The 241,521-nt window shown below is 52.1% G+C and overlaps 3 protein-coding genes across 5 annotated transcripts in view; all 3 read left to right on the top strand.

The window, feature by feature from the left end:
* Positions 1–20,952: 20,952 nt before the first annotated feature.
* WDR44 (WD repeat domain 44) lies at positions 20,953–65,749 on the top strand. Its single transcript, XM_054388477.1, has 20 exons — positions 20,953–21,029; positions 31,522–31,555; positions 35,709–35,783; positions 37,033–37,651; positions 38,356–38,486; positions 38,591–38,683; positions 41,036–41,172; positions 43,092–43,175; positions 44,059–44,165; positions 46,318–46,469; positions 47,686–47,824; positions 47,926–47,990; positions 48,138–48,251; positions 49,924–50,046; positions 52,453–52,644; positions 53,939–54,040; positions 58,311–58,426; positions 63,428–63,555; positions 64,056–64,190; positions 65,345–65,749. The coding sequence occupies exons 1-20, from the start codon at positions 20,953–20,955 to the stop codon at positions 65,437–65,439; spliced, it is 2,718 nt and encodes a 905-aa protein (XP_054244452.1). The 3' UTR covers positions 65,440–65,749.
* Positions 65,750–84,204: 18,455 nt separating this feature from the next.
* DOCK11 (dedicator of cytokinesis 11) lies at positions 84,205–213,124 on the top strand. Of its 3 annotated transcripts, XM_054388516.1 has the most exons (54): positions 84,205–84,306; positions 109,322–109,438; positions 109,886–109,975; positions 110,659–110,741; positions 113,819–113,888; positions 118,174–118,269; positions 121,816–121,950; positions 122,949–123,126; positions 124,067–124,146; positions 125,007–125,090; positions 127,356–127,496; positions 130,362–130,571; positions 131,197–131,319; positions 132,508–132,590; positions 135,139–135,261; positions 135,429–135,505; positions 136,624–136,808; positions 136,912–136,977; positions 137,150–137,242; positions 137,642–137,765; positions 138,981–139,102; positions 139,494–139,580; positions 140,676–140,765; positions 142,202–142,320; positions 145,616–145,685; positions 145,782–145,907; positions 146,422–146,493; positions 148,196–148,342; positions 149,478–149,561; positions 149,988–150,099; positions 154,994–155,172; positions 157,669–157,785; positions 158,756–158,831; positions 159,259–159,362; positions 162,793–162,904; positions 163,051–163,117; positions 163,634–163,681; positions 163,876–163,953; positions 164,181–164,323; positions 165,106–165,221; positions 166,629–166,766; positions 183,010–183,192; positions 183,851–183,964; positions 188,004–188,219; positions 188,840–188,897; positions 191,673–191,779; positions 193,084–193,206; positions 195,133–195,246; positions 203,499–203,645; positions 205,867–206,077; positions 207,270–207,460; positions 208,740–208,840; positions 210,453–210,591; positions 212,900–213,124. In XM_054388516.1, exons 1-54 carry the CDS (start codon positions 84,205–84,207, stop codon positions 213,020–213,022), a joined length of 6,294 nt encoding a protein of 2,097 aa, XP_054244491.1. In that variant the 3' UTR covers positions 213,023–213,124. The 3 variants fall into 3 exon arrangements, with proteins under 3 accessions (XP_054244491.1, XP_054244493.1, XP_054244492.1); XM_054388518.1 differs by lacking the exon at positions 163,876–163,953 and having other exon boundaries at positions 159,268–159,362; XM_054388517.1 differs by lacking the exon at positions 163,876–163,953.
* Positions 213,125–222,348: 9,224 nt separating this feature from the next.
* The window catches only part of IL13RA1 (interleukin 13 receptor subunit alpha 1), a 26,737-nt gene continuing 7,564 nt past the window's right edge, over positions 222,349–241,521 (top strand). Inside the window, exons 1-10 of the mRNA XM_054388583.1 lie at positions 222,349–222,367; positions 222,517–222,732; positions 222,771–222,842; positions 227,381–227,535; positions 231,363–231,498; positions 233,416–233,536; positions 235,759–235,940; positions 237,057–237,208; positions 238,307–238,439; positions 239,405–239,501. Of these exons, the coding sequence (XP_054244558.1) occupies positions 222,349–222,367; positions 222,517–222,732; positions 222,771–222,842; positions 227,381–227,535; positions 231,363–231,498; positions 233,416–233,536; positions 235,759–235,940; positions 237,057–237,208; positions 238,307–238,439; positions 239,405–239,501 (1,283 nt within the window). The remainder of the gene's footprint in view (positions 222,368–222,516; positions 222,733–222,770; positions 222,843–227,380; positions 227,536–231,362; positions 231,499–233,415; positions 233,537–235,758; positions 235,941–237,056; positions 237,209–238,306; positions 238,440–239,404; positions 239,502–241,521) is intronic.

Below are 241,521 nucleotides of genomic sequence, written 5' to 3'. Positions count from 1 at the left end.
AATCACAAAACTTGTTATTCATTTACAAGTAGCATTTCTACTATTTTACTATTATCAACAATTTACTAAATACTTATTTAATAACTTACTTAATAACTTACTTACTAACTTAATAGCTTGCTTAACTTAATACATACTTAATATCCTTACATATAAGAATCTTACTTCAACCTTTATCTCTATTGTCTATTCTTATTATCTATTCTTATGAATTACTCTCATCTTCTATTATATCTGAGGGGCCTGGCCTGGCACTGGCAGCAGGGCACACTGCTACTCATCTAGCACTGCTACTATTTCACTCTTATCAATTGCTATAATCCTTACTTATATTAATCTTACTTCAATCCCTATCACTATTGTCTATTCACATGATCTATTCTTATTAATTACAATCATCTTCTATCGCATCTCAGGGCACGGCCTGGCACTGGCATCAGGGGGGCACATTGCTACTTGTCACATTCCACTGATAGACAGCAGCAGGTGAGGAAACACCTGCCCAGCCTGGCCAGGCCCTTGCGCATCCTCCTGCCGATGCGTGCCCTGAATCGCTGCCGAGACCGGGGCTGCTTGGTGCTGCTTTCATTGTGCCCAGAGGTCTCTGCTGGGGCCTGCTTGGGGCTGCTTTCATTGTGCCCAGAGGTCTCTGCTGGGGCCTGCTTGGTGCTGCTTTCATTGTGCCCAGAGGTCTCTGCTGGGGCCTGCTTGGTGCTGCTTTCATTGTGCCCAGAGGTCTCTGCTGGGGCCTGCTTGGTGCTGCTTTCATTGTGCCCAGAGGTCTCTGCTGGGGCCTGCTTGGTGCTGCTTTCATTGTCCCCAGAGGTCTCTGCTGGGGCCTGCTTGGTGCTGCTTTCATTGTGCCCAGAGGTCTCTGCTGGGGCCTGCTTGGTGCTGCTTTCATTGTGCCCAGAGGTCTCTGCCAGGGCCTGCTTGGTGCTGCTTTCATTGTGCCCAGAGGTCTCTGCTGGGGCCTGCTTGGTGCTGCTTTCATTGTGCCCAGAGGTCTCTGCTGGGGCCTGCTTAGTGCTGCTTTCATTGTGCCCAGAGGTCTCTGCCGGGGCCTGCTTGGTGCTGCTTTCATTGTCCCCAGAGGTCTCTGCTGGGGCCTGCTTAGTGCTGCTTTCATTGTGCCCAGAGGTCTCTGCTGGGGCCTGCTTGGTGCTGCTTTCATTGTGCCCAGAGGTCTCTGCTGGGGCCTGCTTAGTGCTGCTTTCATTGTGCCCAGAGGTCTCTGCTGGGGCCTGCTTAGTGCTGCTTTCATTGTGCCCAGAGGTCTCTGCCAGGGCCTGCTTGGTGCTGCTTTCATTGTCCCCAGAGGTCTCTGCTGGGGCCTGCTTGGTGCTGCTTTCATTCTCCTCCACAGCCTCCCTCGAGATGCAGTCCTCTTTTTGTACAAGAAGAAGGTGGGTCTCTTCGTCAGGTGGGGTTGGTCTTTCCTCTATTAAGACTGGAAAAGGTGTGGCCTTCCTCCATCGTTTCACAGAGGAGAGAGGCTTTTCCTTCTGGGCTGACAGCTTAGCAGCCCTTGCTCCCTTTTCTGGAAGGACATCGTCCCTCTTGTCCTTGCCAGTCAAGGCCCTGGTACTGATCTTTGGCCCTTGCAGTTTTCCCTCCACATGTGCAGGCTGAGTGCCTGTGGGACCTGTTTGAGGGGGAGATAAAGTCAACATCATCTTGGGGAACACCTTCCCACTCTTCTTCCTTCAGTGCCAGGGGCCTGAATGTCTGCCCTCTGCAGTTTTCCATGTGCCCTCATCCACTCCTTTACTTACTGTCAGCATGAGGGACATTCAACTCCTGCTTCTCCTGCTTCTTTGCAGTGGCCTTCAGGGGCTCCTGGACCCTTTTTGGTTTTGGCCAGCACAGCTTGTACAGGAACATCTGCAGGAGGATGGGAAAGGAGAGAGGCAGGGATTTGTAACGGCAGCCTGGCTCCCACCTTACACTGAGACACTCCTGGCTATGCCCCACACTGATTCTCCTCCACCCCAAGCCATCCCACCCCCATCACCCATCCTGCTGTGCAGGGCACCGTGGTGCCTGCAGTGGTCACGTACACATAGACATAGGGCTGGACGCACTGTGCAGGTCAGGATGAGGCCCAGCACCACATACACCATCAGTATGAACAGGTGCAGGTCTGTGTGGACAAGCATGGTGCAGCTCGAGTCTCACTCTGCGGGGTGCTCACAACGCTCCTTTGGCACTAGCACAGCTCTGCTCTGTGCTATCCAGGAACAGGATCCCAACACTGCTAGGATCTGGCAGGGGCTAAGGCTGCAGACTGTCCAGAATGTGCTGCCACTGCCGACTGCCTGCTCCCTCTCAGCCTGCACCCCCTTGTATAGTCCCTCTGGCAGAGGCCCCCCCATTGTGATGTCATCTGGGGGGGGCAGCTTCCACTGTGATGTCATGGAGCAGGCAGTTTCCATGGTGATGCCTGGCACCACCCAGGCCCTTCCCTGGCCTGTACCTGCAGATGTGAGGGGCCCAGGAGGCACTGAGGTGTCCCTCTGGAAATCAGTGGTTGCAGCTGGTAGTGCCCACGTTCCTCAGGCCTGGGGACTCTGCAGGTGCCCCGGAGGGGAGGTAGAAGAGGAGGGAAGGAGGGGGTGGAGGTAGAAGAGGTGGAAGGACAAGACCCCCACAGCTAGCCCCCAGCTAACATCAGCCCTGGTCAGAGCTTTGGAATAGCTCCCTGATGAGCGCAGGCTCCACCTGCTGATGGTGATGAAGTTATGATCACCACCTCGTCCAGGAGCTCTGCCACAAAGGACTGGGCTGTCAGCAGTGAGATCAAGGAGCAGGCTGTGGGGCTGTGCAGGGGCTGTGTCTGCTCAGCGACAGCCAAACCAGCAGGGCCATCTTGAACATCATGAGTTTGGCTTGGGCCCTCCTCTCATTCATGAGGATCCCTTGGGTCCACCTCTCTGTAACAGGGAAGAATTAATTGGAGTTTTATTAGAAGTAGCCAGCTTCCAAGGGCTGCCTGGTAATGATTGGTGTTTGTGCCCAGCTGCCCGGGGGTGTCTGGGAACAGTTGGTGTTTTGACCAGAAGCTCCCAGGTGCTCGATAAGAGCAATGAATAACATGGATCTGTAGGTTTCCTCTGCATTTAAAACTGAGCGGGGATGGGAATGTATTGAATGTGTTGACATCCTGAGCCAACCACAAAAGTCCTTCAAGGTCTGATTTGACCTCATGGACCTGAGATGTGGAAGGCTATTGCTGGGCAGGGGGCGTGCAACCCCCTGAGCAGGCTGCGCACATGAACAGTATAGTGAGCAGTTACATAGCAGGACTGCGAAATACGGGTGGGGCTTTGGATCCAAGCCCCAGCCTCCCGTGATGCCCTGGGCAGGCGTCACAGGATGCAGGACCCCTAGAAATCCTGAAGATCACTACCGGGGTGCTGTTCTCTCCGATCCAACAAGACAAGATTTGGTCTGGCAGGGCCTGCCTGGATGGGAGACGGTCAGCTCCGCCATTGCGTGATCTTGGGTACTGCCCAAGGTGTTTCCTATAGTGCGTTCAGGGTAAGTGAGCTGCGTTTGGCTTGGGAGCGGGCTCTGCGCTGGGCTTTCCTGGGCAGCTTACAGGGCTGTGCCTTGCTTTGGGTTTTGGTACTGTACAGCGCTCCGGCGCAGCCTGCTTCACCTTTGTACTAAATAAAGACGTAGCTACCGGCACCTGTGGTACAGGGAATTCATTAATTCCTCATCAAAAAGAGCTCCCTGGAACACCCTCATTCATGAGGATTTTTTGGGCCCACCTCTTGCTCATGAGGATGCCTTGGGCCAAGACCCTTGGGATGGCAGCCCTTCCCCCCAGCGTGACAACCAAGCCACGCATCTTGGTGCTTCTTCTCTTTTCTTTCCTTTGCCAGAAGGGCTCCAGCACCCTCACACCAAAGAGGTTTCTCCTCCTGTGCAGGTGGAACCTCCTGGCTTGCGGTTTGTGCCCATTGCTCCTTGCGCTGTTGCTGGGCAGCACTGACAAGAGCCCAGCCCCAGTCTCTTGCCCCCCACAGGTCCTGTAGCTCTTGCTGAGCATTGATCAGATCCCCTCTCAGGCTGCTCCTCTGCAGGCTCAACAGCCCCAGGGCTCTCAGCCTTTCCTCCTCACAGAGATGCTCCAGGCCCCTCAGCATCTTCACAGCCTCCACCGGGCTCTCTCCAGTAGTTCACTGTCTCTCTTGAACTGGGGTGGCCAGAACTGGCCCCAGTGCTCCTGCTGTGGCCTCACAAGAACAGAGCCTGGTGACAAAGCTGTTGCCCTTTGAATCCTTCACATGAAAAACGTCTAATGACCCAGGGTGTCTCCCCTGGCTGGTGATCACCCCAATACAGCTCAAGCTGGCACCACAGTCAGCGTGCACAGGTTACCTGTGGGGGAAGGAAGATGTGTGTGACTGGAGCTGTCTGCAGGGACAGTGGGGAAACCCCTTCAGCTTGGGCTCTTTGAGGAACACCACTGGAGAAGGGAAGGGACAGAGCTGAACTGTCCCCACAGATAACCATGACACCTGGAGAAGCCAACTTAGGTCCCCCACAGGAACCTTGGCATGCCTGGAGCCCCTAAGCAGCTCTTGCACCCCAGGGCTACCTCCAAACATTCCACACCACCTTCTTGGTTCTCTTGACCCTTTCTCAGTGTCCAGTTCCTGGGTGTGATGTGGCCACACAGAGAAGCAGAGGGCAGGCCAGTGGCCTGGGTGTGGTCATCACCATGGCAACCAGCAAGCCTCTGGGGCTCACTGTGCCACAGGCCTGTGTGTGGTCCTCAACAAGGCCACAGGAGCTTCACCATGGCCTCACAGGGCCTCTCCTCACCTTCTCATGCAGAGTGACAGCCTGATAGAAGATCTGGGGAGACTGCTCTGCGCTCAGGACAGTGTGCCCACTGTGCCAGCCTTGCCACCTGTCCCCACAACGAGAGAGACTGGTTTTGATGCAGAGGACTTTGTAGTGAAGGACAATAAGGGCCAGGCTGAGCTCATGGTTCAGCAGGAGGAGCAACAAGACCTGGAGTCCTGTGAGGAGACTTTTCTAGATGCAGCTGAGTGCCTTGAGAGGGACACCATTGATGGGGGCAAGCACACATCTCCACAGGCTGCCTGAGGCCCAGTTGTTTCCGAGTGCAGATGTTTATTGCCTTACACAGACAGATGATGTACTTTTCTTTAAACACAGTTGGCATATCCTAATTGGCTATTAATTACTGACATGCCTCCAAGCAAAGCATACAATAGCTTATCATTAGTAAACAACCTTTTTAACACATCCAACCAAATTCTGCCTGGTCTTTCTCTTCAGTTACACTATGTTTACCTTTTTTCCCAACTCAAAGACTAAACAAATCCTTCTCTAACTGGAGCAAAGACCAGCCTCCCTCCACACACCATGGGCCAGGCTGTGCTCCTGCTTCAGCCCCAGCAGGAACATCAAGCAGCAGCCCAAAGTCTGCAGGCACCAAGAGCAGCAACCACTGTGGCAGCTCATCAGGACACCCTGGAGAGAGCAGCACAGTTCCTTTCACTCCTGCAGAAGAGATCCATCAAGATGTGGCCCAAGTGTGGAAAGCTGTGATGAGCTTTTTCTGGAGGAGTTCACTATGAAGGACATCATGGGCCAGGCTGTGCTTCTTGTTGTCCAGCACCAGGAGGAACATCAAGACCTGGCCCAAAGTCTGGAAGAGTGCAAGGAGAGGTTGCTGGACTCAGAGGAGTTCACTATGAAGGACATCATGGGCCAGGCTGTGCTTCTTGTTGTCCAGCACCAGGAGGAACATCAAAGACCTGGTCCAAAGTCTGGAAGCCTCTGATGACCTTCTTATGGACACAGCCAAATCCATAGTGCAGAAGGTTTTGTGCCAGGCTGTGCTTGCTGTCCAGGAGCAGCAGTAGGATGAACAGCAACACCTGGCACAAGGTTCTCATGTGCCAAGGGCAGCAGCGACTCCAGCAGCCCCTCAGGACACAATGGAGAGCTGAGGACCTGCTCTGCACAAGCTCACAGCCAGAGAAGGGCTTCTACTGGGCGTAGACAACAAGATGGTGGCCTTGGCTGAGCTTCTTGGGAGGAGCCTCAGCCAGAGCCCAGCACAGCCTCTCCTGCTCCTCCCCCCAAGCTACTGGCAGAGGCTGGCAGAGCCCAGCTAGCCCCGGCTGGGCAGCGCCGTCCCTCCCACTTCAGGAGGGCACTGAGGGCCCTGCACAGGGCTTTCTGTGCTTTCAGCTGCACCAGGGCACAGCCAGAGGAGTAGCAGCCACTGCTGGTGCCAGGCAGCTCCTCGCAGATGGCACCGCCCGGCCCTGAGCCTGCAGCTTCCAGAGGCAGCAGCACGGAGCGGGGAGGGAGGACACCCCTGAGGCTTGGCTGGGACAGGGACAGTGCTTGTGGGCATTGCACCCCTCAGCCCTGGGCACTTTCTCAGGCACGTTTTCCCCAGTACCCAGCTCTGCCTGCTCCATCTCAGGATGAAGATGGCTGCAGGCACATCCCATGCCAGCGGGCAGAGCTGGGGAACTCCTCTGCTCCCTTGGGCTGTGCCCACACCTCCTGCACTCCAGCACTCACCTGTCTGAGACCTTCACTGCCATCGCTCCCCAGTGCCCATGCACTGAGCCAGTCTCTGGCCTTGGGCTGTTCCAGCAGCAGCTTGGCTAGATCCCTTCAAGCTCCTTTCCCAGCCTCCCTCCAGTTCCCTCCCCAGCCTCCCCTCTCTGATTCAAGTCCTTGTTAATATTTCAGATTTAAATAAATTTGGGTTCTTTTACCCACCTCACTCTGAACCTCCCTAGTACCAGGGTTCTCAATGGGTGCCACCAATCACACACAGCTAGGCAGAGCCCAGCTTGCCCTGGCTGGGCAGCACAGTCTCTCCATCTTCAGAAGGGCAGTGAGGGCCCTGTGGAGGCTTTCTGTGTTCCCTCCAGTTTTTGTGCACAGCACCACCCAGCCCCGAGGTGGCAGTGGCCTGGGGAGGACACACAGCCAAGGGGTGGATGGGGCACGGATGGTGCCCCTGGGCATTCACAGGATCACAGAATTAACCAGGTTGGAAAAGACTTTTGGGATCATCCAGTCCAACCTATCACCCAACACCATCTGATCAACTAAACCATGGCACTGAGTGCCTCGTCCAGTCTCATTTTAAACACTTCCAGGGACGGTGACTCCACCACCTCCCTGGGCAGCACATCCCAATGGCCAACTTCTCTGTGAAGAATTTCTTCCTAACATTCCACTGCCCTCAGAACATGGGTGCCTGAGACAATAAAGGTCACAGGTTTACATTAGTTCTTGTCTCTGGCTGCTGAGAGCACAAAGGCTGAGCACAGTGATGCCCACTGAAGCCTTCTGGATGAAGGGGACCAGCTGGCAGACCTGAACACCAGAGGGCCAGTCCTTTGCCAGGAGATGGGGAAGAATCAAAGTGTCAGCAGGCTGCTTCAGGACAGTGTGTCCAGCTTGTCATATATGACAGGAGGTGGTTGGCCACCAGGTGTGAGGCACCCACGAGGTGTGAGGTGCCCACAAAGAGCAGCTGAAAGCACCCTGAGGTCACCTTCACCAGGATCACACAAGTGAAGTTCTCTGTGTGTTGTGTTGCACTGGGAACCATTCGTCTCCCCAAGGGCTTCTTGGGAGAGGAGTTGACACCTGGATAGGAGGATGATGCAGATGCAAGGTTCTGGATCCATATCTCATCATAGAATCACAGAATTGTCAGGGCTGGAAGTGACCTCAAGGATCATCCAGTTCCAACCCTCCTGCCATGGGCAGGGACACCTCACACTACAGCAGGTTGCTCACAGCCACATCCAGCCTGGCTGCAAAAACCTCCTGGCATGAGGCTTCCACCACCTCCCTGGGCAACCAAGGACAATCTTGGTGGGGGTTGGGATGGATCTGAATCCTGAATGCCAGGATGGGCTTTGGGAGGCTTACAGAGGGAAAAGGGGGCATCACCTGAAACAGCCAAAGTCTGGCCAAGGTTATGGAGACACAGCAACTGGAGACCTTCTGCCAGCCACCTCTGGCTGTTCTCACTGTCAGATGATACACATCTTCCTCCTACTTCAAATTTCATGGAGTCATGGAAAGGATTGGAAGGGACCTTAAAGATTATCTAGTTCCACCCCCTGCCATGGGCAGGGACACCTCCCCCCAGCCCAGCTTGCTCAAGGCCTCATCCAACCTGGCCTGAACACCTCCAAGGGAGGGGACAGCCACAGCCTCCCTGGGCAACCTGTGCCAGTGTCTCCCCACCCTCACAGTGAGGAACTTCTTCCTTACACTCAATGTAAATCTACCCTCTGCCTTCTCCTCCTGCCACCCAGCCTGCTTGGTCCAGGACCCCTCCATTTCCCCTTTTCATGCTGAAGCTTGTCTTTGACAAACAAATCTGGCTGAACTCCAAGTCCTTCACCCTGCAGCAACCCTTCAGGGAAACCTCTGGCTTCAAGCCCACCAAGACCTGGCTCAAGCAGTGGGTGAGAAAGAGCTGTGGTAAGCCAGACACATCTCACAGGTGTCACGTGGCATGGCACATCTCAGAGATGTCATGACACATCTCCCAAATGTCCCAGGACATCTCACACACACCATAACACACCTTCTACTCCTAGCTGGGGGCTCAGGTCTGCTGCCCACATCTCCCCAGCCCTCTCTGCCCCAGTGCAGATCACAGGTTCTCCTGAGGACATTTGTTGTCCCTCTTCCCTCCCATTCAGGGATGGTGGCTCTGATAGAAGCCCTGGTTTACAGCACAACCATTTTCCTCCTTCCTTGGGGAGACTTCACCTTCAGCTGGGATAATGAAGATCTTAAGGCTGATCCACTCAAGTGTGGTGGGACAAGTGTCCTCAGTGGACAATAATTTGGGGTCAGCTGAAATAGACATCAGGTTGTAACCTCAGGAGACTGCAGGTGACTTAATTTGTGTGATTTGAGGTGGGATTTAGAAGATGTGGAAGGCTGTGTGCTCGTGTGTGTGTCCATAACACAGCTGTGGGTGGGGACATCTCTGCTGCCCCAGGAATCTTCTCTGGGCTGTTTGATTATGTTTCCCTCATCCTTTGGAGCACACAAACACCCTCCCCCCTTCCTTGTCCCCTGCAGAAATGGAGCCTAAAAAGCAAAGGAGATATTGCCCTGGCCACCAAGGTGGGAACAGGCCCTATCCCTGCAGGCTGCTGCAGAACTTGTTCCACATGGAACCTACCTTCTAAACATTGATAGAGCAATGAGGATGTAGAGAAGGTCTCCAAGTGCCAAGCTGGCAATGAGGACATTTGGCCCATTCCTCATGCACTTTTTCTTGGAAATGATCCTCAGGAGCCCATGGGGTTCCCCATAATGATCCACAGTGATCCCCACAATGAATCATAGAATCATAGAATCATAGAATCAGTCAGGGTTGGAAGGGACCACAAGGCTCATCCAGTTCCAACCCCCCTGCCATGGGCAGGGACACCTCACACTACAGCAGGCTGGCCAGAGCCTCATCCAGCCTGGCTGCAAACACCTCCAGGGATGGAGCCTCAACCACCTCCCTGCACAACCCATTCCAGGCTCTCACCACTCTCATGGGGAAGAACTTCTTCCTCACCTCCAACCTGAATCTCCCCACTTCCAGCTTTATTCCATTCCCTCTAGTCCTATCATTCCCTGATATCCTCAAAAGTCCCTCCCCAGCTTTCTTGTAGCCCCCTTCAGATCCTGGAAGGCCACAAGAAGGTCACCTTGGAGCCTTCTCTTCTCCAGACTGAACAGCCCCAACTCTCTCAGTCTCTCCTCACAGAGGAGCAGCTCCAGCCCTCTGCTCATCCTGGTGGCCCTTCTCTGGACACCTTCCACATGTCCATATCCCTCTTGTAACAGAGGCTCCAGAACTGGATGCAGTACTCCAGGTGGGGTCTCAGCAGAGCTGAGCAGAGGGGGAGAATCACCTCCCTTGCCCTGCTGGCCACACTTCTCTTGATGCAGCCCAGGCTCTGCTTGGCTTTCTGGGCTGCAAGTGCACATTGACAGCTCCTGTTGAGCTTCTCATCTCCCAGCACCCCCAAGTCCCTCTCCTCAGGGCTGCTCTCCAGCCAGTCCCTGCCCAGCCTGCATTTGTGCTTGGGATTGCCTCGACCCAGCTGCAGGACCTTGCCCTTGGTCTTGTTGAACCTCATGAGGTTGGCTTGTGCCCAGCTCTGCAGCCTGTCCAGGTCCCTCTGGATGGATCCCTTCCCTCCAGCCTGTCTGCTGCTCCACACAGCTTGGTGTCAGCAGCAAACCTGCTGAGGGTGCACTCAATGCCTCTGTCCCTGTCACCAACAAAGATTTTGAGCAAGACTGGTCCCAGGACTGAGCCCTGAGGGACTCTGCTTGTCCCTGGCCTCCACTGGGACATGGAGCCATTGATAGCCACTCTTTGGGTGCACCATCAAGCCAGTTCTTTATCCATCTGGTGGTCCACCCATCAAACCCACGTGTCACCAGTTTGGAGACCAGGATGTGGTGTGGGACAGTGTGGAAGGCTTTGCTCAGGTCCAGGTCAATGCCATCAGTTGCTCTCCCCTCATCTATTAATGTTGTCACCTGGTCATAGAAGGCCACCAGGTTTTTCAGGCAGGATTTGCCCTTGGTAAACCCATGCTGACTGTACCCAATCACCTCTTCATTATTCTTCTGTCCCAGAAGTGCCTCCAGGAGAATCTGCTCCATGATCTTACCAGGCACAGAGGTGAGACTGCCTGGCCTGCAGTTCCCTGGTTCTTCCTTCTTACCCTTTTTGAAAAGGGGAGTAATGTTTGCCCTTTTCCAGTCAGTGGGGACTTCCCCAGACTGCCAGGACTTTTGGAATATAATAGAGAGGGGCTTAGCAACCTCCTCTGCCAGTTCTCTCAGTACCCCTGGGTGTATCCCCTCGGGTCCCATGGACTTGAACACTTTCAGGTCTTCAGGTGATCACCAACCTGATCTTCACTTATGATGGGCAGTTCTTCCTTCTGGTTCTTGCCATTAGCTTCCATGACTATTCCAGGAGTGTGGCTGGAGGCCCTTGCAGTGAAGACTGAGGTAAAGAAGTCCTTGAGAACCTCAGCCTTCTCCAGGTCACTTGTGACCATTTCACTGTTTTCTTTCTGAGGGGCCCACACCTTCCCTAGGCTTCTTTTGACCATTAATATACCTGTAGAAATTCTTAGTGTTCCCTTTGATCTCCCTGGCTAGATTGAATTCAAGCTGTGCTTTGGCTTTCCCAAGCAGGTCTCTTGCTGCTGGGGCAGCTTCCTTATCCCCCCATTCCAGCTGTCCTTTCCTCCACTCCTTGTAGAGCTTCCTTTTAAGTGATAGCGTGTCCAGCAGCTCCTTGCTCATCCAGGCAGGCCTCCTAGCATTCTTCCCTGATTTTCTCTTTGTTGGTATACATTGCTCCTGGACACAGAGGAGGTGGCCCTTGAATACTGACCAGCTGTCCTGGGCCCCTCTTCCCTCTAGGGCTTTGTCCCACGACACTTTGGCAGATGGTGCAGGGCACAGTGGTGTTGGTGTACTTGAAGAGGTGTCTGATATCTGCAGGCTTGATGCACTGTGTCGGTGTGAGCTGAAATTCCCCCCCCACCGACAATAACCAGGCTAGCCCAGTCTGGAAGCAAATGAAAAGCTGTATTTACAAGCAGAGTCTAAAATCTACAATGAAATGCAATGAATATGTACAAATATACAAAATTCACAACATTCACAAATATATACAATCAACAGAAAAAGCACAATCGATCTCCCTTTGCTTCCCCCCAAGGGGACCCTCCCAAAGGGGCCTCCCTCTCCCAGGAGCTTCCCCCCCAGACCCCCCTGGACAGAGAAGCACAGTTAGTTAAGCAGAAAGTTGTTAACTTAGCTGCCAAGGTCAGTGTGTTATCTTCAGCCAGAAGAGAAGAAGAAACAGCAGCCAGACAGCCCAGCAACTGCCCCCACTGCCGAACGCAGAATGTGCAGAATGCCTACTTTGTTTTGGGTAATAGTTCTTAAACATTTCTATCTATCCAATGGAAGTGTTTAGAACAATCGTTATTTTGCTTTCTTACACCCAATAGTGACTTATTTACATTCTTTCACTTTCTCTGTTCTGAACTTTGCAAGGAAAAATTAAAAAGACAGTTTCAAACCATCACAGTCCACCCCTTCTAAACAATTCCATTGGCTGCTACTATCATTTATCTAATCTAAAATAATATCTACAACAATAGGTGAATAAAGACCATAGTCCATTCCGGCTATCCCAGATGTAGATGATTCAAAAGAGTCAAATCACAGGAAAAACAGCAAACAGCTTGTTTCCTCGCAGATGGAGCGAAGGAAGGAACAGGGACTCTCAGGTGACTCAGGGCTCTCAGGGTTCGTGCACCGTAGATCTCATGAACTCTCCTCTTGGGCGTGATGCTGTGTCTGCGCAACACTCTGAATTTAACCTCTCTCAGCCAAAGTTAGATTTCTTTGTGGAATACACTGAATTTCACCATTTTCTTGCATCACCCAATAGGTGTGACCAGGACCTTCAGCAGAAACCACCCCTCGGACAGGTTTGGCCTCTCCTGAAGGAGAAAATACCCAAACAGTTTTGCCTAACAGATTCTTTTCTCTGATAACAGGAACTCTGTCACCTTCCTCCTTTTGCAACAAATCTGATTGGACAGGTCCAGCTCGATTCACTGAACCTCTACTATTCACCAACCAGGTTGCTTGTGCTAAATGTTTCTCCCAGTTTTTCAAAGATCCACCCCCCATGGCTTTGAGAGTGGTTTTCAGCAAACCGTTGTAGCGTTCGATCTTCCCTGCAGCTGGTGCATAGTAGGGAATGTGGAATATCCACTCGATGCCATGCTCTTTGGCCCAGTTTTTTACAAGATTGTTCTTGAAATGAGTTCCGTTGTCTGACTCAATCCTCTCTGGAGTTCCGTGTCTCCACAGGATTTGTCTTTCCAGACCAAGAATGGTGTTACGTGCAGTTGCATGAGGAACTGGATAAGTTTCCAGCCATCCAGTGCTTGCCTCTACCATAGTCAGCACATACTGCTTACCAGATCGAGAACGAGGTAGAGTGATGTAGTCAATCTGCCAGGCTTCACCATACTTGTACTTGGACCATCGGTCACCGTACCACAAGGGCTTGATCCGCTTTGCCTGCTTAATAGCAGCACAAATGTCACAGTCATGGATGACTTGTGTGATAGCATCCATGGAAATGTCAATGGATCTGTCACGAGCCCATCGGTAGGTTGCATCTCTGCCTTGATGTCCTGACGAGTCATGGGCCCACCGAGCTAAGAACAGCTCACCTCGGTGTTTCCAGTCAAGATCAGGATCAGGATGAGAGTTTGTGTCCACCTGGGAAACTCTTGCAGCTAGATCTGCCTGCTGGTTGTGTTGTTGTTCCTCAGTAGCTTTGCTCTTAGGAATGTGAGCATCGATGTGTCTCACTTTCACTGGGATTCTCTCAATGCGAGCAGCAATGTCTTGCCACAGATCTGCAGCCCAGATTGGCTTTCCTTTCCTCTGCCAGCCATTCTTTTTCCAGTCTTTCAGCCAACCCCACAAGGCATTGGCTACCATCCACGAGTCGGTGTAGAGATAAAGCTTTGGCCATCTCTCACGTTCAGCTACGTTAAGAGCTAGCTGGACAGCTTTTACCTCTGCAAATTCACTGGATTCTCCTTCTCCATCTCTCGCTTCTGCAACTCTGCGCGTTGGGCTCCACACTGCAGATTTCCATCTCCGCTTGTTCCCAACAAGACGACAGGAACCGTCTGTGAACAAAGCATATCTCTTGTCATCATCAGACAGATCACTGTAAGGAGGAGCTTCCTCAGCACGAGCTACTCTCTCCTCTGGAGGTTTAGCACAGCTTGTGCCTTCTGGCCAGTTTGTGATCACCTCCACCAAACCAGGCCTTTCGAGATTTCCCATTCAAGCTCGCTGTGTTATCAGAGCCATCCACTTAGACCAGGTAGCATCTGTTGCATGATGTGGTGAAGAACCTTTGCCTTTGAACATCCAATTCAGAACTGGCAATCTAGGAGCTAGAAGAAGTTGTGACTCAGTTCCAATCACTTCAGAAGCAGCTTTCACTCCTTCATAAGCAGCTAAAATCTCTTTCTCTGTTGGAGTGTAGTTTGCCTCTGAGCCTCTGTAGCCACGACCCCAGAAACCAAGAGGACGTCCTCGTGTCTCCCCTGGAGCTCTTTGCCATAAGCACCAGGTTGGACCATTGTCACTCGCGGCCGTGTACAGAATGTTCTTAATGTCTGGACCAGTTCGGACAGGTCCCAGACCCATCGCTTGGACTACCTCTTGCTTGATCTGGTCAAAGGCTGCTTGTTGCTCAGGACCCCATTGGAAACTGTTTCTCTTTCGAGTCACATCATATAGAGGTTTCACAATCTGACTGTATCCAGGAATGTGCAGTCTCCAAAATCCCACTATGCCTAAGAAACGCAGAGTTTCTTTCTTGTTGATGGGATTTGCCATGGTGGAGACTCTGTTTATCACATCCATTGGGATGTGACGGCGACCATCTTGCCACCGCACTCCCAGAAGCTGGATTTCTCTGGCAGGTCCTTTCACCTTGTCTCGCTTGATAGCGAAACCAGCTTGCAAGAGAATGTCAATGATTTTGTTACCTTTCTCGAAGACTTCTTCAGCAGTCTCACCCCAGACGATGATGTCATCGATGAACTGAATGTGTTCTGGAGCTCCACCTTTCTCCAAAGCATCATGGATCACTGCATGGCAGATGGTTGAACTGTGAATCCACCCCTGGGGCAAACGATTGAATGTGTACTGAATGCCTCTCCAGGTGAAAGCAAACTGAGGCCTGCATTCCTCTGCTATGGGAATAGAGAAGAAAGCATTAGCAATGTCTATGGTAGCATACCATTTGGCCTGCTTGGATTCCAGCTCATATTGGAGTTCCATCATGTCTGGTACAGCTGCACTCATGGGTGGAGTTACTTCATTCAAGGCACGGAAATCAACTGTCAGACGCCACTCTCCATTCTGCTTTCTCACAGGCCAGACTGGACTGTTGAAAGGTGAATGAGTTTTGCTGATGACCTTCTGACTCTCCAACTGACGAATCAAGTTTTGAATGGGCACCAAAGAGTCACGGTTGGTTCTGTATTGTCTGTGAGGCACAGTTTGAGAAGCAACCGGCAGCTTTACATCCTCTATCTCATGTTGTCCCACAACTGCAGATTCATCTGAAAGCTCAGGTCTAATGGACAATTTCAATTTTCCTCCATCAATTTCTACAGTTGCTATTCCAAAGCCCATTTGTAACCCTTAGGGTCTTTAAAACGCCCTTCTCTCAGAAAGTCAATTCCCAAAATACAAGGTGCATTAGGACCTGTTACAATAGTATGTTTCTTCCACTGCTTCCCAGTTAAACTTATATCAACCTCTATCTTAAACAACTCTTGAGATCCACCAGTGACTCCCTGAATAGTTATAGATTCTCCCCCTTGATAATTTGATGGTATTATGGTGCACTGAGCTCCTGTGTCAACCAAGGCCCTGTACTTCTGAAATTTTGAAGTGCCAGGCCACTGGATGTACACATCCCAATAGATTCTGTTATCTCCATTATCCCTTACCTCCCCCTGGCGGAAGGCAGGGCACCCCTAATGGTGGGGATTACCTCCACATGTACAGCCAGCACAATGTCCAGCATCAGAATTAGGATCACTGTTGGAGCTATCAGAGTTGTTCTGGGAAACTGAGGAAGCGACAGCTACCCTCCTGGTATTGCTACCTCGGGACCTGCCCCTCTGCAGCTCCCGTAACCTCTTGAAAAGATCAGAAGTTGGTTGACCATCCCATCTGTTCATGTTCTCACCAAACTGATCACGTAGAGTTATCCAGATACTGCCACGTGATTGCCTCTGCTGTCTGTTTTGGTTTGACCTATTCTGGAATGGCCTTCTTGGAGCACGTCTGTTCCTAACAGCTGAAACTTGTATCCATCTGGAGGAAGAGGAATTAGAATCATCCCCCTTCATCAAGTTGGATATGGAGGTTTTAAATTCCTCCTTCAGCTCTTTCATGCAATTCTTTATTTCTCCAGACAGAGTTTCAATGGCTGAAACCAAAGAAGTACGTGCGAGACTATCCTCCAACTGCCTCATTTGGTCAGTGAAATGGCCAACAGTAGGAGGTGCTCCACCATAATTTCTTGCCACAATCCTGCTTGCCAGAATAGTGGCATAATTAGGAGGAGCAAGCTTAATGAGCTTTTTGGCAAGGCCTGTTCCAACAGGAATTTCATCAGGATTCAGGGTCTTATGATCTCCATACATTACTTCTCTCACAGCAAACTCTCTCAGACGCTTGATTCCCTCAGCTATTGTGGTCCAAGGCTTAGGGTTCCATGGTAAATCATCTCTGCTGGGGTACCTCAGCGAGACTGCCAGTAGGAGGCGTGCCCACAGAGAAACTTTACCAATGCACTTGCCTAGATGCCTGTCTATGCCTGTATCCTTTGAGAGCATCCCCAACTGAGAGGCCGACTTGTCACCTACCACCAATGCTGGGGCTCCCATATCAAAACACCTGGCTAGCCAAGACAGGACTGGCTCATTATCTCCTCTGATGTAATCCTTCCTCACATGTCTAATTTCCTGTCTGGGTGCATTAGCTGACTGTATGTCATCCTCATCATCATCATCATCATCATCATCATCATCCTGAGGTCGCTGTCCCCATAATCCTATTTTAATCCTCCGTTGAATTTCTTTGAGTTCAGAGGCACTACCAGCAGTTGCTAATCTACTAGGGTCTACATCCTGACCTACATTTCCATCATCCATGTGGGGTCTCAAGAGGTCTACCAGAGTTTTAAGGCTAACCCTCTCTTCCTCATCAGAAGGATCTTTCTTAAGAGAGGGACCCTGAGTAGAAGGACCCTCATCTCCATCTGCACCATCTCCTGCAGCATCTGCATCTCCTCCTGCAGCTCCTTTGCGCTTTCTGGTGATAGTGGCAACCAAATTTACTGGCTTGGTTTTCACATTCACAGCAGAGTTGGAAGAGCAAGTAGCCTTATGTCTTTCTTGATACAGTGCTATCAGTAGCCATATGATTATTCCAAGAAGCAACAAAATTAAGATTAAGGCTAGTACAAGATATCTAAGGTACCACTGGTTCCAAAGACCCTCTGTAGTTGTAAGAGGAGTAACAAACTCATATGTGTCTGCTAGCAGATCCATAGTTGAGTTACCATAGCTTCTTAGCCCAATAAGACCATAACAGAATTCACCAACATTCAGTAACTTGTTCTTAACCCAAAGAAACGACTTATATGCCACATATCTCACAATCTTGTCTATCATGCAGGAAACAGCCCATCTGTAGACAATCACACTGATAACAGAGGAAATAAAATTACTCAAAATCCAAAACAGCTTCATTTTGCTTCCTAATCTGAGCAGAAATAAATCAAACAAGCAATCGAGCCCCGAGTTGGAGCGCCAAAAATAAAAAGTGTGTCGGTGTGAGCTGAAATTCCCCCCCCACCAACAATAACCAGGCTAGCCCAGTCTGGAAGCAAATGAAAAGCTGTATTTACAAGCAGAGTCTAAAATCTACAATGAAATGCAATGAATATGTATAAATATACAAAATTCACAACATTCACAAATATATACAATCAACAGAAAAAGCACAATCGATCTCCCTTTGCTTCCCCCCAAGGGGACCCTCCCAAAGGGGCCTCCCTCTCCCAGGAGCTTCCCCCCCAGACCCCCCTGGACAGAGAAGCACAGTTAGTTAAGCAGAAAGTTGTTAACTTAGCTGCCAAGGTCAGTGTGTTATCTTCAGCCAGAAGAGAAGAAGAAACAGCAGCCAGACAGCCCAGCAACTGCCCCCACTGCCGAACGCAGAATGTGCCGAATGCCTACTTTGTTTTGGGTAATAGTTCTTAAACATTTCTATCTATCCAATGGAAGTGTTTAGAACAATCGTTATTTTGCTTTCTTACACCCAATAGTGACTTATTTACATTCTTTCACTTTCTCTGTTCTGAACTTTGCAAGGAAAAATTAAAAAGACAGTTTCAAACCATCACATGCACACAGGCAGCGAGGGGAGCTCAGAGCTGGCGTTCCTGAGGAGGTTCTTCAGGTGGTTGGACATGTTGGCATCCTGGAACAGGCTTGGCTGGACCAGACTGTAAGCCTGCTCCTGGTTAAGCACTTGAAAGGGGATGGTGCTCTCCTGGAAAGCTCTTGGGGTCTGGGTTTGTGCCCCCAAGAAGAGGCAGGTGAGGAGAATAGCCAGAGCTGTGGGAGCTGGGATCCTTGCCACAAGACACTGAACAGCAGAGCTGCCTGCAGAGGACCTCATAATGCTCATTGGATGTCCTTGCTTGGGTCTTGGTTGGATCTACAGATGGAGAAAGGGACAAGGGGGAGAACTTGGTTAGCAGAGGAATGAGGAACTTCTCTGTGAGGGAGAGAGGTTGGGAGCCCTGGGGCTGCTGAGCCTGAGAGGGGATCTGATCAATGCTCAGCAAGAGCTAAAGGGTGGGGGGCAAGAGGATGGGGACAGACTTCTCAGTGGTGCCCAGGGACAGGGCAAGGGGCAGTTGGCACAAACTGGAACCCAGGAGGTTCCATCTGAACAGGATGTTCAAGCCTTGGTAAAATCTATGTGTTCACGTGAGACTTGTGTTCTCTGTAGTCAATCATGAGCTTACAGCTGTCGCCTGGACATACTAATGACCAACTACAAGCTGCCTTCTGAGATGATGTTAACCTATATAAAGGAAAAGCTGTAGACAATCAACTGACACCTTGCTTGCATCAAGCTTTGTCCCATCTCTGCATGGCGGTAGTTCAGGGCAGGGAAGCTGGGAATGGTGTCATCATCCCTTCTGCCCCCTTCCCCCACCCATGGCATTTCTGCTGCAGGAGAGGTTTGTCTGCAGAAAAGGTCCATTGGTGGAGTTAGTCAGAGAGAAGAGCCCAAGGGAAGCAGTCTTGAGGGAAGCAAGCTCTGTCCAGGCAGGACAAAGCAGGCAGCATGGCATGGTCGGAGAGGCTGCCTTGAGATGAATCACAGAATTGTCAGGGCTGGAAGGGACCTCAAGGCTCAGCCAGTTCCAACCCCCCTGCCATGGGCAGGGACACCTCACACCACAGCAGGTTGCTCACAGCCACATCCAGCCTGGCTGCAAAAACCTCCAGGGGTGAGGCTTCCACCACCACCTCCCTGGGCAACCTCTGCCAGGCTCTCACCACCCTCATGGGGAACAACTTCTTCCTAACATCCAATCTCAATCTCCCCACTTCTACTTTTGCTCCATCTCCCCCAGTCCTATCACTCCCTGACACCCTCAAAAGTCCCTCCCCAGCTTTCTTGGAGCCCCCTTCAGATGCTGGAAGGCCACAAGAAGCTCTCCTGGGAGCCTTCTCTTCTCCAGTCTGAACAGCCCCAACTCTTTCAGTCTATCCTCATAGGAGAGGTGCTCCAGCCTTCTGCTCATCTTCGTGGCCTTTCATCCTACTAAGCATCCCAAATAGAGAGTCCACCTCAGGGATGTCCTGACAGAATGGCTCTTTGACAAGGCATCTCTCCTTTCCTACCTCAGCTGCCTTTTCCAAGGAGCACACTTGTGCTGGAACAGCCTGCTGCATCTTCCTCCTGAGATCTGACACACCCCCCCGCCTTGGTGGAGATCAGATGTTGACTGCAGAAAAGCTGAATCATGGAACAGAGGTTACACACCTGGTTATTTTTAACAAAGGAAGCAAATCCCACATCAAAAGGAGTGTGGCCAGCAGGGCCAGGGAGGGGATTCTCCCCCTCTGCTCCACTCTGCTGAGACCACAGCTGGAGCTCTGTGTCCAGTGCTGGAGCCTCTATTGCAGGAAAGATCTGGAGGTGCTGGAAGGTGTCCAGAGAAGGGCCACCAGGATGAGCAGAGGGCTGGAGCTGCTCTGCTCTGGAGACAGCCTGAGAGAGTTGGGGTTGTGCAGTCTGGAGAGGAGAAGGCTCCCAGGAGACCTTCTTGTGGCCTTCCAGGATCTGAAGGGAACTCCAAGAAAGCTGGGGAGGGACTTTTGAGGGTGTCAGGGAGGGATAGGACTGGGGGGGGATGGAGCAAAACTAGAAGTGGGGAGATTGAGATTGGATGTTAGGAAGAAGTTGTTCCCCGTGAGGGTGGTGAGAGACTGGCAGAGGTTGCCCAGGGAGGTGGTGGAAGCCTCATCCCTGGAGGTTTTTGCAGCCAGGCTGGATGTGGCTGTGAGCAACCTGCTGTGGTGTGAGGTGTCCCTGCCCATGGCAGGGGGGTTGGGACTGGCTGAGCCTTGAGGTCCCTTCCAACCGTAACAATTTTATCATTCTATGATCGTGGAGGATTCAGAGCAACACACTGCCAGCATCTACGCGGCGTCTGTAAGCGCGGCAGCGGCTGTGACACAACGCGGAAAGGCCGCGCCGGGACCCGACCTCCGCTCGCACTTCCGCCCGGCAGAGGGCGGGTCCTTCAAGAGCTCCTCTAGCACTTCCGCCCGGCAAGGGACGGTCCTCACCCTCCATCCTGCGGTACTTCCGCTCGGCAGAGGGCGGGTCCTACAAGAGCTCCTCTGGCACTTCCGCCCGGCAAGGGACGGTCCTCACCCTCCATCCTGCGGTACTTCCGCTCGGCAGAGGGCGGGTCCTACAAGAGCTCCTTTGGCACTTCCGCCCGGCAAGGGACGGTCCTCACCCTCCATCCTGCGGTACTTCCGCCCGGCAGAGGGTGGTCCCGGCCTCTCCTCTCACTTCTGCCCGGTAGGGGGCGGGCCTGGCGCGGTTCTCGCGAGAGTGACGCGGCCCCCGCCCGTCCTACCCTGAGGTGGCGGCGGCCGCCGTGTGCTGCGCTGTGTTGCCGGCGGCTGGGCCCGGCCCGGCGCCGTCATGGCCTCCGACAGCGACACCGAGGAATTCTACGACGCGCCCGAGGACGTGCACCTGGCGGGCGCCTCCCCCGCGCCGTGAGTCCGCCGCCGCCCTGCCCTTCCATCCCATCCCTCTGCGCGGCCCTGAGGGGGTTCGGCCGCCCCCGACCCTGTAGGAGAGCACCTGGGTAGTGGGGAGAGGGAACAGGGGTCTGCCCCCCAGCCCTGCGCCTCCCCAGCCGGAGAGCAGAGGCCCAGCGGCCGGCAGCGGGATGCTTGGGCCGTGCTGGCCGCAGGCAGGGGGGGCTGCGCTCGGCGGTGCTGGGGGTGAGAGGGGCGAGCCCCAAAGTCGGGAGGATGCGAGGGCACGGAGTAGTTCCCGCGGTACCTTCTCAGGCATGTGGGGATGGCAGGAGCCATTATCTCGCCGAGATCCCATCTGCCTTCCTGGGGCAGCAGTGGGGAGCTTTTAGAAAAGGCATGTGGAGATGAAATACGATAAAAATGACTCATTTTCCGCGGAAAGAGAAGAAAAAGAGGTTCTTCAGCAAGAGGCTAACTGTTGCGTGCGGAGTGACTTGTGGTGTGCTCTGTCACCTGTTTGTGGTGGTGCTTGTGTTTAGCCTGTGCCTGGCTCTGGGAGCGAAGCTGTGACAGTTCCTGATGTAGATTCCTGGCGCTGTTAACTCAGAGCGGTGTCGCTGCCTTGCTGATGGTAGCCACGTAATGCTCCCTCTCTGACAATTTGAAGTCTCTCTTTCCAGGTGTGTGCACAGCAGGTTAGAGCTGTGTCAGTTCTGCTTTTTTGTAGCCTGCACCAAAACTCTCCATTATCTGACCTTGCAGCCTGTGGTTTCCTGTAGCTTGTTCAAAGAGCAGCAAGATATGGATTGTGGCACCTGCTCATCTGAAGCTGGCCCAGGGCTTGTTTTAATCTGTGTCAGTGGTCACTGGATGCCTACAATAGAGAGGAAAGACTAGATCTGTTCTCACCCACACATCCTGGGGCAACGCTTTTGTGACCTTGGCTTTTTGTGTAGCCAGGTGAAAAGCACATCTTGGTGGGCAGCTCTGCAGGATGTGGTGAGCGAAATTCACAGAATCCCGGACTGCCAGCTTGGAAGGGGACCTCAAGGATCATCTGCTCCAACCTCTCTAGGTGACAGTGGAGTTGAAATGAGCGGGCCCAGCACCCTGGCAAGCCCAGCCTTAAAACTGTCCAGTGTAGGGGAATCCACTGGGATTCTGATCCCTCTAGGAGATGATTCCAGTGTCTGACTGTTCTCCTGGGAAACACTTTCTCCTGGAGTCAAACAGGAATGCCCCCAGCAGTAGCTTGTCCCTGTCACCCCTTGTCTTTTCCATAGCACTCCTTGTAAAAAAGGAGTCTTCATTCTCCTGGTAGCCACCTTTTTTATCCTGCTCCATGGTGTTAAGGTCTCCCCTCAGCCTTCTCTTCTCTCCAGGCTGAACAAACCCAGCTCGTTCAGCTGCCCTAGCTGATCCTGCTTTGGGGGGCAGGGAGGGGGGTGTATTGGATCCAATGGTCTCTGGAGGTCCTTTCCAACCTCTAATATACTGTGATACTGTGTGATAAATGGCTAATTAACAGTGCTTGTGAGCTTTTACTCCAGCTGCTTACCTTGCTCTGGCACTGGTGATCATCAAGCTCTTCTACCAGTTGCTTTAACTCAAAGTAATTGAAAACAGATGAGAACTAGAAACAGCCAAAACTATTCAGTAAGTTGAAACAGCTGAAACTTGGCAGGGTGGGGACAGGAGAGGGTGAAGGATTGGAGTTTGTGTGGCTAGAAGCCACAGGCAGGAAGAAGGAACCAGACCTTTTGGTAAAAGTGAGCCATTCAGTCTGGTCTCAGTGCACATCCTGTCTTTTATTTGATACAGGGAAAGCCACAGGTCTTCAATTTGCAGGTTGCCAGCACCTGTAGCTAAGCAGAACTTGAGAGGCTGAAGTCATTCACTAGAAATTAAAAAGGGGGAGATGCTTTTTACTTTGTTATTGCTCTTCTGTAACCTACGAGAGTGCATCAAGGCAGTCTACTGAATTCTGTCAGCTTGAGTCGAGTAAGGAGGTGACCTCAGAGGGCTTAGTTTGCAGTACAGATGCTGAGTCTGTAACTCAGTCTGCTGTAGAATCTGTGCTGACAACATGGAGAGTGTTTTCTCTAAATAAACTCTGAGATTTCTCAAAAGCTGATGTCACATTTACAGCAAACAAGATTGCCACTGGACATGCACGGGTCTCAAAACTACATTGAGTTGGAACCCACAAAAAAATTCAACCCCAAACACCTCTTCTTCATGGAAAGGGCAACTGAAAAGAAGTTTCTATTGCCCTGTGTGGTGTGAGGCATTTCCTGGTCCATTCAGTGTTCTGATGATCAGCAAACAACACTTGGGAATCCTTTTGGGCAGTTTATGCTACAGCAATTTTTTAGCAGTGCAGGTAAACTCAAAAAGTGTGGGGTTTGTAGCTTCCTCTCCCTTGCCCTGACTTCCATGTGGGAAAGTTTAATAGCTGCTTGATACAGAAACTCTGCAAGTGGTGACAACTGTTTACATAAACTTGTTGACTTCTTTGGTATTTATTTGGTTTATTAATTGGATGTGCAAGAGTGGAATTTTCAAGCTGGATGTGAGCTCCCAGTTCCTGCTGTGAGTCAATAGCTGCTGATGCTTAAGCTCCACTCCTAGCAGAAGCACCATGTCTGCATCCTCAAGGACATATGGACTCAATACTGCCCAACAGCTAAAGGGCAAGGGGCAAAGACTCTTTCCAGTGGTGGCCAGCAGTGGACCCAAACTGGAACCCAGGAGGAGAAACTTCTTTGGTGTGAGGGTGCTAGAGGCCTGGAGCAGGCTGCCCAGAGAGGTTGTGGAGTCTCCTCTAGAGAGATTCCAAACCCAGCTAGACATTGTGATCTGGGCAGCCTGCTCTGGGTGGATTGGACTGGATGATCTGCAGAGGTCCTTTCCAACCCCCACCATTCTGTAACCCATGCTCTTTAAGAATTAATTAGCAAAAATGACAGAGCTTGCTGCAAGATATCTCTTTCAGATGATAGTGGGCTGAGGTAGTGCCTCTGAATTGATAACTTGAGTAAGGTGAAGTTTGCTTCAGCCAGATGTTTGGAGCTGACTGTCCCCTCTGGCCAGCCCTGTGTGCTTCACTTCTGCCTTTTGCATGTGTGGAGAGTGTCCATCTGTCAGGTAACTCTGCCCAAGCAACTGTGTCTGGTTCTAGGTGCTAGATAAATCATCTAGGTGTCTTGGTGGGCTAGTTAGCAAAGGGACCTACTTGTGAGGGAGCCAGAGGAGTGGAGAGGGAAAGGCATTGTGACAGAAGCTGCCCTTATTTAACCTCTGTCACTTTGCTTTCAAGACTGTGACCACAGAACAGCCTTAGAAAAAGACCCTAACTTGTAGTGGCATGAGCTCTGCCCAGAGGAGGAAGTCAGTTTGGAGAGAAGGAGAATATGAAGTGAGGCACATTTGTCTGGATTCAGGCATATGACAGACCCTCTGATACTTTATTTATATGAAAGATGACCCCACCACCCTCCCTGCTCTGAAATCAACAACTGCCAAAGGTGGCAGTCTGAACATCCTATGCCTGACAGTAAGGGGTAAGGTTTTTCCTAGTGTTTGCTAAAAATTGTTATGAGAACCCAAACAAAAGGTCCTGAATTCAAGAGATGGTGTAGAGAATGAGAAATAGCCTCTGGAACCTTAAATTAAGTTATTGGATTCCAACTTCAGTAGTCCTGTATTCTAGGAGTGTCTTTGATGCTTTTCCTGAAGAATTGAGTTTTGCCCCCAGCACAAGGATATGGAACTGTTGGAGAGGGTCCAGAGAAGGCCATGAAGATGATCAGAGGGCTGGAGAAGGTCCCCTGTGGGGACAGGCTGGGAGAGTTGTGATTGTTCAGCCTGGAAAAGAGAAGGCTCCAGGGAGACCTCAGAGCAGCCTTCCAGGACCTGAAGGGGCTCCAGGAGAGCTGGGGAGGGACTTTGGACAAGGGCTGGGAGTGCCAGGATGAGGGAGAATGGCTTTGAGCTGGGAGAGGGGAGATTGAGACTGGAGATGAGGAAGAAATTGTTGAGAGTGAGGGTGGTGAGACACTGGCACAGGTTGCCCAGGGAGGCTGTGGCTGCCTCCTCCCTGGAGGTGTTGAAGGCCAGGCTGGATGAGGCCTTGAGCAAGCTGGGCTGGTGGGAGGTGTCCCTGCCCATGGCAGGGGGGGTTGGGACTGGATGAGCTTTGAGGTCCCTTCCAACCCAACCCATTCTGTGGTTCTGCTCCGTGTAGGAAGCTCGATCATCTGCAGTTGTTGACACATGGGACATGCTCTGTACCCCTCCTTTTGTTCAGAGGTGTTTTAGCCACCATGCAGCATGGCTCCTGGCAGCAGGCAGAGGGAGTGTGCAGGGTTGGTGATGTTGTTGTAGTGACTTGCAGCATTGCAGATAAGTTGCTGTGCTCTGAGTTTAGCTGAAATTCCCAAGCACTTCCCTAGAGCAGCCCAAACCAAACTCTGCATTGCAGTGATGAATTCTTGTGGGTTTCAAGGTGTGGACTGCCCCAGGGAACTGCAGCAAGAGTAATTGTAGCTTCCAGGGCAGCCACAGGTTAGAGGGAGGCAAACATCATGTGCCTGGGCAGGCTGAAGGGCAGCAGTAAACAGTTACTGGGCTGCTGGTTGAACCTGTATGGTCTGTGGGTGTGCTTCTGCTAGCATACACCTCACAGAATCACAGGGGGTTGAAAGGAACCTCTGAAGGCTGGCTGGTCCATCTGCCCTGCTAGAGCACCATCCCCTAGAATAAATCACACTGCAGCAACAATGTCCAGGGGGGTTTTGAAAGTCTCCATCTGGAGGAGGAGACTCCACAACATCCCTGGGCAGCCTGCTCCAGCACTCTCACAGCAAAGAAGTTTCTCCTCATGTTTAAGTGAAGTGTTCTCTGAACATTTGTATCTACTGCCCCTTGTCCTGTCCCTGGGCACCACTGAGAAGAGCCCAGCCCTGTCCTCTTGTCCCCCACCCTTTAGCTGTTGCTCAGCATTGCTTAGATCCCCTCTGGGGCTGCTCTTCTCCAGGCTAAACAGTGCCAGGGCTCTCAGCTTCTCCTCACAGACATGCTCCAGGCCCCTCAGCATCTTTGTGGCCTCCACTAGTTTCTCTCCAGTAGTTCCCTGTCCCTCTTGAACTGGGGAGGCCAGAACTGGACACAGTGCTCCAGGTGTGGCCTCAGCAGAGTAGAAAGGGAGAAGAACCTGCCTTGACCTGCTGGCCACACTTTTCTTAATGTACCCCAGGACACTGCTGGCTTTTTTTTGGCCATGAGGGCACGTGGCTGTCCCATGGAGAACTCATTGTCCACCAGCACTCCAAGGTCATAGACTCACAGAATTGTCAGGGTTGGAAGGGACCTCAAGGCTCATCCAGCTCCAACCCCCCTGCCATGGGCAGGGACACCTCACACCACAGCAGGTTGCTCACAGCCACATCCAGCCTGGCTGCAAAACCCTCCAGGGATGAGGCTTCCACCACCTCCCTGGGCAACCTCTGCCAGTCTCTCACCACCCTCATGGGGAACAACTTCTTCCTGATATCCAATCTCATCTCCCCACTTCTAGTTTTGCTCCATTCCCCCCAGTCCTATCCCTCCCTGACACCCTCAAAAGTCCCTCCCCAGCTTTCTTGGAGCCCCCTTCAGATCCTGGAAGGCCACAAGAAGGTCTCCTGGGAGCCTTCTCCTCTCCAGACTGCACAACCCCAACTCTCTCAGTCTGTCTCCAGAGCAGAGCAGCTCCAGCCCTCTGCTCATCCTGGTGGCCCTTCTCTGGACACCTTCCAGCACCTCCAGATCCTTCCTGGAACAGAGGCTCCAGAACTGGACACAGGTCCTTCTCTGCAGAGCTGCTTCCCACCTGTCCTGCTGCCTGGTGGTGTTCCTCCCCAGGTGTGGACCTCTACACTTGCCCATGTTGAACTTCATGAGTTTCCCTCTGCCCAGCCTGTCCAAGTCTGACTGGGTGGCCACAGAGCCTGCCTGGGTGTCAGCCACCCCTCCCAGCTGCAGCTCTTCCCATCTGTTAGCACACCTGCTGTGGAACAATGCCCAACATCCTCCCAGGAAAGCAGGCTGCTGGGCCTTCAGCCATTCCTGCCATTGTTCTCTGTCCCAAAGCATGCTGGAATGTGGAGCATGTTTCAAATGGGTAATAGGTTGGAGCTACCTGCAGTGGGAATGGCCACTTCCTGCAGTTTGGTCACTATAGGAGGGAGTTTGACAGCTGAATAAATAAATAACAGTCTCTTCCTGAGATTGACTTTCAGCTTAACCAGGTGCCTGGTTGTGTTTGTGCAGGTGAAATAGGATTTTTCTGTGGTTTTTTTTTTTTTTACTCTCTGTGGATAACCTTGAACCTCTCCTCTGTTAACTTGTGGTCACAGTGGTATCATGTAAGAAAAGCTAAGGCAGAAGTAGCTTTTAAATCCTGATCTTTACTTACTGATCAGGCTAGGCAACAACAGCAAAGGTTGCCTTTTGTTTCTGTGGCGTGGAGAATCACAGAACTGTTCCAAGCTCACCCAGTCCAACCAGCAACCCAACCCCACCATGGCATCAAACCATGGCCCCAAGTGCCATGGCCACAGGTTCCTTGAACACCTTTGGGGATGGGGACTCCACCACCTCCCTGGGCAGCCTGTGCCAGTCCCTGACCACTCTCTTATTCCTCCTCTCCAACCTAGCCCTCCCCTGGCACAATATCAGGCCATTTCCTCTCACCCTATCACCTGAGACTAGGGAGAAGAGTCCAACCCCCACCTCACTGCAACCTCCTTCCAGGAAGCTGTAGAGAGCTGACCCTTCCCCAGCTTTGTTGCCCTTCTCTGGACCTGCTCCAGCCCCTCAATGTCCTTCTTGGAGTGAGGGCTCAAAGCTGAACCCATTGTTTGAGGTGCAGGTGTCTGTATTCATGTCCTGCCAGAAATCCTTGCAGAGCTGCAGACCCTTCAAAGCAAAATCAATACTTGATCACTGGACTGATGTTCCTATCAGCCTTGCCAGACTCTCTTACCACTATATATGCTTTCCAGAACCCTCAAGCCTCTCAGATACTATGTCCATGAACATCATGGCCTGAAACTAAAACTGAGGAGTGGAGAAATCTGGTACCTTGAGGTGCCTGGGAACATGGTTTTATGGTCATGTTGAACTACAAGAGACCTCAGCCACCAAACTTACTCTGTGACTGCTTTGGTCTGGGTAAAAGCAATAGCTCAGAACTACCTTAGTCATGATTAGTTGCTGCTTTTGAATATGTAACTCTAATAATCTCAGGCAATCCACTCAATTTGTTTGGCTGTATCATATACATCTCCAAGGGTGGTGTTACTGCCAAAGGGCTGTGGCAGCTTTGCAGTGTTTTAAAAAGGTGTAGCTACAGTGAGAAATGTCACCTTGACATGAGCTGTGTGTGCTGTACCAGCTGTACACCTTCCAGCTCTGGAACCCTTAGCACAGAGTCATAGAATGGGTTGGGTTGGAAGGGACCTCAAAGCTTTATCCACTTCCAACCCCCTGCCATGGGCAGGGACACCTCCCCCCAGCCCAGCTTGCTCAAGGCCTCCTCCAGCCTGGACTTGAACACCTCCAGGGAGGAGGCAGCCACAGCCTCCCTGGGCAACCTGTGCCAGAATCTCTCACTCTAAAGAATTTCTTCCTCATCTCCAGTCTCAATCTCCCCTCTCCCAGCTCAAAGCCATTCTCCCTCATCCTGGCACTCCCAGCCCTTGTCCGAAGTCCCTCCCCAGCTCTCCTGGAGCCCCTTCAGGTCCTGGAAGGCTGCTCTGAGGTCTCCCTGGAGCCTTCTCTTCTCCAGGCTGAACAGCCCCAACTCTCCCAGCCTGTCCCCACAGGGGAGCTTCTCCAGCCCTCTGATCACCATCATCACTTGAGCAGTGGGAAGCAGCCTCTGGTTTAGTTTGAGCATGGGTTTTCCACATAACTAATTAGCTAAAGAAGTCTAAAAGGGTAGCAATGCCTTTTGAACTTGGTTTTCTTTTATTACCTGTGGAGAAATGCTTTGCCTGTACCATAGGTGGTGTGCTCATTGGTGGGAATTCTGATGACAGAACTCAAATACCTCTTTGCATTTTACGTTGTGAAGTCTGAGCACTGCCTTACAGAGCAGGATCCTGCACCTGACTGAACCCCAAGCAGTAGTGTTGTGATTACAAAAACCACACATTCATTGCACACAATTCCTGCACCTATTCCTGAGGAGATCCAAGAGTTAGCAACACTGAAAATAGCTCAGGAACCAGAAATTCCACATGGGCTGTAGCCTTCCCTGGCAGGACGTTCTGGGAGACAAAAGATGTCTTTATTTTGCAGGTCAAAACACTTAGCTTGCCCTTTTCTTTTGCAACATTAGGCTTGGGTTTTGCACATTAGGATTGTGCCTTGAGGCAGTGTTAAGGATGTTGTGCATCTTAAATGTCAGTATCTGAAGAGGAGCAGCTCAGTTCAAGGTGTTAAATTAGTTATAGCTGATATCTTTATATCCCAACCTGTGGTATTGCATCGTGTGCTTCACCCTGCTGTAGAAATGTGATCTTTTCTTCTTGGGGGTGGAAAGCTTTCAGACAGTAAAGAGAAGAACTGAAAGTCTTCAAAATGAAATGGGAAATGGTTTTCTTTTTCGGAAGGTGATGTCCCTTGGAACCATCATTTTGGAGACAGGAGGCACCAGTTAGACTGGGATCATAGAATCACAGAATTGTCAGGGTTGGAAGGGACCTCAAGGCTCATCCAGTCCCAACCCCCCTGCCATGGGCAGGGACATCTCAGACTACAGCAGGTTGCTCACAGCCACATCCAGCCTGGCTGCAAAACCCTCCAGGGATGAGGCTTCCACCACCTCCCTGGGCAACCTGTGCCAGTCTCTCACCACCCTCCTGGGGAACAACTTCTTCCTAACACCGAATCTCAATCTCCCCACTTCTAGTTTTGCTCCATCCCCCCCACTCCTATCCCTCCCTTGACCCCCTCAAAAGTCCCTCCCCAGCTTTCTTGGAGCCCCCTTCAGATCCTGGAAGGCCACAAGAAGGTCTCCTGGGAGCCTTCTCCTCTCCAGACTGAACAACCCCAACTCTCTGTCTGTCCTTGTCTGCAAAGCTCAAAGGTGCTGAGTCTCACTCAGGTTGGTAGCCAGCTGGCATGCTTGTGGAATCCAGGTTGTAGTTCCTTGGGAGTAAGCTTTTAAGGAAGTAAACTGTCACTTGGTCTCAGCTTGTGACTAACAGATTCATAGGACAGCCCAGGTTGGAAGGGACCTTGAAAAAAAACATCTGAGCCAACCTTTCACCTTCTGTACATAGGAGTAAGATCCTGTAGGCAGAGTAAGAGAGAAGTAACCTTCTAAATTTGTGCAAGAAGAGAAGGCTCTGAGGAGAGCTTCTTGTGGCCTTCCAGGATCTGAAGGAGGCCTACAAGAAAGCTGGGGAGGGACTTTTGAGGGTGTCAGGGAGGGATAGGAGTGGGGGGAATGGAGCAAAACTAGAAGTGGGGAGATTGAGATTGGATGTTAGGAAGAAGTTCTTCCCCGTGAGGGTGGTGAGAGACTGGCAGAGGTTGCCCAGGGAGGTGGTGGAAGCCTCATCCCTGGAGGGGGATTGGAACTGGATGATCCTTGAGGTCCCTTCCAACCCTATGATTCTATGAAGTCTTGTGGAACTGTAAGTTCAGGATATTAAGAGCTGACTGCTCGCTGCTTGGGCTGAGTGGTGACCCAAAGAGAGGTAATTAGTTGGTAGCATTCCCCCAGGACACCTCATTCTCTCATGTAATTAGTGAAACGCGAGGGTATGTGTGAGTGGATGCTCATGGCAGGCTGCCTGGGTCAGAGCAGGCACTCTGGGGAGCTGTATGGAGCTAGTTGCCTCCTTTCAGCAGCTAACCAAGGCACATTTGCTCTGAGGGTCACGATCAGGAACATGGCAGGGGGCTTGGAGCAGATGATCTCTGAGGTCCCTTCCAACCTAAGCCATTCCATGAGTCTATAACAAGGTATTGTGCTACTAGGGAGGCTGAAAGGGCAGAATGGCTCCCAAAGTGTTGTTGCTTCTGCAGACTGGAGTTCAAGCACTTGATTTGCAACCTCCTGGAGCATTTGTGCTTCTGCTTGCTGAGAGTTTGGGTTCTTTGTCCACCTGATGCTCCCTGTGCTGGCACACTGGAAATTCCAAGCAATGCATTTGAAATGTGTGCTTGGAATAGCCTCAGGAAATGGGTGAGTGGAATGGGATTACTGGAAGAGGCTGCTGAGAAACTTGCAGGGGTTGTAAAAGCTTTGGATCTGTGTGTTGTAGACTGCTGGGGACTTGGTTTGAAGCTCTTTGCTCTTAGAAGCATTCTCTTGGTTGCTTGTCTGAAGTATGCAATACTCACTGCCAAGGAGGACTGCACTCCAGGCTGGTTATTGTGATGCTCACTGTCAAGGTGACTTCTTTCTCTTCAAGCTCTATGTAAGTCTGTCTTCTCTTTCTAACAGGTCACCAATGAAAGTTGGATCCCATGTATTAAAGGTGAGTTTCTTCTCAAAAATCAATCAGATGCTTGTTGATGAACACAGTATTTGAGCATTTGGACCTAAAGCAGATCATGGAGTCACAGAACGGCTCAGGTTGGAAGGGACCTCAGAGATCTTCTCCTCCAAACCCCCCTGCCATTGGCAGGGACACCTCCCACCAGCCCAGTTGCTCAAGGCCTCATCCAGACTGACCTTCAACACCTCGAGGGAGGAGGCAGCCACAGCCTCCCTGGGCAACCTGTTCCAGAGTTTCACCACCCTGGTACTGAAGAACTTCTTCCTCAGCTCCAGTCTAACCCTGCTCTTCCTCAGCTTCAAACCATTCCCCCTTGGCCTGTCTCTAGACACCCTTAGAAAAAGTCCCTCTGTAGCCTTCCTGCAGGATCCCTTCAGCTGTTGAAAGGCTCTTCTCAGGTCCCTCAGAGCCTTCTCTTCTCCAGGCTGAACAACCCCAGCTCCCTCAGCCTATCCTTGTAGCAGAGGTGCTGTGACAGCCCTGCCATCTGCACAACAGGAAATCCTAGGCTTGCTTTGCTGCAGGGAGCAACAGTTGCTTGTGTCTCAAGCTCCAGCTTTCCTTTTCTTCAGGCTCTGTTACCGTGTGTTGAAGCTAATTTTATTCTGAACCACCTCTGTGCCACGCAATTGAGGTTTCCTTAATTACTAGGGCTACCTTCTCTCTAGTAATTTATGAGCACCAAGCAAGTCTCTGCAGCATTTGGCTTTTGGTCTCCAGCTGTATGAAAGGGTTGGCTTGGCTCTCTCCTGCCTTCAGCAGACTCTCAGTGTCTGTACTTGCAAAGCCTCCCCTTCAGGTGATGTGGAGCTCAAACACTCTATTTAGCTTCAGCAGGCAGCGTTGCCACGTCCCACGCAGGTAATTGGTGTGCTGCACCTAGGCACAGTGAGAGTGCAGCTGCAGCTAGGTGAGGAGCTGCAACCTTGTGCAAACACCACTCCTTTGCTGGGCCCAGCAGGGCCAAAGGTGATGCTGTGCACCACTGCTCCTTAGAGCAAAGCTTGAGCTTGGGTCTGCAGAGTGTTGGGAAATCGCAGCATAAAGAGTGCTGCTGATGTGTCACCAGCACCCTGCTCTGAGCAGGCTCTTTACATGGATGCTGCATCTTACAGGGCAGAGCTGTAACCCCTCCCTTGTGCTGTGTTTAATGTCCCTTTAATAGTAACAGTGTGACATTTGTGAGCCTTGAAAGAAAGGCTCTGCAACCCACGCATGGTGGTGTTCCCCAGGGCTCAGTGCTGGGGCCACTTCTTTAGTGACTTCAGCAGTGATCTGCAGGAGAGGATTGATGCTCCCTCAGAAAATTTGCAGGTGACAGCAAGTAGGGTGGCAGTGTTGGTCTGCTGGAGGGTAGGAAGGGTCCTCAGAAGGACTTGGCCAGGCTGGATCAATGGGCCAAGGTCAGTGGGCTGAGGTTCAACAGGGCCAAGGGCTGGGTTCTGCACTTGGGTCACATCAACCCCAGGAATGCTCCAGGCTCAGGCCAGAGTGGCTGGACACTGCCCAGCAGAGAAGGACCTAGAGGTGTTGGTTGACAATAGCTGCAGATGAGCCAACAGTGTGCCCAGGTGGGCAAGAAGGCCACCAGCATCTTGACCTGGAGCAGCAATGCTGTGGGCAGCAGGAGCAGGGCAGGGATTGTCCTCCTGTACTCAGCACTGGTGAGGTCACCCCTTGAGTCCTGGGTTCAGTTTTGGGCTCCTCACTCCAAGAAGGACATAGAGGAGCTGGAGTGTGTCCAGAGAAGGGCAACCAAGCTGGGGAAGGGTCTGGAGAAGAGGGCTGTGGAGGAGCAGCTGAGGGAGCTGGGGGTGTTCAGTGTGGAGAAGAGGAGGGTGAGGAGAGACCTCATTGCTCTCTACAGCTCCTGAGAGGAGGCTGCAGTGAGGTGGGGGTTGGGTTCTGCTCCCTAATGTCAGGTGATAGGACAAGAGGACACTGGGCCAGGGGAGGGTTAGGTTGGAAGTTAGGAACAATTTCTTTGGTGCAAGAGTGGTGAGGGATTGGCACAGGCTGCCCAGGAAGGTGGTGGAGTCCCCATCCCTGGAGGTGTTCAAGAAACCTGTGGCCATGGCACTTGGGGATGTGGCTAATGGCAGTGATGTTGTCTTGATGATTGGACTGGATGATCTTGGAGGTCTTTTCCAACCATAGTAATTCAGTGGTTTTAACTAAACTCAGTGCAATCACTGACTTGCAAAACTGACTTCAATGCCTTCAGTGAACTCTTAGCTGTGAACTTGTGCAATGTTCTTGTAGGTTTTTTTCTGTTTTTTGGAAGTCTCTTCCTATGTCACTTGCCCAAAGCTCTTCTCAAGTTGCTTTCTGAAGCTGGAAAGAGGATTTCTCTGCTTGGTACCATATCAGTTGAGTGTGTGACTAAAAGTGTAGTTTGTCTTGGAATGGATAAGAAATATTTCCTAAGTCCAAAGTTTAACAGGGGTGTGAGCCTAATGTCAACAAAATTAGAACTAATAGAATGGGCTCCTGTAGCTGCTGGTTACCCTGCAGGGCTTCAGTCCTCATGCCTTTGAGGGCAGATTTTAGTGATAAAGCAAAACAGAACTTGCATTGAGATCTGAAAAACTTTGTGGAAGGAGGGAGTGGAGAGGGAGGAAGAATTGTTCCATAGCTGCAGCTGTGTCTGCATGATGTGGTCAGAGCTCTCCAAGCTGGAAGTCTCCAAGGGTTGTGTGTGGGTTTGTTTCAGCTATAGTAGGATAAGTTACTCTGCTATAGTCGTTCTGTTTAACTAGCTAAGCCTCTGAAAAGAGTCTGGGGAGACATTTCTTGGATACCTGTACTAGGAAGTCACTTGCCAAGGTCCAAAAAAGTCTCTGGGGAGGTATTTGAAAACAGCAGGTTAATGTGGAGCTTAGGAGTCTTGTGCATAGCAAAAGCTGTGGGAGCAGAGTTAAATGCAAAGCCACAGACAAATGGGTTAGAATGGTACCAGCTGGCCTCTGGGGGCTGCAGCTCTGCTCACCAAATGGGCTCTGCAGGATGGGCAGAGTGGAACAGGCTGTGTGGAGATAAAGTGCAGTCTCTTTCCTTGGATACAGTCAGAACCTGGCTGTACACATCTCTGAGCACAGATCCCTTCCAGCATCAAGGATTCTGTCAAACCTGGAGCACTGTGTCCACTTCTGGGCTCCCCAGTTCAAGAGGGACAGGGATATACCAGAGAGTGTCCAAGGGAGGCTGTGAGGATGATGAAGGGACTGCAACAGCTGTGTGATGAGGAAAGGCTGAGAGGCATAAAAGTCTGGAGAGGAGAAGATTGAGAGGAGACCTTATTAATGTTTATAAATATCTGAGGGGTGGGTGTCAAGAAGGAACCAGGCTCTGTTCAGTGGTGTCCTCTGACAGGACAAGGGGCAGTGGGCACAGACTGGAAAGTTCTGCCTCAACATGAGGAAAAACCTCTTTGGTGTGAAGGTGCTGGAGCCCTGGAGCAGGCTGCCCAGAGAGGTTGTGGAGTCTCCTTCTCTGGGGACTTTCAAGCCCTACCTGGATGTGTTCCTGTGAGGAAACCACATTTGGGTTGGAAGAGACCTTAAAGCTCATCCAGTCACAACCCTCTGCCATGGGCAGGGATACCTCTTACCAGCCCAGCTTGCTCAAGGCCTCATCCAGCCACAGCCTCCCTGGGCAACCTGTGCCAGTCTCTCCCCACCCTCACTCTCAACAATTTCTTCCTCATCTCCAGTCTCAATCTCCCCTCTCCCAGCTCAAAGCCATTGTCCTCATCCTGGCACTCCCAGCCCTTGGCAAAAGTCCCTCCCCAGCTCTCCTGGAGCTCCTTTGAGGTCCTGGAAGGCTGCTCTAAGGTCTCCTTGGAGCCTTCTCTTCTGCAGGCTCAACAGTCCCAACTCTCCCAGCCTGTCCCCACAGGGGAGCTTCTCCAGGCCTCTGATCATCTTGGTGGCCTCCTCTGGAGCCTCTCCAGCAGTTCCACCCTCCTTGTGCTGGAGACACCAGAACTGGAGGCAGTGCTGCAAGGAGGTCTCAGCAGAGCAGAGGGGCAGAAATCCCCTCCCTTGTCCTTCATGGTGTGTAATTTGCTGGAGCTATAACTTTGTTACATCACCTTACTGCCATCAACTTATGTAACTTATTTTTTCCATAGGATACAGACAGCAAACTACACAAAGCTGGAGAAGAAACCTTTGTACAAGAAATGAAACAAGATGATTCAAAAGAGGTTAGTTAAAGATTGCTTTGTGCTTCCAGGATCACAACAGCAATATGAAATCATTCAATAGTTTCAGGATGAAGACTGATTAATACAGGTTAGAATTTGTGATTGCTGGTAGGAAGAATGTTCATCTAAAGGGTAAAGACCAACCTAAGACTCCTAAGACGTTTGGGATTCACCAGTGTTGGAATTTACAGAATCACAGAGCTCACCATTTGCAGAACCATATTCACAGCTTCACAGATTGCATCAAGTTGGAAGGGAGACTCAAAGGACATCTTGGTGCAACCCCCCTGCAGGCAGCAGGGACACCTCCAGCTAGAGCAGGCTGCACAGGGACACAGCCAGGCTCAGCTTGAATGTCTCCAGGGATGGAGCCTCAACCACCTCCCTGGGCAGCCTGTGCCAGTGTCTCACCAGCCTCACTGTGCACAACTCCCTCCTGGTGTCCAACCTAACTCTGCCCTGCTCCACTTTCAAACCATTGCCCCTCAGCCTGTCCCCACAGCCCCTTCTGAATAGTCCCCCCCCAGCCTGCCTGGAGGTCCTCTTCAGATGTTGCAGTGCTGCTCTGAGGTCTCCCTGGAGCCTTCTCTTCTCCAGGCTGAACAGCCACAACTCTCTCAGGCTGTCCCCACAGCAGAGGTTCTCCTCCTCTCTGATCATCTTTGTGGCCTCCTCTGGACCCTCTCTATCAGCTCCAGGTCTCTCTTGTGTTGGGGTCCCATATCTGGCCCCAGCCCTGCAGGTGAGGTCTCCCCAGAGCAGAGCAGAGGGGCAGGATCCTCTCTCTCCAGCTCTGCCCACACTGCTTTGGATGCAGCCCAGGCTGCCCTTGGCCTTCTGTGCTGCCAGTGCCCATTGCTGGCTCCTGTCCAGCTTCTCCCCCACCAGCACCCCCAAGGCCTTCTCTGCAGGCTGCTCTCAATCTCCTCACCCCCAGCCTAGATTTTTAAGGAGGGTTGCCCAACCTAGGGTGCATGAGCACTCTGAAGGCTCTGAACAGCTTTTGCTTCCTAATTTTTCTTTCAAAGTATATTGAGGAGGAATGGAAATCAGCCACGTGGGTTTGTTTTCCAGATGTGCCTATTTCTGAACCTAGAGTCTAGTCTCCAGAGTCCTTAAACCAAGTTCCTTGTGCGTCCAAAGCCACTCTTCCTTGGAAGAGCTGTGGTGGGTGTTGTATGGACTGACTGCTAAGAGTGCCCTAGCAGGATGTGCTGATTAACAGTGGAATGGTTTTGTTCTCTTTAAGATCATTGACAGTATTATAGAAGAAAGCCAGAAGGCACAGGAGCTGGATGGTGACTCTCTAGCTTCTAGAGAAAAAGACCTGACTGTTCCAGCTGCAGATGCAGAGGATTGGGTTTCTGGAGCAGGCATTGTTAGTCCTATACCAGAAGTTTCAGCTGCTGAAGTACCAGTACAGGAAGATCCTGGAGAACCTCTCTGTGAGGACACTGAATTGGACTCAGGGAAGCTTCTGTTGACTTCTGAGCAACAGGAAACTGATAAACTAACAAAAGTAACAAACTCAACTGACCATAAAATGGATGAAACTGAAGCACAGGAGGAAACATCAAACAATGAGGACAGAGCAGACAAAAAAAAGGCAAATGCTTTAGAACAGATGGCTTCAGATTTATCTACCAAAGACCTTTCCACAACAGAAGAGATGCCTCCAGCAAAGCCACCCAGGCAGCTTACTGTAGAGCCTGATATAGTTGCTAGCACAAAGAAACCTGTCCCAGCACGACCACCACCTCCAACAAACGTTCCTCCTCCAAGACCACCGCCTCCTGCCCGGCCAGCTCCACCACCTAGGAAGAAGAAGAGTGAACTGGATTTTGAAGTGCAAAAACCTGGTTTAGAAGGCAAGTATTCTGGTGTGGGTGGGTTCAGGTATCAGCTTGCTTACTATTTCTGTGTTTTGAGGGAAGAGTCATTCAGGGATTCATACACTGATGCAGAGCAGTTGGAGGGCAGAGGATGATCTGCATGAGTTTCTGTTCTGTATGAACTGACTTGTTACTGGAATCTGTTACACTGACTGGGCTGGGATCCATGTCTGAGAATGCTCATTGCATAGAAGCATAGAACCATGGAGTGGTTTGGGTTGGAAGGGAGCTTAAAGCTCATCCAGTTGCAGCCCCCTGCCATGGGCAGGGACACCTCCCCCCAGCCCAGGCTGCTCAAGGCCTCATCCAGCCTGGCCTTGAACACCTCCAGGCAGGAGGCAGCCACAGCCTCCCTGGGCAACCTGTGCCAGTGTCTCACCACCATCACTGTCAAGAATTTCTTCCTCATCTCCACTCTCAATCTCCCCTCTCCCAGCTCCAAGCCATTGTCCCTCATCGTGGCACTCCCAGCCCTTGTCCAAAGTCCCTCCCCAGCATTCCTGGAGCCCTTTCAGGTCCTGGAAGGCTGCTCTGAGGTCTCCCTGGAGCCTTCTCTTCTCCAGGCTGAACAGCTCCAACTCTCCCATAGGGGAGGTGCTCCAGCCCTGATCCTAGAATTCCAGCAATCTGGAGCTATGGCAAGTGCTATGATCTCCTTTCTAATACAAATCTCTTTTCAGTTTCTCGAGAGAGCTTCCCAGCTGGTGGGTTTTTAACTCCAAATACAGTGACAGAAGGCATGCCCAAAGATTCTCAGCCTTCTTTGGATTTGGCCAGTGCAACCAGTGGAGATAAAATAGTCACTGCACAGGTATTGGGGAGTGGTTAGAAGTCCAAGAGCTGTAACATTTTTAATTGCTTAGTGTCACAGCAGAGGTAATGTCCTGATGATGTGTTCTGTCTGCACCTTCTCAGGAAAATGGGAAGGCAGCTGATGGCCAAACAACAAATGAAGTACTTGGACCACAAAGACCCAGGTCTAACTCTGGAAGAGAGCTCACAGATGAGGTATGAATGTGGTCTGTACAGCATAATGCAATCTCATGCTTGATTTTTCCAGTCTGTTAGATGAATTGGAGTAGTCACAGAGTCACAAAATGGTAGGGGATGGAAGGGGACCACTGAAGGTCATCCAGTCCAGCCCCCTGCCAGAGCAGGACAGGGCACACAGAACACATCCAGGTGGAGTTTGAAAGTCTCCAGCGCAGGAGACTCCACAACCTCTCTGGGCAGCCTGCTCCAGGCTCCAGCACCCTCACAGGGACAAAGTTTTCCCTCCTGTTCCCCTGGCACCTCCTCTGCTCCAGCTTGCCCCCAGTGCCCCTTGTGCTGTCCTTGGTCATCCCTGAGCAGAGCCTGGCTCCAGCCCTGCACATCTTTATCCCCAGCCATGAGGGCAGCCCTCAGGCTCCTCTGCTCCAAGCTCCAAGCCCCAGCTCCCTCAGCCTGGCCTCCCAGGAGATGTTCCACTGCCTGCAGCAGCTCTCTGGCTCTGTGCTGGACTCTCTCAAACAGTTCCCTGAGGTCCCTCTGGAACTGAGGGGCCCAAAACTGGACACAATATTCCAGCTGTGGCCTCAGCAGGACAGAGTAGAGAGGCAGGAGAACCTCTCTGACCTACTCACCACAGCCCTTCTGATCCACCCCAGGATGCCCTTGGCCTTCTTGCCCACAAGGGCACATTGCTGGCTCCTGGGCAGCCTTCTGTCCACCAGGACCCCCAGGTGTCTTTCCTCTGCGCTGCTCTCCTAACAGGGCAGCCCCCAACCTATCCTGGGCCATGGGGTTGTTCTCATGTCCCTCCTTGTGCTCCACTACCTTCTGTGACCAGGGATGCAAACAGCAGTAGTGGCAGGCTGGCTTTGTCCACCTAAGCACTCTGTGGTCCCCGAGTCATGTGTGGGCTTGGCCTTTGCAAGTGGGAGCTCTGATGCTCTGAGGTGGTGTTTTTAGCTATGCAAACACATGGCAAGAGGTCAGTGTGAGGGAACTCCAGCTGCCTCGGTGCTTTGTCATGCATCTGAAAGGGGAAGGCGTCACTAATAGAATGAATTCCCTGATGCTAAAAAGTAATTCCTGCCATTAGTAACTTCCATTATCCCTGATGATGTTACCAGGGTGGTGCCAGCTCTCACTTTTATTGATCTGTTACAGCCTTTCTCACTGTTGCTAGCAGCTCTACATGTTTATCAGATGCTGCAAAAATCCCTTTCCCTTTGTGTACTACCAGTGAGCTCTAAATGCATTTTCTCTGTACATAAAAGTTGTCTTTGACTAAATCTAAACTACAGCTCTTAGTATGGCTGAAAGGGGAAGACTTCAGTGTTTTCATCACAGAATCACAGCATTACCTAGACTGGAGAACACATTTAAGATATTCAAGTCCAGTCATTAGCCTTACACTGCCAAGTCCTTGACTAAACCATATCCCTGAGCACTACATTTGCCTGACTCCTAAATCCCTCAACCACCTCTCTGGACAGACTGTTCCAACCCCTGACCACTCTTGCAGCAAAGAACTTTTTCCTAATCTCCAACCTAACCCTCCCCTGGTACAATTTCCTCTTCTCCTACCACCTGAGACTAGGTAGAAGAGGCCAGCCCCCACCTCACTGCAACTTCCTTCCAGAGATTTGTAGAGAGGTCTCTCCTCAGCCTCTTCTTCTCCAGACCAACCCCAGCTCCCTCAGTTGCTCCTTCCCAGAGGAGGGACACCTCTCAACTAGCTCTGGTTGCCCAATGCTTCATCCAGACCCTTCTCCAGACCCTTCCCCAGCTTTGTTGCCCTTCTCTGGACCTGCTCCAGCATCTCAATGTCCTTCTTGGAGTAAGGGCCCCAAAACTGAGCCCAGGACTCAAGGTGTGGCCTCACCAGTGCCCACTGCAAGTCCTGCTCATCACACTGTTGCTGCTCCAGGCCAGGATGCTGGTGACCTTCTTGGCCACCTGGGCACACACTGGCTCCTGGCTCAGTTGCCTGTCACCCAGCACCCCCAGGTCTTTCTCTGCTGGGAATTTCCAGCCACTCTGCCCCAAGCCTGGAGCCTTCATGTGGTGGTTGTGACCCAAGTGCAGCACCCAGCATCACATAGCATGTTTGATGGTAGCATGGACAGTGTCAGGCAGTGGCTGATGTCTCTGTAACTGCATTTCTGGCTTATGAAACTGAAGCTTGTGATGAGATGCAGTTGTCCCTCTGTGTGGGTGGTTGCTGTGCTAGCATGCTGAAGGCAATGTCAGCTGAAACTGGGTCTTTGCAAAATGAAACTGTAGTGAGCTACAGAAGACCAGGTGAGTTCTGTTTTGCTCTGAGCTTTGGAGACCAATGAAGTCATTTGGATTTCTCATTTTCCCCCCCAGGAAATTCTAGCAAGTGTGATGATAAAAAACCTTGACACAGGTGAAGAAATCCCCCTGAGCTTGGCAGAAGAGAAGCTGCCCACAGGGATTAATCCCCTGACTCTACATATCATGAGGAGGACTAAAGAATATGTCAGGTATGAACGCTGGGAGCTTTCAGCTCCTTGAGACCCTTGCTCTCCTGGGTTTTACAGTCATGGGGGCTGCCCTTATGTGGGTAAGGAGAGTCCCACATGTCTGACTGGTTCCCTGTTGTCTATGGACTAAGCTGGTTGCTGAACTCCTATGAGTTAACTGGAAGTTAAGTTAACTGCATTTGTTGCAGGAGAATGTCATAATGTCCTTTCTCTGTGTTAAAGTAAGTTTTAACTCTCAACGCCACCTCTGGAAAATGACTGAGAGGCAGAACATGGGAAGCAGTGACAGGGCAATAAAAAGCCAGCCCTGTGTTAGGTCATTAGAGACTTGCACACACATCAGTTGCAAGGATGAGAGAGAGTTTTCTCTCTCCACCTTCCCCATTCACAAATGATAAGCCATTCAAAAATTGTCCTCTTTAAAAGCAACTCTGGCCTGAAAGGAAGAGTTCTGTAGCTCTGAGAGTTTAAGCATTTAAGTGAGACAAAGCTGTGGAGGCTCAGATTATCTTTTTTATAGACCCAGAGAAGTGACTGGAAAAAAACAGAGAAGCCTTCAAGCACACAAACTCTCCTGTGGGTCTTTTCCCTACAAGCCAGAGCTCTGCTCTGAAAGTATCTCAGGCAATAGATGCCACTTGGAAATGAATATTTCTCCATTTCCCCCCAGACAGAACCCTCTGTGTTGGCAGAGCTCGTGTGCTGCTTCTCTCCACAGCAGCTGAGTGGGAAATGAGTAGAACAACTTAGCTCTGATAGCTGGTTTATGCTGAATTCTGATGGCTAAAACATCAGATATTCAAGGTGAGGCTCAAGGAGGCCCTGGGCAGCCTGCTCTAGTTGAGGATGTCCCTGCTGACTGTGGGGAGGTCGGACTGGATGAGCTTTGGAGGTCCCTTCTGGCCTGGACCATGTTATGATGCTCTCAAGTTACTCATCTTGCTGGAACTCAACAAGCCAGTAGCTGAGCTGGTGTCTGATTCAGTGACTGGTCCTCTGAAGACCTGTTGCCATCAGTATAGCTGAGGTTTTCCTGCTCTTAAACATGAGAAATGTCTAAAGCTCTCTTAAAACTGAGTCTGTTTGTCAGCTTGGATAGGAAAAAGCAGTTTCTCAATGACCAGGAAGTCTTGTCAGTCTGATGGGATTATACAGCAGACCATGGGTCTGTGTTCTGCATTGTTCTGTTGCCATTGAAAGCAAACTTCTGTTTTAGAATGACATGCTGTTAATGAATTTGATCTGTGGAGAGCAAGGTATGAGGACAAGGTGACATGTTACCAGTTCCTAGTCCTGCAACACATTTGGTCTGCTTTTAGCTTTCCAAGCCTTACAATGAGCTTAAGTTTGGGGAAGAGAAGACTGCATGGGCACTGTAGAGCAGCCTGAGGAGATCCTACAGGAAGGCTGCAGAGGGACTTTTCATGAGGGTGTTTGGAGGCAGGACATGGGGGAATGGTTTGAAGCTGAGGGAGATCAGGAAGCTGAGGAAGAAGCTCTTCATTATGGGGGAGGTGAGACACTGGCACAGGTTGCCCAGGGAGACTGTGGATGCCTCTTCCCTGAAGGTGTTTAAGGCCAGGTTGGATGAGGCCTTGGGCAACCAGGCTTAGTTGAGAGGTGTCCCTGCCCATGGCCAGGGAGAGTGGAGTAGATGATCTCTGAGGTCCCTTCCAACCTGGCCATCCTGTGGTTTGTCAGAGTAATGAACCTGGTGCCCAGACACTGTGTGCAGTTCCAGTACCACAGTGCCCAGGAACTGAAATACCTGTTGCATTGCTTGGTGTCACAGCCATGTTTTTCCAGTGTTACATGCAGGAGCAGAGATGGTTCCCACACTGCAGCTCCTGCTTCCCTGGTGTTGAGTGAGTTGAGATCTCCTGTGGTCTCTGCTAACCACTCCCTTCTGCCTTTCCCAGTAACGACGCAGCGCAGTCTGACGACGAAGACAAAATGCAGGCACAGCAAACTGACACTGATGGAGGGAGGCTGAAACAGAAAACGTAAGCTGCTGTTCCATGTCCCTGCAAAGAACAGGCAGGTTTGGTTTCCCTAAGCTGGAGCTCTCCTTCTGAACTCCGAACATGTTCCCTTTCAAAGTACAAGTGAAGCCTGAATTTGCACAAGCCCATTGCTGTGCAGCTGAACTGGGCTGCATCCAGAGCAGGGAGAGCAGCAGCACAGGGAGGGGATTCTGCCCCTCTGCTCTGCTCTGCTCACACCCCACCTGCAGCACTGCCTCCACTGCTGGGGCCCCCAGCACAAGAAGGACCTGGAGCTGCTGGAGAGGCTCCAGAGGAGGCCACCAAGATGATCAGAGGGCTGGAGAAGCTCCCATGTGGGGCCAAGCTGGGAAAGTTGGGACTGATCAGCCTGGAGAAGAGAAGGCTCCAGGGAGACCTCAGAGCAGCCTTCCAGTATCCGAAGGGGCTCCAGGAGAGCTGGGCAGGGACTTTGGACAAGGGCTGGGAGTGCCAGGATGAGGGAGAATGGCTTTGAGCTGGGAGAGGGGAGATTGAGAGTGGAGATGAGGAAGAAATTGTTGAGAGTGAGGGTGGGGAGAGACTGGCACAGGTTGCCCAGGGAGGCTGTGGTGGATGTCCCTTCCCTGGAGGTGTTCCAGGCCAGGCTGGATGAGGCCTTGAGCAAGCTGTGCTGGTGGGAGGTGTCCCTGCCCATGGCAGGGGGTTGGATCTGGATGAGCTTTAAGATCCCTCCCAACCCAACCCATCCTATGACGACACATGTCTGCAGGCAAATTAAATGCTGACTTCAAGAAGCAGTAAAGAGCTAATACTGCCCTGCAGACAGTTGTATTGATGCACAACAGTAAGAAATGAGAATTCCCCAGTGTTCAGTGCTGGAAGAGTTCCCTTGTTCTTTCAGGACCCAGCTGAAAAAGTTCCTTGGGAAATCCGTGAAGCGAGCCAAGCACCTTGCGGAAGAGTACGGCGAGCGTGCCGTCAACAAGGTGAAGAGCGTCCGGGACGAAGGTAAGGGGCACCCCGCTGAGCTCAGCTGCTCTGTGTTTCTCTTATTTTAAATGCAATGCCTCCTTGATCCTCAATTTGCCAGAAATCCAAGCCAGCCATCCCCTGCTGGATTCCCCCACCGTGCAGTTTGATGCTCGTAGCTTGGTGTAGGCATTTTGAGAACTGGGGGTTGTGAGGATGAATTCTTGTAAAGGAGTGGTTGAGAGACCTTTTCAGCTCAAAGGTTTGTTGTCCTGCTAGGAAGTTGTCTGGGTATCAGGTGAGCACTTTTGGAAAGTTATTCCAGCAAAGGTAGAAGTGGGGTTCTCTACAGGCGCCTGGGGTGGATCAGAAGGGCTGTGGTGAGTAGGTCCAGAGAGGTTCTCCTGCCCCTCTGCTCTGCCCTGCTGAGGCCACAGCTGGAATATTGTGTCCAGTTCTGGGCCCCTCAGTTCCAGAAGGACCTCAAGGAACTGCTGGAGAGAGTCCAGCACAGAGTCAGAGAGCTGCTGCAGGCAGTGGAACACCTCCTGTGAGGCCAGGCTGAGGCAGCTGGGGCTTGGAGCAGAGGAGCCTGAGGGCTGCCCTCATGGCTGGGGATAAAGATGTGCAGGGCTGGAGCCAGGCTCTGCTCAGGGATGGCCAAGGACAGCACAAGGGGCACTGGGGGCAAGCTGGAGCAGAGGAGGTGCCAGGGGAACAGGAGGGAAAACTTTGTCCCTGTGAGGGTGCTGGAGGCCTGGAGCAGGCTGTCCAGAGAGGTTGTGGAGTCTCCTGCTCTGGAGACTTTCCAACCCCACCTGGATGTGTTCTGTGTGCCCTGCCCTGGGTGACTCTGCTCTGGCAGGGGGTTGGACTGAATGATCTCTGGAGGGCCCTTCCAACCCCTACCATGCTGTGATTCTGTGTTTTCTGACCACCAGTGCCACCATTACAATTCTTCTATAGCTTCAACTCCCATTAGATGATTTCCCAACTGCAGCAGCTCTTGATTTGTGTCTTCAGTCTTTGGATTCACGGCAGCCTAAACTCAGTGCAGATAGAAGTCTCTGTATTGGGGCCATTGCTGTTCAGTATCTTCATCAGAGATGTAGACAGTGAGATTGAGGCACCCTCAGCAAGACTGCAGATGACACCCAGCTGAGTGGTGCAGTTGATATGACTGAAGGATGGGAGTCATCCAGAGGGACCTGGGCAGGCTGCAGAGGAGAGCCTCATGAGGTGAGGTGCAGGGTGAAGTGCAAGGTCCTGCACCTGGGTCAGAGCAACCCTTGACAACAGTCCAGGCTGGGGGTGAGGAGATTGAGAGCAGCCTGCAGAGAAGGCCTTGGGGGTGCTGGTGGGGGAGAAGCTGGACAGGAGCCAGCAATGGGCACTGGCAGCACAGAAGGCCAAGGGCAGCCTGGGCTGCATCCAAAGCAGTGTGGGCAGAGCTGGAGAGAGAGGATCCTGCCCCTCTGCTCTGCTCTGGGGAGACCTCACCTGCAGGGCTTGGGGCCAGATATGGGACCCCAACACAAGAGAGAGCTGGAGCTGATGGAGAGGGTCCAGAGGAAGCCATGAAAATGATCAGAGGGATGGAGAACCTCTGCTGTAGGGACAGGCTGCTGGGAGAGTTGTGGCTGTTCAGCCTGGAGAAGAGAAGGCTCCAGGCAGACCTCAGAGCTGCATTTCAAGATCTGCAGGGGAGCTGCAGGCAGGCTGGGGAGGGACTGTTCAGCAGGGGCTGTGGGGATAGGATGAGAGGCAATGGTTTGAAAGTGGAGCAGGGCAGAGTTAGGTTGGAGATCAGGAGGGAGTTGTGCACAGTGAGGCTGGTGAGACACTGGCACAGGCTGCCCAGGGAGGTGGTTGAGGCTCCATCCCTGGAGACATTCAAGGTTAGACTTGATGTGACCATGAGCACCCTGCTCTAGCTGGAGGCATCCCTGCTGCCTGCAGGGGGGTTGGACAAAATGACCTTGGAGGATCTCTTCCAACCCCACGCAATCTGTGAATCTGTTTTTAGCCCTTAATGCAACAACAATCTTGCTTTGCTTTAAGATCTCAACATTTCTTATGAAAATTTGCTACTTCAGGACTGCTCTGCTCCCAGCAAGCATTGTCAGATGTTTTCAGGGATAGATGAAATGTGAGCTGTGATTTGCTCTGCTGCATTTTGTGTTCCTTTTAGTCTTCCATACAGATCAAGATGATCCCTCTTCCAGTGATGATGAGGGGATGCCATACACAAGACCAGTGAAGTTCAAAGCAGCACATGGCTTCAAGGGACCTTATGATTTTGAACAGATCAAAGTTGTTCAGGATCTCAGTGGAGAGCATATGGTAGGTCTCAAATTGCAGCTGTCGGTTTTGCTGTGTTTCTTCAGCCTCAGATTCAGCTTTCAGTCTCCTCCAGAAATTGCTGTCAGATTTTCTTCTTCCTGAGGAGCAGTTTCATTCTAGAGAATAACAGTCTGGGTAGAAATGAAAATTTGACTGATTTGGTCAAATCTTCATTGAAAATAAACCCAGAAATCTGTAGATACTCAGGGAAGAAGAGGAGGTGGAGGGGTCGACCTTCTTCTGTCCAATTCCCTGAAAGGAGGTTGGTGCCAGGTGGGTGTTGGTTTCTTCTCCTTAGTAACAAGTGATAGGGAAAGAGGAGATGGCCTCAAGCTGCACCAGATGAGGTTTAGCTGGGTATTAGAAGATACTTCTTCCTTGAAAGGGATCTCAAAGGCTGGAACAGAACTTTCCCTTGAAGAGCTTTGATATTGAGTGGTATTTGGTTTCTTGGTTCCTGCAGTTAAAAATTCTGAGACAGCAATTCCTCATCATTAAGTCTTGGGCTAAGGCTAATGACCTACAGCTATCAGTTGAGTGACTGAAGAGGTGGTGAAACCCCACTCCAGTTCTGGTACCCCCAGCATAGAAGGGACCTGGAGCTGCTGGAGAGAGCCCAGAGGAGGCCACCAAGATGATCAGAGGGCTGGAGAAACTTCCCTGTGGGGACAGGCTGGGAGAGTTGTGGGTATTCAGCCTGGAGAAGAGAAGGCTCCAGGGAGACCTCAGAGCAGCCTTCCAGGACCTGAAGGGGCTCCAGGAGAGCTGGGGAGGGACTTTGGACAAGGGCTGGGAGTGCCAGGATGAGGGACAATGGCTTTGAGCTGGGAGAGGGGAGATTGAGATTGGAGATGAGGAAGAAGTTGTTGAGAGTGAGGGTGGGGAGAGACTGGCACAGGTTGCCCAGGGAGGCTGTGGCTGCCTCCTCCCTGGAGGTGTTCAAGTCCAGGCTGGATGAGGCCTTGAGCAAGCTGGGCTGGTGGGAGGTGTCCCTGCCCATGGCAGGGGGTTGGAACTGGATGAGCTTTGAGGTCCCTTCCAACCCAACCCATTCTGTGAATCTATGATTGCTTTTCAGTGTTTCAGTCTGCCATTTGTTGCAGCTGTGGTGTGGTGTATACATCCTCAGTCTTGTCAGTTGACATTACAGCAAGGTTCTTTGGGGTGAAGAAAGGCCCTCTGCATAACTTCAGCCCTGCTCTCTGCGTTTTGCCAGGGTGCTGTGTGGACAATGAAGTTCTCTCACTGCGGTCGGTTGCTGGCCTCTGCAGGCCAGGACAATGTGGTCAGAATCTGGGTCTTAAAGAATGCTTTTGACTACTTCAATAACATGAGAATGAAGTACAACACAGAAGGTACCTTGCTCTGGATCTTTGTTTCTGGAGTTCTAAAACTCCTGAAATTGTAGCTCTTTGGGAACAGAGAGTTGACCATGGTGCTTCTGCCTCTCTTCTAGGCCGTGTCTCTCCTTCCCCATCTCAAGAGAGTCTGAACTCTTCCAAGTCTGACACTGATGCAGGGGTAAGTTCACTGTGTGCTGGTGGGAAGGAGAGGGGCACTGCTCTCTAATGCCATTCCTTACTGGCCCTGCACCTTCTGTAAGCAGTGATGATGTTTTGGTTAGCTTTCCCAGCCAGCATTTGTCATGTCTCTGTCTTTCCCTGGCAGATCTGCAGTGGAGTCGATGAGGACCCAGACGATAAAAATGCTCCCTTCCGTCAGAGACCCTTCTGCAAATACAAGGGGCACACAGCAGACCTCCTTGATCTGTCTTGGTCTAAAGTAAGGCAGCTTCACACAGACCAGGCAGCTCTCCTGGGCTGTCAGTGGTTCCGCTTTTGAATTCTATGAACAAACTTCTTGGACTTGCCAAATGAAAAGTTGTCTTATGAAGAAATAAATGAAAAAAAAAAACAAAAAACCAAAGCCAAGCCAACCCCAATTAGCACCAGCTGGTAATCCTTGCAACTGTGTGTTCAGTAGTGAAGATAAATTCTGCAGAGTTGGGGGGAATTGCCACTGAGCTGTATCATTTCTGATTTAAGGTTAGCCCTTTTCTTGTCTTCATGATCCTTGGCTATTCTGTGCAGAGTGTACAGATGCAAGGTTACTGAACGTGGTCATGGATCTAAACCTCAGAGAATTGCCTTGCAAAATGTTTCACATACAGCTGCTGCAGTCGACTCTCCACTTGCAAGCATAGCTGTAATTTTAACACTCTGGCTGAAGGATCTGAAGCAGGAGATATTCTCAGCCCTTCTCTGAAGCCTGTTGTGCTGTTTCTTCTTTTTAGGGTGTTAGGGACTTTTTAGGGTGTCAGGTAATGATAGGGCTGGGGGGAATGGAGCAAAACTAGAAATGGGTGGATTCAGATTGGATATTAGGAGGAAATTCTTCACCATGAGGGTGGTGAGAGACTGGCACAGGTTGCCCAGGGAGGTGGTGGAAGCCTCATGCCTGGAGGTTTTTGCAGCCAGGCTGGATGTGGTTGTGAGCAACCTGCTGTGGTGTGAGGTGTCCCTGCCCATGGCAGGGGGGTTGGAACTGGATGATCCTTGAGGTCCCTTCCAACCCTGACAATTCTGTGATTCTCTGAATACTTCAGTTACTTTCATAGAATTATAGAACAATTTGTGTTGGAAGGGCCCTCCAAAGGTCATCCAGTCCAACCCCCTCTACAGGAGCATCCTCATCTCAACCAGGTTGCTCAGAGCCTTGTCGAGCCTGACCTTATATATCTCCAGGCATGGGACTTCAGCTGCCTCCTTGGGCAACCTGCTGCAGTGTTCCACCACCCTCATGGTGCAGAACTTGTTCCTCACATCTAATCTCAATCTGCTCTGCTTTAGTTTGAAGCCATTGCCCCTCATCCTGTCCCTACAGGCCTTTGGAAACAGTCCCTCCAAAGCCTTCTTGTAGCCCCCTTCAGGGCTACACCCTCATGAAAAGTCCCTCTGCAGCATTCCTGTAGGATCTCTTCAGATACTGGAAGGCAGCTCTAAGGTCCCCCTAGAGTCTTCTCTTCTCCAGGCTGAACTCCCTCAGCCTGTCCTCATGTCAGTGGTGCTCCAGTCCCCCAGTCGTCCTTGTGGCCTCCTCTGGACCCTCTCCATCAAGTCCATGTCCTTGTGTTGAGAGCCCCATAGCTGGATGCAGTACTCTGGGTGAGGTCTCAGCAGAACAGAGAGGCAGAATCCCCTCTCTCCATCTGCTGACCATGCTTCCCAAGTATTTGTTTTCCCTGAGATTCTTCCAGAAAACTTTCTGTAATTGAGCATCAGTTGTAAGGAAAGTACCAATCAAGAAGTTCAGTAAAGTCATTGACCTGAAGGGATAAAATGTTGAATGTCTATGGCAATGAACAACATTGATAAGGCTTTACCAAACAGATTGCTTCTGTGTTTTCTGTTACTGTTGTGTCTGTCAATAACCATGGGATTGTTTTGTTTCACAGAATTACTTCTTGCTTTCTTCTTCCATGGACAAAACTGTCAGATTATGGCATATATCAAGAAGAGAATGTCTCTGCTGTTTCCAGCACATTGACTTTGTCACTGCTATAGCCTTCCATCCACGGGTAAGTGTCAGCAGCCTCTGTCTTCTGGAGAGGCAGAACTGGAAATTCCTCTTTATTTTCAATTGGAAAAAATATAATTGCACGAGAGAGTTTGTGTACTGCAGAAATGTCCCTGCTGGGTAATATTCACAGGCTCACACAATGCATTGGGTGGGAAGGGAGCCTCAAAGGTCATTTTGTCCAGTCCCTCTGCAGTCAGCAGGAACACCTCCAACTAGATGAAGTTGCTTAGGGCCACATCAAGTTTGACACTGAGTGTTTCTGGGGATGGCGTCTCCACCATCTCCCTGGGCAACCTGTTCCAGTATTTCACCACTCTCATTGTGCAAAACTTCCTCCTAATGTCCAACCTAAATCTCCCCAGCTCAAAGCCATTCTCCCTCATCCTGGCATTCCCATCCCTTGTCAAAAGTCCCTCCCCAGCTCTCCTGGAGCCCCTTCAAGTCCTGGAAGGCTGCTCTGAGGTCTCCCTGGAGCCTTCTCTTTTCCAGGCTGAACAGCCCCAACTCTCTCAGCCTGTCCCCATAGCAGAGGTGCTTCAGCTCTCTGATCATCTTTTTGGCCTCCTCTGGACCCTCTCCAGCAGCTCCAGGTCCTTGTGCTGTAATTTTAACTCTGTTTTTTCAACCTTCTTAACTGTTAGAATGAACTGACCTGGGAGCTTTTGTTTGGGAGGTTCTGGAGAGGAAGGAGGTTCTCCTCCCCCTCTACTCTGCCCTGGTGAGGACACACCTGGAATATTTCATCCAGCTCTGGGCTCCCCAGTGCAGAAGGGACAGGGATCTGCTGGAGAGAGTCCAAAGGAAGGCTCCAAGGATGCTGAAGGGCCTGGAGCACTGCCTGGTGAGGAGAAGCTGAGAGCCCTGGGGGTGTTTAGTCTGGAGAGGAGAAGACTGAGAGGGATCTGATCAATGTCTATCAATAGCTGAGGGCTGGGGGTGAGGAGGGAGGGGACAGGGACAGGCTGTGCTCAGTTGTGCCCTGGGATAGGACAAGGGGCAATGGATGGAAACTCCAGCACAGGAGGTTCCACCTCCACATGAGGAGGAACTTCTGCACTGGGAGGGTCCCAGAGCCCTGGAGCAGGCTGCCCAGAGAGGTTGTGGAGTCTCCTCTGGAGCCTTTGCAGCCCTGTCTGGATGTGTTCCTGTGTGACCTGTGCTGGATTCTCTGGTCCTGCTCTGGCAGGGGGGTTGGACTTGATTTCCAGAGGTCTCTTCCAACCCCTAACATCCTCTGAGCCTGTGAGCTCACTTTGCCTCCTTCAGTGGGAGGCAATACAAACCAGGCTCTGCTTGGGGCAGCTTTGCTGTGGTTAAGCTGTGATGCAATTTGCTATGAAGCCAGTCCAAAAGGCTCTGTGCTGCAGGGTCTGGGGCAGTTCCTTCAGCTGATGCTGTGCATTGCCATGACAAGTGAGAGCTCTGAGTCCCAGAGCAGTTCCTCACTTTATCAGTCAGAATCCATTTTTGTGTGGCCACAGCAAGTGAGAGCTCTGAGTCCCAGAGCAGTTCCTCACTTTATCAACTAGAATCCATTTCTGTGTGGCCACAGCAAGTGAGAGCTCTGAGTCCCAGAGCAGTTCCTCACTTTATCAACTAGAATCCATTTCTGTGTGGCCACAGCAAGTGAGAGCTCTGAGTCTCAGAGCAGTTCTTCACTTTATCAGTCAGAATCCATTTTTGTGTGGCCACAGCAAGTGAGAGCTCTGAGTCTCAGAGCAGTTCCTCACTTTATCAACTAGAATCCGTTTTTGTGTGGCCACAGCAAGTGAGAGCTGTGAGTCCCAGAGCAGTTCCTCACTTTATCAGTCAGAATCCATTTTTGTGTGGCCACAGCAAGTGAGAGCTCTGAGTCCCAGAGCAGTTCCTCACTTTATCAGTCAGAATCCATTTTTGTGTGGCCACAGCAAGTGAGAGCTCTGAGTCCCAGAGCAGTTCCTCACTTTATCAGTCAGAATCCATTTTTGTGTGGCCACAGCAAGTGAGAGCTCTGAGTCCCAGAGCAGTTCCTCACTTTATCAGTCAGAATCCATTTTTGTGTGGCCACAGCAAGTGAGAGCTCTGAGTCCCAGAGCAGTTCCTCACTTTATCAGTCAGAATCCGTTTTTGTGTGGCCACAGCAAGTGAGAGCTCTGAGTCTCAGAGCAGTTCCTCACTTTATCAGTCAGAATCCGTTTTTGTGTGGCCACAGCAAGTGAGAGCTCTGAGTCCCAGAGCAGTTCCTCACTTTATCAACTAGAATCCATTTTTGTGTGGCCACAGCAAGTGAGAGCTCTGAGTCCCAGAGCAGTTCCTCACTTTATCAGTCAGAATCCGTTTTTGTGTGGCCACAGCAAGTGAGAGCTGTGAGTCCCGGAGCAGTTCCTGTGAGGCCGGCGGTGCTTCAGGCAGTGTCTCCTCACAGGACGACAGGTACTTCTTGAGTGGCTCCTTGGATGGGAAGCTGCGCCTGTGGAATATTCCTGACAAGAAGGTGGCCTTGTGGAACGAAGTGGATGGGCAGACAAAGCTGATCACAGCAGCCAACTTCTGCCAGAACGGGAAGTACGCCGTCATCGGCACCTACGACGGGCGCTGCATCTTCTACGACACCGAGGTAACCGCTGCCTGCCTGTAGCAGGTTGGTGTAACAGGGTGAGGGCTGGAATCCCCCTCCACACCGACAACGACCAGAGACCGACAACGACCAGGCTAGCTCAGGCTGGAAGCAAACGCAAGCTGTAATGACAAGCAAATCTACAGTCTCTGGTGAAATGCAATGAATATGTGCCAATAGACACGAGTCACAACATTCACAGAGAGGTACAATCAACTGAAAAGCACAACCAAGCCCCCTGCTTCCCCTCCCCTCCAAGGGCTGTGCTTCTTCCCCAAGGGGCCTACTTCCCCCAGTCAGAAGGACTCCCCCACAGACCCCCTGGCCGAAGGCAGAGAGTCAAGAAGCAGAGAGGCTGTTAGACTTGGCTTGTCAAGGTTATCTTTCAGCCAGAAAAGAAGCAGCAGGCAGACAGAAGCCCAGCAAGCTGAGACTGCCCAACTCCCTAACCTTGTTTTGAGTAAAATTTCTTAAACATTTCTGTCTCTGCAATGGAAGTGTTTAGAATAATCATTATTTCACTTTCTTACACCCAGTAGTGATTTATTTACATTCTTTCACTTTCTCTGCTTGAACTTTGTGAAGAAAAATTAAAGAGACAGTCTTAAAACCATCACAGTTGGAATCCCCCTCCCACAGCTGCCAGCTACCAGGATAGCTCAGTCTGGAAATAAATGAAGCTGTTTTGACAGGCAAAACTACAATCTCTGATGAAATGCAGTGAATGTGTACAAGTACACACTATTCACAACATCCACACATAGTTACAATCAACAGAAAAACACAACAAAGCCCCCTGGCCTCCCCCCTGCATGCTTCTTTCTTTCTTATTTTCCCCCCTCTCCCCCCCCACTTCCCAAAGCAGGCAAAGAGGGAAAGAAGAAGCAGGGAGGCTTAGCTTGTCGGGGTCAGTATGCAGGGGTGAGTGTTCTGTCCAGCCAGAGGAGAAGATCAGAGCAGAGTGAGACTGACTGATCTTGTTTTGAGTACTGACTCTTAAACATTTCTATCCCTCCAGTGGAAGTGTTCAGAATAATCATTATTTTGCTTTCTTACACCCAATAGTGATTTATTTACATTCTTTCACTTTTCTGCTCGAACTTTGTGAAAAGAAATTAAAGACATAGTCTTAAAGCTATCCCACTGGGGCTCTGCCCTTGGCTTGCAGCTCAGCCAGACTGAAAAGCTCTGCTTGCTGAAAGAGCAAGAAGCAAACCTCTCAGGAGGTGTGAAGCAAGAGGAAGTTTTCCCCAGAGTCCTTTCAGATCAGGATGTGTTTTGAATGTCTTTTCAGCACCTCAAGTACCATACTCAGATCCACGTGCGTTCCACCAGGGGCAGGAATAGGGTTGGAAGGAAAATCACTGGCATTGAACCCCTGCCTGGAGAGAACAAGGTACTGTCTTTAAGTGGAGCTTTGCTCTGATTATTTCTACCTAATGCTTGAGCTCAGACTTGTTTGTAGTCACTGGCTTCGATCTGAAGTGTAAAATGAGCTCTGCTTTTTGCTGGGTTGGACTGATCCAGGGTTAAATTGTGGGGAAACAGAATATTTTCTGACATAATGCTGTGAGAAATGTGAAGGTGGGAGAATGCTTACTGGTCAGAGAATGGCTTGGGTTGGAAGGGACCTTAAAGATCATTAATCATAGAATCAACCAGGTTGGAAGAGACCTCCAAGCTCATCCAGTCCAACCTATCACCCAGCCCTATCCAATCAACCAGACCATGGCACTGAGTGCCTCATCCAGGCTTCTCCTGAACATCTCCAGGGATGGTGACTCCACCTGGGCAGCACATCCCAATGGCAAATCTCTGTCTCTGTGAAGAACTTCCTCCTAATCTCCAGCCTATACCTCCCCTGGCACAGCTTGGGACTGTGTCCTCTTGTTCTGCTGCTGCTTGCCTGGGAGAAGAGCCCAACCCCCACCTGGCTACAGCCTCCCCTCAGGTAGTTGTAGACAGCAATGAGGTCTGCCCTGAGCCTCCTCTTCTCCAGGCTGAACACCCCCAGCTCCCTCAGCCTCTCCTCACAGGGCTGTGCTCCAGACCCCTCCCCAGCCTTGTGCTCCAGACCCCTCCCCAGCTTCGTTGCCCTTCTCTGGACACCTTCCAGCATCTCAACATCTCTCTTGAACTGAGGAGCCCAGAACTGGGCACAGCACTCAAGGTGTGGCCTGGCCAGTGCTGAGCACAGGGGAAGAATAACCTCCCTTGTCCTGCTGGCCACACTATTCCTGATCCAGGCCAGGATGCCATTGGCCTTCTTGGCCACCTGGGCACACTGCTGGCTCCTGTTCAGCTGCAGTCACCCAGCACCCCCAGGTCCCTCTCTGCCTGGCTGCTCTCCAGCCACTCTGTGCCCAGCCTGGAGCACTGCTTGGGGTTGTTGTGGCCAAAGTGTAGAACCCTGCACTTAGCCTTGATCAATCTCATCCCATTGGCCTCTGCCCACCCAGCCAGCCTGTCCAGGGCCCTCTGCAGGGCCCTCCTACCCTCCAACAGATCAACTCCTGCTCCTAACTTGGTGTCATCTGCAAACTTACTGATGATGGACTCAATTCCTTCATCTCCATCATCAATAAAGATATTGAACAGGATGGGGCCCAGCACTGATCCCTGGGGGACACCACTAGTGCCTGGCTGCCAGCTGGATGTGGCACCATTCACCACCACTCTCTGGGCACAGCCCTCCAGCCAGTTCTTGACCCATTTCAGAGTGAATCTGTTCAAACCACGAGCTGCCAGCTTGGCCAGGAGCTTCTTGTGGCAGACAGTGTCAAAGGCTTTGCTGAAGTCCAGGCAGACTACATCCACAGCCTGCCCTGCATTCACCAGACAGTAACCTGATCATAAAAGCAGATCAGGTTGGTCAGGCAGGACCTGCCCCTCCTGAATCCATGCTGGCTGGGCCTGATCCCTTGAGTAAGGACATTAAAAATAATTAAGGATCTTAGAAATCATTAAGGGGAGACCTTAGAGCTGCTTTCCAATACCTGAAGGGATCCTAAGGAAGGCTGCAGAGGGAGCATTCATGAGGATTTCTAGAGACAGGAGTGGTGGTTTTAACCCACACTACCACAGCAGGCCAGGGAGAAATGGTTTGAAGCTGAGGCAGAGCAGGGTTAGACTGGAGCTGAGGAAGAAGTTCTTCAGCATGAGGGTGGTGAGACTCTGGCACAGGCTGCCCAGGGAGGTTGTGGATGCCTCCTCTAGGTGTTCAGGCTTAAGCTGGATGAGGCCCTGAGCAGCTGAGTCTAGTTGAGAGGTGTCCCTGCCCATGGCAGGGTGGTTGGAGTAGGTGATCTCTGATGATTCTTCTAACCTGAGCCATTCTGTGATGATTCTGTGAAGAAAAGACATAAAAATACTGTCACAGGGTGTCTGTTGGGTGACTTGTGTAGCATAGATATTTTTATTTCATTTAAAGCTCATCCAGTTCCAACCCTCTGCCATGGGCAGGGACACCTCCCATTAGCCCAGGTTGTCCAAGGCCTTGAACCTGACCTTGAACACCTCCAGGGAGGAGGAATTCACAACCTCTCTGGGCAACATGTTCCAGTGTCTCACCACCCTTTCAGTGAAAATTTCTTTGGGTACAATGAACCTCTCTCAAATTTAATATTCCTTTAGAAATGTGCTTCATACAGAAGCTGAAAGAATGCTGGAAGCTCAGAAGCTGTGATCCAGAGAAGTGTGCTCTGTTGTTCAGAAGCAGTCCTTCTGCTTCTCTTCAGTCTAAACTGAGCTCTTCAGTTGTGAAATGTCCTGGTTGGTAATAAGTTCTGCATGAGACAGCAATTTGCCCTGGTGGCCAAGAAGGCCAGTGGGTTCCTGGGGTGCATTAAGAAGAGTGTGGCCAGCAGGTTCTCCTTCCTCTCCACTCTGCTCTAGTTAGACCATATCTGGAGTACTGTGCCCACTCCTGGACTTGCCCAGTTCAAGAGGCACAGGGAATTACTGGAGGGAGTCCAATATAAGTTACAAGGATGCTGAAGGGACTGGAACATCTGTCTGATGAGGAAAGGCTGAGGGATCTGGGGCCTTGTACTCTGGAGAAGAGAAGACTGAGAAGGAACCTTATAATTCTACAAATATCTGCAGGGTGGCTGTCAGGAGGATGGAGCCAGGCTCTGCTCAGTGATGCCCAGTGATAGGACAAGGGGCACAGTGAGGGTGCTGGAACCCTGGAGCAGGCTGCCCAGAGAAGTTGTGGAGTCTCCTTCTCTGCAGATCTTCAAAACCCACCCAGATGTGTTCCTGTGTGGCCTGCCCTGGGTGCTCTGGCAGGGGGGTTGGACTGGATGATCTCTGGAGGTCCCTTCCAACCTCTGCCATTCTGTGGTTGTGTGAAATGCTCACATTCTCATCCAGCAAAGAACATACTGCTGAACATCAAGCTGATAATCTAAAGCTGGAGAATTTCTCACTGGTCCATAAAGTTTCAGGGATGCTGTAGGGCCAGCAGCTGGAGCAGCTCAGAGCAGAGCAGATCACCAGCTGCTACCACCTCTGTTGTACCCTTCCCAATGGCACAAAAATGACCTGCAGGAGCTTCAGAAATGATGGTGCCTTTGGGTTTGCAGTTGTGTTGGCATCTTAGGAGAGGTAAGAAAACCCAGCTTAGCAGGAATGCCTTGGAAAGCAAAGAGGGAATTCTGTAATCTGGTGGTGAAGGTGTCCTGAGAGCTGTCCCAGCCTTGTTGCACAGATGTTGAGGTGAGCAGAGGTCAGGAGTTGAGTGCTACTCTGCTGTGCTCTTCTAGTGTCATCTGGATGCTGCTCACCTGCAGGTTACTCCACTTCCAGGACACCATGACAGGGCTGCTCAGCTGAGTGCCCTTAGGCCTCCTGGCAACCCTTCCATAGACTGCTCTGCTCTGATTCATTTCAGCTGTCTGGAATAAGTGACCAAGAAGCAAACTTGCATCAGGCAAGAGGAGCCCAAGTTGTTGATACAGCAGATAACAGCCTCTGGGCTGTGCTTCCTGATTGATGGAATCACAGAATCATTCTGGTTGGGAAAGCCCTTTCAGAGCACCCAGCCTAACCATTCTCTTAACTCTAACGAGGCTGGTGCTCAACTATGGCCCTCAGCACCACAGCTCTGCCTCTCTGAAACACCTCCAGGGATGGGCATTCAACCACCTCCCTGGGCAGCCTGTGCCAGGCTTTCAGAACCCTTGCAGTCAAGAAGTTTCTTCTATTATCCAACCTAAACCTCCCCTGGGGCAACTTGAGGCTATTTCCTCTCATTCTATCATTTCTTAGTAGGGAAAAGAGACCTTCCCCACCTCTCTTCAACCCCTAAGGTTGGAGACAGACATTTGCCTGACTAGAACAGCTCCATTATTGTGCACTGTGCTCCAGAATACCCTCTGCAAACTGATGAGTGCTCTCTGAGCCCACATTTGAGTGCAGTAAGGAGCAGCTCTTCTGCTTCACACCAGTCAGGATCATGTAGACACTGAAGCTGGGTTCTGTCTGACAGAAGACAGAGAGAGAAAATTGTCACTGTCCTAAATCTTGTTCTGCTTCTCTGGGGCTCTTCTTGGTCTGTGTAAGTTTTAAAACTGAAAATAACTGGGATTCTGACTTGCTCTGGTGCTCCTTCTTGGGCATGCTAATGGCTTCCATTCCTAAACTCTTGTTTGTTTCTTCTGTAGATACTAGTGACATCCAATGATTCCAGAATCAGGCTGTATGACCTCAGAGATCTGTCTTTATCTATGAAATACAAAGGTTATGTCAACAGCAGCAGCCAAATCAAAGCCAGCTTCAGGTAAGACAGCCTGGGCCCAGTGGCATGGTTGGGTTTGGGAGGTGCTGTGGCTGAAGCCCAGGGGCTCTTTCTTGTTTAAATAATCTGTGTGTGCCTTGGCATGAGGCTGAGCCTCTCAGATGTCACTTGGCTCACAACACCAAGGGAAAGAGAGGTTCTGCTGCCTGTCTGTGTTTAGCCCACATCTGGGGCTGAGCTCCAGCAGCTGCTCTGTCACCTGGTGATGCCTCCTCTGGAAAGGAGGGGAAGCAGGAAAAGGAGAGAAGACCCTCACAGGTTGAAATAAAAATGGATTCAGTGAAAGAGCCAAATCAATACTCATGTCTATATAAAGTATACAAAGTTATGAACATCCCAGAGTCCTGAGGGAATTGGCTGATGTGGTTGCCAGGCCACTCTCCATGATATTTGAGAAGTCCTGGCAGTCAGGTGAGGTCCCTGGGGACTGGAAGGAAGGAACCATCACAGCATTTCTAAAAAGGGTAGAAAGGAAGACTCTGGGAACTACCAACCTTGTCAGCCTCACCTCTGTGTCTGGGAAAATCATGGAACAGGTCATCCTAGATGCTAAGCTGAGACACATGAAGGGCAGGGAGGTGATTCAGGACAGCCAGCATGGCCTTACTAGGGGCAGGTCCTGCCTGACTAACCCTGTAGCCTTCTATGATAGAGTGACTATGGCAGTAGATCAGGGAGGACCTCTGGATGTGATCTCTCTGGCTTTTGACTCTGTCCCCACAGCATCCTGCTGCCCAGGTTGCAGAGATGTGGATTTGCTGGGTGGATGCTCAGTGGATAAGGAACTGGCTGGATGGTCACATCCAGAGGGTGGTGCTCAGTGGCTTGAAGTCCAGCTGGAGAGCAGTGACAGTGATGTCCCTCAGGGGTACCATGGGACCTGTACCATTCCATATTTCTATCAGGGCTATAGACAGAGGGATCCAGGCACCATCAGCACATGACCCCAAGCTGAGTGGTGCTGTTGATACACCAGAGGGACAGGAGGGCATCCAGAGGGACCTGGACAGGCTGCAGAGGTGGTGCCCAGGTGAAGCTCCTGAGGTTCAACAAGAGCAAGGGCAGGGTTCTGCCCCTGGGCTGGAACAATCCTCACTGTCAATACAGACTGGGGGAGGAGGGGAGAGAAACAGCCCTGAGGAAAAGGACTTGGGGGTGCTGGTGGGGGAGAAGCTGGCCAGGAGCAGGCAGTGTGAGACTGCAGCACAGAAGGCAAATCACAGCCTGGGCTGCATCCAAAGCAGCATTGCCAGAGAGCCAGAGAGGTGATTCTGCCACTTTGCTCTGCTCTGCTGAGACCTCCCCTGGAGTGCTGTGTGCAGGTCTGGAGCCCTCAATACAGGAAGGACCTGGACCTGATGGAGAGGGTCCAGAGGAGGCCACAAAATGATCAGGGGGTTGGAGCAGCTCTGCTGTGAGGACAGGCTGAGGGAGCTGGGGGTGTTCAGAATGGAGAAGAGAAGGCTCTGGGGAGACCTAATAGCAGCCTGCCAGGACCTGAAGGGGCTACAAGAAGGCTGGAGAGAGACTGTTTGCAAAGGCCTGCAGGGACAGGACCAGGAGCAATGGCTTCAAACTAGAGCAGAGCAGATTGAGATTGGATGTGAGGAACAAGTTCTTCACTGTGAGAGTGGTGGAACACTGGAACAGGTTGCCTAGGGAGGTGGTTGAGGCTCCATCCCTTGAGCTGTTCAAGGTGAGGCTGGACAGGGCTCTGGGCAACCTGATCCAGTGGAGGTGTCCCTGCTGACTGTGGGGAGGTTGGACTTGGATGAGCTTTGTAGGTCCCTTCTGGCCCAGACCATTCTATGATTCTATATGAAGCCCAGCAAAGGTTCACAACAAAGGGGAGAACAGTTTTTGGGGGCAGGAGGAGGAGCAGCAACAGGAAGAGCAGAAGCAGAAAGAGCCCAAGCAGGAGGCTCCCCTCTCCTCAGCAAACTTCCCTCTGTACTCTGAGTGTAATGCTGCAGGTCTGGGAGTCACCTGTAGCCAACTCCAGGCACTGTCATAGAATCAGCCTGGTTGGAAGAGACCTCCAAGCTCATCCAGCCCAACCTATCACCCAGCCCTAAGCAATCAACCAGACCATGGCACTGAGTGCCTCATCCAGGCTTCTGCTGAACATCTCCAGGGATGGTGACTCCACCACCTCCCTGGGCAGCACATCCCAATGGCAAATCTCTCTCTGGGAAGAACTTCCTCCTAACATCAGCCTAGACCTCCCCTGGCACAGCTTGAGACTGTGTCCTCTTGTTCTGCTGCTGGGTGCCTGGGAGAAGAGCCCAACCCCCACCTGGCTACAACCTCCCCTCAGGTAGTTGTAGAGAGCAATGAGGTCTGCCCTGAGCCTCCTCTTCTCCAGGCTGAACACCCCCAGCTCCCTCAGCCTCTCCTCACAGGGTTTGTGCTCCAGACCCCTCCCCAGCCTTGTGCTCCAGACCCCTCCCCAGCCTTGTGCCCCAGACCCCTCCCCAGCCTTGTGCTCCAGACCCCTCCCCAGCCTTGTGCTCCAGACCCCTCCCCAGCCTCATTGCCCTTCTCTGGACACCTTCCAGCATCTCAACATCTCTCCTGAACTGAGGAGCCCAGAACTGGACACAGCACTCAAGGTGTGGCCTGAGCAGTGCTGAGCACAGGGCAGGATGACTTCCCTGCTCCTGCTGGCCACACTATTGCTGATCCAGGCCAGGATGCCATTGGCTCTCCTGGCCACCTGGGCACACTGCTGGCTCCTGTTCAGCTGCTGTCACCCAGCACCCCCAGGTCCCTCTCTGCCTGGCTGCTCTCAGCCACTCTGTCCCCAGCCTGGAGCACTGCCTGGGGTTGTTGTGGCCAAAGTGTAGAACCCTGCCCTTAGCCTTGATCAATCTCATCCCATTGGCCTCTGTCCTGGCTGACTCAGAGCTGCTGATGGCAAGCACAATGCAAGGCTGTTGCTCTGCCAGCACTGCTGGGGCTGCCTCCACATTTTCTCCATGACAAATGGGGTTTATTACCTTGATTGTTGTCAGGTGGTGCTGTACATGTGTTGGTCACCCATCTGTGGCCCAAGGCTGTTTGTTGGTCACTCTGTCAGGAAACAGCCTGAGCTGGAATCCTTCTTCCTTTGTACTGGCCTCAGATGCTTTTCTGAGTTTCTTCCTGGGTCTGTCCTGGAAACCCTGGAGTTTAAGCAAGTACAAGAGAAGGAGTAGAGGGAGGGGAATGTTTGTCCTCTTCCCTCTGAGGCTTGCAGAGACTGCAGGGGAAGAATGCCTGTGTTATCTGTTTAACCTGGATGTTGGAGCAGAGGAGGGCAGCAGTGCTTCAGGAATAATGTCTTGATGGTCAGCTGTTGGCCTCTGAAAGCATCTTAAACCCAGTGTTTCATAGAATGGCTGGGGTTGAGAGGGACCTCTGGAGGTCATCTTGTCCTCTTCTCAAGATTAATTTCTCAAAGCATAGCCAGCAGGGCCAGGGAGGGGATTCTGCCCCTCTGCTCCACTCTGCTGAGACCACACCTGGAGCTCTGTGTCCAGTTCTGGAGCCTCTGTTCCAGGAAGGATCTGGAGGTGCTGGAAGGTGTCCAGAGAAGGGCCACGAGGATGAGCAGAGGGCTGGAGCTGCTCTGCTCTGGAGACAGCCTGAGAGAGTTGGGGTTGTGCAGTCTGGAGAGGAGAAGGCTCCCAGGAGACCTTCTGGTGGCCTTCCAGGATCTGAAGGGGGCTCCAAGAAAGCTGGGGAGGGACTTTTGAGGGTGTCAGGGAGTGATAGGACTGAGGGGAATGGAGCAAAACTAGAAGTGGGGAGATTGAGATTGGATGTTAGGAAGAAGTTGTTCCCCATGAGGGTGGTGAGAGACTGGCAGAGGTTGCCCAGGGAGGTGGTGGAAGCCTCATCCCTGGAGGTTTTTGCAGCCAGGCTGGATGTGGCTGTGAGCAACCTGCTGTGGTGTGAGGTGTCCCTGCCCATGGCAGGGGGTTGGGACTGGCTGAGCCTTGAGGTCCCTTCCAACCCTGACAATTCTATGATTCTATCTCTACTTGCAGGGCTGTAGCACAGTTAGCACCAGAGTTCAGCAACGTGGCATAGTGCTGAAGCAGGTAACTTAAATACCCTGGGCTGGCTTTGCAGGTGCTGTTTGTCTCTGCAGTGTGCATTGTGTGCTCCTCTGGCCACAATCACCCTGAATGGCTCTCATCTTCCACCTCTGTGAAACTTTTGTGTTTGCTGATTGGATTGTAAGCAGTTCCTGCTGCAGAGGCTCAGATGTTCACACAGCTCCCAGTCTCAAGCAGATGCAAAGTGCACTTGCAGAGGATGCCATCTTCTTGTTGCTGAGTGGAGCTGTCAGACTAACCCTTGTGCCTGCTCCAGCTGCAGGACAGCTTCTCTGTGCTCCTCAGGACAGCTGGTTTGGCTCCAGGAGGGAGAGCATCCCGGAGCCTGCATGCATTCATTGAAGGGTTGTGGATATCTCTGAGTCATTAGAATCATGGAATCAGTCAGGGTTGGAAGGGACCACAAGGCTCATCCAGTTCCAACCCCCCTGCCATGGGCAGGGACACCTCACACTACAGCAGCCTGGCCAGAGCCTCATCCAGCCTGGCTGCAAACACCTCCAGGGATGGGACCTCAACCACCTCCCTGGACAACCCATTCCAGGCTCTCACCACTCTCATGGGGAAGAACTTCTTCCTCAAGTCCAGTCTGAATCTCCCCACTTCCAGCTTTGTTCCATTCCCCCCAGTGTCATCAGCAAACTCGCTGAGGGTGCACTCAATGCCTCTGTCCATGGCACCAACAAAGATGTTGAACAAGACTGGTCCCAGGACTGATCCCTGAGGGACTCTGCTTGTCCCTGGCCTCCCCTGGACACGGAGCCATTGACAGCCACATAAGGGATCCCTTGGAGTTGAGCACTTGTAAAGCTGCAAGCCAAGCTGGATGGTTACCTGAGCAGCTAAGAAGTGTCACCTCTGTCCTTCTTTGCTTCTTCAGCCATGACTTTACCTACATTGTAAGTGGCTCAGAAGATAAATATGTTTATATTTGGAGCACTTACCATGACCTGAGCAAGTTTACATCCGTGAGGAGAGACCGGAACGACTTCTGGGAAGGCATTAAAGGTAAAACAGCAGCTGCTGCCCTCAGCTTCAGCACAGACCATGGTTTCAAGAAAAAATTATTGGTCTCTCCTAGTTCTCATTTGCTGAGCAGTGCTGTTCGTGTAGTTTGAACATGCTATTAGCAAGATATCCTGAGGGGATTTCCAATGAGGGGACTGTCAGAACACCTTGTCCACAGGATGGATGCATGGTGGGGATGGCAGGAGTCAGAGTGGCTAAGAATTGGTCCCTCTTCAGCCAGAGCTTCTGAAGGAGTGGGGTGCTTGGCTGGCACATCTTGATTAGCACACCTTCATTTTAGACCTTACAGGTGATAGAAACCTGTCAGGGGGTGATAGAAACCTTCCAGGGGCTTAAAAATTGAATTCCTCCTTGACTGCTGGCTTCAGTGGTGCCACCAGCACTGGGGTCCTTGGGTGTTTGCTACCATGCATGCCTGCTCTTGCCAAGGGAAGCAGCCCTTGGCAGAAGGTAGGCCCAGCTGGGTTGTCTCCCTGCAGCACACAACGCAGTGGTCACCTCTGCCATCTTTGCTCCCAACCCTGGCTTGATGGTGGCACTGGAAACGTCTTCTGAAAAGCAAGAAGCTGAAAGCAAGGGAGAAGATTCTGAAGCATCAGAAACCATCCCCTCTGGTAGGTGTTGTAGATGAGCTCTGCTTGAGGAGGAAAAGATCCTGAGGAATGGAGTGTGGGAGGGGGATGCTCTTGAGAAGACAAAGGCTTGCAGTGGCAGCAGGGGGATGTGTTCCTGCCTCAGCAGCTGAACACTCTGGCAGCTGCTGCATTCCTAAACCCTGAGAGAGTGTGGACTGAGGGCCACAGCTGCTGTCCTCTGTGCTTGAGGATTATTCCTTTTACATTTGAGCTGTTAGGAGGTAGAGCTGTTGTGGTGGTAGGGCCATAACAGCTGTACCAACATAGAATGAAGAAGTCCTTTCCTAGGGATGTAGAATCATGGAATTGTTTGAGTTGGAAAAGGCCTCCAAGATCAACCATCAGCCCAACCCCACCATGGCCACTAAAGCATGGTCCCAACTGCCATGGCCACACATTTCTTGAACACCTCCAGGGATGGGGACTCTATCACCTCCATGGGCAGCCTGTGCCAATCCCTCACCACTCCTGCACCAAAGACATTTTTCCTCCTCTCCAACCTAACCCTCCCCTGGCACAATTTCAGGACAGTTCCTCTCCTTCTGTCACCTGAGACTAGGGAGAAGAACCCAACGCCCACCTGGCTGCAGCCTCCTCTCAGGGAGCTGTAGAGAGCAATGAGGTCTCTATCAGCCTCCTCTTCTCCACACTCAACACGCCCCCAGCTCCCTCAGCTGCTCCTCCACAGCCCTGCTCTCCAGACCCTTCCCCAGCTTTGTTGCCCTTCTAAATGTAGATGATGTTGAGGTGTTGGCTAGATAACAGGGATGTAAGAGAGGCAGAAATGTCTCAGTGAGAGCTTGATGATGTTTACCTGAAGGGATCCTGCAGGAAAGCTGCAGAGGGAATTTTCGTGAGGGTGTCTGCAGACAGGCCAAGGGGGAATGGTTTGGAGCTGAGGGAGAGCAGGGTTAGACTGGAGCTTGGGAAGAAGGTCTTCAATAGGAAGTTGGTGAGACTCTGGAACAGGCTGCCCAGGGAGGTTGTGGATGCCTTCTCCCTGAAGGTGTTCAAGGCCAGGATGAGGCCTTCAGCAGCTGAGTCTAGTTGAGAGGTGTCCCTGCCCATGGCAGGGGGGATTGGAGGAAATTTTTATTTCATGAACTTAGAGTTTCTTCTCTTCCCTTCTTTAGGAGCTCTGAAGACAGATCACACAGAAGTGCTTTTATCAGCTGACTTCACTGGAGCAATCAAAGTCTTCATTAACAAAAAGAAATGTGTCTTTTAATTGGCCTGCAGCTGCCAGCAGAAAGCTCTGGGACTGGGGGGTTGCAGCTCCAGAAGTCAGGTGGGCAGAAGGCAAGGGTCTGATGGAACAATGTTACAGGCTGGTTTGGTTGGGAATCTTTCTTTTAAGGCTACTCAAACAGTGGATCTTGGGAGAGCAGTTTCTACCTGTTGACACCTGGTCTTGTAGAAAAGGAAGGGATGTGGAAGAAAATCCTGCCAAGCATTAGGCTCTGAACTTCCTACACAGAGGAGGGAAGAAAAAGGGGGGAAGAAAAAGGGAGGTTGGGGTAACTGTGAAGGGGCACAGGTGTCTGCACTGCAAAGTATTCACACATGTGTGTGCCTTTTAGTGCCATGCACTCATCTGGATGTTTGTCAAAGGATTTCAGTGGTGCTTGTGACCACTGCATGTCAGAAACAGGGCTGGGGAAAGGAAGGTTTGGAGCCATGGCTGGAAAAATGCTGAATCATGTACCCTGCTCTTTGCTCAAAGTTCCACCTGAGAAAGATCTGGAATTTGTAGTAGCTGTGGTTCTGTTGTTCAGGAGTTTTAAGTTCTACAGGTTTTTGGTGGATCAGCAACCATCTGTAAATGTTTTTATAAATCTCTCAACTTCAGGAGGTGAAAACTTTTTTGTTGTTGTTGTCTTTTAATTGTTGTGGACTTTAGGTTCCTTTCTTATATATTTTTTTTTCTCTCTTTTTTTTTTTTTGTTTTGCACACTGGAGCACAATACTTGTGTCAAAAAAAAAAAAAAAAGAAAGAAACAACAAACAAATTCTCTCATTCCTTCTTCGTGGGCACCAGGATTATATTCACCTTGCAGAGCAAATTTAAGCTGCATTAGGAAAGTTCTTCTATTTTACAACTCTGTAAAATAAAACTGTTTACATTTTTTTAAGCATTGTAGCTTAAAAGTTTTAAGTTCTTCTTGGTTTTGTTTAGTGCCACAGAATTTTGAAAGCCTTTGTAAATATTGGTATAAAACACCTATGAAGTAACATTCTGGGCATCACAGCCCAGGAAATTGTTATTGATGGTCAAGTGTTTCACAGATGAATCATTAAACTTGGTCACATACTTGGGAAATTGTTGCTGCTTTTCCATTTCAATTCCTACCTTTGCCTTTTTGTCTAAGTAGTTTCCTGGAATGGTGCTGTCAAGATGCTAAAGGGACAGGATGGCATCCAGAGGGACCTGGTCAAGCTGGAGAGGTGTGCCCAGGTGAACTTCATGAGGGTCAATAAGAGCAAGTTCTGCACCTGGTGGGGGGGTGAGGAACAATCCTCACTATCAATACAGACTGGGGTTGAGGACATTCAGAGCAGCCCTGCAGAGAAGGCCTTGGGGGTGCTGGTGGGGGAGAAGCTGGACAGGAGCCAGCAATGGGCACTGGCAGCACAGAAGGCCAAGGGCAGCCTGGGCTGCATCCAAAGCAGTGTGGGCAGAGCTGGAGAGAGAGGATCCTGCCCCTCTGCTCTGCTCTGCTCTGGGGAGACCTCACCTGCAGGGCTGTGTCCACAAGAAGGACCTGGAGCTGATGGAGAGGGTCCAGTGGAGGCCACAAAGATGACTGGAGGGCTGGAACACCTCTCCTGTAAGGACAGGCTGAGGGAGCTGGGGGGGTGTTCAGCCTGGAGAAGAGGAAGGCTCCAGGGAGATCTTAGAGCTACCTGCCAGTACCTGAAGGGGCTATGAGAAGGCTGCACAGAGGGACTGTTCCCAGAGGCCTGCAGGGACAGGATGAGGGCCAGTGGTTTGAAATGAGAGCAGAGCAGATTTAGATTAGATGTGAGGAACAAGTTCTGCACCACGAGGGAGCTGTAACCCTCAACATGTTGCCTAGGGAGGTGGTGGAGGCCCCATCCCTGGAGATATTCAAGGTCAGGCTGGACAATGCTCTGAGCAACCTGATCTAGTGGAGAATGTCCCTACAGACTGCAAGGGAGTTGGACTGAGATGACTTTTGGAGGGTTCTTCTGACCCAAACCATTCTATGGTTCTATGATAATTGGTCTTGAATGACCTGGTTAACACTGCAGTTACACTTCTCCTGATCTTCCAACCTTTTAGTTTGGTTTGGATGTGGGTTTTGTTTGTCTGTGTTTCGTTTTTTTGCTGTTTGGTTGGGCTTGGGGGGTTGGTTTGGTGTTTTGTGGGGGGTTTTTTTGACAGCTTGCCTTCTAAAGCTTGGGGAATGGAGAACTGCAGCTGGGTATTGAGCAGAATGGTTGTTGTCCTCTCTAGGCTGCAGGCAGCTCGAAGCAGGGCAGTGCCACATGGCTTGAGTCTGGGATGCAGGCAGCGGTGGGGACCGAATGCTGCGGGGCCGGCGGTCCGGGCTGCCTGCCACAGAGCCCTCTCGGCACGCAGGCAGCACCGGGGCCACAGGGCAGTGCCAAGGGGATGCCTGCCACGGAGCCCTCTCGGCATGCAGGCAGCACCGGGGCCACAGGGCAGTGCCAAGGGGATGCCTGCCGCGGAGCCCTCTCGGCACGCAGGCAGCACCGGGGCCACAGGGCAGTGCCAAGGGGATGCCTGCCACGGAGCCCTCTCGGCACGCAGGCAGCACCGGGGCCAGAGGTGCCAGGGCCGTGCTGGACAGGCAGTGCAGAGTGGTGGCGGTGGCGTAGGGGAGTATAGCGGAGCAGAGCTGCTTCCTCCTGCTTCCCTGGAAGCCCCCGGGGCTGTGCAGAGTGCTGTGTGCACGCCCACCCTTCACTCTTTGAGACCGCCCAGACCCTCAGGGTCTCACAGTCATTGAGTCCAACCCCCTGCCAGAGCAGGGGCACCCAGGGCAGGTCGCATCCAGCTGCGTCTTGAGCGTCTCTAGAGAAGGAGACTCTACAACCTCTCTGGGCAGCCTGCTCCGGGGCTCCAGCACCTTCAAAACATTTCAGTGTTTGGGGGGTTTACATGACTGCTTTGGAGACCTAAGCTGAACTGTAGCTTTGCTTGCAGCTGCTAGAAGCTCTGCTGAGGTGTAGTGTTGGACTTGGTAAGTGCTCAGGCAATCACAGAAAAAAGTTGCAATTGTTGTTCATTATTGAGGATCTTGTTGGGCAGCAAACAAAGCTGATCCTGAGGAAGAAGCCTGACTACCATTTCTTTAGCTTCTAGCACTGCACTGTATTAGTTTGGGTTAAATTAACAAGGTGAGAATTATAGTTAGTTTTTGGGTGAGGTTTTGGGAAAATAAAACTCTGTACAAAACCTGACAGAATTATTTACAGGTTCTATTGGGTCATGAATTCTTCCAGGATGCTTAATGGCAATTTTGACACAATTTAGAGAGTTCAGAGACTGGAAAAAGCTATGACACAAATAGCTTCACCCACTGATAAACCAAAGGCCAACCAATAACCCTTAGGAAAACATGAGCAGGCCAGGGCTTACTCACGAGGGTCAGAGTGGGAATGTGGAGATGGTCCCTGGCTCGCTCTCTCTGCTGACAGGCTCCAGAAACTGTCGGTTTGTAATCCAGTTCCAGGCTCAGGCTTTATCCCAGGGCTCTGGACCAGGCACTGGAAGCAAGGCAGGACACTGGAGAAGACAAGGCTTGAAGTGAGGAGAGGCTGCAGCAGATGTGAGCAGGGCTTGAGCAAGGCAGATGTGAGCGAGGAGGATCTGAGCAAGGGGATCTGAGCAAGGTGGATCTGAGCAAGGGGATCTGAGCAAGGGGGATCTGAGCAAGGGGGATCTGAGCAAGGGGATCTGAGCAAGGGGATCTGAGCAAGGTGGATCTGAGCAAGGGGATCTGAGCAAGGGGATCTGAGCAAGGGGGATCTGAGCAAGGGGGATCTGAGCAAGGCGGATCTGAGCAAGGTGGATCTGAGCAAGGTGGATCTGAGCAAGGTGGATCTGAGCAAGGTGGATCTGAGCAAGGGGATCTGAGCAAGGGGATCTGAGCAAGGTGGATCTGAGCAAGGGGATCTGAGCAAGGTGGATCTGAGCAAGGTGGATCTGAGCAAGGTGGATCTGAGCAAGGTGGATCTGAGCAAGGTGGATCTGAGCAAGGGGATCTGAGCAAGGTGGATCTGAGCAAGGGGGATCTGAGCAAGGTGGATCTGAGCAAGGGGATCTGAGCAAGGGGATCTGAGCAAGGTGGATCTGAGCAAGGGGATCTGAGCAAGGGGATCTGAGCAAGGTGGATCTGAGCAAGGGGATCTGAGCAAGGTGGATCTGAGCAAGGTGGATCTGAGCAAGGGGATCTGAGCAAGGGGATCTGAGCAAGGTGGATCTGAGCAAGGGGATCTGAGCAAGGGGATCTGAGCAAGGGGATCTGAGCAAGGGGATCTGAGCAAGGTGGATCTGAGCAAGGTGGATCTGAGCAAGGGGATCTGAGCAAGGGGATCTGAGCAAGGGGATCTGAGCAAGGTGGATCTGAGCAAGGTGGATCTGAGCAAGGTGGATCTGAGCAAGGTGGATCTGAGCAAGGGGATCTGAGCAAGGTGGATCTGAGCAAGGGGATCTGAGCAAGGGGATCTGAGCAAGGTTGATCTGAGCAAGGGGATCTGAGCAAGGGGATCTGAGCAAGGTGGATCTGAGCAAGGGGATCTGAGTCAAGGGGATCTGAGCAAGGGGGATCTGAGCAAGGGGATCTGAGCAAGGGGATCTGAGCAAGGTGGATCTGAGCAAGGTGGATCTGAGCAAGGTGGATCTGAGCAAGGGGATCTGAGCAAGGTGGATCTGAGCAAGGGGATCTGAGCAAGGGGATCTGAGCAAGCCCCCAGGCTCCCCAGCCACTTGTATATACACAAAATGCCAGAGGTCATTTGGTCCAGTGGGGCACTAAAGCTAACATGGAGCCACCCAATGGAAAGCCTTCTGCCAGGCTATGACCATCAAAGGCAGAGGCCAGGACCTCGTCTCTGGGGCAGCTTTTGTGCTCTGACCCCAGCTGGCATCTTGTTTACCAGATAGGCAAGGGCCTGGCCCCTTTGATCCTTTTCCTGCCTTGCCCTCTTGTTGTGGCAGGAAGGAGGGGAGAGGAAGGACCTGTCTAGACATCTTCAGGCCTGTCTGGATCTGTACTGGCCATGTGTCATGGCCTCACCACCACATGCACTGATCTGGTATTGATGCTTTTCCCCCAGTTGGACTGGGCTGCAGGCCTTTGAATGGTTCAGGTTTCTTTCCCTCTCCTTCCCAAAGCTGCATCAGTTCAGCTGTGTTCAGCCTGAGTGGTGCTGTGTCCTGTCTGATCTTGTCTGGGTTCTGCTTCTGTGTGGACCCTCCAGGAGGTGCTTGCACGTAACCATCAGCTACCCTGCTGAGCCTGCTTGGTTCAGCCAGGTGCCTTCAGTGATACACAGCAGGTAGTGGTGCACTGGGAAGTGCTGTTCCCTGGTGCACAGGGAAAGCAGGGATGGAGATCTGTTAATAAAACACTTCCCCTTCTGCTGCAGCATTCTTCTGGACTGCTTCTTCCAAGGGCCTGCTTAACCTCTTGTTCTTTAGCAGAAGCACTCGTGACATCCACAGAATCAAAGTGCTGCTTACAATAGATGGTGATCAAGAAATCCCAGGAGGCAGAAGTGAGGAATCACCACTGTAGAGGAGGAGTTGGGTGCAGGAGATGCTTGAATGACCTCAGTCACTTCCCTACAATCAATTACATGAGCTGGCTGGAGTGTTGTAGATCGCTTGGTCTCTTCCCTTCCACACCTCATTTCTACTGTCACTGCTTCCTGACAGCTCATTCTGGCAGCAAGCAGCTGTGAACAGGAACAAAGCTGTTCCTCTCCCAGCTTTGTCCCTCAGCGCTGGGCACCGAGCCCAGAGCAGGTGCAGAGGACAGGCCCAGCAGCTCGAGTGGATGGAGAACGCTGACAGTCGATTCCCAAATGCTGTACAAGGCATTCTTTTTCTCAGGTCAGAAAGGATGGAGGTGTTTGCTTCTGTTGGTTGGTGAGATGGTTTGGGGGGGTTGGAGCTGAAAGCAACACTGAGCTCAAGCACTGCCATGGTGCTAACAATTCTAAATGAGGACATTGGCCACAGGTATGGCAGAATCGATTTCCCAGGCCCAGAGAAAGTTCTCTCTGCCTTTTTCTTTTGGCCTGCCATTAGCAGTTTGCTGCACACGTGCTCAGCAAAGTGTTGGAACTGATTCAGAGTGAGCTTGAGTGTAAGGGAATGCCGAGCTGCTGCCTTCTGAAGCAAGTGACTGGGCTGCAGCATCCAGTAATGCAGAGTGAGTGACTTGGATGTTCCTAGAATCAGAGTCATGGACTTGTTTTGGTTGGAGAAGACCTCCAAGATCATTGAGTCCAACCACTGACCTAACACCACGATGGCCATTAGGCTAGGCTGAGTCTAGAGGAATGGAGAGCAGGGCAAGAAAGGTGATTCTGCCCTTCTGCTCTGCTCTGCTGAGACCCCACCTCGAGTATTGCATCCAGTTGTGGTGTCCTGTGAGCCCCCCCAAGTGTTCGCATTGCCTGAGGGGTGAGTGGGCACAGGATACTCTGCATGGCCCTGGCGGTGGCTGCCCTGCCCCGCGACGGCCGTGCAGGGATGGTCGGGGGAGGAAAACCGGCGGGCTTCCAGGGAAGCAGGAGGGAGCAGGGGGCCGGAGGAAGCTGCTCGGCTCCGCTCGCCGCCTTCCCCGCCGCTCCGCACTGCCTACTCTGCATAGCTCCGGTGCCTCTCCGTCCCCGCCGCTGCCTGCGTGCCGAGAGAGCTCCGCGGCTGACAGCCACAGGGCTCCTCTCCGCTCCGCCCGGCCCCGCTCGCTGCCTGTGTCCCGGATTCAAGGCACATGGCACAGCCCTGCCTGGCCGCTCCGCCCGGCCCCGCTCGCTGCCTGTGTCCCGGACTCAAGGCACATGGCACAGCCCTGCCTGGCCGCTCCGCCCGGCCCCGCTCGCTGCCTGTGTCCCGGACTCAAGGCACATGGCACAGCCCTGCCTGGCCGCTCCGCCCGGCCCCGCTCGCTGCCTGTGTCCCGGACTCAAGGCACATGGCACAGCCCTGCCTGGCCGCTCCGCCCGGCCCCGCTCGCTGCCTGTGTCCCGGACTCAAGGCACATGGCACAGCCCTGCCTGGCCGCTCCGCCCGGCCCCGCTCGCTGCCTGTGTCCCGGACTCAAGGCACATGGCACAGCCCTGCCTGGCCGCTCCGCCCGGCCCCGCTCGCTGCCTGCGTCGCCACACGGCACAGCCCCGCTCCCCGCCGCTGCCGAGAAACTTGGAACCGCTCCTGCGGCAATGCCCCCATGTCCAAGCCGGGGAACCGGTGATATCCCTTCTCTTCGTGAGGCTGGTCAAACCCTGAGACAGGTTGCCTGGGGAAACTGTGGAGTGTCCATCCTTAGAGATACTAAAAGCCCAGTTGGATGTGGTTCTATGCATCTTGCTCTGACCGTGGTTGAGCAGAGGGACCAGAGGTCGAAAGATCTCCTGGAACCTGGAGTGATTGGGTAAGAATCATAGAATTGTTAGGGTTGGAAGGGGCCTCGAGGATCATCCAGTTCCAACCCCCTGCCGTGGGCAGGGCCTCCTCACACAGAAGCTGTTCTGATAACCATATCGCCACAGCAGCCTTTATTGAGCAGGCTGCCTAAGGACATGCTTCAATTTCTGCACGAAGCCAAAGGAGTTACAGGTATTGGATACACAGAAGCACTTGCATCGCTCTGGGCACAGGGTCATCACTTACTGCAGTTAAAGAAATCCCCACAGGCTTAAATAAGTACTCAGGCCCCTTTCTGAATGGTTCTTTGTCTGTTCTTTTGTGTAGCAGCACTTGGCCTGGCTGTGGGTTTTGTGCTCTATTTCCTCTACTCTGCATTCTGATCAGCTTTCCACACCAAGCCTGAAGCCCTCTTGCTGAAGCACACATGGGGAAAAATACCCAGCACTGAACCTCCAGAGCATCCTGGCAGCAGGCCAGCAAGATTAGCAAGTCACTAGGAAAGGGGACAGCAGCTACAGCCATCAGCATGAAGAACCTGGACCCACAACTCCAGTACCAGCTCCTCACAACTCAACAGTTCATTCACAGAATGGGTTGGGTTGGAAGGGACCTTAAACATCATCCAGTTCCAACCCCCTGCCAAGGGCAGGGACACCTCTCAACTAGACTTGATTGCCCAAGGCCTGACCCAACCTGGCCTTGAACACCTGCAAGGAGGAGGCATCCACAACCTCCCTGGGCAGCCTGTGCCAGAGTCTCACCACCCTTGTACTGAAGAATTTCTTCCACAGCTCCAGCCTAACCCTGCTCTGCCTCAGCTTCAAACCATTCCCCCTTGGCCTGTCTCTAGACACCCTCAGGAAAATTCCGTCTTCAGCCTTCCTGCAGGATCCCTTCAGGTCCTGGCAGGCTGCTCTGAGGTCCCCCTGGAGCCTTCTCCTCTCCAGGCTGCACACCCCCAGCTCCCTCAGCCTGGCCTCACAGCAGAGCTGCTCCAGCCCTTGGAGCATCTTTGTGGCCTCCTCTGGACTCACTCCAGCAGCTCTGTGTCCTTCTTGTGCTGGGGACATGTCATGTCCTGGTCCTCTCCTTACCAACCATGGTCAGCAGGAGGTGGCTGTGAGAAAGTTCAAATAATTCCCTTGGAGTAAATGAAGGCAAAAATGACATCGAAGGGCTGCTGAGCTGCATTTATTGGAATGAAATTGGAGCAGAGGGAAAAGCAGTGGGGGAAAAGCCATTGGCCCTGGTCCTGTCCCTGCAGCCCTTTGCAAACAGTCTCTCTCCATCCTTCCTGCAGCCTCTTCAGGTCCTGGCAGGCTGCTCTAAGGTCTCCCTGGAGCCTTCTCTTCTCCAGGCTGAACACCCCCAGCTCCCTCAGTCTGTCCCCATACCAGAGCTGCTCCAACCCCCTGATCATTTCATGGCCTCCTCTGGACCCTCTCCATCAGGTCCAGGTCCTTCCTGTATTGAGGGCTCCAGACCTGCACACAGCACTCCAGGGGAGGTCTCAGCAGAGCAGAGCAAAGTGGCAGAATCACCTCTCTGGCAATGCTGCTTTGGATGTGACTTGCCTTGGTTTCTTCATTCCAAAGGTAGGGCAGCCAAGAGGAGGGGGCTAGCTGGCACATCTCCTTGTGAGAGACAAAAGCATTGGGCACTGGGCTGGAAGTGGGTGGTTGCCTGAGGAGCGGTGATGGTGACCTGAATAAATCCATTGTGGAACAGCCAGGAACGCTGACAGCTGATCCCTCAAAGTGGGCACTTGGCTTTAGCTGGGAAAACTCTGAAGTGAATTGATCATGGGGACAGTGTGGTTATCAAAAGGGAATCTTCACTCAGCTCTGCCCAGCTTCCCTCTGCTCTCTGGGCAGCTTTGCTCACCTGGACCTTTTCTGGTACCCCTCCAGCAGAAAAGCTTATTTACAGCAACATCATTTTGTGTTTGCTGTACCTGGCTGTTGCCCAGGAGCACACACAAATCCCCGTGCCACAGCACACAGTCTGCAGGGGGCTGCCACACAGGGGCTGTGCTGGTGGAAAGCACAACCCCACAACCCCAGGGAGCAGGCTGGCACTGCTCTGTGCCATCATCCTGCTTTGGCTGGCACTGCTCTGTGCCATGTCCTGCTTTGCCTGGCACTGCTCTGTGCCATCATCCTGCTTTGGCTGGCACTGCTCTGTGCCATGTCCTGCTTTGGCTGGCACTGCTCTGTGCCATGTCCTGCTTTGGCTGGTGCTGCTCTGTGCCATGTCCTGCTTTGGCTGGCACTGCTCTGTGCCATCATCCTGCTTTGGCTGGCACTGCTCTGTGCCATGTCCTGCTTTGGCTGGCACTGCTCTGTGCTATGTCCTGCTTTGGCTGACACTGCTCTGTGCCATCATCCTGCTTTGGCTGGCACTGCTCTGTGCCATGTCCTGCTTTGGCTGGCACTGCTCTGTGCCATGTCCTGCTTTGGCTGACACTGCTCTGTGCCATCATCCTGCTTTGGCTGGCACTGCTCTGTGCCATGTCCTGCTTTGCCTGGCACTGCTCTGTGCCATGTCCTGTTTTGGCTGGTGCTGCTCTGTGCCATGTCCTGTTTTGGCTGGCACTGCTCTGTGCCATCATCCTGCTTGCACAGGTGCTTCTGCAGCAATGGAGGTGTTGGGTTCATTGTTGGGCTTGATGATCTTAGAGGCCTTTTCTAACCCAAACAATTCTATAATTCTCTGACTCTTTCTTCGTTTGTTTATTCCTGACAAAGACACATTCACCTTTGGCTCTGATTTTCAGACTGTGTAGGATCCAGGTAGAACTTAACAAGCACTCTGTAGTGTGAATTTAATGGCAGGCAACAACAGGCTCTCTCCTCTAACCTTTGATTTCCATGGTTAAGAAACTAATCCATCAGTCTGTGTGCTCACTGTGGTGGTAGGCCATGACACATGGCCAGTACAGATCCAGACAGGCCTGAAGATGTCTAGACAGGTCCTTCCTCTCCCCTCCTTCCTGCCACAACAAGAGGGCAAGGCAGGAAAAGGATCAAAGGGGCCAGGCCCTTGCCTGTCTGGTAAACAAGATGCCAGCTGGGGTCAGAGCACAAAAGCTGCCCCAGAGACGAGGTCCTGGCCTCTGCCTTTGATGGTCATAGCCTGGCAGAAGGCTTTCCATTGGGTGGCTCCATGTTAGCTTTAGTGCCCACTGGACCAAGTGACCTCTGGCATTTTGTGTATATACAAGTGGCTGGGGAGCCTGGGGGCTTGCTCAGATCCCCTTGCTCAGATCCCCTTGCTCAGATCCCTTTGCTCAGATCCCCTTGCTCAGATCCACCTTGCTCAGATCCCCTTGCTCAGATCCTCCTTGCTCAGATCCCCTTGCTCAGATCCCCTTGCTCAGATCCCCTTGCTCAGATCCACCTTGCTCAGATCCCCTTGCTCAGATCCCCTTGCTCAGATCCCCTTGCTCAGATCCTCCTTGCTCAGATCCCCTTGCTCAGATCCCCTTGCTCAGATCCACCTTGCTCAGATCCCCTTGCTCAGATCCCCTTGCTCAGATCCCCTTGCTCAGATCCCCTTGCTCAGATCCCCTTGCTCAGATCCACCTTGCTCAGATCCCCTTGCTCAGATCCACCTTGCTCAGATCCCCTTGCTCAGATCCACCTTGCTCAGATCCCCTTGCTCAGATCCCCTTGCTCAGATCCCCTTGCTCAGATCCCCTTGCTCAGATCCCCTTGCTCAGATCCCCTTGCTCAGATCCACCTTGCTCAGATCCCCTTGCTCAGATCCCCTTGCTCAGATCCACCTTGCTCAGATCCCCTTGCTCAGATCCCCTTGCTCAGATCCCCTTGCTCAGATCCCCTTGCTCAGATCCCCTTGCTCAGATCCCCTTGCTCAGATCCACCTTGCTCAGATCCCCTTGCTCAGATCCACCTTGCTCAGATCCCCTTGCTCAGATCCCCTTGCTCAGATCCACCTTGCTCAGATCCCCTTGCTCAGATCCCCTTGCTCAGATCCCCTTGCTCAGATCCCCTTGCTCAGATCCCCTTGCTCAGATCCACCTTGCTCAGATCCCATTGCTCAGATCCCCTTGCTCAGATCCCCTTGCTCAGATCCCCTTGCTCAGATCCACCTTGCTCAGATCCCCTTGCTCAGATCCACCTTGCTCAGATCCTCCTTGCTCAGATCCCCTTGCTCAGATCCCCTTGCTCAGATCCACCTTGCTCAGATCCACCTTGCTCAGATCCACCTTGCTCAGATCCCCTTGCTCAGATCCACCTTGCTCAGATCCACCTTGCTCAGATCCCCTTGCTCAGATCCCCTTGCTCAGATCCACCTTGCTCACATCCACCTTGCTCAGATCCCCTTGCTCAGATCCCCTTGCTCAGATCCCCTTGCTCAGATCCTCCTTGCTCAGATCCCCTTGCTCAGATCCCCTTGCTCAGATCCCCTTGCTCAGATCCCCTTGCTCAGATCCACCTTGCTCAGATCCCCTTGCTCAGATCCCCTTGCTCAGATCCCCTTGCTCAGATCCCCTTGCTCAGATCCCCTTGCTCAGATCCCCTTGCTCAGATCCACCTTGCTCAGATCCACCTTGCTCAGATCCACCTTGCTCAGATCCCCTTGCTCAGATCCACCTTGCTCAGATCCCCCTTGCTCAGATCCCCTTGCTCAGATCCCCCTTGCTCAGATCCACCTTGCTCAGATCCACCTTGCTCAGATCCACCTTGCTCAGATCCACCTTGCTCAGCTCCACCTTGCTCAGATCCCCTTGCTCAGATCCCCTTGCTCAGATCCTCCTCGCTCACATCTGCCTTGCTCAAGCCCTGCTCACATCTGCTGCAGCCTCTCCTCACTTCAAGCCTTGTCATCTCCAGTGTCCTGCCTTGCTTCCTGTGCCTGGTCCAGAGCCCTGGGATAAAGCCTGAGCCTGGAACTGGATTACAAACTGACAGTTTCTGGAGCCTGTCAGCAGAGAGGGCGAGCCAGGGACCATCTCCACATTCCCACTCTGACCCTCGTGAGTAAGCCCTGGCCTGCTCATGTTTTCCTAAGGGTTATTGGTTGGCCTTTGGTTTATCAGTGGGTGAAGCTATTTGTGTCATAGCTTTTTCCAGTCTCTGAACTCTCTAAATTGTGTCAAAATTGCCATTAAGCATCCTGGAAGAATTCACGACCCAATAGAACCTGTGAATAATTTCATCAGGTTTTGTACAGAGTTTTGGGGTCGGGGTTTGGGAAAATAAAAATAACTAAATTTTATAATTCCCACCTCGTTAATTTAACCCAAATTAATACATTCATAAGTGAGGAAATGCTGTAGTTACATTATCATAGAATGGGTTGGGTTGGAAGGGACCTTCAAGCTCATCCAGTCCCAACCCCCTGCCATGGGCAGGGACACCTCCCCCCAGCCCAGCTTGCTCAAGGCCTCATCCAGCCTGGACTTGAACACCTCCAGGCAGGAGGCAGCCACAGCCTCCCTGGGCAACCTGTGCCAGTCTCTCCCCACCCTCACTCTCAACAATTTCTTCTTCATCTCCACTCTCAATCTCCCCTCTCCCAGCTCAAAGCCATTCTCCCTCATCCTGGTACTCCCAACCCTTGTCACAAGTTCCTTCCCAGCTCTCCTGGAGCCCCTTCAGGTACTGGAAGTCTGCTCTGAGGTCTCCCTGGAGCCTTCTCTTCTCCAGGCTGAACAGCCCCAAACTCTCCCAGCCTGGCCCCACAGGGGAGGGGACATGATCTTAGAGATCTCTTCTCTGGTTCTGTGACTTGAAGGGCAAGAAGGCTGGGGAGGGGTCTGGAGCACAAGGCTGGGGAGGGGTCTGGAGTACAAGGCTGGGGAGGGGTCTGGGCACAGGCTGGGAGGGTTTGGAGCACAAGGCTGGGAGGGTCTGGAGCACAAGGCTGGGAGGGGTCTGGAGCATGAGGCTGGGAGGGGTCTGGGGCACAAGGCTGGGGAGGGGTTTGGAGCACAAGGCTGGGGAGGGGTCTGGAGCACAAGGCTGGGAGGGTCTGGAGCATGAGGCTGGGAGGGGTCTGGGGCACAAGGCTGGGAGTGGTCTGGAGCACAAGGCTGGGAGGGGTCTGAGGCACAAGCTGGGGAGGGTCTGGAGCACAGCCCTGTGAGGAGAGGCTGAGGGAGCTGGGGGTGTTCAGCCTGGAGAAGAGGAGGCTCAGGGCAGACCTCATTGCTCTCTACAACTCCCTGCAGGGAGGCTGTAGCCAGGTGGGGGTTGGGCTCTTCTCCCAGGCAAGCAGTGACAGAAGGAGAGGACACAGTCTCATGCTGCTCCAGGGGAGGTTTGGGCTGGGTGTGAGGAAGAAATTCTTCCCAGGAAGAGAGATTGGCCATTGGGATGTGCTGCCCAGGGAGGTGGTGGAGTCACCATCCCTGGAAGAGTTTAAAATAGGACTGGATGAGGAACTCAGTGCCATGGTTTAGTTGATCAGAAGGTGCTGGGTGATAGGTTGGACTGGATGATCTTGAAGATCTTTTCCAAGCTGGTTAATTCTGTGATTCTGTGCTTGTCATTGCTTCCACCTTCAAGGAGCTGTGCCCATGCAACCCTGGGTAAGGCAGCAGAGGGCAGCCCTTTAACGGCCAGGGCTTGGTAGCCCTGAGTTAAGCACCAGTGCAGTGCTGCCCAGCTGGAGCAGGCTCCCTTCACAGGCATGGAGAAGGCAGCAGTAAGCAGCTGCTTGCTGACAGTCCCAGGGACAGCTCCAAGGGAAAGTGGCAAGGGTCAGTGGGCAGGATAAAAAGCATCACCTAATGAGTGCTTCTCTTGTGGCCTGGAGCTGTCTGTGTCTTGGCTTTGGTATCAGGAGAGCTAACTGTGCCACTTGTTTTCTGGAGACTAGGGCTGGGGAGGAGCAGCTGAGGGAGCTGGGGGTGTGCAGTGTGGAGAAGAGGAGGCTGAGGGGAGACCTCATTGCTCTCTGCAGCTCCCTGAGAGGAGGTTGCAGTGAGGTGGGGATTGGGCTCTTCTTCCTAGGATCAGGTGATAGAAGGAGAAGTGGCCTGAAATTGTGCCAGGGGAGGGTTAGGTTGAAGATGAGGAAAAATGTCTTTGGTGCAAGAGAGGTCAGGGGTTGGCACAGGCTGCCCAGGGAGGTGTTCAAGAAACCTGTGGCCATGGCACTTGGGGCCATGGTTTGATGGCCATGGTGGGGTTGGGTTGCTGGCTTGGAGTGATCTTGGAGAGCTTTTCCAACCTTACTGGTTCTATGATTCTAAGAGTGTTTTAAATCTTGATGTATTTGAAATATTTTAGAACATCCCAGCTGTATGTCAGAGGCCTTTTGAAGCAGGGAATCTGAAGATGTAGAGGTGTTTATCATCCTCTCCTTCCCCTGCAAAAGCAGCACGTGTGTGGGGCTGGGTCACTGAGTGCTGCAGATCAGCTGGGGGAATGCAGGCCCTTATCCACTGGGACTCATCACCAGCTTAAAGGTAATCCCAGAGCTCAGTGCTCCTGAGGGCTGGGCCAGTTTGCAGGTGGTGCAAAGGCCCACAGATAAGCAGTGAAGGCAGCAGCAAAGCAGAGGATTCTTGTTTAATCCTGTTAAATGCTTTTTACCTTGGATGGCTTAGGAGCATCAGGATCCAAAGCTAACTAACCCTTCAGCTTGTTCAGGAGGTTTTCAGAGCTGGTCCAGGATTCCCCTGTGTATGGTTCCAGGGCAGATAGATGTTAGCTATTAAGGATTAATTCCTCCTTAATGCATCCTCTGTGCTATAGTGCTGCTGGGGAGTGGGTAGGACACTGTCAGCCCAAGAGGATGTTCTCTGCAAAGTTCATTTAATCATAGACTGGTTTGGGTTGGAAGGGACCTTAAATCTCATCCAGTTCCAACCCCCCTGACACCTCCCACCAGCGCAGCTTGCTCAAGGCCTGTTCCAACCCTTGACCACTCTTGCAGCACACAAATTTTTCCTCCTCTCCAACCTAATCCTCCCCTGGCACAATTTCAGGCCATTTCCTCTCATCCTATCACCTGAGACTAGGGAGAAGAGCCCAACCCCCACCTCACTGCAGCCTCCTCTCAGGGACCTGCAGAGAGCAATGAGGTCTCCCCTCAGCCTCCCCTTTCCCAGGCTGAACACCCCCAGTTCTCTCAGCCCCTCCTCATGAGACCTGCTCTCCAGACTGCTCCTCAGCTTCGTTGCCCCAGCTGCAGTTGTGGTCAGGGTCAGTGACTGCAGTGATACTTTGGAAAGACCAAAATCCCTCCCTGGTTTAAGAGCTGAACCAAGGACAGTGGCAGTGGGGGGACCTTAGGGCTCCAGTGTCTGTGGAGAGCTGAGAATGTTGCACTCCAGGGTGAGTCTGGGAGTTCCTCATGGCAGGGTGAGTTCCAGAAAGTTTGGTTACCTGAGGCCATGCAGTTCCTCAGGCACCCCCAGAATGCTCCTGCATGTTCCAGGCTGCCTCCCTTCTGCTGATAAACCAGAAGAGAGCTTTCTTCCCTGTGAGAAAGGAGGTGGAAAACCACTACCCTTGCACCATGGGAATGCCACAGTGGTGCTGTGGCTGCTGTTGTCTTGCCTCCTTGTGCTTGAGACTTTTATGCTGATGTTTGGCCTTCCTGAGAGGGAGACACAGCTTTCTGCATGTTCTTTTCATGTGATGTGGCCCTCCCATGGCTTCTGTTTTTCCTCTTGTGTTCAGGCTTAGCTCCAAGAAAACAGCCTCAGTGTTCCCTGGCCTTCCTTGGCTGCCTGGCTCAGTTGAGTGGGATGCTGATGGGCAGCTGATGGGATGCAGCCCCTCACTGGCAGTAAGCCAAGCTCATAACTTTAGGAGGAGCTTTGTTTTTGCTCCTGACTGGATAAACAAGGGGTGGGGACTGTGGGGATGATTCTGTTCCTTGTCAAGTGATCATCACAGCACTTTTCAGCCCCTTGGCAAACACTCAGTTCTCAGAACTACTCCTAAGGGACAGCAGGGTGACGAGGAGCCAGCAGTGTGGCCTTGTGGCCAAGAAGGCCAGTGGCATCCTGGGATGTAGGAAGAAGTGTGGCAACCGGGTTGAGCGAGGTTCTCCTCCCCCTCTAGTCTGCCCTCATCTGAAGTGTTGTGTTCAGTTTGGGGTTCCCCAGCTCAAGAAGGACAAGGAACTGCTTGAAAGGGTACAAAAAAGGGCTACAATGGTGATCAGGGGACTGGAGCAGCTCTCTTAGGAAGAAAGGCTGAGGGGCTTGGGGCTTTTTAGCCTGGAGAAGACTGAAGGAGTTCTTACCAAAGCTTATCAATACTCCAAGGGTGGGTGTCAGGAAGATGGGACCAGGCTTTGTTCAGTGTTTCCCAGTGACAGGACAAGGGGTAAGGGGAGAAACCGGAACATAGGAAGTTCTATCCACACATGAGGAGGAACTTCTTTAGTTTAAGGGTGATGGAACCCTGGAGCAGGCTGCCCAGAGAACTGGTGGAGTCTCCATTTCTAGAAATACTGAAAACCTACCTGGATATGTTCCTGTGTGACCTTCTGTAGGTGACCCTGCCTTGGCAGGGGCATTTGACTCTCTGATCTCCAGAGGTCCCTTCCAAGTCCCTGTGATTCTGTGTAATGGTGCCCTCTGCCCCTTCAGGGAACTGCTAAAAAGCAGAACAAGAACTGGCTGGCATGCTTTAGAAGTCACAAACAACGCTGTGAAGGCTTTGGCTCATAATGGCTGTATTCATGACCCCCTACAGATCGGCTCTCCTCCTTTAAACCATTCCTCTGCACGTTGTGTGAGCTCTGGCATGCCTCTAATTCCAGCTGGGTCCTTGTAGATCGTATGGCATCAGCTGTGTGGCACAACTCCTTACGAGCAGGACTGCATGGCAGCTCTCTCCAACTCAGTGTCTTGCTGTGAAGACAAAGCGCACACAATGAAATGAGTAAAAAGATTGAAAAGCAAGGCCTTGGTGTACAAACCCCTGAAGGATCAATGGCTCTCTCTAGCTCTATTATACCTCCAAAACAATCATCCTTAAAAACAGTGCTCAAAGCAACAAGGACTAGGAATTCAGTTCAGTCTTCAGGAACCTTTCTTCCAGATCCTTCACTCTTGCAGCTGGGCAGGCTGATGGAGTCATGGCCTCTGCCACCAAAGTACATTTCTATAGCAAACCTTACTGCTTGGAAGGGCTTAGTAGTAAGATCTTGCCCTGGATCCAGCCTGGTCTTACGGGAACACAGCCTAGGATAGCAGGGACACAGCTTGGGCAAAGCTGCACAGAGACCACCAGTTCAAATGGAGTGATGCTGCACGTGGTGCTGAGCCTCCCTGGGGTAGTATCCTGTAACTTCATGCAGAGATTGGCTGCCTGTGGGGGAGCCCCAGCAGCAGCACATGCCCTTGTTTTACTTGGAAAGATCTTTCAGATCATTGAGTCCAACCATTCTTGGACTCTACCAAACATGGTGCTAAACCATGGCCCTCAGCACCACATCTCTGCCTCTAAAACATCTCCAGGCATGTTTTAGAGGCACCTCCCTGGGCAGCCTGTGCCAGGCTTTGAGAACCCTTACAGTGAAGACTTGAGGTCTTGGTGCAACTTGAGGCCATTTCCTCTCACCCTATCACTTGTTGCATGCAAGAGACTGACCCCCAGCTCACTCCAACCTCCTTTTAGAGAGCTGTAGAGAGCAATGAGCTCTCCCCTCAGCCTCCTCTTCTCCACACTGAACACCCCCAGCTCCCTCAGCTGCTCCTCCCCAGCCCTGTTCTCCAGATCCTTCCCCAGCTTTATTGCCCTTCTCTGGACCTGCTCCAGCCCCAAAATGTCCTTCTTGGAGTGAGGGACCCAAAACTGAACGGAGGGCTGGAGGTGCAGCCTCACCAGTGCTGAGAACAGGCAGATAGTCACTGCCCTGCTCCTGCTGGCCACACCATTGCTGCTCCAGGCCAGGCTGCTGGTGGCTTTGTTGCCCACCTGGGCACTCCCTGGCTCATGCTCAGCTGCTGTCACCCAGCACCCCCAGGTCTTTGCTGAGCACCCTGCTGGAGCTCCGTTGGGGCGGCATCTCCCGCGGCCGCCGTTTCAGCTCCGGCAGCAGGCGCGGCCGGGCAGCGCCGGTGTCTGGCGTGGCTGTGGCCCGGGGCTGCCGGTGGCGCCGGGGCGAGAGCGGGGGTAGGAACGGGACGGTGCCCGGGGAAAGCGCTGAGGCGGCTGCAGGGACAAAGCGGAGCCGGGTTGGGTTGGGTTGGGTTGAGCTGAGCTGAGCAGGGCCCTCCCCGGCCCCGCCCGCCGCCCAGTGGCTCCGCCTGCCCCAGGCCCGCCCCGGCACCGCCGCGCCCGCCGGCAGGGAGGCAGCGGCTCGGCTCGGCTCGGCTCGGCTCGGCCCCGCGGCGCGGACCATGTCGCCATGTCGGAAGTGAGGAAGTTCACCAAGCGGCTCAGCAAGCCAGGCACGGCCGCCGAGCTGCGGCAGAGCGTCTCGGAGGCGGTGCGCAGCTCCTTCGTGCCGGTGAGTGAGCGGCGGGGCGCGGGGGGCTGCGTCCCGGACACACAGCCCGGCCCGGCCCGGCGCAACCGTGCCGCCCGTACCGTGCGCAGGTCCTGGCGCCGCGCTGGGCGGGCAGCGGGGAGGTGGCCGGCGGCAGCTGAGGAGGGAGCAGAGTCGGGCAGGGGATGCGCGGAGCGATGGAAAGAAGAAAAGGGCTGGGCAGGGCTAGGCAGGGGCTGAGTGATGTGCGGAGCGGGGGGGAAAGGGAAGGAACGGGCTGGGGAAGGGACGGAGCCGGACAGGGACTGGGCAGGGTTTGGGGAAGGGGCAGAGCCGGGCAGGGACTGGGCAGGAGTTGGGGAAGGGGCAGAGCCGGGCAGGGGCTGGGCTGAGCGAGGGATGCGCAGGGCAGAGCGGGGCAGGGGATGGGAAGGGATGAGCAGGGCGCGGCCGAGCAAGGCAGGGGATGGGGAAGGGCATGGCAGAGGGGCAGGATTCCCTCTCTGGGTAGCCCTCTGCATGTGTTGTGTCACCTCAGCTCGCCTTCCGCTGGACACCTGCCGTCGCCGTGCCCGTCTGGGTGTAGTTCAGAGGTGTGGGGATCGCCGGGAGCCGCTGGGATGAGTTAGTGCTGGTATGGTGGGAGCGTGGACGGGTGAGGGTCTGCCTGTGCAGGGCAGCGAGCAAGCGGCTCAGGCAGAGCTGGCAAGGAAACAGGGCAGGGCTGAAGGGCACGGCCTGGCGAGGTTAGAGAGGGACATGGGCACTGGTGTCAGCTGGGAGCCTGGATGTATCCCGGGAATCAGACTCCAGTGTCCGGGGCGACAGTCATGTGCGATGCGGGATGCAGGGTGCGTTGCAGGACACCTTCCTCCCCGTGGGTGATGCTGCAGCAGGTTGTCTTTGTTGTGCTCCCAGCCGTGCAGACAGCTGCTGCTGTGCCCTCGGGTGGCTGCCGGGGTCAGCCCCCAGCTCCCCTGGGCTTTGGTGGATGTATTGCACTGCTGCTCACGGAGTTACTCTAGCGTGTGATCACTGCTGACCTTGGCTTTGCTGGAAGGTTAGTCCATGGGATGTGCAGAAAGTGCAGTGCAAGTTCAGGGAGCGATTCCTGCCATCAGAGCACATGGCACGTGCAGGCCAATGGAGTGTTCAAAGCAGTTCCTTTGACAAAGGACTTTTCTTGTAAATGTTCTGGTTTCTAGAAGCTGAAATATAGCCATGGTGGTAATCCACTCTGATTCCCCAGTGCCATGGCTATTGCTTCCTACGTGCAGCTGTTCAGGGATCCTTACAGGCTCCCATGTGCTTTGCTTTGCCTCTTTCACCAACGATACACAGAGACAAATGCTTTGTACAAGCTGCTGGAACCTCTCATTAGAAATGAAATCGTTTGTGTAGGTCCTGAGGAGCTTTGACATCCTCCAGGCAAAGGGTTGCTCAGTGCCTGTGCTGGGTGCTTTCTGTCAGAAAGGCAAGGGATGGGTGAGACTGCAGATGAAAATAAATAAACCCTTGACAACAACCCAAGGGAGCCGGCAGAGTCCAGCAGCCATCAGCAGCCACCAGCAGCCACCCTCTTCCTGATCCTCTCTAGGGTTTCATTGCCCTCACCGTCCCTGCCAACTTCCCTCTCTTTCTGACAGGCAGATCCTCCAGAGCTGCTGTGCTGCTTGGTGTCTGCAGCCAGGCAGCAGAGGAGGGTGAGGGCAGGTGTCTCTGCTTCCTAGGTCTTGGCAGTGTTTCCTGCTGTCGACATTTGAGCAGCAAGGGATAAATCCCAGCACTTCTGCATCGCTGGGAAGAGCCATGAGACACTGCAGTGTTCAGGGAGTGGGGAAGGAGGTGGCATGAGCTTGTAGGACTGTCTCAGATGGCACTTTTAATGACCATCAGTCATTAAGGATGATGTGCATGCTGCCCAGTTTGCTCCAAGCAAAAGGGTGGCTGCTCTCCAACCATCAGGTCCTTATGCTTGTGAGGAAGGGATGTCCATGCCCTGGTGTGCTGGCTATCAAGAGGGTGGAAAGGGCATTCTGTGAAATGGTGGGGAGAGGGACACTGAAAAGCCACAGTTTCTGATCCTGCTGCCAAGGAGAGGCTAAGCCTTGATGCTGGCCAACAGCAGAGCATGACATGAGCACAACCCCTGCCTGTCTGTCCCCTCCTTGCCATGGACAGAGTGGGAGAGGCCAGAGGCCCCAGCATCAGGTTTGTGTCAGCAGGCTATGGTGACAGCTCTGCTTCACCCTGGTCAGTGGGAATCTGAGGAGCTGGGGCTGGTGCTTTACAAGTGGATGGAGCAGACTGGCAGCACACTGTGCCATGTGCCCTGGAGTATAGGGGGCTGGGGCTTTCTGGCAGCCTGAAGCAAAGTGGAATTGCAGTAGGGACCTTGCTTGGCAGGTCCCACCCCCTTCCTGGACACAGCAGATGTTGAGTCAATAACAGCATGTGAGGGGTTTAATACCCACCAAGACCCTGGAGATACCCTGTCACTGGTGATCCTGGCAGGTGCCTTGGGGGGAAACCACAGGTATCTGTGGTGGTCAGCATGGTGAGGGGAAGGGCTGCAGAGCAAGGCTGTTCCTGCGTGTACTAGGACACACAAACTCATCTGCAGGAGGAGTGGGCACCGTAAGGCTCTCTGAACACATAGCTGGAGCTCACATTTTGGGCATTCAGGGCACTCTCTCAAGACAAGGAACAGCCTGGAGTAAGAAGCCATTTGCAGCTGGTGAATGAAGTACTATTAAGTGAAAGCATTTGAGTGAGGGAAGCTTTTAACCTCATGGAAGTGGTCAGCTCATAGGGAGCCATAATCAGTGCAATCACTGAGATGGATCTGCAGCCAGGAGCACTGTGCTCCTGCAAGGCCAGCCTGGGCTGGCACAGTGTCTGGGACAGCAGAGCTGGGAGTCTGCTGTCCTGCAGGCACAGTGAAGCTCACAGTGTGTTGGTTCTGTGCCTGTTTTTCCACTGATGCTTATCTTAACACCAGGAGAATGTTTGTGCTTCTCTTTGATGCTCAGAGCTGGGTTGGTGACTTCTGCTAAGGCTTTGTGCTGTGAAAGTGGAGCGTTAGATGCAGTGGTCAAACATCAGCAGCAAAGGGAGGATGTCCCTTTCCAAGGTGTCCTGTGGTAGCTGTGTCCCAACCATTGCCCTTTGGACCAGCTGCTAGGCTGCAGCCAGTGCTGCTCCTGTCATGCAGGTACAAGCAGAGCTGCATCCAGAACTGTAGCAGCAAAAGGAAGTGTAGGCTGTGGTGGGGAACTCAGAGGCTCTTCAGGCTTCATGGGTAGGGAAGGATCAAGTGCAGCTTTCACTTGAATCATAGAATCCTAGAATGGGTTGGGCTGGAAGGGACCTTAAAGCTCATCCAGTTCCACTCCCCCTGCCATGGGCAGGGACACCTCCCACCAGCCCAACTTGCTCAAGGCCTCATCCAGCCTGGCCTTGAACACCTCCAGCAACCTCCCTGGGCAAATTTAGGCTCTTTTTTGCTCTCTCACTGCACTGTTGTCCCCAGCATCCTGGCTGTGGTTCTGGACTTGCCTCATGCTCACAATGGGCTGTGCAGGGGAGGTCTGGGTGAGGAGGGAATCTCTTGGGAGCACACAGAGCCCTGCAGAGCAGTGCTGGCAGTGCTGGTGGGGCCGTGGGCAGCCAGGCTGTGTGGGAACGCTTGTTCTCTGGGTTTGCTTTGGGGCAGATTGTATCAATCTCAGCTTTGAATGGTCCCTATGTGTGCTACTGATTGTAACTTGGGGATGGGGTTTTGGCAGAGTAGCTGACAAGCAAGGTCACTGTTAACATAAGTAGGCAAATTTAGCACAGACATGAAGTTGGCAGGTGGGATGAGTGACACGAGGAAAGATGAAGGGAAATGTTCAGAGAGGAGCAACCAAAGTCTAAGTGTCACAACTTAAACTGTTCTTAACCAAGAGATTAGCTGCAGCTTAAACCTTGGGGCACCAACAGTCAAATACTGTGTCAGAAGGGCAGCTCCAGAGCCAAAGTGCTGCTGATACTTGGGACTGACATCTAGGCTGGACCTCTAGGAGAGCAGCCAGGGGCCTTTGGCAGTGAAGAGGCAGAGGTGGATTTGGCTCTGACCTTTGGTGCAATCTCCTCCCTCCCATCCTCTTCACACTCAGGGTGTTGCTGAGTGTTAACGGGAAAGTCTCGTGGCAAGGCAGGAGGAACCTGCAGCGAGGTGCTGGCCAGCATGGGACTTGGCCAGCTGCAATCTGGAGTTAGGTCTGGCCAGCAGGTCCCTTCCAACCCCTATCACAGAATGGTAGGGGTTGGAAGGGACCTCTGAAGATCATCCAGTCCAAACCCCTCTGCCAGAGCAGGGTCACCCAGGGCAGGTCACCCAGGAACACATCCAGGTGGGGTTGGAAAGTCTCCAGAGCAGGAGACTCCACAGTTTCTGCACACGCTGAGGTGGCGGTGGAGAGGTGAGCAGCTGAAGAGCACACACATGAGGAGATCTGTAAGCCTGGGCGCCTCTAGCAAACAGCCAAGTGCCTTCTGCACAGGGTCACTTCCTTCCCTGTGTGCATGCAAAGCCAAGGCTGAGCCAGAGCCTCCCTGTGCCTCCCCTCTCTCTTTGGCACTGATGCCCACGGGACAGCAATGTGGCCCTGTGGCCAAGAGGGCCAATGGGCCCCTGGGGTGCATTAAGAAGAGTGTGGCCCGCAGGTCTAGGAATGTTCTTCTCCCCCTCTACTCTGCCCTTGCGAGACCACATCTGGAGTATTGTGTCCAGTTCAGGGCTCCTTGGCTCAAGAGGGACAGGGATAGACTAGAGAGTGTCCAGTGGAGGCTATGAGGATGATGAAGGGACTGGAATATGTCTGGTGAGGAAAGGCTGAGAGCCCTAAAAATGCAGAAAAGACTGAGATCTGATCCATGTCTAGAAATGTCTGAGGGGGGGTGTCAGGAAGGGGTCAGGCTCTTCTCAGTGGTGTCCTGTGATAGGACAAGGGGCAGTGAGTACAAATCAAAGCACAGGAGGTTCCACCTCAACTTCTTTGGTGTGAGGGTGTTGGAGCCCTGGAGCAGGCTGCCCAGAGAGGTTGTGGAATCTCCTTCTTTGGAGACTTTCCAAACCCACCTGGATGTGTTCCTGAGTGTCCTGGCCTGGGTGACCCTGATCTGGCAGGGGGTTGGACTGGATGATCTCTGGAGGTCCCTTCCAACCCCTACCATTCTATGAGTCTATGGTGTGCTCTGCAGCCCTGGGCCCCCTGAGGAGAAGGTTGTGTCTCGAGCCAGTTGCAAGATTTCCAAAGGTGTCATTCTCTGTGTTGTGACAGAAATAAAACGTATGGGAGATGTGAGATCAGAGGAGCAAGCACTTGACAAAACCCAGACAATCCTTTTTCCCCCAGTGCTGCCAAAACCAGTCATCTGCTGGCAATTTTAAGTCTCCCATAATTCTTCTGATTTTCTTTAGAATCATAGAATTGTTTGGGTTGGAAAAGCTCTCTAGGATTAACCCAACACCATCATGGCCATTAAGCCACATCCTCCAGTGCCATGGCCATAGGTTTCTTGAACACCTCCAGGGATGGAGACTCTACCACCTCCCTGGGCAGCCTGTGCCAATCCCTGACCACTCTTGCAGGAAAGAATTTTTTCCCTGATCTCCAATTTAAGCCTCTCTTGGCACAATTTCAGGCCATTGCTGTACAGATTCACTCGAGATACATTTTCACTGCTTCACCACAGAGATTTACAAAGGATTCAGACCAAGAGATATCTTTTCTGAGGAGCAGTTGCAAAGGATTTGCCCACACTGAGTGTCAGCCAGCCCAGCAGTGCATCCCTGGACACCCCCAGTCACAGCTTTGTGGCACCCAGGCACACAGGTGGACTCCCAGCAGCTGCAATGTGGGACAACCTCTGCTTGCAAACAGCTGCATGCACTCTGGCCATGAAGAGGTGTCCAAACCAAGTGCCTGCTCTCCTGCCCTCCATGGAGCTGTGGGATGTGCTCCCTGAAACCTCACTGTGAGGCAGGTTGTGGCTGCCTCCTCCTTGGAGGTGTTCAAGGCCAGGCTGGATGAGGCCTTGAGCAACCTGGGCTGGTGGGAGGTGTCCCTGTCCATGGCAGGGGGTTGGAACTGGAGGATTTTTAAGGTTCCTTCCAACCCAAATCGTTCTGTGAATCTATGAGATCACGGGCAGCCGGCCAGGAGAGAATGGGGTTTGTTTGATCCTGGCTGCGCTGGGCTGGGCTTGTATGGGTGGCTCAGTTTCAGGCAGACACAGAAAGGAGATAAAAATCTCTTTAAGGATGATGTTAAGAAGGTTTTGACTGGAAGCAAAAAGGCATTTTGTTCTCTCTGTGTTTTTCTTTATCCCCCAGCTTAATGTCTGGATTTATGCTCATGCAGAGCAAATCAGCTTTCTGCATAGAATCCTCTTTAATAAAGCTGAATTCACTTTGATCAGCATGAAGGCTGTTTGGAGGCAATGCCTGTAGTGATCTTGGTGCTCAGGAGACACAGGCTATGGCCATTTCCCCCTCAGGTGGGCGCCCTGTGCTGTGTTTGCATAATGTACAGAGAAAAAAAGAGATCACAGAATTGTCAGGGTTGGAAGGGACCTCAAGGCTCATCCAGTTCCAACCCCCCTGCCATGGGCAGGGACACCTCACACCACAGCAGGTTGCTCACAGCCACATCCAGCCTGGCTGCAAAAACCTCCAGGATGAGGCTTCCACCACCTCCCTGGGCAACCTGTGCCAGTCTCTCACCACCCTCATGGGGAACAACTTCTTCCTAACATCCAATCTGAATCTCTCCACTTCTAGTTTTTTTTCCATCTCCCCCATTTCTGTCACTCCCTGACACCCTCAAAAGTCTCTCCCCAGCTTTCTTGGAGCCCCCTTCAGATCCTGGAAGGCCACAATGAGGTCTCCTCATTGGAGGTGTGTGTGGGCATGGGAGGAAGTTCTGCCCTGATGTTAATGGGGGAGCTTTGCTGTGGGTTCAGCACCTGTTGCAGTCAGGTGGCTCTGGAGGTGGCCTCAGCTTGGGTGGCTTCTGTGGAAGTGCTTATGGAGAGGTTATTGCTCAGAGGGGTTGTTCAAGGAAGCACTTGGATGCATTCTTAGAATTCTTCAGATGCTTTCCTCAGCTGGGGCTCCTGTGCTGCAAGGGGCTGAACTTAGCTCCACAGTTCCCTGGCTCCCTGGGCAGCACAAGCTGCAGAGGTGGCCTGGTTTGCTCCTGCCTGAGCTCACCACTGGTGCAGTTGATGAGGGGCACTGTTTTATGGAGAGGAACACAGCCCCAGGTGCTTTGTGCAGCTGTTTGGGGCCACTCAGCAACTCTCCAGCACCACTCCTACCAATACCCAGTCCAGAAGAGAGGAAGCAATACCTGGCTCCCCTACACATGCCTGGAGAATGGGCACTGCAGGATGAGCAGCCTGGGCTGGTAGGAGGTGTCCCTGCCCATGGCAGGGCATTGGAACTGGATGATCTCTAAAGTCCCTTCCAACCCAAACCATTTTATGATTCTATGAGTTGCAGTCAATGCTTCCATTTCTTGAGCCTTTAGGAGGCTACAACAAGCTCTTGATGGGCACTAAACTTGCCCTTCCCAAGGCATCATTCAAAGACTTGTGCCCCCTTTCCTTCCTTCCTCCATTCAAAGACCTGGGTCCCCCTTCCTTTCTCCATACCTTCAAAGACCTTTGTCCCCCTTCCTTCCTCCCTTCCTTCAAAGACCTGTGTCCCCCTTCCTTCCTTCCTTCCCTCCTTCCTTCCTTCCTTCCTTGACCTGTGTCCCCCTTCCTTCCTCCCTTCTTTCAAAGACCTGTGTCCCCCTTCCTTCCTTCCTCCATTCAAAGACCTGTGTCCCCCTTCCTTCATGTGAAGATTTGTGTCCCCCTGCCCGTTGCAGGAAAGCTGTATGAAGAGAGCAAAGCAGGCAGCCCTTGCACTTGCTGGGCAGGGCTGAGAGTGGTTTGTTCTGTGCCAGAGACAGTGTCAGGAGGATGCAGGTGTCCCTCCCTGCACTGACAGCATCTGCCCCCACCTGCCAGGGTGAATGCAGAGGAAGGCCTGGAGCAGATGGTTGGTGGTGGAGCCTGCAGCTGATGCCAGCAATGCGGATGGGGATTTGGTGCACGCAGAACCCAGGTGGGGGATGGCTCTGGGGCTGTGTTTCAACCTCTTCTGCTATCTGGAGATCCCTGCAGAGCCCAGGAGTGTTTAACCTGGGCTAGGTGCTGCAGTGTGCACTGTGGCATCCTGTTGTATGTGCAGCTTGGTGGGTTTTACAGCACCCCACTTAGCCCTTTCCCTGCTGATTTATTATCTCTAATGATGCAAAAACTGCACAAAGCTTTTGACATTTCCGTGGCCCCAGAATGCAAGTCACAGTCACAGGCAGCAGCTGCAGAGCAGCCAGGCTTGGGGCACACATGTGCTTCAGCTTCCTGCTTCATTTGCCTCCTCACTGCTGCCCAAGGAAGAAGAGAGAAGCTTCATTTGCCTTTGTGGGTAGCACTGTCACCTCAGAAACACTGCAGTGTATCTCCCTGCCACCATCTCCCTCCATCTCTTTTATTCCCTTAAAAAGTACAAATCAAAGCTCTCCCTTGCTGGCTCCTCTTTCCTTCAGCACAGCCCTGATTTACCTTTACAGCTTTTCCCTGCCTCCTGCTGCTTCTCTAATGGGGTCAAGCCTGCTCCTTGCTGACCCCTTTCTCACCCCTCTCTACTTTCTTGCTGAAATGCAATTTTTTCTTTCCCCTTTAAATATCTCCTGCCATGGGGCTGTCCCTGGGGAGCAGCTACAGCTGGGAGGAGACCCTGCTTGTTTCAGTCCAAAGCTCCACCCTTTAGCTATTGATCAGCGTTGAGAAGCTCCCCTCCTCAGGCTGCTCCCTTCCTCAGGCTAATCTCTAGGCTAATTAGCCCCAGGTCTCTCAGCCTCTCCTCCTAAGAGAGATGCTCCAGGCCCCTCAGCATTTTCACAGCCCTCCACTGGACTCTCTCCAGTAGTTCCCTGTCCCTTTTGAACTGGGGAACCCAGAACTGGACACAGTGCTCCAGGTGAGGCCTCACCAGGGCAGAGTAGAGGGGGAGGAGAACCTCCCTTGACCTGCTGACCACACTCTTCTCAATGCACCCCAGGAGACCATTGGCTTTCTTGGCCCTGAGGGCACATTGCTGCCCCATGGTGAACTTGCCCACCAGCACTCTAAGGTCCTTCTCTGCAGAGCTGCTTTCCAGCAGGTCACCCCTCACCTGTGCAGCTGCAGGGGTTATTATTCTCCAGATGCAGGACCCTACACTTGCCCATGCTGAACTTCAAGAGGTTCCACTCTGCTCAGCTCTCCAGTGCTGGAGGTTTCTTCATGGATTTTTGAATCTGGGGAAAACTCTAAGGTGCTTCTGGTGTTTGAACTGTGAGTGGGTTGAAGCATGGCAGAGCTTCATCCATGGCAGAGCCCAGTCCATGTGGCAGGAGCTCATCCACAGGCCCTTCTGCATTTGCTGGGGAGAGAAGAGTTTAGCTTTGCAGCCTCTGCAGCCATCTGCACCCAGGTCTGATGCCTGCAGCCCAGAGGCAGAGCAGAGATGAGGGCTGAGACAATTTCCTGAGCTGCTTAAACCACCACTGACATCTCTGGGGTTTGACTTCACTGCTGGGGGTGTTTCTAAGGAAACCCAAATCCATTTGGGGACTTCCTGCTTTGTTTTTCCCCAGCGTTGCTCTAATGGCTTGAGCAAGTTGCTTCACCATTGCCTGGCTCTGTTGGTGCCCCAGTGAAGCTGAGGAGCATTTCACCCCCAGAACAAGAAGGACATTAAACTGTTGGAGTGGGTGTAGAGGAGGCCATGAGGATGATCAGAGGGCTGGAGAACCTCCTCTGTGGGGACAGGCTGGGAGAGTTGGGGCTGTTCAGCCTGGAGAAGAGAAGGCTCCAGGGAGACCTCAGAGCAGCCTTCCAGGACCTGAAGGGGGCTGAAGGAAAGCTGGGGAGGGACTTTTGCCAAGGGCTGGGAGTGCCAGGATGAGGACAATGGCTTTGGGCTGGGAGAGGGGAGATTGAGACTGAAGATGAGGAAGAAATTGTTGAGAGTGAGGGTGGGGAGAGACTGGCACAGGTTGCCCAGGGAGGCTGTGGATGCCTCCTCCCTGGAGGTGTTCAAGTCCAGGCTGGATGAGGCCTTGAGCAAGCTGGGCTGGTGGGAGGTGTCCCTGCCCATGGCAGGGGGTTGGAGCTGGATGATCTTGAAGGTCCCTTCCAACCCAACCCATTCTATGATTTCGCCTTCTCACCTTCAGGGAGGGGCTGTGCAGCTGGCTTGGCCCCATGCACCAGTGGCTTCTAGAGTGAAAAACAAGAGTTTTGATGAGCAGGCAGGAAAGGGAGGGGTTCTGCTTATGTGTAATTAATTGCTTTAAGATGTTCTGAAGCTTGCTTTGCTGGAACTGGATGCTAAATATAAAAGTGATCCTACATAAATAAATGATGGAATAGCAGTGACATCCGGAAGGCTCTTTTGGATCCTCCAGTGCAGAGATGCTATAAATAACACAGAGTTTTGTGGTGGGAGTCACTATTTTCCTTTTTTTTTTTTCTAACATGCCTGTGCTTCTGGAGCAGTCCTGTCTGGCAGGACTTCATCTGTCCCGTAGAAACCAGTGCTCTGTTGCCAATTTCTATTAACACTGTTGTGTTCAGAGGAGGAAATCAGTGCTCTGCCATATTTTCCTCTCTCATGCTCTGATGCTGAGCTGGGTGCAGGCGCAGCTCCTGCACTGATCCCTCCCTCTGCTCCTTGTGCAGGAGGGCTGGGGCTGAGCCAGGATGTACCTGTGCAGACAGGGACCCCCAGAACTTTGGGTGCCACTCTGGAGCTGGAGATGCTGCTGCAGTCTGTACTGAGCTATCACTGACACCTCACACAGAAGCCCTCAGAGATGATGGAATCATAGAATGGTTTGGGTAGGAAGGGACCTCCAAAGGTCAGCTATTCCAGACCCCCTGCAGGTCAGCAAGGGCATCCTCCAACTAGATCAGGTTGCCCAGAGCCCTTCTGGAGGAAGATCAGGGCACAGGGGGCAAGAAAGCAATCTCAGGTGCTTGCCCTAATCACTGCCCTGTGCAGGAGCAGTGCTGGATCACCTCCAAGTGTGCTTATGGAATCATAGAATCATTGTGGTTGGAAAAGACCTCTGAGATCATTAAGCCCAACCATCAACCCTGACCCTGCTGTGGCAGGGGGGTTGGACTCGATGATCTCTCCAGGTCCCTTCAGCCCCTAACATCCTGTGATTCTGTGAACCCAACACCACCATGGCCATTAAACCATGTCCTGAAGAGTTATGCCAGAGCTAGACTATGCCCCCAGCTACCACTCCCCTCTGATGGTGCTTTTCCTGTTGTGACTCTGCCTTTGGTTCAGAAGGGCTGTGTAAAGGTGAGGTGCATGTAGGCCAGAGCAGCAGCTCTGCCTTCTAGCCTGAGCTGTGAGATCTCAGTGCTCATTGCAGGGCAGCTCCTTTTGAGGGCTGTTTTCTTCCTTTCCTTAAATGGTTTTGCAAGAATCTCAGGCTTGCCTGAGAAACCAGAGTTGCTGGTCCTTGTGGCTGCAGAGCTGAGCTTCAGAACGTGGTCTGCTGAAGGCTGTCAAGTGTGGAATCCACTTCTGAGTAAGTGGAAGGGAAGAGCCACATTGATTTTCCTGACTTCCTGTAATTTCTGACTGTCTGAAGACACTTCAGGGCCTGGATGAGTTCTATTTGCCAGGCCTAATAATGGCAGGTAAATGTTTGTGTGGCTGCAGTGACAGCAGCTTTTTGACTGTTTCTTCAAGGCTTCTCCAAGCTGGGGTCTTGAACTGGTGCTGCACTACTCTCAGAGTCAGCACTGAGAACTGCACTCTTGCTTTGTCATACAACCATGGAATGGTTTGGGTTGGAAAAACCCTTCCAGATCATTGAGTCCAACCATTCTCAAACCCTGCCAAGGCTGGGGCTAAACCATGGCCCTCAGCACCACAGCTCTGCCTCTTTGAAACACCTCCAGGGATGGGGATTCAACCACCTCCCTGGGCAGCCTGTGCCAGGCTCTCAGAACCCTTTCAGGGAAGAAGTTTCTTCTAATCTCCAACCGAACTCTCAATTTCAATTCCAAGCCATTTCCTCTCATTCTATCACCTGGGACTAGGGAGAAGAGCCCAACCTCACTGCAGACTCCCTTCAGGGATTGTAGAGAGCAATGAGGTCTCCCCTGAGCCTCTTCTTCTCCACACTGAACACCCCCAGCTCCCTCAGCTGCTCCTCCCCAGCCCTGTTCTCCAGACCCTTCCCCAGCTTTGTTGCCTTTCTCTGGCCCTGCTCTGCCCCTCTGTGTCCTTCTTGGAGTGAGTGCCCCAAAACTGAACCCAGGACTCAAGGTGTGGCCTCACCAGTGCCTAGTACAGGGGAACAATCCGTGCCCTGCTCCTGCTGCTCACACCATTGCTGGTGCTGCTTCCTCACTGGAGAATTTGGCATCTTCTTTCTTAGAGACATCCAAGTTACCAAATCTTCAGAACCCTGCCTGCCCTTTGTAATGCTCTGAGGAGGTTCTGCTGCCAGCCAGGGCCATGGGTGCAGGAGGAGGAAGGTGAGGGTCAGTAAAATGCTTCTGCACCGCTGGAAAGAAGTGCAGGAGAAAGGGGGGGGCAGGCTCCTGCTCTGCACTTTGGGATGGAAAGTGTGAGTCATCTGAGCTGCCAATGTTCTCCTGCAGGGTGCCAGGGCTCTGCTCCCCCCCCCCCCCCCCTCCCCTTCCCCATCACATGGCTTTTGATTTCTCTGAGGGCTGCTGTCAGACACAGCCACCTCCATTTCACACAGAGCAGAGGGAGGGAGGGGAGCAGCAGCCCTCTGCTGTCTGCAGTGTTTCAGAGCTGGAGCATGGTGCAGACTGGCACCTAACTCACAGGCTCACAGGATAGTAGGGGTTGGAAGGGACCTCCAGAGATCATCAAGTCCAATCCCCCTGCCAGAGCAGGACCAGAGAATCCAGCACAGCTCACACAGGAACACATCCAGATGGGGCTGGAAAGGCTCCAGAGAAGGAGACTCCACAACCTCTCTGGGCAGCCTGCTCCAGGGCTCTGTGGCCCTCCCAGTGCAGAAGTTCCTCCCCATGTTGAGGTGGAACCTCCTGTGCTGCAGTTTCCATCCATTGCCCCTTCTCCTATCACAGGGTGCAGCTGAGCAGAGCCTGTCCCTGTCCCCTCCCTCCTGACACCCAACTCCTGTATGGGAAGGCAAGTGAGGGGACTCTCACCCAGGCTCCTATCTGAGAAGACTCCTGGCCATGATGCACTTGCAGCTGTGCCTCCTGCTGTCCAGCTGCTGGGCTCCCTTTGCCTTCTTGTACCCAGATCTGGGTGTAAAAGACACAAAGTGAGTCCTGCAGTTGGGTCATTGTTGGGGAGCTGAGGAACAGGGAAAGGAGAGGCTGCTTGCCTGGACTGCAGCTGGGGAAACATTTCCTTGCAGGCCATAGCATGGGCACTGCAAGGGAAAAAGGAGGTGCTGGGTTTCCTGCTGAAGGCATCACACTGCTGCAGGGAGGATGTATTTACTGCTGGGCCAGGAGAGCCCTGGGAGGGCTGGTGTGCCACAGATCTGCTCCTGTGTGTTGGCCCAGCCTGTGCAAGCCTTTGTCCTGCTTCTCTTGTTCTGCTCTGGACCACAGAACATCCCTCATGCATCCATGTGCTGCAAGCATCCACGTGAGGTAATGCTGCCAGTTTGGCTGTGGGATGCAGGAAAGAGGTTGGAGCCAGGTGGGTGTTGATCTCTTCTGCCAAGTAAGAGGATGAGAGGAAATGTCCTCAAGTTGCACCAGGGGAGGGTTAAGTTGGAGATAGGAAAATTTTCTTTGCTTTAAAAGTGGTCAGGGATTGGCACAGTCTGCCCAGGGAGGTGGTGGAGTCCCCATCCCTGGAAGTGTTCAAGAAACCTGTGGCCATGGCACTTGGGGCCATGGTGGGGTTGGGTTCCTGGTTGGACTGGATGAGCTTAGAGGCCATTTCCAATCTAAGATTCTAGGATTTGAGTGAGCAGGTGGTGAGGTGCAGCAGGCAGTGCCACTGTGTCAGGCTGAGCTGCTGGCAGCTGCCAGGAATGGTCTTGGAGGTTGCTTGCCTGCTGCTCTTGGGAGGGCTGCACAGACTATTGCTCTGAGCTGTGTGGGTACCCACTCTCTCTCTCTTGGGCCTCTTCCCTTCCCACTTGCCCCTGGGGCTCCTCTCTCCTGTCTACAGTGCACACCCTCTCTGTCACCTCCCCTTGCCCCCCTCTCTGGTCTCTCACAGCTGCACAGTGCCAGCCTTCACACAGGTCCCATTTCTCCTGTCATCACCTCTGTGCTCACCTCCCTCCAGCATGGCTCCATCCCCAGGTGAGCAAAACCTGCATTCCCCATCTCACCTGCTCCTGCACCACAGTGGGCCAGCTCCTGCCACCCTTCCCTCTCCCTCCTTGGGAGGTTTTACTCCCTTGGCATGTCCCATGGTGCTCAGTGTGTTGGTGTGTCTCTAGAATCATAGAATCATAGAATCAGCCAGGTTGGAAGAGACCTCCAAGCTCATCCAGTCCAACCCATAACCCAGCCCTACCCAGTCAACCAGACCATGGCACTAAGTGCCTCATCCAGGATTTTCTTGAACACCTCCAGGGGTGGAGACTCCACCACCTCCCTGGGCAGCACATCCCAATGGCAAATCTCTCTGTGAAGAACTTCCTCCTAACATCCAGCCTAGACCTCCCCTGGCACAGCTTGAGACTGGGCCCTCTGACAGCCCAGTCCATCTCTCTGCCCTGTCTCAGGTGGAGATGTTCTCCCATGATCTCCAGCTCAGTGTTTTGGTGCCTTCAGCACAGCTGGGATTCCTGTCTGGGCATTCCTCTTGTGTTTGCAAACTTTCTTCTCTCTGGCCAGGGTAAAAATAGCTTTGGCCTGCTTGCACCCAATGTTATTGACTGTTTTTCATCCTTGTGGTTTTACCACAGCCTGTCTTGCACATCTTGCCCTGGGCCCTGCTGTTCCATCCAGCTGAGCACTGGGGTTTGCAGCAGGCTCATGGGCACAAGCTCCCAGTCTGCTGGTGAGAGCTGCTTCCTTGCCTTCCTTCTGCTTGCTTCCCAAGATGTGGCTTTGCTGGGCAGCCCACAAACCCTCCTGGCAGCAGCAGGGCTGTGTGGTGCTGTGCCTGCTGCCATGTGTGCTGACTCACACTGGCTCCCTCTCTGCGCTTCCTCCCCAGTGCCTGTTTCCACTTCTTCCCTCTCTCCTCTGCTTTTAAGTGCAAAGTCTTTGTAGTGCAGGCTTTTTTTCTGGCTTTGCAGGGGGTTATGGCAGCTCAAGGTGCTGGGTAGCCAAGCTCAGGGTTTCCCACTTTTCATTGTTCTTACTTGTGTTCGTGGGATGATGAATCAGGTGTGATTTGCAGCTTTTTGAAATGAAGCTTCCTGCAAGCTTGAGTCAGAGGCTGTGAAAGAGGATCATGGCAATGAAGAAACAGTCAAAAATGTGATATTTGGGGGAAAAAATGAGGGAGAGAGAAAAAAAGGAAATTAAATGGGAAGGGAAGGGAGAAAGAGAGATAGAAAGAAAGAAAAGGAGAGAGAGAAAGAAAGAAAAGGAGAGAGAGAAAGAAAGAAAAGAGGGAAAGATAAAAGAAAGAAAAGAAAGAAAAAGAAAAGAGAGAAAAGAAAGAAAAAGGAAAGAGAGAAAAGAAAAAAGAGAGAAAAATAGAAAAGAAAGAAAAAGGAAAGAAGAAAGAGAGAAAGAAAGAAAAGAAAGAAAGAGAGAAAGGAAAGAAAGAAAAAGAAGCAGGGAAAGGAAAGTCTGGCCTTGAATGTTTCCAAGGATGGAGCCTCAACCACCTCCCTGGGCAGCCTGTGCCAGTGTCTCACCAGCCTCACTGTGCACAACTCCCTCCTGGTGTCCAACCTACCTCTGCCCTGCTCCACTTTCAAACCATTGCCTCTCATCCTATCCCCACAGCCCCTTCTGAACAGTCCCTCCCCAGCCTGCCTGCAGCTCCCCTGCAGATACTGAAGTGCAGCTCTGAGGTCTCTGTTCCTGAGGAAGTGAGCAAGCAGCATGGCCTGGGTGCTGCAAACCCACAAGGGTTTGGGTGGAAGGCAGGGAGGAGGCACTGCAGGGCCAGCTGTGCCAGGTGGAGATGGAGCAGTGTGGGGGTGCCTGGGGGGCTGGAGGTGCCCTGAGAAGCACAGGGCAGTGCTGGTGCAGAGTGCTCTGGGCTTGGCTTCTGCCACGCCAGAGGAAACGCTGTGGGGCTGATGTTAATGAGTCACAGCAATTGGTCACAGCAGAGCCAAACCAGCCAGGTTTGCCCTGAAGTTGTTTTCTTCTCTGGATATTGCTTGTTTTAAAGGAGAGCCAGCCTGAAAGGACTGAAAATACACAAACTTTCTGATAGTATTGCTTTGGCTACTGCAGAGTCCAACAGAGAGCCACCAAGATGCTGAGGGGACTGCAACATCTTGAGTTCCTTGTGAGGAAAGGCTGAGAGACCTGGGGCTGGTTATCCTGGAGAAGAGGCTGAGGGGGATCTGATCGAAGGCTAAAGGGTGTCTGGAGGATGGACCCAGGCTCTTCTCAGTGGTGCTCAGTGACTGGACAAGGAGCAATGGACACAAACTGGAACCCAGGAGGTTCCATGCAAACATGAGGAAGAAATTCTTCATTTTGAGGGTGACAGAGCCCTGGACCAGGCTGCCCAGAGAAGTTGTGGAGTCTCCATCTCTGGAGGCATTCCAAACCCAGCTGGATGTGTTCCTGGGTGATTTACTATGGGTGGCCCTGCTGTGGCAGGGGGGTTGGGCTGGATCATCTTCAGAGGTCCCTTCCAACCCCTACCATTCTGTGATCCTGTGGCTGCTGTCTTAAAAAAAAAATCCTCAAATGAAACATCTTTCTGTTACTTTCTGCACAGTCACATCACTTATTGTAATTCTGTGGGGAAAGGATCTCAGAAGAACACTGATCGTGTACTTACAATAAAAACATTGACATATTTGTACAGTATACAAATGCAGGACACTAGAAGACAGGTACCTACTGGTTTTCAGGCAACAAAAGTTGTGCCATTTCCAGGCACAAATCCAGGCTGGGTGCAGAGTGGGTTGAGAGCAGCCCTGCAGAAAAAGCCTTGGGGGTGTTGGGTGCTGAGCAGCAGCCAGAGGAGTGTGGGCAGCAGGGCAGGAGAGGGAATTCTGCCCCTTGGTCTGCTCTGCTCAGACCTCACCTCCAATCCTGCCTCCAGCTCTGGGGTCCCCAGCACAAGAAGGACACAGAGCTGCTGGAGAGAGTCCAGAGGAGGCCACAAAGATGATCCAAGGGCTGGAGCAGCTCTGCTATGAGGCCAGGCTGAGGGAGCTGGGGGTGTGCAGCCTGGAGAGGAGAAGGCTCCAGGGGGACCTCAGAGCAGCCTTCCAGGACCTGAAGGGGCTCCAGGAGAGCTGGGGACAGACTTCTGACAAGGGCTGGGAGTGCCAGGATGAGGGAGAATGGCTTTGAGCTGGGAGAGGGCAGACTGAGAGTGGAGATTGGGAAGAAATTGTTGAGAGTGAGAGTGGTGAGACACTGGCACAGGTTGTCCAGGGAGGCTGTGGCTGCCTCCTCCCTGGAGGTGTTGAAGGCCAGGCTGGATGAGACCTTGAGCAAGCTGGGCTGGGGGGAGGTGTCCCTGCCCGTGGCAGGGGGTTTGGAGTAGATGATCCTTAAGGTCCCTTCCAACCTGAGCCATTCTGTGATTCTATGAAAACAGAAATGGCTTTTCCTGTCCTTCCCCACATGAGTATCTCCAGCTGCCTGTGGTTATGAAGCTGACATCCCTGTCTGTACAAATGTTCAAGACACTTTGTGAGCCTTGCAAGTGGCTACAGAAGGAAGCCAGTCTGGCTTGTTCAGATCAATCCCTCTTTATTAATGAAATTAATTACTGAAACCTTTCCTCCAAACTCTCTGGTGGTTTCTGTGCAGTGGGGGTTTGTGCTCAGGCTGGCAGGGGGCAGCAGGGCAGTGAGGATGAGGCCCTGGAGTTGGGGTTTTCCTCTTGCCAGCCCCTTTGTGCTCGTGCCTGGCCAAAGGCGTTGGTGTTTGTGGGCAGGTTTCTGCTGAAGTAATTTCAGTGCATTTCCTGTTGAAATGCCAGCCAGCCTGCTTGCTGCAAGAGCAGCTACCCCAATAGACAGGCTGTTGTTCTGCCTGTGCCACTGTGACCCAGCCTGCATGGGGACTGGAGCACAGCAGATGCCCCTCTCCCTCGTGCTCTGCATGGCCCTGTGCCCCGGGCAGCAGCAGAGGGACAGGATGCAGTTGTGTGTGTTGGGCACAGGCTGCTGTGTGAGGCTCTGCTAAAGAGAGGGGAGCGGGCTCCTCAGGGAGGGTGCACTGCTCCCCTGCTCTCTGTTGGGTTAAATCAGGTTTGGTTGTGTTTTTCCACTATCACAGAATGGGTTGGGTTGGAAGGGACCTCAAAGACTAGCCAGTTCCAATCCACCAGCCCAGCTTGCTCAAGGCCTCATCCAGCCTGGCCATGAGCACCTCCAGGAAGAGGGCAACCACAGCCTCCCTGAGCAACCTGTGCCAGTCTCTCCCCACCCTCACTCTCAACAATTTCTTCCTCATCTCCACTCTCAATCTCCCCTCTCCCAGCTCAAAGCCATTGTCCCTCATCCTGGCACTCCCAGCCCTTGTCCAAAGTCCCTCCCCAGCTCTCCTGGAGCCCCTTCAGGTCCTGGAAGGCTGCTCTGAGGTCTCCCTGCAGCCTTCTCTTCTCCAGCCTGAACAGCCCCAACTCTCCCAGCCTGTCCCCAGCTATCACAGCCTGAAAAGGACTATGAGGTCTTTCTGTGGATCTTGATTTTTGTCCTAGTGCAGTGGACTGTGACGCTTTGGGCTGGGACCTGCTGCCAGATGTGCTCAGGGTGTTGCAACCATGAGGGCTGGGAAAAGGCAGCTCACCCCAACCTGCAATTGGTGCTGCACAAGAGGTTGGAGGAACCTCAGGAGCATCACAATGCCCCTGTCTGCCTGCCCTGGGTGAAGAGCTGCTGCATGTGTACTGCAGTGCAGGGTGGCTTGGGCACCAGTGCACATGTTTATCTCCGGAAAACTGGGGGGGTTGGCTGACACCCCTCAGGCTGTGCTGCCATCCAGTGTGACCTGGACAGGCTGGGAGCTGGCTGCAGGCAAACCTCATGGAGATTCATAAGGACAAGGGCAGGGTCCTGCATCTGGGGAGGAATAACAACAGGCACCAGGACAGAGTAGAGGCTGCCCTGCTGGAGAGCAGCTCCACAGAGAAAGACCTTGGAGTGCTGGTGGGCAGCAAGTTCTGCAGGGAACAATGATGTGCTCTTGTGGCCAAGAGAGACAATGGGATCCTGGGATGTATGAAGAAAGGTGTCCAGCAGGGCTAGGGAAGTTCTTCTACCTCTCTACTCTGCCCTACTGAGACCACAGCTGCAATCCTGTGTCCAGGGCTGGGCTCCCCAGTTCAAGAGAGACAGAGACCTGCTGGAGAGAGTCCAAGGGAGAGCCAGGAGGATGCTTAGGGGACTTGAGCATCTCCCCTGTGAAGAGAGCCTGAGAGCCCTGGGGCTGTTTAGTGTGGAGAAGAGAAGGCTGAGAGGGATCTGATCAATGTCTATCAATAGCTGAGGGGTGGGGGGCAGGAGGAGGGGGCCAGGCTCTTTTGGGTGGTGCACAGTGATAAGCCAAGGAACAATGGAGACAAACTGGAACAGAGAAGATTTCAGCTCAACATGAGGAGAAACTTCTTTGGTGTGAGGGTGACAGAGCCCTGGAGCAGGCTGCCCAGATTAGTTTATGGAGTCTCCTTCTCTGGAGACTTTCCAAACCCAACTGGATGCATTCCTGTGCAGACTACCCTAAGTGACTCTGCTCTGGCAAGGGCATTGGACCTGATGATCTCTGGAGGTCCCTTCCAGCCTCTGTGATACTGTGAGACTGTGAAAAGGGTTGGTTTTGCTGCTGGACAGGCAGCATTCCTTTGTTCTTGGATATTGGCTTTCCCTCTGGAGGAATTTGTGGTTTCTGAGACTAATTACTTTAAGGTAATAGTTTTTCCTCTGCTTTCATAATGACTTTGATGGGTGCCATCTGCTGTTGTGACAGCAGCAGGCAGCATGAGGCTGAGCCCTGGATGCTGGGAGCTGTGTGCTTTAACCAAGCTTGTCAGAAAAACTAAGACTTTGAAATCTAATTTTCAGGGCTTAAAGCTTTACCTTCAGCCCTGTTGGGGTGCTGGGCACTAGGCTGGACCAAAGGGTGAAAAACATTGGTGATGGTTTCCTCCTTACTCTGCAGGTGCATGGGCATCCTTGGCCCCACTGAGCAGCCAGCATGGTTTGGGATGGAGGGAGAAGTCTCTTGCCTCAGCAGCAGGCAGGGAGCAGGCCACATCCTTTCATGAGCAGCTGCTTTGCTTGCAAACAGCCTGACCTGCATCTCTTGGCTTCACTGCAGAGACACTGCTGTGATTCCTGTCAGGGCCTGGGACACCCTGGCTGTGTGTGGCTGGGTGCTGTGCTGCAGGTGACAGAGAGCTGCTGTGAGCTGAGGCAGGGAACTCCCACAGCTTGGCCAAGGAGAGCTCTATGGAGCTACCAGCCCATCTGTGGGTGCTGCACAGCTCTCTGCAGCTGCACATCCCTCACCTGCTGGAGCTCCCTGGGTCATTGGCCATGAGTGCTGTGCCTCAGGCTGGGCTCCTGGGATACAGCTCACAGCAGCAGCCTGTACACCACGTTCTGTCCAGTATGCCCAGACCCCCAGCAGCAGGAGAGCTGGACTGAGCTATTTTAAGCAGCTTTTTCATGCTGTGGTGGGCAGTCTTATACATGTTTTGAAGCCTCTCATGTGAGGATGTGGGGTCCTTTTTAAGTCCTTGCCATTTAACTGTCATTGAATCCCCTGAGGATCACTGCCAGGGCTTTGTCTTGCTGGTCACCAGAGATGTCAAAGCTAGAAAAGAAATGTTGTCAAAAGCCCAGCTTGTAAAAAGAACAACTTTAGAAACAGACTCCCAGTTTCAGGACCATGCTGCAAGGACACTGAAGGGCTGGAGCAGCTCCAATGAAGGGAAATGAAGCTGTGAAGGATCTGAAGAGCAGGGCTGGTGAGGAGCAGATGAGGGACTTGGGGTTGTTTAGTCCAGAGAAGAGGAGGCTGAGGGGAGACCTCGTGACTCCCTGAGAGGACACTGTTTAGTGCCACAGGGATGTGACAGGCTCTTAGAGGGCTTCTCATTTACCTTTGGAAGTGCTGCCAGGGTGAGGTGAGATGTGCAGCTGGTGTGAGCAGTGCCTGGGCTCAGGGCACTGCTGTAACCAGCTGAGGTTGCTGGGTTTGGCTGGGAGTGCTGCAGCAGCTGAGCAGTGAGAGAAGTAAATGGCTCAGGTCAGCAGAGGGCTGTGTGCCTGGGCTGGGGGGGTCCTGCCTGGCCTCATGGACTGGCCAAGCTCTGGAGACACCTGGCCCCAGGCCTGCAAATGGGAGAGCAGCTTGGGAATGCCCTGCTAATTCCCATTAGTGTACTCAGCTTGGCCAGTCTTCAGCAGCAGGCTAGTGTTAGCCTGAAAGGAGAGCAGTGGTTCAGATGATTAGCCAAATGCAATTAAGCATTTGAAGAGCATGAGAGAAACTGGGTTGCTTTTCTCCATCTTCCCTGTGGGGTTTGGAAACTCCTGTTTTCAGACAGTCTTTTTGTCAGGTGGCTCTGCAGCTCAGGTGCTGGCTGCAGGAGCTAGAGGTGCTCCAGGTGCAGTGAGGCTGGCAGCATTCACCACCCTCTGCCCCAAATCCCCCTTGCCTGGGGGAGCTGGGCAGCAGCACTTGGATTCTCTAGCACCCAGCATGAGCTCTCTGCCAAGTGAGCTCTCTCCCAGTGTGTCTTTCCCACAGGGAATCTGGTGGGCTGCTCCCATGATGGCTGCAGTGCTTCTGCTGTTATCATGGCACTGAAGCTGGGTGCTGTTCCTCCTTCATATGACAACTGCACTGGCTCCACTGCAGCACAGGAGATGCTCAGGTGTCCTTAGAGCAAACCCTGGCTCACAGTTGCTGCAAAGGGCTTGAAAACATTCCCTAATGCATCCCAGAAACTCCAGAGCCAAAGGCACAGGGCTGTGGGTGCTTCTGGAGCAGCACTGGGCTGTTTGGACACTTGCTGGGGCAGCAGCTTGCTCTGTGGTGTTACAAGGGGCTGAGCTTTTGAGCCTTGTTTTGGACTCTAGCCTGGAGAAGAGCAGATTGAGAGGGGATCTTCTTAACACTCATCAATAGCTAAAGGGTGGAGGTCAGAAGGTTGAGGCTGGGCTCTTCTCAGTGGTGCCCAGTGACAGGACAAGGGGCAGTGGGCACAAACTGGAACCCGGGAGGTTTCACTTGAACTTAAGGAAAATCTTTTTTTTTTTTTTGCTGTGAGGGTGTTGGAGCCCAGAGCAGGCTGCCCAGAGAATTTGTGGAGTCTCCTTCTCTGGAGACTTTCAAGCCCCACCTGGATGTGTTCCTGTGTGTCCTGCCCTGGGTGACCTTTATCTGGCAGGGGGGTTTGGACTGGATGACCTCTGGAGGTCCCTACCAACCCCTAACATTCTGTGGTTCTGTGACTCATTTTCTTAGGCTGCAGGTTTTGCTGCCTTCAGTGAGAAGCCTTCTGGTGGTTTCATTTTTAACTTGGGGAGCAGGCTGTGTGGAGACCTGGCACCTGGGGACATGGTTTAATGGCCAGGGTAGTGGTAGGTTGACAGTTGGACTTGATGGTCTTAGAAGGCTTCAATTCTGTGATTCTACCTGAACAGTCCTGGCCAAACCCTTCAGCTGGAGGCACAAAGCTTGCTGCTAAGAGGGAAACATCTGAGGTTGCTTTCCAAGAGTGGAGAGCCCAATCACACCATCCTACAAGGCATGTGCCATGCAGGCATCAGGAGTGGTTTCATAACCACTCTCCATGACCACAACATATGGCCAGGCATCAACAAATGTTCAAAACAAGGCCAAGTTGCTGTGTCAGCATTTGCTTCCCCTTTTGTGATGAAGGTTTATTTACAGAGCCAAGGGTTGGCTTTTGGGGGCAATGATCCTGTTCACAACTGCATTGCTAAGTGACTCTTGTGGAGTCTGAAGTCTAGCTCTGTGCAGCTGTGGTGACATTTGCCTGCTGCAGGAGTTTGGGGCTTGCTCACATGTTTTAAGGTCCAGTTTTCTGGGCTTGTAACAGACAGAAATACTGCAATGGCCAACAGAACAGAGTTCTCCTGATGCTTTTTACTGCAGGGATTTTGGAGAAGTTCATTTTGCTTCCCAGAGATGTAAGTCAGAGCAAAAGCAGGCCCCAGAGTTTTCCAGCCTTTGGCTGTGGCTGAGGTGTGATTTATAGAATCATAGGATTGTTTGGGTTGGAAAAGCCCTCTGAGATCAGAGAGTCCAACCACCAATCCAACCCCACCATGGCCACCAAACCATGGCCCCAAGTGCCATGGCCACAGGTTTCTGGGACACCTCCAGGCATGGGGACACCACCACCTCCCTGGGCAGCCTGTTCCAACCCCTGGCCATTCTTGCACCAAAGACATTTTTCCTAATCTCCAATCTAACCCTCCCCTGGCACAATTTCAGGCCATTTCCTCTCCTTCCAGCACCTGAGACTAGGGAGCAGAGCCCAACCCCCACCTCACTGCAGCCTCCTCTCAGGGAGCTTTAGAGAGCAATGAGGTCTCCCCTCAGCTTCCTCCAGGCTAAACACCCCCAGCTCCCTCAGTTGCTTCTCCCCTGCCCTGTTCTCCAGACCCTTCCCCAGCTTTGTTCATAGAATCACAGAATGGTCTGGATTGGAAGGGATCTTCAAAGCTCATCCAGTCCAACATCCCAGCAGTCAGCAGGGACGTCCTCCACTGGATCAGGTTGCCCAGAGCCCTGTCCAGCCTCACCTTGAATAGCTCAAGGGATGGGGCCTCAGCTACCTCCTTGGGCAACCTGTTGCAGTGTTCCACTACTTTCATGGTAAAGAACCTGTTCCTAACTTCCACTGTTGTCCTTAAGGAGAGGGATTCCCTTGCCTTTCCAGCCACTTTGCACTCCATGGGGCAAGTTTCCTGCTCAGGAGGTGCCGAGAGCTGGCTTGCATCAGCATCACCTTTCCAGGGAGGGCAGGGCTCTCATCAGCTCCTGTGGCAAAACCAGCCTGGAGCTGAGTGTGGGAGGCTGGGTGGCTTCTGAGCTGTGTGGATCAGCAGCTCATACCCACAGATTCTGAAGCTTGCAGCTCTGAAGCTCTGGCCTGTCCAGGAGGATTTCTGGCTTCATTAAGAAAGTAGAGACTGTGCTTGACTAGAGCAGCAGAGTGCTTAACCCTGTGTTTCCCTGTCTGCACACATCAGTGCTTCCCTGCACCTCTGGACTACCAGATAGTTAATGAGCAGTCTGTGGGTAGCACAGTTTGAAATCACCAGGCTGAATATAGCACAAGGTGTTTTAGTCTTCAGAAGAGGAGGCTGAGGGGAGACCTCATCACCCTCTACAACTACCTCAGAGGAGGCTGGAGCCAGGTGGGGGTTGGTCTCTTCTCACATGCAGCAAGTGACAGGACAAGAGGAAACAGCCTCAAGTTGCACAGGGGAGGTTCAGGTTGGATATTAGGAACAATTTCTTCCCCATAAAGGGTTTCAGGCACTGTCCCAGGCTGCCCAGGGAGGTGGTGGAGTCCCCATCCCTGGAGAGGTTTAAGTTCAGTGTGGATGTGGTGCTGAGGGACGTGGGTCAGTGGCAGTGGCCTAGCAGCAGTGGTGGGGTTGTGAGCTCTGGGTGAGTGGTTGGGCTTGATGATCTCAAAGACCTCTTCCAACCTTGACAGTTCTGTGGCTCTACATTAATCTCTGGTTATTTTACATATTATATGTGTGTACATTTTTTTCATCTTACGCTTTTGCTGCAGGAAAAAACCAAAGTGGTTGAGCCCTTGGACTATGAGAACGTGATCCTCCAGCGCAAGGTTCAGATCTACAGTGATCCCCTCCGGGACCTGCTGATATTTCCCATTGAGGATGTCTCTGTGAGTTGGCACTGCCTGTTCCTCACGTTTGAGGCTCACTCACCATTTAAACATGAGGAGAAACTTTACTCGAGGGTGCTGGAGCCCTGGGGCAGGGTGCCCAGAGAAGTTGTGGAATCTCCTTATCTGGAGAGATTCTAAACCTGCCTGGATGTGTTCCTGTGCAAGCTGATTTAGATGAACCTGCTTTAGCTGGGAGGGTTGGATTAAATGATCTCCAGAGGTCCCTCCCAAACTCCCCTTCCCTCCATTCTGGGACTTTGTGAGCTTCAGTCCTGCTTACCTTGGAGAATTTCCAGTTACCCAGAAGTCAATTTGGGGTGCATTGCTGACACATAAAACCATCATGACCCACTAGTGACTTGGGCCCACCACACATCCTTGAACAGGTATCAAGCCCTAAAGACCCAGTTTGGACTGAAAAGATGTTCTCCTTTTTTCCTGCAGATCTCAGTCATCAGCCGACAGAGAAGGACTTTGCAGTCAACAGTGCCAGAAGATGCTCTAAAGAAAGCTCAGAGTCTCTTTGTCAAAGAGGTAGGGGCAGAATTCCACATCCTGCATTCGGCACTTTCTGCTCTTGGGCAGGATGTTCTGCCATAGCTGCTGGCCTGCAAGGCTGCAGATCCCTTGGCTGCTCCTGTGTGGGAGCACCACTCACTGTCAGCTGACTGCACGAGAGAATCCTCACACCTGCCTTCTTTCCAGTGGGTTTTGTAGGCAGGCAAAATGTGTTGCTTTGCACCACCTGCCACCACTGCAAGGGGCAGGAGTGCAGCAGGGTGCACTACACATCCTCCCTGGAGCACCCTGGGGGCCACAGCTTTGTTCTGCAGGGTGCAGCTCTTGAGGACCATTCCCTCCCAGTGCAGGGGAACTAAACACCGAGCAATGGCTGATGTTGGGTTAGAGGCACTACACTGCTGATGCTTTCTGGAAGACAGTGGCCTCCCAAATCAGTCCTTTTTTTAATGCCCTGGAGTGATGTTAATACACAAGCAGCAGCAGTGTGGCAGGCCAGGTGCTCTGGGGTATTTGTCTTTGTTCTGAAAAGGTTCCTCATGAAATCCTGCGTTGCGATGCACAGTGAGTGCAGCACCTTGTTCAGAGCCTTTCCACTCGCCCTTATCTCACCCAGCAGCCTGTCACCTTCCAGCCCCTGTGCATGGCTCTGTTTGGCTTGGGGTAGCCTGCAAAGAGCTGTGTTGTTTTCCTTTCAGTGCATTAAAACCTACAGCTCCGACTGGCACGTGGTGAACTACAAGTATGAGGAATACTCAGGAGACTTCCGGATGTTGCCATGGTAAGTGGTGCACTCCCTTGGAATGCTGATGCCTGGCCACAGCTCTGGGGCTTGGTCAGGAGAAACAGTCAGCCCTTGCTCCTGAGCCTTGTCCCACAAGCAGCCACTCTGAAGGTTAGAGAGCCAGAGGTTTGTGTCAAGAGCAGGGGCACAGGCTCTGCTCTGTTGCATCCTGTGATAGGAAAAGGGGCAATGGAGATAAACTCCAGCAGAGGAGGTTCCAGCTCAACATGGGGAGGAAATTCTTCACTGTGAGAGTCACAGAGCCCTGGAGCAGGTTGCCCAGAGAGGTTGTGGAGTCTCCTCTGGAGATCTTCCAGCCCTGTGTGGATGTGTTCCTGTGTGACCTGTGCTGGATTCTCTGGTCCTGCTCTGGCAGGGCGGGGCTTGGATTTGATGATCTTCAGAGGTCCCTTCCAACCCCTAACATCCTGGGATCTGTGATCATGCCCTTGGCACTCAGCTGGCTCAGGGGGATGCTGACAGTAATGCCAGCACAGGTCTGTTATGGTTTGAGGCTGGATGCCTTTAAGAATCATAGAGTTCCTTAAGGTCCTCCAGAAGGGACAAGATGGACCCAGGAAATCGTGACTTTGTTACCACATCCCATAATAAATAATAATAAACTGGTGGCAGAGTCAGTTTCTGCCCCCTTTTCCCTCCCTCTCTGCTCCCAGGAGGATGTGCAGAGCTTTCTCTCGGGTTCGGTGTGGGGCAGTGAGGCCTGGAAAGGCCTTGGCAGTGCTGCTGGCAGGGCCCTGGAGCTGCCTGGCAGAATCTGTAGCTGCACCACTCGGGAATGGTATGGGGGGGGCTGGGGGAGCAGTGGAGGCCTGGGGTTTTGGCCTGCTTTGGGGGGAGGTTGTGTGCAGCTTTGGCCTAAGGAGGCTCTTGGAGAACTGTGGCCAAGGTGAATTATGGATTTTGTATATTTTATGTGCTTTTGCACAGCAGCATGTAGGTATGAGCAGCATTTAAACTTTCAGTCCTATCCAGTCCTATGTGGAATTGTTTTCTTTGAGTCCTTTGAGAAGGGTTAAACAGCTCTTGTCTTGCTCCTTCAACTAAGACAAGGTCATAGCCTCACATCCTACCCACCAGTGTGCAAGGAGCTCCTTGCATCTCGGGGTGCACAGAATCACAGAATTGTCAGGGCTGGAAGGGAGCTCAAGGCTCATCCAGCTCCAACCCCCCTGCCATGGGCAGGGACACCTCACACCACAGCAGGTTGCTCACAGCCACATCCAGCCTGGCTGCAAAAACCTCCAGGGATGAGGCTTCCACCACCTCCCTGGGCAACCTGTGCCAGTCTCTCACCACCCTCATGGGGAACAATTTCTTCCTAACATCCAATCTCAATCTCCCCACTTCTACTTTTGCTCCATCCCCCCCACTCCTATCACTCCCTGACACCCTCAAAAGTCCCTCCCCAGCTTTCTTGGAGCCCCCTTCAGATCCTGGAAGGCCACAAGAAGGTCTCCTGGGAGCCTTCTCCCCTCCAGCCTGCACAACCCCAACTCTCTCAGTCTGTCTCCAGAGCAGAGCAGCTCCAGCCCTCTGCTCATCCTCATGGCCCTTCTCTGGAGTGCATCCTGGGCATGTGGCAGGATAGTGTTGGCAGTGTCTGCTCATGCCAAGCCAGGATTGTCCCTCTAGGCCGATGTTGTCTGAGTGCTGGACAGAGTGTTCCCATGCTGAGCAGATCCTCTGTGTCCCCTGTCACTGAGATGTTGTTTTACAGCTTCAGTTCAGCCTCAAGCTGTGACTGGGGAGGTTTAGATTGGACATTAGGAAACATTTATTCATGGCAAGAGTGGTCAGGAATGTGCTGCCCAGGGAGGCGGTGGAGTCATCAACCCTGGCTGTGTTTCAAGGTGGTTTGGATGTGGTGCTTGGGGATATGGTTTAGGGGTGAGCCTTGTAGAGTAGGGTCAATGGTTGGACTTGGTGATCCTGAGGGGCTTTTCCACCCTGAATGTTTCTGTGATTCTGTGATTCTGATTCTCTCTTATGCCTGATGGATACTAGCAGTGCTGGGGAGTTCTGTGCCAGGGCCTCCAGCTCCAAAGCTAATTTGGTTTTGCAGACAGGCCTATGCATCCTGGATATCTCCTGGGTGATTGTTTTCTCAGTGGTGGTGCCTGCTGTGCTCTCCCTCGCTCCATGCTTGTCCGGACCACTGCTGAGGCTGTTCGTGTACTGGCAGCTTGTGACGTGCAGGTTCTTGTTAATTGGCTGAACTGCTCTGTTCTGAGGAGCTGGTGGGGAAGTGAAACAGCACTGGGCAACACTGCTGACCAGAAAGTCCAACAGAGGCCACAAAGGTGCTGAGAGGCCTGTCAGGAGGAGGAGACCTGGGAAAGAGCAGCCTGAGAGGGATCTGATCAATGCTGATCAATAGCTAAAGGATGGATGTCAAGAGGATGGGGCTGGGCTCTTTTCGGGGGTGCCCAGTGATAGGGCAAGGGGCAGTGGGCACAACTCAAAGACAAGAGGTTTCACTTAAACATGAGGAAAGAATTCTTCACTGTGGGGGTGCTGGAGCCCTGGAGCAGACTGCCCAGAGAGGTTGTGGAGTCTCCTTCTCTGGATATGTTCCTGTACAACCTGATGTGGGTGATCCTGCTTTAGCAGGTGGGTTGGACTGGATGATCTCTGGAAGTCCTTTCCAACCCCTCCCTCACCCCCAAATGCTGGGATTCCATGAAATCATATGAAAATTTGTGAATAATCTTACAGTCTTCTCATTCAGCAAGGCTGCAGACAGTCTGGCCTGCTGCATCTCAGTGCTGCATGTATGCAAGTCAGCAGCAGCTCTGCAGAAGCAGGCAGCTAACAAGGAGAAAGCTAATTACCTACTGTTTATGCTTAATTTCCATGAAATGCACTCAGAGGTTAGCTTTCTCTAGCTGTAAGGGACTGGAGGCCTCTTGAAATCTGTTTTCTGTGGGAGGGCAGTTGTGCTGTGCTCTCTAGTTTGCAGTTTCACTCTTGGTTCTGCATCCAGCACCAGCTGTGGCATTGAAGACCTTCATTAAGTCCCAATCATTAAAAATGAAAATGTGTTTTGATTTCAGCAAATCCTTTAGGCCAGACAAGATTCCAAGCCATGTGTTTGAAATTGATGAAGACTTTGAAAAGGATGAGGTAAGGACATTTTTTTTTCCCCACATATTCCGCTCTAAGACCTGTTAAAAAGCAGATTTCATGAGATGAGGTGAGAATTCAGCTCCCAGCAATGGTTTTCTGGTGAGATGCTTCATTCCTGTGAGGACAAGACCAAAACTGAGAGTGTGATTTCTTTCAAAGCATGACAAGATATTCCCCTGGAGCCAGGGATCCCCTAATTATCTGGCAAATTAGCAATATTTTTTTCTCATGGCTTTTTCACTTGAGGAAAAAAAGGAAGCCAAACAATTAGTGAGTAAAATTCTTCACATCCAGAGTGAAAAGCAGGCAGTCTGGTTTTCAACTGCCCTCTGATATTGGCTCCTCCTCTTCAAAGGACTTGTACTCTGCCACATAATCTGCAGCTCCTAATCAATCACTGCTTCCCACACAGGGTGGCAATCCCACTCTGTGTGTACTGCTCAAAAGTGGTTTGCTTCCTCTGGACCTTGATGTGTTTGTGTTCACCTGGTTGCAGGTCAGATTTGCATCCCATAGGGGTGAGCTGGTGGCTCTGACATTTGGACATCTCAAACCTGGTGGTCATTTTCATAGAATCACAGAATGGTTTGGGTTGGAAGGGACCTTCAAAGGTCACCCAGTCCAACTCCCCCCCCTACCCCAGTCAGCAGGATCATGCTCCTCTAGATCAGGTTTCTCCGAGCTTTGTCAAGCCTGACCTTGAATGTCTCCAGGGATGGGCCCTAAACTGCCCCCTGGGCATCCTGTTACATTGTTCCACCACCCTCCTGGTTCAAAACTTTTCCTCACATCCAATCTCAATCTGCTCTGCTCTCATAACAAACCATTGCTCCTGGTCCTGTCCCTGCAGGCCTTTGGGAACAGTCCCTCTGCAGCCTGCTTGCAGCCCCTTCAGGTGCTGGAAGGTCATTATTAGGTCTTCCCAGAACCTTCTCTTCTCCAGGCTGAACACCCCCAGCTCCCTCAGCCTGTCCACACAGCAGAGGTTCCCCATCCCCTTGATCATCTTTGTGGCCTCCTCTGGACCTGCTTCATCAGGTCCTTGCCCTTCCTGTGTTGAGGGCTCCAGAGCTGGACTCAGCACTCAGGTGAGGTCTCAGCAGAGCAGAGTAAAATGGCAGAATCACCTCTCTGGATCTTCTGGCCACTCAGCTGGCCAGTCCAGCTGCCACATTTCCCTGTGCTTGTCACATTTGCTACAAAAGCGAGGGGGAGCATTTTTCTGTCTCAAGTTCTATGTGAAGCTTAATTCACAGACATGACATTAGGAAAGGTTATTTTATGGTGGGAAGAGTTGGCCCCAACTGTTTGAAATCTGCATGACACCAAGAAGCTGCTGCTGAGGGACTTCTAGAGGAAAAGGGGAGTTTCTTTCTCACCGAAGTGAAGATCTGATGGGTCTGTTTCATGCACCTTACTACAGCTGCTCTCTACAGCTTCCTGAAAGGAGGCTTGAGCAAGGGGAGGGACAGCCTCTCCTTGGTGGCAAGTGACAGGACCAGAGGAAATGGTTTCAAGCTGCACCAGGGGAAGCTCAGGATGGATATCAGGAAATATTTATTTGCTGAGAGGGTTCTCGAACATTGGAACAGGCTGCCCAGGGCAGTGCTGGAGTCACCATCCCTGGGGGTGTTCCAGTAGCTGTGGAGCTGGAGCTTAGGGATGTGGTTTGGTGTTGGCCCTTCAGTTCTGGATCAAGGGTTGGACGCGATGAGCTTTGAGGTATCTTCCAACCAGCTCTATTCTGTGATTCTGTATGTGCCAGCACACCTTGGGTCTGAACTGGGATGGCTTTTTCCTAACTGGAAATATGTTTTGAAGTTTGGCCTTAATATTTTTTTTTGCTTTCTTGTTGTTGGTTTGCATTACATCATTGTCCTGAGCAACCTCAATAGTATCTGCTTTGGGCTGGAGGCTGTTATCAGCAACAGGACAAAAATACACTATCAACATTTGAAGGAGACATTTTTTCCTTCTGGTTAGTGTCCCAAATACTCAAAGCAAGTGAAGTTACTGATGTTGATTGTGGAAGAGTATTCCTGGTGCTTTGGCAGATGTTTTGGCATGGTCATATCTGTTACAGTTTCCTGATGGAGTATTTACATCAGACTTCTGTCATGGAAATTCAAGGCAAAGAAATCTCTTGATGAAATAAAAGTGAATCACTATGAGGAAAAAATCATGGCTTGTTTCACCCGAGGAAATAAAGCTTTAGGCAGTGTGCTTTGTCAGTGGAAGGTGGTCAAGAAAAAAGTGAAACCCTGACATTTTGGAGGTAGGAGATGATAGAAACCAGGCCCTTCACAGCTTGGCACCACACAGCCCAGATCCACCTCTCCTGCTGAGTCACTGCAAGTCCAGAGCAAGATTTTTTTACCAGTCTGAGATTCCATTTCATAGAATCATAGAATCATTTCTGTTGGAAAAAGCCTCTAAGATCATCCAGTCCAACCAGCAACCCAACACCACCATGGTCATCAAACCAAGTGCCATGGCCACAGGTTTCTTGAACATCTCCAGGGGTGGGAACTCCACCACCTCCCTGGGCAGCCTGTGCCAATCCCTGACCACTAATCTCCAACCTAACCCTCCCCTGGCACAATTTCAGGCCATTTTTCTCCTTCTATCACCTGATACCAGGGAGCAGAGCCCAATCCCCACCTCACTGCAACCTCCTCTCAGGAGCTGTAGAGAGCAATGAGATCTCCCTCAGCCTCCTCTTCTGCACACTGGACACCCCCAGCTCCCTCAGCTGCTCCTCCCCAGCCCTGTTGTGCAGACCCTTCCCCACCTTTGTTGCCCTTCTCTGGACCTGCTGCAGTCCCTGAATGTCCTTCTTGGAGTGAGGAGCCCAAAACTGAACCCAGGACTCAAGGTTTGGCCTCTCCAGTGCTGAGCACAACAATCCCTGCCCTGGTCTTGCTGCCCTCGCTATTCCTGCTCCAGGCCAGGCTGCTGGTGGCCTTCTTGGCCACCTGGGCACACCATGGCTAATGTTCAGCTGCTGTCACCTAGCACCCCCAGGGCTTTCTCTACTGGGCAGTTTCCAGCCATTCTGTCCCAAGCCTGGGGAGTTCCTGTGCTTCTTGTGACCCAAGTGCAGGACCCAGCACTTGGCTTTGTTGAATCTCATCCCATTGGCCTTGGCCCATGGGTCCAGCCTGGCCAGGTCCCTCTGCAGACCCTTCCTACCCTCCAGCAGCCCAACACTCCCACCCAATTTAGTGTCATCTGTAAACTTATTGAAGGTGGAGTGATTGACCTCCCAAGTGGAGGTCATAGTTGTGGATGGGTGGAGGGCAGGTCTCCATTTTTGGGACCATGGGACAAGAGCAGAGAGGGACATCCCAGCTCCTATGGCAGGAACAACCTGATTGGGTTACTTGAAACTCTGTGTTTTGCTAACTGCAACACCAGTCAGTTCCATTTCAGCTCTTGAGGTTTGGTGGCTTTTGCCTAAATTTAAAGCAGAGAGTGGATTTGTATGAAAGGAAATGACAGAGAGAGGCTGGAGTTCTGCATTGTGCAACTTCCTAAACAGGCCAGTTGGAAAATGTCCTTCTTCCCATGGTTTTTGAAACACTGGGCTGGAACCCACCATGCATTTCCTCATTGCAAAACTGCCAGGCAGCTCTGGCAGCACAGATGGAATCTTTCTTGTTTCAAAAGGTGATCCAAACTAGCCTGGTTTGCCTCTTGCCTGGAAAGAGAGTGCTAGCACCATAGGTGTAGCTGTGCCTGTTCCATGCTCGTGACAGGACAAAGAAGGACGGAGGAAGAAGTGGCACAGTAATAGCTCATCTCTTAATGAGAGCTTGATGATGATGATTACCTGAAGAGATCCTGCAGGAAGCCTTCAGAGGGACTTTTCATCAGGGTGTCTAGAGACAGGCCAAGGGGGAATGGTTTGGAGCTGAGGCAGAGCAGGGTTAGACTGGAGCTGAGGAAGAAGTTCTGCAGTGTGAGGGTGGTGAGACTCTGGCACAGGTTGCCCAGGGAGGTTGTGGATGCCTCCTGCCTGGAGGTGTTGAAGGCCAGGTTGGATGAGGCCTTGAGCAGCCTGGGCTAGTTGAGAGGTGTCCCTGACCATGGCAGGGGGCTTGGAGGAGATGATCTCTGCTGTCCCTTCCAACCTGAGCCATTCTGTGTGATTCATTCTCCATGTTGCTGTATTGCTGCAGTTAAACTCTCCTGCTTTCCAGGCTGGCCATGTCTGTGTTGTCCCAGGGAAATTTTCCATGGAAGGCAACTCAACTTTCTCTGATGTTTTGTTCTCTTTCAGGATTCCTCCTCCCTGTGCTCCCAGAAGGGGGGTGTGATAAAGCAAGGCTGGCTGCACAAAGCCAATGTCAACAGCACAATCACTGTGACCATGAAGGTGAGTCTGAGCCAGCCTTGATGTCAGTCATGAGCTAGGCACCAGGGGAGGCTCAGAGCACAGCTCTAAGGCAGCAGGGGTGCAGCAGGTGGCTCTGGATGGGCACCTTGTGGGTGCAGAACTTGTAGAGTATCTGTCCTGGTTTAAGGCAACCTGCTCTGAGGAGCAGTTGAATTCTCACCAGCTGATTCAACAGGCTGGACCTGTGACAGTACCCCAAGGTGGACTAAAAACCCAATCTGGTAACAGCTTTTAACCCTTCCCTCCCCAGAATACAGGACCAGTGCACTTCAAATCCTGACAGGCAAGCTGAACAACAGGACACAGCAGGTTCTTGTTATCCCAGACTGTTCTCTGAGGCCCAGAAGGGGAAGCCAGTTTAACTGAGACAGCTGTCCTGCAAGGACTCTCTGACCTGAGAGCTTCCTTGCTGATAGGAAACACAGAACTGAAACACCAAAAGCAGGGCTGCTGTCACTGAGGCAATGGAGCAGCACTGAGCTGGAGGCAGCAGCTGCATTGTCTCCAGTTCCCTGCTGCCCATAGTCTGGCTTAGCTGTTGCTCAGGCTTTGCAGTGGAGGTTAGGATTTCCATGGCAGGTTTTTGCTGTGGCAGTGAGCCTGCCTCTTGTTCCACCATGCAGCTACCTTGGTACAGCATAGGGAGAGTATTAGGGAGTTATGCTGAGCTGTGCAGCTGGAGGATGGCTGCAGTGAGGCTGGTTGTGAGGATGTTAGGAAATCTCAAAAAGCTCAGCTGTGCTGAGGCTCAATGCAATGAGTTAGGACAGGACCCTTCACAGAGCTCAGCTGAACCTGAGGTTTCCAATGGTTGCTGATGAGCTCAAAGGCAATAGAAGGACCTGGATCTGCTGATCCTCTGCTTTTCTGAGCAGCAAGACTGAAGCTATTCATCCTGCTGTATATTCTGAAGGAGGTATCATATGTGCTTAAAACAGTCAGCTGAGCCCACTTTAGCTGAGCCTCTTGTGGTATTGTTGGCCTGAGTGCCCAGCACCTCAGACTCCCCTTTCAGAGATGTGAGCTGGACTGCACTGGTGTCAGTCAGTTAATAAGATCCACAGAGCCTCCTGTGAAACTCAGATACCAAAGCACTGGAAAGCTGTGGCCGTTTTCTGAGGTGGTCCTGGGCAGCTGTGTGTCTTACAAAACACCCCTAAGGCAGGTAGGAGAAATCTGAGGGCTTTGAACATCCTCAGTCTTACCACCATGTTGAGACACAGCTGTGCTCTGCTGAGTGCAGGTTCTGTCAGTGCTGGGGGTGCTGTGCTGGGGCCTGTTGCTAGGCATGTGCAGAGGGTGTGCTGTGGAGAGCCAGCCCAACAGCAAATTGCAGCTGCCAACCTGCATTTCACAGGAACCTTGCTTTTGCAGACACCTTCCGTGCTTTGGCCCAGCTCTCTTGTGGTCTGTTTTGCAGCAAGTCAGTGTGCTGCATCACAACCATGGCACTGGGATCATTCCTCTTTCCCCTTTCCCTTTTCCCCCTTCCCTCTTCCTCCTCCCCCTTTCCCCCTTTCCCCTTCACCCTTTCCCCTTCCCTCTTCCCTCTTCCCACTTTCCCATTCTCCCTTTCTCCTTCTCCCTTTCTCCTTCTCCCTTTCTCCTTCCCCCTTTCTCCTTCGCCCTTTCTCCTTCCCCCTTTCCCCTTCACCCTTTCCCCTTCCCTCTTCCCACTTTCCCATTCTCCCTTTCTCCTTCTCCCTTTCTCCTTCTCCCTTTCTCCTTCCCCCTTTCTCCTTCGCCCTTTCTCCTTCCCCCTTTCCCCTTCACCCTTTCCCCTTCCCTCTTCCCACTTTCCCATTCTCCCTTTCTCCTTCTCCCTTTCTCCTTCTCCCTTTCTCCTTCTCCCTTTCTCCTTCCCCCTTTCTCCTTCCCCCTTTCTCCTTCCCCCTTTCTCCTTCCCCCTTTCTCCTTCCCCCTTCCCTTCTTGTCTCCTTCTTTCTTTTTTCTTTTCTTCAACTTTCTCTCTTTCTCCCCTTTTTTTTCCCCTTTCTTTTATCTCTCCCCAGCTGAATTTCCTTGGTTCTGCAGCTATCATTCTGCAATTGCAGTGCTCATCAGAAGCATCTGCAGCCTGCTCAGAGAATCTGTTCCCTCTGCTCCCAGGTTTCTGGTACTCATTTCCAAGGGCCACAGTCTTCTAGCAGCTCTTGCTGGCAGCAGTGCTTGCAGGGGAAATCACAGCCTGGTGTTTGCTGCTTGCTTCTGTTCCACATTTCCTGTGGAACAGAATTGAGAAGATGCAAATGGTTTAACCTGAAATCCTATAGCCAGGGGAGATGTCAGCCCTGTGATATCTAGAGACCCATCCTGGATTTCTGCAGCACCCACTGCCAGAGTTTCTGAGATGGGTTCAGTGTTTCAGCTGCCTCAATGCTTAGCATGCTTAGCTTGCCATGGAGTTCTGTGCTCTGTTGAACTAGAGGTTTAGTTAAATCTTATAAATCCTGAAGCTCAACAGGCCTTGAAGCATTTCTGCAGCTAACAGTCATCTAAATGATGCCAGAGGTTGCCTTGCAGAGGGCTTAGATTACCCATTCAGAGCACAATGCTCCCTTCCAGTGCCAATGAGTCAGTTTATTGAACATGTGCTAGTGTCAGTAATGATGGCAGCAGGAAATTGCTGGCAGTAGTCTCCCATCTGGGATGAAAACTGCTCTGTTTAATTCATAGATCTCCCAGATAATGCAGGAAGGTGGAAATACACTGCCACTGGCCCCAGCTTTCTTCATGGTTCTCCTCTAAGACAAACATCTAGCAACTGTGAAATGCACCCTGCTCCTTACAGACCTGACAGCACATGAGCCTGCCACAGCTGCTGCCAAAAATGTGCTTCTGACTTCTAGTCCAGGGCCTTCTGCCTGACAAAGGTGAAGGAAGATGTTCTGAGCTGCTGGAGAGCTTGATTCATAAAAAACAATAGCTCAGACATAGGAGCACTTGTCCCAGGCTAACTGCTTCTTGAGGTGAGAATTGAACACCAAGCCAAAACCAACTCATGAAAATAGGTTTGTAGAAAACAACAACAAAATCAAAACACCAAACTGACAGAACCCAAGCAGCTGGATGGATTACAGGGACCCTTGGCTTGCATCTGAGTGCTAGAAATTTCCACCTGTCTGTTCCCAAGCCTTCTGGAGAAGTGCTTTGTAATTCCAGTCGAGGTCTTTACCAAAAGGGTCTGGAAATCCCTGCTGTAGGGTGGGATGAATCTTCAGGTGATGTGCTGATCTGAATTTACTGTGCAGCTTTTACCTTGTAAAGATAAATGAGGCTGAAGCCAGCTGAAAGGCCAGCTGGAAGCCCTGGGGCTTTCCTTCAGAATGGGCAAACTTAGACATTAAAATGAAAGAGGATGCTGCAATCTCTCTTTAAGTCCTCAGAGGGGTGAATCTGTGAGGCTCAGGGGTCCAGGCTCAGGGTTTACTCCCTAGCAGCAGGGCAGATAGTGAAGGTGTGGCTGTGGTTTCTGAAGCACACCAGGGTGGGTACATGGCTGAGCAAGGCTTTGTACTGTTGCAGGTGTTCAAGAGGAGGTATTTTTACCTGTCACAGCTGACAGATGGCTCCTACATTCTGAATTCCTACAAAGATGAGAAGATTTCAAAGGAATCCAAGGGCTGCATTTTCCTGGATGCTTGCAATGACGTTGTTCAGGTAGGTGGTGCCTTCTGCAGGGCTGCACCTGGCCTTGTGCACTGCCAGCTCTGAGGCAGACCTGATCCCTCCAGATCTGTGTCTTGGGTGCATTTACAAACCAGCCCTGAGCTGCTTTGCTCTGTCAGCAAGAGGCAGGCAAGGGTTTCTATCAGGGTGCCGTGTTTTGGCCAGGAAGACAAAGACAGCAATGGAGGAACTGTTGTCAGAGTAAAATGAAAGCATTTAATCATTGTATTAAATGCTTATTGATCATGCAGCAAAAGCAGTGTGACCAGCAGGACAGGAGGGAATTCTCCCCCTCTGCTCTGCTCTGAGAGACCCCACCTGTAGCACTGCCTTCAGTTCTGGGGTCCTCAGCACAAGAAAGACCTCCAGCTGCTGGAGAGGCTCCAGAGGAGGCCACAAAGATAATCAGAGGCTGGAGAACCTCCCCGGTGGGGACAGCCTGGAGAAGAAAAAGCTTCAGGAAGATCTTAAAGCAGTCTTCCAGTACCTGAAGGGACTACAAGAAGGCTGCAGAGGGACTGTTTGCAAAGGCTTGCAGGGACAGGACGAGGGACAATGGCTTCAAACTAGAGGAGAGCAGACTGAGATTGGATGTGAGGAACAAGTTCTGCACCAGGAGGCTGCTGGAACACTGCAACAGGTTGCCCAGGGAGATGGTTGAGGCTCCTTCCCTGGAGATATTCAAGGTGAGGCTCGACCTGGTCTAGTGGAGGATGTCCCTGCTGACTGCAGGGCGCTTGGACTGGATGACCTTTGGAGGCCCCTTCCAGCCTGGACCATTCTATGGTTCTATGATCTCTTGTGGATTCAGGCTGGATCATGTAGATCAGGCTGTGTGCTGTGAGCAAAGGAGCAGCTGCTACAAGGGCAAGGGTGATTCTATGACAATTCTCTGATTCTGTGCTTTCCCAGAGGGGAGCCCTGAGGCAGGTACTGTGCTGGGCTGCTGAGGCAAACGTGCCCAGCCCTGTGTGCTGTGCTTTGTGCAGTGCCCCAAGATGCGCCGCTACGCCTTTGAGCTGAAGACCATCGACAAGTACAGTCACTACCTGGCTGCTGAAACTGAGCAGGAGATGGAGGAGTGGCTGGTGACTCTCAGAAAGATCATCCAGAGCAATGCTGAGACTCTGGCACAAGAGAAGAAGGAGACTGTGGAATCTGTGCAAGGTCAGCTCCCAGAGTGTGGCAGTTTGAGGCTGTGCCTAGAAAATTTTCCACAGATCTTGATCCAAACGTGGCAGTATGTAAATAAAGCCTCATTGGGTGCTAAAAGAAAAATAATGATCAGGTCTAAATAATCCCATTGGTCTGAAAACCAACAGAAGGTTGGCCTTGTAAACTAATTTTCTCTCTTTTTTTGGCTCTTCCCTCTGGCTGGTGCTTCTGGTGGCTTTGCTGACCTTGTATGTGTTCTTTGTTGTGGTTAAGTACTAACAGCAACTCTGCTCTTCTTTCTCTTGTCCCATGTGCAGGGGAGAAGGAAGAGGAGGAAGCTGTTGGTAACCCCCTGGTTTTGTCCAGGGTGGTTCTTGTGTTGTTCATAAATTGTACATATATGTAAATATTGTCTATTTTGTACGTATTCATTGCATTCCATAGTTTAGCTTGTAGTTTTGCTTGTAAATACAGCTTCATTTGCTTCCAACTGAGCAGGTCTGGCAATTTTATGTTGGGGGGAGGAATTTCAATCCACCACACCAGAGCAACACCTTCCTTCCCCCTTCCCCAGCAGCAGCATGCAGGCATCTCTTGCTGGCCAGAATGGTGGCCAGCACTCCATGTCGTGCAAAAGAGTCTAGAGTAATGTAGGCAATGGTCTGAAGAATAAGAGTGGAGGGAAATGTGACTCTCCTCTGGATGGGGAATCTGTGGCAAAGCTTCAAGACTCCTGGAAAATTGGCTTCCTGTTGGGGTTGTGCTCTGGGGAGACCTGGCAGGCTGTAATCATGCACCCTGGTAGCAGGCGTGAGTGGAGAAAGCTTCCCCTGGAATGGAAAAGTCTCCCCAGGCGGTTTCTGTGCTATTGTAAGCAAATGCTGCAGGACGCTTCCTGGCAGAGTGGTGCTCCTGCAGTTGTTTTGAACATCTGGTTTTTGTGTCCTTGCAGATGATGAATCAAGCATGCAGGGAAAGTCAGAGAACATCCTGGAGAGCCTGGAGAGGAGCATGCACCCAGAGCTGATGAAGGTATTGTGTTTGCAGAGACCCTGCTCCCAGCACCTGGGAAGGAACAGCCCCCAGCTGAGGGGCTGGCCTGCCGGCAAGCAGCTCTGTGGAGAAGGGCCTGGCAGTGCTGGTGCCCTCATGGCCAAGAAGACCAAAGGTCTCCTGGGGTGCATTGAGAAGAGCATGGTCAGCAGGTCAAGGGAGGTTCTCCTCTCCCTCTATTCTCCACTGGTGAGGCCACATTGGGAGTATTGTGTCCAGTTCTGGGCTCCTCAGTTCAAGAGGGGCAGGGAAATACTGGAGAGAGTCCAATGGAGGGCTGTGAAGATGCTGAGGGGACTGCAGCTCCTCTCTTAGGAGGAAAGGCTGAGAGTCCCTGGGGCTGGTTAGCCTGGAGAAGAGCAGCCTGAGAGGGGATCTGTTCAATGTTTATAAGAATCTAAAGAGTGGGGGTCAAGAGGATGGGGCTGGGCTCTTCTCAGTGGTACCCACTGATAGGACAGGGGGCAGCAGGCACAAACTGGAACCCAGGAGATTTCATTTGAAGTTAAGGAGAAAATTATTTGGTTGTACTAGGATCTCTGGAGCTCCCTCCCAACCCCCTGTGGTTCTGTGACCATAGCTGGTTCTCTCCACCCTGTCTTTAGAAGGGATTTTCCCACATTCTGTGTCTGCAGCTCTGGGGAAGCTGGGCAGCCACCAAGTCTCTTATCTGCCTGTCTCATGGATGGAGCAGCTCCATAGTTTGAGGCTGCATCATTTCACATATCACAAAGGGAACCCTGAAAACATTTGTTTTGTTTTGCTTCCATTCTTTCCAAGTAAGCAGAGTTTGCCTCTGTGTGGCCAGGCACTCACACCACTGCTTTCCTTTATCCTAGTATGGAAGAGAAACAGATCAGCTGAACAAACTGAGCAGAAATGATGGCAGACAAAACCTCTTCTCTTTTGACCCAGAAGTCCAGGTAAACATCCCCATGCTTGCAGATGTGAGGTTTTGATCTCTCTAAGAGCCCCCTTGGGGTGGTGCCTATCCTGTTCTCTTGCATGGCCACAGTGTTCACCTACAGTGCGTTCTTCATGGACTGGAGAATAAAAGTGCCCACCAGTGAGAGCTGAACAAGTTGTCACTGCTCAGGAGAGGAATACAGGGAGGGCTTGCAGCAGCCCCCCTCATGGCCTCCCTCCAGCTTTGCAGGCTTCTTTCTGTGTGATGCATTTTGATCTTGTTGGATTTGGAGCCCATCACCAGGGCCTCTGGGAGGTCTCCTGGTTGCAGAAGCAGTCAAGGACATGCTGCATTGGCTCAGTGTTTCTGGAACAGGGAGCAGTGATGTCAGATATCATGCAGGGGTTTGCAGGGACTCAGACTTGGGGAGTTTTCAGCTGTAGTAGACGTACAAACAGAAAACCCCTCCTTGCTGTTCTCATGCACTGGAGCAGGGCTTCACTCACTATTGGCTTGTTTGCTTCTCAGCTTTCCTGTCTTTGCTGAGCCCTTTGCCACGTTCCAGGTGTGGGATTTCAGTGAAATCCCACCCCTGCAATCCTTAACACATTTTTTGAGAGTCCTTCCAAATTAGTTCATAGCCTCTGCTTCCCTTTCTGGCAAGTTTTGGCTTGTTCACACCTCTGGAGAAGAACATTCTGGTTTGACAAGGAAATGTAATTAGTCTTTAAAAGGCCTAGGGTAGAAATGAGCTTTTCTTCTGGCACTGCTTTAAGGTCTTCAACAGGAAGAAGATAAACACCTAGAAAGCTCTGACAATTTCCATATATTCTAGTCAGATAATAAAAATGGAAATATTATTCACTGTGGAGCATCTAAGAGGCCTTTTTTTTTCCTCTCACCAAATGATGAGGCTGAATTCACTGCCCTCCCTCCCTACCCAGAGCTCTTCACTCTGCTGTGGGTCAGTTGGATCAGCTGTAACAGTGGGCATTGAAAATCTCAGTCCCAGTCAGTGCTGGGCTGTGTGTGCACACTCCTGTGCCTGCTGCTAAGCAAATGCTGCAATGGGCTGACCTCTTCCAAAGCAAGCAGAGGAAACAATGGGAAGAGTTTCCCAGGATCACATCAGCAGTTGCAGCCTGTTTAGCTGAAATGACTTCATTATGAGACAGCAGCACCTGAAGTCTGGCATGAAGGTTTGAGGAGGGAGAGCAAACAGGACAGTGCCAGATGGTCACTGCTGGTGTTTAGGGGTCTTTCCTGGCTCTGGGCTCCAGTGCCCAGTGTGATGGGTGTGGGGAGGGCTGAGGGTCTTTATCTGCTGATGGCATTTTGGTCACATGTACAGGGGAGACCTCATGGCTCTCTGCAGCTCCTGAAAGGAGGTTGCAGTGAGGTGGGGATTGGGCTCATCTTCTGAGGATCAGGTGATAGAATGAGAGGAAATGGCCTCAAGCTGCACCAGGTTGGAGATAAGGAAAAATGTCTTTGCTGTAAGAGTGGTCAGGGATTGGAAGAGGCTGCTCAGGGAGGTGGTGGAGTCCCCATCCCTGGAGATGTTCAAGAAAGGAGTGGCCATGGCACTTGGGGCCATGGTGGGGTTGGGTTGCTGGTTGGACTGGATGATCTTAGAGATCTTTTCCAACCCAACCACTTCTATGTTCTGTGATATATCTGCTCTCTGAGAAGGGCAGATGCTGAGGCACAAAGCAGGCATGGGTGTTAGGAAGGAGGTGATTGGAATCAAGACTGGTTGGATTTCCCAGCCAGCCTGCAGACAGTCTTTGTTCTTTCTAACTGCACTGGCTGTTGCTGTGCATCTAGATATGCCTTCCACAGGGAGATGTTGCTCCTGATCCCAGCAGCATGTGCCTGCTCTCCATTTCAGGCACAGGAACCATCTCATAAGCTAATCCAATCTTCAAAGTGGAGGATACTTTTCTAGCACTGGCTTCTGTTCCGCTTTCTCCCCCGAGCTCTAAATGGTGTTTGGGAAGATCTCCAGGGTTACAGCAAAGCAGGAAGGAACTGAAATCATACTGAGGTTTAGTTTTTCTGTGCTCTCCAAACCAGAGCACTGCAAACTGCTGCATCCCCATGAATCCCTGTGTCAAATACATTTGTGTCATGTCACCAACTGGTGCTCGTTTGTGAATGTCTCCTCCCTTTTCCTACCACTTCACAACAAACTCAATCCATAAAGAGAGTATTGGCTGATCCTTTAACAGGGGCTTCTTTTCCTCTTTGGTGAGACCAGATTTATTTGCTTGCTCCCCAGAGGCTGGACTTCTCAGGGATTGAGCCAGACGTGAAGCCATTTGAGGAGAAGAGCAGCAGGCGCTTCGTGGTGTGCTGCCAGGACTTCTCCCTCAACCTCCTGGCTCAGCTCAGCGACAGGTCGGATGGAGGACCTACCAATGTAAGGGCAGCTCTGATGTGTCCTGCTTTGTCTTCTTTCTCCTCACTGGCAAGAAGAACCCTGGGCAGATTAGCCTGGCAGAGGGAATGGAAAAAAAATAGAAATGGGTAGATTCAAATGGATGTTAGGAAGAAGTTCTTCCCCATGAGGGTGGTGAGAGACTGGCACAGGTTGCCCAGGGAGGTGGTGGAAGCCTCATCCCTGCAGGTTTCTAAGGCCAGGCTGGATGTGGCTGTGAGCAACCTGCTGTAGTGTGAGGTGTCCCTGCCCATGGCAGGGGAGTTGGAACTGGATGATCCTTGAGGTCCCTTCAAACCCTAACAATTCTATGATTCTATGATAAAACCTCTCCTATGAATACAGGCTGAAGGAACTAGGGGTGTTCAGCCTGCAGAAGAGAAGGCCCCAGGGAGATCTAATAGCAGCCTGCCAGTACCTGAAGGGGACTACAGGAAGAGTGGAGAGAGACTGTTTGCAAAGGCCTGCAGTGATGAGACAAGGGACAATGGCTTCAAACTAGAGAAGATTTAGATTGGACATTAGAAACGAGTTCTTTAACAGGAGGGTGGTGGAACACTGGCACAGATTGCTCAGGAAGGTGGTTGGGGCCCCATCCCTAGAGGTATTCAAGGTCTAGCTCAACAAAGCTTTGAGCAACCTGATCTAGTGGAGGATGTCCCTGCTGAATGCAGGGGACTTGGACTGGATGACCTCTGGGAGGTCCCTTCCAACCCAAACTGTTCTCTAATTCTATGATATTTTGCCTTGAGCTCCAACAGAACCCAGGCAGGCAGTGGCTGCTGGGCCAGGGTCATTGCAGGATTTGTCTGCCTTGGTATTTTGCTGTTCTAAAAATGTGTCTGGGGACAGAGTCTGTCCTGACATGCCACAGCCTGCCAGTAACTGGGGCTGCTGGGACACCAGCAGTTCAGAGGCACAGGGACTAGGGAGCCTGTGTCTGCCCTGTTCTGGCTCCCTGTGAACGTGCTGTTGGTTAATGATTGAGCTCCATCTCCAAAGCAGTCACTGCTCTGTTTCATTTCTTTTCCCCTAGTGGTAAGGATTCCCCTCTTCTGAAACTTTCTCCTGACTCCCAGCTTCACTGCATGCACAGCCACTTTAGCACAGGCATTTGTCACTGTGCCAAAGTTGTGCCTTAGCCTAACGAGCTCTTCCCTGTCTCTTCTGCGCCTCTGATGTCTGCAGACAGCTCTTACATCTCTGCTCAGCCTTTCTTCTGCCAGACTCAACAGACCAGGCTCCTCCAAACTTTCTTCCCAAAAGATAATCCCTGTTATCAAGCCCTGCATTTGCTCTGGCTGGAGTCAACCCTTTATGCAAGGGTGCCAGAGCAGGAGATAGCATCTTAGGGGAGGCAGTGGCACTGGCATCTCTGCTGCTGGTGCCTTGTCTGATGCCTCTTACAACTGCAGAGGCTTTTTTGTAGTGGTTTCATACTAACTGCTCACAGCCAGCACACCAAGCTGGTTTTTCTTGGGAACTGCCAGCAGATAAATGTGTGGCTGATAGGAGAACCCCTTCTTGTATTCATCCTTAATCAGCCCCAGAGTCAGCCCTCATCAGCACATTTTTAGTGTTGCTGTAATGCCTCCAAGTTGTGCTGTAACACCTTGGGCATGCTGCAGTCTTATCCTGAGGCCTTCACTTGGATCTTCACATGGACACACTCATGCTAGGATCTTGGAATTAAAAACATATGGAATTGTTGCCCCTTGGGCTTGTGCTATCAAGATCAGTAGCTACAAGCAAGGTAGCAGAAGGGCAGTTCCTCAGCAGTGACTGCCTTGTGTGTGAGCTCTCCTGGCTGGGACTGCTATTTTGGTTCCCATGCCACCCTGGAATATTTTGGGTGTTGGGCTATCCAGAGCTGATAGCCTTTGGACAAGTCAGTGAAGTGATCTTGTAGCATATGAACTTAAGCACTGTAAAGTTGTTTTCTTTCTCATTGCTAAGGATAAGCAGCTCTGATGGGCTGGGGGCATCTTTTCTGCCTAACTTCATGGTTTACCAGTTACATTAAGCCCCCTGTGGTGTTCATTCTTTATATTTCATTGATGACTTTAAAGTAGCTTTGTTCAAATTGCCAGCAGGTTGAAGGAGGTTCTCCTCCCCCTCTTCTCTGCACTGGTGAGGCCTCCCCTGCAGTGCTGTGTCCAGTTCTGGGCTCCCCAGCTGAAGAAGGATAAAGAACTCCTGGAGAGAATCCAGCAAAGGGCCCCTGAGCTGCTGAGGGCACTGGAACAGCTCTCAGCTGAGGAGAGGCTGAGAGAGCTGGGGCTGGTTAGCCTGGAGAAGAGGAGGCTGAGGGGGATCTGATCAATGCTTACAGAGATCTGAGGGCTGGGGGTCAGGGAGATGGGGCCAGGCTCTGCTCAGTGGTGCCCTGGGACAGGACAGGAGGCAATGGGCACAAACCTGAACAGAGGAAGCTCTGAACATGAGGAGGAACTTCTTGACTTTGAGGGTAGCAGAGCTCTGGAGCAGGTGGTGGAGAATTTCAATGGCCACCTGGCTGTGTTCGTGTGTGACCTGCCCTGGGTGACTCTGCTCTGGCAGTGGGGTTGGACTGGATGATCTTCAGAGACCCTTTCCAATGCCTAACATTCAGTGATTCTGTGAAACTGATTAGATCAAAATGCAGGGATAAAAGGTTGTGTTCTGTATCTATAAGGCAGATAAACAAACATGGATAGTGTGTGAGGAGTCTGTGAAATACTGGTGTGGAAAGCCTAGAGGGAAAAACATCTGCAGAAGGCAAAGCTGGCAGGGAACTCAGTGTGTGCTGATGCTCTTCAACCCATACCATGCAGGTTTTCTGACTCATCTATTCAATCCAATGCCCAGGTTGAGCCCTTTTTCCTAAGCTTGGCATTATTTGACCTGAAAAACAATTGCAAGATTTCAGCTGACTTCCACGTGGACCTGAACTCTCCACCTGTCCGTGAGATGCTGCTGGAGAGCTCTGCGGCCGGGGCCGAGGGCACCAAGGGACATTCTGCAGCAGAGAACCTTCTCCATGGGGTTCCTGAGTCCCACCTGCGCTACATCAAACGGGTAAGGACCTGGCTTGCCACTCACTCAGTGGCTGTGCTGGGGCTGGGGCTGCTCAGCAGTGGTGTGGGGTGGTGTGATCTGCTGTGTGGAGAAGTAGAAGGCAACTTTTTTTTTCCTGAGCTGGGATTTGGTCAGTGTCAAGCCAATTACCACTTTGGGCTCACTGGCAGTGATGGGCAAAGCATGAGGTAGAGTTGCTTAGGACAATTTGGCCTGAAATTGTGCCAGGGGAGGGTTAGGTTGGAGATGAGGAAAAATGTCTTTGCTGCAAGAGTGGTCCAGGGATTAGCACCTCCAGGGAGGTGGTGGAGTCCCCATCCCTGGAGGTGTTCTAGAAACCTGTGGCCATGGCACCTGGGGCCATGGTTTGGTGGCCATGGTGGGGTTGGGTTGCCGGTTGGACTGGATGAGCTTAGAGATCTTTTCCAACCCAAACAGCTCTATGATTCTGACTCTGAGACTTGACCATGCTCAAGCCTTGTGAGCCTCCATGACCACTCTGCAGCAGCAAGCAGAGTGCAGTCTGTGTGGGTGGTAGGAAGGAACAGTGAGGTGGCTGGGGCCAAAGCCAGCAGTGCAGGTAAGGGGTGCTGCTTCCTGACAGCCTCCTGTCTGTCTGCTGCAGGGAGTTTTCTCTGTGACTGACCCACATGTGGAGATCTTCCTGGTGGCTCGTGTGGAGAAGGTGCTGCAGGGCAGCATTACGCACTGCGCAGAGCCCTACATGAAGAACTCTGACCCCGGCAAGGTACTGCATGGCCTGGGAGGGCATCTGCTTGGGTGATGCTGCCTGCTTCTGCTGGTCTGAAATGTGAGCTGGGCTTGCTGCTATTTAGCTTCCTTCTGGCAGATGCTGGTCTTATCTAGGTCTCCTCCTCTGGAGACTTTCAAGACCTACCTGGATGTGTTACTGTGTGACCTGCCCTGGGTGATCCTGCTCTGACAGGGGAGATGGACTCCATGATCTCTGGAGGTCCCTTCCAACCCCTACCATTCTCTGTTTCATCCACTCTGCTACTTGTGCTCTCCCCAGCCTGGCTTCAGCTGAGCTGCCCTGAGAGATTGGGTTCTTTCCCCTGCAAAGACGCAGAGGATTTTTAGGACAAGCCAGGCAGCTGGAGCAGGAGGACCTTTCCCCACTGCACTTTGCCAAGGCAAAGCCTGGGCTGGCAGCAAAAAAAACATTGACACTTCATCCCCAGAGGAACAGGCTGCCCTGCTGCATGGTGCCTCACATGGTGTCCTGAACTGGTCCTGGCTCAGTCCCACAGGGAACAGCAATGTTCTAGCAGCAGCACAACCTGGGCTTCACCCTTTATTCTGCTTACCCTGCCTCTGTCTTGCTCTGTGCAGAATGGCAAGATCCTGTGGGAGAACTGATGCAAAGAATGGCCAGGAAGGGCCCTGGTGCTGCCTGCATCAGTCTCTGCCTGCCAGGTGCAGCTGATGCTACCTTGGTGGAGCTGATGCTGCCTTGCTGCAGCCAGTCCCTGGAAGGTCAATGTACAGAACACCTGGTACATGATGGCATTCCCTCAGCACACTTTATGATAAGTCACACAGAATGGTGGGGGTTGGAAGGGACCTCTAGAGATCATTCAGTCCACCCCCCTGCTAGAGCCAGCTCCAGTCTCTTTTTGGAAAAGAAACTGCTTCCCTTTGGACAATAAACTGCCAATACCTTGAGAATGTGAGGCAGAGTCAGAGGAGCTCTGACATGACTGTGCCCACAGATGTGTTTGTTACTGCTTTGCACAACTAATAAGTGTGACAGCCAGGGATGTCTGACAGCTGCTTCCACAACTGATGTGCTGTGTGCCTGGGGACCTGTGCACTGTGCAGCATGGAGAGGTTCTTCTCCCTGGAGCTCTTTTACTCCTCACCCAGGGCAGGGTGCAAGCCATGGCACACACTTAACCTCTCTTGTATTTTCCAGACCGCCCAGAAGGTCCATAAGGTTGCCAAGCAGGTGTGCAGCCGTCTGGGACAGTACAGGATGCCCTTTGGCTGGGCTGTCAGGTTAGTCACCTCAGGCTGAGCCTTGGCCATGGTGGGAGCTGCTGCTGTGAGTTCTCTGGGTTGTGATACAGCTGAGCAGGAAAGAGGCCAAGTGACTGGAGTCAGGGAAGCTGCAGCCGAGGGCAGAATCTGGCTCTGCTTCCCAAACCAGAATGGGGGCTGGCCTGAAATGCTCTATCTAGAATTAGAAACAAAACAGTAAAAAACAGTAAATAGTGCTGGGAAGGCAGTAACCTTCCTGCTGACCTGCAGCTACTGCTGTCAGGGCAGAACATTCCGGGGATGAACAGCACCATCCCGTGCTGCCACGGGACATCCCCTCCTGGCACCAGCCCTTGCCAGGGGCAGGAGGCGTGTGGAAGACCTCCTGGCCTGACACTGGCAACCACCTGGGCTTTGTCTCCCATCTTGGACTCTGCTTTAATTAAAACTCTTGGGAATGACTGGAGATAGCAATACCATTCCCCCCATGAGCTTTTCCTGGGGTTGCTAAAGTGCAGCAGTGCTGCTTCCCTTGCCTCTCAGGTCAGAGGAAGACCTGAAGGCAAGTTCGTCACTGCCTCCTGTTGCTAAACTGCTCTTTGCTGCTGACAAAAGGGATGGCAAAGTCATAGAATCATTGAATGGTCTGGGTTGGAAGGGACCTCCAAAGGTCATCTAGTCCAGCATCCTCTGCAGTAAATAAGATCAGGTTGCCCAGAGCCCTGTCGAACCTGACCTTGAATATCTCCAGGGATGGGCCTCAACTATCAACTACCTCCCTGGGTGACCTGTTGCAGTGTTCCACCACACTCATGATGCAGAACTTGCTTCTAACATCTAATCTAATTCTGCTCTGCTCTAGTTTCAAACCACTGACCCTTGTCTTGTCCCTGCAGGCCTTTGCAAACAGTCTCTCTCCATCCTTCTTGTAGCCTCCTTCAGGTACTGGCAGGCTGCTCTAAGGTCTCTCCAGAGCCTTCTCTTCTCCAGTCTGAACACCCCCAGCTCCCTCAGCCTGTCCCCCATAGCAGAGCTGCTCCAACCCCCTGATCATTTTCATAGCCTTAGTGACATGGGAGCACCAGATGACACTCCCAGTGGGCTGGGATTTGGTGGTATACAACTTGTGTGTTTTTGAGCTGTCCTGTGGCTCTGACTGCTTAGCTTCAGGATGGTGCCTCTGGGCTGCAGCTTGCTCCTGGCAGCCAGCACACAGCCTGCACAGTGCCTCAGCCTCATGGCAGGCTCTGTATGGGCACTGACTTTGACTGCCTTCAGATTTGTCCCTGCTGCATTTGGAGATGAAGCAGCTGAGTGGCCCTGCTGTGGAGAGCTGCATTGCTCTGTGTCCCTTGGAACAGGTTCCCTGTGGCTTTCAGAGGAAGCTGTTGGCACAGAAAAGCAGGACAGATGCTTTCGTGCTCTTGCTGGACACAGACACCCACAGCCTTTGTATTCAAGGGCAAAGATGCAGGTTCATCCAGGGCACAATCCAGTCTCCTGCTTGCATCTCTCCTGAGGCTGCTCTTCACACTCCTTTCCTAGGAGGATTTCCATGCTCTGACCCCATGTGCCACTAGGAAGATACTTTGCCACTTGGTGTTTGTGAGAGGGTTGAAGGGTGTTCATCATTGTGGACCAGGCTTGGAACTGGGCTGAGTGTGTCCTTGTCACATGGATGGAGAGACAGGAAAGGCCTTGGGAGTGTCAGTTGGTGAGAAACTGCCCAGGAGCCAGCAATGGCCCCTGGCAGCCCAGCAGGCAGCTGTGTGCTGAGCTGCATCCAGAGCAGGGAGAGCAGCAGCACAGGGAGGGGATTCTGCCCCTCTGCTCTGCTCTGCTCAGACCCCACCTGCAGCACTGCCTCCAGCTCTGGGGCCCCCAGCACAAGAAGGACCTGGAACTGCTGCAGAGAATCCAGAGGAGGCCACCAAGATGATCAGAGGCTGGAGAAGCTCCCCTGTGGGGACAGGCTGGGAGAGTTGGGGCTGTTCAGAGACCTTAGAGCAGCCTTCCAGTACCTGGAGGGAATCCAGGAGAGCTGGGGAGGGACTTTTGCCAGGGGCTGGGAATGACAGGACGAGGAACAATGACTTTTTGCTGGGAGAGAGGAGATTGAGCCTGGAGATGAGGAAGAAATTGTTGAGAGTGAGGGTGGAGACACTGGTACACGTTGCCAGGAAGGCTGTGGCTGTCCCCTCCCTGGAGGTGTTCAAGGCCAGGCTGGATGAGGCCTTGAGCAAGCTGGGCTGGGGGGAGGTGTCCCTGCCCATGTCAGGGAAGTTGGAACTGGATGATCTTGAAGGACCCTTTGAACCCAACCCATTCTGTGGCTCTGTGAATCTATGGAATGGGTGATGTCCCATGCAGTTTATGTGACACTGTGGGTTGTGGTCTGTGTGCACCACATGAAGCTGGGAGAGCAATCAGTAGGTCTGGTGGTGTTCAGAGCAATCACAGGCCAGTGAACCTCTCCCCTGATAAGCTGCCCTTCCGCCTGATGTGTCCCAGCCCTCAGTGTCTGCCTGTTTCCCCACACTCAAGAAACGTCTCTTCTCTCCTGCAGGCCAGTTTTCAAAGACTCCCAGGGCACTCTTGATGCTGAAGGGAAGTTCTCACCCCTGTACAAGCAAGACAGCAGCAAAATCTCAAATGAAGACATGCTGAAGCTTTTAGCAGAGTATAAGAAGTAAGTGCAGGAGATGGTGCTGAGCAGGCAGTTTAAAACACATTTTTAAACAGCTGAATGCAAGCATGAAGTGGCAGCTTCTGAAACAGTGAGAGAAAAGTGCTGCTGCTGTGTTCTGCACCTAAGCCCTCAGGGTTCATGCTCTCCTTTCTCCCTCCCTAATGCAGACCAGAGAAGACAAAGCTGCAGGTCATTCCAGCCCAGTTAAATGTCATCATCCAAGACATCCCTCTGGACTTCACAAGTAAGGATCTGGGGTCCGAAACCCTGATGGCTCCAGGCTCAGGAGTTCCTGCTTCTGTGGGGTGTTCTGCTGTGTCATTAACAAGAGCCTCTCAGGGCTGCAGTGAGAAATGAGTAACTCGTCACAGCCACTGCTCTGGGAGTCCTTCTGGTGGATTCTGTGGAGAGGTGTGGTCCAAGTGCAGAGGTTTACCTGAGGGCTGCATCTGCTTTGCAGTTTGACCATCCCCACATCCTAAATTTGAAGGAAGCCTCTTGCCTGCCTTCGCTGTTATTGTCTCACCCATCTCATGTAACATTCTTGATCCATAACACCAGAGAGCTCCTCAAACGTGGTCAGTGGGATTCTTTACTTTTCATTTAAAGAAATGGTGGCAAAGAAAGGACTTGTGACATGTTCAGTGTCACTCCTTGGGCCTTTGGCAGCTCCTGTCATAGGTTCTATAGACCACTCCCCTGTCCAAAAGGCTTTTGTTGTGGAATTAATTTTTTTCTGTGCTTTGGAATGCCATCACTTGAGATGAGCTTTCCCTCATGGTGGACATGAGTCTTAGTGAATTAGACAGGACTTGTGCTCTGGTATTTGGAGGCAACATAACCATCAAACACCTTTCTGAAGCAGAGTGGCAGAGGATGGACACATTTCAAGACATCAGTCTCCAGTAGCCTGTCTGCTTCAGTCAGGTGATCTTTGTGTCCTTTATCAATCAGAATCTTAGTGGATCTGCCTGGAAGAATCAAGGTGCAGGTCCTGGGCAGAGCAGCTGTCCCAACCCAGACATGGATCACTCACAGGACCTGCTGACATTGCCCAGAGCTACAGCAAAGTGCCACTCCTGCAATCCCCACTGGCAAGGAGAGCAGAGCCCCACAGTGCCTGTGCACTCTTCTCTATGTTACTAACCATGGTGGCATGATCATGGGGGAGAATTTTCCCTTGATCAATTCAATGAGCATGGGCCAGGTTCTGCTGGTCTGATCAGCACACTCAGCCCTGTGAAGGGGAGAGAACTGTATGCTTTAGAGCAATGGCAGAGCTTCAGACCCCCAAGTTTCCTTTCCCGTGGGCTGTACTTCTTTGTGAGGTGTGCACTTACCCAAGCTTTCCTTCTCCTCCAGATTGTGTCACAGCTTCTTACATTCCTATAAAGCCTTTTGAGAAGAGCTGTGAGGACATTGCAGTTGAAGTGGAGGAGCTTGTCCCAGAAATTGCAAAGTACTGTTATCCCTTCACTGTCTACAAAAACCACCTCTATGTCTACCCCTTACATCTGAAGTATGAGAACCAGAAGGTGTTTGCAAAGGTGAGCAACCTGGAGAGCAGGCTGCAGCCAAGCTCAGCCCAGCCTGGGGTGCTGCTGCTCACCTCTAGCAGTGGCTCATCCTCCTCTTCTCCTTCCATGTCAGGCAAGGAATATTGCTGTCTGTGTTGAGTTCAGGGATTCAGATGAAGCTGATGCCAGGCCATTAAAGGTGGGTGCCTGTTGTTGGGGGTTGCTATTTGCTCACTGCTGTGTGCTGTGTGCCAGGCAGGCTGAGCAGGGCAGCAGGGAAGCACTGAGTTTCCATGCTGCCTGTTTTCATTTGGCTGGCTGCTTTAGGGCTGGCAGCAACCCTGAATTCAGCTCTCCATTTGTGTTTCCAGTGTATATATGGCAAACCTGGAGGCCATCTCCTGACCACAAATGCTTATGCTGCTGTGCTGCACCACAACCAAAGTCCAGAGTTCTACGACGAGGTAAAAATGGGATGGTGGAAACTAACAGATTGTTCTGGATGTTACAAAGCCAAGGGGCCTTTCAGGATACCTTTTTTTTCCCCCCCAGAGCTAGGTGAAATATGGGTAAAAAATACATCACCAGCTCTTAGAAGGGCAGAGCAGAGCCAGAGCCTTTGTCAGTTTTCAGTGCCAGTTTGTTTTCTGCTGTCAGTAGCTGCCACGCTTTGTGCACACCAATCACACACCCCCATAATGATGTGCAAAGGTGATGGAAGTGGTGTCCAGGAGTTATTTAAGATGGGTAGGGATGTGTCTTGTGTAACTGCATACAACCATAGCCTCTGTGAAATGAAACAGAACTGAAACCATTACTCTGCAACTGAAAATACAGCCTTGTCTGTCATGATATCATTTTAGATTAAAATTGAGCTTCCAATTCACCTCCATCAAAAGCATCATTTGCTTTTCACCTTCTATCATGTCAGCTGTGAAATTAACACAAAGGCAACAGCGAAAAAGCAGGACACCGTTGAGACCCAAGGTATGTTCACTGCTTAAACTACTTCTGTTGGAGTGGCAGAGGCCAAGAGAAAAATGGTTGTAGGGGTGCGGAAAGATGTTAGATTAAAAAGCTGCCCTAGCTGAGTTTCCTTTCTTGCAAGCCACCTAACGCAGCTGGTAGGTCCAAGTGTGTATTACAGCTCAGGTTTCTGTGCAGCCTGACAGCTCTTTCTAGATGTTCTTGAGCTGGCTTGCATGAATGGCCTCTTGTCAGTCAGGTCACCAATGAGATCAGGGCCTCAGGGGCCCACCTCACCACCAGCAGACTGAGCACACCTTGGTCCCGCTGGCCGGGATGCCTCTCCATACAGCCAGTCCCCAGGTGGCTGAGGGACCCCTGTCATGGTGAGCAACTATGGCTTAGGTGCTGTCCCTCAAACCCAGTCCTGCTCTTGGTTGTGCTGTCTGGAGAGATGCCCAGAGGAGAGGGACCTCAGGGTGCTGATTTGTGAGCCAGCATGTGCCCAGGTGGCCACCAGCATCCTGGCCTGGATCAGCAATAGTGTGACCAGCAGGACCAGGGAAGCGAGGCCACACCTTGAGTCCTGGGTTCACTTTTGGGCCACTCACTCCAAGAAGGACATTGAGATGCTGGAGTGTGTCCAGAGAAGGGCAACAAAGCTGGGGAAGGGTCTGGAGAACAGGGCTGGGGAGGAGCAGCTGAGGGAGCTGGGGATGTTTAGCCTGGAGAAGAGGAGGCTGAGGGAGACCTCATTGCTCTCTACAGCTCCCTGAGAGGAGGTTGGAGTGAGGTGGGGGTTGGGTTCTTCTCCCTAGTAACAAGTGATAGGATGAGAGATCCCAGGGGAGGTTTAGGTTGGACATTAGAAGAAACTTCTTCACTGAAAGGGTTCTGAAAGCCTGGCACAGGCTGCCCAAGGGGGTGGTTGAATCCCCATCCTTGGAGGTGTTTCAAAGAGGCAGAGATGTGGTGCTGAGGGCCATGGTTTAGGCCCAGCCTTGCTGTAATTAGAGAATGTTTAGACTGGATGGTCTTAAAGAGCTTTTCCCAAGAAACACTTCTCTGGTTCCATGACTTTGCTCACCAAGTTATGGTGGGGGCTGACATGGTCAAACCCAGCCTCGCTGAAGCTGCTTGCACAGCTGTGTGTCAGACCCTCTCAGGCTGAGACCCAGCTCTCTTTGGAGCCTGAGCTAAACCTGTTTGCCTGTTTGTCACTGGTTGCCCCTGCAGTGGGATACTCCTGGGTGCCCTTGCTGAAGGACGGACGGATTGCCACCCTGGAGCGCCATTTGCCAGTTTCAGCCAACCTGCCTCCTGCCTACCTGGCCTTGGCAGACCCCGAGGCACGGAGGGTAGGGTGGCCTTTTGAAATGCATTTACATCTGAAAGGAGGAGACAACAGCTCAGCTTTTGGTACCACTCTAAGGCCTGGGTTTCTGCTGGTGCTCTTCTGGGAAGGTGCCTGTTGCGGGGCAGCCCCTAACGCTCGAGGTTCTCAGGGGTGGGAGTCAGGACATTGTGAATTCCACTTTCCATGGCTGTATAGCTTACAGAGCATATTGGTGTGGCAGGGTGGAGTGGGCTGCTGCAGGTGGCACAGAGCAGGAGGGTGGGCACATCCTTGTGGGCACCCCTCTGCCCTGCTGAGGCTGCAGTCAGCTGTTTGTGCTGGGTGGGGACCCCCAACCCACAGCAGGCATCTGCACAGAGCCAGCTCCTCACTGCTGTGCTGTCTGTTCACAGCAGCCCAGCATGGATGCCAAATGGGTGGATGGAGCAAAGCCACTGTTCAAAATCAGAATCCACTTGGACTCAACCGTTTACACCCAGGTAGGTCAAGCACTTTGCTCTTAATGACTTCCAGCACAAATGCAGAGGAGGAGACTGCTGTATCTCTGCCACTGGTGTGCTGCAGGCACTGTGGGAAAGAGGGAGCTGTGTCTGCAGAAGAGCACTGAGATGCAGGTTGGGGCTGACTTGCAGGGATCTGCTCCTTTGGCTGGCTATGATGAGACAGTTGTACGAGTCAGGGAGCCTGGGGGGAGGCTGATGTTCTCCTGGCCACTTGCACTGTAACAGGCAAGAGCAGGGAAACATTGCAGCAAGTGAGCTGCCTTGCTGATGCTGATGCAGAAGGGCTGATGGGAATGAGAGGCTCCCCTAGATATTAGGCTCTTTACTAACAAACTTTGCTGACAGCAGCTGGTTTACCAAGTCCTCATGTGTCCTGCCACCTTATGGTAGTGATGGACTTCCCCAGGCTTCATGAATGTGCAGCAAAGATCCTCAGCACATGTTCTGGGGCACCTCCTGTCCGCACTGCTCACGGTGGACCTGTGCTGTGCTGGATACAGTCAGCTGCACTTCATTCACAGCAACTTGCTTTTAGCATCATCTGAGTCTGCTTTGGGGTCTTATTGATTCTGTGCAGCACTGAGAGCATCACAGTGCTTCCACCCCCCACCAAATCACATTCCCAGATGCTTTTTAGAGTTAAACAACTCAGTAATTCAGTTTAACCTTGGAGGAGGAGGGAGAGGAATGGGAAGGAGAATCTGACAGTAGGAGGTGAGTGAAGCAGTCTCACAGAGCTGCAGCCACTTCTCCAGGCTAGTGCTGGGTGGGGACTGGGGCTGGAGGTAGTGCAACCACAGGATAACTCTAACACTTCTGGCACTTTTGTGCTTCATCTTGGGGTTGGCTGGGAGCCAAGGGATGGGCAGTGGCTGGGTACATTGGGAAAGGCAGGGAGCAGCACTGTAGTGCTGGGAAATGGCAGCCTGGGGACCACTGGTAGTAAGATGGGACTTTGCCAGGGACATGGCCAGCTGCCAGAGGTCAGGCAGCAGATTTTTAAGTGTTAGCTGCAGAGTAAGGACTGACAAATACTGCAGCTGCTGCACTGAACTTGTTTGTCTCTTCCAGGACATGCACTTGCACAAATTCTTCCAGTACTGCCAGCTGGTGCAGGCGGGAGCTAAGGAGGTCCCAGGAGAACTTATTAAATACCTGAAGGTGAACAGTGCCTGTTGGTGGCCATCCTTTGTGTTTTCACAGACCACCAGTGACTAGCCAGACCCCTGCCCTGCAGGAATACACACTTGCTGCAGCACTGGCACCAGGGTTCTGGGCAATGCCTGTGCTTACTGACACAGCTGCTGGCTGGCTGCTGCTCCCCACTGCTTTTCACAGCAGAAGAACACAGCAGTCAGCAGGGCTGTGGGGTGCTCATGACAAAGCCCCCTGCTGGTAGCCTCACACTCTGTTGCCCTAGAACTGATTCAAACCTTTGAACCCATTGCACAGTTTCTTGGTTCCAGGATTATCCATTCAAAACAGGGATTGATTTATTTTTTTTCTATCTAAAAATGATCTGAGATTATCAGTCAGTTAATTTTGACCACAGATGACCTGTGACCCAGACCCAGGTTTTTGCCAGTTGCTGAGGCATGAATAAGGACCTTGGAGCAGGTCCAACAGAGGCTCCTGCAAGAAATCTGTTTCTTGGCTGTTTGCTGTCTCTGTTTTGGGTAGTGCTGCTGTAGCAACAGCTCTGCTTCCAGTGCTGGGGATTTATCACCACAGAGTTACTGGGCACGTTTCAGGTCATGTATAAATATTTTAAGTAGTATTAAAAGTGGCAAGTTTTGAAGCCAAGCACTGAGAGAACAGTTGCTTTGTTGTGAGCATTTTGTCCAGGAGCTGGGTAGGTCCCAGCCCTGCCCACTGCAGCCTGCAGACAGGGAGACATTTACATGCCATCCACAAGTGGGGGCTTCTTACCATCACTAGCTCAGTAATTTCAGTCATTTAAATAATTAGACACAGATTTAAGAGCCTTTCATTAGATCTGCAGGTTTGAAAAATGAAAGTGAAACTGCCTGGACTCGTTGCGAGATTCAGGCACAAGAGGTCTATGTGGTGGGTGGCACCAGATGATCTCAACCTTCACCAAGTCACTTAAACCTCATTTCCAACAGCAACCTGTGCTCTTGGGAGGAAAGTCTGCCTCTGAGTCATCAGCCATTAGGTGTTTCCATGCTCCAAGGTCATTGGAGAAAATGAGATTTGGTCGCCTCAGAAAACTCACACAAGCAACAGGAAGACTTTAGAGCAAAACTTCAGCCTTAAGTTCTGGGTTATTAGGGTCAAATCCTAGCACCTGACCTCCAGTTAGGTCCTAGCTGCCTGGGCACATCTGAGAGGAGGATTAATCCCTGCCATGAGTGATCAATGTTGCTTCCCTGAAGGCATGCAGCTTGACATCTGTCAGCTGGAAGGCAGGCAGGGAGTGCTGCTAGGGGCCCAAGTTCTCCTGTCCTCTGGCAGGCTGGAGCCCACACCCTGAAGCATTTGCTTAGTGTCACAGAGATGTCTGTGTGGACTGTAACTGTTTTCACATCTGCAGAATGTTGAACTAAAAGTGTCTGTGTTTTGAACATCTGTTTTAGTGTTTGCACGCCATGGAGATCCAAGTAATGATTCAGTTTCTACCTGTAATTCTTGTGCAACTCTTTAGAGTCCTTACCAACGTGACCCAGGAAGATGAAGTGGCTGTCAACTGCACCATGTGAGTGTCTGGCAAACCATTGGCTCTCCTTCACTTGCAGATGCAAAGCCACAAACCTCAGTGCAGAGCAGGGTGTGGTTTCCCAGCACGAGGTGCCAAGTGGCACCGTTGGCTGTCCACAGCTGTTTGCTCCTCTGATCCTGCTGTGGGGCACCTGGCCATGCCTGGCTGGCATGGGACCTTGTGGGGACCTTGACCTGGGAGGAAAAAGCAACCTTAAAGGATACCTCTGGTTTGATTTTTAAAAACAGCCTTGCTGGTGGGAGTGGCTCTGGGCTGTTACAGAATCACAGAATACATCTGGTTGGAAGAGACCTCAAAGCTCATCCAGTCCAACCCTTGACCCAGCACTAAACTGTGTCCCTAAGTGCCAGCTCCACAGCTGCTTGAACACCCCCAGGGATGGTGACTCCAGCACTACCCTGGGCTGCCTGTTACAATGTTTGAGAACCCTTCCAGTGAAAAAATATTTTCTGCCCTCCAGCCTGAACCTCCCCTGGTGCAGCTTGGAACCATTCCCTCTGCTCCTGTCCCTTGCTACCAAGGAGCAGAGGCTGTCCCCTCCTCACTCCAACCTCCCTTCAGGGACCTGTAGAGAGCAATGAGGTCTCCCTCAGCCTCCTCTTCTCCAGCCTGAACACCCCCAGCTCCCTTCAGCCCCTCCTCTTGCCCAGGGGCTCCAGGCCCTTCTCCAGCCTCATTGCCCTTCTCTGGACAGGCTCCAGCCCCTCAATGTCCTTCCTGTGGTGAGGAGGCATCAAAAGACTCCAGAGTGCTGGGGCATGTCCCAGCTGCAGGCAGCAGATGTGGAGCAGGCTGCCCAGTAAGGTTGTAGAGTCTTCTATGGTTGTGCTCCTGTGTGCCCTGCCCTGGGTGACCCTGCTCTGGCAGGGAGCTTGGACAGGATGATCTCTGGAGGTCCCTTCCAACACCTCCCATTCTGTGATTCAGTGATTCCCAGCAGCAGTGATGCCCTTGTCTCATTCCTGCTGCCCCAGTGCCCTGAGTCAGAAGCTCTGCTCCAAGTCCCCGTGGGCTGGCTGTGCTGCCCTGCAGAAGGAGCCTCCACAACGGTTCTGGGCCAGAATTCCTGGGCTGAAGGGGGTGGTTTGTGAGGCCATGCTGGGCCCTGCCCGCAGCCCCAAGAGGGCAGCAGCGACCAGGGCCTGGGCTCTGCAGGAAGCTTCTCCTGGGTACAGGCTTTGTGCAGGGCCCAGAGGGAGAAAACGGTGCAAAGCACCTTCCCTGCCCAGCTCTGGACACCCCTGAACTGATGGCACCATCCAGAGCAGGGAGAGCAGCAGCACAGGGAGGGGATTCTGCTCCTGTGCTCTGCTCAGACCCCACCTGCAGCACTGCCTCCACTGCTGGGGCCCCCAGCACAGGAAGGACCTGGAGCTGCTGGAGAGGCTCCAGAGGAGGCCACCAAGATGATCAGAGGCTGGAGAAGCTCCCCTGTGGAGACAGGCTGGGAGAGTTGGGGCTGTTCAGCCTGGAGAAGAGAAGGCTCCAGGGCAACCTTAGAGCAGCCTTCCAGGACCTGAAGAGGCTCCAGGAGAGCTGGGGAGGGACTTTGGACAAGGGCTGGGAGTGCCAGGATGAGGGAGAATGGCTTTGAGCTGGGAGAGGGGAGATTGAGATTGGAGATTGGGAAGAAATTGTTGAGAGTGAGGGTGGGGAGAGACTGGCACAGGTTGCCCAGGGAGGCTGTGGCTGCCTCCTGCCTGGAGGTGCTGAAGGCCAGGCTGGATGAGGCCTTGAGCAAGCTGGGCTGGGGGGAGGTGTCCCTGCCTATGGCAGGGGCTTGGAACTGGATGAGCTTTGAGGTCCCTTCCAACCCAAATCATTCTTTGATTCTGTGAGTCTCCACTTTCCTCTTCCCATGGTGCTTCCTCCATGACATGCTGCAGTGCCAAGGGGAATACCAGATGTCACTCCATGGGATCTTCCGTGGAGGTGCTGTGCATCAGTGTACCGAAAGCCTCTCAGTGCCGTGAAAGCAGAGGCTGGAGGCTGAGCTCTGATGCCCCAGAGATGCAGGGCCTGAGCCCTGCTGTCCCAGGGGTCTGGAGGCTGCTGCAGTCACAGTCCTGTGCCATGTGCTGCAGGTTGTGGAGACTTCTCCTGTGCACTGTAATCCCACTCTGCTTGACTCCCCAGGGGACAAAGACAGAGGCAGAAGTGCCCCTGACTCCCACCTTCACTGCTAGAGGTTTTCCCAAAGCTTGGCCTGGTGCCTCTCAGTTTGTCAGTAGCTTTCTGCTTGATGACAACTAGACTTCCAGAGTGGAACTTAAAACCCCACTTTATCTGATAAAAGGCTTGTAAGCTCCTCCCTGTGCTTTGGCCTGTGGCATCTGTGACAATGTGCAATAGTTTGTTGTTCCCTCTGGCTGAGACTGGAATGTAAATCCCTACTCTTGGCTGAAGAAACCAGGCCCTTGCTGTCTTCATCAGCCACCTGGAGTGCTTCCAGAGGAGCTGGCAGGTTACCCAGGGTCTGCCTGGCCCCAGTCAGCTGCAAGGCAAGAGCCTGGCATCAATCCAGAGCGTGCAGCACGGGGCTTAGGGTGGAAATTCAGTTAAAAAGAGCCTTCCAGAATTAATTAAGTCAGAGATGCAGGTATCGGAGGATCACAACAGCGGGGGGGAAAATGTTCCTGCTTCTCAGCAGAGATTTTGTGGGGGTTTTGTGTTCATTTGACAGATTTGATGGAATGGTGTGGTTGCTCATTGGCACTTGTGTTACCATTAGGAAAGAGCTCCACACAATAATGAGCTGTAGAGAGAGGGTGGTGTAGCTTGTGCAGGAGGGGAAAATGGGCTGGTTCACCTCACAGCAGCTCTGTAGGTACAGCCAAAAAGAACTGGGTGCAGAGCAGGTTAATTGAGTAGTTGTGGGTTTGATTTATCTAAGACCTGAGCCTTGCCCAGGTGTCTAATGCTCACTGCATCAGGAATTTAGGTAGCAGCAGGCTTTGATCCTGCCATGCACAGAGCTCTCAGGAGTCCTCCACATGATCTCTGTGTGCAGAAAGCCAAGAGCAGTGAAGGCAGCTGGTCTGTGTGGCAGCTAGTCCAGCACCAGAGTGAAGAAGAGGCTTTGGCCACCTCAGCTCTGAGTGTAGCAAGGCTGGTGGTGCACCACAGGAGCTGGGAGAGCTGCTGGCTCCCTGTGAGCCCAGCTGTACCAGCTCTGAGGCCTTTGGGGGTGAGCAGGGCCAAAGATGGTGTCTGCTTTCATGAGCTGGAGGGACTTATCTTCATGCTGAACACAAAGCACATTTCTTGCCAGGGTTCTTCTGCACATTGTATCCAAGTGCCATGAGGAAGGTCTGGACCACTACTTGCGCTCCTTCATAAAGGTCAGTCATGACCCTCCCACTCCATGGGACTGCCTGCTGGCAGCTGGCACACTGCTGGCAGCTGGCACATTGCTGACACTGTTCCTCTTGCCCCAGTATGTCTTCCGAGCCGAGAAACCCAATGCCACCCAGGCAAAGCTGACCCACGAGATCCTGGTGCTCGCCATGGCCACCATCCTGAAGCAGTCAGCAGATTTCCTGGCCATCAATAAGCTGCTCAAGGTGAAGTGCTGGCAGGGTTTGACTGCCAAGAGTGGAGGGGGGGTGTCTAAGTTTAAAGGCCAACACTTTGATCCATCCAAACCCACCACAGGAGCAAAGCTCCCAGGGCAGCTCGTCCCATCTGTACGCTCGAGGTTCTGCCCTCACAACAGAGATGAGTCCTTGCAGAAAGCCTGGATGTGCTGTGGCTCATGGCAGGACACAGCAAAGGGCTTTTCTCTTTGCCAGTTTTGTCCATTTTCTTCTGGCCACACCTGAGGGCTGTCTCAGGGGAGGCAGACTGAGTTTCTGCCTCTCTGTGCTGGCTCCTCATTGGGGTACAGAGGGGATGGAGCCCTTCCCACCCCAAACCTGGCAGGACTCCTCCAGGTAGCAAAGACACCCATGCCAAACTAGCTGTGCAAGCACAGCTATGCTTACAAAATGCCCTCCTTCCCACACTGCTGCTGCCCCACACAACCAAACATGTTGAATCCTGCAGAGAAAACTAACCATATTCTTTTTTGCTTCCTAGTACTCCTGGTTTTTCTTTGAAGCACTAGCAAAGTCGATGGCAATGTATTTACTGGAAGAAAACAAAATCAAGGTAAAAGCAAATTAGTTGAGTGCTGCATTCCAGAGCCACCACAAACAAACTCTCCTCCAAAAGATTTTCTGAGAGGCTATGGTAAACTTTTTCTTTTTTTTCTTGAAACTACAACTAAATAATCTGTGATGCTCTGGCTCTGCCTTCTTTCCCACCAGCACACTTCCATCAGGTGTTGCAGTACAGCTGAGGTGAGATACTCAGCTAGACCCAGGCTGGATGTGACTCTGGGCAACTTGATCTAGTGGAAAGTGTCTCTGCCCATTGCAGGGGGGTTGGAACTGGATGATCCTTGAGGTCCCTTCCAACCCTGACAATTCTGTGATTCTGTGATCCAAAGATGACCATCAGGATGAGCACTGATTTTCCAACCCAGCCCCAAAATGCATTGCCAGAGCTCCACATTTGGTTTATATATTAACCTTCATGAAGATGTGAAGGATAAGTGTGGAGGTGACAGAGCCAGGCTCTGCTCAGGGATGTCCAAGGACAGGCCAAGGGGCACTGAGGGCAAGCTGGAGCAGAGGAGGTGCCATGGGAACAGAAGAGAAAACTTTGTCACTGTGAGGGTGCTGGAGGCCTGGAGCAGGCTGCCCAGCCCCACCTGGATGTGTTCTTGTGTGACCTGCCCTCAGTGCCCCTGCTCTGGCAGGGGGGTTGGACTGAATGATCTCTGGAGATCCCTTCCAACCTGCACCATTCTGTGATTCTGTGTGCCAAACACATCCCTGAAGATTTCAAACACAACCCCCTGCCATTTTATCTGGGACATGTATGATGTAGTCATAAATCCTACTTGGCAGACACTCATGTATGTTTTGTAGGTATTCTTTTTATTTCCCTCAACACTTGAGAGTATTTTTTAACTTCTTGTCTCTGGTATCTGCTTGTCAAACAGAGCAGAGCAGATATAGATTGGATGTTAAGAACAAGTCTGCACCATGGGGATAATAAACACTGCAGCAGGTTGCCTAGGGAGGTGGTTGGGGTCCCATCCCTGGAGATATTCAAGGTGAGGCTGAATAGGGCCCTGTGCAACCTAATCTAGTTGAGGATGTCCCTGCTGAGTGCAGGGGGTTGGACTGGATGAGCTTTGGAGGTCCCTTCCAACCCAAACCATTCTGTGATTCCATGATTTCTCTGTTCATTTAACACTGACAGGATACCTCAGGCTAGCAAATTGTGTATTTATAGCCTCACAGAATCACAGGATCAATGGTAGGGCTTGGAAGGGACCTCTGAGGTTCATCCAGTCCAACCCCCCCAGCCTCTGGTGTCTGGTTTTCTACATTCCTGTGGTTTATTTGACACTGAGAGGATAACTCAGGGTAGCAAATTGTCTAGTTATAGCCTCACAGAATCACAGGGGACGGACCTGTGAAGATCAATTCCAACCCCTAGCCCTGACAAGCTGAACAACTAGCCAGATTTTCCTTTTTTTTTTCTTCCTTTTTTCCCCCCCCTCACTTCACTTTCCCCTTCTTTCCCTTTTCATTCTCAAGTCTAATTTTAAAACTCCAGATCTCCTCCTGGCTCCTTCAGCCTCCTCCTCTGTCCCTAGCTGCTGCGGTTTCCGCCAGTGCTTTCTGCATGCCAATATTTGATTAGGAAACACAAACAGATGCTAACAGGAACTTGTGCCTGGCCCTCTCCAGCTGCTGGCCTGCAGCTCTTGAGTGTGGGATGTGCATTTTGGTTTCAGCTGCCCCGAGCCCAGCGCTTCCCTGACTCCTACCAGCACGCCCTGCATTCCCTGCTGCTGGCCATCATTCCTCACGTCACCATTCGCTACAACGAGATCCCTGAAGAGTCCAGAAATGTCAACTTCAGCTTGGCCAACTTCCTGAAGGTCAGCACTTTCTTTCCTTCACCCAGGCTTTTATCAGGGAAGAAAAAAAAAAAAAAAGACAACAACAAAACCCAGCCAGTTAGAAATAAGCAGAAGGCAAACAAATGTGTTTGGATTTTAATATCTCTCTGGTGTCTGCGATGATGAGAACTCTTGAGAGGATAAGCTTTGCTGGGAAAGAGCTTTCTTCTTTCCAAGAAAGAGCCTGGGATGCTCTATGTATTATCTAGTTTGCTGCCCTGCCTAGCAGCTGTCCAGGACTTAAGAAGAAATACATGTTTTCTTGTTTTAAATATTTCTGTTGCCCACTGGAGACTGAAGTGAGATCATCCAAAGTGCACACTGAGCTGGCAGTGGTCCCTGGCAGCCCAGCAGGAAACTGTATCCTGGGCTACATCCAAAGCAGTGAGAGCAGCAGCACAGGGAGGGGATTCTGCCCCACTGCTCTGCTCTGCTCTGCTCAGACCCCACCTGCAGCACTGCCTCCAGTTCTGGGGCCCCCAGCATAAGAGGGACGTGGAACTGTTAGAGCACATCCAGAGGAGGCCACCAAGATGATCAGAGGGCTGCAGAACCTCCCCAGTGGGGACAGGCTGGGAGAGTTGGAGCTGTTCAGGCTGGAGAAGAGAAGGCTCCAGGGAGACCTTAGAGCAGCCTTCTGGTAGCTGAAGAGGCTCCAGGAGAGCTGGGAAGGGACTTGTAGTGCCAGGGCAAAGGGCAGTGGCATTGAGCTGGGAAAGGGAGATTGAGACTGAAGATGAGGAAGAAATTGTTTAGAGTGGGGGTGGGGAGACACTGGCACAGGTTGCCCAGGGAGGCTGTGGCTGTCCCCTCCCTGGAGGTGTTGAAGGCCAGGCTGGATGAGGCCTTGAGCAAGCTGGGCTGGGGGGAGGTGTCCCTGCCCATGGCAGGGGAGTTGGGACTGGATGAGCTTTAAGGTCCCTTCCAACCCAAACTATTCTATGACTCTATGAATGAAATAACTTCAGAGTGACAGGGTCAGGTACACTTTGGAAAGTCAGCAGCAGTCTGGAGGATCAAACCTGGCTGCTGGCAGGAGGGTGGCATAGAGGTGATTTAGGGTGGATGCTTTTGTTTTTGCTGGTGTGTCACACGTAGCTGTTTCTTTCTCCAGCGTTGTTTGACCTTTATGGACAGAGGATTTGTTTTCAACTTGATAAATGATTACATTTCTGGATTCAGCCCAAAAGACCCTAAGGTAAGCAGTATGTTTCTTGAAGGATGGTTTGTGGTTGCACATATCCTCATCAGTCAAAGCTCTGTAATGATTATTTTGTGTGACTCATGGAGGCCTTTTAGACACTCTTCCTGCAAGAGTCTTCTGGAGGCAGATACCTCTCTGTCCAGGCCAGGAGCCTATCTGCAACTAAGCCTTAAAACAATAGAAACACTCAGAACTAAAGGAGAGATTAGTTAATAGTCTGGATGAAAAAGGTGAAGAAGTCCCAAGCCTCTTGCACTGATCTTTGGGGGGAAACAACACAAAGCTTTGCCTAGGATTACTGAGTTACACCAAATGCTGTTCTGATTCCCCAGTCCTTGTGCAAGGAACTGGAAGCTATTGAGTCAAACTGTAAACAGAGTTTCTGTTTGTCTTCTTTGTTGTTTATTTTTCTAACCACAGCTTCTGGTTGAATACAAGTTTGAATTTCTTCAAACCATCTGCAATCATGAGCACTACATTCCTCTGAACTTACCAATGACCTTTTCCAAACCCAAGCTGCAAAGAGTTCAAGGTATGTCCTTTTCAAGAGACTTGTGGTCTATTAGTCTTGATGGCTTCTGGCCAGATAAATCTGGTTTGGTGCCTGTCTTAGTCTAAAGAGATGACAGAAATTATTTTACTCTACAAAGGAAGTTGGATTAGAAAGAAATACAGAATTATATTCAAAAATATACAGGGAAATGCAGAATACATGAATCCTTAACACCTAATATCTGGACAGGATACATTAAAAAAAACACCAAAAACCTTCCCCAACCAGAATAAGCCACAAGACCCCAGCTGCTGCTTTTCTCCCCACCTGGGGTTTAACATATGCCCAGGGCTGTTTCTTCCCCCTCATTGCTAGGCTGGATTCAGGCTGGCCAGGCCTGAAACTGCCTCCCCTTGGTCCCCAGCATTAGGCCTAAACAGACCAAGACTGCACAGTAAAAATTAGTCATAACCAGGCCCTACTCCCCCATGGGTTACCAGGTAAGGAATTCCCTCTGGAGAGCCAACAGGAGGGAGGAAAAGAAGCAGCGAGTTGGCCTTGCTGCCAACTTGTAAAGAGCCAGCAGGATTATGGCATTGAGTAACAAAGTTATAATTTTCCACTCCATACCCTGGACCTTTCTGGTCCTCCTGTAGGATGCAACTCTATGTTTTTTTTCAGAAAGGCACCCCTAAAACCATGACAGTGTCAAAGGAAGTTATGCCCTGGTGTCCTTGGTTTGAGCCACAGACAGGACAGACTCCCCCAGGGGAGTGCACAGAATTGGAGGTTAAATTAATGCTATTTACAAATATATACAGAAATATATACGAAACAACAGGCACTGGGACAGGGTAGAGGCTGCCCTGCTGGAGAGCAGCTCCATGGTTAAAGATCTTGGAGTGCTGGTGGGCAGCAAGTTCTGCATGGGACAGCAATGTGCTCTGGTGGCCAAGAGAGCCAATGGCATCCTGGGGGGCAGCAAGAAAAGTGTGGCCAGCAGGGCTGGGGAGGTTCTGCTCCCCCTCTGCTCTGCCCTGCTGAGACCACAGCTGCAATCCTGTGTCCAGGGCTGGGCTCCCCAGTTCAAGAGAGACAGAGACCTGCTGGAGAGAGTCCAAGGGAGAGCCAGGAGGATGATCTGGGGACTTGAGCATCTCCCCTGTGAAGAGAGCCTGAGAGCCCTGGGGCTGTTTAGTGTGGAGAAGAGAAGGCTGAGAGGGATCTGATCAATGTCTATCAATAGCTGAGGGGTGGGGGTCAAGGGGAGGGGGCCAGGCTCTTTTGGGTGGTGCACAGTGATAAGCCAAGGAGCAATGGAGACAAACTGGAACAGAGAAGATTTCAGCTCAACATGAGGAGAAACTTCTTTGGTGTGAGGGTGACAGAGCCCTGGAGCAGGCTGCCCAGAGAGGTTGTGGAGTCTCCTTCTCTGGAAACTTTCCAACCCCACCTGGATGCATTCCTGTGCAGACTACCCTGGGTGATGCTGCTCTGGCAGGGGGGTTGAACCTGATGATCTCTGGAGGTCCCTTCCAACCTCTAATGTACTGTGGTGCTGTGATCCAGGTAATGAGAGACTCATGGTATGTGACACTTGGGCTAGCATGACTAACAGTGAAAGCTAGATAATGCTCCACATTGCTTTCCATTTCCTCTGAATCAGACCTTTGCAAACCACTAAGTGCTACTTATGAATCAGCCAACCTGAAAGCATCTGTTGCAGCCCACAGAGCCCTTGGAAATCTTTAGCTGGGAGTTTCAGAGCTGTGTGTTAGGCTCTCTGCCTCACTACAGGAAAACCTTCACACCTGTGGGGTTTTCAGAACATCAACAAGCCTGAGCTAAGCACCCAGCATTTGTGCCCTCCTGGGGAAGAACACCCAGCTCTGGGGTTATCAAAGGTGCCTGTCATGGCTCTGGTTATGGGGTGCCTGGCAGGGATAAGGATGTCAGGACAAAGTCATTCATAGCAGCCCGAGTGCACCACACGTCCTGCACAGAATCTGTGTCTCTGTCACTTCAGCTGCTGCAGGATCCAGGTGCTCAGTGGAGGACACCTTGCCCTTGTAGCAGCTGCTCCTTTGCTCACAGCACACAGCCTGATCCACATGATCCATCCTGAATCCACTGAGATCACAGAATCACAGAATGGTCTGGGTTGGAAGGGACCTCCAAAGCTCATCCATTCCAACCCCCCCTGCAGTCAGCAGGGACATCCTCCACTAGATCAGGTTGCCCAGAGCCCTGTCCAGCCTCACCTTGAATATCTCCAGGGAAGGAGCCTCAACTACCTCCATGCAAGTTCACCAAGCTGCCTTTCTCCTGGGGCAGCTTTTAAGGAACTATCTTCAGTATGTGCTGGTGGGAAGCTGAGGAAGCCTCAGAGTCCCTGGAAAGCAGCTGCTGGACCCCTGCCCTGTCTCTCCAGTCAGAGAATCACAGAATGGGAGTGCTTGGAAGGGACCTCTGGAGATCACTGAGTCCAAGGCCCCACCAAGGCAGGGTCACCTAGTGAAAGTCATACAGGAAAGCATCCAGGCAGGTGTTGAATGTCTCCAGAAAAGGAGACTCCACAACCTCTCTGGGCTGCCTGCTCCAGGGTTCCAGCACCCTTAAATTAAAGGTGTTCCTCCTCATGTTTAGCTGGGACTCGTTATGTTCCAGATGGTGCCTGTTACCCCTTGTCCTGTCCCTGGGCACCACTGAACAAAGCCTGGTCCCATCCTCCTGACACCAACCCTTTAAGGACTGATCAGATGAGATTCCCCTCAGGCTGCTCTTCTCCAGACTAAACAGCCTCAGTTCCCTCAGCCTTTCCTCACCAGAGAGTCCTTGCAGAGGGGCAGGAAATCCTGACTGTGAACACTACTGGAGGGTGCAGCAGTGGTCACTTGGCACCATGTCCTTGTTTGCATCTCTCATCCCAGCAGGATTATTTGCCTGTTCTCTGCTCTCTGACCCAGTGTGGAGTGCAGATTTCACAGAGGATGCAGAAGCTGCAGGGATGGCACTGCCAGGGCTGGGCACCTGTCATAAATGCACCACCTCCACTGCCCATGGCCAGCCAGCCCCACAGCTGCTCCACACCACTCCCTCTGCCCTCTGGGCAGGTTGGGGATGTACAGATAAGCCTCAGTCAGGAGCAGAGCAGCCCCCAGGCAGTAGATGAAGCTGTCTTGCCCTGTTTCATCCCTTGCTGACTTTGCAAATGACCCTCTGGAGCTCCAAGCTTTGTAAAACAACACAGCACAGAAGTCCTTTTAGCTGCTGCTGAACTGGTGAGGGCAGAAATGAATGATGACCTTGAAGTGGGAGATGCCAGGTGCTTTGATATGACTTAGCTCAGTGGTGGCAAAAACTGGAGCCAGTTCAGGCTTTCCTGAATCATAGAACAGAATCATGGAACCATAGAATCATTAAGGCTGGAAAAGACCTTTAAGATCATCAAGTCCAACCGTAACCCAGCTGCCATGACCACTAAACTGAAGCACCACATCTACACATATCTTGAACACCTCCAGGGATGATGACTGTACCACCTCTCTGTGCAGCCTGTTCCAATGCCTGACCACTGTCTCAGGAGAGAAATTTTTCCTAATGTCCAATCTAAACCTGCCCTGGCACAACTTAAGCCCAGTGCACTGCAGGGGAGTGATGAACCACCCTCATGGTCTGTTGTGCCTTACATGGCCATTGTGTCCTGTGGCCAGGGCACTTTGGGACGTGATTTAGTGGCCATTGGGCTGTTGGGTTGATGGTTGGACTGCATGATCTAAGAGAGCTCTTCCAACTGAAACAATTCTATGATTCTATGAATCATTAAGGACTCTATGAATCATAAAGACCTCTAAGATCATCCATCCCAGTCATTACCCCAACACTGACAAACAGAGTTATTTTGTAGAGACTTTTGATTGCACAGAAAAAAACACACAAAAGAAACTGCCTTAGATGTTAGCCATGAAGTCAGCAGGCTTAATGGAGGTGTGCAAAAAACAATGTGGCACTTTTGGACATGGTCTAGTGGTCAAGGAGGTGTTGGGTGGAAGGTTGGACTTGATGATAGGATGAGAGGCAATGGTTTGAAATGAGAGAAGGGAAGATTTACACTGGATGTGAGGAACAAGTTCTGCCCCAGGAGGCTGCTGGAACACTGCAACAGGTTGCCCAGGGAGGTGGCTGAGGCTCCATCCCTGGAGATATTGAAGATGAGGCTGGACAGGGCTCTGGGCAACCTGATCTAGTGGAGGATGTCCCTGCTGAGTGCAGGGGGTTTGCACTAGATGAGCTTTGGAGGTCTCTTCCAACCCAAACATTTCTGTGATTACAAGAAGGATCTGGAGGGGCTGGAAGGTGTCCACAGAAGGGCCACGAGGATGAGCAGAGGGCTGGAGCTGCTCTGCTCTGGAGACAGCCTGAGAGAGTTGGGGTTGTGCAGTCTGAAGAAGAAAAGGCTCCAAGGAGACCTTCTTGTGGCCTTCCAGGATCTGAAGTGGGCTACAGGAAATCTGAGGAGGGACTTTTGAGGATGTCAGGGAGTGATAGGACTGGGGGGGATGGAACAAAACTAGAAATGGGGAGATTGAGATTGGATGTTAGGAAGAAGTTGTTCCCCATGAGAGTGGTGAGAGACTGGCAGAGGTTGCCCAGGGAGGTGGTGGAAGCCTCATCCCTGGAGGTTTTTGCAGCCAGGCTGGATGTGGCTGTGAGCAACCTGCTGTGGTGTGAGGTGTCCCTGCCCATGGCAGGGGGGTTGGACCTGGGGGCGATGATCCTTGAGGTCCCTTCCAACCCTGACAATTCTGTGATGATGTTATCATCTTGGAGGTCTTGTCCAGCCTTCATGATTCTGTGATTCCTGCTGGGTGGTGTTGAGAATGTGAGATCCTCAGAACAGTTCCCTTAACCACTCTCTTGCTCTCTCTTTCAGACATGACTCTCGAATACAGTTTAACAGATGAGTATTGCAGGCATCACTTCCTGGTGGGGCTGCTTCTGAGGGAAGCCTCTGTTGCCTTGCAGGACAACTATGATATCAGATACACAGCCATCTCAGTCTTGAAGAACCTCCTGATAAAACATGCCTTTGACAACAGATACCAGCACAAGGTCAGGCACATTGGGTTGGCTCTTGGCTTCTGTAAACAAACACACAGCAGAGCTTTAGATCTTGCATGGTGCACCAAGGGTATTCTTATTAATTCTGAGGGATCTGAGGTAAGTAAATGATAATTATGGCTCTGAAAAATGATCTAGGAACACAAAGCAGGCAGGCAGAGAACTGCAGCACTTCATGCTGAGTGTTTAGATAATAAAAGCCCTGAGTGGGCTGGCGCTGCTCTGCTCTGGAGACAGCCTGAGAGAGTTGGGGTTGTGCAGTCTGGAGAGGAGAAGGCTCCAAGAAGACCTTCTTGTGGCCTTCCAGTATCTGAAGGAGGCTACAAGAAAGCTGGGGAGGGACTTTTGAGGGTGTCAGGGAGGGACAGGACTGGGGGGGATGGAACAAAACTAGAAGTGGGGAGATTGAGATTGGATGTAAGGGAGAAATTCTTCCCCATGAGGGTGGTGAGAGACTGGCACAGGTTGCCCAGGGAGGTGGTGGAAGCCTCATCCCTGGAGGTTTTTGCAGCCAGGCTGGATGTGGCTGTGAGCAACCTGCTGTAGTGTGAGGTGTCCCTGCCCATGGCAGGGGGGTTGGAACTGGATGAGCCTTGAGGTCCCTTCCAACCCTGACAGTTCTTTGACTCCTGAATGGTTGGAGAGGTGACTCAATTGTGCCTGGAGCTCCTGCACTCTGCATGGACCTAGAGCCAGCTCCTGTCTTCTGCCTTCTCTGCCTGCTGGGAGGTGGGCTTGCTTTGCTCTGCACAGCCTGGAAACAAAATACAGCCCATGGTAGCTGGCAATATTTGATATTTCAGGAGAGAATCACCAGGTCTCTGCCAAGAGTGGGTCAGAGGTAGCTTTTTCTGCCCTTCTGGGTGCCTGAAATCCCTCACACCAATTCAAGAGCTGTTCCCCCGCTCACATGCAGCACTCTCCCAGCCTCCTCAGAAACACCACCTGTATTAAATTGTCCCACTGGCTTTTATTTTGTACCTGTGTTGTGCTGCAGGCTGCATGACCAGGAAAGTGCCTGGAGCCAGGGTAGGATGCTCAGCAAAAAAAAAAAAATCATATCACAGGCAGGCCAGGCTGAGCATGGCAAGATCTGTACCTGCAGGCTTGCTCCAGCAAGGAAACCCTGGCTCCATCAGAAGCTCAGAGAGGGCTTTTTCAGCCCAAGGATGTTTCCCAGTTTCTTTTATCTTTTGTCATGATGAATCAGATGAAAAAAATTAAATAAATAGGATTCTTTTATCAATTTAAATGCACCATTCAGTTTGCAAGCTTTAAATTTATTTATTTATTTGTTTAATCACTCTCTCAAGCCCACAATAATAATTTATTTTTTTAACCAAAAAAAAAAAAAAATTGGCTGGAAAAGACCACTGCTTTTAGAAAACCTCAACCAGAGCATTTTTGGTCTGTATCACTTCATCCAAATTAATCTGTTCCTACAAACTGTTTTAACTAGAGTCAGTTGCTTCCCAACTGGAAGCTACAGCCAGCAGCAGGCGAGGAGCAAATGCTTTTGGTTCATCACTCCTGGGTGTAGCACAGATCTAGCTGTGGGAGTGAAGAGCCCAGTGAAAGAGTTAGGAAATCTGGGATTTTGTCACACATCCTGCAAGACTGTGAATAGTATTCAGCCCTTAAAAACCCTTAAAATCCCTGAATGCCCCAAGCGTGTTGCTGGAAGGGTAATACCTACCTGGCAGCTCTGGAAGTGGAAGTTAGAAACCAACCCAACCCATGTTTTGTGACCAGCAGGGTGAGGGAGGGGATTCTGTCCCTCCTTCTGCTCTGGTGAGACCCCACCTGCTGCACTGCCCCCAGTTCTGGTACCCCCAGCACAAGAAGGACCTGGAGCTGCTGGAGAGGCTCCAGAGGAGGTCACCAAGATGATCAGAGGCTGGAGAAGCTCCCCTGTGGGGACAGGCTGAGAGAGTTGGGGCTGTTCAGCCTGGAGAAGAGAAGGCTCCAGATAGACCCTTCCAGTACCTGAAGGGGCTCCAGGAGAGCTGGGGAGGGACTTTGGACAAGGACTGGGACAATGGCTTTGAGCTGGAAGAAGGGAGATTGAGACTGGAGATGAGGAAGAAATTCTTTGCAGTGAGGGTAGTGAGAGACTGGCACAGGTTGCCCAGGGAGGCTGTGGCTGCCTCCTCTCTGGAGGTGTTGAAGGCCAGGCTGGATGAGGCCTTGAGCAAGCTGGGCTGGTAGGAGGTGTCCCTGCCCATGGCAGGGGGTTGGAACTGGATGAGCTTTAAGGTGCCTTCCAGCCCAAATCATTCTAAAAAATAATAAAAAAAACCCAACAGTAACAAAATATGATCACAGTCTGCACACAGCATCTCTGTGTCTCTGTGTTGTGTCCCTGTGTGTGTTTGTCTGTGTCTGTCTCTGTGTGTCTGTGTGTGTGTCTTCTGGCTCAAGAGTTTCACTTTATTGCTCTCTTGGAAGCCTGAGCTCTTACCTGCATCTTCCCCTGTGTGTTTTCAGAACCAGCAGGCAAAAATAGCCCAGCTCTACCTGCCCCTGTTTGGGCTGCTCCTGGAGAACCTGCAGCGAGTGGCCAGCCGGGAGGCCCTCTACTCCTGTTCAGCTGCCTCCAGCCCTGTGAGTAAAGCCCAGCCAGGCTTTTATTGCCCTCCTCCTCAGACTTCCTTTGTGCAACCTCCCCTGCCTGCAGCCAGGCTCAGCTTTAGGAAGAAGTGTGGTTTTCCTTGCCCCACAGACCCCTGGTGGGATTGCTTCTCTTAATTTGGCTTTTCCTGTGGCTCTGCTCCGTCTGTAGCACCACAATCACAGAATTGTCAGGGTTGGAAGGGACCTCAAAAATCAGCCAGTTCCAACCCCCCTGCCATGGGCAGGGACACCTCACAATGTCTCTGCCCTTTTTTTTCCTGCCATTGAACATGCCTTTAATGTTTAGCATGCCTGCACCACATCCATAGTGCTGTGGGATGAGGTAAGTCCCTCCAAGTGCAATGAGCTGCACCAGGACTCAGCCTCAGTGTTCAGCAGTTGAAGGGAGTTGCCCATCCGCCTGCAGGCTGTGGGGGATTTCCAGGCAGGCTGAGCCTTGCACAGCAGACTGTCCTCCTTCTGCACAGCAAAACAACCTCCACTAAATAAAAACAAAAAAACAGTGGAGAAGAGTAACTCCCAATTTCAACTCAAATGATTGCTACCCAGGGAGGTGTTGGAGTCACCATCCCTGGAGGAGTTTAAAAGCCATTTGGATGAGGTGCTTAGGGATGTGGTCTAACAGCTGTGTGCAGGGAGATGTTAGGCTATGGTTGGAGTCAATCATCTTAAGGTCTTTTCCAACCAGGCCATTCTATGATGAAAAACAAAAGGGAAAAAGCGCTGTAACTTACTTTAGTATGTCCTGTTCTTCTCTGTGCTCCTCCCCAGGTAATTTCTCTCCCTGTTATGGAAGTAAGCAAAACAATTTTTTTTGATCTGTGTTTTAAAAGCTGTTCCAATTTGCCTTTTTTTTTTCTTTTTTTATTTCATCATTCTCTTCCAGAAGAGCATAGGTGTTAGCTTCCATTGGTCACAAAACCCTTTCCTTGCTTTTCAGGCATCCAGGGATGACTTTGTGTGCAGTTTTGCATCCCCTTCAAACAGATCCAGCCTGCTTGCAGACAAAGATTCAGGTAAATAATTGTTTCTTTAGTGCATAAGCTATTACCAGTCTCCAAAACCCATTGCTCAAAACCTGAAATAGTCATCTGTCAAAAGACTTTCCAGAGTTTAAATGGTTTGTCATGGATGTGATATCAACCCAGCTGTCCTTTTCAGGTCAGGCAGCATTCAACATGGGGCACTGGCCAAGCCCGATGCTGTGTATCTGAGTTGTGGCCTGCACTCCCTGTCCATGCTGAGCTCAGGACTACTGCTGCAAAGAGGTTAACTGTAGGCTCTGAGTTGTACCCAGCACTCCCTGTCCATGCTGAGCTCAGGAGTACCTCTGCAAAGGGGTTAGCTGTAGGCTCTGAGTTGTATCCTGCACTCCCTGTCCATGCTGAGCTCAGGAGTACCTCTGCAAAGGGATTAACTGCAGGGTTTGGCTATTTTTTCCAGCCTGTGGAGCAGCACTTTCCAATGGCCATGCAATGAAACGAGAGGACTCAAAAGGATCCCTGAACTTGGAAGGGACAACCAGCTCCCCGGATCAGAGTGAAAATGTAAGGCATCTGTGTTAGCAACAGCTGTGGCCACTGCACCAGGCTGTGGGCTGTGCTTCATAAGGGGGAGGGAAAAAGAGTTCCCTGTGGTTGTAGTCTCAAAAGCCAGCTTCTCACTCTCTCTGTCTGGAGAAGAGAAGAATGAGAGGGGATTTAATAAACGTCTATAAATATCTGAGGGCTAGGGGTCAGGAGGGAGGGGACAGGGACAGGCTGTCCCTGTTGCACTCTTGGATAGGACAAGGGGCAATGGATGGAAACTGCAGCACAGGAGGTTCCACCTCAACATGAGGAGGAACTTCTTCACTGTGAGGGCCACAGAGCCCTGGAGCAGGCTGCCCAGAGAGGTTGTGGAGTCTCCTTCTCTGGAGCCTTTCCAGCCCTGTCTGGATGTGTTCCTGTGTGACCTGTGCTGGATTCTATGATCCTGCTCTGGCAGGGGGTTGGACTGGAAGATCTCCAGAGGTCCCTTCCAACCCCTAACATCCTCTGATCCTGTGATTCTGTGAATGAAGCAGATTGCTGTGCAGCAGAGGAGGGCAGACTCAGGAGCCTGGTTTGCTTTCACTCTTCAGACATCCCTAGGCTACACGTGGCACTGCTGGCAGATTACTTAACCGAGAGAAAATCCACAGGGAAAACCCCTGCTGCCATGGAGCTTTTGTCTGTACTCAGATGTGCTCCCTGTGCATGGATGTGCCCCAGCCTGGCCAGTGCCTAGCACTGGAAGCTGCTTCCCACACGTGGCTGGGAGGCAAAGCACTGCTGAGGTGACCACTGTGACCACTGACTTAAGAGAATTACAGAGTGGTGGGGGCTGGAAGGCATCTCTGGAGATCACCTAGTCCAACCCCATGCTAGAGGAGGATCACCCAGAGTAAATCACACCAGAACCTGTGCAGGTGGGTTTGGAATGCCTTCAGAGCAGGAGACTCCATAACCTCTCTGGGCAGCCTGCTTCAGGGCTCTGGCATCCTCAAAGGGACAAAGTTTTCCCTCCTGTTCCCGTGGCACCTCCTCTGCTCCAGCTTGTGCCCAGTTTTGAGCAGGTGAGGTATTTGTGGGAAAAGCAGCCCCAAACTTGCAGGAGGTGACCACAGTGATGGCTCAGAGCCCCCTCCTCAGGCAGGCTGTCCTCTCCTGGTTGGCAGACTGCACCCATGGAAATGAGGGCTTTGTGCAAACCAGCCTTTGCTTTACCTCAAGGCACTTTCCAGATGTCTTGGGTTGGTGTGAGTCACTTGATGCATCTTTAAAAACTTTGGCCCTTACAAATAAGCATGAGATTATCTGGGCTCCTGTTGGCTCTGCCCTGACATGCTCAGCAGAGGTGAGGCCTTTGAAGCTCTCCCACGTGAAGCAGGAAGCTACAAGACCCAAGTGCAGCCAAAGGCTTGACTCTCATCTGTTCATCTTCCACAAAGCTCTGAGCATAGGCTTCAGTCCTGCTGCCAGGGTCTGCAGAAAGTGGTGGGGCCTGCAGCTCAGCTCCTCCCCACAGCCACACATCCTCTGCTGTATCCTTGAAGGTGCATTTTCCAGTGCCCTTGGAAACAAGTTTCCTGTTAGGGAATCCAGAAACTCATGTGTAAGTAATGCCTCTGGAGAATCACAGAATCACAGAAACATTCAGGGTCGAAAAGACCCTCAGGATCACCAGGTCCAATCCAGAACCCTACTCTGCAAAGTTCACTTCTAAACCATAGCCCCAAGCACCACATCCAAACCACCTTGAAACACAGCCAGGCTTGGGGACTCCACCACCTCCCTGGGCAGCACATTCCAATCCCTGACCACTCTTGCTGGGAAAAATGTTTCCTAATGTCCAGTCTGAACCTACCCAGTTGTAGCTTGAGGCCATTGCCTCTTGTTCTATCTCTAATTACCTATGAGAAGAGACCAGCACCAAACTCTCCACAACCTCCTTTCAGGTAGCTGTAGACAGCCATGAGGTCTCCCTCAGCCTCCTCTTCTCCAGACTAACCATCCCCAGCTCCTTCACTTGCTCTTCATCAGATTCATTCTCCAGGCCCTTCCCAGATTCCTGGCCCTCCTCTGCCCTGGCTCCAGCACCTCCACATCTCTCCTGTATTGAGCTGCTGTATTGAGAAGCCTCAAGGCTGCTCTACAGAGGGGCACATGTTGCTTGTTGCCTGTTCCCTCGGAGTGAGTTGTGTGCTGACTTGATAAGTTTGGCATGGTCAGCAGCACGCTTCTGGCTGTAGTACTGTGTCTCCAGCTCCAAACTGCATGTTTAATTCTCTTTTGTGATGACTCACATCTCCAGCTTGTCCTAAAATAAACAACAAATAGTGTCTGTGGGTTGCTTTCCAAACATGTGAGGCGCAGCTTTAAGGGAAATGTTAAGCTTTGAGCTTAATTGTGTCTGTTTGTAGAAGGGTATAGCTAAAAACCAAAAAATAGTGAAGCTTCAGAAGTTGTGTTTCCCACCACAAAATGCCTCAGCCTCTCCCACACAGATTGACTCACCAGCAGGATTTCATTTCACTTTGCCTAAGCAGGAGACACTTCCAAAAATCAGGGGAGCCCGGGGGAGGAAAATTCTTAATCTGGAATTTCCTGGTGTTTTACTAACAGGCGTTTGGGGTTGCAGTGTATTTCTGCGATAGAAAGCTAGATTTCTGCTTTAAACCTTGGCATGTGATGAACTCTTGTTTGACAGGAGCTGGCTTCAGAAATGCCTGGGAGCTTAGAAGCTGCACAGAGCAGGGAAGTGAGAGTAGGGCTGCCATGTATCTGACTGGATAAGCCATCATCCTCTGCCCATCACCCATCATCCTCTGCCCATCATCGTCATCTGCCCATCACCCATCATCCATCATCCTCTGCCCGTCACCCCTCATCCTCTGCCCATCATCATCCTCTGCCCATCATCATCATCCTCTGCCCATCATCCATCACCCTCTGCCCAGACACCTTTTTCTTCAGGGCAGAGAAGCATTCAGCCACTTGTCCAGGTTCTCCAGGCTGCTCTTCACTGGACAGGCAGCAACCTCAAAACATGGAGAGGGACTTTTTACAAGGGCTTGTTGGAGTAGGCCGAGAGGGAATGGGTTTAAACTGGAGGAGGATACGTTCAGACTGGATATTAGGAAGAAATTCTTTGCAGTAAAAGTAGGGAGACACTGAAACAGGTTGCCCAGGGAAGTTGTGGCTGCCCCCTGTCTGGAGGTGTTCAAGGCCTAGATGGTTGAAACTGGATGATCTTTAAGGTCCCTTCCAACCCAAACCATTGTATGATTCTTTGAGATGTCTCCCAAGCATGGTGCTGTGTGGGTGCACTTGGAAGGGACCAGGAGGAACACTGGCACATCTGGTGTCTGCCAGGTTTGCTGTGCCCATGCTGCATGGCACCTTGCTCTGCCCAGGCCCAGCCCAGGCAGCCAGGGCCCTGTGTGTGTCCCATCAGATCCGCAGAAGCTCCACGAGGAGCAGCGTTTCGCACTGCAGCCGCCTGGACCAGTTTGAGATCCGGACACTCCTCATGTGCTACCTCTACATTGTGAAGATGATCTCTGAAGGTTGGTGGCTCTTGCTCACTGGAGGGCAGCCAGAGAGATGAGAGACCAGCAGCAGCAGTTTTGCTCTGTAAGGTCTCTCTTTAGTAACTATTTTTCAGATCTCAGTGCACTGTTGTTTGCCTTTTTTTTTTTTTTATTCCTTTCAGATACTCTTTTAGCTTACTGGAACAAATTCTCCCCCCAGGAGCTGATCAATGTCCTTGTGCTTCTGGAGTGAGTATCATGAGACTGCCTTTCAAACACTGTGCCTTTGTGCAGGCAGCATTGGCCAAGAGGGAGGCATGGTGGGGTGTGCCTCACAGCGTGCAAGTGGTCCTGTGCAGCAGCAGAACTGTCTGCCCAGGCTGCAGTGGAATGTCCTTCCTCCCTCTGAGGAGGAGCAGGGGTCTGGTGAGGGAGCCTGGTGAAGAGGCAGTGCACTGTGCTTGGTCTGGGCTGTGCAGAGGCTGTCCCACCGCCTGTGGGCAAGCAGAGCTCATGCCACAACCTCCTACCCTAACAGGCACAACCTCCACTTTGCAGTGGGCTTGGTGGAACACATGGGTGAGGAGACAGGGACGTGCCACAGGGTTTGGAAACCAAGGGCGTGAGGTCAAGTGACTTGCACACAGAGACCCAAAGCCTCCTGCACAGAGGAGTGTGGCTGCAGGGGAGGACAGGGCAGATTTGAAAGGTCCTGGATCTTTCCTGGCCTGCAGGGCCTGTAACAAACACGTGTTCTCTTTCTAGGGTGTGCTTATTCCACTTCAGATACGTGGGGAAGAGAAATATTGCCAGGTACTGTACCTCCTGTCTGGGGCTGAGGTGGAGGGGCCGTCCCCTGCTCGTGCCACAGCCCAGGCAGGAAGGGAGGATGCAGCCCCCACCCCTGCCAAGCCGGAAGGAAGCCTGTGGGGCTGGGACTCTGCTCCGTGCTGTGCCCTGAGCAGAGCCCCCTCCTCTTAGCACCCTGCCCCTTCCCTCCCCTCCAGCTCCTGCATGAAACCCCCAGGCCCCAGCGCTCCCGGCTGCCCACGCAGGTCGACAGTGTCCCCCCCAGTCAGCTCCAGGTGAGACACCAGTTGCGTCTCTGCTCCCTGAGATGCTGTCTCAATAACTCCAGGGCCATCTGGCACAAGCCAGACCAGGGTAGCCTGATCGGTCCCCCTGGGACTGTCCGGGATTCACCAGATGAGAGCGATGGAGGGAGGCCAGGCCTCCATCCTGGTGCCTCCTGTCACCCTGCAGCGCTGTGCCACTGCTGCTTGTCCAACCTTGTGCTGCCTCTCCCCTGCAGGGTGCAGGAGGCCTGGTTCTCCAAGCACGCAGGAGCCGAGAGGAAGTCGCAGACGATGCCAGCGCTGCGCAGCAGAGCCGGGGGCATGCAGGTGCGGCTCCAGCATCTGGGCAGCTTGGAGACCTCCTTCACCCTCAACCACAGTATGTACAGCAGAGCTAGGTGGGGCCAGGGGATTCCTCACTCTGCTCCCTGATGAAAACTGCACTTAGCCATTTTCCGCTTGCTGCTTGCTGCTTCAGGGTGTTCAAAGTCTGCAGGATTGCAGTGCTCTCTGCTACACCCTTGGGTGGGGAGGGAGGGGACATTTCTATCGGGTCCTTAAAGATCACTCCTGGGAGTTGGGACTTGCATGGCTTTTTCCTCTCACCTGCCTTGGCTCAGCTCCTTGGCTCAGTATTTGTGAGGTGACGTTTGCCCTCTGTGGATGCAACCTGAGCACCTCGTTCTCTGCCTGACTTCAGTGCCAGTGAGACTAAGGGGAAGTGCTACCCTTGGTTGTCTCAGCTGGCATCAGGCTAAGGCAGCTTCTCTGAATGGAGCTGGCAAATTCAGCTAACCTTACCTCATCCTCAAACCCAGCAAATCATGGAATCATAGAATGTTAGGGGCTGGAAGGGACCTCCCCTGAGTCCAACCCCCCTGTCAAAGCAGGGTCACTCAGGGCAGGTCACACAAGAACACATCCAGGTGGGTTTGGAAAGTCTCCAGAGAAGGAGACTCCACAACCTCTCTGGGTAGCCTGCTCCAGGGCTCTGGTCACTCTTACAGCAAAGACGTTTTTTCTCATGCTGAGGTGGAACTTTTCTGTGTTCTAGTTTGTTTCCAAGTGAAGAGCAAGGGGAGAGCTTTGTCTTTGTGAGTACTGAGACCTTGTGGGAGCTGGAGCACTGAACACTGTTTCCTCCTGGTTTACTTTTCACAGATGCAGGCACCTCAGAAGCAGATATCATGCACCAGGCATTGCTGGAGGGCAACATAGCCACTGAAGTGTGCCTGACAGTCCTGGACACCATCTCTTTTTTCACTCAGAGTTTCAAGGTCAGCATTGAAATCAAAAGGTAGCAGAGTGTGCTGTGTGTCTGTGTGCATGGTGATTGTCTGGAGCCATTCTCCCATGGTGGCAGCTTATGGCAGGCTTTACCAAAGCAGATGGCTTGCAGCTCATTTCTTTTCCACCCAGTTGGGTGTTTCACAAGGTCCCAGAGCATTTGGACACTTACACAATCTTGCAGTTTCTTCAAAACTGTAAGACCACAGAAAATGGGGTGGATGTTTTTGTGTTCTGAGTGTAGGCACTGCAAGAGAAGAAGAGGAAATGTCCATCACGTAGGAGGGAGGGACTAGAGGAAATAGAAATGAAGGCCTAATGTTCTTAGAGCTGTTTTCTACCATAAATTGCCTAGCAGCAAGACCCAGAGTGTCTCTGGGACTGAGGCAGTCCAGCTGTGGTTGGCAGTTCAGACAGGACCAGGACCACTGGTGGAAATCTTCTCCACCACACTCCTGGCAGTCATTGAATCAGAGCCTCTGTGGTGAAGAGAACCCCAGGCTGGCAGCAGAACACTGAACTGCTGTTCCACAAGAGCTCTTCCTCAAAGAGTGGTTGGACAACTCCTGCTCATCACGATGTGTCTTGCAAATGTCACAAGAGCTGCTCTGGATAAGCACAATGAAGGTTTCTCTCCTAGATAAATTGAACATGCAAAGGTCATCATGTCCTCTGCTTCTGTCACTGAGCACCACCACCCTGGTGCATGTGTTAAATTACTTCTTAAAAGTCTGGCAGCAGCAGAAGGGTTTTAGATGCAAGGGTTAGAACTTGGTTGACTTTCCTCAGCTGCCTTTTGTTGGATGTGAGTGTACCACACTGCACTGTGGTTTTTCAACCCACAGGACAGACTGGATTCCCTTCCTCTTTAATAGCCTTCTGCTTTGCTTCTCTGGGTGCAACAGTGTTACCACACACACACACAAGCATGCTCCGTGCTGCAGCACAAGTGCTGAACCTCTTCTTACTGCTAAAGGAGTTCAGCTGAAAAGTATGGATCCTAAATTTACCCTGCTACAAGGTGTGCCAAAAGATACATCTGAGCCAGCCCAAGAATTGCTTGCTGGGAGAAATAAAACTGAAAACAACCAGTGTGATGGTTCTGTTGGTAAGAGCCTCTTTGATTGAAACCAACCCTAGTCAGCTGGTGAAAGTTGTACAGATGGCTGAGTGAAGTCTTGGAGTCAGAGATCAAATACTGGTCTTTTACTCTGCTGTCAAAATAATCTCTGACCAGCTAGTACAGATTCATACCCATTGCCACATCTATTGGCTATACCTTCACTGCAGGCCCTGCTCCTTCAGAACTGATGTCATCAGTTGTGCACAATGATTTCTGTCCTTTCCAGGTCCAGGCCAAACATTTCTGTAAAATAAATTCTCTCCTTGCTTTCCAGACTCAGCTTTTAAGCAATGAGGGCCACAATCCACTCATGAAGAAAGTGTTTGATATTCACCTGGCTTTTCTCAAAAATGGGCAGTCAGAAGCAGCTCTTAAACATGTGTTTGCCTCCCTGAGAGCCTTCATTAGCAAGGTATGTAATGTATAGAAACACTGAGTGCTGGGGGTTGGGAGGGACCTTCACATACATCCCATCCAACCCCCCTGCCAGAGCAGGGTCACCCAGAGCAGGTCACACAGGAGAACATCCAGGTGGGTTTGGAAAGTCTCCAGAGAAGAAGACTCCACAACCTCCCTGGGCAGCCTGCTCCAGGGCTCCAGCACCTTCACACCAAAGGAGTTTCTCCTCATGTTGAGGTAGAACTTCCTGGGTTCAGTTTGTGTCCATTGTCCCTTGTTCTATCACAGGACACCACTGAAAAGAGCCTGGTCTCTTTTTCTTGGCACCCACCCCTCAGATATTTATAAACATTGATCAGATCTTCTCCCAGTCTGCTCTTTATTCAGACTGAACATGAGTCCAGAGGTGCAGGAGAATGTGGGTAGGTGTGACAGAAGAGACCAGTATGCTTTCACTCCTGTTAAACTGAGATATGGTGAGGTTTCCCAGAATCACAGAATGGTGAGGCTTGGAAGTGACCTCTGGAGATCATCCAGTCCAACCCCCTGACAGAGCAAGATCACCCAGAGTAAACCCCACACAAACACATCCAGTTGGGTTTGGAATGCCTCCCAAGATGGAGACTCCACAACCTCTCTGGGCAGCCTGCTCTAGTGCTCTGCCCCCCTCAAAGTGAAGAACTTTTTCCTTTGGTTTATGTGAAACCTCCTGTTTTAGAAAATAGGTTTCAAGCCAGCCCAATTTGTCTGTTTCAACAATTATTTATTTGTTGGATGTGGGAAACAGAAAGTGAAATCAGGAGGAATTCCCTCACCTCCCTTGGTCACACAGCTGCTGTTCAGGAGTAGTATGTGTTAGACCAAAAGCTGTGGTGCTTGTGTCTTTGCCCCAGCCTCTCTGTATTGCTGAGAGTGCTAGTGCTTCGATAATACTTGGACTGCCAAGCTGCTCCTCTTCCACTGTGTTTGAAACAGCAGTACCTGCTGAACCTCTGTCTGCACTTCTCTGGGCTGTGGTGCACAGCAAGCAGCCCTGCAGAGAAGGACTTGAGGGTGCTGGTGGGGGAGAAGCTGGACAGGAGCCAGCAATGGGCACTGGAAGCCCAGAAGGCCAAGGGCAGCCTGGGCTGCATCCAAAGCAGTGTGGGCAGAGCTGGAGAGAGAGGATCCTGCCCCTCTGCTCTGCTCTGCTCTGGGGAGACCTCACCTGCAGGGCTGGGGCCAGCTGTGGAGCCTTCAACACAGGAAGGACGTGGATCTGATGGAGAGGGTACAGAAGAGGGCCACAAAGCTGACTGGCAGGGCTGGAGCACCTCTGCTATGGGGACAGGCTGAGGGAGTTGGGGCTGCTTAGCCTGGAGAAGAGAAGGCTCCAAGGAGACCTCAGAGCTGCATTTCAAGATCTGCAGGGGAGCTCCAGGCAGGCTGGGGAGGGACTGTTCAGAAGGGGCTGTGGGGATAGGACGAGAGGCAATGGTTTGAAAGTGGAGCAGGGCAGAGTTAGGTTGGACATCAGGAGGGAGTTGTGCACAGTGAGGCTGGTGAGACACTGGCACAGGCTGCCCAGGGAGGTGGTTGAGGCTCCATCCCTGGAGACATTCAAGCTGAGCCTGGCTGTGTCCCTGTGCAGCCTGCTCTAGCTGGAGGTGTCCCTGCTGCCTGCAGGGGGGTTGGACAAGATGCTCTTTGAGGCTCCCTTCCAACCTGAAGCAATCTGTGAATCTGTGGTTAACCCCCTGAGCTTGAGCAGTGTCAAAGCCACACCTCACCACATCAGAGCAGTGAGTGATGCTGTTGCAGACATTTCCCTTCATGCTGGTCAAAATCTGCCACTTCTCATCAGTACATTTCCAAGATCAGCTGTGCACACAAACTCCCTTCCTGCCAAACTGAACCCTCTCAAATCACTTGAGTGCAATATTTCATTCATGAGGTTAGTCCATGTGGTGTGAGGTTGCAGCTAGGCACAGCACAAGTCTGTGAATGATGCAGCAAAGTGTTCCTTCAAAGGAGGTCTTGCATTAGTTACCAAGGGAAGTTTGCTTAAAGGAAGAGACTGATGAATGGTTTTTCAAAGGTGGAAAATCTGTTAGGCACATTTCACTCACTCAAAGCCAGGAACCAGTGTGATTTAGCTGTGATGTTTAGGACAAGAGAAAAGGGCCTCAAATTGCACGAGGGGAGGTTTAGGCTGGACATGAGAAAAAAATTCTTCACTGAAAGGGTTCTCAAAGCCTGGCACAGGCTGCCCAGGGAGGTGATTGAATGCCCATCCCTGGGGGTGTTTCAGAGAGGCAGAACCATAGCACCATAGAATGGTCTGGGCTGGAAGGGACCTCCAAAGCTCATCCAGTCCAACCCCCCTGCAGTCAGCAGGGACATCCTCCACTAGATCATGTTGTCCAGAGCCCTGTCCAGCCTCACCTTGAATATCTCCAGGGATGGAGTCTCAACCACCTCCCTGGGCAACCTGTTGTAGTGTTCCAACACCCTCATAGTAAAGAACTTGTTCTCACATCCAATCTCAATCTGCTCTGCTCTGGTTTGAAGCCATTGCCTCTTGTCCTGTCCCTGCAGGCCTTTGCAAACAGTCTCTCTCCAGCCTTCTTGTAGCCCCTTCAGGTCCTGGCAGGCTGCTGTTGGGTCTCCCCAGAGCCTTCTCTTCTCTAGGCTGAACACCCCCAGCTCCCTCAGCCTGTCCCCATAGCAGAGCTGCTCCAACCCCCTGATCATTTTGTGGCCCTCCTCTGTAACCCCTCCACCAGGTCCAAGTCCTTGTGTTGAGGGCTCCAGACCTGCACACAGTACTCCAGCTGAGGTCTCAGCCTAGCAGAGCAAAGTGGCAGAATCACCTCTCTGGCTCTCTGGAAATGGGCTGGATGCAGCCCAGGATGTTATTTGCCTTCTGTGCTGCAAGTGCACCACAGAGATGTGGTGCTGAGGGCCACAGTTTAGCCCCAGCCTTGGCATAGTTAGAGAAGGGTTGGACTCAATGATCTTAGCTTTTCCCACCAAAATGATTCTGTGATTATGTCTAGGGCTGAATTTTGGATTGCCGTAAGCAAAGTCATGAGAGGCAGCAAATGCAGAAATCTTCCTAGCTGCCTGGCTCGAGACAGTGTGGTCTCCTCTGAGCTGTTCCTCCAAGGGCTTCTCAAAGCCTTCTGGTTCAGGAGCTGGCACTGCCAGGGATCCATTTTTCTACAGGGTTGTTTCACAAGTATTTATTGCTCTACCTTTCTTTTGGCTTTCCTCCTTGCCTGCTTAAGCCTTGAGATCCACCCTGCTGCCCATCTGCACACACCCTGCTCAGACACAGCCTTTCTGCAAGTCTCTTCCCTTGCTAGTCAAAGATTTGTTTAGCCAGGGAATATTTGTTCTGTGCTTCAGCAAACAATGGACCTTCCCTGGCAGAAATCTTCTGTGCTGGTTTAAATGCCAAGGCCAACCTGCACGCCCACTCAATTTGGTTTTACCATCAGCCCTCAAAACCTGGAGCCCTTCAGGGATTCTGCAGCCCTTCAGGGGTCCTGGAGCCCTTCAGGAATCCTGGAGCCCTTCAGGGATTCTGCAGCCCTTCAGGGGTCCTGCAGCCCTTCAGGAATCCTGGAGCCCTTCAGGGATTCTGCAGCCCTTCAGGAATCCTGGAGCCCTTCAGAGATTCTGCAGCCCTTCAGGGATCCTGGAGCAGTTCAGGGATCCTGAAGCCCTTCAGGGGTTCCATGCTTGCTTTCCAAAGGTCCCTTACAGCCCCCAGGCTGCTGCAAGGAGGGGCAGCAGGGTCACTTGCTGGGATTGATGCCAACCTGAATCCATGCTGCAGTTAGCAGCCTGGGCCTCAGAGAAGTGCAAGATTGGTTTCACTTGTCCTCTCCCATTTCCCCTATTGCAGGATGCAGTGTTGCTTCTGTAAAAGCAAGATAGGAGCCCAGCAGATGGTATCTATAAGGAAGTGTGTTCTTTGCCAACTCCAAAACCACACAAGTCCCAAACTTCCTTTTAAGTTCTCTGAAGGACTTTTCTGAGGACCGAAGTGATGTTAAAATATATGAGGGTGTCACTGCAGTTCATGGAATCAAAGAATGGGTTGAGTTGGAAGGGACCTCAAAGCTCATCCAGTTCCAACCCCCTGCCATGGGCAGGGACACCTCCCCCCAGCCCAGCTTGCTCAAGGCCTCATCCAGCCTGGCCTTCAACACCTCCAGGGAGGAAGCAGCCACAGCCTCCCTGGGCAACCTGTGCCAGTCTCTCCCCACCCTCACTGCAAAGAATTTCTTCCTCATCTCCAGTCTCAGTCTCCCCTCTCCCAGCTCAAAACCATTGTCTCTCATCCTGGCACTCCCAGCCGTTCTCCAAAGTCGCTCTCCTGTAGCCCCTTCAGGTCCTGGAAGGCTGCTCTGAGGTCTCCCTGGAGCCTTCTCTTCTCCAGCCTGAACAGTCTCAACTCTCCCAGCCTGTCCCCACAGGGGAGCTTCTCCAGCCCTCTGATCATCTTGGTGGCCTCCTCTGGCCCCTCTCCAGCAGCTCCAGGTCCTTCTTGTGCTGGGGGCCCCAGCAGTGGAGGCAGTGCTGCAGGTGGGTTGTGAGCAGAGCAGAGCAGAGGGGCAGAATCCCCTCCATCCACAACCACCCACAAGTGCAAGGGTTGCAGGTTCTCCTGCAAGAGTGTTTGGCAATATGAGAGCTGCACTGCTCTGGGTTGCATGTCACCTTTAGCTGTACAGTTGTGGTAAGTTCAAGGAAACCAAACTTGATTTACACCTTTGACACAGCAGGAATGGACAGTTTGTCATTTTTATGGCTAATAATTGCCATGGAAAGAATCAAGAATCCCTCTCTTCTCTAGGGTCACAGCAAATGGTTGCTGGAGCTAAAAATAAATAAAAAGGAGACTTTAGTTTTTTTTTTTTGTATCCCCAAACCTGGTTTAAAAATAGCTTGCCCTCTAAATCTGGTTGCTTGATAGGCAAAAGCCTTCCAAATGAAATGTCATGAGAAAGCCAAGAACAAACAAATTCTGTAACTGTTTGCAGATTTGGTTTTGGTTTCAGAATGAATCCCTCTTGCATGCCTGTCTGCTGGGAATGTGGGAGGAAGGCTGGGAAGAAGCAAGACAAGCTAGATGGCTCCTCTTTTGTACTCCAGGGTTGTTTTTCTTTTTTATCAGCTATGTCCTCCTTTTCAGAGCATCACTTCCGGGTAAATAGATTTACACATGCTTGGGAATGGTCTTGAAAGTAAAGGTTAGGAAGGAAAACATGGATAGAGGAGGGGCTGAGCTGATTTGCTCTGCATTAAAGAGCAGCTCAGACACATGGGTGTGGGCTTGATGGCAACCCCATGGAAAAGGCATCTCCATGCCTGGCTGGCCCTTGGTGTGCTGGCACTGGTAGGGCACATTAGAGGCATCACAAATCCCAAGCCTTGAAGGACTTGGCCAGCAGAGCCTTGCTGCTTTCCTTCATCATTCCATCTGGGAAGCTGTCCCCTGGCTGTTAGCAGTTCCCTGGCTGTTAGCAGTTCCTGTGGCCACGTCAGGCTGTGCTTTCCCTCCCCAGCAGCATGCTTACAGCCTTCCCTGCAGCTGGTGAAGGGCACTTGGAATGGCCTGCCTGCTGCTGTGACTGACCTGTCCTCATGTTCCTTTTGTGCTGAGGCTTCTCTGGGAGCTGCTCACTGCACTGAGTCCTGCTCTGGCCCTTTGTCTTAGGGCTGGATCAGAAATGTGCTCCTCCAGGGCACTGGTTCACACCTTTCCCCAGCTCATGTTCTCCTGCCAGCTGGACAGCTGCAGGCAGCACTTGGCTAGACCTCCAGCAGGTAGATACCCTTGGGTCTGCTGCCCTGAACTTGGCATCAGGAACAATTGCATCTGTGGGCTTGCTCTCCAGAATCATAAAGTTGTTAGGGTTGGAAGGGACCTCAAGGATCATCCAGCTCCAACCCCCATGCCATGGGCAGGGACACCTCACACTAGAGCAGGTTGCTCAGAACCACATCCAGCCTGGCTGCAAAAACCTCCAGGGAGGAGCTGTGTGGGGACACAGGTTCCCTAGGAACAGGGCACACAGGTTTTCCTCTAGGTCTGGTGCAGTGTGGAGGGCAGTGCACAGGGAGGGCTTCTTCTGCAGCAGATTCCAAGGCAGTTTTTCTCCCTAGCATGAGGTTGGAAATGTCTGCACAGCCTCTGTGGCAAGCAGTGGTGCCTGCTGAGAGCAAGTGCCAGCCAGAGCTTCTTGGCCAGTCCTGTGCATGCCCAATCACACATCACTGTGGCCAGCTTTGGGTTCAGCCTGGCTCTGAGTGTGACCACATCTGACTGGGGAGCAGGATTGCATCACAACAAGCAGCAGTTACTTAACAGCCCCTTTCCAAGTGCACACGTGGGCCTCTCGGCCCCCTCCTGCTCTTCCTGCTCTTTCTCACATGTTCTTGGCCAGAGGGGAAGGCCAGCACCCAGCAGGGGTGTGCAGCATCTCTCACCTCACCAAACAACTGCTTCCAAGCTGGGCTCTGGGGTCAAGCTCAGCTGTGCCTGAAGAGCAGGCAGCTGCAGTGGTGCCCTTGTCCCTTAGGCAGGTGGTTCCCTGCCAGAGTGGGGACCACCAGCTTGTCTGTCTGGCCATGCTCATGAGTGTTTGGGCAGTGTCTTCATGCAGCCTGGAAACCTGTGTAGCCCAGTGGTGTAGTCTTGCTAGCCACAGCTCCTAGATTCCTCTTTTGAGACCCTGTCACCAGCATGCCATGGTGGTGGTCACAGCAGTGGCTACATCTGAATCATATGTGCTTAATGCAAGGAGTAGAGGGCCATGGTAACAGCTCCAGGCTTTGACTGGGAAGATCTCTCCCTGTAAGAGTTCAAAGCCAGGCTTTGACTGGGGCCTGGAGTAGCCTGGTCTAGGGAAAGGTGTCCCTGCCCATGGCAGGGGATTGGAACTGGATGATCTTTAAGGTCCCTTTCATCCCAAACCATTCTATGGATCCATGATCACAGAATTGAGAGGGTTGGAAGGGACCTCTGGAGATCCAGTCCATCCCCCTGCCCCAGCAGGGTCATCCACAGCAGCTTACCCAGGATCACAATATCCAGGTGGGTTTGGAACCTCTCCAGAGGAGACTCCACAACCTCTCTGGGCAGCCTGCTCCAGGGCTCCAGCACCCTCACATCAAATAAGTTTCTCCTTTATGTTCAAGTAAAACCTCCTGTGCTCTGTTTGTGCCTATTGCCCCTTATCCTATCACTGGCCAGCACTGAAAAGAGCCCAGCCCCATCCTCTTGACCCCCACCTTTTAGATACTGATCAGCATTGATCAGATCCCCTCTCAGCCTTCTCTTCTCCAGGCTAAACATCCCCAGGGCTCTCAGGCTTCCTTTGTAAGAGAAATGCTCCAGGCCCCTCTTTGGGACCCTCCATTGGACTCTCTCCAGCAGGTGCCTGTCTTCCTTGAATGGAGAAGCCCAGAACTGCACAAAATACTCCAGGTGTGGCCTCACCAGGGCAGAGTAGAGGGAGAGGAGAACCTCTCTCAACCTGCTGGCTACACTCTTCTTCCTGCTCTCCAAACAGCACTGTCCTTGTTGGCCAAACTGTGGGTGACAGCTCTGACAGTATTCACTGACATCTCTCGTGGGGAGCAGGTGGGAGGGCAGATGGGAGTGGCCCCATGTGGACAATTGGATCTTGAAGTTGCTGAGCACATCTTTCCTCTGAAGCTCTGAAGGCATGGTTGTGTCTGTTGGCTCTTTGCCAGGGAGTCCCCTGGGGCTGGACCCCAGCTGCAGCATAGAGAGCAGCTCTGGGAGGTGTTGGGGTCACCCTGCTGCAGCCAGGCCCCCAATGCAGCAGAGGGCAGCTCTGGGAGGTGTTGGGGTCACCCTGCTGCAGCCAGGCCCCCAATGCAGCAGAGGACAGCTCTGGGAGGTGTTGGGGTCATCGTGCTGCAGCCAGGTCCCCAGTGCAGCAGAGGGCAGCTCTGGGAGGTGTTGGGGTCACCCTGCTGCAGCCAGGTCCCCAGTGCAGCAGAGGACAGCTCTGAGGGTGTTGGGGTCACCCTGCTGCAGCCAGGTCCCCAATGCAGCAGAGGGCAGCTCTGGGAGGTGTTGGGGTCACCCTGCTGCAGCCAGGTCCCCAATGCAGCAGAGGGCAGCTCTGAGGGTGTTGGGGTCACCCTGCTGCAGCCAGGTCCCCAATGCAGCAGAGGACAGCTCTGGGAGGTGTTGGGGTCACCCTGCTGCAGCCAGGTCCCCAATGCAGCAGAGGCAGCTCTGGGAGGTGTTGGGGTCACCCTGCTGCAGCCAGGTCCCCAATGCAGCAGAGGCAGCTCTGGGAGGTGTTGGGGTCACCCTGCTGCAGCCAGGTCCCCAGTGCAGCAGAGGACAGCTCTGGGAGGTGTTGGGGTCACCCTGCTGCAGCCAGGTCCCCAATGCAGCAGAGGACAGCTCTGGAGGGTGTTGGGGTCACCCTGCTGCAGCCAGGTCCCCAATGCAGCAGAGGACAGCTCTGAGGGTGTTGGGGTCACCCTGCTGCAGCCAGGTCCCCAATGCAGCAGAGGGCAGCTCTGGGAGGTGTTGGGGTCACCCTGCTGCAGCCAGGTCCCCAATGCAGCAGAGGGCAGCTCTGGGAGGTGTTGGGGTCACCCTGCTGCAGCCAGGTCCCCAATGCAGCAGAGGGCAGCTCTGGGAGGTGTTGGGGTCACCCTGCTGCAGCCAGGTCCCCAATGCAGCAGAGGACAGCTCTGGGAGGTGTTGGGGTCACCCTGCTGCAGCCAGGTCCCCAATGCAGCAGAGGGCAGCTCTGGGAGGTGTTGGGGTCACCCTGCTGCAGCCAGGTCCCCAATGCAGCAGAGGGCAGCTCTGGGAGGTGTTGGGGTCACCCTGCTGCAGCCAGGTCCCCAGTGCAGCAGAGGGCAGCTCTGGGAGGTGTTGGGGTCACCCTGCTGCAGCCAGGTCCCCAATGCAGCAGAGGGCAGCTCTGGGAGGTGTTGGGGTCACCCTGCTGCAGCCAGGTCCCCAATGCAGCAGAGGGCAGCTCTGAGGGTGTTGGGGTCACCCTGCTGCAGCCAGGTCCCCAGTGCAGCAGAGGGCAGCTCTGGGAGGTGTTGGGGTCACCCTGCTGCAGCCAGGTCCCCAATGCAGCAGAGGGCAGCTCTGGGAGGTGTTGGGGTCACCCTGCTGCAGCCAGGTCCCCAATGCAGCAGAGGGCAGCTCTGGGAGGTGTTGGGGTCACCCTGCTGCAGCCAGGTCCCCATGCAGCAGAGGCAGCTCTGGAGGTGTTGGGTCACCCTGCTGCAGCCAGGTCCCATGCAGCAGAGGCAGCTCTGGGGTGTTGGGGTCACCCTGCTGCAGCCAGGTCCCCAATGCAGCAGAGGGCAGCTCTGGGAGGTGTTGGGGTCACCCTGCTGCAGCCAGGTCCCCAATGCAGCAGAGGGCAGCTCTGGGAGGTGTTGGGGTCACCCTGCTGCAGCCAGGTCCCCAATGCAGCAGAGGACAGCTCTGGGAGGTGTTGGGGTCACCCTGCTGCAGCCAGGTCCCCAATGCAGCAGAGGGCAGCTCTGGGAGGTGTTGGGGTCACCCTGCTGCAGCCAGGTCCCCAATGCAGCAGAGGGCAGCTCTGAGGGTGTTGGGGTCACCCTGCTGCAGCCAGGTCCCCAATGCAGCAGAGGGCAGCTCTGGGAGGTGTTGGGGTCACCCTGCTGCAGCCAGGTCCCCAATGCAGCAGAGGGCAGCTCTGGGAGGTGTTGGGGTCACCCTGCTGCAGCCAGGTCCCCAATGCAGCAGAGGGCAGCTCTGGGAGGTGTTGGGGTCACCCTGCTGCAGCCAGGTCCCCAATGCAGCAGAGGACAGCTCTGGGAGGTGTTGGGGTCACCCTGCTGCAGCCAGGTCCCCAGTGCAGCAGAGGGCAGCTCTGGGAGGTGTTGGGGTCACCCTGCTGCAGCCAGGTCCCCAGTGCAGCAGAGGGCAGCTCTGGGAGGTGTTGGGGTCACCCTGCTGCAGCCAGGTCCCCAATGCAGCAGAGGACAGCTCTGGGAGGTGTTGGGGTCACCCTGCTGCAGCCAGGTCCCCAATGCAGCAGAGGATAGCTCTGAGGGTGTTGGGGTCACCCTGCTGCAGCCAGGTCCCCAGTGCAGCAGAGGACAGCTCTGGGAGGTGTTGGGGTCACCCTGCTGCAGCCAGGTCCCCAATGCAGCAGAGGACAGCTCTGGGAGGTGTTGGGGTCACCCTGCTGCAGCCAGGTCCCCAGTGCAGCAGAGGGCAGCTCTGGGAGGTGTTGGGGTCACCCTGCTGCAGCCAGGTCCCCATGCAGCAGAGGCAGCTCTGAGGTGTTGGGTCACCCTGCTGCAGCCAGGTCCCCAATGCAGCAGAGGCAGCTCTGAGGTGTTGGGGTCACCCTGCTGCAGCCAGGTCCCCAGTGCAGCAGAGGGCAGCTCTGGGAGGTGTTGGGGTCACCCTGCTGCAGCCAGGTCCCCAATGCAGCAGAGGGCAGCTCTGGGAGGTGTTGGGGTCACCCTGCTGCAGCCAGGTCCCCAATGCAGCAGAGGGCAGCTCTGGGAGGTGTTGGGGTCACCCTGCTGCAGCCAGGTCCCCAGTGCAGCAGAGGGCAGCTCTGGGAGGTGTTGGGGTCACCCTGCTGCAGCCAGGTCCCCAGTGCAGCAGAGGGCAGCTCTGGGAGGTGTTGGGGTCACCCTGCTGCAGCCAGGTCCCCAATGCAGCAGAGGACAGCTCTGGGAGGTGTTGGGGTCACCCTGCTGCAGCCAGGTCCCCAATGCAGCAGAGGCAGCGCTGAGGGTGTTGGGGTCACCCTGCTGCAGCCAGGTCCCCAATGCAGCAGAGGACAGCTCTGGGAGGTGTTGGGGTCACCCTGCTGCAGCCAGGTCCCCAATGCAGCAGAGGGCAGCTCTGGGAGGTGTTGGGGTCACCCTGCTGCAGCCAGGTCCCCAATGCAGCAGAGGGCAGCTCTGGGAGGTGTTGGGGTCACCCTGCTGCAGCCAGGTCCCCAATGCAGCAGAGGGCAGCTCTGGGAGGTGTTGGGGTCACCCTGCTGCAGCCAGGTCCCCAATGCAGCAGAGGACAGCTCTGGGAGGTGTTGGGGTCACCCTGCTGCAGCCAGGTCCCCAATGCAGCAGAGGGCAGCTCTGGGAGGTGTTGGGGTCACCCTGCTGCAGCCAGGTCCCCAATGCAGCAGAGGACAGCTCTGGGAGGTGTTGGGGTCACCCTGCTGCAGCCAGGTCCCCAATGCAGCAGAGGACAGCTCTGGGAGGTGTTGGGGTCACCCTGCTGCAGCCAGGTCCCCAGTGCAGCAGAGGGCAGCTCTGGGAGGTGTTGGGGTCACCCTGCTGCAGCCAGGTCCCCAATGCAGCAGAGGGCAGCTCTGGGAGGTGTTGGGGTCACCCTGCTGCAGCCAGGTCCCCAATGCAGCAGAGGACAGCTCTGGGAGGTGTTGGGGTCACCCTGCTGCAGCCAGGTCCCCAATGCAGCAGAGGACAGCTCTGAGGGTGTTGGGGTCACCCTGCTGCAGCCAGGTCCCCAATGCAGCAGAGGACAGCTCTGGGAGGTGTTGGGGTCACCCTGCTGCAGCCAGGTCCCCAATGCAGCAGAGGACAGCTCTGGGAGGTGTTGGGGTCACCCTGCTGCAGCCAGGTCCCCAATGCAGCAGAGGGCAGCTCTGGGAGGTGTTGGGGTCACCCTGCTGCAGCCAGGTCCCCAATGCAGCAGAGGGCAGCTCTGGGAGGTGTTGGGGTCACCCTGCTGCAGCCAGGTCCCCAATGCAGCAGAGGGCAGCTCTGGGAGGTGTTGGGGTCACCCTGCTGCAGCCAGGTCCCCAGTGCAGCAGAGGACAGCTCTGGGAGGTGTTGGGGTCACCCTGCTGCAGCCAGGTCCCCAGTGCAGCAGAGGGCAGCTCTGGGAGGTGTTGGGGTCACCCTGCTGCAGCCAGGTCCCCAATGCAGCAGAGGACAGCTCTGGGAGGTGTTGGGGTCACCCTGCTGCAGCCAGGTCCCCAATGCAGCAGAGGGCAGCTCTGGGAGGTGTTGGGGTCACCCTGCTGCAGCCAGGTCCCCAATGCAGCAGAGGGCAGCTCTGGGAGGTGTTGGGGTCACCCTGCTGCAGCCAGGTCCCCAATGCAGCAGAGGGCAGCTCTGGGAGGTGTTGGGGTCACCCTGCTGCAGCCAGGTCCCCAATGCAGCAGAGGACAGCTCTGGGAGGTGTTGGGGTCACCCTGCTGCAGCCAGGTCCCCAATGCAGCAGAGGGCAGCTCTGGGAGGTGTTGGGGTCACCCTGCTGCAGCCAGGTCCCCAATGCAGCAGAGGGCAGCTCTGGGAGGTGTTGGGGTCACCCTGCTGCAGCCAGGTCCCCAATGCAGCAGAGGGCAGCTCTGGGAGGTGTTGGGGTCACCCTGCTGCAGCCAGGTCCCCAATGCAGCAGAGGGCAGCTCTGGGAGGTGTTGGGGTCACCCTGCTGCAGCCAGGTCCCCAATGCAGCAGAGGGCAGCTCTGGGAGGTGTTGGGGTCACCCTGCTGCAGCCAGGTCCCCAGTGCAGCAGAGGACAGCTCTGGGAGGTGTTGGGGTCACCCTGCTGCAGCCAGGTCCCCAATGCAGCAGAGGGCAGCTCTGGGAGGTGTTGGGGTCACCCTGCTGCAGCCAGGTCCCCAATGCAGCAGAGGACAGCTCTGGGAGGTGTTGGGGTCACCCTGCTGCAGCCAGGTCCCCAGTGCAGCAGAGGGCAGCTCTGGGAGGTGTTGGGGTCACCCTGCTGCAGCCAGGTCCCCAGTGCAGCAGAGGACAGCTCTGGGAGGTGTTGGGGTCATCCTGCTGCAGCCAGGCCCCCAATGCAGCAGAGGACAGCTCTGAGGGTGTTGGGGTCACCCTGCTGCAGCCAGGTCCCCAGTGCAGCAGAGGGCAGCTCTGGGAGGTGTTGGGGTCATCCTGCTGCAGCCAGGTCCCCAATGCAGCAGAGGGCAGCTCTGGGAGGTGTTGGGGTCACCCTGCTGCAGCCAGGTCCCCAATGCAGCAGAGGGCAGCTCTGGGAGGTGTTGGGGTCACCCTGCTGCAGCCAGGTCCCCAGTGCAGCAGAGGACAGCTCTGAGGGTGTTGGGGTCACCCTGCTGCAGCCAGGTCCCCAGTGCAGCAGAGGGCAGCTCTGGGAGGTGTTGGGGTCACCCTGCTGCAGCCAGGTCCCCAGTGCAGCAGAGGACAGCTCTGGGAGGTGTTGGGGTCACCCTGCTGCAGCCAGGTCCCCAGTGCAGCAGAGAGCAGCTCTGGGAGGTGTTGGGGTCACCCTGCTGCAGCCAGGTCCCCAATGCAGCAGAGGACAGCTCTGAGGGTGTTGGGGTCACCCTGCTGCAGCCAGGTCCCCAGTGCAGCAGAGGGCAGCTCTGGGAGGTGTTGGGGTCACCCTGCTGCAGCCAGGTCCCCAGTGCAGCAGAGGACAGCTCTGGGAGGTGTTGGGTCACCCTGCTGCAGCCAGGTCCCCAGTGCAGCAGAGGACAGCTCTGGGAGGTGTTGGGGTCACCCTGCTGCAGCCAGGTCCCCAATGCAGCAAGGACAGCTCTGAGGGTGTTGGGGTCACCCTGCTGCAGCCAGGTCCCCAGTGCAGCAGAGGACAGCTCTGGGAGGTGTTGGGGTCACCCTGCTGCAGCCAGGTCCCCAATGCAGCAGAGGACAGCTCTGGGAGGTGTTGGGGTCACCCTGCTGCAGCCAGGTCCCCAGTGCAGCAGAGGACAGCTCTGGAGGTGTTGGGGTCACCCTGCTGCAGCCAGGTCCCCAGTGCAGCAGAGGACAGCTCTGGGAGGTGTTGGGGTCACCCTGCTGCAGCCAGGTCCCCAATGCAGCAGAGGACAGCTCTGGGAGGTGTTGGGGTCACCCTGCTGCAGCCAGGTCCCCAATGCAGCAGAGGACAGCTCTGAGGGTGTTGGGGTCACCCTGCTGCAGCCAGGTCCCCAATGCAGCAGAGGACAGCTCTGGGAGGTGTTGGGGTCACCCTGCTGCAGCCAGGTCCCCAATGCAGCAGAGGACAGCTCTGGGAGGTGTTGGGGTCACCCTGCTGCAGCCAGGTCCCCAATGCAGCAGAGGGCAGCTCTGGGAGGTGTTGGGGTCACCCTGCTGCAGCCAGGTCCCCAATGCAGCAGAGGACAGCTCTGAGGGTGTTGGGGTCACCCTGCTGCAGCCAGGTCCCCAATGCAGCAGAGGGCAGCTCTGGGAGGTGTTGGGGTCACCCTGCTGCAGCCAGGTCCCCAATGCAGCAGAGGGCAGCTCTGGGAGGTGTTGGGGTCACCCTGCTGCAGCCAGGTCCCCAGTGCAGCAGAGGGCAGCTCTGGGAGGTGTTGGGGTCACCCTGCTGCAGCCAGGTCCCCAGTGCAGCAGAGGACAGCTCTGGGAGGTGTTGGGGTCACCCTGCTGCAGCCAGGTCCCCAGTGCAGCAGAGGACAGCTCTGGGAGGTGTTGGGGTCACCCTGCTGCAGCCAGGTCCCCAATGCAGCAGAGGACAGCTCTGAGGGTGTTGGGGTCACCCTGCTGCAGCCAGGTCCCCAATGCAGCAGAGGACAGCTCTGAGGGTGTTGGGGTCACCCTGCTGCAGCCAGGTCCCCAGTGCAGCAGAGGACAGCTCTGGGAGGTGTTGGGGTCACCCTGCTGCAGCCAGGTCCCCAATGCAGCAGAGGGCAGCTCTGGGAGGTGTTGGGGTCACCCTGCTGCAGCCAGGTCCCCAATGCAGCAGAGGGCAGCTCTGGGAGGTGTTGGGGTCACCCTGCTGCAGCCAGGTCCCCAATGCAGCAGAGGGCAGCTCTGGGAGGTGTTGGGGTCACCCTGCTGCAGCCAGGTCCCCAATGCAGCAGAGGGCAGCTCTGGGAGGTGTTGGGGTCACCCTGCTGCAGCCAGGTCCCCAGTGCAGCAGAGGGCAGCTCTGGGAGGTGTTGGGGTCACCCTGCTGCAGCCAGGTCCCCAATGCAGCAGAGGGCAGCTCTGGGAGGTGTTGGGGTCACCCTGCTGCAGCCAGGTCCCCAATGCAGCAGAGGACAGCTCTGGGAGGTGTTGGGGTCACCCTGCTGCAGCCAGGTCCCCAATGCAGCAGAGGGCAGCTCTGGGAGGTGTTGGGGTCACCCTGCTGCAGCCAGGTCCCCAATGCAGCAGAGGACAGCTCTGGGAGGTGTTGGGGTCACCCTGCTGCAGCCAGGTCCCCAATGCAGCAGAGGGCAGCTCTGGGAGGTGTTGGGGTCACCCTGCTGCAGCCAGGTCCGTGTGGGGGCTGCAGAGCAGCTGCGTGCCAGCTCAAAACCCTTCCCTGTTCTGCTTCCCTGCCCCCAGCCTACTGTGGCTGGGATAGGAGGAAGCTGAGTGTGGTGCCTCCTCCTCACCAGCCACCACTCCTGAGCATGGCCAGACAGACAAGCTGGTGGTCCCCACTCTGGCCTGCCCTGCATGGGGGCAGGGGCACTGCTGCAGCTGTCTCCTCTTCAGGCACAGCTGAGCTTGACCCCAGAGCCCTGTTTGGAAGCAGGTGTTTGGTGAGGTGAGAGATGCTGCACAGCCCTGCAGCCTTCCCCCTGCTGGCCTTCCCCTTCTGCTTTCTCCAGGCTGCTGCAGCCCTCTGAGCCCCACTGCTAACCAAGGTGGCTCAGGCTGTGCTTTGTCTTGATCCTGCTGCTCCCTGGGGCTGACTCCATCTGGGCGGCCAGGGCACTTCCCTGTCTATTTTAGGCTCTCTGTGATCTCTTGTTTGCATTCCTGTGGTCAAAGCATGAATTTAGACTGCGTTTGTTTTTTTCTTTTTGGGGGGATGGACATGTAGAAGCATCTGTGTGAACATCTCAGGTTGTGCTTCCCAGCAAGGTTGGATTTCTGGGTGGGCTTAGGCAGATTTCCTGATGTCCCAGGTGGCAGCTTTTGGAGGGATTGTCCATGGGACTTCTCCTTTCTCTGCTGCTGCTGCTGATTATTGCTTTTCTAAGACCATAAACTTCTGCCTGACCAATTTGGTGAGAATTTACCAATGAACCCCAAAGTTGTTGGGGGAGAGGATGGATGGACATACACAAGCACTACCCAAAAAGGTTTGACACCAAGGTACATTGCTCTAGGTAGTGTGGTTAGAAATGGATCCCAAGTCCAATCCCACAAATACTTTCAGGCCCAGAACTCTGGCAGAAGGTTTACTGAGGCTGTCCAGGCTGAGCTCAGTGTGCTGCCTTGTGTCCCTTCCCACCTGTGCCCTGGGGTGTGCTTTAGTGGTGTGTTTCCTAATACCTGTGTACTTCTTGTGAAGTTCCCCTCAGCATTTTTCAAGGGCAGGGTGAACATGTGTGCTGCCCTCTGCTACGAGATCCTGAAGTGCTGCACTTCCAAGGTGTCCTCCACAAGGAACGAAGCCTCAGCCCTTCTCTATCTCCTGATGAGAAACAACTTCGAGTTCACCAAAAGGAGAACGTTTCTGAGGACACACCTTCAGGTGAGTGGCTGGGGAAGAGCTGGAGAGCAGGACAGGTCCCCTTTCGTGGGCAGTCAGTTACACAGTCAGTGTAACCATGGCACCTCAATCTGCAGAGGGTCTGGCACTTGTTATGTGGGCAGAGGTGCTCTTAATTTGCAGGCTTGGCCTAGTTCCTGCTTGCAGTGACTGCCCCAGGGCCCTCTGGATTAAACCCCCTGCCATCAGCTACTCCAAGCTGCTGAGTGTCTGAAGTCAGGCACAAGATGCATCTCTGAGTGGGGTGGAGTGGGAAGGAGAGCAGGAAGAGCTGCCTTTGAGGCAGGAGAAGGGATTCTCCTGGAGCTGCTTTTGCAGCATTGTCTTTCTTGAAGGAACTTTAGACAGGTAGTGGGGGAGGTGAATGCCTTCTGGGCTGGAATGGATCAGGAAAAAAGGCAACTGATGTCCATCCAGGGATTTATGATGGGATTGTTGTATGGCTGATTCTGTGAGCTTGCTGTTCAGCTAAGCAATTCAATCCTCTTGGGAGCCCCTGAAAGCAAAGCCACAACAAGCACCACTGCTTACGTTGTGGGAAAGGGCTGACCTTGTCCTCTGAGCATCTGATTGTCTCTGTGATAGTAAAACTCCTCTCATTAGGGCTCATTTCAGTCAAGGCCCTACCCTCTTCCAACAGATAATAATTGCAGTGAGCCAGTTAATAGCAGATGTGGCCCTCAGCGGTGGGACAAGGTTTCAGGACTCCTTGCTCATCATTAACAACTTTGCAAACAGTGACAGACCTATGAAGGTAAGTTGGAGAGGATAGAGTCATGGAATTATGGGGGTTGGAAAAGCCTTCCCAGATCATCCAGTCCAACCAGCAACCCAACCCCACCATGGCCACTAAACCATGGCCCCAAGTGCCACAGGTTTCCTGAATACCTCCAGGGATGGGAACTCCACCACCTCCCTGGACACCCTGTGCCAATCCCTGACCACTCTTGCAGCAAAGACATTTTTCCTCCTCTCCAACCTAACCCTCCCCTGGCACAGTTTCAGGCCATTTCCTCTCATTCTGTCACCTGAGACTAGGGAGCAGAGCCCAACCCCCACCTCACTGCAGCCTCCTTTTGGGGAGCTGTAGAGAGCAATGAGGTCTCCCCTCAGCCCTCCCCTCTTCTCCACACTGAACAACCCCAGGTCCCTCAGGTTCTCCAGATCCTTTCTCACCTCTGCTGCCCTTTGTTGCCATCACACCATGTGCTGCCAGCCATTAGTGCAAGCCCAGGGATGCACTCAAGGAAATGGTGTTTGAGGGCAAGGCTGATGGCTGGAACGGTGATTTGCAAGCCTCTAGTGGGCTGTGTTTGCTCAGCAAACAAGAGCTGTGCCAACAGCAGCAGGAGCAGCTGCACAGGCCGGTCTTGCTCCTTGCCTGAGGCCTCCTGCCAAGAGGAGGCAGCCTGCAATTCAGGTTTGCAAAATCTGCTGCTTGCAAGGGTGGCCAAAGAGCTTTCCAAGAACTGCCAGCTTTGAGAGGAAAGACAAGGGAGAGTCTGGTGCTTCTGTTGCCTCAGGTACCAGAGGATGATCAGGGAATTTGTGCATCTCCCCTCTGAAGAGAGACTGAGATCCCTGGTGCTGTTTAGTCTGGAGAAGAGAAGACTGAGAGGGATCTGATCAATGTCTATAAATATGTGAGAGGTGGGTCTCAGGAGGAGGGGGCCAGGCTCTCTTGGGTGGTATACAGTGATAGGACAAGGAACACTGAGTTCAAACTGGAACATAGAAGATTTCAGCTCAACATGAGGAGAAACTTCTTTACAGTGAGGGTGACAGAGCCCTGGAGCAGGCTGCCCAGGGGGGTTGTGGAGTCTCCTTCTCTGGAGACTTTCAAACCCCACCTGGATGCATTCCTGTGCAGACTACCCTAAGTGACTCTGCTCTGGCAGGGGGGTTGGATCTGATGATCTCTGGAGGTCCCTTCCAGCCTCTGATATACTGTGAGACTGTGAGACTGTAATCATTAGCAGGAATTACTTTTAATTAGTTGAGTGCCAGTAATATTAATTAAGCACTCTTTCATGGGCATTAATGGTTGTGTTACTCTGGAAAATAATTGTCTTCCTTTGCACAGCTTCCCCCCTCCACACAGCACTGCAGCTTGCTCCATTGCACACTGCCTAGGACAGAGGAGAACAGGAAGTGTTTGTGCAGTCCTGTGATTATCCTGTGACTCCTGAGGTGGAATGGGAACCCCAGGCAGGTGTTTACTTGTGCTGTCACAAACTTGTCATCAGGATATACCTGGGAAAACCTCCACTGCCTTCTGCACACAGGGCTTGTAAGAGTTTCACTCAGCCATACTTGGCCACTCATATTTTACATCACAGCACTCGCTGCATTCAGCTTATGTATAAAGTGTGGGAGTACAAGAGAGATTTCATAGAACCATAGAACTGTTTGGGTTGGAGAAGCCCTCCAAGGTCGTCCAGTCCAACCATCAACCCAACACCACCACAGCCACTAAACCATGGCCCCAGGTGCCATCCCCACATGTTTCTTGACCACCTCCAGGGGTGGTGACTCCAGGTGTGTGTGAACCTTGCAGCAATAAGAGGAATGTTCAGGCTGTGTTCCTATGGATACAACTCTGTCAACAGGTCCCCATTTCCAAGCTGCACAGCTTTGTGAGCATGAAATCTTGTTTTTTTTCATACAGCAGTTTTTGGGAGACAGCCACCAGCCCCACAGCTTGAGAATCACTGCCTCAGGAAGGCTTTGTGGCTCTGCCCCTCTTTTAGACCACCTGACTGAAAGCCTCACTTGTGTGTTGTAGACCTTCTTCCTTTTGAGTGCATGAAGATGGACATCTGCCATGTCACACAATCAGGGGGTCACAGATTGCAGTGCACTAGAGAGGATGCTGTGCAGAGTCACAAAGATAGCAGGAACCAAGCTCATGGAGGAGAGGAAGCTGAGTGGGGACCTAACCGCTGGTTTCCACTACTGAAAGGGAGGTTAGAGAGACAGGAGGTCAGGCTCTGCTCAGTGGTGTGGAGTGGAAGGGCAAGAGCCAGTGGACACAAGTTTCTATGAGGGAAGTTCCAACTTTACTTCAAGAAAAAAAAAAATATTTCCTAAGAATCACTGATTGGTAGGGGCTGAAGGGACCTCTGAAGATCATTGAGTCCAACTCTCCTGCCAGAGCAGGATCACCTAGAGCAGGTCACACAGGATCACATCCAGATGGGTTTTGAATATCTCCAGAGATGGAGACTCCACAACCTCTCTGGGCAGCCTGCTCCAGGGCTCCAGCACCCTCAAAGTCAAGAAGTTCCTTCTTATGTATAAATGGAACTTCCTATGATCAGGCACAGGTTTGTGCCCAGTACCTCTTGTCCTGTCACTGGGGACCACTGAGCAGATCCTGGCCCCATCTCCCTGACCCCCAGCCCTCAGATCTCTGTAAGCATTGATCAGATCCTCCTCAGCCTCCTCTTCTCCAGGCTAACCAGCCCCAGCTCTCTCAGCCTCTCTTCACAAGAGAGATCCTCCAGCCCCCTACAAGGTGCAGCCCTAGGGCAGGGCCCAGAAAGGAGGTAGGTTTTCTCTCCTTGGAAATGATTAAATTGGCCAGATAAGCCTTGTTCTAACTGCATGAGAGCCCTGCTCTGGGCCTGGAGCCTCTGTTGCTTTATTTATTTATGACATTCCATTGGTGGGAAGCTCTACAAACGCCTTTGGTGCTTTGGGAATTGGAGAGTGACCACAACAGAGGCTGACAAGCTGGATCTTGAATGGCATGAGGACTACATCAGGCATGGTTTACAGTCCAGGCCTGGGACACTTGCATGCTCTCACACCAGCTCCTCAGGATGCCAAAGTACCACTGTAGCACAGGAGCAGCCAACCTGGCACCCTGAGCCGTGCTCACAGTGAAACATCTCTAATTACATGAGACATACAGCACGCTGCATGCAGAATCACAGATTGCTTCAGGTTGGAAGGGAGCCTCCAAGGTCATCCTGTCCAACCCCCTTGCAGGCAGCAGGGACACCTCCAGCTAGAGCAGGCTGCACAGGGACACAGCCAGGCTCAGCTTGAATGTCTCCAGGGATGGAGCCTCAACCACCTCCCTGGGCAGCCTGTGCCAGTGTCTCACCAGCCTCACTGTGCACAACTCCCTCCTGGTGTCCAACCTAACTCTGCCCTGCTCCACTTTCAAACCATTGCCTCTCATCCTATCCCCACAGCCCCTTCTGAACAGTCCCTCCCCAGCCTGCCTGGAGCTCCCCTGCAGATCTTGAAATGCAGCTCTGAGGTCTGCCTGGAGCCTTCTCTTCTCCAGGCTGAACAGCCCCATATCTCTCAACCTGTCCCCATAGGTGAGGTTCTCCAGCCCTCTGACCAGCTTTGTGGTTTCCTCTGTACCCTTTCCATCAGCTCCAGGTCTCTCTTGTGTTGGAGTCCATATCTGGCCCCAGCCCTGCAGGTGAGGTCTCCCCAGAGCAGAGCAGAGGGGCAGGATCCTCTCTCTTCATCTCTGGCCTCACTGCTTTGGATGCAGCCCAGGCTGTCATTGGCCTTCTTGGCTTCCAGTGTCCATAGCTGGCTCCTGTCCAGCCTCTCACCCAGCCCAGGTCCTTTTCTGTAGTGCTGCTCTCAATCTCATCACCCCTCAGCCTGGATTGATAACAGGGATTGCCCCAACCTAGGAAGCTTACTGAGCTTTCCCTGCTGAGCTCTGTGCACTTCCAGCCTGGCAGTGTGTGCAGTGCTGGCTGAAAGGCTGTTGATGGGTTTTCTTTCTGTATTTGCTGCTCACTGGATTTGTTTTGTGTCAGGCAACTGCTTTTCCTTCCGAAGTCAAGGACCTGACAAAGAGGATCCGCACAGTGCTGATGGCTACTGCTCAGATGAAAGAACATGAGAAGGACCCAGAGATGCTGATAGACCTGCAGTACAGCTTGGCCAAGTCCTATGCCAGCACCCCAGAGCTCAGGAAAACCTGGCTGGACAGCATGGCAAAGATCCACGTGAAGAACGGAGACTTCTCAGAGGTAGTGCCTGGGGTGGTGCAGGTGGTGCACAGCAGGGCAGATGCAGGGATGGTGGTTGGGGGGGGGTTGGAAAATTCCCCCCACCATTAAATTTGCCAGACCAGCTCAGGTGAAAGCAAATGGAAGCTGTATTTGCAAGCACAACTACACTCTACAGTGGAATGCAATGGATATGTACAAATACACAATATTCACAATACTCACAGGGATTGACAATTGATAAACAGCACAAGGACTCCCCTGGTCTTTGACCAGGGAAGCTAATGGCTTCTCCCTCCTGCTTCCACTTCCCCACCTTGTACACAAAAGGGACAAGAGAAAGGAGAGACACAGAAGTTAACACCAGTCACAACTAAAGCAGTGCAGCCAAGGTCAAGCACAAGCCAGTTAGTATCTCCCAGCCCGAGGAACGGAGAAGAGAGGGAGATTGTTTTGGTACAAGTAGTTGTAAGTCCCTTATCTCTCCAATGGGATTGCTTAGAACTATCAGTATTTTCCTTTTTACACCCAGTAGAGATTTATTTACGTTTTATCACTCTCTGTTCAAGATCTGTGAAAATATTTTAAAGGCATAGCCTAAAACTACCACAGTGCTTTAATTTTCCCTCTCTCCTTTGCAGGCTGCCATGTGTTATGTTCATGTAGCAGCCCTCGTGGCAGAGTTTCTGCACAGGAAAAGTAAGTGTGAGCTGTCTGGGAGGTGATGCAGTGAGGAGATCTGGGGGGAGCAGAATCTTTTTAAAGACAAAAGTTCTCTCTGTTGGGTAAATCGTTTTAGTAATAAGCTTAAAGGGGTTAAAAAAACCCAAAACAAAACAAAAGCAAGAAAGGAGAACTCCAAACCATAATGTAGTAGTGGCTAAAGCTAGAAGAAGATGAGTAGTTTTAAAGAAAGGAATCCTATCAGAGGGCTGGAGAACCTCCCCTGTGGGGACAGGACAAGAGGCAGTGAAAGTAAGTAAGTTTCAGCACTTGAGGAAGAACTTTTTTACTGTAAGGGTCACAGAGCCCTGGAGCAGGCTGCCCAGAGGTGTTGTGGAGTCTCCTTCTCTGGAGACTTTCAAGACCCATCTGGATGTGTTCCTGTGTGACCTGCACTATGCTCCTGCTCTGGCAGGGGGGTTGGACTCCAGAGGTCCCTTCTAACCCTTAACATTCTGTGATCCTGTGACAGGCTGGGAGAGTTGGGGCTGTTCAGCCTGGAGAAGAGAAGGCTCCAGGGAGACCTCAGAGCAGCCTTCCAGGACCTGAAGGGGCTCCAGGAGAGCTGGGGAGGGACTTGGGACAAGGGCTGGGAGTGCCAGGATGGGGGACAATGGCTTTGAGCTGGGAGAGGGGAGATTGAGACTGGAGATGAGGAAGAAATTGTTTAGAGTGAGGGTGGGGAGAGACTGGCACAGGTTGCCCAGGGAGGCTGTGGCTGCCTCCTCCCTGGAGGTGTTCAAGTCCAGGCTGGATGAGGCCTTGAGCAAGCTGGGCTGGGGGGAGGTGTCCCTGCCCATGGCAGTGGCTTGGAACTGGATGAGCTTTGAGGCCCCTTCCAACCCAACCCATTCTATGAGTTGCTCATAACCAGGCATTCCCTAGACTGCTGCCCAGGCACTCATGCTGGTATGCTGCTGAGTGAAATAAGAACTGACACATCACGTCTGGGGATTAATGCTCAGCTGTATTGTGCATTAGGAGATGTGCTGAGAGGGAAAGCCCATGTTAGAAACTGACTGTCAGCATCTTCATCAGAAGTACCATTATAGGTAGCGCAGAAAAATAGAGAATGAAGTGGTCACAATTCAGTCCAAAAATGAGAGAGACTGCAGCCTGACTACAATTCTGTGAAGAACAATCAGAGAAAGAACAGGGAGTGTTGTGGTTTGCTGCAGAAGAGGAAGGAAGGACAGATGTGTGTGCTTAAGTGACTCCACTTTGATGGCTTTCTTTCAAATATCTGTTCCACAGTTGATACATCAACTCCATTGCTCATTTGCATGCCAGGGAGCCTTGCTGAAATGGACATGTCAGAAAGTTAAGACTGGTTCAAAATTGACTACACTACAGCCTTGCTTGGAAAGGTCTTAGTTGCCTTGCTCAGGGGGCTTGGAGCCTCTCCAGATTCTGTACTTCGGGTTGGCTAAGTGGGAAAAAGCCAGGATTTGTTTTTCTGTGCACACATCTCACCTGGCTGCAGAGGGGAGAGGATTGGAAGCCAGAAATTCTTTTTTTATATATCCTGGAGGCTGGTCTTCACAACCAATGGTAAAGGAGAACTTCTGCAAAAGAAGAGGAACAAATCCTAAGGGCTGTCAAGTGAATACATTGAGTTACCTCTGGCATTGGCACTCTGTACATATGCATAGGCTGGAAGAGAGCTTCAATATAGAATCAGAGAATCATTAAGGTTGGAAAATACCTCTGAGATCATTGAGTCCAACTGTAACCCAACTGCCATGACCACTAAACTATAGCCTGAAGCACATCTACAACTGCTTAAACACCTCCAGAGATGGTGACTCCACCACCTCCCTGGGCAGCCTGTGCCAATCCCTGACCACTCCTTCAGGAAAGACGTTGTTCCTAATATCCAACCTAAACCTCTCCTGGTACAACTTAAGCTCATTTCCTCTCATCTATCACAACACTGGCCTCACTGAAACCTCCTTTCAGTAAAGACTGAACTACTGGAGAGGAGGAGGCTGAGGGAGACCTCTCTACAGCTCCCTGAAGGGAGGGTGGAGCGAGGAGGGGACAGCCTCTGCTCCTTGGTGGAAAGGGACAGGAGCAGAGGGAATGGTTCCACGCTGCATCAGAGCAGGCTCAGGCTGGAATCAGGAAATATTTCTGCACTGGAAGGGTTCTCAAACATTGGAACAGGCTGCCCAGGGCAGTGCTGGAGTCACCATCCCTGGGGGTGTTCAAGCAGCATGGAGCTGGTGCTTAGGGATGTGGTTTGATGTTGACCCTTCAGTGCTGGACTGAGAATTGGACTGGATGAGCTTTGAGGTCTCTTCCAACCAGCTCCATTCTGTGATTGTATGATTCACAAAAGTTTTTGGGTACATAACTGTGCTTCCTGCTAGGAGTGTAGAGTCCTGTTAACTTACCACTCACCTCTCCAGCATCAAGCAGTAACTTTCTTCTTGCATCTTCTGTTAAAGATAGATCCTTGTCCTTCTCTTCTGACTTCCAGTTGGTCACAGCCAGTTAGGTTGGTCCAAGATGACTTCCACACACATTGGGCAATCTGCACATTGGGCAATCTGCACATTGGGCAATCTGCTGTGCTTGGTGTTCATTGCATTCTAGCAATGACTCCTAAAATGGCTGGGGAGGTTCTGGTGTGGCAAAAATCTGAGTCAGGACCCCTGCTGCTTGTAGGACTTCACTCTCAGCCTGACTGGCTGTTGAAGCCTCATGCAGTGGAGATTCCACTGATCCATTTGCTTTGGTCTCCTACAGAACTCTTCCCCAGTGGATGCACTGCCTTCAGGAAAATCACTCCCAACATTGATGAGGAAGGTGCAATGAAGGAAGATGGTGGGATGATGGATGTCCATTACAGCGAGGTGAGGTCCTGCAGGGTATTTGAGACCTGGGCAGGAGTTAGCTTTGGTGTGAGCTCTAATGAATGTTGAGAGCTCTAAGGAGCTTTAATGTGAGCTCTAATGGTTGCAGTGACACCTGAGGGAGGCTGTTCCACAGCAATGTCCCCAGAGAAGCCTGCACTGAAGGTTGTGTGCCTGCAGCTCAGACAGGCAAGCAGCTGTAGGTTTGTGATTCCGAGGAAGGACTTTTCTGGCCCTGGGACTGAGAAAGCTTCACCGCAGCCTTTGCCTGCCATGCTATGCAAATGTGCCCTCTGCCAGCAGCAGCTTGGCCTTCCCAAGGAGGGACAGGCTGCAAGCCAAGCTCTGCTGTGGCAGGCATCAGCTCAGAGAGTCCCGTGGAGCATTAGGGCTGTGCTGCAGGACACCACGTTAGCAGAACAAGCCAGCAACCAGAGCAGGACACTGGGCAGTGGGCAACTGCTCCCCAGTCACAAAGCCCCAGGGTCACTTCTGCTCCATCCCTGTGCAGCTGCCCTGAGTGGGCCACATGGCTGAGCAAGCTGGCCCTGCAGTCCAGCTGCCCCATTGCCCACTCTTCTAGACTAGGCTTGAGGATCCCTAGCACCACACCCCACTGCCAGGGCACATATGCTCCTTAGACACATTTCTTACACCTCTGACTTCCAGTGCTGTCATCTCCATGCAGGGAGCCTACAAGAAAGCTGGGGAGGGACTTTTGACAAGGGCTTGTAGTGACAGGATGAGGGACAATGGCTTTGAGCTGGAAGAGGGGAGATTGAGACTGCAGATGAGGAAGAAATTATTGAGAGGGTGGGGAGACACTGGCACAGGTTGCCCAGGGAGGCTATGGATTCCCCCTCCCTGGAGGTGTTCAAGGCCAGGCTGGATGAAGCCTTGAGCAAGCTGGGCTGGGGGGAGGTGTCCCTGCCCATGGCAGGGGGTTGGCACTGGATGAGCTTTAAGGTCCCTTCCAACTCAAACCATTTTATGATACCATCCCAGGATTCTGGCATTCTCCTGGGGACGTAGCTAAATAACCAAGAAATACTTACTGGTCCTTGTGGCAATGATTTATTAGGAATCAATGAACTTTTGAGAGGGAACTTGTCTCTTTTTTCCTGTATTTCTCTTCTTTTTTTGAAATGTAGACTACCTTTGGAAAGGGCAGAAAGACTCAGGGGTTCAACTCATGTAACTGTGCCTACTTCTGCTGGGAGCTGTTAGAGTATCTGCAATCCAAGTTGTTTTCTCTTCTGCTTCTGACTGTTTACTGACAACACCCATCTGGGTTGGCCTTTCAGGAAGTGCTGGTGGAGCTGCTGGAGCAGTGTGTAGATGGCCTGTGGAAAGCAGAGCGTTACGAAACCATCTCGGAGGTTTCCAAACTGATCATCCCTATTTATGAGAAGAGGAGAGAATTTGAGGTGGGTGTTTCCAAGCTGCTTGGCTTGCAGCAGATCATCTTCTGCATGACTAAGGGGAAAAAAACAAACAAACAAATGAAACCAACCAACCAACCAAACAAAAACCAAAACAACCAAAGGCCCCGAAAAAAACCAGGAGGCTTTTTTTATTTTGGAGGTTAAGAGTTAATGAGTTGGTGTCAGGAAAGCACACAGAGTGCTGGGAGTGTGTCCAGAGAAGAGCAACCAAGCTGGTGAGGGGCCTCCAACACAAGTCTGATGAGGAGCAGCTGAGGGAGCTGAGGTTGTTTAGTCTTCAGAAGAGGAAGCTGAGGGAAGACCTCATCACCCTCTGCAACTCCCTCGAAGAAGGCTGAAGCAAGGTGAGGGTTGGGCTCTTCTCACATGCAACAAGGGACAGGACAAGAGGAAACAGCCTCGAGTTGTGCCAGGGGAGGTTCAAGTTGGACACTGGGAGAAGTTTCTTCCCAGCAAGGGTTCTCAGGCACTGTCCCAGGCTGCCCAGGGAGGTGGTGGAGTCACCATCCCTAGAGGGGTTTAAAAGCAGCATGGATGTGGTGCTGAGGGAGGTGGTGCAGTGGTAGTGGCTTAGCAGCAGTGGTGGATGGTGAGCTCTGGGTAAGTGCTTGGACTTGATGATCATGGAATCATGGAATCACAGAATGGTTTGAGTTGGAAGGGACCTCCAAAGGTTATCCAGTCTGACCACTCTGCACTCACCAAGGTCATCCTCCACTAGATCAGGTTGCCCAGAGCCCTGTCAAGTCTCACCTTGAATATCTCCAGGGATGGAGCCTCAACCACCTCCCTGGGCAACCTGTTCCAGTGTTCCAACACCCTCCTGGTGCAGAACTTGCTCCTCACATCCAATCTCCATCTGCTCTGCTCTCATTTCAAACCATTGCCCCTCACTGCCTCTGTAAGCAGTCCCTCTGCAGCCTTTCTGTAGCCCCCTTCAGGTCCTGGCAGGCTACTATTAGCTCTCCCCAGAGCCTTCTCTTCTCCAGGCTGAACACCCCCAGCTCCCTCAGCCTGTCCTTGTAGCAGAGCTGCTCCAACCCCCTGAGCATTTTCCTGGCCCTCTTCTGGACCTGCTCCCTCAGCTCCATGTCCTTCCTGTGCTGAGGGCTCCAGAGCTGAACACAGCACTGCAGGTCAGGTGATATCAAAGGTCTCTTCCAACCTCAATAGTGCTGTGGTTCTGTGACTGCTGGTGATTAACCAGATCAATGAAAGCTGTGGTCTGGAGGGTAATCATTAAACCTAAAGACACAGAAGACTCATAGTGACTCCTCCCCACCTTCCCTCCCCTAAAGCTGTCATCATGCCATATGCTCATCAGAGCCAGATTCCTTTTGAGACTTGAGGCATTTTAAGGGTTAAAAGAAGAGTGAGATATCTTCCAAGAAAAGGCTACAACTGCAGGTAACTCAGTGGCAAGTGGAAGGGAAGGAAGCTGTTACCAGCTCTCTGCCTTGCTCCTTCCAAGCACCTGCTGTCTCCTGTGCTTTGCTGAGGCTGTTGCTCAGCTGCTAAGTAGAGCTCCTCTTGCCCTCTTAGTCGTGACCCTCTCCACATGAGGACAGCATCCAGCTAGATCATTGAAGCTAGAGAAGCTGGGATGTATTTTTATCCCCCTAAAGCTGTTTTAAATCAACAAAGAATTTCTGGGTTAAAGCTGCACTTAAAGACTTGGGGACCCTGCTGAGGCAGGAGGCTCAGCCTTCTCTCTGAGGGTACTGAGATTACTGCAGTCTGTGGTTCCTCTCAGCCCTGAAGCTCAGCATGTGGTTTGTGGTTTGCAGAGCAAGCTCCATGCATTCAGAAACTGAAGTCTGAATTCTCCAAAGGAGTGTGTTCAGCTCTCTCAGTAGCTTCTACTGTTAGCTAGAATCTGCTTTAATGATGCCAAAATCTGATTTCCAGAAACTTACTCAGCTGTACAGAACACTTCATGGAGCATATGCCAAGATATTGGAAGTAATGCACTCAAGGAAGAGGCTTCTTGGAACCTTTTTCAGGGTGGCCTTTTATGGACAAGTAAGTATAGCCATGGGCTTGCCAGCTACCCCTCAGCAGATGCCCTGGCCCCTAAAGCTGCTGCTCTGTCAGAGCTGAAGCTGCAAAGCCTTCTAGCCCTTCTGGTACAGCCCCTGGCACATCTACCTGAGTGTTCCCTTTTGTGTTCCCCTGTGTGTTCAGGAGACTTCTTTATGATCCTGCTGCTGGGCTTTTCAGAAAACAACTCAGCTGGTAGGAAGTGGCTCAGTGGGTCCAGAAAACACCAGAATTTTTGTATAGTTTGTAAGTTCCACAAACACAATGTAATGTGCATAGTATAGAGCCAGTAACAGTTATAGCTATAGGAGAGAAACAGGAGTAGCAGCATTTTCTTCTACAGACAACTGCTGCTCCCTTCTAGATGTTAGTAAAGGCTATGGGAGAAGCTGGAGGCAAAATATCTATCAGTGTTGGTTCCATACTTGTAGAATTTTTTGTTAGCTGGAAAAATGGAGCACAAACTGAGAGTCCCAAGAAGGAGGACGACGTGTGTCGTACCAGGTGAAGGCTTCTGAGACCAAAAGCAGTTGTGGGTTTATTTTTTTTCTCCATCTCTAGCAGTTAATCTGATCAAGTGTGTTGCCCTTCCTCTCCTTTCTGTCTCTGAACTACCTGCTGCTCTGTAACCACAGGAGAGATGCTGGGGCCCCCCCTTAGAAAGTGCTGTGTACATGATACCTAGCCCTGCCTTTCCTCCTTCCTTCTTTTAGAGGATATGGTGAACACCCCTGAAATCAGCTTGGGTTTGTAGCTTTGAACACCCCTCAAACCAGCTTGGCTTTGTAGCTTTGAACACCCCTGAAAACACCTTGGCTTTGTAGCTTTGAACACCCCTCAAACCAGCTTGGCTTTGTAGCTTTGAACACCCCTGAGACCATCTTGGGTTTGTTCCTCTGAACACCCCTGTCACCACAGACACAACTTGCCAGAGCTTTGGCTTTTGCTGCAGCAAACATGGCGATTTTCATTTTGTCCCTACCTTCAGCTTTGGGGATGGGGAAAATACAGAAGGTTAGAAATAGGTAAGAGGAAACAACTGCCAGATAGGTTTTCTAGCAGCTGTGGAAATCACTGGATCAGCCCCTAAAATTTAGCGCTCTGACATCTTACAAGTAACACCTGATCCAGTTGTGCACTTCAGAGCTTTTGCCAGGTTTGCCAAGCAGGAGCAGGGCAGTGACCATGCCCCTGTGCTCGGCACTGGTGAGGCCACACCCTGAGTGCTGGGCTCAGCTGGAAGGCTGCTCTGAGGTCTCCCCAGAGCCTTCTCTTCTCTCTTTTCTCTCTTCTCTCTTTTCTCTCTTCTCTCTTTTCTCTCTTCTCTCTTTTCTCTCTTCTCTCTTTTCTCTCTTCTCTCTTTTCTCTCTTTTCTCTCTTCTCTCTTTTCTCTCTTCTCTCTTTTCCTCTCTTCTCTCTTTTCTCTCTTCTCTCTTTCTCTCTTCTCCTCTTCTCCTCTCTTTTCTCTCTTCTCTCTTTTCTCTCGTCTCACTTTTCTCTCTTCTCTCTTTTCTCTCTTCTCTCTTTTCTCTCTTCTCTCTTTTCTCTCTTCTCTCTTTTCTCTCTTCTCTCTTTTCTCTCTTCTCTCTTTTCTCTCTTCTCTCTTCTCTCTTTTCTCTCTTCTCTCTTTTCTCCTCTTCTCTCTCTTTTCTCCTCTTCTCCTCTTTTCTCCTCTCTCTTTTCTCTCTCTTCTCTCTTTTCTCTCTTCTCTTTTCTCTCTTCTCTCTTTTCTCTCTCTTCTCTCTTTTCTCTCTTCTTCTCTCTTCTCTCTTTTCTCTCTTCTCCTCTCTTTTCTCTCTTCTCTCTTTTCTCTCTTCTCCTCTTTTCTCTCTTCTCTCTTTTCCTCTCTTCTTCTCTTTTCTCCTCTCCTCTCTTTCTCTCTCTTCTCTCTTTTCTCTCTTCTCTCTTTTCTCTCTTCTCTCTCTTTCTCTCTTCTCTCTCTCTTTTCTCCTCTTCTCTCTCTTTTCTCTCTTCTCTCTCTTCTCTCTCTTCTCTCTTTTCTCTCTCTTCTCTCTTCTCTCTTCTCTCTTCTCTCTTCTCTCTCTTCTTCTCTCCTCTTCTTTTCTCTCTCTTCTCTCTTTTCTCTCTTCTCTCTTTTCTCTCTTCTCCTCTTTTCTCTCTCTCTTCTCTCTTCTCTCTTTTCTCTCTCTCTCTCCTCTTTTTCTCTCTTCTTCTCTTTTCTCTCTTCTCTCTTTTCTCTCTTCTCTCTCTTTCTCTCTCTCTCTCTTTCTCTCTTCTCTCTTTTCTCTCTTCTCCTCTTTTCTCTCTCTTCTCTCTTTTCTCCTCTCTCTCTCTCTTCTCTCTCTTCTCTCTCTCTTCCTCTCTTTTCTCTCTTCTCCTCTCTCTTCTCTCTCTTCTCTCTCTTCTCTCTCTTCTCTCTCTTCTCTCTTCTCCTCTCTTTCTCTCTTCTCCTCTTTTCTCTCTTCTCCTCTTTCCTCTCTTCTCCTCTTTCTCTCTCCTCTTCTCTCTCTCTTCTCCTCTTTTCTCTCTCTCTCCCTCCTCTTTCTCTCTTCTCTCTCTTCTCTCTCTTCTCCTCTTTCTCTCTTCTCCTCTTTCTCCTCTTCTCCTCTCTTTTCTCTCTCTTCTCTCTTCTTCTCTCTTCTCTCTCTTCTCTCCTCTCTTCTCCTCTCTCTTTCCTCTCTTCTCTCTCTTCTTCTCTCTTCTCCTCTTTTCTCTCTTCTCTCTCTCTCTTTCCTCTCTCTCTTCTCTCTTCTCTCTTCTCTCTCTTCTCTCCTCTCTTCTCTCTTCTCTCTCTCTCTTTCTCTCTCTTCTCTCTCTTCTCTCTCTCTTCTCCTCTCTTTCCTCTCTCTCCTCTTCTCTCCTCTCTCTCTTCTCTCTTCTCTCCTCTCTCCTCTCTTCTCTCTTCTCTCCTCTTCTCTCTCCTCTTCTCCTCTTCTCTCCTCTCTCTTCTCTCTTCTCTCTCTTCTCTCTTCTCCTCTCTTCTCTCTTCTCTCTCTTCTCTCTTCTCTCTTCTCTCTCTTCTCTCTCTTTTCTCTCTTCTCTCCTCTCTCTCCTCTCTCTTCTCTCTCTTCTCTCTTCTCTCCTCTTCTCTCTTCTCTCTCTCTTCTCTCTCTTCTCCTCTTCTCTCTTCTCTCTCTTCTCTCTTTTCTCTCTCTTCTCTCTCTTTCTCTTCTCTCTTTCTCCTCTCTTCTCTCTTTCTCTCCTCTCTCTTTCTCTCCTCTCTCTTCTCCTCTTTTCTCTCTTCTCCTCTCTTCTCTCTTTCCTCTCTCTCTCTTCTCTCCTCTTCTCTCTCTTCTCTCTTCTCTCTTCTCCTCTTCTTCCTCTCTCTTCTTCTCTCTTCTCTCTTCTCCTTCTCCTCTTTTCTCTCTTCTCTCTTCCTCTCTTCTCTCTCTTCTCTCTTCTCTCTCCTCTCTCTTCTCTCTTCCTCTCTCTTCTCTCTCTCTCTTCCTCTCTTCTCTCTCCTCTCTCTCTCTCTTCTCTCCTTCTCTCTCCTCTCTCTCTTCCTCTCTCCTCTCTCTCTTCTCCTCTCTCTTCTCTCTTCTCTCTTCTCTCTCCTCTCTTTCTCTCTCTTCTCTCTTCTCTCTTCTCTCTCTCTTCTCTCTTCTCTCTCCTCTCTCTTCTCTTCTCCTCTCTTCTCTCTCTCTCTCTCTCTCTTCTCTCTCCTCTCTCTTCCTCTCTTCTCTCTCTTCTCTCTTCTCCTCTTCTCTCTTCTCTCTCTTCCTCTCTTCTCTCTTCTCTCTCTCTCTTCTCTCTTCTCTCTTCTCTCCTCTCTTTCTCTCCTCTTCTCCTCTCTCTTCTCTCCCTCCTCTTCTCTCTCTTCTCTCTTCTCTCTCTCTTCTCTCTCCTCTCTCTTCTCTCTTCTCCTCTTCTCTCCTTCTCTCTTCTCTCTCTTCTCTCTCCTCTCTCTCCTTCTCTCTCTTCTCTCTCTCTTCTCCTTCTCTCTCCCTCTCTTCTCTCTCTCTTCTCTCTCTCTCCTCTCTCCTCTCTCTTCTCTCTCCTCTCTCTTCTCTCTCCTCTCTCTTCTCTCTCCTCTCTCTTCTCTCTCCTCTCTCTTCTCTCTCCTCTCTCTTCTCTCTCCTCTCTCTTCTCTCTCCTCTCTCTTCTCTCTCCTCTCTCTTCTCTCTCCTCTCCTCTTCTCTCCTCTCTTCTCTCTTCCTCTCTCTTCCTCTTCTCTCTCTCTCTTTCTCTCTCTCTCTTCTCTCTCCTTCTCCCTCCTCTTCTCTCCTTCTCTCTTCTCCTCTCCTCTCTCTTCTCTCTCTCTCTTTCTCTCTCCTTCTCTCTTCTCTCCTCTCTCTTCTCTCTCTCCTCTCTCTTCTCCTCTCTCTTCTCCTCCTCTCTCTCTTCTCTCTTCTCTCCCTCTCTCTTCTCTCTCTTCTCTCTCTCCTCTCTCTCTTCTCTCTTCTCCTCTCTCTCTCTTCCTCCTCTCTCTCTCTCCTCTCTCTTCTCTCTTCTCTCCTCTCTCTCCTCTTCTCCTCTCTCTCCTCTCTTCCTCCTCTCCTCTCTCTCTCTCTCCTCTCTCTTCTCTCTCTCCTCTCTTCTCCTCTTCTCTCCTCCTCTCTCTTCTCTCTCCTCTCTTCTCCTCTTCTCTCTCTCTTCCTCTCTTCTCTCTTCTCCTCTCTCTCCTTCTCTCTCCTCTCTCTTCTCCTCTCTCCTTCTCTCTTCCTCTCTTCTCTCTCTCCTCTTCTCTCTCTTCTCTCCTCTCTCCTTCTCTCTCTTCTCCTCTTTCTCCTTCTCTCTCTCTTCCTCCTCCTCTCTCCTTCTTCTCTCCTCTCTCTCCTCTCTCTTCTCTCTCCTCTCCTCTTCTCTCCTCTTCTCTCTTCTCCTCTTCTCTCTCCTCTTCTCCTCTCTTCTCTTTCTCCTCTTCTCTTCTCTCCTCTCTCTCTTCTCCTTCTCTCTCCTCTCTCTTCTCTCTTCTCTCTCCCTTCTCCTCTCTTCTCTCCTCTTCTCTCCTTCTCTCTCTTCTCTCTCCTCTCTCTTCTCTCTCCTCTCCTCTTCTCTCTCTTCTCCTCTCTCTCTTCTCCTCCTCTCTTCCTCTCTTCCTCTCCTCTCTCTTTCTCTCCTCTCCTCTCTTCTCTCCCTTCTCTCTCCTTCTCTCTCTTCCTCTCCTCTTCTCTCTCCCTCCTCTCTCTTCCTCTCCTCCTCTTCTCTCTTCCTTCTCCTCTCTCTTCCTCCCTCTCCTCTCCTTCTTCTCCTCTCTTCCTCTCTCTTCTTCCTCTCTCTTCTCCTCTTCTTCTCTTCTCCTCTCCTCTTCCTCTCTCTCTTCCTCTCCCTCTCTTCTCTCTTCTCTCCTCTTCTTCCCTCTCTCCTTCCTCTCTTCTCCTCTTCTCTCCCTCTCTCTTCTCTCCCTCTCCTCTCCTCTTCTCCCTCTCTCTCTTCTCTTCTCCTCTCCTCCTCTCTCCTCTTCTCTCCTCTCTCCTCTCCTCCTTCTCTCCTTCTCTCCTCTCTCTTCTCCTCTCTTCTCCTCTCCTCCTCTCCTCTTCTCTCTTCTCCTCTCCTCTCTTCTCTCTCCTCTTCTCTCCTTCTCTCTCTCTCCCTCTCTCTTCCTCTCTTCTCCTCTTCTCCTCTCTCTCTTCTCTCCTCTCTCTTCTCTCCTTCTCTCCTCTCTCTCTCCTCTTCTCCCTCTCTCTTCTCTCCTCTCCTCTTCTCCTCTCTCTCTTCCTCCCTCTCCTCTCCTCTTCTCCTCTCTCCCTCTCTCTCCTCCTCTCCTCTCTCTCCCCTCTCCTCTTCCTCCTCTCCTCCCCCTCCCTCTCTCTCTCTCCTCTCTCCTCTTCTCTCCTCTTCTCTCCTCTCCTCTCTCTTCCCTCTCTCTCTCTCCTTCTCTCCTCTCCTCCTCTCTCCTTCTCTCCTCTCTCCTCCTCTCCTCTCCTTCTCTCTCCTCTCTCCCTCTCTCTTCTCCTCCCCTCTCTCTCTCCTCTCTCCTCTTCCTCTCCTCTCCTCCTCCTCTCTCTTCTCCTCTCCTCCTTCTCTCCCTCCTCCTCTTCTCCTCTCTCTCCTCTCCTTCTCCCTCTTCTCTCCTCTCTCCCTCTTCTCCTCTCCTCTCCTCTCCTCTTCTCCTCCTCTCTCCTCTTCTCCTCTCTCCTCCTCTCTCTCCCTCCTCTCCCTCTCTTCTCCCTCCTTCCTCTCTCCTCTCCTCTCCTCCTCTCTCCCTTCTCCTCTCCTCCTCCTCTCCTCTCCTCCCTCTCCTCCTTCTCCCTCCTCTCTCTCCTCCCTCCTCTTCCCTCCTCTCCTCTCCTCCTCTCCTTCTCCTCTCTCTCTCCCTCCTCTCTCCTCCTCTCCTCCTCTCTCCTCTCTCTTCTCTCCTCTCTCTCCTCCTCCTCTCCTCCTCCTCTCTTCTCCTCCTCTCTCCTCCTCTCCTCTCCTCTCCTCCTCTCCTCCCTCTCCTCTCTCCTCTCCTCTCTCTCCTCCCTCTCTCTCCCTCTCTCCTCTCTCCTCTCCCTCTCTCTCCTCTCTCCTCCTCTCCTCTCTCCTCTCCTCCTCTCTCTCCCTCTCTCTCCTCCCTCTCTCTCCTCCCTCTCTCCTCTCCTCTCCTCTCCTCCTCCTCTCCTCTCTCTCCTCTCTCTCCTCCTCTCTCTCCTCCCTCTCTCCTCCTCTCTCTCCCTCTCTCCCTCTCCTCCTCTCTCCTCTCCTCCCTCTCCTCTCTCCTCTCTCTCTCCTCTCTCTCTCCTCTCTCCTCTCCTCCCTCTCTCCTCCTCTCCTCTCCTCTCTCTCTCCTCTCCTCTCCCTCTCTCTCTCCTCTCTCTCCTCCCTCTCCTCCTCTCTCTCCCCTCTCTCTCCCTCCTCTCCCTCTCTCTCCCCTCTCTCCTCCTCCCTCTCCTCTCTCTCTCCCTCTCTCCTCCCTCCTCTCCCTCTCTCCTCTCCTCCTCTCTCCCTCTCTCCTCCTCTCTCTCTCTCCCTCCTCTCCTCCTCCTCTCTCCCTCTCTCTCCCTCTCTCCTCCCTCTCTCTCCTCCCTCCTCCCTCTCTGTCATCTCTCCTCCCTCTCTCTCCCTCCCTCTTCCCTGTCTCTCCCTCTCTCCTCCCTCTCTGTCCTCTCTCCTCCCTCTCTCCTCTCTCTCCTCCCTCTTTGTCCCTCTCTCCTCTCTCTCCTCTCTCTCCTCTCTCTCCTCTCTCTCCTCTCTCTCCTCTCTCTCCTCTCTCTCCTCTCTCTCCTCTCTCTCCTCTCTCTCCTCTCTCTCCTCTCTCTCTCCCCTCTCCCCTCTCCCCTCTTCTGCAGGCTGAACAGCCCCAAGTCTTGCATGCTGTCCTCAGAGGCTGCAACCATGGCTATGCCCAGGTTACCAAAGACACTGCTGGTGATCCCAGAGCTTGCTTTGTGCCAGCCTGCAGCTTCTGATGCCACAGCTCAGTACTGGTAGGAGTGCTGGCTCAGGGCCTGCAGTCAGTGTGGTCATATTAGTAGGACTGAGAGGCTCAGGCATGTGCTGCATTGAAGGGTGAGGTGATAGGGGTCCCTTGTCCAGATGCAGCTTGTTTGGCACCAGAGGTGCCACACCTCCTCTGTGCCTGCTAGCAGCCTCTACAGTGAGCTGTCTAACATCTCACAAGCAACACTCTATCCAGTTGTGCACGTCAGAGCTTTGCCAGGTTTACATCCCAGCTCCACACAGACAGTTCTGAGCCTGTCTCACAGCTGCTGGCTGGAAGAGCTCCTCAAAGCATGCAGCTTTCCTGCTGTTCCCATGACAGGGAGGACTGGTGCTGCAGGCATAACCTTTCATGCAGTTTTGTCTCTGTTTACAGCAAAGACAGCAAGTTCCACTTCCCTGAATGCAAGAGGACTCAGGGCAGAGAAAACCCATTTCTTTCTTTGTTGGTTGAAGTCCCTTTTAGGCCACACAAAATCCTTCTCTCCAGTCTGTGGCTCTGCTACCAGGGCTTTCCTCAGCTTCTGTGTCTTTCTACTCCTTCTCTTCCCTGCCTTGGTTTTGTGTTTTTTTCCCCTGCTGGCCTCTTTCCAAGCTTCCAAAACATCAACTGCTGACCATCTTCCACATTGTTTAGATTTCTCTCTGCTCCTGTTCAAGCCTTTGTCTTCAGCAATGACATCTTTGTGTTGGTTGGGGAATTGTATGGGGTTTTTTTTACACCATTTTTGAAGGACCCAATTGAACAGACCCAAGTTCAGGGAGGCTTTGTGCAAGCCATAACCTTCTAAACCTTCTTGGCTTTCTGGAATGTTAGTAGAAACTTGCTTCCAAAGCAGCAAAGGTAATGCATAGTTCTCCAAGTGAAGAAGACCAGCTGTTCCTCACTGCTTGTTTGTGATTAATGCCAGGCATTCTTTGAAGAAGAAGATGGGAAGGAATACATCTATAAGGAACCCAAGCTGACAGGCCTCTCAGAGATCTCCTTCAGACTGCTTAAACTTTATGGAGAAAAGTTTGGGTCGGAGACTGTAAAAATCATCCAGGATTCTAACAAGGTAGAGTTCAACACTGTGTGCCACAGCAACCTCCTGGAGGGACTGGCTGCTCATGGCTTGCATGAGCATTTGCTTCATTGGGTTAAAAACTGGTTGGCTGGCTGGGCCCTGTGGTGGGTTGAAAATTGCCCCCAACATTAAATTTTGCCAGACCAGGTCAGTTGGAAGCAAATGGAAGCTGCATTTACAAGCACAACCACACTCTACAATGGAATGCAATGGATATGTACAAATATACAATAGTTACCATATTTACAGGGATTGACAATTGATAAACAACACAAGGACCCCCTAGCCAAAGACCAGGAGGAGCTGCAACAGCTTCTCCCTTCCTTGCCTCTTTCCCTAATCCCCCTGTACACAAAAGGGACAAGAGGCAGAGCAGAGAAGTTGTTGTTCATACCAGTCCAAACAAAGCAGTGCAGCCAAGGTCAGCAGAGCCAGGAGGAGCATCAGCCAGAGCCCAAGAAGCAAAAAGAGAGAAAAATTGTTTTGCAAACTAAATCTTATGGTTGATATCTCTCCAATGGGATTGTTTAGAACTATCATTGTTTTCCTTCTTACACCCAGTGGTGATTTATTTACCTTCTACTACTTTCTGTTCAAGATCTGTGAAAAAAATTATTAAGGCATAGCCTAAAACTACCAGAGTCCACCCCTTCTAAACAATCCCATCAGCTGCTGCTACCACCCCAGTAATCTGAAACAACAGCAACAATCAGGAGGAAATAAAGTCCAGAGTCCATATCTTCACTTTATCTTCCATTCTGGCTACCTCAGATGTAGAGGATTCAAAAATTCAAAAACCAGGAAATAAGAGTTTTGTCTCCTCAGATGAGACAAAGAAAAGGAGCAGGAACTCTCAGGTGACTGAGGGCTCTCAGGGTTCGTGCACCGTAGACCCCTCGTGGATTCTTCCTTTGGACATTATGTTGTATCTGTATTGTGCACTCTGAATTTAAACTCTGGCAGCCAAAGTTAGCTTTCTTTGTGCAATACACTGAATTTCACCATTCTCTTGCCTTACCCAGCACCTGTATCCAGGACCTTCAGCAGAAGCCACCCCTTGGATAGGCTTGGCCTCTCCTGAAGGAGAAAAACCCAAAGAGGTTTCCCTAACAGATTCTTTTCTTGAATAACAGGAACTCTGTCACAAAATAGTGGTGGGGAATGGAGTTGACTCCAGCTGGTGGCCAGTCAGTCACCAGTGGTGTTCCCCAGGGCTCAATGCTGAGGCCACTTCTCTTTACTGTCTTTATCAATGGTCTGGATTGAGGGGTTTGAGGCACCCTCAGTGGGTTTGCAGATGACACAAAGCTGGGCAGGAGTGGTGATCTGCTGGAGGGTAAGAAGGGTCTGCAGAGGGAGCTAGACAGACTGGATCCATGGACTGAAGCCAGTGGGATGAGGTTCAACAACATCAATTACTGGGTTCTCCACTTGGGTCACAATCACCCCATGAAGGCTCCAGGCTTGGGGCATGGTAGCTGGAAACTGACCAGCAGAGAAAGATCTGGGGGTTTTGGTTGGCAGATAAGAACATGAGCCAGCAGTGTGCCCAGGTGGCCAAGAAGGCCACCAGCAGGTGGCCTGGATCAGCAGTGGTGTGGCAAGCAGGAGCAGGGCAGTGACCATGCCCCTGTGCTGGGCACTGGTGAGGCCACACCCTGAGTGCTGGGCTCAGCTGGAAGGCTGCCCTGAGGTCTCCCCAGAGCCTTCTCTTCTCTTCTGCAGGCTGAACAGCCCCAAGTCTTGCATGCTGTCCTCAGAGGCTGCAACCATGGCTATGCCCAGGTTACCAAAGACACTGCTGGTGATCCCAGAGCTTGCTTTGTGCCAGCCTGCAGCTTCTGATGCCACAGCTCAGTACTGGTAGGAGTGCTGGCTCAGGGCCTGCAGTCAGTGTGGTCATATTAGTAGGACTGAGAGGCTCAGGCATGTGCTGCATTGGAGGGTGAGGTGATAGGGATCCCTTGTCCAGATGCAGCTTGTTTGGCACCAGAGGAGGTGTTCCCTGTGCTACACCTCCTTGTCCTCTGTGCCTGCTAGCATGTGGTCAAGGGATCACAGCTGAGGTCAAAGGGAGAGTTTGGTGTGGCATTCACCAGCATGCAGTGGGGCTGGGCCAGCAGGGAATTAGTTTCAGTCAGATCCCAGGAGACAAATGAATGATAAGTTATTGACCTTTGCCCTCCTAGTGAGTAAGCCTCCTGTTTCACAGGTCAACATCAAAGATCTTGATCCCAAGTATGCCCACATCCAAGTGACCTATGTGAAGCCTTACTTTGAAGAGAAAGAGATCTCAGAAAGAAAGACTGAGTTTGAAAGGAATCACAACATCAACAGATTTGTTTTTGAGACTCCTTACACTTTATCTGGGAAGAAGCATGGCAGTGTGGAAGAACAGTGTAAGAAAAGGACCATCCTAACCAGTAAGTACATGAGGCAGGTTCTGTCAGCAGCTGGTTACAGACTCTTCCAGCTCAGGAAAACATCCCCAGAGAGTCAGAAATGCTTTCAGCTACTTAGTCAGAACTTTAATGCTATGTTCTAGGTGGGAGGGGGACTGCATCTTTGTATTTCTGTGTGCAGATTTTTGCAGATTAATAAATGATGCTGGTAAGTTACAGCCTTGGGGGTTTCACACACACCCCAAGGAAAGCCTTGTGGGTAAGGACCTGCTGGATGACCCCAAGCTGAGTGGTGCTGTTGATACACCAGAGGGACAGGATGGCATCCAGAGGGACCTGGACAGGCTGCAGAGGTGGTGCCCAGGTGAAGCTCCTGAGGTTCAACAAGAGCAAGGGCAGGGTTCTGCCCCTGGGCTGGAACAATCCTCACTGTCAATACAGACTGGGGGAGGAGGGGAGAGAAACAGCCCTGAGGAAAAGGACTTGGGGGTGCTGGTGGGGGAGAAGCTGGCCAGGAGCAGGCAGTGTGAGACTGCAGCACAGAAGGCAAATCACAGCCTGGGCTGCATCCAAAGCAGCATTGCCAGAGAGCCAGAGAGGTGATTCTGCCACTTTGCTCTGCTCTGCTGAGACCTCCCCTGGAGTGCTGTGTGCAGGTCTGGAGCCCTCAATACAGGAAGGATCTGGACCTGATGGAGAGGGTCCAGAGGAGGCCACAAAATGATCAGGGGGTTGGAGCAGCTCTGCTGTGAGGACAGGCTGAGGGAGCTGGAGAGGAGAAAGCTCTGGGGTGACCTAATAGCAGCCTTCCAGTACCTGAAGGGCTACAAGAAGGCTGGAGAGAGACTGTTTGCAAAGGCCTGCAGGGACAGGACAAGAGGCAATGGCTTCAAACTAGAGCAGAGCAGATTGAGATTGGATGTGAGAACAAGTTCTTTACTATGAGGTTGGTGAACACTGGTACAGGTTGCCCAGGGAGGTGGTTGAGGCTCCATCCCTGGAGATATTCAAGGTGAGGCTGGACAGGGCTCTGGACAACCTGATCTAGTTGGGGATGTCCCTGCTGAGTGCAGGGGGTTGGACTGGATGAGCTTTGAAGGTCACTTCCGTCCTGGACCATTCTATGATTCTATGATTCTCTGAAGAGTCAGAGAATCTGACTCTTTGCTGCATGACTTCTGAATCTGTACACTTCCTTTGCTGTTTTTGCCAGCTTTGAACTCATTTCCATATGTGAAGAAGAGGATTCCAGTCAATTATGAACATCAGGTCAATTTGAAACCAATTGATGTGGCTACTGATGAGATAAAAGACAAGACAGCAGAGCTGCAGAAGCTCTGCTCTGCTGCTGATGTTGACATGATCCAGCTGCAGCTCAAACTGCAGGGCTGTGTTTCTGTGCAGGTAAGGCTGCATGGCCCTTCAGAAGCACATTTCTGACCACAGCTCAGTCAGCTCTTCCCAGTCTTTCCTTCCCAGGAGTTAGGAACTGCCTCCTTCACACCGTGACAGCCATCAGCCTGCCAGCACAGGGCTGCATTAGCAGCTGGCTGGTGGTGAAAGCCATTTTGCCCATCAGGTCCAAAGCAACTGCACACTGGTTGGCCACAGGTGACTGCTGAAATGTGTTCAGCTCTTGAAGGCTGTACAAACACAAAGAGCCTTTATGTGAGCCGGGCTTCAGAGACTGGATAAATGGCCTCACAGCTCAGGTCATCTGCTTTTCCAAATGGCAATAAGGAGGAAGTGTGAGGACACAAATTGCAGCTCTCTTTTTGTCTTGTCTTTGTTTAGAGGAGCAAGGCAGATGCTCTCCAGCCCTTCCCAAAGGAGTACAGGAGAAATGCTCCACACCGGATTGGAAAGAATTAGAAGTTTAAATGGAAATACTCTTCGGAACTACATACAACAGTACAAAAGCATAGAAAACACACAAAATTCATAGTCCAGCTTAGCCATGGCTCTACAAAAACCTCCTTAGACCGAAGTCTTATAGTCCACCTTGGCCACACTTCTCCAAAAACCTCCTTAGGCCAAAGCTTTATAGTCCACCTTGGCCAAAGTTCTCCAAAAAAAATCCTCCTTAGGCCAAAGCTTTCCACAACCTCCCTCCAAACCAGGCCAAAACCCCCAGGCCTCCAGTGACCCCACCCCTCATGCCTCTCTAACCCCCCATACCACACCCAAGTGATGCAGCTGAAATTCAGCTTGCCAGCTCCAGGCCCCACTCCCCAGCATAGCAAAGATAAGGGAGCCCATGCCAGGAAAAGGGGCAGAGAGAAGGAGAAGAAGGGGCTGGACAGCTTTGTGCTGTTCCCCTATAACGGGCAGATGCAGGCATTAGGCGAATGAAAGAACAAAGGATTGCACTTTCCTGTGTGCATCTTCTGGACTCTCTAGTGCCCCTGGAAGACTTCTCTATGGTTCTTAAAGTCACCCAACCTCAAACCTAACACATCTCCATTTATCTTTTGATCTTTATAGTACCTAGATTAAAAAAAACTTACTATTCAGCTTTTGAAGCTTCAGGTGTCTCCAGTGACATTAGGAATGCGGAGCCAGAGGCATTCAAATAATATGCTGATGTTGGAGGGGGTTAAAAAAGGAATTGTTGTTATTCTCTTCCCTTTAGCAACTCAGCAGAAGCTGTAGGATGAATGATTTCTTTTTTCTTTGGCTCTAGGTTAACGCAGGTCCCTTGGCCTACGCCAGAGCCTTCCTAAGTGACAGCCAGTCCAGCAAATATCCTGCTAAGAAGGTGACTGAGTTAAAAGAAATGTTCAGGTAAGGAAAATCAGCCAGCTGGGTGGAACTGTTTTGCTTGTGTTTTTGTCTGTCTCCAAAAGCAGCAGATGTGCCTTCTAAAGATCCAGATCTCCTGGGGTTGTGGGTGCTCAGACACATGAAAAATCAAAAACAAGAGGTAGAAGTTGAGGCATAGGAAGTTCCATGGAAACATGAGGACAAATTTTGTCGCTGTGAGGCTGCTGGAGCCCTGAAGCAGGCTACCCAGGGGGGTTGTGCAGTCTCTTTTTCTGGAGGTATTCCAAACCCACCTGGATCTGTTCCTGTGTGATCTGCTCTAGGTGACCCTGCTCTGGCAGGAGGGGTGGACTGGATGAGCTTTTGAAGTCCTTTCCATCCACTAACATTCTGAGATTCTGTATGTGAAGAGTTCCCAAGCTCAGGGCTGTGATCTCCATGGAGAGGTTTGCTTGAATCACCAGATGAAGAAGCCAGAGGTCTGACAGTCCTGTCTGCAAGAGATCTTTCAGACTGTGCATTGTTTGCCAGCCTTTCCAGAGGGATAGTAGATTAGTAGATAAAGATGAGCTTGAAATGTTTTCAGGGAAGTTCCTTTCATGATTTATGGAGGACCATAATTCTTGTTTCTGGTGCTGGTGTTTAAAACTATGGTGTTTAAAACTATGTGACTTGCACAGGCATTCTTCCAGCTCCTGTCCTCCCACTTGAAAATGTTCCCAAACACAGAATCAGGCAGATCCTGCTTCACCTTTGGAGGGTGAGCCTTTGCCACAATTTTCTCACCCTCTTGGGAGAAACCAGTTGCCTACAAGCTCCTGCATTCATTGCTGGGTGCTGGAGACTCCATTTTGCCCATCAGTCAGTGTATGGAGAAGGCAGCATTTAGGCCAATCCTGTTTTCCTTCCATAATCTGGCAAACTATGGAACAAATAAAGGAAGAGTCCCTGCAAAGCTGCCATGCATGGATGAAGAACAGAGGGGAGGTGTTTTCACTTCCTAGCCTTGCAGTGCAGCCAGGAGGCCAAAGACAATCTCTGTTTCATGGAAACGGTGCCAAAAGATCCCAGTTGTGCTGGTGCTGATGAAAAAGGGAGGAGATGTTTGTGAAATGAAGAAAGTGAGAAACAGGAACCAACAAATTAATTTTACGGCTCCCTGTGATGGAAATTTCTTTCTGGAGCTTGTGTCTGCTGTTAGCAGCCTGCCCTCTCATGCACAGGTGCTACACCACACACATCCATGGCAGTCAAGCTGATTTCCTTTCTGTGCCTGACCATGGCCTCCCTCTGTTTTGTTACCCTCTGTGCAGCTGGTTGGTTTTAATCTGGCATCTGCAAGCCACGTGTGATCCATGTGTGAGGTTGGGGTGAAGGTGCAAGACCACTGTGCTGCACTGCAGGCATGTCCCATCTCCTGAGGACCCAGGCTTGAAGGAGCTCCAGCAGAAAGCCCAGTATCTGTTACAGCCCTTCCCCATTCCCTGATCCACTGTGCCAGGGATGCTCCTAGAATGTGACTTGTCCCAAACATCGGAGAAAAGGGGGAAACAAAGGAAATGTGCCTCTGGTTGGTTCCTTGGGTAGAAGACTGGGATGTTGCAATGCCCACAGTTCATTCCTTTCTCCCCAGGAAATTCATACAAGTGTGTGGCCTTGCTCTGGAGCTCAACGAGAGGCTCATTAAGGAGGACCAGGTGGAGTACCACGAAGGGCTGAAGTCAAACTTCCGGGACATGGCGAAAGAGCTTTCCGACATCATCCACGAGCAGGCACGTACTGCATGGCAGGAGCCCTCAGAGCTGCCCCTCTGGGCTCCACACCTGAGACCTGACTGGAGACTAACTGGCAGCTTGGTCACTCTTTGGGTTATTGAGATAAATGTAAAAGAAGGGCGAGAAACTGAACGTCAGAAGGGAGCAATGCCCCTGGTGGGCTCCTAAAATCAGTTTCTGTTCATCCGAGGTCCCAGCCTGCTGCTGGTGGTGTGCAGGGTGCAGGGGGAGGAGTCCTGGCTGGCACATACCACAGCTTCACAGGTTGCACTGGGTTGGAGGGGACCCTCAAAGGGCATCTTGGCCAACCCCTCTGCAGGCAGCAGGGACACCTCCAGCTAGAGCAGGCTGCCCAGGGACACATCCAGGCTGATCTTGAATGTCTCCAGGTAGGGACTGTGCATCTTTTGATAGGTTCCCTTGTTAGTCTGGCTCACAACCACCATTTTGCTGGTTTGCAAACTGCCAGTGAAGTCAAATCAGTATTTGGCCTATTCCACAGGCTCATTTCCCCCAGGGGCACTGCCTCCCCGGTGTACCCCACTGCTGAAGTCTGCTCAGAGAGGTTCCTTCACAGGAGCTGCCACCTGTTTGTTCTAAGCTGTTTGTGTTAAACCTTTCCAAGGCGTTTCATTTGCATGCAGCTGCTGGAAATTCCACAGCAGTCAAATCAAAAGCAAACGGCTCAGCAGCACAACGGTTAAGGGCACCCTGGAACAAAGAAGGGTTGTGAGAGCACTCCCATTGCCTTGATAGCTTTGCAAATTCACTGCTTTGTGTTTGGTTAATGGGCAAAACATTGCAGCCACTGAAATGGCACAGCTCAGGGCTCCCCGGGGGAGGACACACTTCTCACTTTCTGCTTGTGTTGCATCAGAAGGCAGCTCACGTTCAGGAGCACTGTTCTTTGTGACTGTTCAACACATCTGGAGCGTTGGGTCCAGTCCTGGGCTCCCCAGTTCAAGAGGGACAGGGATAGACTAGAGAGTGTCCAATGCAGGCTATGAGGACGATGAAGGGACTGCAACATCTGTGTGATGAGGACAGGCTGAGAGCCCTGGGGCTGGTTAGCCTGGGGAAGAAAGGCTGAGAGGGGATCTGATCACTGTCTATCAATATCTGAGGGGTGGGGCTGAAGAAGAAGCAGTCAGGCTCTTCTCAGTGGTGTCCTGTGCCAGGACAAGGGTCAATGGACACAAACTGGAACCCAGGAGGTTCCACCTCAACATGAGGAGAAACTTCTTTGGTGTGAGGGTGCTGGAGGCCTGGAGCAGGCTGCCCAGAGAGGTTGTGGAGTCTCCTCTGGAGACTTTCAAGCCCCACCTGGATGTGTTCCTGTGTGACCTGCCCTAGGTGCCCCTGCTCTGGCAGGGGGGTTGGACTAAATCATCTTCCCAGGACCCATCCAACATTCTGTGATGACTTGGATTTTGTGTTGCCATCACATGGCCTAAGAACCTAACAAATTAAACTTCCTGGAACATGTTCTCCTCTACTGCAAAATCACTTAGTTAAAGATAAAAAGCAAACAACATTCATTTAAGGTCCTCACTGCCAATGACATTCTGCTTTCCTAAATACTGTCAGTGTCCCAAAAGGACATGGCAGAGGGCTTGGCTGGAGACAGCAGGGTAGATGCAGGGTAACTCACAGGGTCAGATCTATTAACTTAGGGAAGTGTAAAGATTAAAAATTAATAAACTGCAGCTGGAGAAAGTCCACAGAAGGGCAAGAAAGCTGGAGAAGGGTCTGCAGAACAGGACTGGTGAGGAGCAGCTGAAGGACCTGGGGATGTTTAATCTGGAGAAGAGGAAGCTGAGGGAAGACCTCATTGCTCTCTACAGCTCCCTGAAAGGAGGTTGCAGTGAGGTGGGGGTTGGGCTCTGCTCCTTAGGTGATAGCAGAAGAGGAAATGGCCTGAAATTGTGCCAGGGGAGGGTTAGGTTGGAGAGGAGGAAAAATGTCTTTGGTGCAAGAGTGGTCAGGGTTGGAACAGGCTGCCCAGGGAGGTGGTGGAGTCCCCATCCCTAGAGGTGTTCAAGAAACCTGTGGCCATGGCAGTTGGGTTGCTGGTTGGATGATCTCAGAGGCCTTTTCCAACCCAAACCATTCTCTGATGCTGTATGAGTGCTACAGAAATGGCTAAACTGCTCTTCTCTCTCCTTCCTTTGTCACGCTGCCTTTGTGAAACAGCTTTGAAGACCAGGTTGGCTATCTGTTCTGCATGCTTTTTTTGGAGCAGCTTGATTTCTAAGGACCCAGCATAAGCCTGTACTGAATCTTGTGCTGCTCTTCTTTTGCCCAGATCTACCACGAAGACACAATGCACTTCCCCTGGATGCAGGACTCCCTGCACGTCTTCTGCGCCATCAGCGGCACCTCCGGGGACGGAAGCTGCTGCGCCCTCAGAGCCACTGCTGAACTATGAACATATCAAGCCACATTTCACACAGCTTTCTCAGGAATACTTGGAACTGTGCAGGCAATGTTTAAAAACAAACAACAACAACAAAACCCCAACCCCAAACACGACGAGCAAAGATTTCAGCTTTATTTTGCACGCCCCTTCCCCACCTCCGGAGCTGCCAGTGCTTTCAAACAGGGTGCTTGCTGCTCTTGCTGAGCAGCATTGAAAGTGCCTGGACATTGCACCACTGTGCTTCCTTTGTACTATCTTTTATTGTTGCTGTTGTTGTTGTTTTGTTGTTGGGGTTGGTTTTTTTAAGCTAAATGTAGAAGTGGCCATGGGAAGGGAGTTGTCTCAATGACTATGGAAGTGCTGACCTCTGGAGCCCTGTAAAGTTGTACAATGGGATGTAATAAAATGTAAAACTGCTTTGTAAATAGAGAAGGAGCAGAGAGGACACAGAAATTAGCTTCATCATCTTTGCTGCTAAAAGCTTTGCTGGGCAGGGAGTGTGAAGGAGAAATTGTAGTCACTAAGTAAGGGACATTGCCCCCTCTAAAAGGTGGCTTGGGGAGTCCAGATGCTTCTGTTGAACTCTGATAAATTGATTAAACTTGTCCTGGTCTGGAAATATTAACACCTCAATCAGAAATGATAAGCAGTATGTTGAAGGCGAATGCCTAAAGGTCTTTGGGTTTCAGTTACAAGTTCAGCTTATCCAGGGTCGATTTTGTTCATCTTTCAGGCACTGGAACAGGCTGCCCAGGGAGGTGGTGGAGTCCCCATCCCTGGAGGTGTTCAAGAAACCTGTGGCCATGGCACTTGGTGCCATGGTTTGATGGCCATGGTGGTGGTGGGCTGATGGTTGGACTGGGTGTCTTAGAGGCCTTTTCCAACTGAAACAATTCTGTGATTCTACTTTTGTGCATCCTCTGAGCAGATCACTCTAAAGTGGCCCCTGTGAGAGCTGAGCTGCCTGTAGCTGACCTTTCCCTTCCACAGGAGGATGTGCTGCTCACTGAGGACAACCAAAGGGTAGATTCAGATTGGATGTCAGGAAGAAATTCTTCCCCATGAGGGTGGTGAGAGACTGGCAGAGGTTGCCCAGGGAGGTGGTGGAAGCCTCATCCCTGGAGGTTTTTGCAGCCAGGCTGGATGTGGCTGTGAGCAACCTGCTGTAGTGTGAGGTGTCCCTGCCCATGGCAGGGGTTGGAACTGGAGAGGATGATCCTTGAGGTCCCTTCCAATTCTGACAATTCTGTGATTCTATAAAATATGTTTTGTTTTCCTGCAGCAACAGAGAGCAGGCTTCAGACTAACCCTACCACTTGATGTCGTGCAGCCCAAAAGTCCTGGAAGAGAGCCTATGTGGAGGTCATGGGTTCAGAAGTTTCATACAAAGGAAACCAGATCTGACTCAGTTTAGCCACTTGAGGAGGTCAGCAGGTGATTGCTCAGTGTTGGATGGGCTGGGCTCTAATGCAGCAGGGAGTTTGGACTGATGAATGCTCTGTGCAGCTCACCATTACACAGTCACAGCCTGCAGCACTTACCCTGTCTATCACATGCACTGGTGAAGCACTCCTGCTGTACACACAATATCCCAACTGTCCTGAATGGCATTCACTCTCTCCTCATGTGAATTAGAATCACAGAATCATGGATTGTCAGGGTTGGAAGGTACCTCAAGGTTCATCCAGTTCCAGTCCCCCTGCCATGGGCAGGGACACCTCACACCACAGCAGGTTGCTCACAGCCACATCCAGCCTGGCTGCAAAAACCTCCAGGGATGAGGCTTCCACCACCTCCCTGGGCAACCTCTGCCAGTGTCTCACCACCCTCATGGGGAAGAATTTCTTCCAGCATCCAATCTGAATCTAGCCATTTCTATTTTTTTTCTACTCCCCCTTCCCTCCCCCTCCCCCCCCCCCAAGTCCTATCACTCCCTGACTCCCTCAAAAGTCCCTCCCCAGCCACAAGAAGGTCTCCTGGGAGCCTTCTCCTCTGCAGACTGCACAACCCCAACTCTCTCAGTCTGTCTCCAGAGCAGAGCAGCTCCAGCCCTCTGCTCATCCTCCTGGCCCTTCTCTGGACACCTTCCAGCACCTCCAGATCCTTCCTGGACCAGAGGCTCCAGCACTGGACACTGAGCTCCAGGTGGGGTCTTAGCACAGTGGAGCAGAGGGAGAATCCCCTCCCTGGCCCTGCTGGCTGGTTGAACAGGTGCTGCTGTACATTCTCTTGCCTGCTGTACAGCTGTGTGTTGTACCAGCCCTGCTGGGCTGGCTGTGTGTGAGGGCACAGCAGTGCCCCCAGTCTGCCCTGGCTGTGAGCTGATGTGTGGCACCCAGTGACACCCAGTGCTGCTGCAGAGCCTCCTGACAGCACTCAGCTCACATTGCTCTTGTTTTGTTCTGGTTTTCTTTGTCTCAGAGTCTCAGTGCCTTTGACAAGGAGCCAGGGCACAAGCTTGCCTCAGCTGGTGCAGATAAAAGAGAGTTCAGTGGAGGTCAAAGACACAAAAACAGGAAAAATAAGCTTAGCAATAAACATGTTTTGCTGAGGGGAGGTTTTGCCTTCACCGAGCAGGATGTGTGATCAAAAACTAATATTGGTGTCAGATTCATGGGACTGAAACCTTGCCAGGTGAGCTCTCAAACACAGCCAGGAGAAGAAAGCCTTGGGGGTGTCAGGTGGTGAGAAACTGCCCAGGAGCCAGCACTGGTCCCTGGCAGCCCAGCAGGCAGCTGGGTGCTGAGCTGCATCCAGAGCAGGGAGAGCAGCAGCACAGGGAGGGGATTCTGCCCCTCTGCTCTGCTCTGCTCACACCCCACCTGCAGCACTGCCTCCAGCTCTGGGGCCCCCAGCACAGGAAGGACCTGGAGCTGCTGCAGAGGCTCCAGAGGAGGTCTCTAAGATGATCAGAGGCTGGAGAAGCTCCCCTGTGGGGACAGGCTGGGAGAGTTGTGACTGTTCAGGCTGGAGAAGAGAAGGCTCCAGGGTGACCTCAGAGCAGCCTTCCAGGACCTGAAGGGGCTCCAGGAGAGCTGGGGAGGGACTTTGGACAAGGGCTGGGAGTGCCAGGATGAGGGACAATGGCCTTGAGCTGGGAGAGGGCAGACTGATAGTGGAGATTGGGAAGAAATTGTTGAGAGTGAGGGTGGGGAGAGACTGGCACAGGTTGCCCAGGGAGGCTGTGGCTGCCTCCTGCCTGGAGGTGTTCAAGGCCAGGCTGGATGAGGCCTTGAGCAAGCTGGGCTGGGGGGAGGTGTCCCTGCCCATGGCAGGGCTTTGGAACTGGATGAGCTTTGAGGTCCCTTCCAACGTAAACCATTCTATGGAGCTATGAATCTCTAAAGGTTACTGTACTAGACCCTCAAACACTGAAGTGCAGCAAATTAAGTCATTAAGGCCAAATTATTCAGTGCCAAATGGAAGATGCTGGTTTGGAAATGCCACAGGAGTACAAATGCTACACATCCAGCTCAGGGGATCAAAACACCAAAATGATTCACCAGAAAACCACAGCAGTGCACAGAGATTTATAAATAGAAGTCAGGTGTGAATCATAGTAAGGAAAGGTCCCAGAAAACCACCCTGCTTTGCTCAAGCATATTCAGTGTTTGTGAGGAGGTTTTTGCTCTCTTTTGTTGCTGCGGTTCTCAAACCCACGCTCCTGCTCCTTGGGAACATCTTAACCAGGTACCTCAGCCCACATGGTCAGGGTGCTGATGGATGTGCCAAGCTGAGGCACTTGTACTGGCTGTTAGGTGATGCAGTGGCAGCCAAGTGTAACTTGTGATTCCCCTCACCACTGGGTAAAGGACAAACTGCTTTGTCTAGTGCTGTCTGATCACAGAGTCATAGGATGGGTTGGCTTGGAAGGGATCTTAAAGCTCATCCAGTTCCCACCCCCTGCCATGGGCAGGGACACCTCCCCCCAGCCCGGCTTGCTCAAGGCCTCATCCAGCCTGGCCTGGAACACCTCCAGGCAGGAGGCAGCCACAGCCTCCCTGGGCAACCTGTGCCAGTGTCTCCCCACCCTCACTCTCAACAATTTCTTCCTCATTTTCAGCCTCAATCTGCCCTCTCCCAGCTCAAAGCTGTCCCTTGTCCTGGCACTCCCAGCCCTTGTCAAAATTCCCTCCCTCTTCTACCACTGAGCTGTCCTGTATAGGGCTCTCTAGAGCCCTACTGCTGTAGAACCAGGGTCACATCCTGCCTCTCTTAGTGGGTAAAGCTCTTACTCCCTTGCCTAGTTAACTGATTGATTCAATGCTGTGGTGGGTTGAAAATTCCACACCCCCCAATTACATTTGCCAGACCAGGTCAGGTGAAGCAAATGGCAGCTGTATTTACAAGCACAACTACAATCCCCAATGGAATGCAATGAGTGTGTACAAATATACGACAGTTACAGGGATTGACAATTGATAAACAGCACAAGGACCCCCCCTGGACAAAGACCAGGGGAGCTGCTCATAGCTTCTCTGTCCCTGCCTCCCCCCTACCCCCCTGTACACAAAGGGAGAAGAGAAAAGAGCAGAGAGCCATTAGAAACAGCCAAAACAATGCAGCCAAGGGCAAGCAGAAGCCACTTAGTGCCTCCCAGAGCAAAGAAGCCACAAGAGAGAAAGATTGTTCCCATGACTACCTTAAGTCCATTATCCCTCCAGAGGATTGTTTAGAACTTATCATTATTTTTCCTTTCTACACCCAATAGTGATTTATTTACATTCTACTACTTTCTGTTCAACATCTGTGGAACATTTTAAAGGCACAGCCTAAAACTGCCACAAATACCTCTTGGTGTTTAGGGAACCGTGAGCACAGAAGTTGGTGCCTGGGTTCCAATAGGAATTTGCTGGGGAGGGATACAAATTCTGCACTTGGTTCCACACCTCCCCAGAAGTGCTTGTTGGGGGATGTGAGGATTTTTCCCCTGTGATTTCTGACCTGGGTTGGTGAGCAGCAGTGCAGACACAGCCTGCAGAGGTCATGGCCCTTTTGAAGCCACAGATCACAGAACTCTGGAGGTCCCACGGAGGACATGGACAAGAGAGGGGCCCTGTGAGTCAGAGCAGGCTTTTTCAGCTCACAGCTTTGGCTTTCTGTGCCTCAGACCCAAGTGTATTGTAATTGAGCCCTTTTTTTTTTTTGGACTGACTCAAACCATCTTCTGAAGAACTTGTAATTGTGTCAGTTGAGACAAGGTATTGACAGAAGTTGCTGCACCGTTGGCAACTGGAGAGAAGGAATCTCACCACCCCTGTGGGGTAACTGACCACCACCCCTGTGGGGTAACTGAGGACTCTTCTGCTCCCAGAAGGGAAGAAAACCTCTCAGCTCTGTGCTGCTAATTCCCACTGCGTCTTGTTGGATCTAGTAACCATGCAGCCACACCATAGAATCACAGAGTGGTTTGGGTTGGAAGGGACCTTAAACCTCATCCAGTTCCAACCCCCTGCCATGGGCAGGGACACCTCCCCCCAGCCCAGCTTGCTCAAGGCCTCATCCAGCCTGGACTTGAACACCTCCAGGCAGGAGGAACCAACAGCCTCCCTGGGCAACCTGTGCCCGAGTCTCACCACCCTCACTCTAAAGAATTTCTTCCTCATCTCCAGTCCCAGTCTCCCCTCTCCCAGCTCAAAGCCATTGTCTCTCATCCTGGCACTCCCAGTCCTTGGCCCAAGTCCCTCCCCAGCTCTCCTGGAGCCCCTTCAGGTCCTGGAAAGCTGCTCTGAGGTCTCCTCGCAGCCTTGTCTTCTCCAGCCTGAACAGCCCCAACTCTCTCAGCCTGGCCCCACAGGGGAGCTTCTCCAGCCCTCTGATCATCTTGGTGACCTCCTCTGGAGCCTCTGCAGCAGCTCCAGGTCCTTCTTGTGCTGGGGGCCCCAGAGTGGAGGCAGTGCTGCAGGTGGGGTGTGAGCAGAGCAAAGCAGAGGGGCAGAATCCCCTCCCTGTGCTGCAGCCTGAGTTCTCTGCCTGAGCTGGGGACCCTGCCCATTAGAGAATGGTTTCTTGGGGTGGTTAATGCCTTGGCCAAGTCACTGCACAGCCCCATGGTCGCTGGCTCTGGCTGTGTGGGTGGAAGCAGCAGGAACACACAGCCAAGGGCAGATCACCGGCACCACCATAAATCATTTAGAGCAGGCAGGGGGCCATGCCCCAAGAACTCCTTGAGCAGATCATTCCACAGATACCCAAGGTGTGTCTGTGCCAGCTGCAGCCTCCTTGCCTCCTCCAGAACATGAGCCGGCATGAGGCTTCCAACAGAAAGATGCAGGACAGGGCTCGGTGCAATTGACAAACAGGAAGCCTCAGGGAGGTGGCAGGGATCAGAGGCTTTGGCAGGAGTTCTGGTTGCTGTGCATGGAGGTGGGAATGTGAGGATGAGTGCATGGGGAGGAAGGAGAGAACTCAGGAAAAACCTTTCAGCAGCTCCTGGAGCAGGTACACAGCCAAAAGCAAGTGAGCCATGGGATGTGTGCTTGGCAGTGGCACTGCCAGGAGAAGGAGAGGACAGAGCAAGAGGAAGGAAGGAAAGAAAACACCATCAAGGAAACTGAAAGCAAAGGAGAGATGCCTGCAGCCTAGATCAGCTTTACTGCCCAGAGCTCACGTCAGAGTCCACAGCAGCTGTGGGCAGGCACACACACAGCTGATGGCAGGCACACAGTTCAAGCATTCCATCTCCTGGAACTTCAGGCCCTGTTTTGAAGGGGTTCTAATTGCAGTCCCTTGGGCATTTCCTAACAGCAAGTAGGAAATTTGTCAAATCCTCTTCTTTTCCCAGCAGCATAACACCCAAAAAACTACATCAAATATATAACAAACTAAAATCCCCATTAGCACAGGATATTCCCCACCCTGCCATAAAAGATCCACTTCCCTTTTTCTAAAATGAGTATCTAAAAGAGCAGAGGAACTCTCGCAAAACTCCTTGAAGGGTGACTCCTGTTGGCTCAGGAACAAGCAATTTTCACTCATGAATTTGGGGCTGCCTTGGAACTTTGCCAAAGTTTTCTGCCTGCTGGATCTGTATGGTTTGGGTAGTACCTGAAGTTGCATGACAGCCAGGAGCACACTTGCTAGCACCACAAACATCTACTTCAGAGGGAAAACTCTTACCCTGAATCTTTTCTTAGCCTGGAATGCATCAAAATATCATTTGCTTTCTATTCCTACTTCAGTGAAAATTTGGGGGAACTGCTTGCCACACCATACCCACAGAATCATAGATTCATAGGATTGTCAGGGTTGGAAGGGACCTCAAGGCTCAGCCAGTTCCAACCCCCCTGCCATGGGCAGGGACACCTCACACCACAGCAGGTTGCTCACAGCCACATCCAGCCTGGCTGCAAAAACCTCCAGGAATGGAGAGATGGGAGTAAAATTGAATGGGACCTTTGGACATTTGGAGGCAGGACAGGGAAAACGGAGGCTGAAGGAACTGGGGCTGTTGAGTCTGGAGAAGAGGAGGCTGAGGGGAGACCTCATGGCTCTCTACAGCTCTCAGAAAGGAGGTTGAAGTGAGGTGGGGGTTGGGCTCTTCTCCCTAAGTATCAGTGACAGGACAAGAGCAAAGGGTTTTGACATGCCCCAGGGGAGGTTTAGGTTGGATTTTAGAAGAAACTTCTTCACTGAAAGACCTCTCAAAGCCTGGCACAGGCTGCCCAGGGAGGTGGCTGAATCCCCCACTCCTGGAAGTGTTTCAGAGAAGCAGAGATGTAGTCAGCAATGTGCCCTTGTGGCCAAGAAGGCCAATGGGGTCCTGGGGGGGCATTCAGAGGAGTGTGGCCAGCAGAGCCTGGGAGGTTCTCCTCCCCCTCTACTCTGCTCTGGTGGGACCTCACCTGGAATATTGCATCCAGTTCTGGGCTCCCCAGTTCAGGAAGAACAGGGATCTGCTGGAGAGAGTCCAAGGGAGGGCTCCAAGGATGCTGAAGGGCCTGGAGCACTGCCTGGGGAGGAGAGGCTGAGAGCCCTGGGGCTGTTTAGTCTGGAGAGGAGAAGGCTGAGAGGAGATTTAATAAATGTTTATAAATATCTGAGGGCTGGGGGTCAGGAGGGAGGGGACAGGGACAGGCTCTGCTCAGTTGTACCCTGGGATAGGACCAGGGGCAATGGATGGAAACTGCAGCACAGGAGGTCCCATCTCAGCATGAGGAGGAACTTCATCACTGTGAGAGTCCCAGAGCCCTGGAGCAGACTACCCAGAGAGGTTGTGGAGTCTCCTTCTCTGGAGCCTTTGCAGCCCTGTCTGGATGTGTCCTGGATGTGAATCCTCTGCTGGATTCTGTGGTCCTGGTCTGGCAGTGGTTTGGACATGATGATCTCTGAAGGTCCCTTCCAGAACCTAACTTCCTCTGATCCTGTGGTGCTGAGGACCATGGTTTAGCCCCTGCCTTGGTAGAGTTAGAGAAGCTTGTGCTGGATGATCTGGAAGGGCTTTCCCAACCCAAATGATTCTGTGTTTCTGTGACATTGGAGAAGTTCATAGAAAGAAGAACCTGCAGTGGTGGGTCAGAAGGAGAACAATGTGCATTTTTAATACAGAACTGCAGGAACAACCTGCAGCAGGGATTTTGGAGAGAGGAGCTGTGCCAGGGGCTGGTGTAACACCAGGAGCACAGGCTGGGAAGTGCTCAGGGGATGCAGCAACATCCAGACTCTGGTTTGGTGGTGGAGGTATGGTGGGGCTTGAGGAGGGGCCCCTGGGAGGCACCACAGGCTCCTGGGGAGAGAAAAAAAGTGTCTCTGTGATGTGGGGGTGGGAGGTGACAATAGCCAGCAGGCTCTGGAAGGAAGGATGAGGGTGACACTAGGGGTGACACCAGAGAGAGGGAAGTCTCTTCTCCATGGTGATGATTAGTGGAACAGGAGAAATGGCCTGAGGTTGTCCTGGGGAACATTTAGATCGGTTCTTACAAGGAGCTTCTGTCCTGGCGGGGTTCTTAGACATTGGGGTAGGCTCCCCAAGGGAGTGGTTGAGTCCCCACCCCTGGAGGTGTTTGGAAGACACAGGGATGTGGTGCTGAGGTAGATGGTTCAGCACCAGGCTTGGGTGGACTTGGATGGTCGCTGCACTTGATGATCTTGGAAGTGTTTTCCAACCAAAATGATTCTAAGAGAAGGCTCCAGGGAGATCTCAGTACTTACAGAGAGACAAAAAAAAAGCTGGGGACAGATTTTTGAGCAGGGTCTGTCGTGACAGGACAAGGGGTAGTGGTTTAAGAGGTAGTGGTTTAAGAGGGAGATTTAGACAAGGTATAAGGAAGACACTTTCTACAATGAGAGTGGTGAAACTCTGGCCCAGGTTGCCCGGAGAGGTGGGAGTTGCCCCCATGCCTGGAACCATGGCAGGTCAGGGTTGTTCGGGGCTCTGAGCAACCTGCTCTAACTGGGAACGTCCCTGCTGGGTGCGGGAGAGGTGTCCTGGATGGTTTTCTGAAGCTCCCTTCCAACCCATAACATTCGACGATCCTAAGTGGGACAGGGGCTGTGGTGGGCAGCTCGCCCGGCAGCGGGGGAAGCGCAGCCCAGCCGCGGGGCAGCGGCGCCGGGCGGTGACGGCAGCCGGAGCCCAGCCCCGGGGCGGGCAGGGCGCTGCTGCTCAGGTAGCGGGGGCCGAGCTCGCCGCCCCCGCTCCCCCGCTCGGCTCGGATTACCTGGGCGGGCCGCGGCTCCGCTCTTCCCGTCTGGCCCTGCCCCTCCGACGGGAAGTGGGAGCGCGGGGCTGCGCCGGGCTGCGCTGGGGCCGCCGGAGCCATGGGGCTTGCCGGGGTCCCGCTGCTCCTCACCGTCTGCTGGCTGGGCACCGCGGGGACGGCGGCGGCAGGTGGGTACGGCAAGGGCCGGGACGGCAAAGGAAGGGAAGGGACGGCAAGGGAACGGACAGGACGGGACGGCAAGGGAACGGACAGGACGGGACGGCAAGGGAAGGGAATGGAAGGGAAGGGACGGCTAAGGAAGGGAAGGGACGGCAAAGGAAGGGAAGAGACGGCAAGGGAAGGGACGGGACGACGGGGAGCGGGAGCACCGGCCGGCTGCCGGGCCAGCCCCTCTTGGCTTCTCCCTGCCCGCGGTGCCGCTGCAGGGGCCGTGGCTGGGACAGCGGCGAGGCAGCAGCTGCAGAGCCCTTCCCGCCGGGCTGGGTGCGGGCAGGTCCGTGTCCTTCAGCGAAACGCTTTCGTTTTGTGCTGGACACTGCCTGGGCGACAGCAGCGCCGGGAACGCCAGCGGATCCGCTTCTCATCGCGGGACGGCAGCGCTTCGCGGGACGGGCAGGAGTCTTTTAATCTCCGTCCTCGGTTCCCGGGGCTGTCTCTGCCGTAGCAGAGCCTCTCTCTTGACCCCTGCGTCGAGTTCCTGGAAGTGAGGCGGAGGAGCCCGGAGCAAGCAGCTCTCGGTGCGGGGGTCGCGGTCGCCCACCTCTGCGGTACTGTTCGTTTCCAGTTTCTGGAAGCACAAACATTTCGTGAATCCTAGAATCGTTTCGGTTGGAAAGATCTTTGAGGTGATCGAATTTAGCTGCGGGGAAGATGAGTGCGTGGCTGTCAGGGTTCGATAAGAAGCAGAGCTCCGAGCTTTAGTGTTGCTCTTTGGCTAACGTTACGCGAAATTATTTCTAAACATCTGCGAACTGTTGGTTTGTTTTTTTTTTCTTGGTTGGTTTTGGTTTTTTTTTTGTTTGGTTAGTTGGGTTTTTTCTCACGATTCATCTTCTAGCTGTGAAATCTACCTTAAGAAAAATCAAGGAGGACGAAATACAAAATATTTTATTTTGCAACTCTTTTGGGGATAGTTGACGGGAAGGATTTGTTGCGGTTTCCACAAGAGGGCTTATAGAAATCAAAGGTTTGCTCTGCAGGCTTGGCTCCGCTGCGCTCCGCCGTGTTTCCTCAGAGCCAGCGCCGTGGGGTTGAGGGTTAAGAGCGGGGTAGTCTCTTGCTTATCTTTTGTGGTTGGTCTTGGAGTCGTTCTGCTGAATCCCTGCGACCTGTGTATTACATACAACGAAAGTATGAGGCTGGCCAAGCCGATAAATAAAAGCGAATCTTCGGCTGAATGTGACATTAGGGCATCAGGTTCAGACTTCGATAGATTAAAACCTTTTTTTAAAAGCTTTTCCTGCTGATAAAATGCGTTGAGTGATTTACGAACCTTGGATATTTCCACTTTCGACTTTCTGTGCTTAGAAATCTCCGACCTTAAGCACAACTCCTTCTAATCAAATCTAATTAAAAGGAAATTTATAAAGAACCCGAAGGCAGCTGCGCTGACCCTTCACATTTTTCTAATGTGCCTTTTGCGGGTCATCAAAACTTTGCTCCTGAAACGACAGAATGCTCCTGAAAGGATAAAATGCTCGCAGAAAACCGAGTAATTTTTTTTCACATGCCCTAAAAGACTCAGTATTTACAAAACAAAAACCTCCACGATGTTGCTAAAACTCATCCTAAGTGGGTGGTTGTTGTTGTTGTTGTTAGTGGGATGGTTAACAGGCAAAGATGTTCTGGCTAGGTTCAGTTTTCTCAGAGGACCCTGCATTTTTATAAGAATAGTAAATTTCTCTGCTTCCAAGACCAGCTAATACTTGAACAAACAAACAAATCCCCAAAACTTTAAATATTCCCCAAAAAGCTGGGCATATTGTGGGAAACATATTTAGACTGAAACAGTAACTCCTAGTGGTTGTTCTTATTTTCAGCGTGAGCGTGTGGCACACAGCCACCTTGATGGCAGTGATGTCTGATCTCTGCCATTGCCTCTCCTCTACCCGTGCAAAGGTCTGAGAAAGCTCACAGAGTCTGATGAATTTTCCTCCAGCTCAGGCAGCGCTGGGAAATGTAAGCTCGTGGTGCACAGAGGCTTTGAGCAGAAGGATCATTTGCTGAACTAAGCTGCTTTGCCTTTCCATCTGCCCTCTTCCTTGTTGCTGCACCATGAGCTGGATGGGAAAACTGATTTGGGTGTAATTATTCTGCCCTTTCCTTATCTGCTTCCTCAAGTGTTAAGGTGAATTGAGCCTGGTTTTCTGGGACAAGGATATTTCCTGGAGTGAGCAAGACCAGCAGCACTAGAATCATAGAATCACAGAGTGGTGAGAGTTGGAAGGAACCTCCTGAGATCATCGAGTTCAGCCTCCCTGCCAAAGAAGGATCGCCCTTAGGTGACACAGGAATGCATCCGGACGGATTTTGAAAGTCACCAGAGAAGGAGGCTCCACAACCTCTCTGGGCAGCCTGCTCCAGGACTCCAGCACTCTCACAGGGAAAAGGCTGATGTCAGTTGGAAGTGTTGGTGAAACTGCTGCGTTTTGAGGGTGTTTGGTTACCACAAATAGGCAGTGATGGCTCCGCAGGGTTACTGTGGATAGCCTTCAGAAGCAGCCTCACTTGGTCTCTTCTTTAACATCCTCTAATAGCACACATTAGAGTAGCTCTTGAAAACAAAAAGATTCACTTTCGTTTTCGTAGGGAATTACCATTTGGTCATTGCTTCTCCTAGAACTGGAGTCTGACTTGATTTTTTCCTGTCCGTTTCCTATTTTCTGCCACGTTTCCCTTCTTGCTTTTCTCATCTGAGAGCTTGTGACTGCGTCTTGAGCAGGCTGTGACTCAGTGCACAAGAGCAGGCAAGGGTCAGCGCACAAATGGTTTTATCTCAGCAACTCTCTCTTGAGTCACGGCTCTTCTGCTTCTATCTTGCTTTTGGGGAGGTGAAAAACAGGCAGTGGGAGCGTGGCTGCAGTAAATGACTGTTGGTGCCACCCTGGTTTTGCTTACGCGGCGCCAGAGCACAGCAATTAAGAGTTTAATAGGTGAGTAATTGGCAAAGCACCGCGGTTTCTTTGTTGTTAATCGAGGTTCTGACATGGAGCGAGAGGTAGTCGCTTGTCTTTTCCAAGTTGTCTCTTCCGAACTGCATTGTTAGGTCATTTTGGGGTGGAATAAGCAATAATTGCTCTTCAAGCTGTCTAGACTCCTTTTGCTAAAGGTTCAGCGGGGGTGATGTGAACTCTCAGTAGAAAAGCCCTAAAAACTGAGGCTCAGCTTCCTTTTCTTACCACAGCCACTACATGGCTGCATCCTGCAATTTCTTTTAAATATTTTTTTTCTCCTTTGGGTGCATTTCTTACAGTTACTGAACTGATTGAAGGACTGAGGTAACAGGAAGGGTAGAAGCAATGAGTGGCACCCAAAGAGTGGCTGTCAATGGCTCCATGTCCCAGTGGAGGCCAGGGACAAGTGGAGTCCCTCAGGGCTCAGTCCTGGGACCAGTCTTGTTCAACATCTTTGTTGGTGCCATGGACAGAGGCATTGAGTGCACCCTCAGCAAGTTTGCTGATGACACCAAGCTGTGTGGTGCAGCAGACAGCTGGAGGGAAGGGATCCATCCAGAGGGACCTGCACAGGCTGCAGAGCTGGGCACAAGCCAACCTCAGGAGGTTCCACAAGACCAAGTGCAGGGTCCTGCAGCTGGGTTGAGGCAATCCCAAGCACAAATCCAGGCTGGGCAGGGACTGGCTGGAGAGCAGCCCTGAGGAGAGGGACTTGGGGGTGCTGGGGGATGAGAAGCTCAACAGGAGCTGTCAATGTGCACTTGCAGCCCAGAAAGCCAACCAGAGCCTGGGCTGCATCAAGAGAAGTGTGGCCAGCAGGCCAAGGGAGTTGATTCTCCCCCTCTGCTCAGCTCTGGTGAGACCCCACCTGGAGTACTGCATCCAGTTCTGGAGCCTCTGTTACAAGAGGGATATGGACATGTGGAAGGTGTCCAGAGAAGGGCCACCAGGATGAGCAGAGGGCTGGAGCTCCTCTCCTATGAGGACAGACTGAGAGAGTTGGGGCTGTTCAGTCTGGAGAGGAGAAGGCTCCCAGGACACCTTCTTGTGGCCTTCCAGGATCTGAAGGGGGCTCCAAGAAAGCTGGGGAGGGACTTTTTAGGCTATCAGGTAGTGACAGGACTGGGGGGAATGGGATAAAGCTGGAAGTGGGGAGATTCAGACTGGATGTGAGGAAGAAGTTCTTCCCCATGAGAGTGGTGAGAGCCTGGAATGGGTTGTGCAGGGAGGTGGTTGAGGCTCCATCCCTGGAGGTGTTTGCAGCCAGGCTGGATGAGGCTCTGGCCAGCCTGCTGTAGTGTGAAGTGTCCCTGCCCATGGCCAGGGGGTTGGAACTGGATGATCCTTGTGGTCCCTTCCAACCCTGACTGATTCTTTGATTCTATTCTAATGTAGTGGGCAGTAGCTTATCCGGCAGCGAATCCGAGGTGAAGAAGTCGAGAAGTCGTTTGTTTTCTTTTCTGTCAGTATGACTAATGGAAAAATGTGGGAAAAGAGGATAGTTAACAAGGATAACTTCTCTCTTTCAGGAGGAAAAGTCCTTCCACCTCCATCCAACCTGAGCTACTCATTTGTCCAAATCTGCACCCTGAATTGGACGTGGAGCCCCCCAGAGCATGTCAGCAGTAGCTGCAACCTGGAATATTCAAGCGAGGTTGTGATTGGCGAGGTCCCACAGGACACCAGGGTAAGTGCATCACTCACCCCTCAGCAGCACTGCTGTGCCCCCCAGGCTGTGCCTCCTGGGCATCAGCCTCTGTGTGTGCAGAGATACAGAAACACAGCCTGGAGGTCTTGTCAGGGGAGCAAAACCTTAGCAGTGAGTCACAGCAGCCTGTGGGATCTGCAGATCAGAAAGGTCTGGCTGGCACTCACTGACAACTGAGCTGCTGCTGCTACCAGAAATAGTAGTAGTAATAATAATAATAATAATAATAATAGAATTGTCAGGGTTGGAAGGGACCTCAAGGTTCATCCAGTTCCAACCCCCCTGCCATGGGCAGGGACACCTCACACCACAGCAGGTTGCTCACAGCCACATCCAGCCTGGCTGCAAAAACCTCCAGGGATGAGGCTTCCACCACCTCCCTGGGCAACCTCTGCCAGTCTCTCACCACCCTGATGGGGAAGAATTTCTTCCTAACATCCAATCTCAATCTCCCAATTTCTAGTTTTGCTCCATTACCCCCAGTCCTATCACTCCCTGACACCCTCAAAAGTCCCTCCCCAGCTTTCTTGGAGCCCCCTTCAGATCCTGGAAGGCCACAAGAAGGTCACCTCGGAGCCTTCTCCTCTCCAGACTGCACAACCCCAACTCTCTCAGTCTGTCTTCCTCCTCCTAATTTTTAATTCTTCTTCTTATTTTATTTATTTTAATTCCTTCTTATTATATTTTTATTATTTAATAACAATATTTGTATAATTCAATAACAATGAGAGCCATAAGAATATTATGTATAATTTATGATGATAAGGATAATGATGATAATAATCATAGGATCATAGGCTGTTAGGGGTTGGAAGGGACCTTGGAAGATCAAGTCCACTCCCCCCAAATACTACTACTACTATTACTACTACTGCTGCTGCTGCTACTAATACTACTACTAATGTTTCAGTCTCTGATTATGCAGCTTTATAGAATAAAATCACCTCTACAGGGCAGTCTACATCCTTAAGAGTGAAATGGGAATTTGCAAAGGCTGAGCTCCTCCTTCACTTTGGATTCCATTTAAGGAGGAGGCATGCACCTTGGTGTAAGTGGGGTTTGGCAGCCTGGCATCACCTGGAGGGAACACCAAGTGTTAACACATTCCCATGTTTGCCCTGCTCCTGCACTTACAGCTGAGGCAACATTTGCTCCCTGGAGCAGGAACTGTATAGCTTTGTTTGGAGCTTTTGTTTGTATGTCCCTGTTAGGTGGTTTGCAGCCCAGATGTCATCCTTGGTGTGGATTAGAACCTGTTTGGTCAGGAGGAGCTGTCTGACAAATATTTTCACACTTTATTGCCGGTCCACAGCTCTGAACCATGAGAATGTGAAGCCTTGGGCACACACTGACACATGGGGGTGGTGGCACTGCTGCTTCCAAGGTGGTTAAAGTCAGCACATCTCATTGGATGGCTGTGCTGCTGTCCAGCCAGATCTGGACAGGCTGAGAGCTGAGGGAAGACAAACCTCATGAAGTTCAATAAGGACAAGTGCAGGGTCCTGCATCTGGGGAGGAACAACAGCAGGCACCAGGACAGGTTAGGGGTTGCCCTGCTAGAGAGAGAAAGACCTTGGAGTGCTGGTGGAAGTTCTGCATGGGACAGCAATGTGCCCTGGTGGCCAAGAGAGCCAATGGCATCCTGGGGGGCAGCAAGAAAGGTGTGGCCAGCAGGGCTGGGGAGGTTCTGCTCCCTCTCTGCTCTGCCCTGCTGACACCACATCTGGAGTATTGTGTCCAGTTCTGGGCTCCCCAGTTCAAGAGAGACAGAGAGCTGTGAAAACAGAGCCTTCTGAGGAGCTGGTGGTGTGGAGCCCTGTGACAGTTCTAAGGCCCCAGGTTCACAATGGTCTCTCCACAGCAGCTGCCTTCTTCTTTCTGACAGCTCCAGGAGATCCTGCACCTGAAGCAAGGCTGTGGTTTCACAAACAGCTAAGCTGTTTAATGGCCTCCCAGTTCTGAGAGGGTGATACTTGAGCTTTGGCACACCCTCCTCTAATCACTGGCCCTTCAGATGAGCCTGCCAAACCTGCTAACTCAGCAGAAACCTCTCCTGCTGACTTCATTAGCAAATTGACACCTTGGGATTCTGCTTGGGTAATGCACTGAGGGAGCTTGTGAAAGGCTCCAACAGATGGCCCAATGAGGGATGCTTAAGAAAAGTGTGTGATAAAGCCTTTTCCTAAGCCTTTTTCTTGCACAGCCACATTGCCTCCATTGTCTCTTCTGAAGATGGAAGCTTGTTTAAAGGCCCCTTCTAGCCCAAGCCCTTTCTGTGATCCTTGAACCTGCTGTGGTGTCACCGTACTTGGTAACCTTTGGTGAATTTTTGATAGGCTTTTTTTCCCTTCTTCTTCTCTTCCTCCTTAAGTGCCTACAAACTCTTCTTGTTGCTTTTTGCTTACGTCTCCAGACGTTCTTTCTTCTGTTCATCATGCACTCATGCACACACAGAAGGCTGAAAGTTAGGTCTGTAAGCTCCTATTTATATCACTTCAGCATAAACATGCTTAGCATAGAGTGATTTCAGCTGGAGGAGACCTTTGAGATCATGGAGTCCAACCATTCTCTAACCCTTACCAAGGCTGGTGCTACACCGTAGCCCTCAGCACCACATATCTGCATCTCAGTTTACATTCTCCATGAAGGCTTACTTTTGGATTGCTTTATCCCACGTTGTGTTGGATGCTTTTAGTCAGGGAAAGCGCAGCCTGAGGGGGATCTCATCAATGCTGATCAATCCTTAAAGGGTGGGTGGCAGGAGGATGGGACCAGGCATTTTTTAGTGGTGCTCAGTGACAGGACAAGGGGTAACAGGCACAAACTTGAACATGAGAAGTTCCATCTACACATGAGGAGGAACATCTTTAATTTAAGGGTGCTGGAGCCCTGGAGCAGGCTGCCCAGAGAGTTGTGGAGTCTCCTCTGGAGACATTCAAAACCTGCCTTAACCTGTTCCTGTGGTACCTTCTCTAGGTGAACCTGCCTTGGCAGGGGGATTGGACTGGAAGATCTCCAGAGGTCCTTTCCAACCCCTACCATTCCCTACCTGTTTATAGTTGTTCCTTGATCCCTGTGTGGCCTTTGCTTGTGTCTATAGGTCACTGGAGCATAGAATCCTAGAATCAGTCAGGGTTGGAAGGGACCACAAGGCTCATCCAGTTCCAACCCCCTGGCCATGGGCAGGGACACCTCACACTGGATCAGGCTGGCCAGAGCCTCATCCAGCCTGGCTGCAAACACCTCCAGGGATGGGACCTCAACCACCTCCCTGGACAACCCATTCCAGGCTCTCACCACCCTCATGAGGAAGAACTTCTTCCTCACATCCAGTCTGAATCTCCCCACTTCCAGCTTTGTTCCATTCCCCCCAGTCCTATCCCTCCCTGACACCCTCAAAAGTCCCTCCCCAGCTTTCTTGGAGCCCCCTTCAGATCCTGGAAGGCCACAAGAAGGTCACCTTGGAGCCTTCTCTTCTCCAGACTGAACAGCCCCAACTCTCTCAGTCTGTCCTCATAGGAGAGGTGCTCCAGCCCTCTGCTCATCCTGGTGGCCCTTCTCTGGACACCTTCCACATGTCCATATCCCTCTTGTAACAGAGGCTCCAGAACTGGACACAGTACTCCAGGTGAGTTTTCCTTTGGTGAGTTCTGAATGCCCCTGGTGAGGACAAAGCTAAGTGATGCTGAGGCTTCCCACGCTGGCAGGGGCTGCGATGCATTCTCACATTCCTAGGATATCCCTATTTTCCTGGTGCAGTTTGCCAAACATTGTGGTTTTTCTCTCCCCTCCCCCTCCACGTGCAGGCGTGGAGCAGGAGCCGCTTCCGTGTGACCGAGACCTGCCTGGACGAGGAGCTGCGCTTCAGAGTGAGAAGTGAGTGCAAGCAGGACAACACCACCGAGCCCAGCAGCTGGCTGGAGACCTCCCTTCTGCCAAAAGGTAACTGCTGCAGCAGCCAGCCTAGCCACACCCTGCCCCTCCTGGCCCCGGGAGACACCACCCCCTGCTTTTCTCTGCTGGCCAGCGCTGGGCGAATGGTTGTAAGGCAAAGGGAGAGAGCAAGTTCAGACTGCAGCTTAGGAAGAAGTTCTCAGTGCAAGTGTGGTGAGAGACTCTGGGATAGGCTGCCCAGAGTGGTTGTGGATGTCTCCTGCCTGGAGGTGTTCAAGGCCAGGCTGCATGAGGCCTTGAGCAGCCAAGTCAAGAGGTGTCCCTGCCCATGGCAGTGGGGTTGGAGTAGCTGATCTTTGAGGTCCCTTCCAGCCTCAGCCATTCTGTGATTGTCTGATTATAACATCCCAGATAACATCCCAGATAACATCCTGGGTAACATCCTGGGTAACATCCTGGATAACATCTTGGAAAACATCACAGATAACATCCCAGATAACATCCTAGATTCTGTGAATCTAGCAAATTGAAGAACTTGTTCAATAAATAAGTGACTTTGTTACTTCTAGTAGGATTCTCTCTTTTTTAAAAGAAAGGACTGGAGTCTACAAAGCTGTGCAGAGCAAAATGAATAGAGACAAAGATTTTTTTGTCTCTTGACATTCAGAAATAAAGGGTCCTAGCTGAATTGTTAGGGATCATAGAATCATTTTGGTTGGAAAAGAGTCCAACTATTACCTAACTCTAGGAAGTCTGGTGCTAAACCATGTCCCTCAGCACCCAGGGACCTCTGCTTCCTTAGGAAGCAGGCTTCAAGCAATAGAATCATAGAATGGTTTGGGTTGGAAGGCACTTAAAGGGAGAGTATTAACTATGACAATCCTAAGGGCTCTCCCTGTAAGTGCCAGTTGCTTTAACTCCTTTTTAAAGTGTCTGCACTTTAACAGAAGCAAATAGTTTCCTGGCTCAACCTTTTGTCCTTAGCATCAGGTAATCCTGAGTAGGAATTTCAATGGGGTGTAAACTGAGATTCACTGTTGGGAGCAGCTTGCATTTAGGAGTTACTCTGCTGAGATTTCAGCTAGTGCAGGCAACTGGAAACAAGACACAAACCAAAAATAAATATAAAAAATTCTTTGTTATGGCCAAAGAATGGTGTAGCCACTCATGTGTTAATGATCAGAAGGGATCAGATTGGAAGGGACTCTCATAGGGCATCTTGTCCAACCCCCCTGCAGGCACCAGGGACACCTCCAACTAGAGCAGGCTGCCCAGAGCTGCATCTTGAGTGTTCCCAGGGATGGAGCCTCAACCACCTCCCTGGACAGCCTGTGCCAGTGTCTCACCAGCCTCACTGTGCACAACTCCCTCCTGATGTCCAACCTACCTCTGCCCTGCTCCACTTTCAAACCATTGCCTCTCATCCTATCCCCACAGCCCCTTCTGAACAGTCCCTCCCCAGCTCTCCTAGAGCTCCCCTGCAGATCTTGAAATGCAGCTCTGAGGTCTGCCTGGAGCCTTCTCTTCTCCAGGCTGAACAGCCCCAACTCTCTCAGCCTGTCCCCATAGCAGAGGTCCTTCAGCCCTCTGATCGTCTTAGTGGCCTTCTGGACCCTCTCCAGCAGCTCCATGTCTCTGTTGTTTTGGGGGCCCCAGAGCTGGCCCCAGCCCTGCAGGTGAGGTCTCCCCAGAGCAGAGCAGAGGGGCAGAATCCCCTCTGTCAACTTTTGGGAAACCACTGTCCCACTACTCCTGCATTGAGATCCTTCCACCAACTCATTCAGTGCATTAACCAAGCAGCCTTCCAGCTTGTTCATTTGTTAATGAACCCAGCAGAGGTTACCCACCTTGGCCTTCCAGATGGTTTTGGGTGTGTAAAAAGTAACTTTTTTAGCTTCTGGAGATGGGACTGAAGGCTTTGCTGGGAAAATAAATCTGAAGAGACCTTTCCAACTTGCCTTGCAGGTATTCCAGGTACTGCTGCTGTTAACTTGAGCTGTGTCTGGTACAATTTGGAGTCCATGGTTTGTACCTGGCGTGCTGGGGAGAATGCAAGCAGGGACACCAATTACACCTTGTCCTACTGGTTCGTAGGGGCTCCTTATTCCCACTCCCCAAGTGCTTTAGTGCTGCTCTTCTACATTACACATCCTGCTTGTCTGCTTCCTGTTGCTTTGGAAGGTCCTAGGGCATTGAGTGCATTAGTGTTAGGTCCTGTCCAAGAGAAAACTTCACTGCTGAAGGGTTAAGTTGCTGTTGCTGGGTTCTTTTGGAAAGTTGATCTACCTGATGTGACTGCTGCTGGAGCCCACTGACAAATAACTGCTCTTGCTGCCTGGTGCTTTCCTAATGGTGCATTCAAAAAAGGAAAGATTAGCAGAAGAGCAAGGCTAATACATTAATTGCTTGCTTTGCAGCCCAACAAACATGGGCCCTTTAAATCAGCACCACTGATGGATGTCTGGGCTCTTAACCCACTGAAAGCACTAACAGCACTTGGCAGTGCTTTTGTTTGTGTCTTTGATGTCAGAAGTGACTGATTCACCTTGAAAGCTGTTCATCATCCTCCCCACTTGCCAGCTGCCTGCCATAAATGGGCTTGTGTTGACTGGTGGTGTGAGCAGAGCTTTGGCATCCAGCTCCCTGCCTGCCAATCTCTCTCTGCTTCCTCATGTCCATGGGGCTTGTGCAGTGCCAGATTGCTGCAGCTCCTGGAGGCACGCTAAAGTTTTCTTTCCAGAAGTCCTTTCTGCAGTTTGAAATCGACTTTGAGGTGTGGTGGGTTGAAAATTCCACTCCCAACATTGAATTTGCAGACCAGCTCAGCTGGAAGCAAATTAAAGCTGTACTTAAAAACACAACTACAAGCTGCATTGGAATGCAATGAATATGCACAAAATATACACGATTTACAGAATTGACAGGGATTGACAATTAATGAACAGCACAAGGACCTCCTGGCCAAAGACCAGGGCAGCTGCAACAGCTTCTCCCTCCCTGCCTCTCCCTTACTCCCCTGTACAAAAGGGACAAGAGGAAGGAGCAGAGAAAGTTGCTTTTAGACTTAGCCAAAACGATGCAGCCAAGGTCCAGCAGGAGCCAGTTAGTATTTCCCAGACCAGAGACCTGAGACCTGAGGAGAGAGAGAGGTGTTTTGTGCAACTAATATCTGTCTTATAATAGATATCTCTCCAATGGGATTGCTTGGGATTATCTTTATTTTCCTTTTTTTACACCCACTAGTGATTTATCTGCATTTTGCCACTTTCTGTTCGAGATCTGTGGAAAACTTTTAAAGGCATAGCCTAAAGCTACCACACTGGATGAACTGGAGGTTACAGCTTTAGGGCTGTGCTCTCTGTTCAAGGCAGTGCACAGCCAATGCTCTCTCCCTCTGCTGTCTTGGGACCTGTGTGCTGTTGTCTTTATGGTGTGTGGGGGAGAGGCTTTCTCCTGCCCTTGGCTGGCAGGGAATTGCCAGCTACAGCACAGGGCCTGGGGATGCCTGCAGTAGGGCTGGGTCTAGTGGGGGGATGGGAAGGAGCCAGTGTGGCTACTCTTGGCCTGGCTGAGGTGGGGCTGTGGAGGCTTTTGGAAAGCTCTGGAAGGTTCTGGCCTGCTAGTTCCAGGTGAAGGACTGAGCCTAATTTGTGAATGTTTTCCTTCTACCTGCACACCTCTTGTATCTCTTTGTAAATGGAATTTGCATTTAAGCTTCCAATCCAGGGTGGAGCATTTTTATTTTATTCCTTGGGAAGGAGGGGTAAAAGATCAGAGGATGTTAGGGCTTGGAAGGGACCTCTGGAGATCCTCGAGTCCAGCCCCCCTGCCAGAGCAGGACCATGGAATCTAGCACAGGTCACACAGGGAGGAAAGGCTCCAGAGAAGGAGACTCCACAACCTCTCTGGGCAGCCTGCTCCAGGGCTCTGGGACCCTCCCAGTGCAGAAGTTCCTCCTCATGGTGAGGTGGAACCTCCTGTGCTGGAGTTTCCATCCACTGCCCCTTGTCCTATCCCAGGGTGCAACTGAGCAGAGCCTGTCCCTGTCCCCTCCCTCCTGACCCCCAGCCCTCAGCTATTGATAGACATTGATCAGATCCCTCTCAGCCTTCTCCTCTCCTGAGCCTCAGGGCTCTCAGCATCTCCTCACCAGGCAGTGCTGCAGACCTTTTCTGTCCTTGTGCCCTGGGCAGCTCATGGCTCAAAAACTACGACAAGGTTTAAAACCAAGCCTGCCTCTTCTGTTCTTTGGAAGTTTAAGACCCCTTTATATTTTTATTCCCTTATATTTTTTTTTTATTCCTGTAGGTTTGATGGCTTGAACAACTCGAAAAAGTGCAGGAACTACTCCATGCACCAAGGAATCTATGGATGTACTTTCAATCTCAGCTTCCCAAACACCACCAGTTACCCAGTTGTAAGGATATTGATTAGAGATGACTCTGAGGAAATCAGGCCTGTATGTGCAAGTAAAAATCCCACCACCATTGGTAAGTGGAACAGCACCTTGGGAAAATTGATTGCTGATATCTTGCTGTTTCTGAGCTTGCACCTCATCAGCTGTGGGTCAGTCTGATCAGATGCTCTCTCCTCCTCTTGATGATGGGTTTGGTCTGGGGGGAGTAGGTGTTTGAGAGATGGCAGAGTCATTTTCCACACTCTTTCACTCTTAGCCATTAGTTGTTTTTATTCTTTCTTGACTTTTGTGGTGCTGTCTTACTCATTTTTATTCTCCCTTGTCTTTTTTGATGCTAATTTATTCTTTTTTTATTCCTTCTTGACTTTTTTGATGCTAATTTTTTCCTTTTTCTTCTACCTTGACAGTTTTGATGCTGATTTATTCCCTTCTATGCTTTCTTGAATTTTTTTTTTGGTGCTAAATTATTCCTCTTTCTGTTCCTAAACCAATGCAAGTGCAATATTATGCCAACTGTACCCTGGGCTGCATCCAGAGCAGGGAGAGCAGCAGCACAGGGAGGGGATTCTGCCCCTCTGCTCTGCTCTGCTCACACCCCACCTGCAGCACTGCCTCTGCTGCTGGGGCCCCCAGCACAAGAAGGACCTGGAGCTGCTGGAGAGGTTCCAGAGGAGGCCACCAAGATGATCAGAGGGCTGGAGAAGCTCCCCTGTGGGGACAGGCTGGGAGAGTTGTGGCTGTTCAGCCTGGAGAAGAGAAGACTCCAGGGAGACCTCAGAGCAGCCTTCCAGGACCTGAAGGGGCTCCAGGAGAGCTGGGGAGGGATTTTTGAAAAGGGCTGGGAGTGCCAGGATGAGGGAGAATGGCTTTGAGCTGGGAGAGGGGAGACTGAGAGTGGAGATTGGGAAGAAATTGTTTAGAATGAGAGTGGTGAGACACTGGCACAGGTTGCCCAGGGAGGCTGTGGTTGCCTTCTCCCTGGAGGTGTTCAAGTCCAGGCTGGATGAGGCCTTGAGCAAGCTGGGCTGGGGGGAGGTGTCCCTGCCCATGGCAGGGGGATTGGAATTGGATGATTTTTAAGGTCCCTTCCAACCCAAACCGTTCTGTGGACCCATGAATAGAGGACTTGAGTGATATTTGCAAGCAGTGAGATACACTTTCTAATTAATTCTTCCATCTTGCATTTCAGTAAAACCTGCTACCCCAAAACTACTCACACTCTCAAAGGTCAAGGATGAAATATATGCAGAATGGAGTGAATCAGAAACCTTCCCTGACAATTGTTTGGTTTATGAAGTGAAATATCACACTGGAGATTCGAACTCTGCTTGGATAGTCCAAGTAATTTTTCATTATTTCCAGCTACCCTTTTTTTTTTTTTTTCAAGTATTATTATTCCTTTAACTTGTGTTGATGTTCAGAGTAAGTCCAATATTTGCTGTTTAAAAATGGAAAATTAGATATGCTGCATGTGAATGTGTGCTGGGCTGCATCCAGAGCAGGGAGAGCAGCAGCACAGGGAGGGGATTCTGCCCCTCTGCTCTGCTCTGCTCACACCCCACCTGCAGCACTGCCTCCAGCTCTGGGGCCCCCAGCACAAGAAGGACCTGGAGCTGCTGGAGAGGCTCCAGAGGAGGCCATCAAGATGATCAGAGGCTGGAGAAGCTCCCCTGTGGGGACAGGCTGGGAGAGTTGTGGCTGTTCAGCCTGAAGAAGAGAAGGCTGTAGGGACATCTTAGAGCAGCCTTCCAGTACCTGCAGGGAGCTCTAGGAGAGCTGGGGAAGGACTGTTCAGAAGGGGCTGTGGGGATAGGATGAGAGGCAATGGTTTGAAAGTGGAGCAGGGCAGAGTTAGGTTGGACACCAGGAGGGAGTTGTGCACAGTGAGGCTGGTGAGGCACTGGCACAGGCTGCCCAGGGAGGTGGTTGAGGCTCCATCCCTGGGGACACTCAAGATGTAGCTCTGGGCAGCCTGCTCTAGTTGGAGGTGTCCCTGGTGCCTGCAGGGGGATTGGCCAAGATGCTCTTTGAGGGTCCCTTCCAACCCAATGCCATTTGAATCTGTAGAGGCATCACAGGAGTTTTTGGTATGGTCAAAGTCAGATTGACATTGCTGTCCTGGGAAAGAGGCAAAGGCATAAAAAAAACAAAGGCACAGTTCCAGATGGTGACTTTTAGTTTAGTCATTAATGCCCAATGCCATGTGATGGATGTAGCAGTGAGTAAAATCAAATCTCAGTTTTGGACTCTCTGTTTGGGCAAATCTGTGCTGGTTAAATGCCACTTGGTCCTTTTTATGAAGTTTAGTATTCACAAGATGATCTCTCACCAAAACACTCAGAAGTTGTTAACTGGACACAGTGAATATAAGTTTGGGAGTGGCTAGGAATTCCTTGGTGCTGGAAGTAAGCAAATTCCTTTTTTTTTTTTTTACCTTAGGTTGAGAGTAATTATATGTCAGTTCCTAGTGTTGATCCCAAGATCAAGTACACCTTCAAAGTGAGAGCAAACCCAAAGCCTGAGTGCTACAGCAGCCACCTCTACAGTGACTGGAGTGAGGAAAAGACTATTGGTGAGAAGCATTATTACTGCAGACTCTTGCACCCTGTTCTGCTTCTGTAAGGCCTCTAATACCTTTGGTCTGATAAACAAATGGGAGCTGAAGATCATCTCCCATGAGTAAGGGGATTCTGCCCCTCTGCTCTGCTCTACTGAGACCCCACCTGCAGTACTGTGTCCAGTCCTGGTGCCCCCAGCACAAGAAGGACCTGGAGCTGCTGGAGAGGCTCCAGAGGAGGCCACCAAGGTGGGGACAGGCTGGGAGAGTTGGGGCTGTTCAGCTCCAGATAGACCCTTCCAGGACCTGAAGGGGCTCCAGGAGAGCTGGGGAGGGACTTTGGACAAGGACTGGGAGTGCCAGGATGAGAGACAATGGCTTTGAGCTGGGAGAGGGGAGATTGAGAGTGGAGACTGGGAAGAAATTATTTGGAGTGAGGGTGGGGAGAGACTGGCACAGGTTGCCCAGGGAGGCTGTGGCTGCCTCCTCCCTGGAGGTGTTCAAGTCCAGGCTGGAGGAGGCCTTGAGCAAGCTGGGCTGGGGGGAGGTGTCCCTGCCCATGGCAGGGGGTTGGAACTGGATGAGCTTTAAGGTCCCTTCCAACCCAAACCATTCCATGATCCCTCTGTATCTATTTAATTTTACATGAAAAGAGGACAAGGGATTTCCAACCCTTCAGCAGTGCCAGCCAGTTTTGCCTGTGCTGCTGTGTGTTGATGGGGTTGCCACGCCTGGAGCTGGGCAGGGACCCCTTCCAGTGCTGTCAGTTTTTCAGCCCTGAGTCTTGCAGCTTTGCATTTCCTTCCCCAGTGTGCCTGTGTACCATATCATGCTTTCAGAAACCCTTGTCTAAAAAAGAGCTGGCCTGTTTGAAAACCCATCTTGTCTGTGCACAAATGAGTGAGGTAATTAATTTGTCATCATTACTCCTCCAGAGCCTCTCCAAACATCCCTAAGTTTCTACAGTTTTTGTTTTCCAGGTGAGAAGATGGACTCTACATTCCATTTTGTTTTACTAATCACCATTCCATTAATTGTTGCAGTATCTACAATAATTCTCCTAGTCTATCTGAAAAGGTAATTCATGAGTTTTTCCTTTTCAGTCCTTTCATTCCAGCTGTTCTTTGGCTTGCTCTGCAACTCCTCTCTTTTGCAGGTAACTGCTCATGATGTGGCATGTTTCAAGAGCATCTATTTCATCCAGACCATGCTTTACACCACAAAAATGGCAGCACCATTGTGCCTCAGCCATCAGATTTAGGGCTACAGACCATTTATATACCCCAGCTGTACCCCATGTATACCAGGATTATTCAATATCTTCATCAGTGCCCTGGGTGAGGGCACAGAGGGCACTGTCAGCAAGTTTGCTGATGGCACCAAACTGGGAGCAGTGGCTGACAGCCCTCAGGCTGTGCTGCACTGAGCCAGACCTGGACAGGCTGAGAGCTGGGTGGGGAGAAATTGAATGAAATCCAACAAGGACAAGAGTAGAGTCCTGCATCTGGGGAAGAACAACCCCATGGAGCAGTGGAGGTGTAGGGTTCAGCTGGTGGAGAGCAGCTCTGTGGAAAAGAACCTCAGGGTTCTGGTGGACAGAAGTCTGCCCATGAGCCAACAATGTGCCCTTGTGGGCAAGAAGGCCAAGGGCATCCTGGGGTGGATCAGAAGGGCTGTGGTCAGTAGGTCAGAGAGGTTCTCCTGCCCCTCTGCTCTGCCCTGCTGAGGCCACAGCTGGAATATTGTGTCCAGTTCTGAGCCCCTCAGCTCAGGAAGGATCTCAGGGAACTGCTTGAGAGAGTCCAGCACAGAGCCCCAGAGCTGCTGCAGGCAGTGGAACATCTCCTGTGAGGCCAGGCTGAGGCAGCTGGGGCTTGGAGCTTGGAGCAGAGGAGCCTGAGGGCTGCCCTCATGGCTGGGGATAAAGATGTGCAGGGCTGGAGCCAGGCTCTGCTCAGGGATGGCCAAGGACAGCACAAGGGGCACTGGGGGCAAGCTGGAGCAGAGGAGGTGCCAGGGGAACAGGAGGGAAAACTTCGTCCCTGTGAGGGTGCTGGAGCCTGGAGCAGGCTGCCCAGAGAGGTTGTGGAGTCTCCTGCTCTGGAGACTTTCCAACCCCACCTGGATGTGTTCTGTGTGCCCTGTCCTGGGTGACCCTGCTCTGGCAGGGGGGTTGGGCTGGGTGATCTCTGGAGGTCCCTTCCAACCGCTAAGGTATTGTGATGCTGTGATTTCCATGCTCCGGTTGCCCTTGGGTAATAGTGCTCGTGTCTGCTGGCAGTTATATTCTTGTTGCATTGTCTTTTGAAGCAATGAATTCTAAATTCAGAATTAATCTTAGATCCCAAATAGATTTTACCAATATTTATTTATTTATTTATTTATTTATTTATAAATAATATTTATTGATTTATTTAAATCTACATTTGCTCCTGTCCCTGTCAACAGTGGAAGTTCCTTAGTGGAAGTTCCTTATTGCTTCTCTCTCTTTCTCTCTCTCTCTCTCTCTGTGTTATCTCTCTCTCTGTGTTCTCTCTCTTACCTCTATGTTATCTCTCTCACCTCTCCCTCTGTTATTTCTTACATCTCTCTGTTATCTCTCTCTGTGTTCTCTCTCTCTTACCACTCTCTCTGTGTTATCTCCCTCTTACCTCTCTCTGTGTTATCTCCCTCTTACCTCTCTCTCTGTGTTATCTCCCTCTCACCTCTCTCTCTGTGTTATCTCCCTCTCACCTCTCTCTCTGTGTTATCTCCCTCTTACCTCTCTCTGTGTTATCTCCCTCTTACCTCTCTCTCTGTGTTATCTCCCTCTTACCTCTCTCTGTGTTATCTCCCTCTTACCTCTCTCTCTGTGTTATCTCCCTCTTACCTCTCTCTCTGTGTTATCTCCCTCTTACCTCTCTCTCTGTGTTATCTCCCTCTTACCTCTCTCTCTGTGTTATCTCCCTCTTACCTCTCTCTCTGTGTTATCTCCCTCTTACCTCTCTCTCTGTGTTATCTCCCTCTTACCTCTCTCTCTGTGTTATCTCCCTCTTACCTCTCTCTCTGTGTTATCTCCCTCTTACCTCTCTCTCTGTGTTATCTCCCTCTTACCTCT

The sequence above is a fragment of the Indicator indicator genome, chromosome 17, assembly GCF_027791375.1.
Source record: "Indicator indicator isolate 239-I01 chromosome 17, UM_Iind_1.1, whole genome shotgun sequence".
Lineage (NCBI taxonomy): Eukaryota > Metazoa > Chordata > Aves > Piciformes > Indicatoridae > Indicator > Indicator indicator.
The sequence above is the reverse complement of the archived record's forward strand: the minus strand, read 5'-3'. Positions and strand labels throughout refer to the sequence as shown.

What these genes read in the sequence shown, in the direction of transcription:
- WDR44 (XM_054388477.1), top strand. Translation starts at nt 20,953, where the DNA reads ATGGCCTCCGACAGCGACACCGAGGAATTCTACGACGCGCCCGAGGAC. An exon ending in AACAAGATGATTCAAAAGAG is followed by an intron (nt 35,784 to 37,032) that starts GTTAGTTAAAGA and finishes GTTCTCTTTAAG; the next exon opens with ATCATTGACAGTATTATAGA. An exon ending in ATCTCAGTGGAGAGCATATG is followed by an intron (nt 46,470 to 47,685) that starts GTAGGTCTCAAA and finishes GCGTTTTGCCAG; the next exon opens with GGTGCTGTGTGGACAATGAA.
- DOCK11 (XM_054388516.1), top strand. Translation starts at nt 84,205, where the DNA reads ATGTCGGAAGTGAGGAAGTTCACCAAGCGGCTCAGCAAGCCAGGCACG. An exon ending in AGAGTCTCTTTGTCAAAGAG is followed by an intron (nt 109,976 to 110,658) that starts GTAGGGGCAGAA and finishes TTTTCCTTTCAG; the next exon opens with TGCATTAAAACCTACAGCTC. An exon ending in TCATCCAGGATTCTAACAAG is followed by an intron (nt 203,646 to 205,866) that starts GTAGAGTTCAAC and finishes CCTGTTTCACAG; the next exon opens with GTCAACATCAAAGATCTTGA.